The sequence below is a fragment of the Cupressus sempervirens genome, chromosome 1 (assembly GCF_028749045.1).
Source record: "Cupressus sempervirens isolate cs-2001-9-10 chromosome 1, ASM2874904v1, whole genome shotgun sequence".
NCBI lineage: Eukaryota > Viridiplantae > Streptophyta > Pinopsida > Cupressales > Cupressaceae > Cupressus > Cupressus sempervirens.
Window position 1 is genome coordinate 480,425,006 of NC_143118.1, and position 288,358 is coordinate 480,713,363.

Here is a 288,358-nt window from a genome sequence, read left to right on the forward strand (position 1 = left end):
ACCTACTAACCTAGCTCCACATACCCACACCCACAATCTTGGGCAGCCTCCCAATAGGCTGTGCACTGTCCCAAGGGAAATCTACGCTGCCCAAGGCAACTCTTCCTTGTAAGATGCGCTTAGTCACAATCATGGCAAGGGGGAGAATAAATTGTGGAGTATAAGGTTGGGATCTACTAACATTATCAATCATACAAATCCCTTAATTGCTCAAGGACCCACGTACCCCCAAAAGAGCTCAGCATGTGATCCAAGACCTGCACTTTTCTTGTCTTCCTCCCAAGAAGATGCACGCCTAGCAAGACAAGGGGAGGTATAAGGAATAAACAACTAGGTGATAATATAGATATGAAAGGGGAAATCTTTAATGTATCCCTATCAAAATCAAATTACCTCAAAATACTTTTGCCAACTTTACTGACATGGCAGTTTGGATGGGTATGCGCTACACTCCAAGTCAACCCATGAAGACTTGTCAAATCGCCTAGGGTGGAGGAGGTAAAATAGGAGTTAGTGCATAAAGTTTTCTAGGTAAGAGTATAAGTTATTTTTTTAAGTTATGTAGATAGTCTTCTAGGATATCTATTTAATTGCTCATAACTAATTTAGATATTATTTAAATTTAGAAATATATTTTATTTTATTTTATTAAAAAAATCAAAAGAAATATTCTCTCTCTCCGCAAGGGAATAAATTATTTCTCCCATACAATTTCCAGCATCTTGTAGGTGGGTGTTCTGGAAATTTTCTTGTTTCTTTTTTTTTTTTGTATGAATTTTCTCTTTGGGGTGGTATGTAAAGTTAAATTAATCTTCTTTAAGTTGGATCAAAATTTGAAAAGCTAACATATTGCTAATGTTACCCTAGAATTTTAATTCCTAAAGTTTCTAATGGCTTACAAAACTAATAGTGCATATCTTAAATCTATTAAATGATTAAGGTAGGATTCAATACAATTTCTATCACATCTAAAATAGATTAATCCAAGGACTAAATTTATCATTCAATTCACACCTGAACTCATGTAGGAGCATTCACAAATCATACTTTGAGCAATATCCTTCCATCATTTATACAAGGGAGTAGAATTTTATTTTCTTTTTTTATCATAATATAAATCAACCTTTAAAATCCTATATTAACCCAAACTTCATATTAACTAAACTTTTACAACAAATACTAACCTTAAAACAAAAATCCTCTACAATCATTACTCAACCATCATTTTATTGGCAAACTTGATTCAAAGACTCAGCCAGGAAAGAACCAGGAAGAAAACTCGGCTTCACTGCCATTACAACAAAGTTTTGAAATACAATTACATAGGATTTCCAATCCCAAAATTACAACAATTTAATTGAATTTTCTTCATGACCCTCATCAAGGGATTCATAAAAAATTCTGTAACACATTTCTACGAACCGTGGAGGAAAAAAAATCTGATTAGGTGACAACAAGCATGACCAAGAAACAATTCAAACATGCAATTTCATACAAGGTTTTCACAATAGGATTCACAATGAATCAAAACTAGGGAAAGGTGGATTTTTCCAACAGGAGATGTCAGACACAACACCAAACCAGGTGCCCAATCGGGGCTATAAATCAATAACTTTCGCTCTTCCATTCTTACATGCCAAAAACTCATACGTGGTTTGTGCTAACAAGTAGGGGCCCATAACACCCTACCCTCTCTTCCTCTTCTCGTCCTGAGAAGAGACTCTGCACTGTTGGAGTCCAACTAAAAGGACCTTTCCTAAAATTGGCCACTTCTGCCCTCTCCAAGGGTGAGTAATGCCAAAACACCCATGCAAGAAAATCTCAAAATTTAAACATAAACAAGAAAATAAAACATGGTTTTCAAATCTTCCCAACATACCTACAGTCATACAAGCATTCAAACATCAACAAGGTAGCATAAGCATGAAAAAAACATGAAAATCTGAACAAGGGAGATGAGAATTCCTACCTACACAAAGAGGTAATGGCAAATGAACAAGTTTGAGTATAGCTTTCCCCTTCCTTGCTTCAATCTTCAAAAACTCCTCTCTAAATGTAGAGATTGGGTAACAACCTCTACTAGACCAAGAAAGGCCTCTAAATAAGCCTCAAACTCAACCACCAAAGGGATTAATAACTTCTCCCACCCACCTAAAAATCTAAAAGCTCCTAACTCAACCCATACTATGGTTAACCACTAAGTGGAGGTGAGGTGAGACAACTCATGGTAGCCATAGTCAATTTTCGCACAAAAGCAAAAAGAGACTTTTTGAGTGGCCTCAAAAGTCAATAAAAGGGGCTTAGGGGTTGGAAAAGACCCCCAACCCATACCCATACCCCTTGGGTATAAATATTTCATGTCTTAAAGCCTTAGGAATAGGTTTAGAGCCAAACAAAAGCTAGGAAATAATTAGGACCATCTAACAACTCTAACAATCTAGATTAAGCACTAATCTAGATTAGGGATGACTAAACTCAATTAAGAACCAAATTAGCAAAAGACACTAACTTAATCTGACTTAGGTCCAAAGGTTACATAGCTAACCCTAATAAGCACATTGAAGAACATAAGCAATTCACGAGTGTCAAGCGACACTAAAGAACATAGTTGCGAACATTAACATTCACTGAACACAGAAAGATACATATATACATACATCTCACAATAAATTTGATTACGAACAACAAGGTTTCCAAAATTAGCACATAGAGATTAGTTTTGTTCCTCCGTCGGTTTCCTCAACTAAAATATCTACACATTCATTGCACACATTAGTAGTCCCAAAAATCACATGTACATATGTATATATACATATCAGGAATCACATAAATTAAAACATCCATCTATAATAAAATTAGGGTTCCTCTTATCCTATTCAATTCTTAACCATTTAAAATATCTTAAACCAAAATGTTAGACCTACCTTTTACTTAATTCATCAACATACATATACATAAAACATTAAATGACAGACATCAAATATCTAAAAATAACATCACACAACATTAAAAATTATGATATGTTCAAGTATCTAATAATGTCTCGACATCTCGAGTCATGAGTATCAAAATGATAAAGTAACAACTAAGGCTACGAAGGGTCAGGGCGAGGCCTCACATCCTCCCCCACTAGGCATGAACTTCCTCTTGGAGTTCATCAAAAGACAAGGGTATTGAGATCGCATCCATGTTGCATCCTCCCAAAAAAAATCGTGACCTCATCGTAACATTCCCACTAGACCCTAACTTGGTCCAGCTCTCAACCTCAAGGAGCTAGGGTCTGTCGAGCAATGATATGGATAGGCTCTAGCGCTAATTGGCTGACCAACTCTACCTATAGCCTCAATAACTGTAGCCTGATGCTCAGTCTGGCGGCTGTCTACCACTGCAAAAACTCTACAAGACCTGCCCATGTCTCCAACTGTCGGCTCTGAAAAAGCCCCTCTCTAACCACTGGATGATTGTCCCTGTGGACACTCTCTAGCTATGTGACCCATGCCACCACAAGTGTAGCATGGTCTTCGAGTATAAGATCGTACATGTTGTGATCTAGACTGTTGTGGGCCTCCTAACCTGCTAGACCCACTGTATCCACCCCTAGAAGACTATTGAGTCTGCACTGACTGTGACTATGGGGTATGTACTTTCTGATCCTGCTACTGCTGTTGAGACTGTTGGCCCTTAGAGTACCCTGGTGTATAGTTCTGATTCCCTTTCCAAGGGGGTTTCTGTCGGGTAGAGTTTCAGTTCTGAGACCGATCCCGTGATTCCTGTCTACCCCGAGTATCCTCTACCACTAGTGCTATCTCCACTACCTGTCTGAAGGTGGTAGGGAAGGCCATCCGAACTGGACCCTGAAGTGAGAAATTTAGACCCATGATAAAGTGATGTACTCGTAGTTTCTCCTCCTTCATGTATTCCACATAAGCAAGGAGCTCGAGAAACCTGCTCTCATACTGAGCCACTGTAAGACGTCTCTGATAAAGAGAATGAAACTCCTCTATCTATTTCTGTTGAAAATGCTTTGACAAGTACCTCTCTCAAAATCTTTCTAGGAAAGACTCCCATGTGAGGGTGTCCATCCTCACTCCACCTATGATCTCCTCCTAATGCCACCAATTGGAGGCATCCCCTCTCAACTGATGAACTACTAGGTGTGCCTTTATATTATTCCCATAGGGTCATAATCCAGAGCACCACTGTAGGCTCTGAAACCATGCCTCTGCTACTGTCCCCTCAATGGAACCGGTATATAATGGTGGCCCGAGTCAAATCAATTCCCTGATGTCATCTCCTATGTGTCTAGGAGGTCTGTCAAGTGGGGGTCCTCTCTGGTGTATTGACTGACCTTCATGCTCACCCTGACCCTCTATTTACCTTGGTGGGGGACTCCTAGTCCTCTCTCTGACCTTGAGTCTGCCTCCTCTGGGTCCCTCTACTTCCACTACTGGAATTTGCTAAACTGGCTGAACTACAGGTACTACTCTTTGCTGAACTACACCGATCAAAGTCTAGAGTGCATCTATAATGTCCTGGTTTAGGTTCGATCGTGGTGGAGGTGGAGGTGGTGGTGGTGGAGGTGGTCCATCCTCCTATCCCACTCTACCACCTCTCACCCTATGACCTCTACCTCGTTGGTTGCTTCGAGTAACAGGAGGCATCCTACACAATTTAATGTTTAGCTTTAAGTTTCAGAAGCATAATGGTCTAAGGTTCCTAGTGTTGAAACACTTGCTCTGATAGACTCTATGCTAACAAGGAAAAATGCTCTTTAAGTATGAAAAGTATTAAATATGTGAGCTATTTTATTGATAGTGAGGGTGTTCATGTTGATCTTGAAAAGATACAAGTGATCAAAGATTGGCCTTCTCCAAGGAATCTCACTGAGTTACGTAGCTTATAGGGGTTGGCTAACTTTTAGCATAAATTTGTGCTTGGGTTTTCACATTTGTCTTGGCCACTGAATTAGTAACTACAAGGAGGAATGCAAGAAAAGTTCAAATGGATAGGTGCTCATCAACAAGAATTTGAGGATTCAAAATAGAAGTTATGTTTTGCACTAGTTTTATCCCTTCCTGATTTACAATAGTATTTTGAAATATAAATTGATGTATCAAAATATGCACTAGGAGCATTACTCATGCAACATGGACATCTGATTTCTACCATAGTAAAACATTCTATGATATAGTACGTAGCTATCCCACCTACAATAAAGAATTATGTGTCATTGGTCAAGCATGTAAATAATGGAAGCATTACATTCTAGGAAAGAAAACTATTATCCATACAAATCACAAACCCCTTCAATTTTTGCAAACACAAGGAAAATTGTAGAATGATAGACATCAAAGATGGTCAGCCTATCTTCAATAATTTCATCTCAACATTCACCATAAGTAGGGAAGCACCAATAAGGTAGCAGATTGCTTGAGCAAGCCCCCAATTGTAGGAGTAAGTATGGTGATAAAATCATGTGGGCATGAAATAGAAAATTGGACTCACTTGTATGAACATGATAATGAATTTTTTGATGTATATACATAGCTTGTAGAAGGTAAACATGTGAATGATAATATGTGTACCTAAGGAAAATCACAAGAAATTCATATGGGAAGCTCACTGTAGAAAGGTTGCATGACATTTTGGAATAGTTAAAACTACTGCCATACTTCAAAGATATTTTTATTTTCCAAAAATGAAAAGTAATGTGATTGCATACATTCAAGCATGTACAACATGTGACATTGCAAAGCTTATAAATCATAAGTATGGTTTATATCTACCACTTCCCATTCTAGAGAAGTCTTGGCATTCAATTTCTATGGATTTTATGTCCGGCCTTCCTACCACTAGACACAGACATGATTGTGTATATGTTGTTGTAGTTATATTTTTTTTTAAAAAAAAATTGGCAATCTTGGTAGCCTATAGAAAGGAAATTTTTATAGAAGACGCTGCAAAGCTCTTCTTTGAGCATGTTTGAGTTCATTTTGGGCTACCAAGTAGTATTATTTTAGACAAAGATAGTTTCTAAGTAGATTTTTTCTCTTCATTATGGACAATGATGGACACAAAACTAATAAAGTCCACTACATTCCATCCTCAAATAGATGGTCAAGCTAAGGTTGTCAGTCACATTATCATTTGAATATTTTATATGTATCACTCAAAACATCCTTGTACATGGGATGAAATTCTTCCCTATGTACAACATAGCTACAACAAGGCAATCCACAATTCAACTGGTCATAGCCCCTTTGAGGTTTGGCTTGAATATTAGCCATTGGCACAAATAAATATTTATATCCTAGCTATGTAGCATGATTTGACCCCATCCTTGGATAAAGAGAAGGAAAAAGAAATGAAGTTCATATATAGAATTCAACATTTGCAACAATAGGCTCATGAGATTTTGCAGCATACCGCTAAGAAGTATAAATAAAGGAATGAGGAGTGTCAAACTCCTAATAGTTTTCAGATTGGGGATAAGGTATGGTTCATTTTAGAAGGAAAGATTGCAAGGACCTCACATAAATATTTGTCCCCTTCATTATTTTTCACATAATATTATCAAAAAAGTTAGTGAAAATGCATTTAAACTTAATTTTCCACCATTCTTGGGTATTCACCTAGTATTCAATGTTGAACTCTAGAAGCCTTGTTTTCCTACATTACTAGACATTTCAAGTGTTTCTAAGGAGATCAAAAATATAGAATTAAATCTAGAAGTGCTTAATCTACTCCAAACTAATCAAGTTTTGGAGAAGTTTATGAAGAACTTGAATAACCAAACTATTTAGTTGTATTGTGTGGTGAAAGCAAGTTAGTTTTCTCATCAAGGGAGGTTGGTTACATGTGAACAAATTCATATTCATTTTCCACACCTACTACAAAGTGTGGATGCAATGGGGCCCATATCCTTTCAAGGGGGGATAAATGATCAAAATATGATCCATGATGATCTAGAGGAGGCCAACAAAAGAAGAGATGGGAAAATACCAAAATCCATTTTTTTAATATTTTCTATGCTTTAGTATTTTGCATTTTTTTATGAATTCGAAGCATTTATGGGCCCTAAAAGCATCATGTTTCTTGAAATTTGGAGATAAACAATTTTATTTTTCCATCAACATAAGTGGCATACATTTTTAGCCTATGTGTTGAGAGTTATGACTTCTACAAGTAGACATTGAATTTGAAATAATTTTTAAATAGTTTTCATAGTAATAATTTTTATTATGTAATAAGTATTGTGTAAACTATTCATTTCTTTTTGAAGGGATGTTTGTGGCCCTTCATATTTATCAAAAATTGTATAGACTTTAGTTTTGAATGAAATGAACCACTTTTGGCTTGCATAATTTGTTGTACTAAAATTGTTCTTTTGGTATTAGAATTAACAATACCACAGGTATCACACTTGGTTTTGTAATCTAGAATCATAATTCAAATTAGTATTATTAGATCTTGCTTGCTCTTGTATGTCCAATTGTACATGGTCAGCTTACCAAAGTTTTGGATTGGGCATGAGAGATCCTTCAAATTTATCTTCCTTTGAGATGCACACAGTTGCAAATGGAAAAACAACAGGTTGATGGGATGGAAGAATCCTTCAAAACACTAGTGGAAGATGCATTGAATAAACAATCGGAATATATGATGAAGCAATTTTGACAAATGTTGGGAAAATAAGAGTTGTAATCCAATCCAAGGAATTCAACATTTGGTGGGCAAACCCCATTTAAAGTACAGTTAGATTTTGATATGCCAAATTTTCAAGTGAAAATTGATGAAGACGTTGTTGATGATTGGTTATCAAAATTGGATAGGTACTTTTGTGTTAATAATTTCTTGGATATTGAAAAATCACCTTCACCCTCCTCAAAGATAAGGATCATGTGAAGTTGGCATGGGAACAAACCCCATTTAAAGTACAGTTAGATTTTGATATGCCAAATTTTCAAGTGAAAATTGATGAAGACGTTGTTGATGATTGGTTGTCAAAATTGGATAGGTACTTTTGTGTTAATAATTTCTTGGATATTGAAAAATCACCTTCACCCTCCTCAAAGATAAGGATCATGTGAAGTTGGCATGGGAAGTTTATGCAAAAACTAAAGAAGGCCCAATAACCCAAGATGAACATGGATTTTATGTATTATTGGATAGTACACCCAAATGGGAAGATTTTGTGGAGCACATAAAACAAGAATTAGATATGTAATGTAGCTCCTCTTGATGTATGTGATATTTTATTGGGATACCCATACATGTATCAGTGTCATTAGGTGTACGAATCTAGGCCAATAAGTGTGATAATCAAATTGAATGAATAAAAGTATCGAATACTAGAGGTATTTCCTACACACTCCACATCTTTGATTAGTGCAAAACAGGTACATTTGTGTTATTAATGGTTCATTCTGAGGAACAAAAAAGAATGGTATATAATTCTCATACCACCATGTCCATCAAAACAAAACAACAAAGGTCAATGGATCAAACATTGACAAAATTTCAAAATGTGTTTGAGTTACCAGTAGGAGTACCCTCACACTACCAAGTTAGACATTCTATCGATTTGATTCCAGAGACAATTACCGAACAAGATAGTATATAGGAGATCTGTGTTAGAAAATGATGAGATCAAAAGGCAGATACAAGAACTAATTCAAAAGGGGCATATTCACCCAAGTGCATCTCCTTGTGGTAGCCCAATTATACTTGCAAAGAAAAATGATGGAACATGGAGACTTTGTATTAACTATAGAGAATTGAATAAGATTATTGTAAAAAATACATATCCAACCCCCTGGATAGATGAATAGTTGGACCAGCTTAGAGGGGAAAAATTCTTCACAAAAAATGATTTAAAATCTAGGTACCATCAAGCGCTAATTGATCCAACAAATGTATGGAAGATCACTTTTAAATCTAAGGGATTATTTGAATGGTTGGCAATGCCTTTTGGCCTTACAGATGCTCCAACCACATTTATGAGGATGATGAATGATGTACTCAGGTCATTCACTAGTTCTTTTGTACTAGTGTATCTAGATGACATTCTAATTAGTAAGACTTGGGAAGAGCATCTATAACATGTGGAACAATTATTTTTTGCCTTGCAATACCATGGACTCTATGCTAACAAGGAAAAATGTTCTTTTGGTATGCAAAGTATTAAATATTTGGGCTATGTTATTGATAGTGAGGGTGTTCACGTTGATCCTAAAAAGATACAAATAATCAAAGGTTGGCCTTCTCCAAGGAATCTCATTGAGTTGCATAGCTTCTTGGGGTTAGCTAACTTTTATCACAAATTTGTGCATGAGTTTTCACATTTGTCTTGGCCTCTAAATCATTCACTACAAGGAGGAATGCAAGCAAAATTCAAGGGTGGGTTCTCATCAACAAGCATTTGAGAAGTTAAAATAGAGATTATGTTTTGCACCAGTTTTATCTCTTCCTAATTTACAATTCTTTTGAAATGCAAACTGATGCATTAGAATATGCACTAGGAGTAGTCCTCATGCAACATGGACATCTGATTTCCTACCATAGTGAAACATTCTCTGATATAGTACGTAGGTATTCCACCTATGATAAAGAATTATATGTCATTGTTCAAGCTTCCAAACAATGGAAGCATTACATTATAGGAAAGGAAACTATTATCCATACAGATCAAAAGCCCCTTCAATTTTTTCAAACATGAGCTAAATTGTAAAATGATAGACATCAAAGGTGGTCAACCTATCTTCAACAATTTCATCTAACAATCGCCATAAGAAGGGAAGTACCAATAAGGTAGCAGATTGCTTTAGCAAACCCTCAATTGCAAGAGTAAGTATGGTGTTAGAATCATGTGGGCGTGAAATAGAAAATTGGACTAACTTGTATTATCATGATAATGAATTTTTTTATGTATATACTCAACTTGTAGAAGGTAAACATGTGAATAATTTTTATTTGCAAGATGGAATACTTTTGCACATTGGCCAAATTTGTATACCTGAGGTAGAACACAAGAAATTAATGCAGGAAACTCACTACAACAAGTGATGAGACCATTATTGGTCTCATAATTCACCCAATAAAATTGTATATTTCTTCTTAATATATTGATGCTAAAGTGGATTTGAGTAATAATGAATTATTATTTATTTTTATAAGGTAGAATATAAAGTAGATATTTGATTTATTTTTATTAAATAAATATGATGCAAATTACTTCTAATATGTCTTCATAAGTGTGAAAGATAATAAAATATAGCTGAATAAGTTATTAATTAATTCATTAAAAGGCGAAGGTTTCAAAAGCACTTTCTACAAAGAGCTCTAGACAACCACAAAAGAGAACTTAAGACACATTGAAGGCTTTGAAGACATCATAAATAGAAGAAGGAAAGATTCTTTCAATTAAGAAAAACATTCCAACATTCATGGAAAATCAGTCATTCCTAAATCATTGGGTAGAATATTTGTTTTGTGCAAGTTGAAGTTGTACATTGCATTGTCCTATCTTTCTTCAACAAATATAACTCAAGTTGGAAATTATTTATATGTTGTTTCATGATTTTAATCTAATATTTATGATCAAGATCAATGATCTAGTTGAACTAATTGATGAGAAGTTATTTGATTCACATTCAAAACTTAGAGAGTTCCTAAAATCAAGCACCCAGAAATTGTCAAAAAGGCAGTTCCACTAAAATAGCCATATCTCACTCATTTCTTAATGAAATGGAGATACATAAGATATTATGGAAACTAAAATTTAAGATATACAAATCATCTTTCTTCCATTCGGCATGATACTCAATTGAAAAGTTGTAGTTTGTGTTTTAAGATGACTTATTCAAATGTGCAGTAATAAATGACAACAATTTAGTTAAAATATCAATCTCAGCAAAACAACCATATCTCTCTCATTTCTTAATGAAATTGAGAAATTCAAAAACATTGGGAAACTAGATAACAAGGGATAAAAATATATCTAAGAGTTTGGCATGAAACATAGAAATAAAGAAGAATCATATCACTGAAGTTAACTGAACGTGAAGTGACAGAATTATGCACAACAAATTTGACTTTCTCAAAGTTGTGTAAATGATCCCATAAAAATAGGATCTTGGATTCAAATTTTTCATAGATTGGTTGGATTATTATAGGATCTGTATTATATAAATACTTTGTAAATATTTGAGCAAAAGCTTGGTGATGAAGTGGGGTAGATTAGGAAAGCTTTATAGTCTTAGGAAATAGGATAATTTAGTTTTATTTTCAGCACTTCTCATCAATTAGTTCAAGCAGATCATTGATCTTGATCATAAATATTAGATTACAATAATTAAACAAAATTTAAATAATTTCCAACTTGATTCATCTTTTTTGAAGAAAGATAAAATAATCTAATGTACAACTTCAACTTGCACAAAACAAATATTTTGCCCACTGATTTAGGAAATGGCCAATTGTCCATGACTGTCCATAAATATTGGAATGTTTTGCTTGATTGAAGAGTCTTCTTATTACTTTTATGATTTCCTCAAAGCCTTCAATGTGTCTAGATTTCTCTGATATATTTATTTGGAGTTCTTTGTAGACAATGCTTTTGAAACATTCATCTTGTCATAAGTTAATTAATAACTCATAAAGACCACATTTGTAGTATCTTGCAAACTCATAGAGACATGATAAGTAGGAGATATTTTCCATAGAAAATAGAATTGTGATATTTCAAATAGGGTTGGAAGCAGAATAGGTTTAACCATGGAGGGAACTCTACAGTTAAGTGCACTCGAGCTAGAGTACTACTGGGATGGGTGACCTCCCTGGAAGTCTCAGTGCTTCACCTTTGTGAGCATCACCTAGATCGAATGAGTGCTAAGTGTTCCATTTATTCTCATGAGAGATGGATTCATGTGTGAAACACTACTCATGATATATGGGTCATAGAGACATATTAGATTTTTTTTGCATCATATTTATTTAATAAAAGTAAATCAAATATCTACTTTAAATTCTACCTTAAACAACTAAAGAACCTTCCATTATTCCTAAAATCCACTTTATCATCAATATTTAAAGAAGAAATATATGATATGATTTCATTAATTATAATACCAATTATGGTTTCATCATTTCTCCCACACCTAACATGTTGCAGGTCCCTCTGCAACTCATGAGAAGCCTTAAGGTTCATAAAATGTTCTCTCTTTTTTTCAATTTTTTGATGGCTCCTGATAGATCCAAATAGCTCCAGATTAAATTTAGATTTCTCTATAAGCCTTAATATATTATGTTAGGCAAATTTTCTTCTTCTTTATGAGTGGATTGAGAAAAATAAAATAACTTTAAGTTAAGCAAGAGTAAAATAATAAAGAAAATACTTGAATTTATCTTGGTTTCCATTCATCCACTATGCAACATTTGTATCCCACTTTCCCCATGATGTATGCAAGAAGTTTCTTCATCTTGTAAGAGTTGTATCTTGATCTTCTATAGTGACAAAAAATGATATTTACTCCCCATATTCTTCCTAAACTATCAAACTTTCAACTAAATAAAGATGATGCAAATTATATCTAATATGTCTCTATGAGTTTGCAAGATACTACAAATGTCACCTTTATGAGTTATTAATTAACTCATGACAAGATGAATTTTTCAAAAGAATTTTCTACAAAGAGCTTTGGGTGACAACATAAGAGAACTCTAGACACATTGAAGGCTTTGAGGAAATAATAAAAGGAATAAGAAGACTCTTTTGATCAAGCAATGCATTCCAATATTTGAAGCAAGAAATGGAGAAGCAAGCAGCGAGCAGGAAAGGAGGAATTCAAAATTCAAATGCCAAGGGAAGCGGGAAGATACAAGATGGAAATAGATCATTTGGAAATGGAGGTCAACAAGGAATGACTTATGGGGTTTATCAATAAGAGATGGATCTTGAAGGTGTTGATGTGCTTGGGACCCAAGGGGGACCCAAGCATACAGTCTTTGATCCATTTTAGATGGTCCATGCAAAAAAATGGTTAGGCTTGTTTGGCATAAACCATTTGGTAAGTCCACTCTACCCCCCATGAAAAACATTTTGAATGCTAAGCTAGGTTCTTTAAGGTTAGAGATCTCGAACCAAATCATCGACTTGAATATCTCTTGAATAGATAATACACTAATGGGGCAGTTCTTAGTAGCCAGACAAAATATTGAGATTGTTAGGGCCTTTGTAAAAAAAAAGGGGTTTTAAAAGGGCAAGTTGATGTGGTTGCGATGTCCATAGGAAGTTTATCTTTTTGTTTCTCATGTGATGAAGATAGTATAAATATTTTGTGTAGTGGACCTTCGCTAATTGGGGAGAACACCACGATCTTGTACAAATGGTGACCTAATCTAAGCAGTCAGAATGAAATGACAGTTCAAGCACCAATTTCGATGACACTACTAGGAATGCCCTTGGAATATGCTTGCATATGCAATAATTTGTGTTGGTATCATTTAAGGTGTGGATATGCCTAAATGCATTATGCTACAATTAAAAGTGGGGACATGGGTGTAGGAGATCGAATATGAGTCTGTGTAACTCTTTTTATAAGATTATCTCTAAAGTTGTTAATTTAAGGATTATGACTTTTCTCCCTTCTTTGATCTCGATACAATAGAATGGCTTTGTGCCAAGAAGACAAATCTTGGATTCTATTATTTCTATCTATGAGATTATCCACTCTTTGACAAAATCTAACAAAGAAGGGTTCCTTCTAAAATTAGACTTATCTAAATCCTATGATAGGGTGGACTAGGACTTTCTAAGATTAGGCTTGCAAGCTTTTGGTTTCAATGACATATTCTTGTATCTCATTCATATTTTGGTCTCTTCTACCACTTTCTCGATGTTGGTTAATGGGTCCCTAACTCCTTTCTTTTGAGCCTCGTGTGGTTTAAGACAAGGTGACCCCTTATCTCCTATTTTATTTATCTTAATGGTGGAATGATTAGGTAGATACATTGTTAAAATGGTCCAAAAAGGTGACTTTTTTGGTCTTATACCCTCATCTAAGGATCAAATTTATTCTCACAAGCAATTTTTAGATGATTTTATTGTGATGGGGAGAAGCTACAGTGAAAATGCTATAAATATTAAGAAGACTCTTAATAATTATGGGGATGCTATTGTTGACAATTGGATAATAAAGATATGTAATTATTGTCATTATGGAAACACATGATGTACATGCTCACAAGAAACCTATTAAATAAAGATACTTAGTGTTTGGTAATCAGAAAATTGTTCCAAGTATACAATTTGGTTTATAGTAGTGTATTGTTTTGTTTATAACTTGTTGCTAAGATTATATTATGACTAGTGAAGTTAGATGGAGATGGTATACATGTTGGTGATGATGTGTATAACCTTGGAAGTCTATATAGAGTGTATAGAATAGAGATAATCATGTTTGAAGCGAAACAAGACAACGAAATTGAAGGAAAGGATTATTTTGTTTACAAGATAATTAGTTGTCCAATTAGGGTCACCATCCTAGATGTTTACTCTAATTTTGTAAAGTGAATTGTGGTCTTAGCCAACTCAACAATAATTTTTGTAAAGGCATGGTATTTATGCAAAGGACATCTTGCAATGAGAAGTGTGATTGCAAGTGTTATCTTGTAATTGTGACTATATTGGAACTTTTGTGAAAGCGGTATATGAAAAGTTTTATATGAGCTATTTTGTGATCTAAGATCAAGCTAAACATTAGAGATTAGTCAAGGAAGAAGTTATAGTACCTATATTCTAGAATTTTGATTACTTGTTTGGATAGTGATCTCTTCTTGTAATTGGAAGTGCATGTTTGGGTAGTGGGCTCATCTTGCATTTACTATACCACAACTCCTAGCAAGGTTGGAATCTCTTAATAGAGATTTAAAGTCTCCTAATAGGGATGTAATGTTCCCATCTTTTTAGCATCTCAGTGGAGTTCTCAGCCTTGACATTCTCTGAAGGCTAAGTGGAGAAATAAGGCAAAATTGATTAAATTAATTTCTTATATAGTCATTAAATAAATTAAAATAAAAAGGTGACTTTATATTTAATTAATTTAATTAATTGAGAGTGCATTAATTATTGGAAGGGGGAAACTTCTAGTAATTTAATTTCCTAAAAGCACTTTAATTATTGGAAAGGGAGAAACTTCTAGACAATGCAATTATTAAATATTTTATTTCCTTCTAGAAGGGTGAAGGAAAAGTATAAATAGAGGTGAGAGCTTCATTGTTTATTATCATCAGATTATTGTGAATTGCATTTGATATTAAGTTGGGAGAAGAAACTAAGGTTTTTGATTTTAGTCAGCCATTGGAGAATGTCAACTTTTTAGTGTTGCAACCATTTGAGGTGGTGAAATATCAATTGAATTTGGTATTTAGGAGAGCTTCAATTCAGAAGTTCTATTTGTGCTTAAATTGGAGAATAGATTTTGGTTGTTACAATACGCATGCATGATGTCGCACTGCAATATCTATGTTTGATTCATTTCCATTCTTGGGCATCACTATTATCAGGTTCCTCTTGTAACTGTTACTAGTTATCATTGTACTTAATAAGCATATAATTTTGTTGTGATAATTCAAAATCAAATTTTTGCATTATTGTAGTCATTATTGTATGTCAATTGTTTGTCAAAATGTCAGTTGGCTAATAGGTATGCATTTAATATCTAGTTTCCATGTATTTGCATTGAAAATACCAAAAGAATTGCACTTGTATATTAGTTCCTTGTAAGAGGATATTACATTGGTATCAGAGCTTGCTTGAAAAGTGTTTAACAAAATGTTGAACAACTAAACTAGAGAATATTTTGGTGTTTGAAGAAGTTATAACATGTTGGGGTTACTACATTAGTATTAGAGCTAAATCCTACCATCCTAAGGGTTTAGAAATCACATGCAACCACCTGGGGTTGGCTCTCACAGATTTTTCACTTGTAGGCAAGTTTTATTTGACAGGGAACAAGATTTTTATAGGCAGCTAGACACCATGGATGATAGGCAAGAGCATAGCCCACCAAGAGAAAATAGGAATGAGGATCAAGAAACAAATATTTTTACAAAGCAATGGTTATAGGACAAGAGTGGATGGCTCAAGCTTTGCAGATACTCACCACCATGGTTGAGTGCATGAATCCACAAGAAAGATGAAATCAGGAACAAGAGGATAACAAGAGTGTAGTGGGATCACCTAGAGCTCATAGAACTCTTTCCAGAACATCAAATAGGCCCACACATCCTGCCTTTGTTAGAGGAGAACCAGTACAAGAACTAGCAAAGGAAGTTGAGGATGAGACATTTGTATATATCCGTATGGTTGCAAATGATGAATGGGAATTATTGGCACTGCAGGTTTGGGAGAGGATGACCTTTAAACACTTTGTAAATCAAAGAAGAGAACATTATAGGTTACTCAAGTAGGATAGGAGGCCTATGGGTCAAAATAGTGAGTTGAAGAGGGCTACATGTAAGCTTACTATGCCTACATTTGATGGGACTGGTAAGATGACAGCCCAAGCTTGGATTCATAAGCTTGACACATTTTTGGCACTAAGGCCAATGATAGAGATTGAAGCTATCAAATATGCCACTTTACATTTGGAGGGAGTAGCACATGATTGGTGGTACCATGGTATGGTAACACTTTAGCATAATTAGGTAACAGAGTACTAGAACTTTGTGGATAGGTTGGTTGAAAGATTTGACAAGAAAGATCTAGAGGTTTATTTCTAGGAATTAGCATAGCTAAAACAAATAGGCAACTTGGAGTATTTCATTGGTGAATTTTAGCACTTGGTAGTCATGGTGCCAAACATTTCAAAGTGTAGATTGATAGTTCTTTTGATTGAAAGCCTATCCAAACCACTGAGAGGTTGGATAAAAGCATTGGATCCCATTTCTTTACAAGAAACTATGAAAAAGGCAAGAATTATGGAACATGCAGTCTCAACAAACAAATTCCAGTCCAAAGGAGCATCTTCTAGTAAGGATAACAAACCATTTTATAAAAAACTAGAGAGGACTAATTTTTAAAATGTTTCTAAAAATAAAACTCTTGCACCTTTTGACAAGAAAACATTAAATGATTCGAGAAAGAAAAAAATATGTTTCTACTATAAGGGACCCTATGATGCAAACCATGATTGTCCTCTTAGACCAAAGGGCAAAGATAATAGAGTTATGTGGGCATACTATGAGGAATCAGAATCAAATAATTCAGACTAGCAATCTGATATAGAGGAAATAGATGGTGAAAAAAAGGAAGACAAGGTTGAGAACTTGTCTAAAATGGAGTGCAAGGATGGGGAAGGAGATGAGCAACTTAGGGAAGCTTGCTTCACTAATATTAAGCAAGAAGGATCATTTTGAATGAGAGGAGTACTTGCTGGACAACGAGTTATAACTTTGGTTCATACTGGTGCCACTCATAATTTTAGTGATGCTAGGTTGGTGGAGAGGCATAGCATACAAACAGAGGAGTTTTGGGGAATTGGAGTGAGGGTAGTTGATGGCTATGTCCTCAATTATGATTGTAAGATCACTAGACTTCGATTGGAAGTTAATAATTATGCCTTTAAGGCAGATTTCTATGTTGTGCCTATGGGAGATACAAATATAGTCCTTGGGATGAGTTGGTTGCACAGTATTGGTGAGTTCACTCTTAATCTCAAGGAGATGGAGATGAGGTTTAAATTAAATGGGAAGACACAGATTCTTAAGGCAATAAGGAACAATGATTTTAGAATGGTCTCTTTCCAGAGGATGGCTAGATTGATTCGACATGATCAGATAGAGTGGGCAGTAGAGTGCATGTTAATTCCATCATAGGAGGGGTAGTAGAAGACTAAATATCTTCCTAATATTCAGAAGCTTAGAGTTAAACACTCTAAGGTGTTCAGTGACATTCCACTAGGTAGACCACCAAACAGGGGTATTGAGCACATCAATGAGTTAGAGGAGGGGGCTAAGCCCATCATGATTACACCTTATAAGCATCTGAAGAGCTTGAAGGATGAAATTCAAAAAACCATAAAGGAGTTACTTGCTATGGACCACATTAGACCAAGTAAGTCTCCTTTCGCTTCTTCAATGGTGTTGGTGAAGAAGAAGGATGGGATATTAAGGATGTGCATTGATTACAAGGTGCTTAATAGGAAGACAATTAGAAACAAGTACCCCATTCCTAGGATTGTTGAGTTAATAGATGAGCTTCATGGAGCTTGCTTCTTCTCAAAAGTAGATTTGAGATTAGGTTATCACCAAATTAGAGTTAGAGATTAGGACATCGAGAAGACAGAATTTAGATGTCATTGTGGCCATTTTGAGTTTGTAGTTATGGCATCTGGGCTAACTAACATACTTGCCACTTTTCAGGCAAAAATGAATAGGGTTTTCCATCCTTAGTTGAGGAAATTTTTACTTGTCTTCTTCGATGATATCTTGTTGTAAAGTAGATCTTGGGAGGAGCACTTGGTTCACCTTGACATGGTGTTGGATATATTGGGCAAAGAGTCCTTGTATGCAAAGGAGTCAAAATGTGATTTGGGTATGAAAAAGTTGTTGTATTTGGGTCACATCATCAATGCAGAAGGCATACACATAGATCCTGAAAATATTTATGCCATTGTGGAGTGGCCTTCACTAGTGAACCTTACATAATTGAGGTGCTTTTTGGGATTATGTGGTTTATATAGGAGGTTTGTGGATGGATATTCCAGGCATGCAGCATCCTTGACAAATTTGATGAGAAAGGGAGCTTTCCTGTGGACTCCTGAGGTACAGGAGTGTTTTGAGAAATTTAAGGAGTTGATGACTTCCTGTCCAGTGTTAGTGTTACTAGATTTCATAAAACCTTTTAAGCTACACTGTGATGCTTCTGGAGAGGGCATGGAGAGGTGCTTATGTAGGAGAAGCACCCTATTGCTTATGAGAGTAGAAAATTAAGAGGGCTAGAGTGGACCTTCAACATATATGATAAGGAGATGTTAGCCATTATGCATATTTTGGCTAAATTCAGGCAATATTTGGTAGGTAGCAAATTTTGTATCAAAGCCGGCCATAATAGCCTAAAATACTTTTTGGGGCAGTGAGATCTCAATGATAGACAACAAAAGTGGCTGAGTAAGTTACAGTCCTAAGACTTTGATATTACATATTTTTAAGGGACACAGAATGTAGTTGTTAATGCTTTATCATGTAGGCCCCATTTGAGCTTATTGATAGATATATCGAAGGATTGGAGACACTTGATCCTTGAAAAGTATGCAAAGGATGCGTGGACCACTGAATTCATAGATGGAACTATTCAGGATAGTAGATACACCCTTGTAAATGAGCTCATCATTTACAAAGGGCGAATATTTTTGGTTCTAAGCTCAACAATGACGAGGATGGTTCTGAAATATTTTCATGATTCACCTATGGTAGGACATCCTATTTTCTACAAGACATACTAGCACATTAGAGAGCACTTCACACCGAAAGGGCTCAAAGCACAAGTACTTCAATATATTAGGGAGTGTCTCACCTGCCATCAGAATAAGCAGGAACACTCCTATCTAGGCAGTTTACTTCAACCACTTTTGATTCTTGATAGGAAGTGGGTGTGTTTATCTATGGACTTCATCACAGGACTACCTAGAGCCCAAGGCAGTGACTGCATATATGTGGTTGTGGATCACCTTATGAAGTTTTCACACTTCCTTCTGATCACTACTACATGTACACTCAAAAGGTGTCACACTCTAAACCCTTCTATCCAAATGATTCCATGAGTTTAGAATGTTTGGATGTCAGCTTAGAGCTCCCTATCGATGGAGTGCAAGAAGGTATGTTTCAAGTATAAAGGCTCTCAGCCGAGCCTTAGAGATATGCTTCTTGCTAGTAAACCATGCAACGAGAGGTTCTTTGACACAAGAGCAAGAATGCAAGTGTCTACAATGAATCCCTCAAAGATGCAATGCAAGTATGAAGACTACACTAGAATGAGTATGCAAAGTGCAGCTATTCTAAGCATGGATGAGAGTGTTACAATCCAACTATTAAGCTATGTGAGCTATATTATTGCAAAATAGAATCTAAACTAACATGCAACATGATTCTAAGCTAAAAATGCTATGGCATGAGAGAATGAGACAAGATATGTGAAGTTCTCCACAAAGCTCTAAGGAAACCTATTAGAAAACCTATAGCACAATATTCAAATGAGGATGGATCCTTTGAGGGGGAAAGCTCTCTCCCTTTTAAAGTTGTATGGAAGGTAAAGATGAAGATGAAGATGGTGGATGATCAACGATTGAGTTTGAAAAGAGGAGTGATCCATGTACACACACAAGTCAACCAATAGAATATAGGTTGACTTGTCATATAAGACAAAAGTCTCAAAAGCCTTTTCTTTTAACTACAAAATAGAAAAAGGACTTTATGTGTGCACTTTAAGTGGGTTAGGAGAATTGGGTCTTTTATTTAATTAAAAGGGGACATGTTCTTTTAATCAAATAATGAACTTAGGATAGAATAGTCAAACTATAGGTTATAATCAAATTAATTTATTATTAGCAATTTGGTCTAGATAAATGATTAATTAAATTAGCCAAAATGCTAAGAAGGGGGCTAATAGTCTAGATGACCATTTTTAGGTGATTTCACTACATACACTGCTATAGAAGTGGCAGAGTTGTTCTTCAAGGAGATATTCATACTACATGGCTTACCTTGAAGCATTGTGAGTGATAGAGACAATAGGTTTATGAGTCATTTTTGGTAGAGCTATTCAGGTTGTGTGTGATAGAGCTCACTTTGAGTACTAGCTACCACCCTCAGACAGATGGTCAAATAGAGATAGTGAATAAAAGGATGGAGGGATATCTTAGAAATTATAGAGTAGGCCAATAGAAGGCATGGGTAAAGTAGATTTATCTTTGTGAATATTGCTACAATACCACTTATCACATGTCTATTCAAATGTCACCTTTTATGGCCATATATGGGTACGAGGCACCCAATTTTATGGATCTACTTTTGAGTGACAATAGAGTGCCCAGTGCAAGTGATTGGTTATAGGAGAGTCAAGACATTGTTAAGGCTCTTAAGGATAATATAACCAAGGCACAAAATCAAAAAAAGTAGTATGCAAACTAGAAGAGGAAAAAGTGGACTTTTGAGGTTGGGGATATGGTGTATCTTTTGTTGCAACCTTACCGTCAATCCACTCTCAAGAAGAGTGGTGCCAAGAAACTTAAGCCATGATACTATGGTCCATTCAAGATTATTAGGAAAGTGAGAGAGGTGGCTTATGAATTAGATTCGCTAGCAAAGACTAAGGTGCACAATGTTTTTCATGTGTCACACCTCAAGAAGGCACTAGGACATCATATTGTTCCTTCTACAATGCTCCCACCCTTGGATGATGAGGGAATATTGATATTGATGCCAGAGGCTATCATTGATTTTAGGGAAAAGAACTTGAGGCGGCGCACTATAAGGGAGTATTTGGTGAAATAGGACTTGCTAGTAGAGCATGCGACATGGGAGAATGAGGAGATTTTGCAGCATCCAGACTTGAAGTTGCTTGAGGACAAGCAATTTCAGGGAGGGCAAATTGTAATGTCCCCATCTTTTTAGCATCTCAGTGGAGTTCTTAGCCTTAACATTCTCTGAAGGCTAAGTCGAGAAATAAGGAGAAATTGATTAAATTAATTTCTTATAAAGTCATTAAATAAATTAAAATAAAAAGGTGACTTTATATTTAATTAATTTAATTAATTGAGAGTGCATTGATTATTGGAAGGGGGAAACTTCTAGTAATTTAATTTTCTAGAAGCACAATTAATTATTGTATTGCAAGAGAGAAGCTTCTAGCGAGTGCATTAATTATTGGAAGGGAGAAACTTCTAGTAATTTAATTTCCTAAAAGCACATTAATTATTGGAAAGGGAGAAACTTCTAGAGAATGCAATTATTAAATATTTTATTTCCTTCTAGAAGGGTGAAGGAAAAGTATAAATAGAGGTGAGAGCTTCATTGTTTATCATCCAATTATTGTGAATTGCATTTGATATTAAGTTGGGAGAAGAAACTAAGGTTTTTGATTTCAGTCAACCATTGGAGAATGTCAACTCTTTAGTGTTGCAACCATTTGAGGTGGTGAAATATCCATTGACTTTGGTATTTAGGAGAGCTTCAATTTAGGAGTTATGTTTCTACTTAAATTGGAGAATAGATTTTGGTTGCTACAATATGCATGCACGATGTTGTGTTGCAGTATCTATGTTTGATTCATTTCCATTCTTGGGCATCACTATTATCAGGTCCCTCTTGTAACTATTAGTAGTTATCATTATACTTATAAGCATATGATTTTGCTGTGATAATTCATAATCAAATTTTGGCATTACTTTAGTCATTATTGTATGTCGATTATTTGTCAAAATGTTAGTTGGTTGTAGGTATGCATTTCATATCTATTTTCCATGTATTTGCATTGAAAATACCAAAAGAATTGCACTTTTATATTAGTTCCTTGTAAGAGGATATTAGATTGGTATCAAAGCTTGCTTGAAAAGTGTTTGATAAAATGTCCAACAACTGAACTAGAGAATATTTTGGTGTTTGAAGAAGTTATAACCTATTGGGGTTACTACAAGGGACTCCTTATACTAAATTTTCTCATTGACTCCTAACAGGGTCCATTCTCTAACAAGGAACTTATATATTAATATATTATATAGTGGGTATCATCCCCATTGGGGTTTTCCCTTGGTTAGGGTTTCCCTAGTTAACAAAATTGTGAGTTGTCTTTGTGCATTATTACTATTACTATTCAGCATTACTTTATTGCTTTGTTTTTTATTAGATAAATAAGTTTTATAGGGATCCTAAAACCCAAGTTTGAAACAATTCAAAAGGTTGAAAATAAGCAATTAAAGCTGAACCAAAGGACAACAACCAAACAAAAGGCCAGAACAATAGATCACCAAACAAAAGGTGATCAAAGTGGCAACATAACAACCACCAACACAGGTTTTGTCTAGGCTCCTGAAACCCAAAGAAGATAAGGGAAAAAGTCCCCAACCATGATATACAACAAAATACAACAGGCCAAAAGCCAGGGGACAAAAAAAGTACGACAAGCCAAAAAGACCAATCATGTTTTGCCTTTAGATCCCTTCTTTTGAGAACATAACATTTGCCATATCAAAAGAGGTAGTGGACGGCTTGATCTTTTTTCCTTTTACTATGGTCCATCCATCCTCCACCAAGCTAGCAGCCTTCATCCATCTTTTTTCACTTTATTTCTTTGTTATGCATAGTTTAAAGTAAGAAATAATATTTAGTTGGCAACTAAAGTTTGTAGATTACTGATTCACCCCCCCTAGTAATCCCTATTTCTAACAATTGGTATCAAAGTGCAGTCACTTTGAAAAGGTTTAACAGCTTGAGTAAGATCCCTTTGGATATAGAACAGTTGATGAAGAACCTTGAAGAAGCTCTTGAAAAAATTGATCTCCTTACTAAAGAAAGAGATAAACTGAAGGATAGATATGAAGACTCCAAACTATACATTGGTCAATTAAAAGAAAAAATTGAACATCTCAAATCCAAGCCTAAATCTACTGAATCTAGAACTAGTGATGACAATTATTCAAAGCTAAAGATAGAGTACAAAATCTTGAAGCATGAATTGAAGATTGCGTATCTAAAGTTGACTTTGAGAAATGATCCTAGCAAAATTGAGTATGAGTTGAAGACTACAAATGCATATCTGAGAGCAAGTCTAGAAAAGAAAACATCTAAGTTTGAAACATTGAAAGAAGATCATGAAGAACTCCATAAGTACAACACTATTGTGAAAGATGAATTAACTCAGTGCAAGTAGTGGCTTGAGAAGCTTTATTCTAGTAGAGAAAAGCTTGATGATTTAATGTCAATACAGAGACCTACTTATGATAAGACTGATCTCGGTTATCTAATTGAAATGTCTGTGAAGAAACCTAAGATTAGATTAGATTCGAAAGAAAAAGAAAAATCTGATGATAAGATTGAATCCAAACAATCTTTTGATAAGTCCAAAGAAATTGAGCAAAACAAGGAAGTTGAAATTTTGGATAAAGCAAAGCATGTGGAATCTCCTAAGGAAACTGGGTATGAATTTAGAGGTTAGTGTTTTTTATGTAATGAAATAGGTCAATGAAAAGAGATTGTACTAATAAGTCATTTAATCATGTTAAGGACTTTTATTTTCATAATTGTCATGGTATGGGTCATAATGTAATTCATTGTACGAAACCTAAGTATGATAATGATAGAAGAAATAGTAGAATGTATAGAAATACTAACCCTGTAGATAGAAGAAGATCTAATGAAAGAACTTCAAGAGAAGGAAGATCTTATAAAAGCAAAAGACAGATTGTGTGTTATAAGTATAACAACTTAGGACACATTGCTCAAAATTGTCATGCACCTGATGATCAACAAAATCCTAGAAGCAAAGCACCAATATGTTAGTTATGCAACAAATTTGGGCATACAGTGAAGTACTACATAATGGACAAAAACTTCACAGATAGAAGGAACAATGGAAGAAACCTTGGGAAACATTTATTGATCCCTTGGGTTATGAATTGAATGATGATACAATAATTAGTTATATTGATTTATTATTTAAGTCAAAGAAAGATAAAACAAAATACATATTTAGTACCTATGATGAGATTACCCTATTGATCTTAGAATGGTTTTGACATTTGAGTGTCAACACACTTAACCACTTTCTACATTGAAGCTGAGTACACTATGTATGCCGAGCTACAGTATTTGTCGAGCTAGAATTCCAACAAGTGTCGAGTGATATATAGGTGTCGAGTCATAGTTGATTCTAAACAAGTAAAAATGCTTCATATGCCAAGTGAGCCAAATTCATGTGTCGAGCAAGACAGAATGCAATAGGTGCTGAGAAAATTAGGATAGTATATGTGTCGAGCAGTAGTAGTCTAGTATGTGCCGAGTAAGACAGAATTAGCCTATGAGTTTGTGCCCTCACAAACTCACATGTAAACCATTTTTGGAGCTGACATAGAAGGATTATGAAGGATAACAAGGATTAGAATGAATCTTTTACATTTCCTATACAATCAGCATGCAGCCAATCTAGAAAAAATGGAGAAGGCATGCAACCAATGAGAAAAATGCAAGGAATGAGCTGGAATTCAAGATTTAATATGGATTGTAGATCCATACCTAACCCTAAGTCTATGAAGTCTTTATAAGAAGGCTTAGACCCCATGATTTTATGTTGCTGAATAGAAGTTGGAAGTTGCTAAACTGATAGCAAAATTGCAAAACAGGGCAAACAGTAGGGGCATCACAGACTTAGTGAATTGAGCAGCAATTACACATATGGTTGATCAGAACAAAGCAAGGGATATAAACAAATATCAAATCAAGCAAGGATCACGTCAGAATGAGGAGATCCAGTGCCTAAAATCAGCAATTGAAGATTGTAAGAAATCAGGTCAATGGTTTCTAATACTCTCTAGCAATTGTATTACATAGTGAAAACCTTATGCTGATAGGTTAGCTTAACCACTATTTTGTAGATCCTTTGAAGAGGTGACTAAATCCTTTAACAGGGAGACACTTCATGTAAAGTGTTTGTAAATCCTTTAACCAAGTCACTATTGACACAGTGTAAAGTCTTTAATAGGGTAGGCCTTTCACAGGGCAGACCATCCGAAGTGGTTAAACAATTATTGTTGCAGTGATTTTTGTGAGTATCATCCCCACCCCAATTTTACCTTCTTATTCCTAGAGGGTTTTTGGGTTACCAAATCTAGTGTTATGTGTGTTGATGCATGTGTTTACTTTATTTTTATTTAATATGTTTACATGCATGCATTTTACTTTCAGTTATTTGTTTTAAAGGATTTGAAAAGGTTAAAAGTGTGGTACTTCTGATTCAAACCCCCCCCACTCTCAAAAGTACTCTTCCCATTTGAATATTCCAACAATTGGTATCAGAGTTGTGGTTCTCACAAGGAGAAGCCTAATAGCTTAGAGAAAAGATCTGAAGATGGAAGTCTTCAAACTTGGGAAGATCATAGACAATCAGGTGATTGATGTGTACCTCACTCTACACAAATTGGACGAAGCCAAAGAGGAATTGAGAAAATCCTTAAAAAGAAGGAAGGATATAGCCATAGCTGAAAATGACATACACTACAAGGAGATTGATACCACACAAGTATTTTCCAATGGAGATTCTAAGGAATTTGATGCAGCAATAGCTAAATTGATGGAGAAAAATAGAGCACAAACTGAAGAAATTAGAATACTCAAGAGTGAATAAGAGTCACAAGCCATAATGCTTTGTGAAGTGACTGAACAAAAGAAGAAAGCCATTGAAGACAAGGCCATGATAGAAGATGACAAGAAAAATCTTACCAATAGACTAGAGGAGAAGACAATTAAGTTTGAAAGAATCTCAAACATGCATCTTGACACCTTAAGCCAAATGATGAATGCTCATCATGAACTGAACATGAAGGACATTGAGATTTCCACCTTAAGAATGCAAAATGAGCAATTGTAGAATGAACTAAAAAGAGAGAAAGAGATAGCAGAAAGCTTCAACAAGCTCAATGAGGCTATCAAGTACTTTGAGCAACTACTAAAGCACCAAGGGCTAGTAATGATACTTCAAGAATTGGTTACACTAGCACTGAGCAAGGAGAATCATCCAAGGCTGCAAAAGAAAGGAGTAACAAAGGTAAGAACACTAAACCTACTTGTCATTTCTATGGTAAAAAGGGACATACCTCTAATGTATGCAAGAGCAAGAATGGTCATCAGCATGATAAGCCTAAAAATGCAAGCTTTTGTCACAAGTGCAAAAAGCAAGGACATCAAGCACATAAATGTAGAACCAAGACCATGAGGACACCAAGATTTGAGGGTCATTGCTATAAACTACAAAAAGTATGGACATGGAGCATTTGAATGCAAATCAAAGCCTATGTGGACATCTAATCAGCCTACAAAAGGAAACAACCATGGTCATCACTGCAACTAGGATTACAACACCAGGTATAGTTGTCACTACTGTTAGGAATATGGACACATTCCTAAAAATTACATAAGGACACATTTTAGAGGGAATTATAGCAGATGGTTAAGTCAAACCACATGTTTTAGTTGTTTGAAGATTGGTCATATCAGCAGGAATTGCCCAACAAAGTCAAAAGCACCCAAGATAGAATTCAACAAAGGAAAAGAGAAGGTACATGTTGAACAAATCAGAGGACAAATGAACAAGACTTTGAAAAATAAAGATGAGTGCAGCACATCAAATGGAGGGATCACTTCACCCAAAAGGTCAAGTGATCACATGTCATCCAACTAAGTGAGAATAGGTTTATCGGACTGGTATACAAAAGTTATATCATACATCAATCCCAAGACAAAGAAGTATTGCAAAAGAGAAATCAGCATAAGCAAAGATGTCAAGTCAAATTTTGAAGTTTTTGCAAATACTGCCAAACTGTCCTCAGATGTTGAGTAAAGTGCCAATGGATGCCGAGTTGCTAATAGCGACTGAGTTGATAGTTGACGTTGAGTGAAGTGGAAATCTAATGGAAGCCGAGTAAAGAAATATAATGGGAGTCGAGTCATGTTGAAACCTTCAAGTGTCGAGTTTATAGTTGTATGCACTAAGCATTAATGCTAGGTTTTGAAAGGTATAAGATGAAATTTTAATCATTTTTATGCCATTCAAACATAGAGAAAAGATGAGAAAAGAGAAGGAGTGATCATATAGCAACCTTGAAGCCATTTGCATCGATCTCAATAGCGATTTAGCATACATTTCATCAATCTAAGGTATTTATCAAGTGTCAAGCTACGCAGTGTTAAAGTTTTTGATACATTAAAACCCTAGTTTGGTATAATGGTCTCTAGTTTAAGAAACCCCAAAGGAAAGGAAGGTCATGAGGTCTAGTTAGTTAGTAATGAGGTAAAACAACCTGAGTTTGGGCCAATCCCTGAAGTTGCCTACAGAAACGATCCAGCTGGCGCATTGTCAATTATCCCACCAAAAGTTGTCATGGTACAAGGTGTGAGAAGGTTTTATAACTACAAGATAGGAGTAGTAGGTGATCTTAAGATATTCCAAGCCTATGACAAATTGTGTGAAAACAAAATTCTAAAGGATAAATTCCAAGTAGTTGAGAAAAAGGGTTTGACCAATGCCCTAGTTTACCCTACAGGTTTCAAAATAGAATGGATAAGGATTATTTTAAGAAAAATTCACAATGGATGTTTGTGGTTGGAAATAGGACCAATTAAGATTAGTAAAAGAATAGTACATAGGGTTACAGGTTTCCCAACCCTAGATCAGCCTAAAACCCTGAGAAGTGATTCAAAAGAGATCATTGAAAGGAATAAAAGAGCCAAATGGAATAAGAGGGGTATGACTATTGATAATGTAACTGATCCTCTTCTAGATTTTGCAATGAGAGTGATTTATCACAAATTCTACCAATCTAGCAGATTGAACAATGTGCCATGTATACTTTTTTATGTAGCTTACAAACTTGTGAAGAAAGATCATAGATATGATCTGGAAAAACTAATGTTGCAACAAATAAATGAAAACTTAGGAGCAATAAGGAGATCAAAGGGTGCTCAATGCAAGTTTGGTTCAGTTCTTATGTGCATATTCTTTTATGTTATGGAAGAGTTTCCTTCTATTAGAAAGGTGAATTGGAACCCAAGCAAAATTGTAATCACACAAATCAATGAGTTCATTGATCAGATGGGTGATAATTTTGAAGCACAAATGACAAGTTATTTTGAGGATTTTAAGAAAGCCATGAAGCAAAGGGTAAGAATACCAATTTCTCTAGTGGAAAAAAAAATCAATGACATATGCTTTTTGGTTGACATCGACAACACCTATATCTAGGCAGCAATTCCAAGAGTAAGATGGCTAAGGCCATTGGGTTATGAACTTGATGTAGATGAAGCCTCAGCAATAATTATAGCATTGCTTGCAGAAGAGATAGATAAGGAGGCTCCTCATTTTGGCACATATGATGTTGTCAAATCCAAAGTTGAAATAGAATTGAAGACAAACTATGTTATTAAGAGGAAAGATAAATTAGTAAAGAAGATAAAGAATAAATTTGGTGCAAATATTAAAGGAGGAACAGGTGCTAAAGAAGAAGGAGGAGGAGGAGGAGAGAGTGAAGAAGAAGAAGGGCAAGGGCAAGGCCCAATGGTGTTGACACAGGGCTTAGGAGAAGACAAGAAGGAAAGTGTTGAGGAAGAAGAAGCCAAGGAAGCACCTACAGAAGCCAAGCAAAAGAAAAGAAAGGCTAAAACTCAACCTCCAACTTAGCCCAAAACCAAGAAGGTAACTAAGCTTGCACAAGCCAAGCCAGTACTAGCAACAAGAGCTAGCACAAGGGCATCCACACAAAAGGCCAAAGAGGCAGTAAAAGAGAAAAACAAGGCTATTGAATAGTCTAATGAAGTGCCAAAGAAAAGAAGAAAGTATGTGGCACAGCCAGATACTGATGATGAGGACAGAACAAAATTAGAGGATATCAACCAATTCAGAGTGGTAATTCACCCTCCCAAATCTGCTATAGACAAAATTTGTGAAAATGTTAGGAATGCAAATTTGAATGATTTGAAAAACATTGATTTCAATAAGCTAACTAGAGAAGAGCAAAATAAAATAGAGAAATCTGTGTATGCCATGATGCCTAAATTCAAAAACACACCTCTAGAACTAGAAAATACCATGCCTAGAGAGCTATATGAGATAATTGAAAACAAATGGCATTATTATCTAAAAATGGAAAAGGAGATCAGAGAATCTACCTTAGCACAAGTGAAGCTTGACCTTACAAGAGGTCAAATAACAAAGGCTAATAAGAAACATGGTGGAAAATTTGCACCTAAATATAGAGCCTTTAGCATACTACAAAATAAGATTGAGGATGTAGTAAGCATGTAGTAAATAAATCCACACAATTATGGAAAATAATTTACAAGATAACTGGTGACAAGGATGAGGAAGCAAATAAGGTAGAGGCCAGTGCCAAGGAAAAGATAGAGGAAAATAAAATAGAAGAAAAGAAAGGAGAGGAAGAGAAGCAAGAGGAAGAGAAGAAGGAGGAAGCAACAACAAAATAAGATAAGGAAAAAGGTGAGGAGGAAGAAACACAAAAAGGAGAAGATATGGCAATAGTTGACTAGCAGCAAGAAAAGGAACAGAGCATGCAAGACACACAAATGCCACCTCCTAGCCCTTCTCATGTAACCATCACAATTTTAATAACCTAAAAATGGTCATCTAGACTATTAGCCCCCTTCTCAATAGTCTGGCTAAAATAAATTTAATCATTTACCTAGACCAAATTGCTAATAATCAATTTATTTGATTATAACCTATAGTTTGACTATGCTATCCTAAGTTCATTATTTGATTAAAAGAACATGTCTCCTTTTAATTAAATAAAATACCCCATTCTTCTAACCCACTTAAAGTGCACACATAAAGTCCTTTTTCTATTTTGCAATTAAAAGAAAAGGTTTTGTGACTTTTTTCTTGTATGACAAGTCAACTTATATTCTATTGGTTGACTTGTGTGTGCACATGGATCACTCCTCTTTTCAAATTCCACCGTTGATCATCCACCATCTTCATCTTGATCTCTACCATCCATATGACTTTAAAAGGGAGAGAGCTTTCCCCCTCAAATGGACCCTCATTTGAATATTGTTATGTTGCAGGTTTTCTAATAGGTTTCTTTAGAGCTTTGTGGAGAACTTATCTTTCTTGTCTACATTCTCTCATCCATGGCATTCTAGCTTAGCTTATCTTTCATTTTTACATTTAGCTTAAATCATATAGTCTAATAGTTGGATTCTAACACTCTCATACATGCTTAGTATAGCTACACTTTGCATCTCATTCTAGCTTAATCTTCATTTGCATTGCATCCTTGAGGAACTCATTGTAGACACTTGCATTCTTGCTCTTGTCTCAAAGAACCTCTCGTTGCATGTTTTACTAGCAAGAAGTGTATCTCTAAGGCTCCGCTAAGAGCCTTCAAACTTTAAACATACCTTCTTGTACTTCATGGATAGGGAGCTCTAAGCCAGCATTCGAACATTCCAAACTCATGGAATCATTTGGATAGAAGGGTTTAGAGTGTGACACAATTCGAGTGTACATTTTTGGCGCCCACCGTGGGGCATGAATCAAGTTTCTAGATCCATTTTCTTTCATTTTTTATCTCTAGTTTTTTACAGCAGCATATTGGATCTAATCAAGTGCTTTTGTAGAATTATCACTCTAGTTTTAAGGCCAACCCATAAGTAGATTGGTTTGAAGGCCAAAAATTTAGTTGGTTTAAATATTTGATCATATCTTTTAAACTGCTTAAAATTTGGTTCTAAAATTTTTTCTATAGGTTAGGTATGTGTCCAAAATGTTTTAGTCTGATTTTCAGAGCATTTTGACATGATTTGCGAAAGTTATGATTTTTTCTTTAGTTTTCATAAAAAGTTGTTTTTGATCGCAAATCAATATATTCTTTGGAAAAACTTACATTTTCAGAATTTCTTTTGAATTCTAAGGGGGGTACTTTCTTTGAATTTTGACTTTTGAGGTCGTATTAGGGATCAAAAACTCGATTTGATAAATCTGGCCTGTTTTGACAAAATGGGTCCCTAGGGCACAAATGAAGAGAATTTTTTAAATTTATTGCATTTTTTGAAAGCTCTCTGATTTTTATTATGGGTCTCTTCTTTCCATTTCTATTTTTGGATCCAAAATCATAGTAAAAAAGTTTAATCTTGTTGACTATGTCAAAAGCAAAGAGTAAAAATGAGAGCATTTGCGATTAGTTTGCACTTTCTTTGCATACACTTGATTGGATGATAAATTGGATTTTTGAGGTAAATAACCACTTTTTATTGAATACTTTTATGTTATTTCACACTAACTTTTGGTGCTAACAAGTTGTGATTTCAGGTTGCCATCCTTGTGAAAAAAATTGAAACATTCCATAAAAAGAATGCATGTCAAAGCTTCAAATGCACAAGGGCTACTAACGATTGTTTGCAGGGCTGCCCAATGCATAAAAATCTAATTTTTCTTGTTCTTTACTTTTTACATGTGTGACATATACTACTTTTTTTTTTTTAGGCACATTAAAACTTACAATTGGGATCTTTTGGTGATAGGAGTGTATGCTCATCACCCTTGTGGTGAATCAAAAATCTTGACTTACCATTTGGTTTCAAGAGTAAGAGCAATTGAATCTTCTTAGTGTGTTTGGGGGAAGCAATCAAGGTAGGAGATTATGCTCTTCACCCTTGAGGTGAATCAAAAATCTTGACCCTTGAGAGTGGATTCATTTTGTGGTAGTTAGGATCCTTTAGAGGACCTGCTCTCCGACAACCTGAGAGGAATGACCCAAGTGGGACAAACAGATTACCTAGCTCTTCCAACCCACTATAAACTCAAGGCTATCAAGGACACAAAACCTTGGTAGACGTAGTGTTTTTCTTTGCCTAGTGTGATCGCCTATGAGATTTCGACCATAGGGAGATCACTAGGCAAAGAATGCTTAAGGTACTCTTGTGGTCATGAGATCGGTTACTCATCGCAAGGTGAGGTGTCCCATAACTGGGAGCAAGAGGAACACTATGAACGGAAGCCCTATCTAAAAACCCTAAGTTAGTAACTACCCTTTTTAGCCGCTCAACTTCTTGGTGCAAGGATTGATCCTAGTGGACTACCCTGATCATCCCAAGATTTTACACTCACCATCTGTGTTCCCTTGGTTATGCTTATGGAATTTCCATGACAAAGTCAATATCTCTTCTGGGAAACCACTTGGTGTGAGGTGAAGGAGAATCAAGTGTGGGCCAAGTTGTTGAGTACTGGACCATGTCCTTTAGGTAGATATTGCTTGATGTGTTCTCGAATGTGGAATACCTATGAAAATCTTTTGAACATACACATGATGATAATTCTAGGGATTTCTTTTGAGACCTCAGATATTCTTGTATCATGCAAGGTTACTTTATCCCTTGCTTGATTATTTGAAGACTACTCCATGTGTCACTATCTTGCTTGGAAAGAAATTTCTTTTGAATATCAAACTTGCTATGCTATCAATTATTGTCACACTTTGTCAACCAAGTCAAAACATCAAGTGCAAACATTTTCTTGTGTTGCTTGCTAAGAGGAGTCTCATCACTTGACTTTTCTTTTATATGTCTCTAGTACTTGAACATGCTTAAAGTGACTCTTTGGTCTTAGTGCTCATGGTCTTCCTATCTTCATGGTCTATGTTTGCTTGCTAGTTATCTTTTTGCTGAAATGGTTACCTTGATTTCTTGACAACACTCTTGGGTTGGGAAAATTGTTCACTTGTCACCCTACTTGCTCTATCTATTTGGCTATTTGGTTTCTTGCCTACCTCTTGGCTTGAGTTGCTAGTGTCCTAAGTTGCTTGGACACCTTGCTTGAAAAGTCAATTTAATCTCTCTCTACTATATTGGCAAGTGAATAATCTACCTCTCTAGTTTGGACATCAAGTTATCTTGTGTCACCTTATTAGCTTCCTCTAGTCTCCTTCATGCTTGATTACCTATCTACCACTATGGAATTCAAAGTTTTTGCTACCAAACCTCAACCAAATCTAGATGATCATGATATCCTCCAGGTCACTAAAGAGTTTCAAGATCTATATGCACAATACAAAGAACTAGAAGAGACAAATGATCTTTCTTACCTTCATCTCTCTACACGCATGGCAGATTTGAAGTCTAAACTTGAGAAAAGGTTAGAGGAGAAGATTGCATCATTACATGAATCTTCCTTAAGGTCTTTACATGCATGCGAGTCACCTTCTTTGAGGTCATCCTCTTCTTCTAGGTCTACATGCTCTACTCCAAGACATCAAATGTCTTCATCTTCTAGATCTAAAGACCTCTTTAGAGAACAAGCAAGTGATACCTCCTTTGAGCCTATGCTAAAATTTCATGATATACCTATCTTTGACCAAGAAAATGATGAAGACATGGATGCATGCTATTCACTTGAGAAACAACAAGAAGATCCTAGGCATACTTTTGAGAGGAATTTTACTCCCTTGGATTATTCTTATGATGACATCTTGCAAACACTTCTTAGCACCAAGCTCATCATGTTGCCTAAGTCTAGCTCTGACGAAAATCCTTTCTTGGATGATTATTGTGCTTATCATCAATCTAATGACCATGCTACTTCCAATTGTATAGAGCTGAAACATAAAGTGCAAGATCTTATTGATGATGAGGTTGTTGATCTTGGAACCTCTAGTGATTCATGTGGTCAAGATAACTCTCTTGAGCAAGACTACATTGATGACCCTATGTCTAGTAGTGGCTCCATTAAATCTTCCACTTCTTCCAACACTCATGCATCTCTCAAAACCTCAAAGCTTTCCAACATGCCTCCAGCAAACAAAAAACCTAGTGCTTTCCATATGCAATATGCGTACCCTCAAGGGCTACCTCTAAAAGAAACTCAAGCTAACCTTCACTTGGCTACAAACCTTTTCCATGCTACTAATCCTAAGTATCCTCAACCTTCATGCACTACTATGCCTAATCCATGCACTACTTCATTCACTCTTCATTCTCCCTTTTCCTTAGAAGGAGCTCCATGTCAAGAGGACTTTCAAAAAGAAAAATCTATATATGTCAAGAAAGATCAAGATCAAGCACCCTTTCATCTTCAAAATTTCACCCCTCCATATCCTATGTCTTTTCCATCCCCCAATTATGATGAAGATACCACTTCCATTACCTTCCTTGAGCTTACTGAAAATTATGAGAAAAGTTCTCTTCATATGCTATCCAAAGCTACTTGTCAAGATCAAAGCATCCCCTCATGTTCTACTTCTCCACATCCACTTCAAAATTGTGCTCAAGCTTAAAGTGCTTCTATTAAAAATGATGTTCCTATCAAAGCTACTCATGAGTCTATTGATGGCTTTGACCATGTTGCTCACTCTAAAGATGTTAATACCCCTTTTCACTATGCATTTGTATATCCTAATTCTATCCTTGGTCCTCATCCATTAGTGCTAAAGACTTCAAACCTTCCATCTATATTGGGACCTTATGTTCCTTCATCTCCTACACTTTCCACTCCTAGCTCTCCCATCATACCTCAAGATCAACAAAGACAATCATCCTTGATGACTTTTTACCCATCTATACATCTAAACTAGTCATATCATCTTTATTCATCCACAAATCCCAAGTCCTTTGGAAGTGAGAATAAACATAAGAATCCATTGAAAAAGAAAGATCACTATGTCCAATCTAATCAACATTTGAATGCTAAGAAGGAGAATGCACAAAAGAGACCACAAAGGTCCACTATTAAAAAAGCTAAATCAAAGAAAATATGGGTTCCTAAATCCATTATTGAAGAAATGTGTTTTGAAGTATCCAAAGGAAAATCTAAAGCTATATGGATTCCCAAGTCTCTTTTAGAAGACTTGAATATTGAAAATACTTCAAAGTTGACATTCAAGCTTCCAAAGGCTTCCGTTCCATCTTCTTCCAAAAATCTTCCTAAAAATATTCCAAAGCCTTCCACTCCACTTTTTTCCAAATCTCTTCTACCACCTCATACATCTAAATCTCAAGCTATTTCATCCATGATTCCTCCATCGTTCCAATACCCTTCAAGGTGTGTATCAATGTTGATCTTGTCCAATATTTCAGCTACCCTCATGAAATCCTCTAAAGCTTACACTTACTTTTTATACATGAACTCTTATCCTCCATATACTCTTCCTACTACCATTTCTCTTTCATCACCCTATCAACATCTTTGAGCATACTTATCTATGGTCTTGGCTTATCATGACTTATTCTTCCTATAGGAGCACTATCTAAATTGACAAATCTTGAGATCTTTCTAAAAATAGAAAAGAAAAAAAAAAAAAAAAAAAAAAATGTGCCTTGGTGAAAACCACTTCTTGTGGCACCTTGGTAGCAAAAGTAAAAAGAAATAAATTTATCCTATGGTGAAAACTACTTCTTCTGGCACCTTGGATAAGTACCATGATGAAAACCTAGCAAACAAGCATCATGCATAATTCTTCCATCATCCATCTATCCCCTCTTCTCTCTTTGATCTTGACAATGTTGAGCTATCTTTGCATATTGGCTATCTTATCCACGATATTCTCTATTGTGCTTTCTCATTCACTCATAGCCTCCATCTTTGAGTTTTATTCTTATTGCTCTATCCCATCACTATCCTATCTAGTTGACCCCATGAGTCTTGATCACAATAAATAAAACATGGTTCTCATAGGTCTCTTGACATGTCTACTCTCTTGGATTGCACGCTTTCATGCTATCTTACTCATTGGCTTCCATCACTTATCTTATATGCTATCACACTTGTTGGATTCACTAGTTATCCTACACATTATCTTTCTCATTACTTCCATTGCTTATCCAAAACATGCTTCATATGACTATTTCACCTCTTTCCCTAGCTTGGGTACTCTTGAGGAGACAGTCCTTGAGGATCACTTTTACTTGCTTCATACTCCTTTCTTATCCATCTATGCTTATCCACTGGCTTGTTGCTCCATCATGTCTTATACCTTGCTAGACATTAGGAGAAAATGATGTGATCTTGCTCAAGAACTAGTAATCTCTAAAAGCCTTCTAAAAAATCCAAAAAATCATATAAGATGCTAAAAAAATCCTAAAAATCAAAAAAATGTTTTGAAAAAAAATCATCTTAGTGAAAACCTAGCAATAGGCGCTTTGATGTATCACCAAAAAATAAAAAATACAAAAAAATTGAAAAAAATCTTGAAAAAAATCTGTCAAGTGGTGAAAACCTAGAAATAGGCACTACTTGAAACCCTTACAGCTATGTCTATCACTCTCAATCATCCATTTCACTACACATTTCCTGGCTTGGAATTGTTTCTTGTCCTCATCTCAGGGGCATAGCTACTTAGCCTATTGAGGTATTCTTGTGCATTAGGGTTTCTTTGACAACTCCCAAAATAGTGTTTCTCAACACTTCCCCCACCTTGACATCAAGTGTTTCTCAACACTTCTCAGTGAGTTTACCTATGGTCTTTGATGTCGCGATATTTCTCACTATCAGAATCAAGTCTTGAAGAAATGGCCAAGTGACTTACACACACGCACTTAAACACTTAAACGATTGAGATATGTTGATCTTTATCTACTTTGTGTGCTTTCTATGATGATTTCTTTAGTATATGTTCCCTCCCTAATAGTCTTTCAAGGATGTCATTGACTAGAAGACTAGGAGCATGGAGCATGTTTTCTTGGTTTTTGCTTGTGGGTATACTTTATTTGTCTATAGTGTTTTAAGCATTCATGCTTGTCCTATTTGACACTTTGACTTATAAACATATCATCCTTGACTATTTTTTGCAAGACCGCACTCGGGGTTTATCCTAGCACTTATGCCTTGATACAGGTGTAATCTTGCTAAATTAAACTTAGGGAATCTAATCGCATAGTTATCTTGCCTTACATGTCTCTGATGCTTAGATTGGATTTCTACATACCTATCTGATATCGATCATATTCATATCCTCATATTTATACTAGTGATGGTTGTATGATCTCATGATGTCCCTAATAAATGCTCAATGATGAAATTAAGAGTCTAAATGTTATGCGCTTCTTGCTGGTAAACCACTTTGCATATTAGCTTACATTTTAGGTTCATTTTCTAGATTAATCTTGTATTCTTGCATATGGGGAGAGCTCTCTCTTCATCTTTTTGTGGACATATCGAGTAACTCCTTTCATATATTTCTTTACTTTCTTCTTGCTCATGTCTTTTCACCTTCTTAATCTTTTGCTTCATCTCTTTTCTATCCTGTCATCATATTATATAACATTTTGACCTCTTACATAATTTTGATGTCCTAGATTCATTTTCGGGATAAAAATCAAAATCTAAGTTCATCTTGGTAGTCAAAATCACATTTTAAAATTCTATCTCTTTGGTCTAATCTCTAAATCATCACTGGGGCATCTTCATTTCTTTGTGTCTTCATCATTTCTATGGTTTATATCTACTCAAATTTAACCTTTTCATGTCTAAAATCATCTTTCTACTAGATTTGACGTAATTTTTACACTATATCCTTCATGGTCAATTCTAGTCAAACTGGGGCATTTTACTAGTCTCGTTAATAGTCATTCTTGGGTTCTAATCATCTATCTATCATCTTTGACATTTCTATATTCTAATTTTCTCATATCTAGCTTGTTTCTACATCCCCTTACCTCATTTCAATTTCGATCCCAAGGGGGCAGAAATACTCACTGCTTAGGAGCATTTGTTTAATCTTCTCACTTGCTCTCACTCTATCCGCTTTTCTAGGTGTTAACATTCTTCTTGAATTCTAACATTTTTCTCTTCCCAGTGTTTAGTACCACCACTATCAGTCTATACATTTAGGAATTTCTATCTTTTTCTACATTTCGTTCTTCAAAATCAGATATCTATATCTATCACCGCCTACTTGGCTTTCTATTTTCTTTGACATAATGTGTTCCCAGATCAATCATGCATTAGTCAAAGAGGGGCAAATGTAATCACCTAAAAATGGTCATCTAGATATTAGCCACCTTCTCAACATTCTGGCTAAAATAAATTTAAGCATTTACCTAGACCAAATTGCTAATAATCAATTTATTTGATTATAACCTATAGTTTGACTATGCTATCCTAAGTTCATTATTTGATTAAAAGAATATGTCCCCTTTTAATTAAATGAAAGACCCCATTCTTCTAACCCACTTAAAGTGCACACATAAAGTCCTTTTCTATTTTGCAATTAAAAGAAAAGGCTTTGTGACTTTTGTCTTGTATGACAAGTCAACTTATATTCTATTGGTTAACTTGTGTGTGCACATGGATCACTCCTTTTTTCAAATTCCACCGTTGATCATCCACCATCTTCATCTTGATCTCTACCATCCATAAAACTTTAAAAGGGAGAGAGCTTTCCCCCTCAAATGGACCCTCATTTGAATATTGTTATGCTGCAGGTTTTCTAATAGGTTTCTTTGGAGCTTTATGGAGAACTTCTCTTTCTTGTCTACATTCTCTCATCCATGGCATTCTAGCTTAGCTTAGCTTTCATTTTTACATTTAGCTTAAGTCATATAGTCTAATAGTTGGATTGTAACACTCTCATACATGCTTAGCATAGCTACACTTTGCATCTCATTCTAGCTTAATCTTCATTTGCATTGCATCCTTGAGGAACTCATTGTAGACACTTGAATTCTTGCTCTTGTCTCAAAGAACCTCTCATTGCATGGTTTACTAGCAAGAAGTGTATCTCTAAGGCTTGGCTGAGAGCCTTCAAACTTGAAACATACCTTCTTGCACTTCATGGATAGGGATCTCTAAGCTAACATTCAAACATTCCAAACTCATGGAATCGTTTGGATAGAAGGGTTTAGAGTGTAACACAATTTGAGTGTACAACAATAACTATCAAGGATGTTCCTGACAATTTAGCTCAGAACATCAATCCCCTAACTACAGAGGATCTCTCCAAGATCCTTCACCAATCCACTCTACAGCCACAGTTATGCACAAACCCTATATTGGTGAGTGTAGATGAGCTATAGAAGGTAGTAGCGGAACCACAAAGAGAAAAGGTGAAACCAAAGGAACCACCTTTCACCTATACAACTACTAGCACCTAAGTTTTAATGCTTCCACCACCTATAGCAGTAGGGGACACCACACAGAAGTTGAGTACAGAAGAAAGGAAATCTGATGAGAAGGAGGATACATCAAAAGAAAAGGAGCAAGCTACTATACAGACATTGGTAGAACTACCAAAGACAGGCACTCCTACAAAAACCCTTCAAAAGTCAAGCACTGAAGCCATTCCTTTGCAAATCTCCACACCAGGCTCAAGCTCAACCAAGGTGGCTAGGGTACTTCACTATGGAGACCCTAAATTGGATGAAGATATTGTAATACCTACTTATGACTTCAAAACTATCACAATGGAGCAAATCACTGAAATGCAAGATGCCTTAAACAAGAGAAAAAGGCAGGAAATACTCAGAAAAGAGTATAAGAATAAGCAAGCACTATATGAGATTAAGAACATCTTTATGGATGCCTTCAACTTGCAGTCACCAGATGAGTCAAAGCACATAATAGAACAACTATCTGATATAGTTGACTAGGTGACTAGTGAAGACCAGGATATAAATGTTAAACTTATGGAGTGGTCTGAGAGGAAATATCAAGGGAAGGTGAATAAGAAAATATCAAGTTGTATAACACTTGAATAGGTTGAATTGGCCAAGAAAATTGACCAGATCAAAATTGTACTTGAGAACATTTTCTCATTATACAAAAACCTTTGTGATTTTTCCAATTTCACACAAGAAACAAGTCAAAATATAATGAGCTTGGAGAGAAATCTCAAGATTTCTAGCATGCAATTGCCAAGGGATCCAGCTCAAAGATAGAAGCATTTTTCCCAATCGCTTCACACTGAAAGAGAGTTAGTTGCACTAACTAGTGAAGAGGCCAAACTAATGCAGATTCAATCCTCCATAACCCCACATTTGAAGGTCCTCAACAAAGAACAAGTCTATACAAAAATTGTCTTAAAGAAAGATCCAAATCTCTATACATTAGATGGACTTGTAGATCTTGCTGCAGAAATTGCCATGCAGCACAAGTCACTAGACATTGCTTTGGAGAATTGGGATGCAACTTTGAAAATGATAATGGAGGTAAACAACACATTTTTGGTGAAATATGGTATTACTCCTTAGAACCCTTTGACATAAGTGTCAAAAAGGGGGAGAAATAATAAAGGAGGTAGGGGGAGAAATAATAGTATGGAAGAAATGGCTAAGGCAAAGAATAGAATACTAAGTTTTGATTACATTTTATTCATTCTTTTGGAGAATAAAAGAAAGAATTGCAGACAGCCAAAAAGAGGGAGATAAGTCATAATGTGTAATTAGTATTGGGGAGAAATAATGTTTTGGGGGAGATATGAAGAAAAGATAGAAAAAATAGAAATCATCACACAAGTATAGATTATAGAAATAGGGCAAAGGCAAAAAGTATCAAAAACATTAGCACAAGAATTTTGGTTGCAAGAATGTCAGGGCACAATGAGCTCAGGGGAAGTTATAAGGTATTTTGAACAAATTTTGAAATTTTGTGGATAATGTACTCATGAGGATAGATGAATAAAGTTTAGTTAAGTGTTTTTGACACTTATTTCAAAGGGGGAGATAGTTAGTCTTAGAATGGTTTTGACATTTGAGTGTCAACACACTTAACCACTTTCTACATTGAAGTTGAGTACACTATGTCTGCTGAGCTACATTTCCTATGCAATCAACATGCAGCCAATCAGAAAAATGGAGAAGACATACAACCAATGAGAAAAATGCAAGGAATGAGCTAGAATTCAAGATTCAATATGGATCGTAGATCCATACCTAACCCTAAGTCTATGAAGTCTTTATAAGAAGGCTTAGACCCCACAATTTTATGTTGTTGAATAGAAGTTAAGGAAGTTGCTAAGCTGATAGAAAAATTGCAAAAGAGGGCAAATAGCAGGGGCATCACAGACTTAGCGAATTGAGCAGCAATTACACATCCAGTTGATCAAAACAAAGCAAGGGATATGAACAGATATCAGATCAAGTAAGGATCACATTAGAATGAGGAGATCAAGTGCTTGAAATCAGCAATTGAAGATTGTAAGCAATCAGGTAAATGGTTTCTAATACTCTCTAAAAATTGTATTAGATAGTGAAAACCCTATGCTGATAGGTTAGCTTAACAACTATTTTGTAGATCCTTTGAAGAGGTGACTAAATCCTTTAACAGGGTGACACTTCATGTAGTGTTTGTAAATTCTTTAACCAGGTCACTATAGACACAATGTAAAGCCTTTAACAGGGTAGGCCTTTCACAAGGCAAACCATCAGAAGTGGTCAAACAATTATTGCTATAGTGATTTTTGTGGGTATCACCCCCACCCCAGTTTTACCTTTCTATTCTTGGAGGGTTTATGGGTTACCAAATCTGGTGTTGTGTGTGTTGATGCATGTGTTTACTTTATGTTTATTTAATATGTTTACATGCATGCAGTTTGCTTTCAATTATTTGTTTTAAAGGATTTGAAAAGGTTAAAAGTGTGGTACTTTTGATTCACCCCCCCCCCCCCCCCCCCCCCGCCCAGAAGTACTCTTCCCATTTGAATATTCCAACATACCCAGTCAACTCATCAGGCAACCTTGGAGAAAGCATCACACAAGAAAATATAATCTATTATGAAGAAAGCATTATCAGAGGCCAGAATGATAGAGAGTGAGTCTGAGGCTATAAGGAAAACTATGAAGCAAGGAATACTAAATGTACAACCTTTATCGGTGTCTATTGCAAAAACATCTTTGGAGCAAAGCATTCTGTATGCAGCAGTGTCAGATGTGTAGCCTAGCAAGCCTAAGAGAAAATCTAAAAGATTGGTGGAAGCAATGACTACTAAGACAAAAAGGGTCAAGCAACAAGCCACCAGACTAGGAAAGAGATAAAAAACATTGTTGACAATTGTTGATTCCAGTGATGAAGAGGAAGAAGAACAAGAGATCAAGCAAGAAGAGAAAGCAACATTTTCAAAGCAAACAATAGGCAAAGCTCAGCAAACCTGTAAGTTGAAGATAGAGAAGATCAACACAACTATTGTTAATGAAGGTAAATTTGTTCAGATGAACAAATTTTATGACTTGTATAACAATTTTGAGAAGGATTAGATTGATATATCTATAGTGAGATATATTATAGAAAACAATATGAAATTAAAAGATATTGAGGGTGTAGTAAACCAAAAAGTCTATGATAGACTCATTGAGAAGAAGGCACCTACAAGAGAAGAAGATCTAGAACTTCAAAAGTATATGCTTAGAATTATTTGCAAGATTGATGATGAAGAAGAGATTAAAAGATTGTTGAATAATCTTGTACCATATTTAAGAAATAAATTGAGACAATTTCTATTTATGGTTGGTAAAAAAGATAAACTAAGTAGTGAGACGGTAGTAACAATCAGTCAGATGTTGATAGAGTCAAAGGCATCATCTCCTCCAGCACCTAGAACCTCAGAAGTGTCGGTAAGTGGTGACACTATGCAAATTGATCAAACCAATGTTGCCATTAACATTGATGATACCAATCCATTTGAAGGTTCCAAACTTAATGAACCAGATACCAAGGATATTGAAGATAAACTGAGACAAATTGAAGAGGAGAAGAGGTTACTTCAAGAAGAGAAGAAGAAAATAGAGGAGGCGAAGCAAAAATTACATGATGAAGAGAAGAAAAGAGAGGAAGAGGAGGAGGAGAAGAGAATAATAGAAGAAGAAATGAGAAAGAAAATAGAGGAAGATGAGAAGAAGGGATTGGAAGAGAAGAGAGAAAAGGAAAGAAAGAGAACAGAAAGAAGAAGAGAGAAGAATGAAAGAGGTAGCTAAGAAACAAAGGGAGGATGATATTGAACCATCTAATTCATCCACTCCACTCTCTCTTGCTATTTTAGCTACTAATGATGATGATCAAACAGATTTGATCTCATCCCTAACAAAGCTTATTGAGAAGAACAAGAAAGTGAAAATCCTACAAAAAACCTTAATGGAAGTTACTGACAAACTGCACAGTACTTTGGCAGTACAACATACTAAATCAAATCCTAAATAAAGGGCACAAGAAGTGTTGAAATCATTTGATGAAGAGTTTACTAACTTGTTAAATGTTGCAGAAGCAAAGGCACAGATTTCACATGATGCTAACTTGTTTAGCACCATCTGCCAAGACATTGAGAATGACTTGGTTAATCTTGATACTTGTATCAAGGAACTTCAAAAATGTCAACAAGATGGGAAAACTTTGTATATTAAGTGTACTTTATCATACAAACTAACTAAAGACATTGACAGTCAGATAGAAGGAAAGATGAGTGAGCTAGAGGCTTTATCCAGCCAGATCCAGCACCCATCCTGTAAAGTTGATGATTTTGAAGGACAAGTGGCTAGTATTCACAATGACATCGGGAAAATGGAACTTTGGAGGGAACAAATTTTCAAGACGATATCAAATTTCAGAGAGTCTATTTCTCTAAGAATATCTTTTTTTGAAAAATAATTGGAGGAATGTGTCAAGGCCAAGAACACATATTCTAACTTTGTGTATTTAGATCTTAATGCAGTTGAGATTGCATCATATGCTCTATGTGCAATTCTCACCTTAGCTGAATCCACCAAGGAAACATGGACTAAGAGCATGGATAGTCTGAAGGAAAATTTTGATGATTGCATGAAGATCCTATCAGCTTAAGGAAGGACAACATTTTTGACAGATTTGGATAGACTGCTAACATTTGACCTTTGTCATTGATGTCAAAGGGGGAGTAATTGCAGAAAATTAGAAAGTACTTGAATTGTCAAAAGGGGAGAATATTGTAAGTACATAATGTGGAAAATATTGTAAGGGGGATCATATGTAAAGTTGGACAAATTGTAATAGATGTAATGTTATATGTTTATTTTTGTTGTGTTAAGTTTTTGTCACTTAGCCAATTTTCCCTATTTTGTTGCCATCAATGCCAAAGGGGGAGATTGTTGACAATTGGCCAATAGAGATATGTAATTATTGTCATTTATGGCAACAAATGATGTACATGCTCATAGGAAACCTCAAAAATAAAGATACTTAGTGTTTGGTAATCAGAAAATTGTCTAAGTATAGAATTTGGTTTACAGTAGTGTATTATTTTGTTTATAACTTGTTGCTGACATCATATTATGACTACCAAAGTTAGATGGAGAGAGTATACGTGTTGATTATGATTGTGTATAACCTTGAAAGTTAGTATGGAATATATGGAATAGAGATAATCATGTTTGAAGCGAAACAATATGGCAAAATTGAAGGAAAGGATTATTTTGTTTACAAGATAATTACTTGTCCAATTAGGGCCGAAATCCTACATGTTTACTCTAAGTTGGTAAAGTGGATTAAGGTCTTAGCCAACCCAACAAAAAATTGTGTAAAGGCATGATATTTATGCAAAGGACATCTTGCGATGAGAAGTGTGATTGCAAGTCCTATCTTGTAATTGTGGTTGTATGTTAACTTTTGTGAAAGTGATATATGTGAAGTTTTATATGAGTTATTTTATGATTCGAGATCGAGATGAAGATCAAAGATTAGTCAAGGAAGAAGTTACAATACCTATATTCTAGAAGTTTGATTACTTGTTTGGGCAGTGATCTCTTCTTGTAATTGGAAGTGCATGTTTGGGCAGCGAGCTCATCTTGCATTTTCTGTACCACAACTTCTAATAGGGTTGGAATCTTCTAACAGGGATTCAAAGTCTCCTAACAAGGACTCCTTATACTGAATTTTCTCATTGACTCCTAACAGGGTGCATCCTCTAATAAGGAGCTTATATATCAATATATTATCTAGTGGGTATCATCACCATCGGGGTTTTCCCTTGGCCAAGGTTTTCCTAGTTAACAACTATGGTGCTATGAGTTATCTTTGTGCATTATTACTGCTACTATTCAACATTACTTTATTGCTTTGTTATGTATGGTTTAAAGCAAGAAATGATATCCAGTTGGAAACTAAAGTTTGCATATTACTAATTCACCCCCCCCCCCCCCCCCCCGCCCCCAGTAATCCCTATTTCTAACAGCTATTGGTCAACTTATTAATTGGTTTAAAATTTATATCTACTTCATAAATGTGAATGAGAATAGGAAAGAAAAGATCAAGAGAATTATGGGTTGTGAGGTTGGCAGTCTCCTAAGATCTTATCTTGTTCTACCCCTTTGCCTCGATCCCCATGATTCCTTTTGGAGATCCTTAATAGATAAAATTTATAACAAGATTGTGGTTTAGAAAGGATCTCTCTTTAGCTAGGTTGGTAAGATTATTATGTTAAAAACTAGTATTCATAACATCCCTCTGTATGCTCTCAGTGTGTTTAAGATTCCTAGGAAATATGTTGATATTATTGAGAAAATCCAAAAAAAATCCTATGGACAGGCATGGATAAAAAAATATTGGCTCTCATAGCCTAGGAGAAGGTTTGTAAGCCTATTAGAAAAGTGGGTTTTGGGGATGAGAAGAATTAGTAATATGAATGATTATTTACTGACTAAACTTATTTGGAGATTTTTTAATGATGATGGAGAATGGAAGAATGTTTGGAATAATAAATATAATATGGATAATGAGAGTCTTCACCATTTTCTTAATAATGACAATGCTCAAGGTGGATCCATAATCTGGAAAAATTCTCAAAAAAAAAAGGATAATCAATAAGGGGGTGAGATGGAAAGTGGGCAATGGTGAGACTGTCCAATTTTGGGATGATATATGGGTGCTCTATCACCCTCTTAGTATTGATAAGCATTGGAATGGCTATATGATGTAGTGTAAGATGGTGTTTGGTACTTATGTTGCCGATTACTAGGAAGATGGTAAATGGGTGGACTTTACTAGAGTGGATTTATCTCTCAAGGATATAAACATAATGTTGAATGTTGTCTTTTTAATTGAAGAGGAGGATTCTCTTATTTGGAAGCTTAACCCCAATGGACTATTCTTAGTTTCCTCTCTATATTTTCAAAATTTTGAAGATTATCATGAATCTTGTTGGGTGAAATCATGGTTCAAGGGCATTACACCTAAATTTAACATCTTTTTTTAGATTTTTTTGCAAGGTAAAATTCTCACCACAAACAATTTAAAGAATAATGGTTTATGCCTTGTCAATAGATGCTACCTTTGCAAGGAGGAAGAGGAATCTATTGACCATATGACTCTACATTGTTTGTATGTTAGAAAGTTATAGGATAAGTTTCTTAAACTCTTGTTTATTGAGTGGATCTTTCCTAACAATATCCAAGATTGTTTTACAGCTTGGAAGTCTTCTTCTCACAATATTATGATTATCAATATTTGGAACTTTATCCTACCTCACTTTTGTTGGGGGGTTTAGAAAGAAAGGAATGGTGGCGGCTTTAGAGGTAATTTTTTACAAGATCAGGAGGGTGGTGACTGAGAATGTTAGGATGATTGGTAAAGATCAAGAGCCTAAAGGGGACTGGGAGACTACCATCATCAAGAACTAAAAGTTTGATGACACTCATCATCTTCACATGGAGAACAACCTTAGAAGCAATGCTAGATGGGGTTGTCCCCCTAAGGGGTGGTATAAAATCAATTTTTATGGTGCTTCGAAGGGCAACCCAAGGATTAGAGGATGTGGGATCATTATCAAAGATGAAAATGGTTATAGTAATGGGGCTATGGTGATCCCTATAGGTAATAAAACTAATCATATAGCAAAGGCTACTGCTAGTGCTACATTACATGGTCTCTTATTTGATAAGAGTAAGAATCTTGAGAAAATATGGCTTGAAGGAGACTCTTTAAACATCATCAATTGTCTTAAAAAGGACACTACCCCTTCATGTACTATTCATAATATTATTTACAAAGCCATAAATATGATAAATTCCTTTGATGAATGTGTTATTACTCATAAGTATAGAGAAGCTAACATGGTGGTTGATTAGGCTACTAATGTGGCTTGTAAAACCCACATGAAGATTGTATGATATAATGGTAGTGACATCCCTAATGAAGGCTCATCTTTGATGGAGTACGATTAGATAGGTAGCAAATAAACAAGTTTTTAAAAATGATTAAATTTACAATGAGGTATAATTATGGGGTGACTTGGAAAAGGCATTTCTGATTAGGGTAAAATTATGATGTGATCACTTACTTTTTGTCACATGGTTTGTGGGTGCTTTTGGAGAACCGAAGAGATAGTTATTTCTTCGAGGCCAAGACTATGAATTTCCTTGTTTTTTTTTTAGGAGACAGGTAATTTTAGCAGGAATATAGATATGGGTGGTAGGAAGAATAGATGTGAGCCGAGTAATTTCTTGGAGTGGAAATAGAAACCAGATGTTTGGAGCATTCTAGAAAGGGGAAAGATTACAAACTACCTAGAAAAGCTTAAGGGTAGTAATCCCTCTATCACTAAAAAATTTCTCAAAACCTAGAAGAATGGAAGCATTCTTGTGGGGAATCAACACATGGAGGTCACTAAGGATGTTATCGTTGAAGCTATGGGTTTGAAAATGGAGAGGATCAATTTCTTAAAGGATAGAAAAGTTTTAGACAAAGTTGTTGATGCTTTTATGGAGTTGGACCAGGAAAGAAAAAGTTTGGTTAAAATCAGTAACTCTTACTTTAGCCCTAAAAGTATTTCTAGACCTTGGAGATTTGTTTGTTTGTTTTGATTGAGTACATTATCCTAGATGAACGATATTCTAAAATTTATGGTCATCATTTCATGATGGAAAACCATTTTAGGCATGGGGTTAGGATTAATTTCCCTTTTTACCTCATGCAATCTCTGGATAGCACTATTATGAGCTTATAAAATGACCCAGATGGAGACCATGCCTATCATGAAGGGCTTATGGTTTTAATCATGAATTTGTTGAAAATGAAGAAAGTGGAAAAGGCTCATATGAGCAGGAAGACTTTTAAGGATTATGATATGGAAGAGAGTGAGTTTGAAGATGCCTATGAGGATGAGATGAATGAGGAGGAGTTTCAGTTGGAGGAAAATAACAAGAAGAATTCTACCCACCATGGTTCATCTTCTAAGAGCAAGAAAAAGAATACGGATTTGGGTACTAATGATGAGATTATGGATAAACAAAGGTAAGAAGGGCAAGGGGAAATTTTTTATGGAAACTAGTGGAAGAAGAACTAAAGTCAACAATAAAAAGAAGAATATTGATAGTTGTATGGATATTTCCTTGGATAAGGAGTCTCTTTCCTATATGGGGGCTATGGACATAAAGTGTAAGAAGAAGATGCCCAAAGGGGATGTCAATTTGAACCTAGAAGATAACACTGAGAATGTTAATTTGAACTCGGGGAAGGAAAATCTGAGACAAAGCTTTGATACTAAAGATCATGAGAATGTGACTGGTGTGTTCAGTAACTCAGGTCTAATGAGGAGGGATATTGATTTGATTAAGGATAAAATGCAAGATATCTGGAGGAATTTTGAGCATCTCAGTAAAACCAATAGGGGGAAAGAACTTTGGGCCAACACCTAGATAGACTTACTGATCTTATTGTTATTATTGAAGATGTTACAAATATGATGAAAAGAGTTCTACCCATGGAGGAGATAGTCAGAAATACAGACAAAATGGTGAAATATTTGCAAAAAAGGGTTGATAAGATGGATAGTAGGGTCATCGGTATTGAGAACACAATGAAAAAGGTTTTTGAACAGAGTTGCTTGATTTTAAAGGCTACTACTGAAAATATTAAGGTTCTTTTGAAGAAGCTAGAACATAGGAGAAAGGACCATGGCAATAAGGAGTTGAGGGATGATCAAGGACCTATTAAATGTACTAGGGCATGTTCAAAGAAACCTAAGGCTATGGAACATAAAGATCTTGATGAGCTAAGGGCTTCTATAGTTAAAATGAACATTCTCATTGATCAAGTTGTGGACCTGTTGAAAACTTTATAACTATTATTTTGTTGTCTTTTTTTCTTTTCTTTTTTATGTCTCTATTTCGATTAAATAAAATGGGTTTTGAAGGGACCCAAAACCCTTTACAACGAACCAAGTAGAGAAGCAAAAAAAGCCAATAGGACACTGTGCATTAGCACGAAAAAACCAAACATGCCAGAATAGAAAAGTAGACAAAAAGACAACAGAAGAAAAACAACAAGATAACTATAAAGCCTTCAGCAAGTCAGCTGCCTGATCAACTAAAATATTCATATTTACAACAGAGGACCTCAACTCACTAATCTCTTCGACATCCATAACCTCTGTCTTCTTTGAATTATCCCTCATGTTGCATTTGTTCGGACCTTGATCTTCTTTCATCTCCTTAATACCCTAATTTCTCCCTTACTCCAGCTTATCTAGTAAATTCTTGATATTGTCGGCAATAACTTTCAACATAGAACAACTCTTATCAGCAAGTTTTTTCATAACATTTTTAGTTCCCTCAACCATGTTCTCCAAGATGTTCATCTTCTTATGCATGTCCTTTACCACTTGATCCATAACTCTTTTTTTAGTTTCAAGGGGTGGGACTCTCTTCATCAAATTCTTTGCTTCTTCAGCATTCCCTCTGACCTCCAAAATCCTATCCGGATGCTAGCCTAAGGTCATTTCTCCTCTATTTGTTTTGCTGAGAATCTCAAACTCCCTTTTAATCTCCTACATTTCTATCTCTATTGTTTACCCTTTTGTTGAGGGTTCTTTTGTTCTGGTTGATGCTATTTTGGGTGTTGATGCATAGTTTCATTTGGACTTTTAATGCTTATATGATTTTCTCTTTGTAAAAGGTTTTAGGTCCTATCAAAACATATGTTTACTTAATCAAATAAAATTCCATTATTAAAAAACAATCATGGACAATCAGTCATTTCCTAAATCAGTGGGTGTAATATTTGTTTTGTGCGAGTTGAAGTTGTACATTACATTGTCTTATCTTTCTTCAACAAAGATGACTCAAGTTGGAAAGTATTTAAATGTTTTTTAATTATTGTAATTTAATATTTATAATCAAAATCAATGATCTTGTCAAACTAATTGATGAGAATTTCCTTGATTCACATTGAGAACTTGGAGAGTTCCTAAAATCAAGCACCCATAAACTGTCAAAAAGGTAGTTCCACTAAAATAGTCTTACCTCACTCATTTCTTAATGAAATGGAGATATGTAAGATGTTATAGAAACTAGACTTGAAGTTATACAAATCATCTTTCTTCTAATTGGCATGATTCTCAATATAAAAGTCACAGTTCATGATTGAAGATGACTAATTTAGATATGCAACAATAAATGACAACAATTCAATTAGAAATCTAGTCTCAGTAAAATGGCCATATCTCTCTCATTTCTTGATGAAATTGAGAAATTCAAAAAGATTGGGAAACTAGATAGTAAGGACCACAAACAATTATAAGGGTATGGATCAAATCACAATAATAAGGAATCAAAAAACATGTGAATCTGACTTAACTTGAAGTGATAGAATGATGGACAACAAGATTAGATTTCTCAAAATTTGTAAATGATCCCATAAAATAAGATCCTGGATTGGTTGGATAATTATAGAATATGTATTCTATAAATACTTTGTAATTATTTGATAGAGATAGGGTGATGAAGTGGGGTAGATTAGGAAGCTTGTTTTAGTCTTAGGAAATAGGATAGTTTAGTTTCATTTCCAACAATATTTTAATTTCCAGTTTTATAGATTAAATTCAATTCAAGAAATTTCATTTCCAAGAAGTGTTCTTTAGTTTATCCTTTTCAATTCCTACAAGTTTATTTCTTTCCATCCAAGCTCTCTAGAATAGATTTGATTTCATGCAAGTATAGTATAGAATGAACTGTCAAGCAGTTTTTCTCAATTCTTCTTTGCATATAGCCTTAGACATCACCCTAGATTGATAAATTATATGATGTGGATTGCAATTAAATGATGCAAGGTGACAATGCAATGATCTTGCACATCATTTCTGGCACCATTGTTGGGGAAAGGTGTCACTGGGGAATTAGGAAAATTAGTTTGCTAGCCTTTTAGATTTAGAAGTTCATCAAGAAAGATTTGTGTCTCAACCCCCCCCCCCCCCGACCCAAAGTATCAAATCTACAAACACACCCCCCACCAATTATTCTTCTCAAAATATTCTTAGTTGGAGATCTGTCACTTCAAGCCTGAGCAAACAATATTTCTTCAAGGAGTACATTCATGGCTTATTGCTTACAGGAAGTGAAGCACTCAATGAGGATATGTTATCTTCAATACAAAAGTTTGCAAAGGAAAGACTCGTGTAGAGACCTCCAAAGTCCCAAAAAGTTGCCCAATCAGTTTTTTGAAGTCAAAAGTGGGTTGTCAAATCAGAGATTTGAAGAATAAGGAGTTGTTTCTAGCCATACATGCATCAAATCAAAATGAAGGATTGAAACATTTCTCAAATCAACCCATGCCCTTGCTAGAATCAGAAATTATGTAGAAGGTTTCTACAACAAAGGAAGGTGAAGAATTGAATTTTGAATTTTTTGTCATCTTCTTTCCATTATCTTCTCTCAAGAATTTGAATGCATGGAAACATATTGTGAGAAAGGAAAGATATTTTGTCACACCAATTAATGGCTATCCATACCTCTCTATATCGTTGATTAGAGTAGGTTGGGATAGGTTTTGTTTTTAGAAAATAAGTGCTTGTGCACATGTTATTTTCTCTTCTCTAAGGCTATAAGCATGCACTGTAATGCCCCGCTCGGAGATCCTTGGAACAAGGATGAAATATAGCAAGAATATTTTTTTATTTTTTTTAAAACCAAGTGTAAGAGTACATGGTAACAACCTACATAGATCAAAAGATTACAACAGAAGACTAACAAACATCCAACACCAACAGATCTCCAAACATCACCATTGACAAAAACATAACCAATAAAACATAAATAAGTTGAGAGACAAAAGTGGATTCCTGAAAATTGGCTAAGGCTAAAATCTTGAAGCCCTGAAATTTGGCTAAGTATGAATTTATGAAGCCCTGAAATTTTCTAGAATCTTTATCTTAGCCCGTAGAGGTCTGGAACCTATCTCAAATGAATCGTCACATATATTAAAATATATCTTAAGTATAAGTTGTCTTATACTTAAATGATATATTTTAAACCCCTAGGAAATCTGTTTTAAACTAGGAAGATGTAAAACCTAAAAGGGTGTCCAAAACCAATTTCCAAACTTTTTTCTGACAACCCTAGATAGCCCTTGTTTTTCGTGCGAAGGCAAACAATAGTAGATTCTTGCATGAAGAAGTGCATAGTGCCGCGTAAAGAAGTGCATTCCTACAACATAAACTAATGCTAGATTTTGCATGAAAAAGTGCAAAGCTGCGCGAAGAAATACACCTTGTTGCACGAAGACTTGCATTCTCATGCAAGAAAGTACAATCTTGTATGAGATCTTAAATTAGCATGCAAACACAAAACACAACAGAAGGCCACAAAAACTACGAAACAAAGTTCCTCCACACCAGGGAGTACTAGATCCACATTTCAAAGCAATAACACTTGACATAAATAGAAAGACAGATAGCTGGAACCTAACCATCTAATCACATCGAAGGAATTTAATAGAAAGAAACATTGTAGTAAACTGAAAGAAACATTGCATTAAAACATAAATAACATCACAAAGAGAAAAATAACCAAACTATGTATGCAGTTCCTCCCAACCATAATAGTGTCATCAGACCATCGTGGACCCTAGCCATCCCCTACGCATAACATTCCCAAGCTACCGATCAGATTGATGGTACTACCATAACGAAAATGTCACTACTAAACATGCTATAGAAAGCAAAGGAAATCTAACATGCTAGTAAAAGAGCATAAGATAATCCTAATAGTAGATACATCATCTATCATATGCTAAACATCATAATAAGGAATGTGTCAAAAGCTAAGATCATCTAACATGATAAACAAACATCCCAATGAAAGCATAAATCACAAGAAAGCATACTCCAAAACCTAAAGTACCAAGCGAACACATCCAACAACGGTCACACTAGGACAATAGACCGTCTTTGTACACTGGTCCCTAGCAGTGGTGAAGGTAGGTACGCCTCCCAACCACATGGCACTCGTAGGTCCACACCCACCATGTTGATGGAGATAATGATCCAACCACAAACATGCAAAACAACATCCATGGCTAACACACACGCCAAGCAGTATGACTGAATCCAAGACATAAACAATGCATAAACTATAGGTCCTGGTCAAACATCTCAATGGGCTATTATGTAGGGACTAACATCATGGAGAGTCACTTGGCATCAAAAAGCCCAAGCTAGGACTTGTGCAGATTCAACATCCCTCAACGGAAAGGCTCTAGCACCCCAAATCTTTTATTATCTTAAGTTTATTACCACCCAGTACTTTATTTAATTTTCACTTAATTAAAGCTTCCTTCGCCAACCCTCTGGGCACAATGATCACCAGGCTGCGAGGTAGAAGCCCCCTCCATATGCTACCCTACCCTACCCATGCTTATCCAATGATGAGTGATTGTAGGCATGCAAATTCCCAACCCATCCCAAAATATCACAACTTCTGGAAGTACCACAGAAGATCAGGCCCCGCAAGTCACTTGACAAATGTACTTGTATGTGGCGCACCACCATCATGAAGATTGATACAAGGACTGGATGAGAACCCAAATAGAAGGTCAATCAATCAAAAACATAATCAAGATGACGGATGCTACACGCATCCCAATGCAACATAAAGTGCAAAAGTGGTCTGATGGATATCCAAACGGATCATCCAAGTCCATGACTCACTTGTGCCGAGAAAACCCAAGAAAATAGGGCAGCACACAAAATGAGGCAAAAACCCCAAATTTTGGAAAATTTCCAAAATTAAAACCCATTTGGCCTTTCGGTGCAAAAATCTTGAAAATCTAAAAATAAATGAAATCGAACACCGTATGCAAAAATGACCAACATAATAGCTCAAAAACTCAAACCCCAATTTCAAAAATAGGGAAAACGTTCATACTCGACAAACCAGGCAGAACCAGCAAACAAAAATAGAGAGGAACACTAGTTCTCAACCTCCTAACATATTGCTAAAAGAAACGGAAGCTAAAATGGAGTAAAAGCAATAAAATGCTGTCAGCAAAGGGGCAAATACTAAAAATAGCTAGATAAAAAAAATACCCCACCAAATCTACCGAAAGTAATGACAAAGCAAGGTCTTCCCAAGCCGGATCCAACGAGACTGATCTCGCGAAATTCCCACACTCACAGCTCCCAGAACAAACAAAAAGCCAATCCTTCAGAAGAGGTTTTCTCAAATTTTCTCTCAAATTCTATTTCTAAAATGTGAGAAGTGAATAATAAAATCACTTTTCCAATACTTATTCGTGTTTTGAGTGAATAATCGACTATGGAAAATAGCCAGCTAAAGTAGTTAAACTCTAAATCAATCCAAACGAAAATAGGTTATAATCCGTAATGGAATTTTACCTAAGGAAAAGCTGCCAAAAACTAAATCTGAAAAGATTTAAAACCCGAAAACCCAAAATCAGAGAAAATCACTTAACACTTTCGCGACAGTGCGAACCTCTAAATGCACAAACACACTCACTGGTCTAATCACATAATGCAGATGAGTTCAGATTTACTAATCACTGAAATTTTTAGATTAAAAAAAACTAAAATAAGGGTACATTGACCATACAGGGACGACATTGGTAAAATATGAACAGCTGAATCAGTAACTCCATTGGCCACTGCCAAGGATATAATTCCTACACACTAAAACACATGATCAAGTGCAATAGCATATAATATAGTAGCCGAAGCAATTAAAACATTAATTAACTAATTAATCCATTTACATCACTCACGTTATCAGGAAACGTAAAGAACAAGAATGAAGTAAATCACCATAGCATAAAATCCATCACATAACATGACCAACAATATGTCCAAATAAACCATATAACTAGATATCATCATAGATCTACTGTCATCTCAAAATAGCATCAACATGCAAAATGATAAACTGAACAACATAGTAGTATAGCATCTATGGTACTGAATCAAAGTATAACATCCGACCCTCAAGTAATCATAAGGTACAAAATAAGAGTATCAAGTATCTCTTGAATAAAAAATAGGCAAGAACAAATTGCAACATGAGAGGCACTACAAGCACTTTCCTATACAATTTGTTGTTCTCAAGGAATGGATCAAATATTTTGACATTATGGATGTCTTGGTGGAACTTTGGAGTCTACTTCATGCACTAAAATTTCAATAGCATGGAAAAATAATATGGAGAGGAAATCTCATTTTTTGTTCACTACAAAAGATCAAGATGCAACTCTTTGAAGATGAAGAAACTTCTTGCATACATCATGGGGAAAGTGAAATACAAATATTGCATAAAGGATGAATGGAAACTGAGATAAATTTAGGTATATACTTTATTATTTTACTCTTACTCAATTTAAAGTTCTTTCAATTTTCTCAATACACTCACAAAGAAGAAGAAAAAGTATCAAATATAATATATTAAGGCTTCTAGAGAAATCTAAACTTAATCGGAGCTATCCGGATATGTCTGGAGCCATCAGAAAAAGAAAAAAAGAGAGAGGACATTTTATGACCCTTAAGGCTCATCATGAGTTTCAAAGGGACCTACAACATCTTAGGTGTGGGGGAGACGATGAGACCATTATTCGTCTCATAATTAACCCAATAAAATCATATATTTCTTCTTAATATATTGATGTTAAACTCAATTTGAGTAATAATGAAGAATTATTTAGTTGTTTAAGGTAGAATATAAAGTAGATATTTGATTTATTTTTATTCAATAAATATGATGCAAATTATTTATAATATGTCTTCATAAGTGTGTGAGATAATAAAATGCAACTGAATGAGTTATTAATTAACTCATTAAAAGAAGGTTTCAAAAGCACTTTCTACAAAGAGCTCCAGACAACCACAAAAGAGAACTTAAGACATGTTGAAGGCTTTGAAGACATCATAAATAGAGGAAGGAAAGTATCTTTCAATCAAGCAACACATTCCAATATTCATGGACAATCACGAAAAATTAATCATTCCTTAATCAGTGGGCAAAATATTTGTTTTGTGCAAGTTGAAGTTGTACATTACATTGTGTTATCTTTCTTCAAAAAAGATAACTCAAGTTGGAAAGTATTTAAATGTTGTTTAATGATTATAATCTAATATTTATTATCAAGATCAATGATATGGTTGAACTGATTGATGAGAAGTTCCTTAATTCACGGTGAGAACTTAGTTCCTAAAATCAAGCACCTGGAAATTGTCAAAAAGGCAGTTCCACTAAAATAGCCATATCTCACTCATTTATTAATGAAATGGAGATCTGTAAGATGTTCTGGAAACTAAAATTGAAGATATACAAATAATATTTCTTCTATTTGGCATGATGCTCAATAGAAAATTCATAGTTTTTGGTTGAAGATGATTGATTCAGACGTGCAGTAATAAATGAAAGCAGTTCAATTAAAATATCAATCTCAGTAAAATGACCATATCTCTCTCATTTCATAATTAAATTAAGAAATTCAAAAGGATATGAAAACTAGATAATGAGGCATACAAAAATATCTGAGGGTTTGGGATGAATCATAGAAATAAAGAAGAATCACATCACTAAATTTGATTAAACATGACATGACAAAATTGTGGACAACAAATTTGGTTTTCTCAAAGTTGCATAAATGATCCCATAAAAAGAGGAACATGGATTCAAATTGTTCATAGATTTATTGGTTAATTATATGGTATGTATTATATAAATACTTTGTAATTATTTGAGCAGAGGCATGGTGATGAAGGGGGTAGATTAGAAAAGCTTTTTAGTCTTAGGAAATAGGATATTTTAGTTTCATTTCCACTAGCAATGTAATTTCTAGTTTTTAATATTAAATTCAATTCAAGCAATTTCATTTCTAGCAAGTTTTCTTTAGTTTATCCTTTTAAATTTCTTTAATTTTATATCTTTTCATCAAATCTCTCTAGAATAGATTTGATTTCATGCAAATGTAGTATAGAATGAATTCCTGTCAACCAAGTTTTCTCAATTCTTTTTTGCATATAGCCTTGGACACTGCCCTAGATTCATAAATTAAATGATGTGGATTGAAACTAAATGATGCAAATTGATAATACAATGATCTGGCATATCAATTAGGTTGTAGGATATTTTGGAATGGGTAAAAACTATTGCTATACTTCAAAGATATTTTTTATTGGCCAAAAATGAAAAGTGATGTGATTGCATATATTCAGGCATGTACAATATGTGCCATTGCAAAGCCTGCAAATAGTTAGTGTGGTTTATATTTACCACTTCCCATTCCAGAGTAGCTTTAGCATTCAATTTCTATGGATTTCATGTCTGGTCTTCCTACCACTACACATGGGCATGATTTTGTATATATTTTTGTAGATAGATTTTTAAAAATGGCAATCTTGGTAGCTTGTAGAAAGGCGGTTTTTGCAAAGACACTGCAAAGCTCTTATTTGAGCATGTTTGGGTTCATTTCGGGCTACCAATCAGTATTATTTCAAAAAAGGATAGTTAGTTTCTAAGTAGATTTTGGTCTTCATTATGGGCAATCATGGACACAAAACCAACAAAGTCCAATGCATTCCATCCTCAAACAAATAGTCAAACTAAGGTTGTCAATCACATGATCATTCAAATATTGTGTATGTATCACTCAAAACATCCTCATACATGGGATAAAAGTCTTCCCTATGTACAACATAGCTACAATAGGGAAATTCACAGTTCAACTAGACCTAGCACCTTTAAATTTTGTCTTAGATATTAGTCATTGGAACCAATAAATATTTCTATCCCAACTATGCAGCCTGATTTGACCCCATGCTTGGATAAAGAGAAGGAAAAAGCAATGAAGTTCATTGATAGATGTTGGAAATATAAGACGAGTAACTAAGAGGGGAGGAGAAAATTAGTTACTACTCAAAATAAATCCTAGATCCCTTAAATGTTAGTACAAAATGCAAATTGAAAATTGAATATTGTTGAAGCTCGGTAAACACATACAGATTGTTGTAACTTGATAAATGCTTAGCATATAAACTTTAGATGTTATCTATGATTACCACTATTTTAATTTAGTTGTAAACACAAAAGAAAATAGCATGAACACATTCAACACCAAGATTTAACATGGAAACTCAATTTGGGAAAAATCACCAATTGCAACTAGTTACTATTTTCACTCTTCCAAAGTGAGCTTTATTAGGAGCCAACCCTATTAAAGGTTACAAAACACACTATTAGGTGTGACCCTGTTAGAGGATTTAATCACCCTATTAGGAATGGCCTTGTTAGAGGTCTTGAGACAATTCAATAGAACTGCCACCTTGTTAGAGGATTTGCAAATAGCTATTAAGCCAACTCTGTTAGGAGATTTAGATCATTGCTACAATGGTTAGAGAGTAACAATGAGATGACCTGATTTGAATGCAATCAATTTGCTAATTATAGATCTCTATTCTGGCTTTTACTTGATCCTTCCTGATCAAATATAGCTTTGTTGCTCCACAAGGATATTATGCTTATCCTTCAAATTCACTTCCTCTTCTCATCATTAAATCTTCAATAACATTTTCATACTTGCACACTTTGAAATCACAACTTGACCTTATACTTATATCTTCCACTTTGTCAAGTCGACTCAAATACAACTTAGAATAATTTATATTCATCATCTTAGTCTGCTAGAATCAATGGATAAACCAATTAAGCTTAATATTCCAAAATAAAAAAAATCCTTCGTTAGTTGACCTAGCTTTGTAGAAACTAAGTCAGAAATGATTTCCTTTGTTAACCAACAGAAGCTTGGTTAACACTGCAAACTTGCAAAAATCCTTTGGCAATCAAGTGAGCTCGATTAGCATTGGTTCCATCCAACTTTCCTTCATTAACCAAGTGAGCTTGGTTAACACTCACTTTTTGCATCTTTTACTTTGACACCCGAGTGAACTCGGTAAACACTGCCTGCCGAACTAGTTAAACACAAGAATGCTCGGTAGACACAGAAAATTGTCTTCATTACCTAATTGAGCTTGACATATACTGACTGGACATAATTATGACATTTGTGTAACATCAAAGGCAATACATAATTAATCAATTGTATCCAACAATCTCCCTCTTTGGCATTGATGGCAACACAACATGTCATAGCACAATGAAATTTTGGATTTTAGACTTGAGAACTCCCTCTATCAGTATGAGCTCTTTCTTTTATTAGATTCTTTCTTTGTCTACAACAACTACTACTTTTTTGGAAAACTTCTCCCTCTTTGGTTCCTTACTTTATTCAGGTTCCAAAAATTTCTCAGAGATATGACAGTAAACTTCTCCCTCTTTGACAACACATGCCAAAGACAATGATTCTGTAAATACTAATGTACCTTAAGTACTAATTCATTTGCAATATGCCCTTGTCAATTATGCATGAACTAATTGATCTTCAACAGGTTTTGGTTGATATCACTAAACTTTATTTAATGAACTTCAGATAGGGGAATGACCCCTAGCTTACTTCTTAGATATAGAAATGCATCCTTAGGTAATGGCTTGGTGAATATGTCTACAATCTGTTCTTTTGTATTAACATATTCCAATCCAACTTCTTTCTCTTGTACCAACTCTCTTAAGAAGTGATATTTTATAGCAATGTGCTTTGTTTTAGTATGAATCACTAGATTATTTGATATGTTGATTGCACTGGTGTTATCACAATATATGACTATTGGATCCTTGATCTCTATCTTCATTCCTTTCAACAATTGTTTGAACCAAACAATGTTAGAACAATTAAATATTGCTACTACATATTCTGCCTCTATTGTGGATTGAGATGTACAATTTTGCTTCTTGCTTGTCCAAGGCACTAGTCTTTTTCCAAGAAAGAATGCTCCACCACTAGTGCTTTTTCTGTCATCAATACTTGTTGCCCAATCAACATCAGTAAATACTTTCAAGTCCAATTTTCTCCAAGTTTATACCATAAACCATAGTCTTCAGTACCTTTCAGATATCTCATGATTCTCTTGATTGCCATCATGTGATTTTCCTTGGGATTTGCTAAGAATCTTGCCACTATTCCAACTGCTAGAGCAATATCAACCTTTGTGTGTACTACATACTACAATTTTCCAATCATTGATCTATAAGTGGTCTTATCTACTTCTTTGTAATCATCATTTTTGGAGAGCTTATGTTCAGTAGACATAGGGGTTCCAACTAGTCTTGAATCTTCCATTCCAAATTTCTTTAGTATTTCCTTGATATACTTAGATTGAGTGATGTAGATACTACTTTTGTTTTGTTGTATTTGCAATCCAACAAAGAATTTTATTTCACCAGACATAGACATCTCAAATTCTTTACTCATTTCTTCTAAAAATGCTTTACACAAGTCATCATTTCCTGTGAATAGAGTATCATCAACAAATATTTCTGCCAACACAATCTTCTTATCTAGTCCCTCCTTGATATACAAACTATTATTATCATTTGTCCTTTGAAAACTAATCTATACCAAGTAATTATGAATTCTTTCATACCAAGCTCTAGGAGCTTGCTTGAGACCATACAATGTTTTGTGTAACTTGCAAACCATGTCTCTTTTGCTAAGATCTACAAAACCTTTTGGTTGTTCAATGTAGATTTCTTCATCAAGAATTTTATGTAAGAATGTATATTTGGCATCCATTTGAGATACTTTAAATCCTCTATGTGTTGCTTATGCTAGTAAAGTTCTAGCACCTTCTAGTCTTGCCACAGGAGCAAAAGTCTCACCATATTCAATACCTTCTTCTTGAGAATAGCCTTTGTACACCAATCTTTCTTTGTTTCTTGAAACTTTTCCATCTTCATTCAGCTTATTTCTAAATACCCACTTTGTACCAATTACATTTTTATCCTTGGGTCTAGGAACAAGAGTCCAAGTTTTGTTCTTTTCTATCTGTTCTATCTCTTCATTCATTGATTTAATCCAACTTCCATTTTCCAGAGCATCCTTAACACTTCTAGGTTCAAATTTAGAAAGTAAACATGTACCTTTTAATTTGCTTCTTGTCATTGTTCCATCAAATTTGTCTCCAATGATCTACTCAGGTGCATGATGTCTTCTGACATATCTTGCTAACATAGGCTCTTTGGTCTTTAAATGAGTTCCACCATCTTAATCTTGAATTTTAGTTTCAAGCTTTGGTCCTTCTGTCTGTGGCTCGGGTCCATTAAGCTCGGTTTGAACTAGCTCGGTAGCCTCTAATTGTGACTTGGTAACTATTGGAGTTTCTGGAGACTTAGGAGATGAAGCTTATTTTCTCTTAGATAGATTTGGCAGGGTATTAGGTTCATAGTAAACAAATCTTCTGAAATCTTCCGGTTCCTTGTTGCTTTCTTCTTCACTCTTTTCTGCAAACTCATCAATTCTAACATGTGCACTTTCTATAATTTTATGAGAAGACAAATTCAAACATCTATATGCTTTACTTCTGCAGGAGTATCCTAGAAATATGCCTTCATCACCTTTTACATCAAATTTTCCTTTTCTAGATTCTTTCAATATATAACATTTGCTGCCAAACACTTTCAAGTAACTTACATTAGGTTTGTAGCCATACCATAGCTGATAAGGAGTTTTGTTTGATTCTTTCTTCAATTGTACTCTGATCAAGGTATGAACTGCAATACTAATAGCTTCCTTCTAGTATTTGAGAGCAACCTTCTTTTCAATCATTAGGGTTCTTGCACAATCCGTGATAGATATGTTTCTTCTTTCAACTATACCATTTTACTGTGGTGTACCAGGGATTGATACTTGTCTTTTGATTCCTCTTTCAATGTAGAAATTGTTGAATTCATTGGAGATGAATTCACCACCTCAGTTTGATCTTAAGCATTTCAACCTTTTTCTAGTTTCCTTTTCTACTCTTGCCAGATACATTGAATTTTTGAAAGGTTTCTGATTTATCTTTTAGATACATTACTCTCATCATTCTAGAATAGTCATCAACAAAAAGAATGAAAAAAATTCTCCACTATAGCTTTCTATTCCAATAGGTCCACATAAGTCTGTATGAACAATTTCTAAGACTTCTTCTGACTAATAGTTTTTGCTTTTGAAACTAGTCTTTCCCATCTTACCAATTTGGCAATTCTTGCATAGACACATATTAGGCTTCTTCAAACTAGGAATACCTCTTACTCTTCTATGTTTGATTATCTTAATTAGATTATCAAATTTCACATGACATAGCCTTTTGTGCCATAACTAGCTTTCTTTTACTTGAGCAATAAAACATGAACAATCACTGAGATCAAGATAAAATAGATTACCTTTTGTTTGCTTTCTAGATCCAACCAGATTTCCTTTTCTATCCAATAGTTTGGCTTGTCCATTTGTGAATTCTACCTTGAATCCAATGTTATTCAACTATGCTACACTCAGTAGATTATGCTTCAATCCTTCAACCCAATAAGCATTATCGCATACAAGTTCTTGGGTTAATAAAATACATCCTTTTCCTTTTATGTTACAAGGTTCATTGTTTCCAAATCTCACACTACCTCCATCATAATATTCCATGTGTTCAAACTTTGTTTTGTCTCCAGTCATACTATGTGAACAACCACTGTCAATAATCCATATATCATTTTTGCTAACATGAGAGATAAGTGCCATCTTATCTCCTTCATCATCATATTCATCTTTTACAATAATATATACCATTTCATCTTCATTGTTATCAAAATCTTTAGCTATAAAACAAGATTTCTTACCTTTGTCCTTCTAGTTCTTGTAGTTCTTGGAATCCTTCTTGCCTTTATGCTTATTGTTTTTCTTTTCATCCTTGATTTCCTTATTTGGACACCTAGCAACAATGTGACCAACTTCTTCACAAGAAAAGCAGATCAAAGGAACGTCACCTTTGTACTTTCCTCTACCTTTGGAATACTTCCTTGCACGTAGGACTTCAACAACTTCAAGATCACCATCTAAACTTTCTTCTGATGTTTCTTCTTCTTCACTTCCTGATTGATTGGATTTTGATTTCTTACCGTTTTCTTTGAGTGAGAGTTTAGCTTTAAAAGCAGATTCAATAACCTTTGAACTAGGAACATAGTTGTCAAAGTTATCTAACTCAAAAGCTATCAATCTTCCAACTAGAGCATCCAAAGTTATTTTATTATTTGGATCACATCTCATTTCTTGAATAGCAGATACTCTAATTTCATAAATAGGAAGAAGAGTTCTAAGTACCTTGCTTACAATTGTTTTCTCTTCAATGTCTCCTCTAGATGCTTTGATTGCACTTACACTTGCTTTGGTCCTTTCCACATATTTTGCAACATTCTCATCTTCTCTCATTTTCATTTGATCAAATTGACCTCTAAGACTTTCTACTTTGTCTCTTCTTACATTTTCATCTCCTCCATAGATATCTTCAAGTTTGGTCCACATTGCATGCGCAATTTTTCAATCCTTTACCTTATCAAATTTAGCATAACTAAGAGCATATGCAATATTAATCATCATGATATTATGATTCTTCATTTCAGCAATATCTTCAATTGATAATGTTCCAGTGGGATTTTTGAATTCGGCATCAAGATATTTGCAACTTGAATCACTGATGGTAGCTAAATGTAACCTCATAAGTCCTTGCCATGCTGCAAAATTGTCTCTATTCAGCTTGGGAATCTCTCTTTTATAAGACATCCTGATCTTTATCTTAGGTCCTTGAAACCTTCTCTACAAGTACCAAAAGCTCTGATACCAATTGTTAGAAATATAAGAGGGGTAACTAAGAGGGGAGGGTGAATCAGTTACTACTCAAAATAAATTCGAGATCCCTTGGATGTCAGTACAAAATGCAAACTGAAAACTGAATATTGTTGAAGCTCGGTAAACACATACAAATTGTTGTAACTTGGTAAATGCTTGGCATATGAACTTTAGATGTTATCTATGATTACCACTATTTTAACTTAGTTGCAAACACATAAAAGAAAATAGCATGAACACATTTGACACCAAGATTTAACATGAAAACCTAATTTGGAAAAACCCACCAATTGCAACTAGTTACTATTTTCACTTTTCTGAAGTGAGCCCTATTAGGATCCAACCCTATTAAAGGTTACAAAACACATTGTTAGGTGTGACCCTATTAGAGGATTTAATCACCCTATTAGGAGTGGCCTTATTAGAGGTCTTGAGAAAATTCAATAGAACTGCCACCTTGTTAGAGGATTTGGAAATAGCTATTAAGAAAACTGTGTTATGAGATTTAGATCACTGCTACAATGGTTAGAGAGTGAAAATGAGATGACCTAATCTGAATGCAACTGATTTGCTGATTACAGATCTCTGTTCTGGATTGTACTTGGTCCTTCCTGATTGAATATAGCTTTGCTACTCTACAAGGATATTTTTCTTATCCTTCAAATTTTCTTCCTCTTCTCATCATTAAATCTTCAATAACATTTTCATACTTGCACACTTTGAAATCATAACTTAACCTTATACTTATATCTTTCCCTTTGTCCAGTTAGCTCAAATACAACTTAGAATAATTAATATTCATCATCTTAGACGGCTAGAATCAATAGATAAATCAATAAATCTTAATATGTCAAAATAAGAAAATCCTTCGTTAGCCAACCCAACTTAGTAGAAACTAACTCAGAAACGATTCCCTTTGTTAACCAACAAAAGCTTAGTTAACATTGTAAACTTGCAAAAATCCTTTGGCAACCGAGTGAGCTTGGTTAGCATTAGTTCCATCCAACTTTCCTTCATTAACCGAGTGAGCTCGGTTAACACTCACTTTCTACATCCTTTTCTTTGACGCCCAAGTGAACTTGGTAGACACTACCTACTGAACTAGGCAAACACAGGAACGCTTGGTAGACATAGAAAATTGTCTTCACTGCTCAAGTGAGCTCGACATATATTGACTGATAATGATTATGACATTTGTGTAAAATCAAAGATAATACACAATTAATCAATAGTATCCACTAATAGAATTCACCATTAGCAACAACAAGTTCATGAGATTTTGGAGCATACCACTAAGAAGTATAAACAGAGGCATTATGAGCATAAAACTTGGTGCAAGAACACACATTGGATGAAGATTCAAGAAATATTTCATGTTGTAAAGTCAATTAGTCTTACAAAATTATGATTTTAAACAAAGGATTATTCATGTAAAAGGATTAATTTAATCCTAGTTGATATGTAATATGTCCATTTATTATGTTTAGAGTCACATTGTCAAGATAGATGAAAATTGTCATAAAATATTGACAATATATAAAGATCGTGTAAGGGAGAAGGTGAATGTTCATGAGGGGTAATTAATTAGTTATATAACTTGAAAAGCATTTAAAATATGATGTATTGGTCATGAGTTTCAGAATGTAATGGCTAGAGAAGCTGAAAGAAGAAGTGGAATAAAGAGAAGGTTGTATTTGTGAGTTTTATGACAATTTTCTGTGTAAATTTCCAAAAATTTGACTGTTGTTTCTATTGGCACAAATTCATATGAAAATATATAGACCTCTAACTTATATTTTTAGAAATGTATTTGAGTTATCTTTCTTTTGGTTTTGGTTTGACCAAATTATATTAATTTTTTCAGAGTTAGCAATTTTAGGAAAAGTTTAATAACTTTTATTCTAGCTATCATTTTGAGCTATAAATTGGAGAAAATGTGTTTAACTCATCCATAATCCATCTCATAAAAGGAAGTTGTGATATATTTTCATTTGTAAAAGTTATGAGAAAATATTGGAAGTGTTTTGATATTGTCCAACTCATTAATTTGGTTGAAAATATCCATTATTAAAGCCTCTTGAGTTTTAATCCCAAAAGAGATGTTTGAAAGGTAAATGTTTGAAAGCTAAATATTTGCATCAAAAATCCTTATAATTTTTAGATTGGGGATAAGGTATGGTTGCATTTTCAAAAAGAGAGATCATAAGGACCTCATAGAAAGCTTCATCCACTTTGATATGGTCCATATAAGATTAACAAACAAGTTGGTGAAAATGCATTTGAACTTAATTTGCCACTATTCTTGGGCATTCACCCAGTATTCAATATTGAACTGTTGAAGCCTTATTTTCCTCCATTACTAGACATTGCAAGTGTTTCTAAGGAGATCAACCATACAAAATTAAATCCAGAAGCAATAGAAGTTGAGAAAACTAACTTCACATATCACCAAGAACACCTGCATGCAAATATCCTACAATGAAGAGAAACCAGAAAACAAAAAAGCAAAGCTTGAAAATTCTCAACGAAGTGAGAGAAAAATGTATTCCAAGTTTATGAAAAATGAAAAGTACAAAAGTTCAACCTTAAAGGTGAAAAAAACCCTAAAGGAAAAGAAAACTAGGTTTGCACATTATAATTAATATAAAATATTAATTATATGCACCTAAGAGTAAGCTTAAGTGACTAGAGTAATAAACCACTTAATTAACTAAATCAAGATGATCTAATTAATAAGTGTAACAAAATAATTACTCTAACACCCCCCCTTAAGCAAATCTCAAGAGGAAGCTAACCTAACAAAGCTATGAAAGTAGGAAAATGGGTCTCGACAACAAGGCCTGATCAGGTACCCAAAACAAGGAAATCTCTGTAGAAGAAATTAACTGAGACCTGTAGTTTTTGTGGAAAGGATGGACATCTCGTTTCTAGGTGTTGGAAATGTTTGGAGACTTTAGAGGAAGCCATGCAGGAGCATCACATTTTAGCTCCTAAGTCTACATCCCCCCTTGTAGGGAAAGGTCACACTCTTATTGCACAAGCTATGACTTATGGGCCTACTTGGATTCTTGATTCTAGTGCCTCTCACCATATGAAAAACACTCAATAGTTGGTCACCTCATTTGCTCCTTGTGCTATTTCATAAATTGTTGTTGGAAACTCATCACATCTTTTAGTCATGGGTTCTGGTTCTGTTGCATTAGTTGGGAGTTCCTTTCAAGATGTACTTTTTATTTTTGACATATCAACGAACTACCATGTTGAAGTTGATGAAAGATCAACCCCACAGCTCCCAAGAATCACCAGCATGCAAACACCTATCACACAAGAGAGAGGCAAAAAGCTATGGAGGCAAGAATTGCCAAATCCATAGATGAGACATTTTTGATGAGCAAAAAAGAAATTGCTATAATCAAAATAGAATTATCTCAAGTTATGGAAAAAAAACTAATTGCTGCTCCAAAAAAGAGGCTCTCTGGAAAATTACAGACACTATCTTAAAATTGATGCCCGTACAGCCATCACAAGCTGTAGCCAAAAAAAATTAGTGGCCAAAATGCTGACATCAGTGGCCGAAATGATGACATTGCATGGCCGAAAAATGACATCAGCACCATCCAAAAAAAGTTGACATGTCATTGGGAAGTGACATCAATAGATCGAATTGCTGACATCAGCTAACAAAATGCTAATGTCAGCCGATAGAGTATATAGGTGACAACATTGCTAGTGGAGGTGGCGTAGGGGAGGCAGCGCCACTAGCAGAGCTGAGCTACGGTGGCCGCAGGGCGACATGCCAATGACGGTCGAGAATCGATGGAGCTGCGGCGACTACAGTTGCAGAGCCTGTGGAGCGGTGTGTGGGTGGTGCGGTAGCGGTGCTACGGTGGCTGTTGGGGTGAGCACTAATAGTGCACTTTTTTTACAACTTTTTTATTTTTTATTTTTTCTTGAAAAATGTGTCTATATGGCCTCCTGGGGGTAAAAAAAGTTCTTAGACACCTGAAAGCCAAAAATGACAAGTTTTATATGCATCTTGACTACAAATGACCTTCTGAATCCAATGGTGGCATTTTTTTGGGCCCAAAGTGCCCCGATAAATTGTCCTCTCTTTTGAAGAAAAAACTTCAAAAAAATTGGAGTTTCTGACTCCAAATCGTGGCTTCAAGAATCTTCAAACGAGGAAGCAGTAGGTCCACTCTGATACCATGTAGAAGTTGAGAAAACCAACTTCACAGATCACCAAGAACACCTGCATGCAAATATCCTGCAATGAAGAGAAACCAGAAAATGAAAAAGCAGAGCTTCAAAATTCTCAACGAAGTGATAGCAAAATGTATTCCAAGTTTATGAAAAAAAAGTACAAAGGTTCAACCTTAAAGGTGAACAAAACCCTAAAGGGAAAGAAAACTAGGTTTGCACATTATAATTAATATAAAATATTAATTATATGACCTAAGAGTAAGCTTAAGTAACTAGAGTAATAAACCACTTAATTAACTAAACCTAGATGATCTAATTAATAAGCGTAACAAAATAATTACTCTAACAGAAGTTGCTAATCCACTCAAAACTGATCAATTTGTGGAGAATTCTATGAATAACTTGAAGAACCAAACTATTTACTTGTATCGTGTGGTGAAAGAAAGTTTGCTCAATAGGGGAAGTGGCTTACACGTGAACAAAATCATATTCATTTTCCACACATACTGTAGATTGTGGATGCAATGGAACCCATTGCCTCTCAAGGGGGAAGGGATGACCATAACATGATCCATGATGATCCAGAGGAGGCAAACAAAAGCATAAATGGGAAAATACCAAAATATATTTTTCTAGTATTTTCTATACTTCAGTATTTTGCATTTTTAGAGGCCTTCAGAGCATTTTTGGGCCCTGAAAGCTTCCCATTTGTTGAAATTTTGAGATAGACAATTTGATTACCTTTCCAACAATGTAAGTGGCATAGATTTTCAAGCTATGTGCTAAAAGTCATGACTTCTGCAAGTAGACATAAAATTTGAAATAGTTTTTAATCATAGTTTCAATATTTTATTATGTAACAGACATTGTGTGAACTATTCATTCTTTTTTTACGGGATGATGGTGGCCCTTCAAATTCATCAATTATTGTATAAACTTTCATTTTGAATGAAATGAACCACTTTTAGCTTGTATAATTTGTTGTGCTGAAATCAGTTTTTTCATATTAGAATCAGCAATACCACAAGTATCACACCAAGTGTTGTAATCCAAAATCACAATTTAGATCAATGGTAAAAGAGCTTGTTTGCTCCTGTATGTCCCATCATATGCAATCAACTTACCAAAGATTAGGATTGGGTATGAGAGATCTCTTAGATTATCTTCCTTTGAGATGCACACGGTCATAGATGGCAAAATCCTTCAAAACACTAGTGAAAGTGCATTGAATAAACAAGGGGAAGAAATGATGAGGCAATTTCCACAAAAGTTGGGAAAACAAGAGTCGTAGGCCAATCCAAGGACTTCAACATTTGACAGGAAAACCCCATTTAAAGTATAGGCAAATTTTGATATCCCAACTTTTTAAGGGAAAATTGATGCAGATGTTGTTGATGATTGGTTGTCAAAATTGGATAGGTACTTTTGTGTTAATAATTTCTCAAATATTGAAAAAATCACCTTTGCCCTCCTCAATAAGAATCATGTGAAGTTGGTATGGGAAGTTTATGCAAAAATTAAAGAAACCCAAGTAGCTCAAGATGATCATGGATTTTCTATATTTTTGCATAGTACACCGACATGGGAAGATTTTGTGGAGCACATAAAACAAGAATTAGGTATGTGATGTAGCTCCTCTTGATGTGTGTGATATTTTATCGGGACAACCATACATGTATCAGTGCCATGGGGTGTATGAATCTAGGCCAAGAAGTGTGATGATCAAATTGAATGAACAAAAGTATCAAATATGAGAGGTAAGTCCTTCTTAATCTAAATCTTTGACTAGAGCAAAACAATGTAGAAGATTTATTTCCCAAACTAGTACATTTGTGTTATTAATGGTTCATTATGAGGAGGATAAAATAACAATATATAATTCTCATACCACCATGTCCATCACAACAAAACAACAAAGGTCAATAATTTTTTTTTTTACAAAATATCAAAATGTGTTTGGGTTACTGGTAGGAGTACCCTCGCACTACCAAGTTAGACATTCTATCGATTTGATTCCAAGGACATCATTACCTAATGAGCCAGTATATAAGAGAACCATGTTAGAAAATGATGACATCAAAAAGAAGATATAAGAAGTAATTCAAAAGGGGCATATTCACCCAAGTGCATCTCCTTACGGTAGCCTAATTGTACTTGCAAAGAAAAGGGATGAAACATGGAGATTTTGTATTGACTATATTAGAGCATTGAATAAGATCATTGTAAAAAAAAAAAAAATCCAATCCCCTAGATAGATGATCTATTGGAACAACTTAGAGGGGCAAATTTTTTCACTAAAATTGATTTGAGATATGGGTACTATCAAGTGCCAATTGATCCAATAGATGTATGAAGACCAATTTTAAATCTAAGGAGGGATTATTTGAATGGTTGGTAATGCCTTTTGGTCTCACAAATGCTCCTTCCACATTTATGAGGATGATGAATGATGTACTCAGGCCATTCACTAGTTCTTTTGTAGCTGTGTATCTAGATGACATCCTTATTTATAGCAAAACTTGGGAAGAGCATCTAGAACATGTGGAATAGGTATTTTCTACCTTGCAAGACAATGGACTCTATGCTAATAAGGAAAAATGCTCTTTTAGTATACAAAGTATTAAATATTTGGGCTATGTTATTTATAGTGAGGGTGTTCATGTTGATCATGAAAAGACACAAGTAATCAAATATTGGCCTTCTCTAAGGAATCTCATTGTGTTGCATAGCTTCTTGGGTTTGGCTAACTTTTATCACAAATTTGTGCTTGGGTTTTCACATTTATCTTGGATTCTAAAGCAGTCACTATGAGGAGGAATGCAAGAAAAATTCAAATGGATAGATGATCATCAACAAGCATTTAAGGAGTTAAAATAGAGGTTATATTATGCACCAGTTTTATCTCTTCCTAATTTACAATAGTCTTTTGAAATACAAACTGATGCATCAAAATATGCACTAGGAGCAGTCCTCATGACACACAGACATCCAATTTCCTACCATAGTGAAACATTATCTAATCAGTATGTAGGTATCCCACATATAATAAATAATTATATGTCATTGTTCAAGCTTGCAAACAATGGAAGCATTACATTATAGGAAGGGAAACTATTATCAATACAAATCGCAAAACCCTTCAATTTTTCCAAACACAAGGAAATTTGCAAAATGATATACATCAAAGATGGTCAACCTATCTTCAACAATTTCATCTTGAAATTCACCATAAGAAGGGAAGCACCAATAAGGTAGCAGAAGCTTGAGCAAGCCCTGAGTTACAAGACTAAGTATGGTGTTAGAATCATGCTGGCATGAAATAGAAAATTGGACTCACTTGTATGAACATGATAATGAATTTTTTGATGTATATACTTAGCTTGTAGAAGGTACAAATGTGAATGATTTTTATTTGCAAGATGGAGTTCTTTGCCACATTGGACACATCTATGTACCTAAGGCATAACGCAAGAAATTAATATGGGAAGCTCACTATACCAAGGTTGCAAGACATTTTGGAATAGGTAAAACTAATGCTATACTTCAAATGTATTTTTATTCGCCAAAAATGAAAAGTGACGTGATTGCAAACATTCAAGCATGTACATCATGTGCCATTGAAAAGCCTACAAATTGTAAGTATGGTTTATATCTTCCACTTCCTATTCTAGAAAAGCCTTGGCATTCAATTTCTATAGATTTCATGTTTGGCCTTCCTACCACTAGACACTGGCATGATTGTGTATACGTTGTTGTAGATAGATTTTAAAAAATGGCAATCTTAGTAGCCTATACAAAGGAAATTTTTGTAGAAGACATTGCAAAACTCTTCGCTAAGCATGTTTAGGTTCATTTTGGGCTACCAAGCAGTATTATTTTAGACAGGGATAGTCAGTTTCTAAGTATTATGGATAATGATGGAGACAAAATTAACAAAGTCCATTTCATTCCATCCTCAAATTGATGGTCAAACTAAGGTTGTTAATCACAAGATCATTCAAATATTGTGTATGTATCACTCAAAACATCCTCGCACATGGGATGAAAGTCTTCCTTATGTACAACATAGCTACAACATGGCAATTCACAATTCAACTGGACATAGCCCCTTTGAAGTTTGTCTTGGATATCAACCATTAGCACCAATAAATATTTCTATCTCAGCTATGCAAGCTGATTTGATGCCATGCTTGGATAAAGAGAAGGAAAAAGCAATGAAGTTCATTGATAGAATTTACTATTTGCACCATCATGTTGATGAGACTTTGGAGCATACCACTAAGAAGTATAAATAGAGGCATGATGAGCATCCAACTCCTCATCATTTTTAGATTGGGGATAAGGCATGGTTGCATTTTTAGAAGGAGAGATTGCAAGGACCTCACATAAAGCTTTATCCCCTTCGTCATGGTCCATACAAGATTATCAAAAAAGTTGGTAAAAATGCATTTGAACTTAATTTGCCACCATTCTTGGGTATTCACCCAGTATTCAATGTTGAACTGTTGAAGCCTTATTTTCCTACATTACAAGACATTGCAAGTGTTTCTAAGGAGATTAATCATACATAATTAAATCTAGAAGTGGCTAATCCACTCCAAATTGATCAAGTTGTGGAGAAGTCTATGAAGAATTGGAAGAACCAAACTATTTACTTGTATCATGTGGTGAAAGCAGGTTAATTTTCTCATTAGGGGAAGGGTCTTACACATGAACAAATTCATATTCATTTTCCACACCAATTGCAAAGCGTGGATGAAATGGGGCCTATTGCCTCTCAAGGAGGGAAGAATGATCAGAACATGATCCATGATGATCCAGAGGAGGCCAAAAAAAGCAGAAATGGGAAAACCAAAATCTATTTTTCTAGTATTTTCTAGACATTAGTATTTTGCATTTTTTGAGGCCTTTAAAAGCATTTCTGGGCCCTAAAAGCTTCACGTGATTTAAAATTTGGAGATAGAAAATTTGATTACCTTTCCAATGGTGTAAGTGGCATACATTTTCGAGGTAAAAGTTATGACTTCTACAAGTAGACATACAATTTGAAATAGTTTTAAAATAGTTTTCATAGTTTTAATAATTTATAATGTAATAAACATTGTGTGAACTATTCATTTCTTTCTGAAGGGATGTTGGTGGCCCTTTAGATTCATCAAACATTGTATAAAATTTAGTTTTGAATAAAATGAACCACTTTTTGGCTTGCATGATTTTTCATACCAAAATTATTCTTTTTGTATTAGAATTAATGATACCACGGGTGTCACACTAGGTGTTGTGATCCAGAATCATAATTTGAATCATCTGGTGATATACAATTTTGGATCCAGGGCTTTCATATCACTATAGTCCCATGAAAAAGTCATCTTATGTGTAGTAAGCATCCAAAAAACTAACTCTTATTCTTCTACATAAAGTTTTCTATTTATATTCAAGGTTTTCGTCCAATCACTTATACTTGGGAAGTCAATTCTAGCTTAGACACTTCTAATAGAAAGGGCATATCTACTTCATGTGGACATAAGGTATGTAAGTGATCAATTGCTATATGATAATGTGTTAAAGAAGATAGAGGAAGGATTATTTACAATGACCATGGATCTTTTTCACAAAGGGGGTACTCTAAGTCATAATTGTTTTGGAGCACATTGGATTGCACTTCTTCTTCTTCTTATTTTGCAATTAAGAGATATCTTTTAATTAGCATCAAGTTTACAACATAATTTACTTCTTCCTCTTCATCTCCCTAATATGACCAAAATAATTCTTCAGTCTCAAGTTAAGGTTGTGTTAGAGCGTACAATTTGAGCTTCTTAGTGCTACACCTATCAAAGGTTGTCATATTACTAGATCTACAACTTATATAAGCATATGTAGTGGCTAACCACGATATTTCTATATCATAGGATATCCCCTAGTATAGCTTTTAGAGATAGAATCATACAATTAGTAGGGTACTCCCATGAATCTAGAGTAACTACAAGGTCTTCTACCACTCCATCTGGTTTTACAGTTGAGCTATCAGCAAGCTACAGGACTATGGTTGTAGTTCTTAAGTCATAGATACTTAACTAAAGCATAAGGTATTTAGTCATGCCATTGATAAATAACCCAATTTCCACTAAAGAATTTCTAACTCCATCTCCTTGAATGATAACTTCCACCACAAGGATGTCAAGGTCTGAGTATTTTGGGATGGTAAGCTTCCCTAGCATTAAGTCAGAGAGTTGGCCTAGGATGTGCATAGTATAAGGATCCTTACTTTTTCTACTTGGTTTCTTTAGACATGCTTCTTTGATAGCCTTATTGTAGATAGGGACCTCCTTTACTATTCAAAAGATGGGTATTTTTACATAAATGTGCTTCAGCTGGTCTATGAGATGAAAGGTAGGTTCTTCAGGTTTTTGCACAACTTCACTTTTTAATCTTTTGCCCATCATTATTGAGTAGAGGTGAGATCTTACTTAGCATTTTAGGAAAAAAATGGATTTTGCACAGACTCTTTGGCTAGTGCTCGAGGACTACCATCCTCTGGTTCATCTTCCTCAGATGGCATTTCCATGATTATTGGAGGAGTAGGTGTGGGAAAAATCATTCCTAACCTTGTTAATATTGCTCAAATTGATTGCATAAGCAGGTTGTTGGTTAGGATCAGTCTAATAAACTACTTGTTATTATTGAGGTTGAATATTTGGATTAGGTGCTAGTTGAGCAAGAAGTTGAGTTGGCTTAGGATTATGGCCTTGATTTTCTGCAAGAGGTGGTATAATGGTTTACTATTGAGGTTGCTAGAGGAAACCAATAGGTTGGTTGGACCATTGCTAATTTCTCCTCAATTTTTTAGGCTTCTACCAATTCCCTTGTGGAGGTTGCCACTAATTTTGAGGTTGTCATTGGTTTTTTTGTTGCAGCTATCACTAATTTTTGTTGTAGTGACTGCCAATGGTTTTGTTGTGAGTTAGGCCAAGGGTTGTTCCAGTAAGAAAAATCTTGAGAACCAGAGTTTTGAGGAAACTAGTTTTGTCAGATTATTGTATGAACCAAACATTTCCAAAGTGTTATGAGGCATACCTTGTCTTTGGGCCCAAGGCTTGCATTGAGCAACATAGAACACTTCTTCATCACCATCAATTGCCTTGAATTTAGTGGGTAGATGTTGCACCTCCAAGTTAGCTATCATCTTGCACCTACAATCCATTTTCTTTTGTTAGTAGTGTGGATAATATTTAGTGAGATTTGCCTCAACCTCATCTTGCTTCCTTTTGGCTTGCATGGTGTACAATTAAGTACCCACATTGTCAATGACATCTTGCTTGAAGTCACATAAGGGGTTAGAAATTTCCCCCTTTGACACTCCTGAGCACTTACGTTTGTAATGGAAGGTTTAAACCCTCTTTCTTTTTAAATATTTTTGTAGAATAATTGAGACAAATTTTCTTGATATCATTCCAACTGCTTTGGGTGTTATCTCCTCCAGTCATGAGGTCTATTGCCTCTATACAATTATTATTGGCCCCTCTCAAAAAAAGATACTTATGAGATTCCTCATTCAACACGTGGTCAATGTTCTTTTGTAGGCTAAACAAAATCCTTGACACATAGTCCTCTAAGGGTTTATCCCCTTTTTATGACATCTTTAAGATGTCTTCCCTCTTATATCATTTATGCTACAATATTCCTTATATTTCCTTAAGAAAAAATCATTTAATTCATCGCAAGTGGTTGTTACTTTAGCTCCTAACCCCATGAACCATCTTAAAGATGACTCCTTTAAGGAAGATACAAATAACTTCAACTTGTGTGCATCTATTATGTAGTCACAACTCCTATAAAGGACATCAAACTCAAATAGGAGGGTGTTAGAGTTTTTTGTGATAAGTCCATGGAGCTTTGGGAGTGTAGAAGTAGGTATATTCTTAAGATTATTATTGTCATGTAGGCCAATAATAGGAAAAGAAAAAATAGGTTGTGCCATCCTTGGTGGCCTTTTTTTATTAACTCTTGGTTGATAGACCACAAGGGCAAGATGATTATTGTCTAGGAGTTGGTTATCAAAAGATTGCAAATTATCTAGGTACTAAATGAGTGGATTAAGGTCTTTTGGCTCATTAAATATTTTTAGGTCTAACTCTAAGGAAAAAGATGAGGTTACTAAGTTCTGGTCACCATCCACATATGGTTCTTCTTGGAAAAGTTCTGGTTCAACTTATTTGAAAATTCCCTATTTGAGTTCTTCTTAGGGGTATATTCTACGAGGAAGGAATCTTCCAAATTGATCTCTTCTAGGCATAAAAAAAAATTAAACCTAAACTATGGATAATTCTAAAATGCTAGATTGCAAGCTAAATGTTGAGAATGAAATTTAAGCACCTACTATCATGCCTATAACAGGTTTTTAGTTTGACACTATCCTCGACAATGACACCAAAAATGTAGTGTCCTAAATAGGGATGATAAGTTGGAATGGGTATTCCTTCACTCGGGGATTGGACATCCAACTAGAAATTATATCTTACTTAGGGACATCCTTTAATTATCAACCCAGGGATGTTAAACTTGAAATGGGTATGCACTATATATGCACCAAACACCTCTTTCACACATGAGTTCTAGCCTAAATACTATCACATTGGAAATGAAATGCCTCTAGTGTCTATTACAAAAAATGGAAACTACTCTTAGTTTGGAGTACATGAATTACTCTTTCCCTAGTGGCTATAGGAACAAAAAAAAGCTTTGTGATTCTGTTGGCTGCATGAATAGGCACGTTGAGATGCTAGGAAAACAAGAACAACTAATCTACTTGATGAAATTGAAAAAGAGACATCTTTCCTAAGTGGGCCCCCATTAAGAAACACCTTAAAACACAATAGATTAAGAAACCAAATTCATAAACTCTTCATTGATGTGAGATTGTAAAGTACATGACACAGTTGCTTGCAACTAGAATTAAAAACAACAATAAACTATAAGCTCATACACTCTTTTGAAAGAGAGAACATGACTATTTATTCATTTTGAATCTAACAACTTAACTAACCATTCCCGAGAAATAGGGAATCTTTATTTCAAGTTTTGAGTCTTTACAAAAAGAAAAAAATATGAGGGAGAAGTTGAGTCAAATTATTTTGGAGAAGTAAATAGATACCATTCTCTTAAATTGTTGTGTCATTATGGCTCCCTCTGCTAGATTCATGGAGCTTCCAAGACTTCTTCTATTGTATTGATAAAGCACTCCCCCAAGTAGCAGATGTCCTTCCAACTGTTCCTTCATATTTTTCTGTTGATTTAGTCCACCTTGAAGCAATCTCGCAATGATCTAGTGACAACTATGTTTCCTCCTTGAAGCTTGAAACCTATATAGTATTAACAACTATTCTTGTGTTAAGGGTTAGCTCAACACTTCATCTCATTAAATGACTCGTCATTTCATTGATATGTTCATTAGACATTAATAAGAATTAAAACATCAATTTCCTATGGTTGCAGGATAATAAACAATAATGGTTGTAGGAAGGTACTTCATCTCATGGACTTAAAACAAACATCTTTCTCACACACAACAAATCATCAAGCAAATAGACAGGGAAATATTATAAAGACTTATCATAATAATATATTATTCTAATCATAAAAGTCCACATATTTATTTCATTACTAATACTTAAAGTTTTTTAAGCAACATAAAAAGGTCTGAAAAAGTCTCAAAAACACAAGAAGATTTGTAGTGCCTACCCCTAGTTTACTTTCAGTTATTATTGCCAAACTCTTTTAGGCCAATTTATGTTTATGCTTGATGATCGATGACATTGTTTTCCAGATTATTGATATTATTTTCATAAATAGTTGATTATATGATGAGACTACTTTGATATTAGTTATTTCATGTATGCATGATTATGCTTTGATGATGATTATTTACATTGATTCTAGTTATTTAATGATGTTAGTTAAATGGATTATTGTACATGATTTATATGGATATTTACCCCATATTGCATGTGTATGGTGTGCATGTATGTTTTCTTTATGTGTGACATTTCTGATGTGGTTAAGGAAGGGAGTCATAGTCACCTGCTAGTCAGGATCTACACGATGTACCACTTCCTATCATTGCTTGTTTAGTTTAGAATATATATGTTTGTACATGCATGGATTTTATGTAGAATGTAGGTACTGGGCATCAACTTCCCTAAATTACCAGGATGAGAGTACCCTATCACAATATCTCAATGGTAAGAGGGGGGAGATAAATTCTTGAGTCCAAATCCTAACGTTAAAACCAATTGTCCTAGAAATTAGGACAAATATCTAAGATGATTACCCTTCTGAATTTTTCATATGACGTAAATTCATGATTATAACCCTTGAGTTTGATTTTGTATGTTGTATCTTATGATGAGTTTTCATAGTTCATCTTGTGGGTCTATGGTGATTTTTCTATTAATTAAGTCAAATTAAAAGAATATTTAAATGATTTAATTTTGTGGAAAATTATTAAGATAATTTCAATATTTAATTAATTGAGAAATTAATTAAATAAAAGATAACATTATAGTTCTAATTTTAGAGCGTAATAATATTTATTTAATTTAATAATAACATACTTAGGAGATCATTTTTTAAGTGAATGCTAAATATTATTATTACTTAAGTTAATAATTTTTTTTTATCAAAAATGCTTTGAAAATGAATTGAAGAGTGAGAGAAATTAATTTAATAAAGATATTTTAAATTGCAAAAAGTGTGCATGAATATTTGAAAAGTAATAAAATATTAAAAAGGTCGTGATCAATGAGTTCCCTTGCTTGATTGCGCAATCAGTGCCCCAAATTTAGGGGAGAACTCCTTATCAAAGATGGAGAGTTCATTCCACAAGATCAAGATTTAGGAGGAAGGATTTTCAGAGAGAAGGGTTTCAGAGGAAAGAGGATTTTCTCACATTCTTCATGTGATTGTGTATTAGCATCAGATTCAGGTAGAATCTTGTGTTTTATTCATACAATGAATTATGTTCTTCGAAATTCTTGTTTACATTGTGTTTGTTAAATCTATTTTCCAAATTTGGTGTATGATGAATCTTTCATGGTAAATTTTGTTTCTACTCGTATCAAGTTATCTGTATTGGAAAGATGGAATTTTTAGAAACCTTCATTCTGTAAATTAAATAGTTGATAATTTAATCAGAAAGGGTTTGGGAAGAAATTGAATTGTTAGTATGCAAAAAAAAAATCAATTAGTTTGTTGGGCTTTTCCCATCAGAGTCTTTTTTATAATTTTTCTTAAAAATAAAATAAAATATTAAAAGACGAATTTATGGGAAGGGGTTGTTTTGTTTTATTAAAACAAAATACTTTTATTGTTACAAAAAAACATACATATTAAATAAGGGGAATTTAAAATAAAATAAAAATTGAATGAGATCGGGGCGAGGCCACCAAACCCCACACCTCCACCTCTGTCGTGATCATTGAAGGTTGTGCGATAGACCTTACTACTGCAGCAAGAACAATAGATAGTACTGTTGCCTGCGACAATAGTACATCTATGGCCACACAGTACTGGTAGGCCAACGAGCCATAAATGCTTTACTGCGTTTAAAAAAAATTATTTTATTAAATTTTAATTTTTATAAAACTTAATTATTATTCATTAAATAATTTTATTAATAAGTTTTGTTATTAATTAATTAATTAATGATTAATAATTTATGTATATAGTTCTGTTTTAAATAATTATTAATTTAATTTAATTAATTTAGTTTAATTTTTATTTTATTTTTAAAATTAGTAAACGACCAAGGCCATTATGATATATTATTATTGAAAAAATTAATTACAATAGCATTCCACCGTTCAAACAGGCACTGGTAGGAAAGAACGGGGAAAGAAAACCTCTAGTCTCCCCTGGGACTATAGTCCAATATTATTATAGATTAAAAGAGGCATACTCCAGTCAAAATATCTATAAATACATCCTAGCATCAAGCTATTTACATTCAAATCAAATACATCATTTATACCTCCATCTTCTCTTGGTGAGATATTAGACATAAGATGAAGGAGACCAATGCGAACAACCCTATCTAGTTATCTTGCAATCAAACTAGTAAATAATGAATAAAGAACACCATATAGCAAGAAAGATAAGATCTTAAATAGATAGCGATGTTTAAAATCATACATGGTTTCAAACAAATACAATTACTAAGAATCATAATGGCTATTAAATCAAGGGTAAGAGGATAAAACCTATACATAAAGGTAACAATGATAACAAAACAGCTAACAATATTCATTCAAATCACAAATGAAAAGGTCAATCCTACTTTACATGCGGGCCTACCCAGTCAATAATAGATCAAACCTTAGCTGGCCAAACCAGAGAACGTAAACCAAGCTAAATACAAAGACTGAAAGGAAAACCCATGACATCAATGTTATCAAAGATCATGAAATTACAGTCACAAACCATAACTCGAGTGCATGTCGATTATTAGTAGAAATAATTAATTAACTAATACCTTCTGCCATTAATGAGTATGGCAAATACACAGGAAATTGGAATTGTGACCAAGCATCTAGGCTGACAGCAATTTCAAATAGTTAAGAGGAATAGGCGGTTCCCCTTAATCAAAAGTAAGTCATATCCAAATAGCTAATCAATTGAGTTATGAAAGAAAAACTGCATAATCATACTAAATTAGCTAATTCAAAGAAGCTTACCTCAGTGACTAATACAAACAAATCTCATAGAAATACTAGCAAAAATCAAAAACACAAAATACCCTATCCACACATGCTCTGAGAATTTAAAATAGAAACTTGATTTTATGAGAAACATAAAGGGCAAACAGGTCCACTTAGTAATACTAATATTGTTTGTATTCATAATATAACTATTTACAATTCCATTATATATGAGTATCAACAACTGACAACTTCTAAGTTTCAGATATTAATACAAAATGCTTTAAACTAGTTAGAAACTTGATACTATAACATAATAGCTAGTAACAAAATTTAACAAGGCTACTGTGGAATTTCCCTAGATACCTGACCTAATAAACTACCGCCATCCAAAGCCCTATTTGGGGAAAACCATAATAACCTTAGAGATGTCATTAGGGTTTTCCATATGAAAATTAGGGGGGAATTTGAAGGTAGATTTTGCTCTGTTGGTCTTTTCCACATTGGGGGTGTAGAAAATAAGGGCATCCAGATCATCAAAAGTTACTCCAGGATGGATGTAGGCATGAAAAGCATCGAGATATTCAGTGAGCCAAGCCCTATTTTCCTTTGCCACAATGCCCCTCCAATACAGAAGAAATCAGATACTTACCACCATCTTGGACCATTCTTTGTAAAAGGCTAAGTTCTCCTAGATGATCAAAGATGGACATCGAAACACAACCTCCAATTCTGGGTCCCCTAGTGGAAGAGCCATATACCTCTTTGGAAGCAAAATTTGAAACTTATTGTCAGTGCTCCTTACCACTTGTTCAAGCCCCTTCCTTGAGGTTGGGTGGAAAATGTCATAGCAAAGATCGATTATATCCCCGTGCTCCACCTTAGCTCTGACCAGGCAGCTAATAAAGGACCCAATAATGTCACTATTTGTTCTCTAGGTAAATTTGTAGTCAAAGACTCCTTCGCCAATTGCCCTGCTCACCGCCAGCCTAGTCATATCATCTACCGGGTTCAGTATTCTATTCCAGCATTCTAGTTTCACTTTTCCACGGAAGACCATTGTGCGGGACTCCTTAGTATGGAAAACATGAATGTTGGATTCCATTGTAGATAAAACCAAAACAAAATGCTCCCAGAAAATAACAGAAGTGGAACCCAACACTTTGAAGCTAGCCAAAAGCCAAAACAAAAAAACCTTCGAAATGAATAGTCTAGAAGATCTCTCTATCATGACCTAGAGTCATGATGACACAACTAGCTTACTTCATGGCGAAGACATGAAAAGGTAGGACCCATTCTGAATCATAAACACAACGCAATCAATGAGACTATCACAAGAAAATTTAAACTCATCGCCTACGCAAATCATTGGGAGGGGTGAAACAAAAGGATAGAACCATGGGAGCAACCGCACAAACCATATAAAATTAAATAAGCCTAAAATTAAATTAAAATAAAATTATATACAAGCCTAGGGATATACAAATATAGAAGATAAATAAGCCACTATGTAACATTGACAATCTGGCAATTAATACCATCTGCTCCTGTGTTGACTAATTGATCTGCTTTTTGATTTCCTTCCCGGAATATATGATCTATCTGCCGATCAACCAGCCAGTCAATAAGATTGAGGATCTCGCTTAGCTTTGAATTAAGAATCCAATTGGGGGTAGCATGCTTTCTAATTGCATTAAGGATGATCTAAGAGTCACCCTCTATAACTACCTTTTCCAAACCTAACTTATGAGAAAGTAGAAGACCATTTTCCAAAGCCTCTAATTCAGCCAAATTGTTGGCGGTGGGTTGAATCAATGTTGCTTTTTTAGCTATCCATTTGCTAGTGTCGTCATTGATGATGCAACCTATCCCTGCCCTACCAAGGTTGCCTCTGGCAGCACCATCGAAATTGAATTTAAACCATCCATGCGAGGGGGGAGTCCATTTATAGCTCTCTCGCTTCCTTACTTTTTCTTTAGATAAACTAGAGGCAAATTGGTCAGGTTTGACCACTTCTTCTTCATAAGACCATCCCAAAAGGAGAAAGATCCTTCTTCTTTCCTAGAATTTCTAAGGTGAGAATTAATAACTTCCACAATGCTAGCCTCAATTTTTAGGACTAATTCTTCTGATTTCATTTGGGAATCTCTAAAGATGTGCCTGTTCCTCTCTTTCCAAATCTCCCAGGACACAATAGATGGGCAAATATTCCAGAGTTTATTATATACGACTTTAACTATAGTCGTGGGCCATCCTTTGAGTAAATCACCAAAGGAGTTTGGCAAGGGAGTGGACCACTCTAATCTAGATCGAAGTCATTCCCAACATGATAGTGAAAAGGGGCATTTATATAATAAATGATCCAGATCCTCCCTAGCATGTTTGCACAACACACATCTAGAAGGACCTTGAAAACCAAATTTATGAAGCCTTTCCATCGTCAAAATTTTGTTTTGAGAGGCCAACCACAAGAAGAAACCTACTTTGGGTATACAAGCAACATCCGAACACAACTTGAGAGGTATATCTATTCTATCCCAACTTTGGGAGTGTAAGAGAGCATTATAACCATTCCTTACACTATATTTCCCATCATTCAAAATGGCCCACACAAGTTCATCTTTCCTATTAGTTTGCTTAATATTCCTATCCACCAAAATCTTTTTGTAAGCCTCTCTAGAAGAAGAATCCACATCCACCCCATCCAAAGATTTCTAGACCCATCTGGAAGATCCTTCCGAGGGAATTTTGGTCTTATAGGCCCTCACTTTGGAACCCCATATTGAAACAAGTTTCTCTTTGAGATCCCGTGGAAAGGGTTTAGAGACAATTGGGGAGTGTTAATCCCACAAATCCTCCCAAAATAATGCCTCATCACCCAAACCAACATCCTAGGAGAGAAACTTGCAAATCAAATGTTGGCACTTAATCATAAAATTCCAACACTCAGATCCTCTAGGAAGGTTTTTCATTCTAAAAATGGAGAGAGGATCATTCGCAATAAGATATTTGTTGTAAAATATCTTGGCCCATTTGCAGTTCTTTTCCTTAAACAAGCGCCAAATAAGTTTTGCACCCAAGGCTTCATTTTGCCAATGCAAGTTCTTAATACCCAAACTACCCATGTCTTTAGGTTTATAGATGTTTTCCCATTTAATGAGCACTAGTTTTTTTTATCTTCCTCATAATCCTTCCAGAGAAAGTTCCTAAGCTTAGCTTCAAATTTTAGTAGATTACTCTTGGAGAGAGGGAGGCATGAAAGAGGGATGGTACGAATGGCAGATAAAACAGATCTAATTTTAGTACTCTTACCTGCCTTGGATAACCATTTGTCTTTCCAATTCCCAATCTTAGCATCTAGTTTATCTAAAGTATTGCACCAAACCTTGCTAGACTTTGATCCCTTTTCCAAGGCAATGCCCAAGTATTTACAAGGAAACTACCCTTTATTATAACCCATGATACTGCAGATTTTATTTTCACTTTTTTTTTGGTATTCAAGAAATAGATCTCAAATTTGAGCACATTGACTTTTTGTCCAAATGCACCCATATACGAGTTAATGATGGATTTAAACCTATATGCTTCTGTCACTGAACTTTTGCCTAGGAGAATCGTGTCATCTGCATATTGCTGATGTGTAATATTAGGCATGTTCTTGGTAACTGGAATATTAGAGATTTGTTGAGAATTGTACGCATGCGACAACTCTACCAAAGGCTTCTGCCATGATAATATATAAAGAAGGAGATAACAGGTCTCCTTGTCTAATTCCCCTAGAAATTTCAAAAAAGCCTTCCAGCATCCTGTTGACCAAAACTAAAATTTTGGGGGTAGAGATAAATTTAAAAATGATATTAATCCATTGCCGTGAAAATCCAAAGGATTCAAGGAACTTACAAAGGAACCACCAATCAACCATGTCATAGGGCTTTTGAATATCTAATTTCATGAACATGAATGGCTCCTTGCTCTTACAAGTTGAATGAATAGTTTCTTGGATGGTGAGAATTCCATCTAGGATCGACCTTCCTAGGACGAAGCCTGATTGTTCCTCAAAGATCAATCTTGGGAGGAACTCTTCAAGCCTATTTGCCAAAATCTTGGAGAAAATCTTGTAAACCGTATTACAGAGGGTGATAGGACAGAAATCCCCAGGAGTTTCAAGTTTATGCTTTTTAGGTATCATCGTGAGAAAAGAGTGATTAATTTTTGCTAACAAAGCACCACCATTTCTAGAGGCTTCAATAGCTTTCCATAGGTCTTCTCCAATAATTTCCCAACATCTTTGAAAAAAGAAGGCTTGAAAACCATCGAGACCTGGAGATTTATTAGGATTCATATTAAATACTACCCTTCTAACCTCTTCTAAAGAAATAGGTTTATTTAAAACCTTATTGTCCTTGGGGGTAATTAATTTTGGGATGAATTTGAGCATTTTGACTTGCTTCTCTAGATTTGACCCTTCATAATTATTTAAAATACTATGAAAGTGCAAAACAAAGGTATCTGCAACTTCGCGAGGGTTTTCTGTTCGAACACCCATATGGTTTTTAATACTGACTATTCTATTATTTGCCCTATTGTATAAAGTGGAGTTATGGAAAATTTTGGTATTCTGATCCCCCTCATCTAACCATTTCTCCCTCGACTTTTGTCTCTAGAAAGTTTCCTCTTTGGATAATATTTCCTCTTGTTTAGCTAGGAGTTCTTTTTCTAGTAGAAACTGCTCATTGGTCATACCTAATTTGATAACTTCTAAGTTTAAATTGCTAAGTTTCTCTTCTATGTCTCTTTTTTCCTTGAAAATATTGTTGAGATGTTCTCTATTTCATCTAAGAATTCATTCTTTAAGCATTTTTAATTTTGAAACAAAAATAAACATCTTCGATCGTTCAACTTTATTCTCCTCCCACCATTCCTTAATGTTTTTTATGAAGTTAGGATCTTGGAACCACATTTTCTCACATTTAAAAGGGTTCCTAGCCAATTTACTAGGTTCAACAAATTCTAATCGGACCAGGTAATGATCTGACCCAACAATAGGCATAATGGAAGAATGAATGTTGTGGTTGTTAGCAATCAAATCTCCTTTAAAGAAAAACCTATCTAATTTTTCTATAATGTACACAAAATCCTTTGTCCTATTATTCCACGTATAGTTCCCACTTTTGATGGTGATATCAATCAGATTATGATATTTACACCATGCTCTGAAATCCATAGATGATTGCAAGAGATGTCTAGTGCCTCCTAATTTTTCATAAAGATCTAAAATAGTATTAAAATCACTACCAATTATAAAATAACTATTTTCTAAATTGTGTATGAACATACTAATTTCTTCCCAAACTACTTTCTTACCTATAGGACTGACAAGGCCATATAAATTAATTAAAATGAACTGAAGATTGGATTTAAGACTTTGGACCCTAACACTAATCCAATTGTTGCTACATTTCATGCAGTTAATGCAGACATTCCTAGGGTTCCACACAATACCTAGGCCCCCTAAAGCACTTGTTGATTCCTGAAATATGGTAGCCCAAAAACCAAGCATCTTGTCTAATTCATCCTTCAACCTTATCCAGCTTTGTTTCCTATACCAAGATAATATTTGATTCAAAAAATTTAAGGTTATGTTTTAATAACCTTTTCTTGCTAGGGGCATTTAAGCCCCTAGCGTTCCAAGTAGTTATCTTCATGGCTCTCCGGGAAGGCACTTCCCCTTCCCAATGTTAAATAACTAGTCTATCTTTTGCTATTCTCTACTAAGTCCATCAGCTTCTCTGAGTTCCTTCAAAGACCTTCTACTTCTTTTGCCTTTAGCTTTGTTGTATCTGGGAGAGGAAAAACCCTCCTGATTCATCTAAATGCCTAGGTGCTCTAAGTCCATTTGAGCACTAATAATCTTATTACTGATCTTTCTTTCTGATACATCCTTTTCAAGTTCCCTTAATAACTGATTCATTATGTTTGACTACTCTCCTATTTCTGCAACTATGTCATCTGAATTATCTTTGTTTTCCTCTTTATCTTTTTGCCCTGGAGACACTGCATATTCACCACACTGGTTCTGCCCCCTGATATTTTTCTCGACCTCAATGTTCTGTAGATCTTTTCTCAGATCCTCACATGTATAGTTGTTTCCACCTAGTTTAAGGATCTTCTGGATCAATTTCTTCTTTTGAGTCTCTAAATTGTTGTTAATGTCCTCAAAACAAAAGATCTACATTAAATCTTCTGTTAACTGATCAAGAAACTCAGCTTCTGATGCTTGTAGTGTCAAACCTGAATCCAAGACACTATCCTTATTAAGAAAGTTTTGTAGTTCTTTTTTCACTAAGATTTTTGCACTCTCATTGTTTCCATTTTCATCCTTCTAATTACCAATTGGGGTAAATGGTGAACTGACAATAGCTTCTGGAGTTTGCGAGAACTTGGAAGTTTTGTGGAAACTCTCTTTATTAGGTGGAGCAGTTCTTTCCTTTTGCTGACTTCCTTCCCTTCTAGTGGTTTCCTTTGGTGTAGATTTCTTTCTTTCTTTAACTAGAGTTGTTTCAAATAACAATGAGTTTTCTAGGTCCTCTATATTCCTTTCCCAAGATCCTGAGCTGCCTTTTGCTAAGAATATGATAGCTTTCTATCTGAATTATCCTTAGTAGTGCAATCAAATTTTTTGTTTGGAGTGCTTTTGGAGAAAGGTGTTTGCACTCCCTGCTGACTATCAGCACTAGTGCTTAATACATTTACTCCCTTTTCGCTAAAATTTGATTGATCTTGAGGATAGCTTGACTTGGTTACGCTTTTAGCCCTACCACCGTCTTCTTTTGGAGACCTGCTTTGCCCTGTACCTTCCTTTGAACGTTCTTGCCTTTTTTTGGATCTCTGTTTTGCTATTGACTTGTTCTCATGAGTCCTTGCAGGACTCTTCTTCTGATTAACCACAATAATTGATTTAAGCCTTCCCTTAGCTTCTACTACATTCTTATCCTTATCCAAATCATTCCTATCAGTTTGCACAAAATCAGTTGATCTCTCATAATTATAATCAAGTGGCATGGACTTTTCTAGATCTGAGCATCTTTGTCTTTTTTTTTTTCTTTTTTCTTTTTTCTTTCTGAATTCTTATCCAAGGAAACTTGTGATTGAAGTCAGAGGTGAGTGGAAAAGTTTTGAACCGAATTTTCTTGTTGTCATTTAGCTTGATGATTTTGGATATTTTCCCTTCAAATGTTTGGATTTTTAGATCATACTCTGCTCTAGTAGTTTTCACCTTCCTATGCATTGGAAATGGTTGGTTAAACTTGGTTCTAATGAGCAGCTTCACATCATTGCAGAATTTAAAAGAAGAGTCAACACCTATGAGCTCTCCTAATGCTGACCCTAGAGACCTAAGGACCTCTATTTGGTTTAATCGTGGTGGCAAGGAACAGATACTAAACCATGTAGAACACATGAAGTCTAACCCTACTAAATTGAAATTTGGCCTCCACTCCACAAAATTAACAGAATAACCATTGAAAAAGCATTCAAACACATCAATAAAATCTTTTTTGATGGATTCATCCATACAACGAAGATAAAGAATTCTATCCAAGAAGTTAGAAATACTTACCTATTCTTCGCAGTGGTCTTCTAACCAATCTGAGAGACAAAAAATATCTCCCTTCGATCCATTCCAAATTGCAAAGATTCCCAGTTCTTGATATGGCGCCACACCATAAATCTTCAATTTCTTCATTGACGGTGAAGATGGGGTTAACTTCAACTTTGGAGGGTGTTTGGGAGCCTGACTGACCCCTAGGGTTAGGAGAAATTACAGAGACCTCAGTTGTTGGTCGATGGTACGGACAGATATATGAACTTGGGTGTGGAAGACTAGAGGCTACATTAGACTTACAACTAGTGGCTTATAATAGATTGGTAGTCTCAAATGGATCGGATCCTACTGAATAAGAAGGCAACTTGCTCGGGCCAGTATGGGCATACTTTGTTAGGTTATAAACCCTAATCTATTCATTCAAGCTATCAATGGTAAAAATAGGCTGAGGTCGGGAAATACCTAAAATTCCTGAACTAATATGTCTAGGGTCATACTGGGAGGTATTAGAGATGGCTAACCGTTCAAATGCTTCCTATTGTTGGGTAAACGATTCATGGTGGGTGTGCCCGTTTTGTCCTTCTATATCTTCCAATCTACTCAGAATTGAGAATTTGTTTGCAGTTTTGATTGGAGTGTTACAATTTTTCTAATGGATGGCCGATGGTTGAGGTCTGCATCGATCCCTTGGAGCAAACAAAGATAATATGCTTGTGAGTTGTGCTATCTTAGGGTTTTTTATTTTTTTCTTGCGAGTTATGCTATCTTTTCTCGGGTCTGCTCTACTTTTTTCGCACTAAGACCAAAATTTTCCATATTTCTCATAGAGTTGAATATTTCAATAAACTTGCATAGTTTAATTAAGTTTTAATTAATAATAAATATTATTTAATTACGTTTAAGTTTATTTATTGATATTAATATTTTAATGATTTTGATTATTAGTAAAATCGTAGTAAGTTTATTTAATAATCAATAATTATCATTTTAATAATTTTAGATAGATAATTATTAAAAGTCATCTTATGATATTTAATTGTGGTCCTTGTAATTTCATAAGTTAAGGGTTATTGTGTAATTTGTTCTAAAATGAGAAAAGAGTTAAGTTGTAAGGGTAAAATATAAATCTTATGTGCTCGAAAACTTACATTGAAATGAAAACTTAAACCTTATTGTTTTAGATTACGGTAAAAATAGGTTTTGAAGGGACCCCAAAACCCTTTCACATCCTAAAAAAAGGAAAAAAACAAGCCATCCAACAGGAAAGAGCCCAAAAACTTGCTGAAAAGTAGCATCAAAATCAAGTTTTACAGGGACCTAAAACCACTAAAAAAGTCTAGATAAAATACCCAGGTTTTACAAGGACCTGGAACCGACAGTACAAGTTAAAAACTAAAATCCAAAAAAAAGGACCAAACACAGGAACCAGAAGAGCCAGCCAGCAAATAGGACCCGCACAGGAACCCGACCAAAGAAGAAGACCCAGGGAACTATTGCAATTCCGTAATCATCTTCACAGCCTCCTTACCAATCTTAGTCGTATCCTAGATGGAGTTAGCAGCCGAAGAAGCAACATCAATCAAAGCTTTTTTCCTTGAACTCTGTCTTGTCCTCTTGCTTGGGCCCTCCAAAGATACGGTTCCTTCATTAACTCTTTTACCCAAAGTCGCCACAGCTGCACAGATGCTAGACATAACTTGCTCCATTTTTGTTCCACTTTCCCTGATGAGTAGTCTAAGATTCTGCTCATAATCCTTTAGTTTTTTTGGGATATCTCCCATTTGCACCTCCATGTGTTGAATAATAGCCCGGTTAGCCTCCTGGTTATGTTGCAAGGTATCCATTTTCTTCTTCAGCCCCATTATTTCATTATATAACCAGGAATCGACCTGAAGGAAGGAGTTAGCTTTTTGTTTAGCAGAGTGAAGGAAGGAGAGATTGGTTTCCCTCACCGGGGAGTCACCTGCATCATTAGCAGTGGTGTGTGGAATAGGGCCATCTTTATCAATATGAATCCCCCCATCCAACGGCTCTACCTCACTAGGCTCCGGATGAATATGGTGGCTCTAGCCCTCCTTATCATGTCCCTCAGTCTCCTTAAGAGGAGTGGAAGCTTTCCCCATGTTTTCCTCCTCACTCAAAATGGCTAAATCATCATTTTCTTTCTCTTTATCACCTCCCCCAGACACAATATGAGTGTCCTCATTTTTAGACTTGCTCTATTTTGAATTCACCTCCATAGTATCTTCCTCTCTCTCGTCCTCATTATTGTCTTTCAAATTCGGGTAACCATCCAGGTTAGAGCTAAACTCCTCAGCATTCGTCCCCTACTCTTCCTCAAGGGCATCCTTATCTGAGCCATTAGTGCTCTCCACATCAGTTTCCTCTTCCTCAATTTGTATTCTAGAATTGGAGGGATTCAATTTAGCCTTTATTTTCTTTTTAACACTCTCATCCATTTTTCCTTTAACAGGATTTGGACTCTTATGCTTGCCAGTGGACGGGGACGAAGCAATGGACTTATTTTTACAAAAACCCTCAATGAGTAAAATCAGACCTTCATGTAATATGGGTTGAGACTATTTCTTTTTATGGGCATTCAAACTTTGGAGCAAAGAAAATTGCAAATAAAAAGGGAAGGAAATTCTGTCCTTGTACCTGAAATGGTTAAGGAAGACAAAGTGGAATTTGTGCACCCTTTTATTTCTTCCATTAAGGATGAAATAATCGTGAATACAACCAAGTACATCACACCAAATACCTTTTATTTGTTGCACATCAAAGAAGTCGCCATTCTTTTCCAATTGCAGCTCCTCTTCTTTCGTCTTCGAGAATTTTTTGTAGGTCGCATTGGAAATACTGGTCTGCTTCAAAAACTTGATACCTTTCATAGGAAGACCAGTGACTTCAACAATCAATTCCTCAGTCAGCTTAACATACACACCATGTAGAGTAACTTTGTCATCCACCCAATTTTTGAAGAAGGTAGTGGTGACATGGGGTTTGAATCCATGCAACCACTCCAGGTAGATGACCACCTTCCCTTTCTGGAGAATCTTCCAAACGTCCTGCCTAGCCTTCCAATCATCACATTTTTTGGGTTCCTACTTCCTCGGTTCACCTCCCATATTGCAAAGAAAACAAAAACCAGAGACACCCAGATATCAATAGCAGAGAGGTAGAAGTGAGACCCATTTTTTGTGACACGATATTGAGGATGCCTTTTTGAGGATACTTGCAGAGAGCACATAGTCTTCACATGAATGTACCTCCTTGGGAATGCTAAACTGACAATCGTAAGGCCACTCTCGCAAATCATTAAATTTCTAATTCGAGAAAATCTTTCCCACTCTGGAATGAATAACATCATAATTAATAATCGCTTTAAGATCCACATGATTGTGTAAGTTATCGAGCCACCTCATCTTTTGCCCCATTTGTACTGCGTGATTAGCAATCCAATCAGCAACCCCATTGGCTTCTCTATAAGTATGGGAAATGACCACCTTCTCAAAAATCTGAAATAGGGTTTTGATTTTCATAACCGTTGCCTCTATAGACCAAGAGGTAGTATTTTTATTATTAAGAATATTTATAATATTCAGAGAATCACCTTCCAACCATAATTTGGAGTACCCCAAATCAATAGCTAAAATAGTAGTATAAAGGGCAGCAGTAGCTTCAGCAATATGACTATTTGAGTGACCAATAGGGATAGCAACAACATCAATAACATTTCCCATATGATCTCTAATAACACCTCCACATCCTGCTCTTCTCGGGTTACCCTTGGCTGCTCCATCAAAATTTTCTTTGATCCATCCATTAGGAGGAACAAGCCATTTTATAATCGATCTAGGGTTATCAATTTTCAACTTAAACCTTATTGTTAACTCTGAGTGTGTGTCTTCAAAATCAAACAAAACTATGAATTACATTGTTTGTTGAATGTTTTCTTGTATGCCAGAATTGGGGGTTGACTAGAGAGTTGAGTGGTCCTAAGATGTTTACCGGAGGCCGAAAAGTATTGTTTTGGTGATTATATATGATGTTATGATTTGGTTTATGTGTACCTTCTTGGATTAGTCCTGTTAGGATGATCATATTAGTAATGTTGTACTTTGACTAAGTGATTTATGTACTTGTCAGTTGCTTGTTCATAGAACTAATGCATGGGTTTTGGTCTTTTGAGATCTTTTTGCTTTGCTGAGCTTAGGGTAGGTTATTTGTATGTAATATTGGGAAGTGGCTTGCAATGGAGGCCGAAGCTCAAAGTGGCTTCCTGGGTAACCCATCGTAGGTTATTTTAATAACTGAAAACACTACATTAAATGAGAGTAAAATAAATTGATAAAAGTCCTTGTATTTCCTTGCCTATGCCTCGAGTGCTAGTACAAACTAGGATGGGAGTAGAGATGACACTTGGTTGCGACCATGCATCGTTAGTGTGCCCTGTTAGTACGAAAGGATACTAGTGCCATATAGAGTCACTAGGGGGCCAAGGTTAAGTCAGACTACCAGGGTAACCTTAGAGTTGACTCATGCAATGACACTTGCCCACTTGCATAGTATATTTCCTATGTGTCTTTGTTTACTTCTGGGTTTAGATGTTGTATATATCTTGGTACCCTGAGTTAGATTACTTTTAGGTTTTCCCTTGACCTAGATATTACTTGTGATTTTGGGGATTGTTATCCTATTTGGGACTTGAGACTATCTCCTCAACGCGGTGGGAGTGGACCTTTTTGGGTTACCGCAAGGTCGGGTGGTAGTGCTTTTCACTTTTACCATTGAGATCCGTTCGTTGATGTCGCGGCTGGAGTTTCTTGTTCTGCATTTCCTTTCATTCTATCCTTGTGTATTATGATGGATGGTTTTTACTTATTGTATTGTATTTGTTACATGGATGATGTAATCTATTTTATTTGATGTATATTCTTTCAGCCTTTCATACCCTTTGACATGTACAGTGGATGATTGTGCATTCCATTTATTGCTAAGTGGCATTTAGAACAAATGTATATTATTTAAATGGATTTGAACTTGTAGTTAATTTTTAATGTGGATGTGTTATTTATTGGATTTAATATTATCTAAATTTAAATGTGATTCAACATTTTGGATCCTTAAGGAATGTAACTTGTTATGTGTTGCTTATGCATGATTGTATGTTATTGCTTCCGCTATTTTATAATTGTTGTTATATGTTATCTTAAAAAAAAATGTTTGGTAAACTTAGTAAAATTTTAGGTTAGTTCTTTTGGATCCCTCGGCAGGGTGTTACAAGATTATCCAAAATATGAACCCAAATTATGAAAAAAATGGGGCTCATCAATCACTACACTCGTGGTCTTGCTCCTCAAAACCTCAAAGACTTTGTATCCTATGGAGGATGGTTACAACCATCTCTCTGTGCCTCTTGCCATCTATCTAGTTTGCTAGCAACCACTTCAAGAAGAGAATGTATAAAAGAACACTCTCATTGGTTGGGAATGCATTGATTACTTTATCCCTAGGAATGTCTGAGAACCAATTAATAATGATCATCTGCCACCTTTAAAAAAAACTTAAATTGCATTAATTTATGCCAAGCTTAATTCATTTGCTTTGATATTTTGAAAAATAGACCTTATACTAAGACTTTTGAGAATACACTTTATGCCACCATAACCTTTTTAAAAATATTATTCTATTCTATCTCTATTAATAAATGATAAATGGAATAAAATATTTAACTTATTTTCATTTCTATTTTAAATTTAAATCCTTTTCCCCCCTAAACGTTACCTAAGGGTCCATTTGGTTCGTGGAAGATGATAGGAATTGGATTTTTCAAAATCTGGATTTGAATTTTTTTATGTTTGTTTCAAAATTGGCAAAATGGAATTAGAATATTAGACTTCTAATTTTGTCTTAAAACCAGGTTTTTCGACCTCCTACTAGCAAGTAGGAATTGAAAATCAAAACATGATCATGTGTATTAAAGAGTGTAAAAATAATAGATTGGACTATTTTTTGGAGTGTGCAACTCTAAGCGTAGGCATTAAAATATATCTTCACACTCATCTTTGAATGAAACAAAATGTTCAAGTAAAATCCCATAAATAGAAATGAAGATTCTTGTTAGATTTCTACAATTCCATTTAATTCCTAAGCACGATAACAATTGCAATCACAAATCACACGCTTCACCGAGAACTCCCTCGGTAAAAAAATCGAGCCTGGTTGAAAAATACTTAAAAAACACTAGCCCACGAATAATACTCAGAATAACTATGGAGATCTTAATCAATAGTCAAAGCTCCACTTTGACTGAGAACAGCTCTCAGAATCGAAATCAAAAAGTTGCTAAGCCTTTCACAATGCTGTGAATTTGCTGGATCATAAAACGACAATGGCAGTGGCAGAGGCGGAGGAGAGAAGATGGAAGTGGTTCTGGGTAGCGGTGGTGGCTGGTGTGGGCATTCGTGTGCTGTTAATAATGGCCGGCCTCTCGCAAACGCTTCTATCGCGCCCTGAAGTCGCCACCCCTCTCACAAGCCTCCGCAGATGTAATTTTATTTCCACTTTTTATAAACCCGAGCAATTTCAAATTCCTATATTTCACGTAAAGTTGTGTGTTTCCAAACCCTAGATAGCGTTAAATTCCTTAGGTTTTCTGTAAATTGGCGGCTACTCAAATCATGTACAATGCTAAGTTATTGCATTTAATGTATTCAAACCCTCGAGACTTCACATTTTACAATACATGAAGAATGAGAATATGTGAATCGCAATGGATCTTACTGCTTTGTGTACTTAACGTCTTTTACTTATCTTACAAGGGCTACAGTGAGCTTGGTAGTTTAATTTGAAGTCACAAGCTATATTGTTTTAGTAGTTGTATTTTCAACATCTCTCATTTTATTCAAGTCATAGAAATGAAATACTTTAAATGTCCCAGAGACTAAGATAGTCTTGGTGATCAGGAAGCTTTAACAAAGAGTGAATCCATGGGCAATGAGTTCAGGTGGAAATCAATTTTGATCGATAATTACTTCTGATATTTGCCTTTCTGTCTGTACTACCTCTCAAGTTCAAAACAGACACAATCTCTCCTGCGGAACATTATTATTTTTTTAACTGCATCGATGTCAGAATCTGCAGCGTCTGATTGCAGAGTAAATTGGAAGTTCTCACTCGCATTCTATAAACTCCAGTTTTCATTGTTTACACTGCTTCTTGGGTTAAACTTCTTTTGTTTGCCATTGATTTCGGTTCCTGGAAGTTCAGTATCTGGATTACAAAAATAAACAGTGGTCTGTGATAGGTTTAAATAGGCTTTAAAGAAATGCTTCTTGGAAAAACTATATAAACAACTATGAAAATTGACAATTTCAGGTCAATTGATGGGTTTGCAAAATCGAACAAATTTTTTTATTGAAATGCGACAGCTTTATTTTATAGGGCCAATACTGAAAATATATTAGTATAAGCATCAGATTCAGCAGTGCAGTTCTGGCTCCATTTATTCATCCGTTAACTGGCCTGGGTGTTTTGAATTGGGATCAATCAGTCAAAAAGATAGCATGGTGCCATGATGTGCTTAAGAGGAAGGCAAAACTCAAATCTGTATTTAATTGTGATCTTTTTGCCTGCCTTTTGCTTGTTTACCGTGGGTCCTTCTTGGGATCTAGATTGCAGAGATTGTCAGATTACAATGAACATGGGATTGGTGATCAACAATTCGCAGCTCCAATGCAGGTCTGTACCTAATGAAATGAGGAAGATGGAATGTGGAGAGGAAATTAGGAATGACTGGATATCTAAATATTTTTGTAGGTACTTCAGATACAACAACACATTTATTATGGTAAACATTTACTCAGAAGAAAGAATAAATCTATGAGCCAAGGGGAGTTACAAAAGGATTGCAGTCGATTTTAGAATGGAGTTGAATGATTTTACCAGCATCAACAGGACAGTGAGCAATAAATCTATGAGCCAAGGGGAGTTACAAAAGGATTGCAGTCAATTTTAGAATGGAGTTAAATGATTTTACCAGCATCAACAGGACAGTGAGCATAGATGCTTTGTATGTTTAAGTTGTGTTTGAACATAATAACAACGATACCCAACCAAACAACAAGAGTCAAAATGGTTATTTTAGTCACAAACTTTCGCATCGAAATTCTGTCAAATAGGTAGTGTATAATCAATAGTTTACATGTAGTGCCTCTCGTGTTTGCAGTCTGTACCTTGTCTATTTTTGATTTGAGAGATACTTGATTCTCTTATTATATGTACTTTGAGATGACTTGAGGGTCGAATGCTATACTTTGATTCAGTACCATAGATGCTTTACTGCTATACTGTTCAGTTTATCATATTTGCATGTTGATGCCATTTTGAGATGACAGTATATCTATGATGATATCTGATTATGTGGTATTTGGATACATGTTTCTTGATTATGTCATGTGATGTATTTTATGCTATGGTTATTTACTTCATTCTTCTCTCTTTTTGCATTATGCGAACGTGAGTGATGTAAATGGATTAATTAGGTATTTAATACATTATTGCTTCGACTATGTTATTATATGCAATTGCACTTGATCGTGTGTTTTAGTGTGTAGGAATTATATCCCTGGCAGTGGCATATGGAGTTAGTGATTGAGCTATTCATATTTTACCAATGTTGTCTCTGTATGGTCGACGTATCCTTATTTATTTGTTAGTATTGAACCTTTGTGATTATTAAATCCGAATTCATCTGCATTATGTGATTAGACCAATGAGCGTGTCTGTGCATTTAGAGGTTCACATTATCGCGAAAGTTGTTAAGGTTTTTTTTGTGATTTTGTGTTTTTGGGCTTTAAATCTTATTGAATTTAATTTCTGTCAGCTTTGCCTTCGGTGAATTCCCATTATGAGGAATAACTTGTTTTCGTTTGGGTCGATTCAGAGTCTAGCTAGTTTAAGTGGCTATTTGCCTTAATCAACTATTCACTCGAAAAGTGAATAAGTATTGAAAAAGGGATTTGTTTTCTCACTTGTTCTATTATGCAAATTAGAAAATTGGAGAGCTTTTCTGAAATTCTCTTTCCGAAGGATTGGTTTTCTGCTCATTCTGAGAGCTGTGAGTGTGGGATTTTCACGAGATCAGTCTCATTGGATCCGGCTCGGGGAGACCTTGCTTGGCCGTGATTTCTAGCAGTTTCAGTGGACAATTTATTTTATTGTGTTGTTTTCAGTTTCAACCCCTTTTGTTGTCAGGTAGGGCTTTTTCGTTTTCTTGTTTCAGCTTCGTTTCAGCCTTTGTTTCTGGTAGCAGTTTGTTAGGAGGCTAAGAACTAGTGTTCCCCTCCGTTTTTGTTTGCTGGTTTTGCCCGGTTGGTTGGGTATGAACATTTTCCCTATTTTTGGAATGGGGGTTTGGGGTTTCGTGCTGTTATGCTGGCCGTTTTTTCATACGGTGTTCGAACCCAAATATTATTGGATTTTCGGGGTTTTTGTATCCAAAAGCCAAATGGGTTTTAATTTTGAAGTTTTCTAGTTTTTGGGGTGTTTACCTCGTTTTGTGTGCTGCCCTGTTTTCTCGAGTTTTCTTGGCATGAGTTTGGACGTGGACCTGGATCATCCGTTTGGATGTCGATTGGATCTTCGTTGCACTTTTATGTTGCATTGGGATGCGTGCCTCATCCGTCCTCCTGATTCTGTGTTCGATTGAGTGATTTCATTGTGTTCTCATCCAGTCCTTTTATTATGATCTTCGTGATGGTGGTGCGCCACACATGAGTACGTGCGCGTACATTTGTCGAGTGACTTGCGAGACTCGATCTTCTGTGGTACTTCCAGAAGTTATGATCATTGGGGTTGGGTTGGGAATTTGCATTGCCTACGGGCACTCATCATTGAATGAGCATGGGTAGGGCAGGGTAGCATATGGAGAGGGTTTCTATCTCCCAGCCTGGTGATCATTGTGCCGAGAGGGTTGGCTAAGGAAGTTCTAATTAAGTGATAACTAAATAAAATACTAGGTGGTAATGAAACTTAAGATAATAAAAAAATGTGGTGTGCTAGAGCCTTCCGTCGAGGAGTTGAATCTGCATGCTCCTAGCTTGGGCTTTTGGATGCCAAGCGACTCATCATGATGTTAGCCCCTACTTAGTAGCCCATTGAGTGTTTGACCAGGACCTGTAGCTTATGCATTGTCTATGTTCTTGGTTTCTGTCATCATACGGTTTGGCATGTGTTAGCCATGGACGTTGTGCTTTGTGTGTGTTTGTGGTTGGATCATGATCTCCATCAGCACGATGGGAGTGGCCTGTGGGTTCCACGTGGTTGGGAGGCGTAGCTACCTATATTATTGCTAGGGATCGGTGTACAGAGATGGTCTTATCGTTGCTGGATGTTTTCACTTGGTACTTCGGGATTCGGAGTATGCTTTCTTGTGATTTATGCTTTCATTGGAATGCTTGTATATCATATTTAGATGATGTTAGTTATTGACGCATTTCCTTATTATGACGGTTACATATGATAGATGATGTTATCTGTCCTGTAGGATTATCTTATACTTTACTTTTAGCATGTTAGATTTCCTTATGCCTTTATTGTAGCACGTTTTAGTAGTTACATCCTTATATGATAGTATTGATGATCTGATTGGTAGCTTGAGATGTTATGCACGGGGGATGGCTAGGGCCACGATGGTCTTATGATGCTATTATAGTTGGGAGGAACTGCGTACTTAGTTTGGTTGTACTGTTCATTGCGATGTTATTTCTATTCATTGTGATGTCACTTCAATTTACTGTGATGTTTTTTTCTGTATTTTCCCTTCACTGATTGTTAGATGGTTAGATTGTGTTTCCGTCTTTCAGTTATTGTTCGAGAGTCCTTGCCTCGAGATGTGGATCCAGTACTCCCCGGTGTGGAGGAACTTTATTCCTTAACTTTTTACATTTTTTATTTCTGGCTAGCTGTCTTGGAATCTCACACAAAATCACACTTTCTCGCGCAAGAATGCAAGATCTCGCGTGGTGTGTTGGGTTTTCTTGCGTGGCCTTTGGCACTTTCTCGCGCGAGACCCAATACCAGTTTTGGGTGTCTTGGCTATTTGGCCAAGTACCTTCTCGTTTCGCTTGGTGCACATCCTCGTGCGGAAGGTACTTCCTCGCGTGGCATGCTGCACATCTTCGCGCAAGAATTTGTCAGTCAGTCGTCCTCATGCGAAAAATAGGGGGCATCTCCACTGGTTTTAGGGGATGGATTTTTGGTGATTCCAGTACCCTTTGGGTTTACTTAATTTTCCATGCCTTGACAGAGCTTAGATTCTTTGTGCGGTTGTCATTTTGGTTTTCCGTTTCCTGTTGTGTGTGTGTCAGTTCGGGTAGCGGCGTTTGTAGATTCGTTGGTTGCAGGGATGGTGGTTAAGAGTTCCGTTGTAATCTTTGTGATCCGTGTATGATGTTGCCATGTGCTTTTATACTTGTTCAAAAAAAATAATTATCGTGGATCTTATTTCATCCTTGTTCCAAGGATCTTCGGGTGGGGCATTACATCACACCGCATGCAACAATCTATATAAAATATGCTTGTAGCTTCTTGTCTGATGGGCAAGGACATGGATGGCTTTGCATTGAATGAGAAAGATAGGATTTCTTCTAATCAACAAGGACTTGAACGTCCAAAGATTGCACTTAATATGACAATTTCCTAAAAGGCTCTCAACCTCCTTGATACTACTTGACCTATTGATTGAGCATATAAAGGTCCAATTCTCATGTATATAAAAGTAGTGAATTCTGTTTGTGCAGCAAAACAATGACTTATCATCCATTTGAAAACACACTAAGTGCAAGATTAATCACGTAAGATAGACTTGAAATATAACTTTTATATGTTTACCTATTATTAACATAGTTCCATGACTCTCTGCGAGACGTGTGAGTAGTCTGAGTCTCCAAGCTGAGCAGACCTGGCCGAGTTTTTATAACTCAGCCTAGGTCATGGAATATGATATATAATCTCATATATATAATAATAAAAGTATACAATTTCAAGGGTTTTTTTTATTTTGCTGGGTCATTGTCGAGTCATAGGCAAGTCAAGAGTCCAGTGGGCCTTGCCGAGTTCGAGTCTGGGAACTCTGGCTGACACATAAAGTGTGGAATAGATGTTGCTAAGGATGATGATGTAGTAGATTGTTTTTAATGTAATAATTGCATGAGTGCAAGCTTTTAAGGAAAACTGCATTTTGATGCAGAAGCATCCATGATCCATAGGCTATCCAACATCAACCAATTTTTTTTTTTTCATTTTCTAACATCGTAGATTTTAGTCTAATGTTGTTGTTAGCATTTAATAAGTGCCAAAAAATTGTTAAAATGATTGGACACCTTTGTGATGAATGCCAAATGTAATTTTCTTAGCATTTCATGGCATTTAACAATTTAAAATTGTAAAAATTTCGCCTATGAGTTGAATTCTGTGGGACTACCTATCACTTCGAGAAGGGTCCAAATATGGGTAAGAGAGCATCTTCTAATGGTTATGAATGACACATTTATTGCAATTTGGTACGAAGAATGAGGAATCTTGAGAGTTCTATCTTGGGAAGCAACCAAAGAAGCTAAAAGACAACAAGCTACCTAACCCAATTATCTTGTAAGAGAAGTTACAAAAGAATCAATTGGAGTAATTTTAGGAGGGAGAAATGGAGGGGAACTTTTCTTGGTCATGACATCTTGGAGTAAAAACAAATTCATTTGCAGTTTATTTGGCGGAATTGCTATTTTAAAGCTAGTTTTTCATTTCATTTGGGTAGTTTTTGAGAGTTGGTCATGGGTGAGCTTGGAGAAATATTTTTGGAGCTGTAGTAACTGGGTATTCATGTTGTTGCAGGTCTATATCAGATGTGAATCAGATTTCAACATCTGTTTTGAAAGGCAGTTGGCTTATTGCTTTGTATTTAGTTTGTTTTCCTTAGTTTTAAATTGAAATCTCTCAATTTTTCTTTCATGTTCTTGTGGGCTCTAGCATTGCATTTGCTTTTGCAAATCGGTTTTCTGTCATGTCTTGAAAGAAGAGAATCCCTTTACATCACATTTGAAGAATTTTAGAAATCTTTTCAATTCTTGTTTAATAATATAAAATAATTTTATTTATTGATATTTGAGATGCAGGTTTTATACAAGAAATTGGAAAATTCTCAAGAAACAAATACTGTTTGAAAGACATTGGGGCCAACTGTCATTTTCAATTGGCAAATGTCCTGTGAAGAAATTCTTGAAAAAACAACCAACTAGCCACTAAATTTTATTTTGTGTGACCACGGATTTGAGAAAGTATTATTGTGGGTGATTCTCTATGACAACAGGGGGTGCCAAGCAGATCTGACTATTTTATTGATGAAGACAGTATGGAGGAGTGACCATTTTGTGTGTCTTAGCTGATGAGTAATAGCATGAGAATTGTGCAACATTTCAACCACTGAGTCTAATTTGGGAACTTTTGCTTCATCCTTGTAATAAATGCGGTAACTTTACTAAGGGCACGCCATGTTCTCCTTAATACATTTCAGTTCTTTCTCCCGAGGATGTTCTTATTCAGGAAAATTCCCCAAAACAATATCGGGATCATGTGTTTTCACACAAAACTTGTTGTTTATGCATGGTGCATATTGTTAACTGCTTGATAGAACACTAAAAAATTATGTATCAGTTCAAGTTTTCTATAAGTGCATATTTTCTAGATGAACTTTTACATTTATTGTAATGGATGTACCTGATCATTCTTTGTATGCATGAACGTTTTTCAATTTTGCTACCTTATAACAAGAAGCTATGATATTATTACAATATGGAGATGTTCTCCACTCTTGGAAATTTTTATTGCTATAATCTAAAGTGAGTTACAAATTGTGCAGTGGCAGAGGGACAATGGTTGAAGCAGTTAGCTATGTCTCCATATGCAGGTAGAGTGGGCTTATAATTGGTCTTTATATCTTAATATATAAGTTCTTTTCATTTTAGAGTTTGATTTTTATATTATTATTTGCTGCTATATTTGGGGAATATGAATTTTTTTGTTTATCTTGATTCTATCCTTTATTTTGATGTTTTTATTGTTCTAAAGTTCAAATACATATAAGTTTTAATACGGTTTAAAAATTCTAGATGGACACATGTTCTAATCAAATCAATGCACTTGTATATTACTATTTAAGCACCACATTTTTGAAGTCATTGCAAGAGAAGCTGACAACGATGATCACAGGCATGATTATGGTGTTATAGAGCATTTCATAATGATAAATCCTATATTATTTTGTTGAAAACCATAAAAGTGGTATTGTATTTATCAAAATTGCAGGTCATAGCAGAAAAAACAGAAAATGAGACAGAATCTCTTCCTACAAGTAACTTGTAAATCACAGTGATTCATGTTAGCAACCCAACCGTAGGCATGGTAGAGCTCTTACACTTTTTGCCTTTCTGGAATCACACTGTTCTAGGTGCAGCTTCCAACAAGTTGTATCTATTGGATTACCTGCATTGCAATGGTCATGACGAATAACAGTATTTTTTTGTTTGTGCTTCAAGCACTTGTGTTCTTTGTCTTGGCTATTGGTTCTCTTGTTGTTGGGAATGATGTAATGCTATCAAACATGTACATGCTCCTCAAACCTCCATACATTTATGCTTTGCTTGACATTTTGGATTAAATTTTTCTATAAATTTCAATTGGCCCCAAGAAACCAAGGTTTAATAGATTGCTCTCCAAAAGCCATGGAATACAAGAGATTTTTGCACCAGCTCTTAAAGCACACTTTTCTAGTCTCAATTTACCATAGGATTTTTTTTCTTTTACTTTGAGAATGTATGCCTATACCTTGAATTGTGCAAAATAATACTCCAACCTTTCTTCATCTACTTCAAATGGCAGAATCTCAATTCTTGCTATGGCCTCCCATTGGGGCATTTTTGGTAGACTTGTTCACTATGGAAATTTTCCTGTGTTTTGGAGGGGATTTGTTCTCCTGGTCTTGATTGTTAGAAATGGAGGTTTGGTTGGCTCTTGGATGTATTGTTAATGTGTTATATCGATGACAATTTTTGTCATTGTTACAACATATGTCTATATGCTCATAACAGACAGTTATTCTCCATATTACAAGGTGACTGTTGACACAATGAAGTTGGCACGTGACAGGTTAGGCTATGCGAGCTTAGATTTGTGAAGATGAATGAGTATAGATATCATATTTATGTTTGTTGAATTTTATATTGAGTTTTGGATGAGTTACAGTTCATTTGGTAAAGACTGGTAGCAGACCAGTGTACATGAAATAATGCTAGAGACGGTAGCATATCTGTTGTATCTTATTAGCAAGATGGAGTTAATGCTAGTGAGCTTGGATCATGGCAAAAAAATTGTTCATGCAACTATGCTTGTGATAGCAATGTTTAGAGATTATTCTAGAATGGTGGTTGTTGTGTAACATGTAGTATGTTCTACTGACAGTCGACTGGGTTGAGGAAACATCTTGTATATCATTGTAAAATGTAGTAATCATATTGTAACATGTGGAAAACATATTTTAATTATGGTAAGGATGCTTATGAAGGCGTGTATGCCTTGGTATGGACCTATATAATTAAACGATTCATTGGGGAATCTTTAACAAGCTGACCTAATTAGTTAATTGTATAGGTTATAAAGGAAAGTTGTGTTCCCTGGTTGTAAATCATCATGTATGTATTATATATGGTCAGATGATGTGAGCATGAATGTTGGATGATAAGAATAGAGTAAAGATTGATTTGGTTGATTGTGTTGAGCTTCAAAGGAACTGTTATGGCAAGTAAGTTGTAGATTAGTCAGTTCATTGTTTTGGAAATGTTATCTTGAAGATCAGTTATTCACAGTTGCTAGAGCATTTAGGCAGTGGGTCTATTTGTTTCCTATTAGCCTTCAACAGGGTTGGGTAAAAGGTCTCTTATTTGGGATCTGTCCTCTAACAAGGACTGTTGTACTAAATGCGTTGTATTTGACTCCTAATAGGGTCACATCTTTTTACAAGGAACTTACATATTAGTATTCTAGCTTGTGGGTGCCATCACCACTGGGGTTTTCCCTAGTTAACAAAATCTTTGTGTTATGGTGTATGGTTTCTTATTGTTATGCATTTTGTTTCACTAGTTGTTTATTTGATTTATAAAGTTGGATTTGTAAAGTATATTGGCACAACCGATTCACCCTCCCCCCCCCCCCCCCCCCAACAATCCCCCCCCAGTTGTGTGTGGGCTTTACTTCTTAACATTGACATCTTCCAATGAGAATAACTTCTCCATGAGAGTTTCTATTAGGCTCTAAGTAGTCTTCTTTGATTGAAATATTCTTGCAATGTGAGTTTCTAGCTCGAGGAACTCTTTTTTATTTGCCAACATATTTTGCATCTCTCTTTATTCTAGATTTAGAACTTATTGTCTCTTTGACAAGGCAACAAACTTTTGCACTTGCTCTTCTTGTATTCTTGCAAATTCACTTACAACTCTGCAAAGTAAATCTACCCTTATATCACTTGAATTATGAACCAAGACGGATGAACCATATGTTTGACATCAATGTGTAGACTTAATTAAAGGAACAAGTGCTGTAAACTCGCCATTAGATAACTTAGCTTGCAAATTTGCAATGTATAAATCGAAGAAAACACCATGCCCAACTATGAAGACAAAGATTTACTTTAGTGAAACCCATGTGGGAGTAACTGATCCAAAAAGGATCAAGGAGGTTTGGAGTTTTCAACAAAAGGATTGCCTCAAAAATTGGATTGGGAAATATTATTTTAACATAGTTGAAACAACTTGTTTGTTAGGGGGGATTTTATAATTGCCGGGTTGATAGAAATGATTTCATTGAGGTAGTGATGGAATTGGTAAAAGTTGAAATGGAACTAACCTGATAGTTTTGGAAATGACTCATAGTAATTACATTGTTCATAGTTTGAAATGAAAAGTTAGGAAATTTGATGAACTCTTGCAATGTTTGGATGGTTGGGCTATTTTGCTACCTAGGAGTAAAACTTGGTAATACAAAAAATTGGAAAGGGAGGAAGAAGGAAGCATTTGGACAAGTGGTGAACACATAGTGGTCAACAAGCTGAAGGAACAAATGTACATTTTATCTCGCAAAGAAAACAAGGAGGATAGGAACAATATTTGAATTGTAACCATCTTCTTATACAGTGCATAATGAAATAATTGCTATCAGTACATATCAACTAGGGTTTTCCTTGCAAATTGGTGGGTTGTGAGATCAAAACTTGTGGAGTTTTCTATTTCATTTTTTCTAGTAGGTGAGCATAGTTTTCATTTCTAAATCTGTCATTGCAATTATTTAAGCTTTAGAACATCAATTTGACTTTACAGCCATGATACATATCATTTGTAGTGATTATAGACCACTTTGGTATTAGAGCATATTCAAACTGATGGGAATTGTGGTCCATGAATGTTATGACAGTGATAAGGTCTTGAAGTGATGATAAACTAGTTCTATAGAATACTAGAGATGGGAACTTGCCATTGGAATCAAGAAATTGAAATGAGATATTAAAATAATAGGGTTTTATTTTAGAGAGACAAGCAGAGCAAGTTGTAAAGCATAAGAAATGGATGATTTAACAATAAGAGTCTCTAACTAGACACTAGTCTGGGATGATACAATATCACTCTTTTAGCCATGTTCTAATTTGATCTTTGGCAAATAAATCTGGTACTGGAGATGATAAGGAAGAAGAAAAAAATAGAGGCAATGATTGAATGTGTGAAGAAAGAGAAGTTAAGATAAGAGTTAGATATGCTCCATATAAATTTGAAACCAAGAAAGAAGATAAGACTTTTAAAGGTCATCTAAATGCATAAATTCTATAATCTTAGATAAAACAAATAAAGTGTGTCTAGAGCCTAAAAAATTTCACTTGTATGGTTGAAAATGTGTATAAATGCTCTTGTATAAAAGAAAAGTCATTTATTTTCATGTGAGAAAGGAAGAAAACAAAACCCATAGTTGGGTAGGTATTAAACATTTGCAAAGTTAGAATATCCTTTTGATTGGTAATAAGACCAATTTGAAGATAAAATGGCTTTATTTTAGGCAAGCAATTAGACAAAGTGCACAAGATTGCAGCAGGATGATTCCAGATATGGACTTGGAAGGAGATATCCTCACAAATATTGTTCTTGGTTGCATACCAGCCTATGAAGGAAGGTCATTAAAGCCAACTAGCTTTTTTACACCGTAAGGTGCAACTAAAGGGGAGTGAAATGGCATGAGTGCGCTGATTAGAAAATGTGAAATAAAATAATTATATAGTTAACAAAGTAAAAACTATTAATAATTAAAAGACACATGCAATATAATATAGAAGAAAAAAATAAATGCATGAATAATATTTTAGTACCTCCAAGATAATGTTTTAGTATCTTGAAGATAATATTTAAATTATTTTTAAGGTTGAAAAAGTAAAATATAAAATTTGACTAAGATAATATTTTCTGAATTATCTTTAAGGTTAAAAAAGTAAAATTTGGAGTATAAATTTTTTTGATCAGTAATAAAAGATTTTTATTAAGGATTGGGATTTGACCTTGGCCCAAACTAGGGATGGATACACCACCTTCACTAAAAGAGACCCCTTAACAAGCCTTTCAATCAAGCATTACAGTTTGACCTACTCTTCATATAAGAGCAGAGGGTCATAGCAAATTTCCCAACTTTCCTAGATTTCTTTTCCCTTTTCCCTTTTCCCTTTTACTACTTCCCAACCAATTTTTTTAGCAGCCTCTTCAACCCACATTTACATTGATTTGGATGTAATTTCACCCGCTTTGCTGCCATAGCTCCCTCTTAGATCCACAAGAGTACTTGCAAAACCATAACCATTCTTATTGTAATCACCTAAAAATGGTCATCTAGACTATTAGCCCCCTTCTCAGCATTTTGGCTAAACTATTTAATTATTTGCCTAGGTCAAATTGCTAAAAATCAATTTATTTGATTTTAACCTATAGTTTGACTATAATATCCTAAGTTCATATTTGATTGAAAGAACATGTCCCCTTTTAATTAAATAAAAGACCCCATTTTTCTAACCCACTCAATGTGCATACATAAAGTCTTTTTCCTATTTACAAATTAAAAGAAAAGATTGCCTCACATGAAAAATCAACTCTCTCTTATTGGTTAACATGATCTCACACATGGATCATGCTAAAAATCAACTCCCACCCTTGATCCTCATTTCTTGATCTTGATCTTGATCTCAACCGTCCGTACACCTTTAAAAGAGAGAGCTCTCTCCCTCTCTAAGGATTCCATTTTTGAGCTATTGTTATGGTGCAGGTTTCTTGACAGGTTTTTTCTTGGAGCACTTGTGGAGAACTTCTTGCTTCTTGTCCCATTCTTGCATTCTCGTCTCATTCTTGCATTCTTGTCCTAGTTTAGATTCATTTGCAATAGCTTAACTTTCCCTTTGCATTACCTTAGATCACTTAGCTAAATTAAAATGGTTGTAATGCTCTCATTTTGCTTAGTTTAGTTGCATTCTTGCATTCCATTCTAGCATAGCTTCATTTCTTGCATTGCATGTTGTAGAGTTCTTTGACATTTGCACTCATGCTCTTGTCTAAAGAATCTCCCATTTCATGGTTTACTAGCAAGGGTTGCATCTCTAAGGCTCAGCTGAGAGTTCTTTCCATGCTTATGCAGATACCTTTGCACTACATGACTAGGGCTGTCTAAGCCGCCATTCAAGCTTTCCAACTTATGAAAAACCTTGGATAGAAGGGTTTAGGAAGGTACACATTTCTAGTGTACAATTACTAGGTTTCAAGTTCTCGGGAAGCCCTAAAGGTTGAAGAGGAGTCCCACAAATTCACCCCCCACCCCCAACTCATTGCATTGTTCCCAAACTCCTTTTGTGTCCCCCCCCCCATATTGATGTTTGAAGATGAGGCGTTAGTTGTCTTATTGCTTGAAGATGCCTTTTTGGTGTCACTCTACGACTTTCCCATACTCTTATCATGGCCTTGATTTTGAGCAGCCTCTAGAGTCCTTGCCTTTACAGTCTACGCCTCATCTTTTTCAACTACTAATTTTCATTCCCCTTGATTACTATCAAATAAAACACATGAGAAGTCTCCTTCCACTTGGAAGCCTCTTAATGAACCCTCTTCCTTGAGAAGTTCATAGCAACATGTTTGGTTTGTGTTGGTGTTTGAAAACGTTACCCATTCCAATTATCTTGATGAGAACAAAACATATCTAGAGGCAGCTAACTCCCATTTTCAACATGCCCATTCAGACACCAGGCCAACTATAAGGCTATACTCCTTCTGCACTTCAGGCTCTGCAAAACCTAGGCGGGTAGACCTATAGATTCTTCATATGCTTTATGTATAGGTCTACTCGCCTAGGTTTTGCAGAGCCTGAAGTGCAGAAGGAGTATAGCCTTATAGTTGGCCTGGTGTCTGAATGGGCATGTTGAAAATGGGAGTTAGCTGCCTCTAGATATGTTTTGTTCTCATCAGGATAATTGGAAATGGGTAACGTTTTCAAACACCAACAAAATGGCGACTTTGCCGGGGAGTTGCATAAAGAAAGAATAAAAATCTCTGCCATGAAACAGATTGGATATAGCATATTAATAGCAAGATGTGTTCCTTTTCCTTGCTGAAGTTTCATGTTCCCCACTTAAGCTTTATTCATTATCAGCAGTATGTTGAAACTAGAGGAAAATTGTGTTCTATGACTGTCATAGGTCTACCTTCAATCAGTCCAGTTTGCAAATATTGTCGAGAAAGTTTCAGAGTCAAGAATTCGTTTATAAAATATATTTTCTTTTCAAGATGTTAGTGATCTGCAAGTTTCTCCTACATTGAAGGTCTGGTTCAGATTTGTCAAGTGACAAATTATGTTTTATTTCTCATCAAGTGTGAGTGGCGACTCTCAAATCTCTGTACCAGTTTGTTCCTAGTTGATTTCATTGCAAAATTTTGAAGGACTTTCAGATGTATGGGCAGATTTGAAGCTTTTGGTAGTTTCTTGAAAAGGAGTTTCAAATTCTTGATAAGTTTTTAAGTGCTGGTTGCAATCTGCTATTATAAAGAATTGAAATATAAAAGTAGATCCCAGCAGAGTCGCCATTTTGTTGGTGTTTGAAAACGTTACCCATTTCCAATTATCCTGATGAGAACAAAACATATCTAGAGGCAGCTAACTCCCATTTTCAACATGCCCATTCAGACACCAGGCCAACTATAAGGCTATACTCCTTCTGCACTTCAGGCTCTGCAAAACCTATACCCGCCTAGGTTTTGCAGAGCCTGAAGTGCAGAAGGAGTATAGCCTTATAGTTGGCCTGGTGTCTGAATGGGCATGTTGAAAATGGGAGTTAGCTGCCTCTAGATATGTTTTGTTCTCATCAGGATAATTGGAAATGGGTAATGTTTTCAAACACCAACAGTTTGGAAGCATCTTCTACATCTAAAAGGAATGCCTTTGTAGTTTATAGGTTGCACCCACATTTCACTCGCAATTTTCAAAGATAATTCTATTAGAAGGACTTCAGTCATATCAATTTCAACTAGAATATGAGCAAAAGTTGTGTGGAAGTATTTGATTGAACCCTTATCCACCTCCAAAAAGATACCTAAGGAATTACCTATTTTTTCAAGAGACGAATAAACTAGAATTGAAGAAACAAATTTGGTAATCTTACCCATATTGTGTTAATGTTTAGTTTCTTTGGTTGTATAAACTCATGAGAATAAACTGAAGTTATACATATATATTTGTGTGTAGTTAATTAATCAATTGTTGTATTAATTAATTAAAATGAATAGACATGTCCCTTCAAGGGACATGTCTATGTTCCATCCTCAATATAATGAGAGAGATCGCTGCTCTTGGAAAGTACATACCTAACATGACAGTGCAATTACATCAACTCTTTGCAATTCTTTGTGATTTGCTTGGACTTTATTGGTCCTCAAATGTTGCTACTAAGTCAGATTGATGACTGAGATGTAAGTTTAATCAAATGATTGTATTCTGCATGAAATTAATTGCTTCAAATCGGTGTTGCAACATTGACTTTACTTGCCTATGAATGTGGCACCAAAGAATAATTTGCAGGGCTTGTGTATCCAAGAAAAGTATCGTGCTTGGATGCTTACATATGGCGGCATAGCCGTTTTTCAAATTGAGTCTCGTACATTGATGAAAATTATGACACAAGTTGGAGAGGCCAGCTTGTGTGGTGGGTCTTAAATCTTCAAGTGGGGGTTAGAGGCCTAGTAGAGGAGATATCTTGTGAGCATCAACTTCGACCGCATACCCAAGACTGTTTTCCTATTCAATGGGCTTGAAAATTAAATTTCTTTTGGAGAGGATGCAAAGAACAGAAATTGAAGTACTCATATCTGCAAACATCACAATGACAATCACATTCAATATAGTCGTCCTTCACATCCCTGTAAATGTGTTACAATATATTGAATGGCGTGATTATAAATTGTTATCGCAAATACTAATACAACCGGATAGGTCTTCATATATAGTCGATTTAAGTAATTCATATTTTATTAGAAAGAGTTCATTCCATAAGATTAGACACATATATTATTAGCAGAGTACAATTTAAATAAGAATTACAAGTGGGAGATCATGGATTAAGTGCACAAACGATTCAATGATACAACCACCATTTATTGCTGCCATCTTTTAGAGTTCATGTTCATAAAGGTAATTCAAGAGTGGCCTCATCTGTTTGGAAGGGAAGGTAATTGAGCTAAGTGTAGTCGATGGAGATAGAAGCCCGAGAGAAGCCTTGGACTAAAAAGGGCCTCAAAGATGTGATGCTCATTCTAAAATCTTCAAGCACTAAATATCCCTTGGTGGTCTTCCCAGTTCCCATGATGCAATCCAACACACATATCTAATTGTGACCCTTTTTTATTGATGGTGCACATATTTGTGAAGGCAACTCCATTCTTGTGACAAGGTCAAATAAGGTATACTATGTTATTTCAATAATATATTAATATTGTACTAGGAGTGTGATCCTCACTAAACGATGTTTATAATTATTTATTAATTCATTTATATGGATAGATACAAATGCACATATATGGTGATTATATATGTATATAAAGTAATAATATATGAAAACATAGATTGAAGATATATACTTAGAAAGTTGAATATATATATGCATATTTGTTCAAAGTATATATTTAAATTAGACCTTTACCCATATTACATTGGAATGAACTTTTATCATTATGCAGAATTATCTTTGAGTATTATGTTAGTCTCTCTCTTATTCGTTTATTTTAACATGTACTATAAGAGCTATTTGCCTTGCCTTTTTTGAGAATGCTGTTGCAGGAAAAGGAGGATTGATATTAGTTCCAGAGGGAGTCCGACGCTCCATCAGAAGCATCATTAGATGAGGAGCTTAGATGATTGATATTCATAGGGAGTTTGAAAGTCCATGTGTGTGATTGTATGGTTTTAATGGGCCTACCCCTTGTGTACATCATGAGGAAGTGAAGACTTCCAAATGATTATCACTTGTATTTGCAAAAGTTATTAGAAGGTGACGATTTTACAATAAATTAAATCATGATATACATTTTATGTAAATGTTGAAATAGATCAAGATAAATTATATCTTGTAAATCATTTGATGGTCTATGAGTTGTTTGTATAGATATATGATAGGTATTTGATGAATATTAGGTGTTGATATCTGGAGGCCATTACTTTGTTGAGTACTTGTTGAATATCATATGTTGATATTTTGTAGACCTTTACTTAGAGTATTTGGTGAATTTCATATGTTGATATTTTGGAGGCCAATACTCATGATATCAAATGTGATATCAAATGGTGGAAATCTTCTGATCAAAGATACTCTTAAAATTGTACCATTCTTAATATTAACAATAGCGTAATATCTATGTGTTTATCCTATCTAGTTAAGAGGCTGTGATAATGTTTGGTAGCTTCTATTGGATAAGCTCATGAACCTAAACTGAATTATATATATACGTGTGTGTGTGTGTGTGTGTGTGTGTATGTATATGTATGTATGTATATTTGTGTGTGTAGTTAATTAATCGATTGTTATATTAATTAATTAAAATGAATAGACATGTCCCTTTATGTTTCATCCTCAATATAAAGAGAGATTGCTTCCCTTGGAAAGTTTTAAATTTGAACCTAGAAATCAATGAAGATAAACAGTAACAAGAAAGATCCAAAACTGAAACTGAAAACACCTTAATTATCCTAGGAAAACCCTTCTAGAATGAAGGGAAAAACCCAACCACACAACAAAAATATAATTTTATTAATCATAAGGCTTCAAGTGTACAATGCCTATTGCTAGATATGATATATGTAACTCAAGGAGGGACTCTTCACATTCTAATTGAAGGTCTTTCCAATTTTCCAAAACGACTCTTTATAACAATTATAATTACAACTCTTCAAATATCCATGCCTCAACGTACACATGTCATTACATTTAATATTACAATTCAACATAAGTGTCCTTTTTAGTTGAAGGTGACAATAACGGTAATAACGCCCATATTTCCACAGATAAAGATCTGAATCGCAGCTACAATCTTCAAAAGTACATACCTGACATGGGAGTACAATTACATTTTTAGCGATCCCGAAGAATCAACCTATTGAAATCTTATCAAACGATTCAGTTACCAGGTTGAAAGTAGGATACCATGGTTTCAAAAGCAACATATATTTATCTTCTCAACTCCTTTGTGTGCACAAAACTTTCTACCTATCTTGCTTGCTATCAAACCCGAGCACAAAAAAAACCTTGCATTCTTGGAGAATTGAACATTTGCTTCCGAAAACCCACTCCAATGTAATGAGATCCATTTGTGAAGATCTCTCATATTGGGCGAGAAGCCCTTAAACCTTCCTATCAAACCTGATTCTTTAAATTTTTTTCATTCTCTACTAATTCTTCTTTAATCTCTTCCTCCATCCTAACCGAAATCCTTCCTGCTAAGGGTTTAACCCATTTTGAAAGATCCTGTCCACCACTCCCATTGCAAGCCTTCTTGACTATTGCAACGAATGATCCAATCTTCAAAACATTGCACTGCCAAGGTTTGCAGCTTGCTTTTTTTTCCTATCTACTTTGTTGATGGACCTCATGTGACGACCAAGGGACAAGACACATTGTTAAGGGTTGTAGAGGACTCACCATTTTCAAACTCCATAAAGCCCGCATGCTTTATCTAGGACAACAATGGTTCATTCTTACAGGCCAAAACCACACCATTCAACGATTCTAAACTCTTTCATAGGGTGACCAGATTGGAACACCCCACAAAACCCATCCCCCATGCTAGAGCCAGTGCCATCTCTGCTATTCTGCAGGAGGTTTGACTGGTTTCAACCAGCAACACCATGGGCATGTGGTGAGGGACAAATCCTAACTGCAAAATTTCTCTACTATCAATGAATTTTTAGAATAAATCTGACATATAAGTACAATAAACTTATTAGGTAATAATATATTTCTTATCTACAATTTTATTATTTATATATTTCCTTTGAAAGAATGATTTGCATATATTTTATTTTTTTGAGAAATTAGTCATTTTTTCTCAATAATAGGATAAAATTATATATCACAAACTAGCATAAATAAAGAATTTCTGTTAAAGAAGTTTCATAAAATTAGTATGAGTAAATTATTAAATTGGCATTGATTTTTTCTATTATTATATTAAATAACACTATAATAAATTAATCATACTTATTATATTCATTTAATTTATAATGCTCAGTCTCAAGGCTTTTGTGCTGAAATTATTATTGAGAATAGATAGGTATCTTGAGGTTGATATCTCTTGGCGACTTTTAGGTAGAAGATGATGCTTGTGTTTTGACACACTACATTGATGAAGAAAAAGGGAAAGGTGAAGGAGATTCTTTTAGAAGAGAACAACATAATAAGAAGAGCCCAAAGAAGAGTAAACCATTTCAAAAATGGAAATGGAAGAAGATTGGTGCTACCACCCAAGATGGAATAAATCTTTGTTTGACTTTGCATTGCAAGTTTTTTGGTATCTGAGTGCCTAAAAAGTAAGCCCAAGGAGAACTCAAATAGGTCCATGGCTACAATTCATGACAATTCATGAGGAAGTGGAGATACATGATAGCTTGGATATAGATGAGAAATTGGGTTTCATAGCCACAAGCTGTCATGAGTGAGCAAGAAGAAATGAACTGACTTTTCATTCTCAAGCTCCAAGTGCCAACGTAGTAATTTTATTTTTAAGCTGATATTGTTATGAAGCTTGGTTTGCAAACATATGATCATCCTCAGCATTATCCATTGGGCTGAGTTAAGAAGGGGTGAGATTCAAGTGAAGCAAATGTGTAAATTTCAGTTTCCTATAAATGAACAATACATAGGCGAAGTAGAAGCAGCTGTAATTTCTGTTGACACGTTTGACGTTATGATTGGGTGTATATATATTTTTGGAAGCAGCTGTAATTTCATTGAAAGGGCAAGCAATTATTGTTAGATCAAGGATGGAGTCAAATATGCTGTTAAGGGACACCAAAGCAAAGTGAGGCAAGGTTTTTGGTGGTTTGTTCTTATCAAGCACATAGGTTCATACAAGAAACCAAGTATTTTTGTTAAAACTTTTGAGAGATAAATAAGAGGAGTTGCAGTTTTTTCAATGTCACATGGCAATAGAAAGATAAAATGACTGGAAGAATTGACAGACTTATTTGAGAAGGTATTCCATGATCCCAAGGGGTTTCTTCCTTAGAGAGAGAGAGATATAGCATGTAATTCTTCTACTTCCTAAATCTCTTTTACCTAATACAGGATTGTTTAGACAAGTAATGATGCAAAGTAATGAAGTAGAACAATAGCTTCAAGAGTTGTTAGAGCAGGGCATGATACGTCTCAAGATTTTCACCATGTGGATCACCCATAGTGATGCTTAGGAAGGAGGACAACTCTTGTCAAATGTGTGTATATTATGGCACTGTCAACAAAGTCACCATTAAGAACCAATATCCTCTTCCAGCAATAGGTGACTTGCTGTACCAATTGCAATATGTGAAGTTTTTTATTACACTGGATATAAAACCAGGGCATGATCAAGTTAGAATGGAGTGGGATATGTGTAAAACCATTTTCAGCAACACTGTAGAGAAAGGATTATTTTTCATGGTTAGAGAAAGCCATCCAAGTGTTTTAACAACTAAAGTAAGCTCTTGTATCTTAGTTACTCAAACTTCTCTAAGGATTTTGCAATAGAATGTGATGCTTGTAGACATGACTTGGGCTACTAATTCAAGAGAGGTATAATGTCCCCTTTTTGAGATAGTACTTGGTAATTTTTAAAAAAAAATAATTAAAATAATATAATATGGTTATAAAATATAAAATTAAAATTTAATCAATTTTAATGTATTGTTAGAGGGCATCAAATAAGGTGTTGTGACTATTGGAGGTTAAAAGGTATAAAGGAATGAATCAATTGTCAATCATTTTGAGAATGAAGGAATCGATTTGGAAATAAATTAATATTCTTAAAAGGCAGCAATGGAGTGTGGTGACTAATTTTTTCTGAAGGTGGTGACAACTTTAAGAATTGGGTATAAAGGGAAAATCAGTTCATTGTCAAGCAATCAAATGAATCAATTCATCATTTAAGAATTTACTTACCAATCCATCAAGAAATATCAATCAGCAAAAATAAATCAACCACTCAGCAATAAATCTAGCAGATACATCATGCAATCAGTTTTGAACTAAGTTGCCGATTTGGATTCGGGGATGGTTTTGGGTATGAGAAATCCAGTTTGTAGATTTTTTTCCCATTATGATTTGTATGGGTTCGTGTGTGTACATATAATATGCATTGTATATACAAAAAAAGGAGAAATATACATAATTGTAAAAGTAATCATTTCATAGTATGAATCTAGGATGCTTGATCATTGATCAATGCCAAATGTCAAATATAAACGTAATGATTAGAAATTTAAATAATAAAAAAATCAATTTTTATTAAGTTTGGTCCCACCTTTTCCAAGTATGGCCCACAGGTCCCTAGGGATCTGCGCAAGATTCGCCTGGGTCTACGTAGATTCGCAAATGATTCATGCTACATTTGGACAAATTTGCAAATCTAGATGGACCCACAGGGTCAAATAAGGACATTGTTCGAGTCCGGCACGAATTGATTTGTGAGTCCGTATTGAACTCGAACACGGATCCGATTCGTGGTCTGTATACACAAATCTGGTAACATAGGTTTTGAATTTGAAGAAGCGTCATATAGTTAGGCAGGAGAAAAACTCTTCCAAGTCACGAGTGATTAAGGATGAAAACCCTTATTTCTCTTATCAAGTTTTGAGAAAGCCTAAATCTTGGTCAAGGAGGATGGAAATCCTCCAAGGTGGACTAAGAGTTTTGAGGATGAAAACCCTTTCATACTCTTGGCAAGTTAAGGACCAAAATCCTTGATATTGTCACTCTTGAGTTAGGGACAAAAACCACTAACTCAGCAGATTTGTAAGTAATTCCAAGGACTTCAAGATATGATAGATTTTGAGAATTATGCTTATGATGTACTGATCTGAGTAGTATAATGAAATTTATAATCTTTGATTGATCTATTATTTTGAGTAAAGTTTGTTTGAAAGCAAAAATTAGGAATATCTCAAAATGGGACATGACAATTGGTATCAGAGCATTGAGCCTGTCAGCCTTCGGGAAAAAAGATATGAATTTCAGGATGTTGAAAAATAGAAACTTACCAGTGATATGTTAGCTGATAACAACTTGGAACAGTCCCAATGTTGATGACATTGATATGAAAGTTGGTATGCATGACAAAATATACTAATACTATTCTGATTAAAATTTCAGCATACAATTCTCCATAGAATATCAAAGAAATTTCTTTTCCAGAAATAAGCACTGTAGAATAAGAATTATTGCCCAAATAAATTGGTGAAACCCCCAAATTATTCCTGTTTCAGTTGCCAACAATTATTTAATGGATTCATAGGACATTGCGGAAGCAGGGCTGTGGACTGGACTGAAATGATTGCTGCAAAGTTATGAACAATTGAAACAGAAAAAAAATGCTTTTCTGTGAATGATATGATTAATGAACAATCTGTCTATCTCTAAAATTGTAGGTCAAAATCTTCACCAATAATTAGTCAATTCACTTCAAACCCAAAACTGAAGGAAATAACTGAGATCCAAACATTGAAATTGGAAAATGCTTCAATATATAATAATACAAGGCATGCCTAGTTATAGAAACCATTGTGTCCCATTATTTAATCATTATTAAGAGTTGGGAAAAAGATACTTTTTAAATTCTCTTTCAAAGAATATAGCGTAAAGGTTAAACACTCCACTATGCATATTTCATGCTTTTATATGTGCTATGCATAGGTAGAGGATTTTGGGTCCACAGCTAAGTTAGCTAGGGGTGTATATAGAAAACAGTAGCAAACTCCAACATAGCGTGGGATTAATCTTAACATGCATGTTTGGGGGATTGATATTTATGTGCTTGTCTTCAGCATATAGAATAATATCAGCATGTATAGGGATGTGGCTGCAATCTAATTTGTCTCTAATAGCTCGTTCTAAATGCATTCTGCATAGAAGGGACATCACAAACTAAATAGAAAAAAATTAATTCTGTTTGCAACACATTAGATCTTCTACAAATAGATAATCCATTATCAAGCCAGATACATAGTAGAGAATTTCGAGATTCTGTTTATAATACATTGGGTTTTCTTCAAATTTCATAGTTAACCTTGAAGGACAATATAAAGTACGAAAATCTTATATTTTCACAAATACCACATGGAGGTTTATACAAATTCACATCTCACTGTCAAGTGGGACAGCTCATAAAAAATTTCCGTTTCCACTTATTAAAACATTGAGTTTGCTTTAAATCCTGCACTTAGCTGTTATGTGAAACAATGTGTATAACTGTTTTGATGTATTCTGATGATTTCTGCTACAAATGGCAGTTTAAGTTTGCTTTAAATCCTGCACTTAGCTGTTATGTGAAACAATGTGTATAACTGTTTTGATGTATTCTGATGGTTTCTGCTACAAATGGTAGTATAACTGTTGCGAAATTTCAATTCCAATTACAGAAAACCTGGTTTTCTACATATTCAGTATGTTCTTATCGAGGATATCACAAATCTAGTACAACTAGATGGGGCATTAACTCTTGGTATTGTGATGGCATTCTATAAGTGTGATAATGGCATTTTTGCTACATGATAATGAATACCAAAAGATATAAATTTCACATTAAATAAAGGAGTTAAGCTACATCTGCAAGCAGGTTTGATGTGCCTTATTGAAATAATCTACTTGTCGCAAGTTATCAACATTTCCAGCTTTCCCTTAGGATTTACGCACAATGGGCATTTAATCAAACTTTCATGGAGCTCAACGCTAGATCTTTTGTGCATATCCATTGAAAGTAATAATTAGAGCCATTTTTTTCTATCTTACTGACTAAGAATCATGTAGATAATTGGTCATAGAACATTACACACCAAAAGAAATCCCCCCAGTGACAGCCAATATACTGATTGCGATAAATGTTGTTGGCAGGATAGAGAGCTATGAGGCACCACAAATGTTATTTGGGTCATTTGAAGTCCCATATATCCATTATATATCACTTAAATAACCTCAAAACACCTCTAGTTTACCAAAATAAGCTATAAATTGTAAAATGTTATAGAAGAAAAGGCTAATTAATTGGAATAAGATATTTCAGAGTTATTATTAAAGAATATGATGGAAAGGCATTATGAAAAGACATTAAGAGCCTATCTATAGAGGAAAAAGTGGGACCTCTGTTGAACATGCCGAATAACTAAGAGTGGGGTGAATAATTTTTACATTTTCGGTAACTTCATAAACAACAATACCAACTTCTGATCTATTGATTAACCACATTAAACATTCTTAACAAACATAATGATGAAACCATAGAAACACTGACACAAATAACATCAGAATTTACATGGAAACCCAAACTTTGCAAAACCTCGGAGAAGCTATTTGTTGTGAAATAAACACTGGTGATGGGGACACCAGCTAAGGTGAGTTTTACAAAGGTTCACTGCCAGTTTTGCTCACTACAGGTTGGCTCAATGCTGGTCGGCTCATTGCTTGTCAGGCTAACTACCCTTATACAATAGAGATATCAAAATAGATATGACAAAAACATGAACTGATAGAATTGCATTTGAATATGCATGAACAGCTCAATAATTAAGCTCTGTTACAACAACCACCAGTAGATCTGCATGATGAACTCTTATCTATATGCAACTGTTTGATCCACTGCAATCGGTATGTAATCCTCTTGCTTCAATTATCTGCTTCAAATATTTCTGCTCACATGCTTCACTGCTACAAATTCGCAGTATGTTCCACACATATGCACTCACCTCTCGGGCACAAAATATCTCCTTTTTTTTTAATATAGGTATCCGCTCATACAAATTTTCGCCTACAAACGTGTGTGATGGCCCCAAAGCAAAAGATAATGCAATCACATTTAATGCAATAAAGTGATCCCAAATCTAGGGCACACTTAAGAACACTTATCAACACACTACAAAATGATCCACAATTAGGTTGTACTTAAGATATTACAATGCATATTACATTTTCTGAGAACATTGGAACACCGCAACCAAGTTCAAAAGATGAACTATGAAATCAATGAAACCATTGATAAAACCTTTCCAGAATACAATGTAGATGATAAACCAAAATCATCTGATGAACTGCACCACTGTTCAGATATGAGAAATACGCGGAGAAACATTGTAGCCCAAGATCAGGAACCAATAGAACATTTCATGTAATATTGAAACACTGAAAGCATACAAGTGTACAGAAACATATGACTCACAAGTAGAGCGATGTACTCTGTAAAAACCCCTTCTGGCCTTATTTGTTGATTGAAAATGAGAGATATTTTGGACTTTGTGTTTCTCTTTCTGAGTTTTTATATTTTTTGAAATAAGAATTGCAATCATTAAAAAAAACAATCTCAGACTATTAAATCATACCAACTGATGTTGAAATTCAAAATGATTATTTTATCAATTGCATAAAATACTGGAAATCAAAAGGCAACACTTAGAACCTGATTGTAATGGCAATTAGTCTTTCAAGCTGATTGGCAATTCCCAATCCAGATTTTCGATCTGACCTCCCAATGGACATAAAACAATTTTTGTAAGAAATATTCAGTCACCTTTTACCCATGTTAATGGCAGATTATGCAATACTATTCCTTGAAGTCAAATCGCAGGTGAGAATACTTCGATGCTAGACAGTAGTTGCACACGTACTTACCAGTATGCAGATCACAGGTACAAGGTTAAGGACGTCTAGCTTGCAAAGTCACCTGCGGCTGATAGGGCAGACCCCACACAACTTGTAATTAAATGCAGATCAAATGTATAATGTCGTCCAGTCCAAGGAGAATGGAAATGGCCCAGAACTAACCAAACTTGCACACAAAACAGAAAATGCTGCCTTCCTGATATAATTCGGCAGTCTATAATGCCACATCAAATTGCTATATTGCAAAACACAATATGATACAATGAATTCAGATGAATCTCTTCACAATCTTCAGGCAATCTTCAGCAAACGAACTCTCATAAAATCAGATAATTACCACTGAACAGACTCCTCCTTTAGACACAATAAAACAGTAAAGAGTGATGGCCAATTGCTATACAACAATAGCAATTTGCAATATAATTCTTTAGAACAACTTTCAGCTTCAGACCCCAATAATTCCAGAATTCAAATCCCCACCCAAATTTTAAGATAATAATAAAATAACACAAATGATATCTCCCAGCCACAGATAAATACAGTAAGGAGATCCAACCAATGACCAAATAAATTTACTTCAGCAGTGATTTCAGATAATCTTCAAGAAGGGAATTCACAATACCTCAGCTGTAAATTACCCAACACTTCTTAGCATCAAAACCCTTATATACTTCAACAAGGGCACAAAAAATCAGAACTCAGGAAAGGCCACAAAGGCAACAAAAGAAAATAAATATCTAAACATGCTTTTCCCAATGAAATGAGCTTTCATTTATAACCTTTCGTTGGCCAAAGTTTCCTAAAAAAAGAACTCAACACGAGAAAATTTCCAACATGCTTTTTAGAAATATCTCTTAAAGTCATTTTAATAATAATATAAACATTATTATAATCATGCAACTTAATAATAAATAAATAAAAGCTCATAAAATCTATAACCATGTTTATTGTAGGTGACGACCAACTACCAAAGCCACCCATTGCATTGCCAAAAATAGACCTACTAAAAATAGTAAGTCCACAGCTGGGACTCCCAAAACACCCTGTCATCTCACGAGGGCCGCTATGATGAGCTAACTGCATCAACTATGTAGTCTTGCCAAAATCGGGGACATTACATACCCTTGCCATGGAACACCAAATTGTTCATACCGAACCTGTTCTGTGCATAACTGACAACCAAAAAGTATGTATCCAAAATCACCAATAATCAACCAACACTACTAGAGTGTCGGTATAAAAGTTTTGACATTAATAACAATCAAGGTTAGCAACGACTCAATAAGTTTAACAACCTCTACCTCGAGATAGTAATGCAAAAGTCCCAAATCTGTCATATCAAATGACTGATAGAAATTCTATTTGATCAGTTCAATCAAAAGTGTTGCACTACGAATAATGATTAAGTTAGTAACATAGATGACAATAGAAGGATTTCACTATTAGTGGTTTTGATTAACGTACAAGTTGGGATCTGAAGGGCTCCTCTAAAAGCCTTGCTCAACCAGATATTTGTGTTAGTGAAATAGGATCTGTAACTTGTAATAGCACTTGTGGAATTTTTATGTGTTTTCCAAGTTACCATATGAATGAATATATATGTGAAATAAAGAGGCATGTCTCTTGAAGAGACATGTCTCTTTAACATAATAACTTACATTAGTTATAGTTATAACACAAGTAATATACCCTCAATATATTATAATTGTTATATAACAATATATATATATATATATATATATATATATATATATATATATATATATATATATTATCCCATATATAATATTTGTCATATATTATATATCTCATATATATAATATAATTTATCCGACAGAATTATAACATAACACTCCCTCTTAATGAAAAAGGATAAAACACATAGATATTACACCATAGGTAATATTTCAAAAATAACACATATAGGAAATCTTTGATTAGAAGATTTCTAGAATATGATATCATGTAAATATTGGCCTATCAGAATATCAACATATGATTTTCACCAATTACTATTTGATATCATATTTGGTAACATGAGCATTGGCCTATCAGAACATCAATCAAATGGTATTCACCAAATATTCTGAGTAATGGCCTATCAGAACATCAACTAAATGATATCCACCAAGTACTCAATGTGGTAATGGCCTACCAGAATATCAAGGCAAGATATACACCAAGTACCGAAAATATATCTATACAAGCAACTTGTAGATAATCAAATTAATGATATCAACTGCCTAGTTGTTGATTTATAAGATAAAGTCTTTACATGAAACAATTTTGCAAAAATGAATCATGTTACAAGTTATTGTAAAGACGTCACTTTACAACAACTTCTCCTAATACAAGTGATAATCATTTAGAAGTCGTCACTTCTTCATGATGTACACAAGGGACAGGCTCATACATGTATGACATCAAAAGGTTCGCATGAAGTCTCCACGAATACTATCATGTGGTGTTGTCACAACATTCACCATAAAACATATCAGAGAATAAGGTTTCTCCCTTTTAGTTTGATATCAACTTTTATGACCTCTCAACACAAGGTTCTCTTCGATGAAGTATCAGACTTCCTCTGAATCTGTTATCATCCTTCTAACCTCTTGGTAGCAAGTCATGTCATGCTTCCCTAGTTCAATGGGTACCCTAATAGCATAAGGCCTTCCAGCCTACATACATGAGACTTTATCCCATGAATCATAGTCCTTTAGCTGTTATAGTTTCTGACTAGTGTTGAATCGATCAACAAGGTCTACTCCTTCTGAACCAAGATCATCAAAAGTTTGATTGAAGCATTTTTATTTTCTGCTCCCTCTCTTTCTCCAAGGTTACCCCTAATGAACTGTTAGACTCCATCTCATAATCATAATCATCAAGGATATTTTCTTCAAGAGCCTCACATTATTCAACATAATCATTAGATGATTAATGAATCACAACTTCTTTGGAGCTACTATCAAAAGATTGGGATCTACACAATATTTCGTAGCATGCAAAGTACCAACCTCTTTTTTTTCTTTTCTTCCAAAAGAACATCCCTAGACGTCCTTGATGGTTTCTCCTCTCTGGCATCTCCCCTTTAAGGATTGTTTAGACTGGGAATGAAACATTTTTATTATTTCCCCCCATAATGTAAAATTCCCACTCTTATATCATCGAACAATTTCGCATCACATCATATACAACAAACTTCTTTATGTTCATCATTACAAGAGCATCATAAAAAAAATAACTCTTATATGCTTGGATATAATTAAAAGATTGACTACGATATGCACAAATAAAATTAGTATTCAATACTTATCTCAAGATGTTCATTAACATCCTTGCAATCTGCTTCTCAATTTCAATCATGAATCTCTTGTTCTCTTTTAATTTAACACTTCACACACATCCCGTTTTATCACAATGTCTATACAGACATAAATAGCTGCTAATAGTGTTAATTTTCCCTGCAACTTTAAGCCATCACCCTCTAGTTCGCAGGTTGAGTATCCTTAATATCCTTTAGAGGTAGCATCTTTAGAAATGGTTCATCTTCATGAAGAATTTGATTACTCATACTTTAGCTTCTCATAGAGACTTTATTTAAGATTAATTCAGGATATTGGATGTAATCCCCACATGAATTTATAAAGTGAATTACAGCAGGAGGAGACATCGAACAAGGCAGATTTAAAGAAGAAACAAACAAAATGTTGACGGATTTAAACAATGCCTCTGAAGCTAATTAATTGGGTTTCAGATCCGCTCTGATCTTCTCTGTCCGTTTCTCTCAGTCAGCCCTGCTGTCCATAAATATGTATATATATACACAATAACTTCTTTATATAAATATAAATATCTAGTGGTGAATCCTTCATATCTTTGAAGATGTATTCAATGTCCTTTATACTATCTTCCTAACTCTTCCTTTATTGTCATGCTTATGGTGGGTCCACCTTTACTGATGTGGCATGTGAATTATTATGATATATATCTCTTTTGAGGTTTTCTTCATTGATTCCTTTTGACTTATATTTATTTGATCGCTGCTATCCAAACCGACTACATATTTGTCCTTGTGTTCCACCGTAGCAGTATTGTCTTTCATTTTATCCACCTTTCAAAGTTAATGGCTCCACCATTACCGATGCAGCAATAAGCTTCCCTCACAATTATAGATATTGTGGCTGAGATTACTCTAGTCAGACTTAAAATTCCAGAGATTGAGATTCTTACATCCTCCATTGAGACTTCTGTGCAGCACCTAATGATATGACCCACGATGGGATTCATTTTACGTTCCTCAATGTCCCATACGGAGTTGGCATCCAGATCAACTATGTAAATTCCTCCTACACTGTACCATATTTGTATGCTTTCATATGAAAATGTTTTGCAAGAGTCATAGATTGTTGTTTCACTCTGATCGATTGTGTTTCCTCAATAACAAAATCACTTCTCTTGCGTACCCGACTACCCCAGAGTGTCTTGGCTCTGACCTCGCAATGTTTGCTATTGTTGTATACCAGATTAAAAACAAATTCCCTGTCCTTCATGCCCTGCAATGATCTGTCAACGAACCGCTAAAGACTATGATGAACATCTTCCTCAACTGGTTGACTTGACTGGTCTCTTTCCTGTATGCAAATAGAATTGCACATATTCATTTTACTGATGGCGGTGCATCCGCGAATCATTTCCTGACTTCTGATATACCAACAAACTTTACTCATGATATAGTATGTAATTCATGGCATATTAATTTGCATGGAACTGATGATTTTAATTTGTAAACCAACTATATAACTGGCCCAACAAAACCTTCGCGAGTCTACAAATGTTGAACCTCACGACACAAATTATAATCAGTCTTTCAATAGTGATTTGAACAGTATTTGCAATCATAAAATTATCATTGAGAGAAGATGATATCCAATTCTCAAATAACTCCACACTCAAATGCACAATAACCCCATTCATGTGAATTTACTGGTGAAAATAATTATTCCAGGATTGTAACCTGCTTTGATACCATGTTAGTGAAATAGGATCTGTAACTTGTAATAGCACTTGTGGAATTTTTATGTGTTTTCCAAGTTACCATATGAATGAATATATAAGTGAAATAAAGAGGCATGTCTCTTGAAGAGACATGTCTCTTTAACATATTAACTTACATTAGTTATAGTTATAACACAAGTAATATACCCTCAATATATTATAATTGTTATATATATATCACTCTTAATATAAGTTAATTATCCCATGTATAATATTTGTCATATATTATATATCTTATATATATACTATAATTTATCCGACAGAATTATAACATTAATAGTTTGCATACTTTGGGTGTTCTTCATCGACAACCTATAAACTACATCATGTTGATCTCTTCCTCCAAATCATCATTGAGGAAGGTACTCCTGAAGTCCAGTTGATGGACTATCCAACCACATCGTGCTGCAATGACCAAAACCAATTGGATGGTGCACATCTTTGTTGTAGGAGAAAGGTTTCATCATAATCAATGCTTTTTTCTACTAGAAGCCCTTAGCGACCAACAAAACTTTGTACTTATCAAGAGTTGCATCAACTTTATAGTTTATACTTCACTTTATAGATCCATTTGTAGCAAATAGGTTTCTTTGTTCTGAGCTCTTAGGTGGAAGATTCAATAGATTTTTTTTTTGAAGATTATGATACTGAGCTCCCATAGACTTTTCGCATTCAGGCATACCGTTGGCTTGTAAATAAGTCTAAGGCTCATAGACACTTTGAAGGTTTACCGTAAAAGCAAAATCAGCTATGTTCTTTTTGCTCTTGCCTCTAGAAGATTTACCCTTAACTAGCTCGTCATCTCAAACAACACCTATGTTCATTTCCCACCACTTAGGATAGAGAGTAGGAGCACCTTTGTTTGGATGAGGATGATCGACATGACTAGGGCTGCCTGAAACAATGTGATGAAAATTGTGGCAAAAGCTTGGAAAACATACGATAAATGTTGCATCAAAATTGTGTGCTTTTTGTAAAAATTGAACACAGAAAAATGGCATTTTTTTTACAAATTTTACGTTTGCACACCACAAAAATGCAAAACCCTAGTCTTGTGCACAAGAATGAGAAAATGGCATTGCAAATTTTAAAAAGGATGTGATATTGGCTGAATGAGGCATAAAACATTGGTAAAACCGTGTTAGAGAGTCATCATGATTCTTCAGACAAATTCAGAACCAATTCCAAATTAACTCTTCACATGTCACAAGATTCAAAAAGGTCATGATAGAGAGGAATACACATAGGTTTGGGCGAAAAAACACATAATATATTAAAAAACCCATGTGGAAATGCAAAAAAAAAGTCTTTTCAATTTTCAGATTGATATGCCAAAAACTCCTTGGCCTCGCACAATTTTTTGTAAAAAAATCATAAAAAAATTAAGTCCTTTGATACCATGAAATCATAATTGCTTAATTGAACTATGAAAACAAAGTTGTACAAATTAGGCAATTACAAGATGATGTTTCTAAAAGAAACAATTGTCAACAAAAGATTGAAGTAGAAACTATCTAAGATAATTGAATGACCATTAAATAATAATTAAATACTTATAATAACAAGTGCCACATAGTGTGTGTACTTGTGTTAATAGTGTTATATTGAAAATATTTGTTGTAATATTTTAAATATTAATTATTTTAAATATTATTATTTTGAAATTATATTATTTTATGTCAGTAATGCAATACTAAGTACATCTCTTAATCAATAAAAATGTATTAGTAATTAGAATATAATATAAACATTATTGTTAAATTATACTGTTTTCTTAAGAACTTAATCCTAGGAAGTCTTGGGCTTCACTTCTGTGAGCATCACCTAGATGCAATGACCGCTAAGTGTTCCATCCATTCTCATAAGAGATGGGTTCATGTGAACTACTTCTCATGAGACACGGATCAGCGAGTTTCTTTCAAAAAACTAAATAGTTGAATCTTGATAGCAATATCACAATTTAACTTGTGGTAATATCTCCTACTTATCAATTGATGAGCTTAAAGAGCTTTCTAATGAAATTTGTGAGAGATGTTTTCGTGTGAACCACTACTCATGAAACATGGGTCAATAAGTTTGGCTCAAAAAGTACACAGTTGAATCCCGGTAGCAATATCACAATTTCACTTGTGGAAAATAACTCGTAATTATCAATTGATGAGATTAAAGGGATTTCTAATGAATGGTTCATAAGGCACAACACTTGTTGAAGGTTTTGCAAATAGGATTGGAAGAAGAGTGGGTTTAACCATGGAGGAAATTTCATAGTTGAGCATGCTCAAATTGGAGTAGTACTGGGATGGGTGACCTCCCAGGAAGCCCTAGTGCTTCACCTTTGTGAGCATCACCTAGATGAAATGAGTGCTAAGTATTCAATCCATTCTCATGAAAGATGGGTTTGTGTAAACCACTACTCATGAAACATGGGTCAATGAGTTTGATTCAAAAAACTACACAGTTGACTCCTGATAGCAATATCACAATTTGACTTGTTGTGGAAAATATCTCCTATTTATCATGTGTTATTATAACTCTAGGTTTTTTCAACTAAATTAGGATTACGTTCTTGAAAACTTATCATAGTTTTCCTAAGAACGTAATCCTAATACTACTCTAGCTTGAGCATGCTTAACTATGAGTTTCCTCCATGGTTGAACTAACTTTGCTTGCAACCCCGTTTGCAAAACCCTCAACAAGTGTTGTGTCTTATGAACCGTTCATTATAAATCCCCTTAAGCTCATCAATTGATAAGTAAGAGAAATTTTCTGCAACAAGTCGAATTGTGATATTGGTATCAGGTTTCAATTGTGTAGTTTTCTGAGTCAAAGTCATTGACCCGTATTTCATGAACAATGGTTCACACAAACTTATCTCTCATGAGAATGAATGACAAACTTAGCACTCAGTACATCTAGTTGATGCTTACATAGTTGAAGCACCTGACTTCCTGAGAGGTCACCCATTTCAGTACTACTCCAACTTGAGTGCACCTAACTATAGAGTTTCCTCCATGGTTAAACCCACTCTACTTACAACCCCATTTGCAAAACTTTCAGCAAGTATTGTGCCCAATGAACAATTCATTAGAAAGCTCCATAAGCTAATCGATTGATAAGGAGATATTTTCCAGAACAATTCAAATTGTGATATTGTTACCAGGACTCAACTGTGTAGTTTTTAAGTCAAACGAATTGACCTGTGTCTCATTAGTAGTGGTTCACACAAACTCATCTCTCAAGAGAATGAATGGAACACTTACCACTCATTATATCTAGGTGAGTTGAAGCACCGACACTTCTTGATAGGTCACTCATCCCAATACTACTACAACTTGAGCACGCTTAACTACAAAGTTTCCGTCATCATTAAACCTACTCGTCTTACCTTCAACAAGTCTTGTGCCTTATGATCCATTCATTAGAAAGCTCCTTAAGCTCATCCATTGATAAGCAGGGTATATTCTCCACAACAAGTCAAATTGTGATATTGCTATTAAGATTCAACTATGTAGTTTTTCGAGTCAAAATCATTGACCTGGTTAGTGGTTAACACAAACCCACCTCTCATGAGAATGAATGGAACACTTAGCACTCATTGTGTATAGGTTATGTTCACCAAGGTGAAGCATCGAGACATTTTGGGAGGTCACCCATCCCAATGCTACTCTAGCTTGAGCACACTTAACTACTGAGTTTCCTCCATGGTTAATCTTGCTCTCCTTCCAACTCTATTTGCAAAACCTTCAACAAGTGTTGTGCCTTAGCCTTATGAACCCTTCATTAGAAAGTCCCTTAAGCTCATCAATTGATAAGTAGGAGATATTTTAAACAAGTCAAATTGTGATATTGCTAGCAAGATTCAATTGTGTAGTTTTTTTGAGTCAAACTCATTCACCCATGTTTCACAAGTAGTGGTTCACATAAACCCATCTCTCATGAGTTCCATTAGAAAACCCTTCAAGCTCATCAATTGATAAGTAGGAGATATTTTCCATAACGCGTCAAATTGTGTAATTTTTAAAATCAAACTCATTGAGCCATGTTTCATGAGTACTGGTTCACATGAATACAAACTTAGCACTCATTGCATCTAGTTAATGCTCACAAAGGTGAGGCATTGGGACTTCTTGGGAGGTCACCCATCCTAGTACTACTCCAACTTGAGCATGCTTTTTTACGGAGTTTGCTCCAAGGTTAAACTTTCTCTGCTTCCAATCCCCTTAAGCTCATCAATTGATAAATAAGAGATTTTTCACAAGAAGTCAAATTGTGATATTATATTAGGATTCAACAATGTAGTTTCTTGAGTCAAACTCATTGACTCATGTTTCATGAGTCACTTTCACACAAACTCATCTCTCATGGATGAGTTTGACTAAAAAATGAGAGTTGAATCCTGATAGTAACATCACAACTATAATAACAAAATTAATCTTAAACTTAATTATGAATTAGTAGTTAATGATATATTATTTTAATAATATTTATGTAATGCTAATTATTATTACAATATTAGATAGCTTCTATTTTCTCTCTCTTCCGTCTTTTTCTAATGGTCACACTTTTTGTAATGTTTCCATATTCTCTCTTTGTTCAATATAGAAACTTTCTTTTTCTCTTTTCAAATCTGTCCTTTGTTCAAGAACTCTACAAATTGTCTTAAGTTTTTTAATTTGACTAAGGTTTTCTTGAAAACTCTCGATTCTCGTGTCGGATTAACAATTTTTTTGAATATTATTGGTGGGTTTTTACAGGTCTCAACTGGGATATTCTTGCTTTTTTCTCGATGCATCATTTTCTATGACTCAATTTTTTAGCCAATGGAATTGAAATTTGACAGCAGTTCTATTTGGGTTTTTTGAGCTCTTGTTTGGGTGTCTTCAAATTTTTTGGGCCTTCTGTCAATCTCCTCGAAGTTCATGGCATTTCTCATTTTCACATTTTTTTGCATCGAAAAACGTGCCATGGCGTCTCTCACCAATCTTCTCTTTGAAGGCAATCAATGATTCAACGGAAAGAACTACAACGTTTGGAAGCAGAGAATGATGACGATCTTCAAGTACCATGCCTTGAGGCACTTGTTCAGGGTATCGAGACTCGTCCCACCACAATCAATGCTACTCAAGAGAAGTTTGATGAGCATAATTGTGAAGCGTTTATGCTTATTAAGCTTTCAGTCACCGATGATCAGCTGCTTCAAGTGTCATCTGGCAAGATAGCTGCAAAGATTTGGACAACACCTAAGGATCTCCATGAGATATCAGATAAAGAAGAGCCTTCTTTATGAAGAAATAACTAATCTCTATAATAATGGATGAGCAAATGTCCTTATAGGAGCATCTTCTAATGATTAAAGAAATCAGTGTTCAGCTTGAGGCCGTTGGCCGTACAATGGAGGAAGAGGATACAGTGGTCATTACTTTGAAAAGTCTACCATCATCCTATGAGCACTTTATTGAGACACTTAACATTACTGCAACTAATATGACCTCAAATTTCCAGATTTGTGCACCAAACTTCTTTAGTAGAATCGTTGGAAACAACAGTGCTCCTTCATCCTCTGAACAAGCATTTTCAGCCCACTTTAACAAGGTTAAAGGCCCATCTCAGTCATCTGCTTAGTCTCAGAGTAGCTCCAAGAAGAAGCAATACTGGTGCAACTATTGCCACAAATTTGGTCATGTGATCCAAGAATGCAGGACTCACATTGCTTCTAACCAACGGAAGTAGGGAGGGTCTTAACCAAAGGGCAACATTGCTTAACATGTAGACCTCTTTGATCAACTCGAGGTTGCCTTTTATGCTTTTTGAGGACATGCAAATTTCTATTTTTTGAAAATAGATTAACCATTAAGGGAGGGTATTTTTTTTTGGATCAATAAGAGGTTGAAGCCAAGATTTATTATTATTAATATGTGTTGTTATTAATTATTATTATTAAGCTCTATTATTATAATGTGTTAAACTCAAGTAGATTCGAACCCAAGACCTCCCAGATGAGAGGCTCACAAGTTACTGTTGTGTTGTAGGCTCTTGCCTAACCATTAAGGGAGGGTATTACGATATTAGATAGTTTCTATTTTCTCTCTCTTCTGTCTTTTTCTATTGGTTACTCTTCGTAATGTTTCCATATTCTCTCTCTGTTCAATATGGAAACTTTCTCTTTCTCTCTTCAAAATGTTTCTATTTCTCTCTTTGTTCGTTATAGAAACATTCTTGTGTAAACTTGTATATATAGATCATTTATGATCTTTGTTTAATAACACATTCATTATTTTACCATAATAATTATGAGCTGATCTTATAATTTTCTTTTCTTTTCTTGGTAATAGATTTTTAGTTTTATTAATAAAATGAAGAGCTTTTACAATAATTTTTTCCAGTGCTGGAATCCAAAATACCACAAGACTAGCCACCAAACCACCCTTTACAACTTCAAAAATTACACATAGTATTTTCAGGAAAACCCTACCAACACCCACATTTGTCAAAAATAGTAGAGATTGCAATTTGTTCTTCGCAACCAATTTGCAAGGTGTATGCCCAAAACCCATAGATCGCCCACATTACATTTTCATTACATAATATTAGTAAGAAAATTTGACAAAAATTGTCAACACAAATTGTTGCGCTTCTTCAAATCTGCATTGAACCTTCCAACAACTTCTTGACAATGCCAAACCACCAGCCTTGCTATCCTTGGAACAATTTCTTGACAAAACCAAATTGCAGGTCAATGGCCAACCACCTTTGAAACAAACCAAAAGAACGATCATTTTGGGACCATTCACGGTCCAGTGCATAAGTAACAACCAAAGCATAATTACAAAATTCACAGCACAAGAAATTTGGCATTCTATGCCCATCGAGAAGTACAAGATGATCATTCCCAACCCAATTTAAATAAGAGCTAGAATAAGAAACATGTACCCAAAAACTCCAAAACGAGCATGCAAAAGAACCCCAAATTAGAAGAAGAAAGAGAAGTAGGGTGCCATTGGAGATTGTCGACCATCCATTAGTGCTAACTTGGTGCCACAACTCCACCAACTCGTTTACGAAACAGAGCATTGATTCTTTCTTTTGGAAAATCCTCGTCATCATTACTCGCCTTCTTCTGTTGTTTGAGTTTCTCCTGGAGTTTGGCTTCATCCTCGACAGTCCACCTGACATTGCGTTTCATTCTTTCAATGTCTTCATCAAGGAAATGGACCATGACCACCAATTTCATAGCAAACCAACCTTTCCTAGCACCTCTAATCCTTTTGTTTCTGAACATTTCAGAAAAATGACACACAAAGGGCGTGTACTTGGTGCTCCCAATTTTCGGAGGGCCACATTGTTTATCTCCCAAATTAATTCTTAGTCTAGGAATATATTTTGCCAAAATCTCCTCAAAATCTTCTAGTACCTCTTGGGGAACAATTGTTTCCATAATCAGCTTGATGACGACTTTATCTTTGCCAAGATGCAATGCCCAAGCCTTAATCATAGAGTAATTGTCAGTGTTGGTCCTGTGGCAGTTCATAGCCTGGTGGAACTTTTCCCCTGGTAAAATTGAGATGCTCTCTGTGAGCTTGTTATCCACGAAGGTAAACATTTTGTCCAACCTTAATTTCTTGCTATGCCCATAATATGGGTTTTGTTGCTTGGTGCAAGTGAGAATGAAGGAGGTTTCCATCTCTTCCACTTGTAGAGAACTTCAAAGATGAAAATGAAATGGCCAAAAAAGAACTCTCACTAAATTTTGTTCTTGAAGGCACACAAACCAAACATTCCCCATAATAATCAATTAGATTGTCAGTGGTTTACTTGGCAATCACAACAAACATGACATTGTACTCCCATCACGTCTTTGTCATGATCTCCATGTTACATTAATTGGTTGCTATTGTTTGTGTCCAAAAAGGAGTTTTAGTTATTATGGAGGATTTCCCACATCCATCCTAAAGTTTTGGAAATCCTCGAGTACGATTTCATGTATGTTGAGAGATAAGGTCTAGTTTGATAGTGTGTCAGCTTTTTTTGCCTTGCCTTTTTACATGTGTTAATTTGAAATCCTCTAAAGAGGTTAATTCTGCTGTAATTCGGTTAATGTAATTCTGCAGGTGTCAAACATACATGTCATCTTTGAAAATTGCATTAACAATGATTTGTGAATCTCCTTCCACATGTAGTTTTCTGACACCTCGAGTACGATTTCATGTATGTTGAGAGATAAGGTCTAGTTTGATAGTGTGTCAGCTTTTTTTGCCTTGCCTTTTTACATGTGTTAATTTGAAATCCTCTAGAGAGGTTAATTCTGCTGTAATTCGGTTAATGTAATTCTGCAGGTGTCAAACATACATGTCATCTTTGAAAATTGCATTAACAATGATTTGTGAATCTCCTTCCACATGTAGTTTTCTGGCACCTAGCTTCTTAGTTGCTCATATTGCTAGTAAAGCCACTTTTTCTTTAGTGACATTGTTAGTTCAATCCTATAAGCATTTCCTGCCACAAGCAATAAGATCACCATTGGAATCTTGAATAATAAAGCTTGCGCTTGAAGGTCCAAGGTTACCTTTTGAAGCACCATTGAAATTACATTTCCACCACCCTTAAGGTTTTTCCCAAACAACATCAATAAGCACACCAACAAATGGATTAACCCATCACTGCCCATTCACGAGCCTAAAAGGGTTTGTGGTGACCAAGTGAGATTCAAATAGCAGTTGATGTGTAGCACTGGGATCATTAGCCTAATACTATGCCTCATGACTCGCCTTCACACCAACTCGGCTACACATTTGATCTTAATAGATTTTTTAATAATTGTAAATTGTATAATATAAATATTGGAATGGAAATAAGCATTTTTTTGTCTAAACAAAAATATTTAAATATCTGATTAAGAGTTCTTAAGTTATTTTGTTGATATTTAAGTGACTAAAAGGAAGATTATGCTTTTAAAAATGCATAAAGAAATATAATGATATCACAAACAAATTGCAAAAAATTATAATTTTAAAGAATGCTTATAATAATTGGGTTTTTTAATAGGTCAATATTTTTTAGTTTGATTTAAATAGTGTGAAATTTTTCTATTTATATAGAAAAATCACTTTATTTACCATTTTCTAAATAAAAATTGGAAAATGAGTATTTAAAATGGACATTTATATTTTAAATATAAAGAGATAAAAAGAGAAAAAATTTAACCCTAAAAATCTGCTCCTATGACACCACATTTTAAAAACCTATAAGAGTTGTATATAAATAACTTATACAATATATTAAATTTGAAAATATGTATATCTGAACTTATAAAAGTCAAATAATTTTGAAGCAAAAATAATAATCACTTTTCGTTGGTACAAACCAATTGATTAATTTGGTTTCAATGAATGCAATAGTATTGCTTATGACAAATACTAACAAGGAAGTGTGAAAAATATGTGATACATCAACATATATATGAACGAGGCATGATGAATGAATTACAAGATGTGTATATATATGAATGGATATATTATATATATGAATGCATGTAATTCATTGTGTATATAATTATTGTGCATATATGTCCTCCTTTTCCACTGCACCATACCAAGCTTTACTGTATATATGATATAACAAAATTTTAAACCTTACAATCCAATCAAGGTTTTTCTGTCAACAGTTGTAATTGACAATGTTTACAAAAGCCTCAAGTGAAAACAAGTTGAAGATAATAATTGAAATAGAAAACAATAATTGCTTAGTACTTCCTCTTTAATTAGGATTTATTGACAAGAGAATAAGTGAATATTATGAAAAATATAGGCATGAAAGACGAAGTTGTTCGTTAAGAGTTAGCTAGAAATAGGAAGTTAATGAAATATGCTACATCATTAGGGAGATTCACACTATTTCCAAGATTGATTTGGGATATTGGAGTCTTTACAAGGGATTTATCAAGTGAAGAAGAAATCCTCAAAGTACTCTAATTTATGATTGCTTGAGGACAAGTGATCTTGGGGAGGGAGGATTGTAACGTATCCTTTTTGAAACATTATTTAGTAATAAAAAAAATAAAAAATAAAATAAATAAATAAAGAAATAAAAAAAATAGAATTATAAAATATTAAATGGGAACTTTTAAAGTTTGTTGAATGGTCAAAGGGCTTGGAATAATAGTTCTGAAAACCCTACAAGACAGAATAATAATTTTAAGGACAAAAATGGTAAAACCTTAAATACTCTGGGAAGTTATGGATGAAAACCCTTTGATATTGCCATTGCTAAGGATGAAAACCTCTAATTACCAGGTTTATAAGTATTTTGAAAGAATTCAAGGTATGATAGATTTTAAGAATCATCTGACATATTTATTTGAATATTATAATAAATTCTTTATTTTGATAACCTAGTACCATTTTGTATAGAGATTATTGGTGGAACTTTTGAAGACAAAAATCAGAAAAATTCCAAAAAAAGGGAATTATAAAGGGTGTTCCATGGCTTTTGAGAGTCAACGACTCAAAGTAAAGAACTTGGTGAAAGGTCTGCATATGAGATAGAAATGTCAGGTATAGTCTATATAGTCAAACAGCAAGACAATCATGAGAGTCTAAAATATTCTTTTGGATCAACAATTGAGGAGCTACAAAAATGGGTTCCAAGATGCCAAGTTCTGACTTTGAAATTAGCTACAAAAAATGCAAGAAGAATATTGACAGATAATGCTCTTTCTTGATAGGGAAAATACGTTGCAACAATCTGCACCATTTCTTATTGCTACCTAAATAACTAGAATTTGCATAAGAAGAGTGACAACATATCTTTTGACGAAGAAACTCATGTAACAACTCAATAGGACCCATCTAGATAAGAATATTTGGAAAGGATACTCCTTGGTACAAATATAGGCTTGTTTAATGCAAAAAATGTTGAAAGCTAGCCTATTGTCTCAAATGCATGACTCACCAATAGGAAGACATTCAGGTTTTCTAAGGACCTATTCGGAAGGTCATAAGAGGGATGGAAAAACAATTGTAATATTTGATATTTGAACAAAATAAAGGTGAAACACTAAAGATTGCGGTCCTCTTACAAGCATTAGGCATACTAGCACAATGGTGGGAGGAAATATTGACGGAGTTCATCACCAGGTTGGCAAACTCAGGTAACCTGATATGGTTTTGGCAGTTGTGCATAAACTCACTAGGTACACATTTCTATGGGCACTCTTACCCAAATCAAGTTAATCATATGGCAGAGTATTGTGGAAAATATTCAAAATCTCCATGATATTCCCAAAATCATAATGAGTGATTGTGCTTCTATCTCATTGGCATCTTTTGGATTCGTATTTCCACTTTCCAGCATGGGGCACAAATAGCACATAACTAATGTTACAATCCACAATCACAAATACTATGAATAAATCTTGGAAGGATATCCATGTTACTTTGCTTCTAAGAAACAGGTTCAATGGTCAAGTAGCTTTCATTTGTTAAAGTGGTGGTATAAATCATCATTTCACACATTTACAAAGATGATTCCGTTTGAGGCTCTTTATGGTTATGGTCCCACCATACGCTACTTATGTATGGGCTCATCTCAAAGCTTGTGAGGTAAAGGATCATATTTAATGTCAACAAGAAATACTTCAGATTCCTTAAAAAAATTAATTGTGGCTCAAACTAGGATGAAACAAGAAGTAGATCAACACTAGAATGAGAGACAGTTTGAGAAGGGAGATTGGGTATTCCTTTGCTTGCAACTTTACAAGAAAATGTCACTTAAGTGGCATAAGAACACCAAACTCATGGCCAAATTTAATGTTCCCTATAAGGCTCTCTATCAGATTGACAATTTAGCTTATAAGTTGGATCTCCATGAATGCTTACCTAAGTAGTGGGACTGATATCTCGATATCCTTCTGAAAATTGAAGTAGAGCAATTGGTTGATGATGCAATGAATTCCTCTAGTATATTGCTTGAAATCTCTGCTATTACAGTCTGATTGAGCCAATGATTACAAAGCAACGTTCTCATTTTCCCATATAAATAAATTAATAAATCATTAAATGTTGTTGGATATTGCCAGATAACATTTGACTTAAACCTTTAGACAGTTAACCTGTTTTAATAACTTTTAATTTATTATAGACAATAAAAGCTGCATCTTTTTACCTCGTCTTCTAAAATTCAGTAAAATTGCTGCTATTTTATTGTATTGTCAAGCATTATTTATAACTTTCTTTATGCAGTTGTAATGTGATTTTTTCCCTTGAATTTGACTGTTCGTTTAAATAAAAGAAGATATGGATTGTCAACTTCAAGCATGTTGTCATTAGCTTTGTGCAGGTTCTATGTATCATGGATCACCTTTACTCCTTCAGATTCTGGGACCATTAACAGTCAGCACGTGAGTATATATATATATATATATATTTCCCCTATGTTTTCATAGCGAGGGCTTGTAAATTTGACTGTGAAGTTCATTGGATAAATTTTGACATGCATTAACTTTTTGGTGGGTACAGAACAGGAGGGCAAACAAAGGAGCTTCTCTGCAGGCATTTACTCTTTCACATTTCTTTGTCATACAGATCCTTAGCTATAGTTGTATAAAGTATAGGCATTCTACCATCCCAAATAAACTATAACAAGTTAGTCACATCATAAACATTCTACAATCCCAAATAACATATAATTCTATGATTACATCTTGCTAGGTAAATATCTCCACTTTCTTACATCAATAAACGGAATTTTAGGGAAGGGCTAGGCCAATGAACCATAGAACTGAATTATTTATTTATTATGAGTTTGAAAGCTTAATTGAATTTTAGTGTATAATTTGGTAGGCATATGACATTTTCTTGTTGGCATTGTTCATATTTCAATTATTACATCAGTGGTATTAACTGGTTAGGATGCAGTCTTATTTTTGTTTTTGCAGATCTTTTGGGTGCACTGCTATTGCGTCGTATTGGATATATTCTTCAGTCAACACGTATGAGAAGCACAATGGCATTGAATTTATCAAAATCTGTCCAAATGCAAGGTAAGTTGCTCTGAAAATTGAAAATTGAGATTGTTTGCATATCATAAGTATCATCAAATTAGTACTTTAGTTTGTTAGCCTGATAAGCAGATGCTATCAACTATGAATCAGCTTTTTCATGTATGCAAATATTGATGGTGTTGCAATTTTTATGGGTTGAGAAAAAGATATCAACTGCACCCACCTGATCCCACTCAATTTCATGCTTCTGAAACTGCAAACTAACAAATTTGTCTTCATCCCAACAAGATTCCCCATGATTGGCTTTTCATTGGTTAGCCCAAAAACGGCCCATACAAGCACAGCCTCTTCCAATAGCATAGTTACCAGATTGAAAACAAATGATATGTATGAAATGTTGAAAAGTTTGAAAATCTGGAAATTGAAAAAAAATTGGTGAAATTTCTTGACAGATTGAAAAGACTGAACTAAATGGTATAAACATGTTTGGGCTTACTGTAGCCCAAATAAGTTCCTCCTCAGTACTGGTGGCATCTCTTTTTTATCAAAATTTAGGCAACATGAATGGAAGGCAGAAGTTTTATAAAGGGCTTAGAAGAAATATTCTTTATTGGATGGGGTTCCTTAAAGTACAGCATCAAATTTCAAAGGGAGTTGGAAGACTGCCATTATTGAGATAATTGAAACTAATACCAAAGTTATTAATTTTAACACCAGACGCAGTTCCAGAGTATCCATGAGAACTAGTTAATGGATATGGAGATGTTGATATGAGTGATAGAGATTCTTGTCCAGAAAGTCTCTCACAGAGATTCAAGGGGCTAAGCACAACATTCTGTGTGGAATTCTACTGTCACGTCCATTGCAGACATTAACTACAGATGTTGCAGTGGGGAGCTATGAATGTCATTATATTCTGAACACAGGATCTACAAGACGTTAACTCCTTAGGCCCCGTTTGGTTGGGGAAGACAAATTTGTGTCATAACCAGGTTATCTTATAACCAGGTTTTCGAAAACCTGGTTTTGTGGTTTGGAAAGCCAATGGTCCGTTTGGTTGATACGGAAGATGAATATACCGTGGACCCCACAATATTATTAAAAAAACTGTCATAAAATTCAAAACCTGGTTTTAATTTCGAATTCCACCTTTTTGTTGGAAGAAACTTCTTCCAATTTTTGACCAAAATTGGAAGATGAAATTGAAAACCAGGTTATGATTTTAACCAACCAAACACCAAAGTTTTTTTGCAAAACCTGGTTTTACTCCTGATAACCCGGTTTTGGTCCTCATCTTCCAGCAACCAAACGGGGCCTTACTGCAGCCTCAAACGAATGCAAATATGCATAGTGTTCAACATACAGTGTGCGTGCCTAGCCTGTTCAATGGTTAATGTAATTAAGAACTGTTCAGAAATAAATCTTCTTCTTTCACTAAGCAAAGTGTGTGCTGAAATACAGGCTTTTCATTTTTATTTGCAGCCATTTGTTTCCTCCTTGTTAACAAATTTGCTTGCTGGTGCAAGCTTTGAATTTTCTGTAAAACTGTGAATTGACTGTGACTCTTTGCTAAACGATAGATAGCCACTAGTAGTAACGGCCTTATGTGTATACAGAGTTTTTTGCTCACCACATTTGGCTTTTTAATGATTGCCCCAACTAAACACTAGTTTAATCTTTTGTCATTATCAATTTTTGTAAGTGCAGTGATTCATATGGTCTGGCTCTAATTTTTTGAAGGTTTCTTTACTAGTCCAGAAATAGATATTCTTCATTTCATGATGTCTATGGAGGTTGTAAAGGATGGCAGCTGTTGCATCAATATTTTGGTTATGATTCTAACTTCTATGTTTCAGCTGTATCAGAACTACTGGGGTCCTGCAATTTTGTAAGCCGATCTTTTTTATATCAATAGGACCTCTGTTTTTCCATCCTAAAGCTGTATGCGATTATTATCTATGAAGTATTTGTAGATCAATGCCTGTCCTAAAACTACTTTACTTTGACTTTTTATCTTCTTTGGCATTGTGTTTGGGTGATGTGTAATGGTACAAAGACATGCCCATAAGGACAAAGGCATGCTCAATGATTACGCTTTGGGATATATCCTTGTAAATTGTCAAATCTATGTTTAAATTCACAGACATGCACAATTTTACAAGCTCTGAGATACTTGATATGATGCTAGTTAATGAGACATTTCTATTTGGCCACTGTCATTGGTTGAACATTTTTGCAAAGAATAGATTTGTTATTGAATATTTTTGTTGTAATATTTATTTTTAACTTTCATGTTTTCTATATCTTTTTTGTATCTCCAGTGGCAAGAAATTTTTGTGTTGCCTATAAATTATATCATTTTAGTATTTACAAACATAATCGTGTTTTGTTCTAATGTAGTTTCTCTGGAAAACAGTTGTATCTAAATCCATGCCTGTATACTTCACTGATCTATATATATTATAAAGTGTCTCTTCCCTCAGAAATTATGATGTGAATGCTTTGGGACAATTCGTTTTTTTGAGATTCAGTGCAATTGTTTGTTGACATTGACATCTGTTGTTAGGGACAATGTAGGATTACCCTATTTAGTGTTCCACCAATATATCGTAAGTGCTATATTCATACTCCTGAAGCCTTGTAATAATTGTCTAGATATATTTTGAATCACAGGAAATTTAGTAGCCGGAGATGTAGCGGCTCTTGTATACCTGTGGAATCCTTTAGCCATTGCCAGCTGTGTTGGTGCATCAGTGTCATCCATTGAAAATTTAACGATTCTTACAGTTCTTTATGGAGCATCTACAAGTAAGAAATTTCTTGTTGGCTCTTAATTTCTTGTTTCTTTCTAGATCTTCTTTTCTTTTTAGAAATGATGCCCAAGAGCACCCAAAGAGAACACTCAGTGCTTTAAAAGAAGTTATTTTTTATTCCCATATACACTAGTAACATATATTTAGCATTTTGTAAATTTGTGCACATTGCATTTTCAAGAGCATGAAACTGCATCGAGAGATTTTTTGTTAAGTAACGCTAGAATGATTAGAATATCATGAAATGTGACAAGAGTATTACTCTGTAATTCATACATGTATCTATCTATATTTTTAATGCATATAAAGATTTCTACCCTTTAGAATGTATTTTTAATATGTAAAATGCTCAATGAAACTCTTTTTTTAATGGTCATAGTACATACATTGCGCTTGTAAATTTAAATTTTTTGCTTTATTTCCTTATTTAAAGTTTGTTTCAATCAAAATACTGCCACAGATACAAAATTTATTGGTTTCATGTTTTATGATTTGCTAGTGGTTTTTACATTACTTGATGTATTTCTTAATATGTACATAATGATGTGGCTGCTAGCAATGTTTAAACCATACAATAAAAAGATACATTTTATGCATTTGGCAATGCATTTTTCTTCTTTGAATTGATTATGTTGTTGGCTCTTTAACATCATCTGAATATTTATATATATTTTCAGGTGTATAGATTTCTTCAGTGGTGGAATGTTGCAAATTGAATTTATATGCAGTTTATCCCATATACAATTCTCTTATATATATATATATATATATTTAAAACAAATAAAAAATTCAGCTTATTGCCACACTGTAGGAAGTCGGAAAATATTTTGAAAAGGTACTTTGGGCCAGTGCTAAAATGACACCAATTCTTGGAAGCTAAATATGGAAGCTCTATGATATGCCAGTGACTTAAGTTTTTAAGAGTTGATATTATAGTATAGGAACATAGAAATTTTGATGAAAGTACCACACATCTGGTTTTTGTTTAATATCTGAGTTACCATATTCTGTCAGTTCCCACCGAATTCAAAAGTCGACTCGCCTCAAATTTGAATTCAGTTCCAAATCAATGATTTCCTGTGTAATTTGCTTGAAATTTGGTCAAAGAGACCCTGGACGACGTTTTGTTTGTCTGCAGCAAATGTTGAATTGTCAGTGTGCGCCCAGAATGAATCTGGTGCAAGTTGAGGGAATTTCTAAGTTTTATTTTAATTTTTTAACCAAACAAAATCCAAATGTTGAATTGTCAGTGTGCGCCCAGAATGAATCTGGTGCAAGTTGAGGGAATTTCAAATGCATTTGGGCGACTGATGGATGTTTTGATTTTTCTAAGTTTTATTTTAATTTTTTAACCAAACAAAATCTTGCATCTTTTCTCACGTGGGCAGCATTTTTTTCACACAGCAGCAGACAGTGTTTCAATTTGCTTGATCAAATAAAACTCCGAAAAATCTGGAAGACTTCCTTTGAAGCTATTTTTCTAAAGACTGAGCACTCTCAACTCTGTTACGTGTGTAAAAACATCACAATGAATGCTTCTATTAAACCGAATGCCCTCTAGAATAATTGGATGGCATGACCATTAAGGCATCTTATACCTACCCAGTGACTCATTTTCAAAGCAGTGGGCTCTTGTCAAATTGCTGTACAGGATTATCTTGTGGTTTGCAATTTGCTTGATCAAATAAAACTCTGAAAAATCTGTAAGACTTCCTTGGAAGCTATTTTTCTTAAGACTGAGCACTCTCAACTCTGTTACGTGTGCAAGAACATCACATTTGATGCTTCCATTAAACTGAATGTCCTCTAAGAATAATTGTATAGCATGACCATTAAGGCATCTCATAACTACCCAGTGACTCATTTCAAAGCAGTGGGCTCTTGTCAAATTGCTATACAGGATTATCTTGTGGTTTGGTTCAAGATGCATTTCAGGTTCACTAGAGAGTCTCTCTCACCATCTTAAAAATCTGAAACTACAAATCACAAATCAAGAACATAAGGATAGCAATGGTAAAAACGTATAGATTGATGATTCCACGATAACATAGCCCATTTCTGAATCACCAAAAACACCTTATGCTCTGCATAAATATGGAAACAAGCCTTTAGCTTGACCTGGGAAAGAATCAGTTTTAATATTAGCATAGTAGTGTATGAACTTATTTGCTTCAGCATTTTTTAACATATATATATATTAATTTTTTTTTTCTGGTATGGGTGAACCCAAAACGAACTCGAACCCAGCCCAAATTTTTTTTGAGTGAATGTCGAACCTGAATCTCAAAACGGCATCTGAATTAGTAACTTAGTCTAATATAAAACACCAATAAAAGTTAAAGTCCAATTTAAATTTTAAGGTATTTCATATTAAAATACTCTTACCTTCACTTATGACATATAAAAAGGAAGGAAGCATAACTATTGAGATCTTTCTGCAAAAGTTTATGAACATATATGAGGCATCCATCCTGCAGTATTTTGAAATAATAGGAACCCTGACTTCAAAGCCCATTTTTTTTGGGATGATTGTTGCATTCCTGAGTTCACACTTTCTCTTCTCACAGCAATCCGCAATTAGTATTCTGAATTAGGATTGGACCCCTTGTTGAAGGGATGCCTAATTATCAGGTGTAAAATCTGTTCATGACTATCATAAGGAGTATGCCCATCATCATTGGATCACTAAGAATATTCTAATTTGTCAAGTTTTTGGAGTGGTACCCAGGTTGAAAATTTTGGGCTTGTCTAGTACTCTCGAGTCTGAGTTTGTGAACAATGGCTAGACTGACCGAAATTCCTTTCATGTTTCTTCATCCATTTAAGCTTGCATTTAATCTTGGTATGTTGTAGTGATTTTTGGCTCTATTTCCAATGGATAAGGCATTAGTCACAAAGGAATCTGATCAAGTTAAACCTCTTGAAATATGACTACGAGTCTTTGGGAGCTCACTGTTAAGAAATAGCTCCAGGAATTGCTTTGATTATACATCAGTAGTCAAATCGTGCTAAGTGGATTGTTCTTTTTGTTGTGAGATAGCCAATTTGCAAATCTTAGTGAAGTGGTTTATGATTAGTGATAAATATTTGGATTGTTTATATATGCTGGACATGGCTCACCTTTGAGGTTGGAATTCTATATTTATCCTCAACTCTCTAGTTTGATCCAAGATCCCCCTTGGCCTTGCCTAATCAAATTTATTGAGGAGACACTCACTTCTGATGATTGGTATGTATTATGTTCCAATTTAATTGCACTTCTTTGCCAAATCTTCAACTTAACATTCGTAGGAATTGATTTTTATTAAAAACAAAGATATTATACAAAGGAAAAATAGAATAATAGAAGTAAAACTATGTAATGTCCCCTATTTTGCTAGCATCTTAGTTTGAGGGATTAGCCTATTATTTTGATCCTCGTAGGCTAATTATTGTGGATAGAGGGTCTTCTGAGGTAGAGGCTTAGTTATGGGAGGGTCTTGTCTTCTTTACAATTCAATATGCTAGGTGTGACTCCTGTTTTAGACAACATATTTAAAGGATAAGTATTTTGGGAGTTATTATTATTTTTGTGGCCAAATTATTGTTAAATTGTTAAATGGCTTATTAGAAAGTTATAATTTAACTTTATAATTTCACTTAAGTTGAGGGTTGAGTCATCATTGGAAGGGGCCATTTATTTTAATTAACTCATAGAAGCCTATGCCGAGGAATTAATTAAAGTTTTTGGAGGAAATATTTATCATTTTATATTATTATAAATTCAAATATGCAACCAAAAGCAAAGTTGCATTTCATTGAAAAGTATATGGAAGAAGCTATTGGCAGTTGGTTTGTTGAAGAAAGTTTTGGCTTTAATTGTTATAAAAGCAAGCCTCTAGGTTTAATTTATTTGTTTCTTAACATTTGCATTTTATGACTCTCTGAATTTCATGAGGGTTTCAACATTGGCTGAAGAAGAGGACCGATTCCTCCATTTTGTTGGCACTTTGAGCTGTTGAAATACACGGTGAGTTGTGTTCCGAGTCTGAGAATTAATTCTGCATATTGGGTTTGACAAATTGGTGCTGATGTATACCAATTTGATCACTGTATTTCCTGCGATTTGCTACTGGGTTGGACACCCCTTTGTAGCCTTCATTTATGTTCAAAATACTGTTACTTTGAAGGTGTTTATGAGCTGCAATATGGTGTTTTGATCCGCTATTGGATTCTAGGGTCATGTATCGACACTAATCAAATGACAATGTGAAAACCCTCCCTAAGAATTGAAAGTCAGGGTTCCTAGTGCCCATCACAGAAAAAGGTGCCACAATAATTCTGCCAACATTGAACACCACATAGCCCAACCCTTAGTACCTACCTCTTCAATTTTTGTGCTTGCATGCTTGGTTTTCATTGATCTCCTTTGCTTTGACATCTTTGGGTGTGCATCTACCAAGTCCATGACTTGGTTCATCTGTGTTTCATGCTTTTTGAGAGCCTTCTTTAGGTCTTCCCATATCACCTTAACTTCCGCTTGATACTCATCTCTGTTTACTCTTCCCAACTATCTAGCAAAGGGAACAATGCCAAACTCCTCTGCTTCTTGCTGGTTTGCAATCCCTTCTCAAACATCCAATCCTACTTTAGGAACCATGCATTCAAACACTGAATCAAAACCATGCAACAAATCACCATCAAGAAGTGAACTCAAAACCCACTTATTAGTGAAACCCAGAGATGTGCACCCGGCCCAAAACCTAGGAGTACCTAGTGTGGGGATGTGCTCAAGATGGGTACCAACGTCCAAGCATCGCTGCACTGCTTCACTGCTTGGGGACTCTTGGATGTCCCGAGATGTCAACAGGATTCCTAGGTGTCCCTCAACCATCCCAAGGATGTTTAGGTGTCCCCTATCAGCGATTGGCAATTGGGCCCCATAAAATGGTTTTTTAAAACACGTTTTACTTCTTTATTATCTAAGTGGTTCTATTTGAACCTTAAAATATTGTGGGTCCCATATAGGGCCCTTTAAGCCTTCGTAAGCCCCATATGCTTCATTTGTATCTTTCATTTGGTTTTCACTTTTTTGTTATAACTCAGAGAAAAGAGTGAAAAGGAGTTGAAGGAAGAGTGATCTGTAGTTCTACTTGAACCTTAAAATATTGTGGGTCCTTTATAGGCCCGTCTAAGCTTTCATAAGCCCCATATACTTCATTTGTATCTTGCATTTGGTTTTCACATTTTTATTACAGCTGAGAGAAAAGAGTGAAAAAGAGTTGAAAGAGTGATTGCAAGCTCAAGAGGAGCAAGAAGATCAAGAGGGAGAAGATTCATCAAACACAAGGTAGAGTTTCTAGAACTTGTTTTGTTTTATTTCTGATTTTCATTTTTATTTCTAAAATTAAATGTTGAATGGATAGTTGATTGTTGTTTCTTAATTATTTTTCATTGTTTCAGATTCTTGTTGAAAGTATTTTCATTTTTGTTGGTTGAACTTTTAATGCATATTTGTTTTTAAAATTCTAAATGTTTGAATGCATTTATTTTTTGTTATCAACTTATTTGAGTTTCTAAATTAGGCTGAATCTTCAAACGAGTTTCTTAACAATTTATTTTTATTTTCTTAAATTACTAGTGAGGCTGAAATTTTATCGTTTTGTGAAATGCAATGTCTAAATGGCCTTTCATAGTCAAGAATATAGTGGAGAAGACATGAAAATACATTCTGAGGGTGCCAAAATTATGAACCTGAGCATTAGAAAAGTGACCATGGGGCTGATACAGAAGCTCAATCTAGTTATGTTGCACCAAGAACAGCTGCTATAGATTACCCCTCTCAAATTTTGACACCGTCTGCTAGGGGTCCTTATGTAGGCAGCACGAGAAAATGGAAATGCAATTTTTGTGGTGTAGAATGCTTTGGGAGCATGACTAGAGCTAATGTACACATGCTCTTTTGGATAGGATTGGTGTGAGTGCATTTAAATTTTTGTTAAATGCAGAAAATGTCAAGTATAGAATTGGTATAAACAACCTTTGGAGCATTCCTGATGATTGAGCAGTTTTAATGCCTAGTCTTCGGACAATTCAGCAGTTACAGGGGCAGCAACATACTTCTACTTGTATCATGCATTAGAGAGAAAGAACTTTGTTAGAGGCAGCTTTCAGACCTTTATCCATTTAGAGTTCAGTAGGGAAAGGCAGCAAGGGGAAACACAAGGTAAGAAGTTCAAGTAACCCCATAGCTGATTTGTTTAATGTGCACATGAAAGCAGTTAGACTATGTCATTTGTAGGTTCTTCTTCCAATGGCATACCATTGCATGTAGCTTGATCTCCTTACTATAAGGCAATAATGTCCTTGGTGCCAAAAGAGGGGGGGGCATCATTTTTGGCACTAGGTGAACACAAATTGAGGGTCACAATCTTGGATAGCAAATATAACTAGATCGATGTTTTGATGGAGCAGATGAAAGCATGCTGGAGCGAGTTGGGTTGCACCATGATTATAGATGGGTGGACGAATATTAGACATTGTCCATTGATCAACATCATGGTCACATGTTGTGAGGGTAGTTGATTGTTCAGAGTGTCACAAAGATGTCGATTTTCAATTTCATGTCCTTAGGGAGGCTATTGGGAGAGTTGAGCCACAAAATGTGGTCCAAGTAGTGAGATATGGAACACATGTGTGTATAGTTGGAAGAAAGCTTGTTGAGACAACCTACAAACATATTTGGTGGACTCCATGTTGTGTGTATGCCATGAGCAATGAATTCAAGGACATGGGGAAGATTGACTGGATTAAAGGAATGGTCAATAATGGGAGAGATGTGCAAATGTTTATTTGCAATCACCACACTTCACATGCATTGTTCAGGGGCTTTGAGATGAATCTCTTAAATCCAGTTGAGAATAGATATGTATTGTATTACATTCTCTTGGAAGAGGGTGGGCTGAGGCCAAGACAAAGCTGGGGAAGAGGGTGAAGGACACATTGAGAGTGATCAGTTTTGGAGTGATGCAAAATACATAATCCCCATCATTAGATAAGTTTTCCAAGTGATCAGATATGGTGATGGTGATATCTTACCCTTGGAGAGGTTTATGGTTGCATCAATTCTATGCTTGGTTAGATGAGGGATGCTATGTGAGAGTGGGACCACACTTAAGCATTCTATAATGAGCATGTTTAGCCAATCATTTACCATAGATGGAGAAGCTAAACACTTGCACATGACTTCGTATGCATTGAATCCTAAGTGGTACATGCCTAGGCTTAGTAGAGTTGAAGCAAGATTCTTTAGGTGCAATAATAAGATGATTGATATTGATACTGCTAGTGAGCTTCACTTTGAGTGGACAAAATTCTCCACTCTTAATTCAATATTCTTTTTTTACTATTTAGAGTTTAGTAATTGTAGTTTTACTTATTGTTATAACTTATTATGTTCCAGGTTACTCAAATTTGGTAAAGATGGATCATAGAAGGCAAAGATTACCACATTGGTTGTTCAATTTCTATCTCAGGCGAGTAGTTCCTCAGCTTTATAACCTATTTAAGTTTTTAAGGGAACTTAAAGAGTTTTACTTTTCAAGTTTTCTCACACTGACCATTTTTATGCTATCTTTGGAACTAGTCTACTTATAGCTTCTTCCACTTTGTTAAGAGGAACAAGCTTACCTCTAAGAGAGTAGAGAAGCTTTTTGTTGTACGCATAGTCTAGCGTATCATAGAGGATCCCTCTTAGATTAATGAGGATGAGGTTGCAAAGAAACCGATGTAGGGTTGTGTTGATGTTAGTTTTGTGCCACTACATAACATATAGCAATTGAATACTTGATACGGAATATCAAACACTCAATCCCTCTCTTGAAAAGTAAATACTCATGAAGACATGAGAAAAACTCCAATGTTCCTTACACCTGTGGATACTAACTCAGTTATATTAATCTGATTTGTTGGTTAATCACGTAGGTGGCATTACATTGTTCATTCAAGGATTGTCGAACTCTCGTTGTGATGGTGATGATGTTTGGCTTTGTAAAGTATATGAGCGCCAAATAATGTTGATGGTGATGATGATGGAGGGTATGTCTGCCAATAATGCTTCTTCTAACATCCTTCTCAATTGAACTTCAACCACTATACTACTTGCTGCCTTACTCCTACTCCTATGAATGAAAACATTAGCAAATGGATGGGGATCAAATCTGATGAAAGCTTACCAGCGGCTCTACCTCCATAGATGCAATGATTCAAGGGAAAAAGACTAGATTACCACGTAAGGCTTCCTAACCAGCCACTAGGATGCTAGTGGCCTAGTTTATAGATCCCTATCAAACATCCACTAATATCACCATGCAATTATCCATCTACTCTTACTCTTAACAACTTTCTTGAAATAAAATCTACTTTAACAACTTCAAAGGAATTTAACTTTAACTATTGGAATTAGAAGCCATGCAATAACACCAAATGTTCTTAATCACCATGCAAGTCACAATAATGATAAAGAGAGGCAATTTTGGTATTATCTTAAGCAACAATTTTCTTCAACCCTTTACAGATGAGAGCAAATGGCCTTATATAGGGGCCAAAATTACAACCAACGGTAGAGATTAAGAGGCAAAATCAACGATTCATATTAGATTCCAGAAACCCTAATCAGGGTTGCCACCCCATCGGCCAATGAGAAGACACCACCTCATCAATGGACCAATGAAAAAAAAGGAAAAGTGGCAACCAATGAGAAGGCACTAAAATGGTAGCCAATTTGAATCAGACACCTATCCTACCTAAGAAGAAGGAGAAATTGCCACTTGGGCTTACATCAAATGATCTTCTAATATAATTCTAGCCTTTTCTTTCATCTTTTTAGCCAAGGCAATGAACTTGGCTAGCCTATTGTTGACTTCCTTCATGGGAGGGCAAAGCGTGTGCTTCCTTCATCTTGAGCTCAACTGAATTCATCATGTTGCTCGCAGTGTTTTCTTATGATCCTTCTCGTATTCTCTCGCATATCCAATAAAGGCATTGAGAGAGGCAAGGGTGTCCAAATGTTTCTTCTTGATGGCGACCTTCCCCAACTCATCCAATCTTGATCCAAATTTTGTCTCATTGATATCTTCAAAATCAAGTGCAGCCCCAACATCGCTCACCATGGTTAAAATGGAAGTGTCAACGCCTCGGCTGTGTTGTGCAATCTCGTTCCGTATCTCTTCAAGTATCCTCAAGCCGATGGTCAAGGCAACAAACCAAGACTCCACTATACTCATTCCTCCTTCATCTACCAACTTGATTCTCTCCAAATATTGATCCTTTAGCTCGATAAATACCTGTAGCCTGGGAATGGATAAGTCCTTGACTGGAAGGAAATCCTTCCACTCACCTTCAAATGTTCTAAATTTGTCTCTAATAGCCACCAATGACCTGAATGTCGAGATAAAGGAAGGCAAGAAATTTCACCCATCTTGAATTATATCACTGATCCAATCTTTGGTTTTGCGCAGTTGAGCCGATATCTCTTCTATGTTGCTCCCGCTATCTTGCAGAAGGGTTGCCTGGTGCAACTGTTGGATAGGTTGGCAATCTCTCCAATACTTGTTCTTGGCCTCCAACTTTTTAGTCTTCTCATTTGCCTTCCTCAACCTTTCTCTAATTGAAACCATGCCTTCCTGGATCTCCTCACATTCCATGCCATCCATGATTCCTCCCAAGTTATGCTCTACTATTTCATACTCCTGAGCTACAATCTCATCCAATGCCTTGCTAACCTTTGGTATAGAAATCTGAACTTTTCGGTGACCCTCATCATCACTCTTGAATACCTGTAGCCTGGGAATGGATAAGTCCTTGATTGGAAGGAAATCCTTCCACTCACCTTCAAATGTTCTAAATTTGTCTCTAATAGCCACCAATGACCTGAATGTCGAGATAAAGGAAGGCAAGAAATTTCACCCATCTTGAATTATATCACTGATCCAATCTTTGGTTTTGCGCAGTTGAGCCAATATCTCTTCTATGTTGCTCCCGTTATCTTGTAGAAGGGCTGCCTGGTGCAACTGTTGGATAGGTTGGCAATCTCTCCAATACTTGTTCTTGGCCTCCAACTTTACAATCTTCTCATTTGCCTTCCTCAACCTTTCTCTAATTGAAACCATGCCTTCCTGGATCTCCTCACAGTCCATGCCATCCATAATTCTTCCCAAGTTATGCTCTACTATTTCATACTCCTGAGCTACAATCTCATCCAATGCCTTGCTAACCTTTGGTATAGCAATCTGAACTTTTCGGTGACCCTCATCATCACTCCTGATTACCTTTGCCACCATTTTTGCAATTTGTTTATGTTTCTCGCTATCATCCTTTTTTACTAATCCTTGAATATCTTCAGCTGTTCGGACAATCACCACCTCGCCTCTTGGCATAAGCATTTGCCTTAACCATAGCGGTGTAGTGCATCTCCCCAAATATGAATTTGGTTTGATTAGCAAAGCATCACCAACGGCCTCAAGCGTGTGGCTTACTTCCTTAATATCAATTGGCCTATCCTCTTCTTCACTAGTGACTGTTATATCTTCATGTTGGTTCTCCAAGAGAGGAGAGTACTCGCTACTATTACTGTAACCACTTGATTCTGAATCAGAGCTCACCTCCACCACGACCCTTTATCCACTAGTATTAGCCTCTTGGCTCCTAGCTTCAATTATGTTCCCTCTTGACGGTCCTCGATTCCGTCTCTTTGCTGGAGGTTCCTGATGTTCTTTACTTTTCTCAACCTCCAAAATTCTCTTCCTGCTCTTAACTGTTCTTTGTTGGTGGGTACTGCCTTCACCTTTTTGTCCGACTGACTCTGCTAGACCTTCTTCCTTTGGTTTCATCTTCTCATAAGTAAGGCATACCTTCCAACTTTGTAATTGCCTTAACTTCTCATTGTACCATGACTCAGTGTGTAGATCAACTGTCCTTGTAACTGCCTCCAAGGAAGGATCCTGATGATCATCTCAATCCACTGGACCCAATTTTGTTCCATCCACTGTATCATAATCTTCTCTTAGCACATTTTCATCTTCTTCCAGTTGATTGGGAATATCAAGGCTTCTCCATCTAATTGCCTTCATCATGCCAACTGACAATCTTGAGAAAGATGGCTTTCTCACATGAAAGTCATCCTATGCATTGGCCCAAAAATGTTCTATAGTAGGAATATGTTTGAATGTGTTTTCATGAGATGCCTTGATAAGACCATTAGGATCAAATCCTTGTTTGCTCTATAGCATCCTAGATAATACCATTCTAACTCTTTCTTCGCAGCTGCAAAGGCGACAGGATTGGGGCAAGTATCATTGCCTATTCCAAATGAGAAGGTAATCCCTGTCTCACCTTTAAGTTTCATCATGTTGTCATAGTGCTCAAGTTCTTAGCGAACTCCATCAAAACTATCTTTTGGGTGGGTACCTTGGAAGTCTCTTGGGACAAACTGTACTTCCTGCCACTCTAGTATATGTGAATTGCAGAAATTGGATGAACTAACTCCAATACTACCTAACTTTTGCTTCCGCTTCTGTTGAGAGCCTCTTAGCAGGTGTCCCTTGTAATATCCTTACCGTCTTCATGGAAAAGGTATCATAAAACACCTTATAATCTTTGGCATTGTGCAAATGAAGCTGTGGATAACACTCATGCACCAAACGTTGCCTTGACCCATTGTCAATCACTCCTAAGGCCTTAAGTCTAGGATTTTCATATAGTCTCGCAATTAGATAGAAAAGATAGGATCCCATATAGAATTGCTTTTGATTTGCACTGTCCTAAGTTGCAACTCTATATTTTCACTTATGATTCTAGCCCAATCAAATTTTCTCTTTCCATTTTCAATTTCATCAATAAAGTAGTACATCTAGTTTTCGAATTGCATACCTTGAGCTACGCCCATGATTCGGCTAAGAGGCACAATAAGATCGCCGTACTCTGATTTGAAATCTGACTTGGTGAGCTTTGATGGCCTGGTAACTCCCTTCTTGCCTTCGTGTAACCAATTTTGCTTTAGATGAATGAAGTAGGCCTCCTGGTTACCTTGAAAGAACTTGATTTTTTGATCCATCATTACCATTGTCCTGCCTCTATGCTGGGGAATATTAAATACTTCTTCGACCACTTGTCCGCGAATGTTAGCCAACACTCTCTTCCCTTCATCAAAAATGATAGACTTAGTAACAATATCAAATTGGGATGCACATTCCATTACCAATTCCGGATAAGGCAAGGTAGAAGGGAAAGTCGCGGCATGGACAATTCTGCTCTTGTAGATTTTTTTTGCCATGGGGGATTGTCCTTCATTCAATTTGTCCTCCAATTGTATCATGTTCATTGTACCAATATTGGTATCACTTATTCACCTCAGTTTCGAGAAGAAGGTGGTTTTAAGCATCATGTCTTCCTTGTCTTTTTTGGTATTCGTTCCCTTTGGGTTCTTGCTTGCACTAACATCTACCATCCTAAACACTTATTTCCGCCCCTTCATTCTAAATGATATGGACTACACTTATCAATCTCCAACCTTTCTATTGATAGAATCTAGCGTATTTTTGCCTCTCCAAGTCCTGTCTCTACACTTATCAATCTCCAAACTTCTTTCTTAGGGATGGGACTACCACTTATTTCTGCCTCTTCGTTACTTTAGGATGGACTACACTTATATCTCCCAACTTCAATCATAGGGTGGTCTAGCTTATTTTTGCCTCTCCAAATGTCCTATCATGAAATCTACATTTATATCTCCCAATTTCAACCTATCAATGGAATTATGAAGTGGTGGATGATGAGTGCAAGAAGAAAATAAGGGAACGAACCAAGCAAGAACAAGGAATAGAATTCGCCTTTAAAACCAATCTTCACCTCTAAAATTGAATAGAATTTTACCTTAAATCTGCCTTTACCAATAATCGGGCCCTCTTCAAGTTTGGATTAGATCTCAAAAATTTCAATTTTCCTTGCAAATAATGATACTCTAGCAAAAAAATCAGAATTTTGACTTCCTTGATATCGCCCACACTTGGCAAAATCAGACCTTAAATCACATAGTTCTTTCACCGAATAAAATTGCCCAATTCTGGAAGGAGAAATCGCTGCCAAAGATGGAGAAATCAGACTTCTAAAAAAAATCGCCCAAGCTGGAAAAAATCAGCTCCAAAAATCATCCTAGGGTAGAAATTTGCCCAAGCAAGAAGGAAAAATGCCGCCAAGAAATGGAGAAAATCTGTCGCAAAAATTGCCCAAGCAAGAAATTTGCCTCCCTTTGAAAAAAACACACATCCAAGGAGGAGGAAAAAAGGAATGAGGAAATTAGAGGGGGGAAGCCCTTCTTATACCAAATTTTCTGAAAAAAATTACACATCCAAGGAGGAGGAAAAAAGGAATGAGGAAATAAGAGGGGGGAAGCCCTTCTTATACCAAATTTTTTGCCTCTCCAAGAGGGCCAACCTGCCTAGAGGGAAAACAAAATTTAATTAGTCCCTTAATTAATGGTCTAGATTTAAATGCAACATTAAAATTATTTAGCCCATAGTGAAATTAGCCCATTTAATTGCCAGTTTTGATCATAAATTGCAAAATAGAAACAAGTTAAGCCTAGGAGATGTCAAAATTTTCATTTAATAATGTTTTGGCAATTAAAATACCATTAAAATCAAATCTAGCAAGCCAAAATCGATTTTCAATTCCAACTTACCAGTTTCCTTTAATATTTCTAAAATCCTCTAGGCTAAATTTCAACCAAATTAATGAGATTCTGCAATTTAGTTCAATTTTAATTTTGCAATACACTTTCAAATTTTTTTTTTAAAACAAAATAAATCCTTTTCCTGGCAGTCAAAATTCAAACTCCAATTTCAATTTCACTATCAAAAAATCCTTTTCACCAAAAAAATTTGAGATTTTCCAAAATGACTAAATCTAACATATCATTTTGAAAATGCCCAAACTTATACAATTATTTCAAATTTTCAAAAAAAATCATCTACGTCCAAAAATTTGCATTTTTATCTTGCCAAGTATTCGTTTTAACTATCGAAAAAATGTTTTTTTTAGTTTTTTTTTTTTTTTTGGAATTCTATTTGGCCCAAGGATAAAGTTACATGTTCTGGAAAATCAAGTTTTGTGCCGAGTGAAAAATAAACCAACTCAAATCCCTCCTGGCCTGAAAGCATCCAAGGTGTAAAATTTTCAAATTCGAAACCTCTGGACAATTCCGAAAAATTCGCTAAGGCAATCGAAAAAATTCCAAAAAAAATCTGCGAAAATTGCCAAGGCTTGCCCCAAAATGGGGGTCCCCAAAGTTTTGGGGCGATGGTGTGAAAACCTCACAATAGGTTGGTTGGTGTTCCTTTGGTGGAACTTGACCATGAGGAGTTCAATAGTTCTAGTAATGAGGACTTTGGCTTGGGGGATGACTAGAGGCTGCCCTTCACCGCATTTTGACATGATTTTATACTCATTTTGATATTGATCATGATTCACATCATGCTACTCATTGTAATCATCGTCATGATATTTGAACCTTAAATAGGACTAATATAAATAAAAATCCTATTTGCTGATAATTTGAATTTTGATTTTTGAATATTACTATAGTATTGGGTATGTTACTATGTTGAATGTTCAATGGTTTTGCTGTGTTGCAATTTTTGCTATGTTCAAGTGTTTCAAGAATTAGTTAGGTATGTTTATGTTATATTGAAACATCATTTCATAACTAGCATTTCAAGTTCCATATGCAATACGTATAGTATACAACACCCCGTCCACCTCCTACTCCCTATTTCTCATTGTTGTCCCCATATTGAGGCCCTTTTTTCCGTTTTGGAAAGTTGTCTCAGTGTCCCACCATCCTGACATCCCTTGCACCATTGTTACACTGCATTTTGTGTAGTCAACATTTTGTACAATTTGAAAACCCTATGCCATCAATAGGGTGATAATGACCATGTTTAAATGATTCATGCCTTTGGCATTGATGAAAACAAATACACTGTTGCCGCCACATCATCTTTTTTGCACTTGAACAATCATTTCAATCTCCGTGGCTTAACTACTTTTAAAGAAACCTTACTATTGTAGTGGTGTCACAAGAGAAAAGGTTGCTGCCATCTGTACTTCACTATCATAGAGCAAGATACACAACTTTGCCAAAACCAACAAAACTCAACTTTTAAAACCCATTGCAAACACTTAGATCCCATTACACAACAAATCATATTTTTCAATAAACACATCATTCATTCAAGGTCATGAATGCACCATCGAGCATCAAGTTTTGAAATAAGATTTTGAAATTTCTTTGACTGTACCTCCCCAACGACAAACATCAATGCTCACTTTGAAAACATATCAACACCTCATTACCCTGATGTTTAATATGTGAAATATTAAAACCTTTAATAATAGCTAATCTCTTTTGTATGTCATGGATACATTTCTACAGATGCCATTCCTGTGTTGTAGCCGCTATAGTCGTCTCCACATTAAGGAGGAAGTCACCTTTCTAATGCAGATTTTTAATGCTCATTTTCTTCCCAAGATTGTTTGCTTGTATTTCAACCAAAGCTTCTACCACATTATTTGTAGCATCCTCATTTCTTTTTGTTGCTATCCTCAAAATGTTGCCATTACAATCCCTAGTAACACATCCAATCCCTAAGGGTCTTAGGTTTGCTTTCGAGATCCCGTCAAAAGATTTTATCAAACCATTATCTTGTTTTATCCATCTCACTACTTCCTCACCTTGTCAAGCTAGATTTACTTAATTCTGCCCCTTAACAAACTAGATTTACCCAACTTTGCCCCTTAACAAGCTAGATTTCACAACTTATTATTCATCATTGAAGAATACTAATATATGGATTCATCCAAGTACAAGTAAAAGAAGATAAATTTATTAATGTCCAACAAGAGACCACAAGGGTCTAAGAGACTGAAAAACATACAACCAGGCCACAACCAGTAGTGGGAGCACCAAACGGTGTCTGTAGGCAGAACAAACATGAAAGCAAAAGAACAAAACAAGAAGAGGCTAGATACTCCTTACAAGTGAGAAGTAGTCCAAAATGGAAGGATACAGTCTGGGGCGAGGGTGAGCCTCGAGTCGTCTTAGAGAAACGCTAGAGAAAGGGTGATGTTGTTGAGTGTACCAACCTCATAGATCTAGTGTGTCTTGAAGAAAAGCCAAGCAATCTCTTTGTGTTAAATTGTAGTTCAGTCAGATTGATATTCATAAGTTTCATTAAATGGTAAATCATCATTAGATAAATATTCTTTATATATATTGCATATTATTATATATATAAAATATATATTACACATTATATTATATAAATTAATAATTATATATATGTTATACACATATGGTTAGTTATATTAAAATATACTAACCAATGATGATTAGCTATAGAGACATGTCTCTTCATGAGACATGTCTCCTCCTCATATTTATATGAGATCTAAATCTGCATCTAAAAATTATCAATTACAATGGCAATGAAAATTACATTTGTAGAATTTGATCCATGTTACTTAACATGGTATCAGAGCTAGACTGCAAATGAATAGAATAAAAGAGAAAGGGGATGAACTAAGTCTAACCAAAGTTATGATACAACCATTCACACATTGTCAGAATCAATAGGCAGTCATCAATCATGGAGGAAAATCGATTGTAAGGTAGAAATGATCAACCAATCACTGAAAAGGGCCCGATTAGTTCATTAGTGAATCCATATCTATACAACTCAATCTGCATACTGTGCAATGCAAACAGTTCAGAGGCGTTTAATCCCGTGAAGGACGCATCGCTTCCTGAGATGAATTTGATAACATATTGTTACAACAGTTACCATTGGAGCATAAAATTCTCGCATTTTTTGCAGGTGCATAACATGGAGTTGTGCACCCTTTGCTGTTCAAACATTGGAATGATAGTGAAAGTGATCCTGCTATTCAAGTCCATGATCAGTATCTCCCAGAGGGTAGAAAGCACAAATCTTATCTGGACTACATGAACAATACGAGATTTTTCCCTTGCCCGAGCGGGTACAAAGTGGCCAGTCCTCGCATTGTGGAGGCCATCTACATACAAAAGACAACAAAACATTAAAAATCGGGGCGAGTGAAGATATAGTATTGCGCGGTAGGCATCAACTTACTACACAATCATCAAAGGAAAAACAAAGATAAACATACCGATGGAACAATTCGCACATAACTATTTTATCTTCTATTTATAATTGCAGCCGGGTCATTTGGCTTCCGTTTTGTCAAAGCTGACACAGATCAAGATCCACATTAGGTGCATATTTCTCTGGTAGGAAGTGATTATATGGGAGTCTCATGGATCACAAAGGATTTTGATGTGCCCTCTTTGGTGGAATATGGAACATCTTCAGGAAAATACGCTTCCTTTGCAACGTGAAATAACACATCTTATTCCTATATATTCTACACATCGGGAAGCATTCACTATGTGGTGATTGGTCCACTCCGGGCAAACACAATTTATTACTACCATTGTGGCGGAACAGGGGCTGAATTCAATTTCAAGACTCCACCTCTACAGTTTCCTATCACCTTTGCAATTACGATCCGGGACAAACAGAATGGACAAAATCGACATTAGCCTACATTTAAAAGATGGGAGTATGATGTATTCATTCTGCCAGGGGACCTTTTCTACGCAGATATATACCAGCCCCTTTGGGACTCATTTGGCAATTTGGTTGAACCTCTCGGAAGTAGCAGGTCATGAATGGTCACCCAAGGAAATCACGAGGTCAAATCCATTCCACTCATAATGAGAGATGAAGTCTACAACGTAAATGTTATGGTGACAAGTCAAATGCACAACAAAATAGATCATGGTAAATTGTGGTCAGCGAAGATAACATTTATATAAGGTGTAGTACTTGAAGTATGTGGATCAGTGGTTAGTACTATAGATTAATGGCAGTGAAGAGTGATGTAAAATTTGCGACATATACAATACTACTGTCGATCAACTTTGCCAAAATAAAAGAGGTTGAGAAACTGTGGACCATAGGAGAGAAAGATGAACATAGCAATTAAATATGTAATTCAAACTAACGACCTCAAATCAATAGAGCTTGCCAGACAGTGTAGCAATATCTATTTGAAGGATCATTTTTGAAGCGCTCCAATAGGAGAAAATGCGGAGTGCTAATGAAGTAAACGAAAATGAGCAATGCAAAGAGAGGAATGGGCACAGTCACAATCATGGTGATAACAAAAAACTCGCTAGAAGAATCAGGAGAAGCCGAAGCAAGAGCAGAATAAAGACTCTCATGACTTATCTTACACACCCATTCAAAGTGTAGGGAAAGGGTTTAAAAGTGCTCTTGTAACATCATGTCAAATCTGCCACTACAATCTAAAAGAAGACAAGCAGTGTGAAGAAAGAAAGACCCCTTCTCATGGTGATGATCACGAAAATATGAGCCTTTGTAAAGTAAGAATAAATGCTCTCATCTCCTCTCTTCACACTCCAATGAAAAGTGTTGGCAAAGTGTTGAAAAATGCTGCAATAACGTCAGCTCAAATATACTGCTACATGTGTCTCTTACTACCATTTCCTCCTCCATTTGTTGGGAAGCAATTCATCACTACCCCCAATTTCCATCGCTGAGATCAACGAGCTCATGTTGAATGTTAATGGCAGACATTGTTATGAGACAGAGGATGATCACCATTGCTCAACTTGTGAGGAAGAGATTGAATCAAACCATGGAAAAGAACGAATGGTCCCTTGTACGAATAGATTTTATGGTCACTGCATTGCTAAATTGTTGGAGAATGAGAATTGGTGCCCATTGTGTACATTTATCTCATATGACGCAAATGCCATGAGGGAGAAACTAGAAGATCTTGCCTAAATCAACTATCAAATAGACTAAGATTTAATGTATATGGACCTTAATTAGTCATCTGACGATCATGCTAAATAAAAGTGAGGCTCTTGAAGCGAATACCCTTGATGATTAAGATTATGATTATCTTTCTATATCAAGAGGGAGACTGACATTTCAAACAACTTTAAAAGAGAGGAAGTATATAGAGGATATGATCGAGTCAAACTTCAGAAAAGAAAGCTGGTACATTGCACATTGTGCATGCTAAACCTCATAATAGTAGCTCCAGAGACCTTGATGGTCAAGATGGATAAAGTCAGGCACTTAAATAAAATATCTTTGATGATCATGAACATAAATTTCAAATTTTGGTAAAACTCATTCTTGACTAGCATATTAGAGAAGAAACGATATTAGGAGGAGAATCGGTTAGAGCATATCTATTTGAACAAGCCAGAGAGCAATACTAGAAACAAGAGCATGTGGGAATTCTACTTTGAGGGGAGGTGAATAATTGCCTTAACCAATGTTGCATTCCCCATTGAAGGCATTTTTCTTTATTAAAGAAATTGGTATCAAGGATAAGTATTTATTATCCTTAAGTATATGTTTATCTATTTAAGTATCTCTCTTAGTTGATCTATTTTCCTTTGATTTTTCATTTGTATCTAAAGATGATCTTGTAGGAAAACAAGAATGGTACATACTCAATCTTATGAAGGAGCCCCAAAAGAAGTGATATCTAGAATTAATTAGTCTTTTAATGATCAAGTGAAGAAAAGTGAGAATCATCAAGAAAATATTGATGTTGATAAAGTATCCTTCTATAATAAAGAGGGAGTTTGTCACTTCATCTAAGGCAACATTGGAGCTTAGAAGATTAATAAACTCAGAAGATTAATAATTAGAGGGAGTCTAGAAATAAATGTGGGTAACTACCTCATGGGCCTACCTCGATGTACATCATGACGAAGTAATGACTTATCACCAAAAAATTAGAAAATTGATATCAGATTCAGAGGGAGTTTGACAAGCATCCTTGGAGGAAGAAATTCTTGTGGAAGTAACTAAAGGACCTGACCTCCTAGGATTGATATTCAAAGGGAGAAATTCTGAGATGCAATCCTTTATGGATGATATCCTCTCTATGAGAAGAAGTTCTAAGTAATGCACTCCTGTTTATTGTTGCTTCAGTCTTGGGTCAAGCTATGATATCTTGGTTTAGTAGAAAGCCACTAGTTGTTGCCTTGAGTTCTACTGAAGCTGAGTATGTAGTTGCCTCCATGGGAGCATGTGAAGCATATCGAGACTCCTTATCACTATATAAGAGATATGGTTGGCAGAGATGTTATCAAATTAAGTTATATCAGTAAAAATGAGCAAAATGCTAATATTTTTACCAAGCATCTTGCGAAGTTGAAAATTGTGTACTTCAGAGGTAAACTTGGTATGACATTTTTGTAAATGCATTTGTTAACTAATATATTCATGAATATAAAATTGTGCTTGCAAGCTTGTGTTGTGAAAAGTGACGACTTTTCTTGTGAAAGGTGACAACCTTTCTTGTGTTTTGATCCTATTTAAAGTGACGACTTTATTATAGTTGATCTGTCTTCGAACAGAATTGTTTGAAGTTAGGGTTATCCTTGTTCTTTGGGCCAGATTTTGCCGGACACCATGAAAATCAATTATGGTTCTTCGGTCCGGATCTTGCCGGACACCATAATTTAAAACTATCATAAACCACACTTAAGGTCGGGTTATTCTTGTATTATAGTTGCTTCAATTCCTTTTATAAAAAGGGGGGTTGATAAATTTAACCTCATAGTGAGTTGAAGAAAATTCCATATGTTAAATATGTTAATTTACATATGCGTGTTGATGAATTCATATTGATATGCCATTCTAGGGATATCATAGTGAGATGATATCTCCTTATACTCAAGAACATAGTATGTTCTATATCAATCCTTCCTAACTAAGAGGGAGTGTTAAATTGTAGTTCAGTCAGATTGATATTCATAAGTTTCATTAAATGGTAAATCATCATTAGATAAATATTTTTTATATATATTACATATTATTATATATATAATATATATATTACACATTATTTTATATATATGTTATACATATGGTTAGTTATATTAAAATATACTAACCAATGATGATTAGCTATAGAGACATGTCTCCTCATATTTATATGAGATCCAAATCTGCATTTGAAAATTATCAATTACAATGGCAATGAGAATTATATTTGTAGAATTCGATCCATGTTACTTAACACTTTGTTCCCTAGGCAAGAGACCCTGGAGTGAAGAAGGAGCTAATGAGCTGGTTTGAAGTTTGTCTCGACAGGAACTGAAGCTATAAAGTGTGGTCATGAAGCTGTATATCATTCTGGAGGAAGAGGGCAAGACACCACTAATCAGTGTACCTAAAGAATGAGGAAAGGGACTTGCACTCTCTGAACAAACAATAGAACCTCTCCCTGATCTCATAATAGATGGGGAAACGAAAAATAAAGTGGGTCTCCGTTCCGCTACCTCAAGGGGACAAAGGCAATAAACTCCTTGTTAATATGATGATCAATCTATATACTTAAAAGATAGGAGCCCACTCTAAAAGATCCCAGGAAGATGCAAAGGGCATGATTCCAGCAGTGAGTGAGGTACCAAGTGCACACAATAACCCTGTCCTGGATATCCATGTAGTGCTTAGTGTAGAAACCCATCCTCGGGTGGAGCCCCCTGGAAGGTTACTCCATGTCGTGATAACATACCCATTGATGTGAATTTTGTTCCACTACAACATGCAAAATCAAATACTTATGTTTTAAGGAGAAACAACAAACACTCAATCCTCTCTTGATATAAGATTGTTTCTCATGCCAAGCTTGCAAAGTAAGATCGTGAAATAACTTCAAGGCTCCGTCTTAATCATGGACTTCACTCAATGAAATAATGTGATTTGTTGGTTATCATAGAGGAACTTACACCATTCTTTCAATGTAGATCAACTCTTGCACCTTAAAGATTTTGCTCTACAATGTGCAATGAAAATATAGTTTTGATCTTCAAACCTTTCCACTTCAACCCAAATGTAAACTGGCTTAACTTTTACTCCTAATTATGAATGCAAGGAATCATGCATGACTTGGACTCTTCTAGATGTATTCCAACAACTCCATCCACCTAGTGCACAATTTTTAGGAACTCAAATGATTTTCCAATCAATATGTCCTCTCCAATCCCATTAAATAGATGTAAACTAAAGATTCAACATCAATTGAACTTAAATGCATTTAACCAACGACTTACCACACAAGGCACTTCTACCACCAGGAAGAGGCTATTGGCCCGGATTTGTTTGAATCAAGCAAATAAACATCCACAACAACTTCCATTCAACTAAACTACTTCAACATGAAAAAAAATATACTCCAAGTGAAAGATTGAGGAAACCATGCAATACTACAAAGCAATATTAAGTAAAATCCACCATGAAGAACCAACAATGAATTATCAATTGCTTTGACAAGCATTATAACAACAACTTCATCAAGTCTCTCCCTTAGCTAGCCTACTCTAATCTCCTAGTTCTCTACTACCTCCAATCTATAAGCTAGTGAATTACAAATGAGAAGGCCTTGGCCTTTTATAGTAGTTCTATTACAACGAAGGGCCAACATGTAATGTCCCATTTTTAGCATTCATAGCATGATGTTGTCGTTAGCCTATTTCACCACGGTCCCGTAGACTAACCAAGACATTAAAGGGGCTTAGAGGCCATTTGGCCTAGATAGTTTCAGTTGTAGGTCTTTTTGAGGGGTTTTGAGGCAACTTTGGGCATACTTACTATTTATAGTAAGTCATCTTGGGCATGGGTGGACATCCAGTGGCAGCGGTATGTCGATGGTGATTGTTTAAAATCGGCAAGAAGACTTGTTTATCATTGATAAGATTTGTTATGCATTGATAAAGCTATTTTATAAAGTTAAATTTAAATATTTAACTTTATTAATGCATAGACTATAGTTTGTGGGAAATATTTAAATTAAAAGAGTCCCCTTTATTTTATAACACATTGGAGACATAAGTTACATAAAAGGGAGTGATGTTTTATCCCACATTGAGAAAACGAAGGATTGAGCCCTTGTGAGAACACTATAAAAGAAATGGAAGAGCTTCTTTTAGGCATGCTTGGAGATATCAAAGAAATTGGAAAATTTTCTGGAGATTATGTCTCAATAGTTTGGAGGACGAAATCCCTTCAAGTTGGAAATCTTGACGCCATTGAAAGATATGGTCTTGAGATTCAACATAGTAGTAGTTTGAAAAAGCAGAACCGAAAAAGCAGGCTGAAAAAGCGGGTACGAAAAAGCAGTCCGAAAAAAGCGAAACCGAAAAAGCAGGCTGAAAAAACAGGTCCGAAAAAGCAGTCCGAAAAAAGCGGAACCGAAAAAGCAGGCTGAAAAAGCGGGTACGAAAAAGCAGTCCGAAAAAGCAGAACTGAAAAAGTAGGCCGAAAAAGCAGTTCGAAAAAAAAAGCAAAGCAGAAGGGGCAGCATTGAAGGAAATTATTACAGCCATCTACAACCAGGTTCTTTTGTTAGTATTGCTTTTTAGGGTGTTATAAGTTTTCAGCTGTAAGTGTGCATTATACCAGCATTATCATTTTGTAATCCATGTAAATGCCAAAGTCTTGGCCATATTTCATGAGCATTGTATTTTTTCATTGCAATTAAGAAGATAATAGTCGCTGGTGTCATTTAAGCAATTTAATATCATTATTTATCAGCTAGTTAGTTTGCATACCAACTGTTTGTAAAAATGCCAGTTGGCTGTAGGTGTTCATTTCTCATGCTTAGATCATATATATGCACTGAATATTGTCAAAATTAGTAGCACATTCATGTTAGGTCATTGTGTAGTCCATTGTAGTCTTCTAGCACAAGATTCTCATTGATGCAAATTGAAGAAAAAGTCATTTGAAGCTAGCTGAAATACTATATCAGTCATACGTCCCTTGCATGTGAATTGTTTGATGAAATTCCTTGAGCTTTCATCAGCATTTTTTGAGAGCAGATTTGAGGAGGGTTATTACAGTGGTATCAGAGCTTGCTTGCAAAGTGTTTGACGAAATGTCAAACAACTGAAGTAGAAAGATTTTTGGTGTTTGAAGCAGTTATAACCTGTTGGGGTTATTACACAACATTGATTCAAGATCAAGGGTCAAGACTTATTCCCGCAAAGCCTTATTAGGGTTGCCAATTCTACAACCAATTACATAAAGACACCAATTCATGGGCCAATAAGAAAATTACAAAGATTTTTCCAACCAATGAGAAAATAGGACGCTAGGTGATGGAGCCCAAGATTCTAGGCCTATATTTGTGAAATAATGTTAGAAAATTGATAATATTCTATCAGATTGGAAGTGTTTTGAAGGTCTAAATATATATGCTACAACAACAACAGATGCTAACAAGAATAGTTGGGGAACATGTCGTCCTAGAATGGAGCTTTCTCCTCTTTCAAGATATGATACATGTCTTAGAGATATTTACTAAGTTACCGATTTGGATGTGGATTTCGAAGCGGATTCTGGAAGTGGATACAGGATGTGGGGATTTTTTTTTGGATGCGGATGCAGGAGGAAATGTGTGTATATATATATATAAAAAAAAAAAAAAAAAAAAAAAAAAAAAAAAAAAAAAAAAAAAAAAAAAAAAATTATATATATATATATATATGCAAAGAAATACAAGAAATATCAAATATACTAATATGTTGACAAAGAAATGGCAGGTATTTGAGATTAGAGTTTTTATGAAGTGTTTCAAGATCACTGATATAATGAAATTGCCTTTTCAATAAATAAGTCATTGATTGAAATAAAGGAATAATAATAAGATGATGACTAAACATATCCATCGATTATGAAGAATATCTCAAGCTTGGGCATAAGATACAAACTCATATACGCATGAGGATATTCAATTCATTGTCATATTCATTGGAAAATCACGACATAAAATCACAAATATCTGTTGGAAATGTTACAGAGTTCATAAATCCAGCTGAAGAGAAGATAAGGTCCTTTCCAAAATTATTGTTGGCAATATTCCTTTTGATTGGTATGAGGACAAACAACATCACCAAGCAGCCTAGAAAAGGACCAGCTCGATTCTTTCCTTTCTTGAAGCATTGATGTCCAAAAGATAGAGCCTGTACTGCTTTGGGAGGAGAACCAATACACACATTTGAGGATAGGAGCATACACAAACAATTGTGCCCAAACATGGAATTTTGAACCTTATTGGCGTGCACAAAACAAGATATTGAATCGATTCCAGATTAAATTAGGGCTTCCATATTTCACAAAACCACTAATCATTATTTGATAACCTATATCTAACAATAATTCTTTTTTTTTTGCAGGCATGAATAAACGTGCTGGTGGCGGTATTAAGGACATACACAAGCATCTACGTGTTATGTTGTATGACAATTGAAAGCAACAACATCTTTGTATTGCCACAATGAAGTTAATTGTGTGTTGGCATCACCGAATATTTGGTATACAAGATGAATAGATTTTGCATATATAATTCAATCATGAGAAGATGAGTGATTCAGACAATATGTGCAGGCATGAGCACCCTCGAAAGCATGTCTATGAGGAAAAGGCAAATTTGGGAGGATGTTTTATTAACATTGACAAGATGCCCTTGTTCGACTTATATAATCCAATTCACAACTGGTTCTTATAATAAGTTTATATTTTGAATAAATATTCAAAATGTTTGAAAGGAGTTAATGATTAGTTTTTAGCTATGAAAGGGCGTGATGTTTTGAAGAGGCACCCCACATCCTATGCAAAATTATGAATAGGGGATTTTTACATACAATTCATATTCATATTTAAAATTTTACATATCTTATGCACTTTGATATATTATATTCTTTCATTGGTAAAGGAATGAGGGATTGAACAAAGCTTGTGGATTTGAATTGTTGGGTAAATTTTATGCGGTCCGGATAAATTTGCAGTAGATGGATCATCCGTAAGGAGTGTCTCTATGTGCAATTTTTATTTCTGGCACAATTTGTAAGTGTATTTATTTTATTTTATCTGCATGAAGCTTTAGAGTTAAATTATTATATAGTTTTGTCCTTTATAATTATTATTTTAACCCTAATCCGATCCTTGCCCTGGCTAATGTGCACCCCTGCATAGGCCCGTTAAAATAGTAGGGCCGAAGGAACCTGACAACCAAAGTGGTAGTAAATAATTTATATGATAGATAAGTGGACAGGATCAATTATAGCATTTTAGAATTGAACATCATAGATAGTGAGAAATATTTTATTGTTTCTGAATCTATGTCTAGTTTGTCTTTGAACCACAAGAGTTAAAATTACATTCCAGACTATTTTAAAATTGTGTTCATATATTTACTAAATTGTTTATAATTAATGTGCATAGAATTTTATAAAATTGTATGTTTTAAACTTATAATACTGACTCTATCGCCCTTCGGCACTGGTCTTTATATTTTCCATAATTCATAATCCATACGCTGGCAATTATTTCATATCTTTCCTTTGAAGAGTTAATGTATTCATTTGTTGCATTAATCTATACTTATTCTCATTTTGAAAACATTCATATATTCATTTATTATTCTCAATTCACAACTAACAAATTTGAAGTTTTCTATAATCCTTTCCATTTAGGAAACTTTCAATACATTCGCATTCTAATCAATCTGTTATAAGTGTCTTGGATCTAAGTGTTTTGTCCAAGATTAGGTGCACCAGCCTTGGCCTTGCAGAGCCAGAAGCGCAAGGGATTTGGATCGCATCGATTAGTCCCATCAAGTTGGCCATTACTAGTTGGATATCCTAGCATCAAGGGGCAAGCCTCGTAGGATTCCAATCTGTGGTTTTGGGAACCAACACTAGGCATGTTGTGATTGACTATGCTTGAAATTGAAATTTTCCAATCGAAGGAGACAAACAATTACCACCTCATCATCCTTATCAGGTCTTGGAGTCTTGGCTGGTAGAAGGTGTTTGTTAAAATTGCAAATATTTCTTGCTCAATTGTTAGAAAGTATCTCTCAACTTTTTGAGATTTTATCCATCCTTGAATTTACTCATGGAATTGACTTGAATCACTTGCAACTTTGTGAACCTTATCTTTCTTGATCCTCCTTGAATATGTCCTCATGTAGCTAGATCCTTTGTGCTTTTATGAAATTGCTCTTCATTTCAATTTGAATTTTTGGGTTGATAGCTTGAATGTGAATCTTCTTCTCACTTGAGTCCTCAAGCTTGAACCATTTTGTAGCTTCTACTTGGTTCTCCTCTTAAAATTTCAAGCTCAACCTTGACACCATCTCAATCTTTTGTCTTGTAGAAGAAAAAATAAATCTTCATTAAGTTCACGAAATAAATCCGAAAATAAATTCATATTAATAATGAACAAAATGGATTTCTTTTATTCAAGACTAAGCCTTTCTATCTTCTTGAAATGATCAATTTCTTGGGTTTTTCTAGAGGCTTGGAAGAAAAAGTTCTTAGGTGGAAATCCTAAGGCAAGGGGATTTCCACGGCCAGAATCCTGTGGTCGGAGGATTTCCCCCAAGCATGATAAAACATTCATCCCAATTCTAGTCACTTATCGTTAAAATTCTTTTCTCTCACAACTCTCCATTTTGCCCATTCGATTTGTCTTTCATTTTACACAAGGAAAATAAGACTAAAGGGAAAGGGGAAATTCCAAGTCAGGAGGCTTATTCTGGTGGGAGTCCTCTAGAGAGAGGATTTCCACGGGGGAATCCTCTGGTCAGAGGATTTCCAACAAGTATGATTTTCCCTTTTTCCAAAATTATTTCGAACATTTCTCTCGTTATTATTAAATCTCTCCCTAAGTGACATCCCTCATCTTCAACTCTTGTTTAGAATTATAAAATGGAGTGGAATTATCAATGATGGAGGATTCCATTGGTGGAAATCTTGAGCTCAAAGGGTTTCCATGTTTGGAATTTCTTGGCCAAAGGATTTCCACCAAATCTACTTAGTGCTTAATTTCCTTCCATCCTTCCAGAACTTCATTGTTTCTCATCAATTCCGCGTGAACTCACCTTCCTTTACCCAAACACGTGCTTGGAATCATTCTCGAGACAAAGAAAAAAGGGGGGAATGTTGGTTCGAGAGGATTAAGGTAGTAGGAATCCTCTGGAGAGAGGATTTGTGTAGTGGGAATCCTTTGGCCAGAGGATTTCCACTAAACATGATTTAGCCCTTCTCTGCCTTAAAACTTTCCAAACCTTCATTGTTGTCAATCAATTTCATCTCAACTTAAAAAAAGCCTTGTAGATTGTTCTAATTGCTAGTTTGTAGAAAATATTCGAGAAAACTAGTATACCTCTTGAGCTTGGTTTTGTTTTGGTTAAGATTTATGAAATGTTGTTATCAATGAAATGCGACATTGAATGGTTGATGAATTTCAACTGTCAAATCCATATTTTTCAAACATTATGGTCCTAGTCAGCCAAATCCACGATGAACCACAACTCGTGTGTGTTAGATTCAGGAGAGCCTCTAAACCTCCTCACTATTCCAGTTTTAAAACGTCTCTTCACCACCCTTCTGGTTCGACCTCCATTGCTGACTTCCTACCCCCATCTACAGAACATGGATGCAATGTCCATGTTTGTGTGAAACCTATATTCAGCTATCATGTACTTTATCCTCAGTAGGATGTGAACCTTAATCAGGAAGAAAGGACCGGCTGTAGTGAAGATAATCTTCAACCTCTCTATAAAAACCTTGCCCCAAATAGTCATTTGTTGTTTGAAGGCCTTCATGTAGAAGTTGGCTTCCATCTTGACACTTGTCAAATAACTTTCTTCACCTCTACTTCAAATGCAAAAAATGCCACCCAAAGTTCTTTTGAAAGGTTGCTATGGGCATATGAATCATTTATTGTAAATACAAAGTCCACAAAATCTTTTTGACATTCATTCCATCATAAATGCGCATGAAGTGACTCACTTTCTTCTGCCTTTAAAATGTTTGATGGGACTTTCATCCTTTTTCCTGCATCACCCTTGCTTGCATGTAAAAACTCGCATACTGGCTACCCTAACATGCCCACCTACATATATGACCACATCTATAGCGGTCTTGTGACTGCTAGCTTGGACAAAGACAAACACATTTCCTTCTCTATACACATGGGAAATTTTAAAAGTTTGAATATATATATAATAGACATCATTTTGAACCATCAAATTACCTTTAATCATAGCATTTATGATTATTTTGTTGGATTTAACTAGTGACAATAGGCATGATTGATCCACATAGTTGTGATGACTAAGTTGTAGCATTACAAGGACTCAAACATTAAGTAAGCATCGTAGTGTTGTCATTGGTTGCCAATCAGTTAACAAGAGACTAAAGTTTTGCAAAGCAGTTCAAACATCGGTAGACTAGCATACCGATCATGACAAGCGAATAGATGCAAACAAGCCTACGACAGGCGTAGAAGTTAGATGGTCACAAGTGACTCACCACTGATGTCACAAGACTACTAGAGAGTTTGATAGCGATGAGACATGCACACAAAGAGAAGTGATAGAAGTGGCAGATGAAGGCAAGGACACATGTCTAGTTCTACACTTGTAGATGGATAGACATGCCTACTTGAAAAGGCACGTATGTATAGGTAGTCACAGGTATTTTAAGACTTTGCTCATTTATGTATTTCAAATTTTGTATAGATGATTTGAGCGGGATAATTTTAGGGTTTCTACACCCAGATTAGAGGAGCGGATTTAAGGACTCTCAAACTTCATTTTGAAGATGTTATTACGATCAAAAGATCTATGGGAGACAGATGAGAACAAAAATAATAGTGAGACAACAACAAACTAGTGCTTAAATAGTGAACAAAGATCGTTTGCTGCAAAAAGCCAGAATAGAGGAAGGAGATCAGATTATCTTTGTGCGTTATCACAACAGATCTACAAGGCAAGGTGTGCCACATTCTTGGATCTAATCTTTAGTTTGCTTTATTGCCATTGCAACTATTGTAAGCCTCTAACAAGGCTTGCTTGTAATAAGGCTTTGAAATCCTCTAACAAGGTATCTCTCCGAAAGGGATCAAAATCCTCTAATGAGGTAGCCTTAACTGACTGTTGTAGTCCTAACAGATTATGTTCATTCCTAACAGGATGAGTTTGTAGAAGCAAAAAATTTAAGTCTTTAACAGGGCACCTTTTTACTTGCAAGGAAAGTTTAGTGGGTATATTACTCCCGCGTGGTTTTCACCCTCATACTTGGGGTTTCCACGTAAAAATATTTATGTCACTCATGTATGCTTTTCTGTGTGATCTTTTATGGGTTTACTGCATTACATTCACGATTGTTTTATTTATAAAAAAACTACTATCAAGGATGTGAACAAGGTTGCTGTTATAACCAGTAGAATAAGTCGTATTGATTCACCCCCCATCTCTGTATCAGTTGGGACCAACATATTTGTTAGTTGCCCTCCAAGTGCAATTTATTTACATTGAGTTTTGTTGCTAAGTGGACAGCCAAAATGGCAGTTTGTGCTTCTGCTTCATAGTTTGTTCCGTCTGCCAAATTTTTGGTTTCTGCTGCCAGAATGCTCTCCCCATCTTCTCTTACAATACATCCCATACCCGATGAACCCAGTTTGCTTTGTGAAACACCATCAAAATTTACTTTTGTCCACCCTTCTGCAGGTTTCTCCCAGCCACTCCTGCTGTAGGATTTGGTAAAGGCTGAACCCTTGGCAGCCCATTATCAGGCCATATTAATGTCAATGTTATATATCCTCCTGCCTAAGACATTTTTTTTATTGTATTCAAGCAAGTGCACAATGATTAATTATTGATCAACAGATGTAAACTGTAAGGTGATTAAGATGGCATAGTATTGTTGTTCTTACTTTTATTAAATTTATAACACGTTCTCATATTTATTCAGGTAATGCTCCATTGACAGCTTTTGGATGGGCAATGTCAACTCACTTGGCACTTTATCCTGGATTGCTGTTCATTCCGGTATCAATTTCTATGAAAATTTTATTCTTTTGTTGGTAGAAGTGCAAGAATAATGTTTCCATGTGAGATAAAAGACAAACAATAACAATTTTCTTCTGGTGGATTGGTGCACCGACTCATTAATTTGTATCATTTTTCAGTTCCAAGGCAAAATATCAAAAAAACATTGGCTTTCATAAGCGTAACATTTTTGGATGTTTGCATACCTAGTCTTCATATACATGTGTAATATGCATCAGGTTATATACCTTTTGGGCTATGGTCCAGATACTCCTCCAAGAAAGTTATTCAGAGATATCAAACAATCAGTTGAATCTACCGTGGATGGTGCAGCTAACTCAAGGCTAATCCCTGGAAAGGGCAAGTCTGAAAACATTCAAGCTGGATTCTGTCAATATAATTTCTCATGGAAACCTGTAATACACTTCATTTTGTGGTCCTCTTTATGGTGGATTTACATTCTGGGACTCTGTGGCATTTCCCTTAGACAGTACGGTGGCTTGAAAGAAATGTTTAAAGAGTAAGTCTTACCTTACTTTAAAGTTCATTTACTTTTTGAGGGATATGTAAACCATTGTAGGAAATTATTTCAAATCTTTTTTTTGTTCTAAATTTATGATGAATGCATAAACCATTAAATTACTTTGACCTTTGTAAAATACAATTTTTTTTCTAGCCTCTACATTCTTTGCTAGATGACTATTGATAAGTAGGAGATGATTTCCACAGCTAGTCAAATTGTGATGTGAATATCAGGATTTAACTGTGTGATTTTTGAGTCAAACTCGATGACCCATGTTTCATGAGTAGTGATTCAACATGAATCCATCTCTCATGAGAATAAATGGAACACTTAGCACTCATTGGGTCTAGGTGATGCTCACAGGGGTGAAGCACCGGGACTTCCCGGGAGGTCACCCATCCCAGTACTACTCCAGCCTGAGCGCGCTTAACTACGGAGTTTCCTCCACAGTTAAACCCAAAGCTTGCAACGCCATTTGCAAAACCTTCACCAAGTGTTGTGCCTTATGAACCATTCATTAGAAAGCCCCTTAAGCTCATCAATTGATAAGTAGGAGATGATTTCCACAGCTAGTCAAATTGTGATGTGAATATCAGGATTTAACTGTGTGATTTTTGAGTCAAACTCGATGACCCATGTTTCATGAGTAGTGATTCAACATGAATCCATCTCTCATGAGAATAAATGGAACACTTAGCACTCATTGGATCTAGGTGATGCTCACAGGGGTGAAGCACCGGGACTTCCCGGGAGGTCACCCATCCCAGTACAATAGATGACTATTGTTTGTTCCAAGTCAAATAATTTAAGGTTTGTGGCTCAAGTTTACATATCTACTGGATAAGAGGTACATGTCTGCATGTGTGTATATTCACATCCATTATGCATGTGTTGGTGTCATAAGTAGGGGAAACAATTACTTTAGAGATGTTTCTCCATAGTTTAATGCCATAAAGCAAGAGCAGACAATGGACTCTCATTAATTACTGTTAAATCTCCTGACATTATGATTATTAATTTGGGTATCAATGATTATTAATTACTGTGAATATTACGTTATCGGGAGTTATATTAATGACAATCATTTGCAAGTATATCAATGAGCATACCATGAAACAGGTTAGAGTTGAGAATGACAAGATTTCAAAGTGTGGTTCCATGAAGTCAAGATCATGGAATATTTCACATTAAAAGATGACTTCTAAAATTTTGGATGTTGAAATTACAAAAGAAAGATTTGTTATCAAGATCTCGAGCTCAAATCTGGAAGTTTTGATTAAAGCACAAAAAGGTTTGGAAGAGACCCCAAAACCCTGTACAATAAGGTCAGTAAAGATATTCAAGGAAAGCTCCCTCAACCTGGAATAGACATTGTATGAGAGGAACTACATGCAAACACAAAATAAAGAAAGGATCCTCGATCTCAACCCAAACAAAAACCATCCATCGTTAAGATTTTCCCTTTGTGCCCCTTCTTATGGGAATGATGGCTCATATCAAAAGAAGGCGAAAACGCCTTGGGGGTTTTCCAACCTTCTTCCACCTTAGCAGCCACATCGTGCCAAGCCATTGAGTCCAATACACAATTCCCAATGCCCATAGGGATGACAGCACATTGTGCAGAACCTGTAGAAAGAGAGCCAGGGTCAGACACGGCAGCATCGGCCAAAAGCTCAAATCTGAAAGTTGTACATAACTTGTTTGGAAGTGAATATTAATTATGTTATTGAGAGTTGTATAAATGACAATCATTTGCAAGTATCTAGATGAGCATACAGTGAAACAGGTTAGAGTTGAGAATGACAAGATTTCAAGGTGTGGTTCCATGAAGTCAAGATCATTGAATTTTTCACATTAAAAGATTAAAATTTGGGATGTTCAAATTACTCAAGAAAGATGTGTTATCAACATCTTGAGGTCAAGTCTGAGAGTTATTCAGGGCTCATTTCAGTGTAGTCTATTACCTGACATAAGTGTTCTTTATCTTGAAGAACTTTCAAACATGTCATCTTTAAGATTAAAGTACATCCAGTAAAGGCATGCCAAACATAAAGTGTGCAATATTTGAAAAGGGTAAGAAGAATGTAGGTAATTTTTATTTGATCCCGATAAAGGAAATGTTAGACTTGCAACCTAGGTTGCATGGGTATGCGCACCCACACCCCTGGGATACGTACCCACATACCGGGTACACGTAGCCCAAGTACCAGGTAATTCAGTGGAGAGCATTTCTGATTTTAGTTTTGGGTTTTTGTTTGTGTCTCAGCTTTTTTTTTATTGAGCTTAATTAAACGTAATCAGTTTGAAACTTTGATAAAATACTGATTAACAGTACACTTTATTGCTGTTCAAGTTGGATGTTTATCATTTCCAATATGTCATTGTCATATAATTAATAATCTTCTTGTTCATGTTTAAAGTCTGCCTTCTCTGTTATGCATTTAAATATTTATCATAGATTATTATTACAAACATATTGCAAATCTAAAACTGAAAACAGTACATTACATTTGCAGACTTTCACTGTTTTTGTTTTGGAAAATCATTGTCATGACTCATAATTTCAGATGTTTTATAGATATTAAATTATATAAAAAAATTTAACGTACCTGTATCAGTACCAGTACCCAAGTATCTCTGTCCCCATGCAACCTTGCTTGCAATTTTATTGGTGAAGGTGAAAATGTAGTCTAAGTGAGTGAGCTTTTTATGTGGCACAGAGTTTTGACATTAATGGACCAACAACGTATACCAACATCTAAGATATTCAACTTTCTGACTGCACATATCAGGTTTCTTGATTTACCTATTGAATATATATGAAAATATATATATATATATATATCAGCCAGTTTTATCAAACTTTTCATTAATGAATCATAAACCTGTATTTATTTGTGAAATTTGAAATTTTTGATGGTTTGCTTTTCACCCAACAAAATTCAAATACTCTTACTCTACGACATTTTTTCCTAAGAGAATTTTGTTACAAAATCATCGTTTGAAAAGTCCATAATTAATGCTCTATTTGAGGGTTCTCTAATCTTCTTTCATGTCCTCCATGGACCCAACTAAATTGGTCTGTTTCAAATCCATATTGTTGTCCTGAATCTGCACTTGTGAGTGGATTGTAGTTTCCTCGCACCATGTGCTCTAGCCTCTAACCTCTCCAAATTTTAGAATTAATCAATGAACCTACCACCAAAAACAGATCTCAAAATTTCCTGCAGCAGCATTCCCTACAATCCCTTATGATTCCACATGTCTTGAGATCATTAAGTCAATGTAATCAGCTTGGTTAGTCAGATCACATTCTCAAACTTATCCTTGTTCTACTCACTCTAAAGTTTAAGACAAGTCATCTAAACAAGAAGCTAAATGAAAGAGAGTAGCATAGTTCAGATTGTTGGTACAGAGAAACGACAGTTGTGGACTAAGTGATCTAGGCACTTGGGGTATCGAAGTTAGACTGGAACACAGCACGGGTAATAGGTTTCATAATAGTTGAACTTGCCCTTGGCAGTGACAGTTGACTGAAATAGTTCTGAACATTAATAGAATTGATATTTCATTAGTCCATAATAGTGCATTAAAGTGACAGTTGTGGACTAAGTGATCTAGGCACTCGAGGTATTGAAGCTAGACAAAACATAGCATGGGTGATAGGTTTGGTAAGAGTTGAACTCCCCCTTGGCAGTGGCAGTTGACTGAAACAGCTTTTACCATTAATAGGCATGATATTTCGGAAGTCTATAATTGTGCACGAAAGTGCTTTGGGTCATAACTTTATAGAGATATTTGAGATTAATGTTTTAGATTATTGTTGACACAAAAGTCTGCACCCTTGCCCGATGTGTTATCCCCAAGCGACCTTGTGTAAGATGGAAACAACCTCCAAGTGTGGGACTTGCACTTTGAGGCTGAATCTCTCGAGAAGGCCGGCTTCCTTACAATCAGGGTGCACCTACACTACCACTTGAGAGGAAAAGGGAGAAGGAATGCATGAAATAAATTGCTGAAAGGGAAAGGGGGCGATGCACCGGATTGAATTTGGTTACTACCTCTGCCTATTAATACACATAATGCCAATAAAACATCCAAACACACACATTTCCTAACCTTGTGCCATCCCAAATGCATACATGAAGGGTATAACTCAACAAATGTTGCATGGAAAACTATTCATGAGACAACAACTACCAGCCAGGTAACACAACATGTAAGATAAGAATAGAAACAAGAATCACCCAACACAAGGCAGAAATCTGCACAAGATCGCTGAATGTAGAAAGAGGTAAAACAAGAGATGTCATTAATGCATGGTAAAACAAGAAATTACAGTTGCAGAGCATAAGCAGCTGCAAGAGAACCAGAAAAGAACCAACAAAAGATATTTACAATTGCCTTTTTAAGAGTTCAGGCATAACTCGAATTTAACTTGAAGTTCAAACCCCAACCAAGGTGGAGTTGAGTTGTAGAGAAGAGCAATAACTGAATATTAGAATGAAATCTAATCATGAAGTGCAACCTTGCTGTTGGAAGTGACACGAAGGGCAAAAACAATGCATCCAGCCGTAAGAGATCAAATCCCCAAAGATCTGATCATAACATGCAATAAAGAGGCATGGAGTGCAATGACGTCGTGCAAACAAAGCTCAAGGTGTTGTTCTGCATTAAAGATATGGTCCTTGTAATGTGTCATGGCCACAACAAATCAATTCGTGTTGCTGTCAAAGAATGTGGGATGGGATAACACATGGGGTTAACCCACTGCGTAAAATATAGAGTTAACCTATGTGGAAGAAGATCTGATTTGCCCCAAAAAATGGTGGACCGTCGATGTAGATCTTCCATTTGAAATGGACGGCCTAGATGTTGCAAAAATCTCCCCAACGAAAGATTAAAACACAACCGCTGATCAAGATAAGCTTTATTTCAAACAGGCGACTGAGATGCAACAAAGAGATCCTCAAGATGAGATCAAATCCAATGGTTGTCGCATCTTCGCAAAGAGGCAAGAATAGTAATGCGAAAATGCGAGAGCCGTCGGATTCAAAGCAACTCAACAAAAGAAGAAATCGGGTTAACACGAAATGTTAACCTTGCGATTTAGCATGTTAACCCTCAGTAAAGAAAACAACCCATCGCAGATCTCTTAGATTGGTTATCAATGATAGGCTTTGTTGGTTCCTAAAACCGCAAATTGGAATCCTATGAGCCTTGCCTACTTGATGTTGGGATATCCAACCGGTTAAGGCCAACTTGACGGGATTGATCAATGCAATCCAAATCCCTTGTGCTTTTGGCTTTGTAAAACCAAGGCGGGTGTACCTGATCCTAGACAAAACATTTAGATCCAAGATGCTTATAACAGATTGATTAGAACGTGAATGTATTAAAAGTTTTTCTAACGGCAAGAATTATAGAAAATCTTTAAACTTGAAAATTATGAATTAATAAATAAATGTGATAATGTTTTAAATAAAGAGTGAACACAACAAATGAATATCTTAATTCCTCAATGGAAAGAAATGAGTGCCAACATATGGATTACGAATTATGAAAAATATAAAGACTAGTGCCGAAGGCAATAGAGTCTATTATAAGTTTAAAACGTACAACTTTATAAAACATTAATTTTAAACAATTTAATAATCAAGATGTGATAGATCAAATATATGGATGCAATTTTAAAACAATTTGGAATGTATTTTAACTCTTGTTCAGAGACAAACCAAATATAGATTAGGAAACAATTAAATTTTTTTCAATATCTATGATGTTCGATTTTAAAATACTATAATTGATCTTGTCCACTTATCTATTATATAAATTATTTATAAAGTTAAAATAATAATTTTAAATGATGAAACTATATAATATCTTAACTCTAAAACTTCATGCAAATAAAATATATATTTCTTATTGATCATGTCGGAAATAAAATTGCATTGGAGACACTCCTTATGAATGATCCATCTAATGGAGTTTGACTCCAGAATTGCATAAATATATTTACTCAATAATCCAAATTCACGAGCTTAGTTCACAACATCATTTCTTTACCAATGAAGGAATAAAATATATCATAGAGCATATGTATAACTTGGTTATGTAAAAATTTGTAGGTATATGAATTGTATTTTTGCCGATTATGGCTTATATATTTATATAGGATGAAAGAATACATCCTATCCATTGCACCTCTTCTTAACAAATAACTGATCGGCTAATCCATTTGCAAATCGTAAATTTTACATGAAGGGAATTAATTATCAAATATAGCTATTCTATTTCACCTAAAGGCTGATACCTAAGTGATTTATTTATAAAATATCTTCAATGGCACGGGATAATTCTAACGCATGAGGATAGCGAGTTGTTTGATCTTTGGAGAAATAAGAGATCTTCAAACCCGTATAATCTAAATACTTTCAGAGTGTTTGAATACGCTTCACTTGTCAACCCCTGCCGTAGGTAGATGATCCACTTCATGCTTATATTTACTTAGCATAATACAGTCATTGTTCGTGCACAAAGATCCCATGACCATGACATGAGAAGATCACTTTAGGTGCTGGAATGAAAGAAAATTTTCCTTCAGAAGTGACTGCTGTTGGAGACAAATAATTCATACAGAATCGATGCTCCAGGTATTTCCAGGATTCAATAGGCTTCTAAATCCCTCATGAATATATTTGAAGCATTTCTCGTTTGCTAATTTTCGAATCATGCGCTTTTCTCCAGTTGCTTCTTCTTCTGCTTGCAAGGCTGCAACAAATATAAAAGAGCAGTAAGCATTGTTGAAAACAAATGAATTAATTCCTTGCATTATTGGGATGATTCTAGGCTTTGCAATAATAATCGATTGTTTCTGAATAATTCAGAATTTCTGACTCTGCCTATAACATGACAGGTGATACCGAAGGTCCAATGACTGTATCTTTCAGTGGCACCCGCACACTTAAAAACTCTTCCACAATCGGTACTGTGAGTGGGATATGTAATATTATCTCCATCGTGGCACCAATGATGATCAATTGACTCCATTTGGATTTATTGTGAATGTCTCTTTCTTGACTGATATCTTTTACATGCTGCATATAATTACTGTCTGTGCATCATCGATTTATTCCTACTTCAGACCTTGCACTTGGAACTAACATTTGCGTTGCATCTAAAAGGTCTTGAACTTTTGTCTAGGTGTATGATCACCATGGTGCATAACAGAAACAACACAATGTATTCTTCAGATTACCCAAAGTGTCAACAATGGCAGAGCTGCTACGGTTGAGTTGATTCGGTGACACTGGAGGATTTGAAAACATAATTTTCTGGATCTTCATTGGAATTCTTCTCAAAAGAAGTTCCATTTAATACTTCTAAGATTGTAGGCATGTTTCCTCGAGACTGTTGTGCAACATGATTGCTCTTAATTCTAGGTGTCTGAGAATCTTCAGTGGAAGTAGCAGAATATAAGGGAATTCTCCTTCTTACAACAGCATGAATTGCAAATACCAAATCTCCATGAAAAAACATCAACTCTCTGTTATCATCCTGACATTAACCTCTGCACCAAAATCCTATTCAGTATTTTCAGATGACTTGGCTGTTCCAGCAGATGTTTCCATTATGGTGTTCTTTGTTTTGGAATGCCCTGTGCAACCACTTATATACAAAAAAGCATCGATGTCAGACTGCTTCACATAAAAGTCCCAGATTTTGAACTTGTTTAGAGCTTCATTTCTTTTTGGTTGACTCATTTGATTCCGCCTTTGCTCACTCTTCATAAAACAATTGGAGACTAAAATTGAGGTTTCATTAGGCTGAATGGGGGCAAAAATGGCCAACATTCGTGGTGACTCAAAGGGGATGCTTGCCTATTAAGCATAGATCAATGGCCTTAAGTAGTCCATTGGGCATGGAGTCACCAAAGAGAAATGACGCATTATCCCACATGCAACTTCACAAAATCTGCAACCAGCAAAAAAAACAAAAAAGCTCCAGGGAGCTGTGCGTGTGCACTTCTTGGAAAGTTGGAAACTCCTACTCTACTATATACAAGTATTTACAAACAAAATAATCAAACAAAGCCATTGATTGGCTTGTTGAAATAGTTGCTCTTCCTCACGAGTTGGTTTTTTGTTCCATGCATGTGGGTAGTCAAATGGATCAGCAAGTATGATAAGCATACTGCTGCATATAACTCCTTCCCAATGCTGAAGATGATGAAGCTTTTCAGCATTGGGGCATTGTCTTCTTGAGCAAAACATGCTTGCTCTTCCCTATAGAACTCTCCCTCATGCTCAAGAGTAAGCATGACCGGGGGCAACATGCTGATTTGTTGCAGAGCTAGATGCTTGATGGGGCTTTCTCTTGATGGTACTTGATCTGAGCGATTAGCCTTGACCACATTGTTTTGCTATGCAACCTTGGTATCCTGTTCGTTTGGAAGCGGCTTGGCTTTAGCTTGTGAAGATAAAATCTCCACCTCTTCTTCATGCTGCTCATGAACCACCTCCTTGGGAGCTATTGGTATGGCGTGAATCTCCACTTGTTGCTGCTGCAACTCATAATTATCTGATGAAGGGGCAGATTGCTTGATGTCCATGGATGAGCAAAACATCTCTAGGTCATCCCAAAAATTGTCTTCGTCAGAATCCTCTTGCTCTGCTGCAATAATGCATAGGTTGCGGGCAACCTCATGCATATTAGCATATTCCTCCTCAAGAATAGAGCTATCCTTGTGGCTCTCTTTTTCATCCTCCATATCATGGAGGACTATCTGTTGCAACAAATGGTCTTCTTCTTCCTTAGCTTGTAGCAGATCCTCATTTTCTGGTAAAGGCTCAAAAGCCATGATTTGTTCCTCAAGAGAAGGAACAACCTTGTTGTCTTCTTCTTCTTCCTCAACAAAGAAGGGAAGCTCTTCAAATAAGAGGATTGAATCCTTTTCCTTTTTCTCAACTGCTACCTCTTTGTCCTCACCAGGCTGTAACCGGTCCACCCTCAAAGACTGAAATGGTAATAGGTATGGTAGGCTCATGGTGCCATCTTTTTTGGATGGGGAGTGGAGAAGTTACAACAATAGGCTCTTGTAATGGAGGGGGCTTCTTGAAGCTTGAGATGACATACTTTGGAGAAGGGGCTGCCTCTGCTTCCTTGGTTTGAAAATGAGCTAGTTTGAGCCTCATTTCCTCCTCTTTTGCTGCAGCAAACTTGCGTTGCAAGCTTCTCCTCGAGATGTCTCTATTTCTCCCTCTCCTCTTCTTGTTGTTGGAGGTAGGCCTGGTATGCCATCTCCTGCTGTCTCTCTATCTCTTGCTGCCTCTCAATCTCATCAAGCCGCTTATCCCAGGCCAACAACTACTCATTTTGCTCATGAGACTTCTAGTCAATCTTCTCTTGGAAGTCCAACATCATATCTTCAAGCTTTTTATATGGGGATGTTGGGACTGGTGGAGCAGGGGTAGGAGGATAGTAGTAATTCTAAGCATATTGGCTATAATCAGCTTGAGGCTGAGATTGAAAATGACAATGTGAGGGCTAAGGAACAACATTGTCATGATATGGGTGGGGATAGTAGTTGTTTCTATGAAACGGGTCCATGGTTAGAACTTCATAAAAGCTGAAATTTCATAGAAAGCTTTGGAAATCACAAAATATCAAGCATGATCTTTACATACCAGCACTTGGTTTGTTGAAACCGGTACATGTATAGAGTCGCCATGGTGATAGGTGAATGCCTCCGAAGGCTGATTTCACTGAGAGAAACACTCAATTTCTCAATGAATGAAGATTGGATTGGCTTCCAATAGACTTGAGTAACTGAAAATATTAGTCCTGTCGGGCGTGCACCCCTGCTCGAAAGTCTACACCCTTGCTTGACATGTTATCCCGGGGTGACCTTGTGTAACATGGAAACAACCTCCAAGTGTGGGACTTGCGCTCTGAGACTAAATCTCCAAAAAAGGCCGACTTCCTTACAATCAGGGTGCACCTTCACTACGACTTGAGAGGAAAAGGCAAAGGAATGCATGGAATAAATTGCTGAAAGGGAAAGGGGGTGATGCACCGGATTGAACTTGGTTACTACCTCTACCTATTAATACACATAACACCAATAAAACATCCAAACAGTTACACTCCATAATCCATCTTAAGGAAGAGGATGAATTTGATGGTTACAACATGTGCTCTGAAATATTGATGTCAAAAATCTCTACTCTGTTATATCTAGAAGTGCTTTGAAGCAGGTTTGCCTGCTATTAAATTCTTTCCACACACGATGAAAGTGCATAATCAGCAGTATTTTGGTAAGCCGTAGCTTTGTAGAGTCAATAGGGTTTTGATAAGCTAAAGCTTTGCAAATTGTGACATACTAAACAAATTAATTTCTAAATAAACACTGATCATTTCACAGGAAATAAAACTCTTCAACTAACTAACTTTAACGGAAAGTAATTGTTTCATTTTCACACGAATACAAAAACTTCAAATAACTAATTCAACAAACTCCGGTATGAAGGAAAATACAATATTTGAAAGTTACCGCCTTCACATGACAATAAAATAATTAAAATTATAAAACTGATTTATCTAAAAGGAAGTTAATGGAAAAACTAAAATAACCAACCATAAGAAAGAGATAACGTGGACCTATAAATTAGGTGTCTGAGCATTGTTCTATTTCTAATGTTTGTTCTTGATGTCTTCTTGGGAAAGAAAACATCATTACAAGCTTTAACACCCATTCATCGACCTTTCAGTCTCTCCTACACTTCCTTTTGGAAGCAATCTGAACACATGAGAGTTGTAAAAGTAGGTTCAAGGTCTCATCATTGGAATGCAAGTCTTTGTTGTTTAGAATCCACAACAAACTTATTTGGTCACACCCTATAGACATCCATACTGATTGTTTACATTCTTTCATGCAGTAAGATTCTATTATGATAAAATAATGAATGCGTTATTTGTTAGTTTAGTTAGCTTTGGACAGCTATTCATCCATATGCTATTATTTAGCAAGTAATTGTTTTGCTAACTAATTGGTTAGATTAGAGACAAATATTTGTTAATTAATTGACCACTTTTGGAAACAACTAGAAACCGACTTGGTTAGGGTTAAGTTGTTTTAATCTCAACTGTCAATTGAGAATCAATCTTGGCCGTTGGTTTCCCAATATGAGTAGTATAAAAGGAGGTCAGGGGGGCATTTGGAAGAGCAAGAAAGAAGTTTAGAGAAACAATTGCAGTGCTAGCAAATGAGTTTGTAAGTTTGCAGTGTTAGCAAACAGTTGTGCAGTGTTAGCAAGGGCGCAGTGTTAGCGTGGGAATAGCAGTGGGGAATATCAACGGGAGAATTTAGGAGGTTGTCAGAGTTTTGCTAGTGAGAGACAAGGAATTTTGTATCTTTTGATTTGCTGAAGTTTAATATAATTCCTCATCTGTAAAACTGGTTTTCCCTTAGGGGTTTTTCCAGGGACAATTTGTTCGAAAATATTGTGTTCATTGTGTTGCGCATTTCTTTCCGTATTTTATAAGTGAAGTTGCAGTTGTGTTATTTTTTGATATTAGCTGGGAATTTGTTTTCGGTAGTTTAACAATCGTTTATGATAGGAGATTAATAATCAGTGATTGCAATAGTTGATTTTTCACATTATTAAACAAAGATCATGAATAATCTATATATACAAGATACAACAGAATGTTTCTATAACAAACGAGAGAGGAAATAGAAACATTCTTGTAGAGTGAAAAAGAAGTTTTCATAACGAACAAAAGGAGTTTACGGAAACATTACAACAAGAGTGACCATTAGAAAAAGACAGAAGAGAGAATAAATAGAAACTATCTACTATCGTAATACCCTCCCTTAATTTCAGACAATATGATTATCTGTTTTCTATTGCCATGTTGTGGGATTGGGTGGAGGTTGTAAAGGGTTACTTAGACTTTGCAGGTGCTCGCTCTTTTTGTCCTAGATCGCAATTGTCCTTCTAGGACAATTAACTTATGAGTCTGCTCGCCACCCTTCTCTTACACCTCAGGCCATCTACCTTGCAAGACGGGTTTCAGATAGTATGCTTATCTAATTTCATCATAGAAGTGTATACTTAGAGACTACTGAATATTTTTTTGCTTGATTGATGGTATTGCTAAGCATATATAATTATTTCTTCTGCTGCTGCCCTTCAATTTTCTTTTAGTTGAATCTGAAAGCTATCTTCTATATCTCCCTTTAATACCCTTATGAAAGGGTCAGACCCCCTCATTTTGATCCCTTTTCAATAAACAATAATTAATTATTTTCTATTGCTCTGTATTCACTAGTTCTAACTTCTTTAGAAAGAGAGGAATTGCTGCCTTTTAATTTTGATTTGTACTGTCCCCTCCTGCTCTCTAAACATCAAAATCCACAAATAGTAAATGCTTTACCCTTTTAGCATTTGACAAATAAAAAACTAATAAATAAATATATACATTTGCCAAAAAAATCTGAAGATTTGAGCTTACATGCACAAGGATATATTTATGTATTATTAAAAGGGGAATTAAAGGTCAAGCAAATGGGGTCTACATGGAGCTGGAATCTGAATACCAAGAGTCAGGTCAGTTATAATAGTTGCAGTTTTAAAATAGCTGGAGTTGGGACAAAGAAGGGGGAATGACAAATTTTATGAGTTATTTTTAGCAGAGGTAGCAGACAATTAGAGACTATCGGAGGATACTGGAAAGTCTTCTTCAGGAGTGCTATTCTCAGAGTTGGAGATGCTCTCAGATTAGCCAGGCTTCAACTGACAAGTTCACTCTAAGATTAATACAGAATCCTAGTGTGGTCAGTGAGTCACGAGAAACTTCTTGCCAAGCAAGGTTGGCATGTAAGGAGAGAAAGTGTTAAGAGGTACGAGAAAAGAACTTTGAGAAAAAGGACAGAGAATGAACCATTGCATGTAAATTGAATGGCCTGACTACTGTTGAACCAGTGTCTTGTCAGGAAAGGTTGTTTTCGGCATTGAAAACACATGCCTAAGATAGTCGATTGTTGCTGTTGAAGAAATAGTTATGTACATGGAATATTGTGGGAGAAGGGCAATAAGTTATTGAATGAGTTGTTTCCACATGCCATTATTGTTCTCGAATCAAACACAATAGTGGAGATCCTGTAAATGACCGGGAAAAATTCAGTTTGAGCAAGTTTAAAGTTTGTGTTTGAACCAGCAATGCTTTCAATTTCATCGCATTTGTCATTGGTTTGAGACATGTTAGTAGGGGAGATTATTGAAAACGAATGTTTGTTTCTAGGATGTAAGGTGACAAAATATTGAGCAATACGGACAATCTTTAAACAACACTCACCCTTTGAGTAAGGAGGAGTTCAGATTATTAGATGCAAGGGAATGGCACATAACAGTTTAAACAAGAACTATTGTTACAATGCATGTTGGCTACATGCATGGTAAGGCGCGCCTCTGAGATTTACGACCACAGTATTAGAGGGAGTATGTTCAACAATCTGCAGTTCTTAAAATTCATACAGGGGCTCTGAGTTAAGCAACGATCACACGGAAGAAACTTGCATGCAACTGTGCATCCCGAAGACGTAGTTGATTGTTGCTCTTACAAGGTCAATAATAAGTTATGCCCAAATACAAATAAATGGAAGTTTCATTATGATGATGCATTTGATCTCTCACTTTGGTAATTTTTGTGGTTTTGCAAAATTACTTGAAGATACAAGATTGTCAATATTGTAGTTGTTGATTACCATTTTGTACATTTTTTTAAATGTCTGAGCAAACTGCATAAATCTTCTTTGGAAACATCTATAAGAGGGTAGACTATTACAGTGGTATCAAAGCTTTGTTAAGTTGTTAACAGGGGTGTTACGCATCCATCAACACATCACTATTACCTTCTAAGGACCAAGTCAAATCCTAACTGCTCCTTTCAAACAGGTGTAATGGGCTAGAATGCCCATAACGTTAGTGGAATCAAAAATGTTTTAGGGGTGTTTGGAAGGATTCAAAGGGAAATGATGAATATGTTAATGTAATCTCAACAACAAATGACTCTAATGCTTACTCAATTAGTGCAGCAAAACAGTAACAAGGGAAACAATGGCAACAACGAAAATCATGGGCAAGGAAACAATGGAAACAATGGCAATACTGGTAAGCAGGGCAACAATCAGAATCAGGGAAAAAGTTCAACCACAAATAGACATGAATAACTAGGAGTTTTTGGGTCTGGAGTTGATTCAAGACAGTACATGCCTATGTTTTACAATGCCAGCAACTTACCAGCCAAGAATGAGCATTTTGATCAAGATTTTCATAGACAGATTTGGGATGATTGGCAAGCATTGGGAGCAAATTGTCAGGATGAAATGCCATTTCCGGACTTACATTGCTTTTAGGGAAAGGGAAAAACCATGAAGGGGACACAGTGGCAGATTTCAGAATCAGGAATTGCAGCAAAGAGTTGGTAAGGTAACCATTCCTTTCTTTGATGGTTTAGGAAAAAATACAGTGAGACCATGGGTACAAAATTAGACTCTTTCTTCCAGCTCAAATCAATGGCAGAAGATGAGGCTATAAAATATGCGACCTTGTATTTGCAAGGTAGTGCTCATGAATGGTGGTATCATGGATTGATCACCTTAGGCTATGATCAGATTGTATCCTATGCTAAATTCATGGAGAAGCTTGTAGATCATTTTGACAAGAAAGATCCAGAATTATATTTCAACGAGCCAGGTCGGTTGAAACAAATGGGGGACTGTAGGAAGTTTCATCTCAGATTTCCAAAGGCTTTTAGTTTCAGTAATGCATTTCTTAGAAAGGAGAGAGGTGCTTTTCATAGATTGGTTAATGGAACCTTTGGGAGGCCGGATTAAGGCTTCAAACCCAACAAGTCTGTAGGATGCCATTAAAAGAGAAAGGGAGATGGAAGCATCAACTTCAAGTAGTAAGTTTTTTCCAAGATACCTCCACTACAAGAAGGAAACAGATAAAAAACACTCACATAAAGATTCTGACCAGTCCAAGAAAGCACATACCAAATTAGATGATGAGCAACTAAATGATCTTGAAAAGAAGAAATTTATGTTCCAATGTAGAGAACCTTGGGACCCCACTCATCAGTGTGTTGTAAAGGCCAGAGCAAAACAATAAGAGTGTTTTACAACCCCTAAATCAAGTTCTAAAAATTCAGAACAGCGGACTGAATCTGACTCTAGTGAAGGAGATTCCCCACTAGAAGAGTCAGAAAAAGAACATGGAAAGAAGAGTTGCCTGACACAGTCAACCAGCTTGCAGAAAATTGGCTCTTTCAGAGTTAGAGGTGTGTTGTGTGGTCAAAAAATGATCACACTTATAGTCACAGATGCAACAAACAATTTCATAGATGAAGGTATTGTAGCAAGAAGGGGATCAAGAACTGAAGAATGCAAAGGCTTAGAGTAATGGTTGCTTATGTTTTTACACTCATATGCACGTGTAAGATACCAAACTTCTGCATTCAGCTAGGTGTATGAATTGAAGGATGATTTCTATGTGGTTAGTATTGGAGATACTGATGTATTGCTTGGCATCCAATGACTTTGTTCTCTTGGTGAGTTTAGAATTGTTAGAAATGGAAAAAAAAAAATGTAAATAAGCAATACCAGGAAAGAATCTAAGCGAGATAATGCATGAAAATATTACCATAAGATAGGAGAGAGAAAGCTTCAAGATCCAACACCATGAGACAAGATATTTGAAAAGGGGAAAGCAAAGAAAACCCCTTGTGAATTATATGAATGAGGCAAATGCCTAAGAATGAAGAGAGAGAGAGAGAGAAGGAAGGAGATAAGTAAAGCCAAAGAGCTCATTGCATGAACTACATCGTGATTGTGTGATGTAGAGAATGGGAGAGAAGCATCTCTTATAAAGAGATGAGAAGAGGAGTTGTTTGTAACTCCCAAGTGAATGATTGCCACATTCATAAGTGTGTGCATCACAAGTGTTAGAATCCTCTTAAGGAGGAATAAACTATTTTCCTTAGTAAAGGAATTACAAAAAAGACTTGTCCTCACATGTGGACTAGAGGACAAACAACATAAGGGATACCTTGGTTCATCCCATTTAATAAATACAACCAAGGAAAGATTACCAATTCTAATACCCCCCTTTAATCTTTACTTGGGGAAATTACATCAAAGGGTATTAAACCCAAATTTTACAATGATTTGCTAAATAGCAGCAACTTGAGCTTTGAGAATGTCTTCGATTATGTGAAAGGTCTCTTGTGAGTGTAGATAGATCTTCGTAGAGCCAAGTGGATAGGTCATTAAAGTACACCAATTCTTGTATGTGCTAGATGGATTACCTGAAAAACATAGGCACAAGAAACAAGACAACTATCCACAAGAAGTATTTCATCTTATATGCAAATTGGAAATCCTTTTGAATAAGGATAATAAAACTCTCATAGAGAAACAATGAGGAAAATAAAACATGTTACCACAAAACAATGGAGATAACCTGATACCAAAATGAAGTATATGCTCAAAATATTATCAAAAAGTTTGATCAGTATTCTCATGAAAGGTATATTATACTAATGTACTAATGACCACAGACAAGGCCAACTAATGATACTTGCATCAACATTGCATCAATCATGTGGATATAGACAGTCCACTTAATGAATCATCCCACTGCAAGTTAATGGGGGCGTCCCTCCACAACATGCATGATTCATGATCTAAGCAATGAAGTATGCAGATCATTATCACATTAATATATGAAAATAAAGTATAAGGAGAGACATGCTGATCAAATTAGTATTATCATGATTTGTGTTAAGATATTAATAAGGAATGGATTATGAGGATTTAACAACATATTGCCTTCAAATTGGATCAAACCTTCTAAATTTGGAGGGAAACTCCAAGAATAACATCCTCTTCATTGAGGAACAAAATGGAACAACATGGAGGGAAACTCCATAAATATCAACCTTTCAAAGTAGAGCATCTAGAATCAAATGGAGGGAAACTCCATATAAAATATCAGCCTTTCAAAGTGGAACCAATAGAACTAAATGGAGGGAAACTCCATATAAAATGAGTGCACACCAATATAGGATGGAGGGATACTCCATGGGCCAGATAAGGAAACTATGTATCAGTTATACTGAGGGGACCTACATAGTTAACCTTGAAAAATTGGCTCCCTATGCAACTCAAAAAACTTTGTATAAATCAATGGTATAAAACCATAAAGTGCCAACATGGGCATAGAACGATGCTATAAAAGCATAAAAGTGCAACTACGTGCACATCAAAATTATATCACAATAAAGTTGAAGGCAAATGTGTAAGATAACTCATAATCCAAATAAAATTGAGGTAAATGCAGAGATCCAAGGAAGATCAATGAGAAATAAATAGTAAATGGATATAAGGTAGAAAACTCCATTGAGGGTAAACATGAGTACTTAATTCATTTCTTAAAAGAATATACCAATTTTTAATTCATCATAGTCATAAGAAATTATATATTTATCCGAACATATATGTGTGCACCCATATATACTTGAATAAATATATGCAAATGATAAGTCACAATACTTGAAAGAATTTTGATTTACCTTTAACAAAAAATAATAACAATTATAGTTCAAATAGAATGATCTTTTTGTTCGAAGACAAAATATCTTAAGAGATGAGGAAAAATATAAGCATAGCTAAAGAAATATCATCTTCTAATATTAAATATTTAAAAAGTGTATGTGACTAAACTAAATAATATGTCCAAAGTATTATAAGTATAATGTCCTTTAGAAAGGTTAATAAGCTCAAACTCAAGGATATACAATTTAATGGCAAAGGAAAAAGATCAAATAAAGTCAAAATATTTTTCATAAATACTAAAGGTATGGTGAACAATAGTGTAATCAAATAGTAAGGTAAGCAATATTGAATTCATACAAAAATCAATGTAATTACCTATTTGATTTGCGATAGGACTAGTTCAAACAAATTTTATGTTGAAAAAAAAATGTAATTAGATTAAGTTTGAACTCTTAGTGAAATGGTGATTCAAACTATTAAGTGAAACTAAAGTTGACATGATCAGAAAAAATAAATAAATTATATCCATTCCCTATAAAATGAAGTTAAAATTTGAAGGGAAAAAAAACTTTAAAAGTAAATTTCCAAATTTCTAATCATAAAAAAATAAGTATCAAAAGAATTATTTAACAATAATTTCATATTATGAAAACAAAATATAATTTCTCTTATTTAAATAAAGAATATTTAAAAAGAAATCTATTTATGATCTTTAAAAAATAAAAGTTAAATAAAATTAAATGTGAACCTTTTATCTTAGACTAATAAAGTTAAATAATAAAAACTAAAAGAAAACTTTGACCGTAGGAAATAAAGCAAACTTCCTTATTGAACTATTAAAGTAGAAAGATTCTATTCTTTTGAACTATTAAAAAAGTGCTATCACATATGGTGGAGTGGAAATTTGTGTTTTCATTGATTTGAGTTAGAAAAAAAAAATTCAGACAAAGGTATGAAATTCAAGTAGCACTGATCGAATTATATAAGAAAATGCATAAGAGAAAAATTGGAATTGGAGAGAAGAAAGAACATATAAAGAACTCTTATAAGAGAATGATTACGAAGAAGATACATTGAAAGACACGTTACTTCACATTTCCCTCATTATATTATTAAAAAAAATTCTTGATGTTTTCAAATCATAAATATTTTTGCTGTTATGTAATGGGTACCAGGTAAACAAGAGGGCAAAAATTCAGAGAAAATTTAACAATAAAAAATTTCAAACTTATATAATTTGTGTAATTTATATAATTTTGAAACTCTCAAAATAGAAAAGAAAAGAAAATCAAAGCCTAAATTAGATTTAAAACAAACTGAAAATACATTTTTAAAAAAATTATATATATATATATATATATATAAAGAAAATTACCTAAAATTCAAAGAGGACCATAACGATCCATAAAACAAAATAAGAGAGTCCCAGTGTCTAATAAGAATAAAATAGAATGCACTTTGATATTATGATGATTCTGTAAAAATTTTAAACTTTCTAATTAGAAGAAAATAAGAAATGCTACAACAATATGAAAATGTGCAGCAATACTAACAGAAAAAGTATCTTAATGATTGCTTCGAGAAGCACAAGAAATAAGTAACAATGTAGAATAATGCAATGTTTCAGTTGTTCAGGCTAACGTTACAAAGATTAATAATGATATATCGAGCAACCAAAAAGATTAGTAAAATCTTTACTTCTGCAGTTTTGACAGACAAACAAGCTGTTTGGCCAAATACATGGCAGATGTTACAACTCCATATAATGATGGTAAATGAATATTGCTATCCAAAAAGGAGTTACGTCTGTTGCCATTAAGGGTTTGGCAGAGCATAAAGATACTTTAGGTGCACCACTCTGCCCTTGTAGGTGTTAGGAAGACAACGCAACAGAGGCACAACAAGGAAACTGAAAAAAGGGCTCTCACAAGAGCTAAGGAGAGAGTGTGAAGGACGACAGAAATCGAGAAGGTACAAAAGAAGGGTATCAGAGGGTATCCCGTGGAGGCATCGATGAACTAAAATGGTGGTGACGTCCACAAGGCTGAAGTCTGTCTGCACCAGCAAGCACATCACGTGGGAGAAGGAGGAAAAAGCGGACGAAGGGGGGTCTTCAAAGGCACAAAAGTGCTGAGGACTGGCTAAGCCAGAACAAACGCAGGGAGGTGCTCCTTCTAATTATTTGGTGTTGGAGCGGGCAAATAGTATATTATTTAGAATTCTTTGAAGCAACAATGAGAAATGTTGAGTCAATTTTTATGAAAGGCAGTGACCCTTCCACCAAGTATAAAGGAGAATTCATTCAAAACATTGAAGGGAACTCATCAATTATCGCTCACAGATACCTGAAGGCATCAATCAAGGAAAATTAAACCAAGGAGCAGAAGCACTTACCCAATAGAGCAGTAATCAGCACCCCATTAAAAGTTATATTAAATCAGATCTGTCTAAAGCATAACAGCAGTCTGAAAACATATATAATCTGCAATGATTCTATATTCTACAAGTATAGTGGGAAAAATTTAGGGCAGTCCCAAAAAGATCACATTGCAGGAGGCGAGTTACGAATATAGGATTTGTCAGAACTCACAAACTTCCCCACAAGATATATGAAAAAATCCAAACCGTTCAAACCAATGCGGATGTATATGAGTTGTCATGTCTTCTTTGACTAGATGGTTTCTTTAAAGAAATAGTAAGTAGAAGGCAAAAGAAAATTGCAGGAAAGGTTGGACTATTTGATTACAGAGAAGTGCACCTCCAATCTCCAACCTCCAAAGTTGATGCTGACCTATTGGTTTGTTGAACACGAGAAAATAATCGAAAATAATCAGCAATAGGAGCACAGGAGGATTTGAATAGGCACCATGGTGCTCAAAACAGAAGTCTGCCATTTCAGCGGCTCTAGGATTTACCCTAGGAAAGGCATCAGATTTGTGCGCTCAGATTCATAGGTTTTTCTACTTATGAACTCTAAGTGCAAGCTATATTTCCATAACCGTTTGAAGCCATCCAAGTTAACTTGGACAACAATGTATAGAAAGCAACATAAGAAGGATACTCATGCTGAACTTGCCAAGAAGATGAGACGCAAGTCTAGCAAGCCCTATTCAAGGTCCATTGTGGGTGCTTCAATTTTTAGAATATTTTAAACATGCAAGAGACAAAATTAGAAACTTAAAGAGTGCAGTTTCAAAAAAAATTGATTAGATAAGAATCGATATTAAATTTTTTTAATTATAATATTAGAAAAGAATTAATATTATTATCAAAATAAAAAGGATAATATTTGAGATTTTGATTTATATAAAATGATAAAAGATAATAATAATAATAAAAAATTTAGCACAAATTTTGATAAAGGAGATTTAGAATAAACTTAACTAACAAAGTAAGGGGAGGTACTAATTTTTTTCTACTAAATTAAATTAGTTAAAAAAATGAAATATATTAGAATAAACTCTCTCAACAATATACTAGAATGTACTAGAATGTACTATAAAATTAGGAGTGCGATATCTTTAAATTTATATTATTTTCTTTATCAACAGTATATCAAAACCTACACAAATTAGAGCAAACAGGAGTTAATCGGGTTTGGCGGTAAACCACCCAAACCCCCAAAAAAAATTTCAATTTCTTTCAACTTAAGAAGATTAAAAAAGAAATCTCTCTCAAGAGTTTCCTTCGAATCGTACCTTTATGCAAACACTCAAAAACAAAGATTAAATTGCTCTGATACCATGTTAGAAATGGAAAAAGAAATATGTAAATAAGCAATACCAGGAAAGAATCTAAGCGAGTTAATGCATGAAAAGATATTACCATAAGATAGGAGAGAGAAAGCTTCAAGATCCAACACCATGAGACAAGATATTTGAAAAGGGGAAAGCAAAGAAAACCCTTTGTGAATTATATGAATGAGGCAAATGCCTAAGAATGAAGAGAGAGAGAGAGAGAAGGAAGGAGATAAGTAAAGCCAAAGAGCTCATTACATGAACTACATTGTGATTGTGTGATGTAGAGAATGAGAGAGAAGCATCTCTTATAAAGAGATAAGAAGAGGAGTTGTTTGTAACTCCCAAGTGAATGATTGCCACATTCATAAGTGTGTGCATAACAAGTGTCATAATCCTCTTAAGGAGGAATAAACTATTTTCCTTAATAAAGGAATTACAAAAAAGACTTGTCCTCACATGTGGACTAGAGGACAAACAACATAAGGGATACCTTGGTTCATCCCATTTAATAAATACAACCAAGGAAAGATTACCAATTCTAACAAGAATGAATTTGCAAACAATGGAAATAAATTTGAAGTTGAAGGGAAGAAGGTTCTCCTTAGAGGGATGACAAATGGTAGTCCAAAAGTAGTGTCCTTCAAAAGAATGGAAAGAATAACGAGGTGTGATCAAGTGGGGTTGGAAGCGGAGTGTATTATCACACCAATTGATTTAGGACAGCAACAGGGAGTTTTCAGCTTGAGTAAGATGCTATTGGATAAGTACAACAAGGTCGTTAGTGACATTCCACATGGTATCCCACTAGATAGAGGTATTGAGCACATGATAGAACTAGAAGGTGCTAAATCTGTTATAACTACTCCTTACGGACATTCAAAAAGGCATAAAGATGAGATAGTGAGTCTATCAAGGAGCTGTTGGAAGTGGGTCACATAAGGCCAAGCAAGATCCTTTGTGCCTCTTTAATGATATTGGTGAAGAAAAAAGATGGAATCATCACATATGCATTGGCTATAGAACAGGAGGACAATTAAGAATAGTTACCCCATGCCTTGCATTGATGAATAAATAGATGATTTCCATGGAGTTTTTTTTTTCGAAGATAGACTTGAGATTAGATATCATCAAATCAATGTTCAAGAGAAGGATGTGGAGAAGACAACTTTTAGATGTCATTTTGGATACTACAAGTTTTTAGTCATGCCTTTTGGACTAACTAATGCACGCCCTACCTTCCAATCTTGCATGAATTGGATTTTAAACAAGTAGCTTGGGAGGAGCACTTGAAGCATTTAGAAGAAGTGCTTAGTATTCTTGAGCGTGAATCATTGTATGCGAAGGAGTCTAAATGTGAATTTGGTTTAAAGAAACTGTTGTACCTTGGTCATATCATTAGCTGTAGGGGAGTTAGTGTTGATCTTGAAAAAAATAAGGCAATCATGGATTGGCCTCCAACAAATTTTTCATAGCTGAAACGGTTCTTTGGGTTATGCAGATTCTACAGAAGATTTGTCAAAGGATTCTCACACGTAGCTGCCCCATTAACCGCTTTAACTAAAATGGGAGCACACAAATGTTTTGGTCTGTTCAAAGGCTTGGTGAGTTCATGTCCTGTGTTGGCAATGCCAGATTTTACCAAACCTTTTGAGCTGAAATGTGATGCATCAAGTGAAGGGATAGGTGTTGTTCTAACTTGAAGTTGAAAGTAACGAGAATCAGAATCGGATCGGAATCGGCAAGGCCAAATCTCGGCCATGAATTGGAACTGAATCGGCCACGAAACGGCAAATTAAAAAAACCCTTGGAATTTAGTGAGTAACTTATTTTGTAAATCCTTTATTGCTGATTTGATTCACAAAAAATCGTTTGGCTTGAATCAAATCGCTGAATCATGTGAATCTTGTGAATCGCTGCGATTCTCGTTACTAAATTTCTAACACAAAATAAGCATCCTATTGCATTTGAAAGTAGGAGATTAAGGGAAACTGAAAAGAGTTATTCAGTTTATGACAAAGACATGTTAGCAATAACATGTGCTTTAGCCAAGTTTAGACAATATCTTGTTGGGAATAAGTTTACTGTTAAAACTTAAAACCGATCACAATAGCCTCAAATATAATTTGAACCATTAAGAATTTAGTGAAAGACAACAAAAGTTGGTGGGTAAATTGTAGGCGTGCAATTTTGATATAGTCTATGTCAAAGGGAAGAGGAATGTAGTGGTTGATGCATTATCAAGGTAACCACATTTATGTTCTATTGTGGAGATAACAACTAATTGGAAGAAAGACATTATAGCTGAATATGCAAAAAATATTTGGGCTTCAAACCTCCTTGAAGGAAAGACACATGATGATAGGTATAAGGTGCAAAATGAACTCATACTTTACAAGAGCACAATTTTCTTAATGTCTAATTCAAAGTTCAAATTGGAAGTTTTGAAATCATTTCATAATGCTACCATGGCTGGTCATTCTCTTTTTTTCAAAACTTATAAGCAGATTAGGGAGAGGTTTTGTTAGTAAGGACTAAAGGTTGAAGTTCAGAAGTTTGTAGAAGAATGTCCAGTATTCCAACAAAACAAACATAAAAAAAACATGCCATGTTGGTTTGTTACAGCCATTGCCTATACACAACCAAAAATGGGAAAGTATTTCTATGGGTTTCATAACAGGTTTACTCATTGTCCAAGGAAGAAATTGTATCTATTTTGTGGTTGATAGGGCAACTAAATTTGCACATTTCTTTGCCATTTCAGCTACATATACAGATGCACAAGTAGCAGATTTTTTTTTTCAAGGAACTTTTCAGACTTCATGGGCCGCCTCGAAACATAGTAAGTGGTGGGGCTAGCAAGTTTATGAATTTTTTTTGGCAAGAATTGGTCAAGTTGTGTGGAATTGGGCTCACTCTTGACACTAGTTACCACCCACAAACTAATGGTGAAACTGAAATGGTTAATAAATTGTTAGAGAGTTATTTAAGGAACTATGTTTCAAGGCAACAAAAGGCGTAGGTGAAATGTTTGCATTTGAGTGAGTATTGCTTCAAATCAGCTCACCATATGTCAATTAAAATGTCTCTATTCTTGTTTCTCTATGGATATGAACTGCCAAGTTTTTGGATCTGCTTTCAACAGATAGTATAGTACCTAAAGCTACAAATTTATTGCAGCAAAGTCAGGATATAAAGAAATCTTTGAAGGAGAATATTGAACAAGCACAAAATCAATAAAAAACAATATGCAGATCAGCATAGAGTGGGAATGGAATTCAAAGTGAATAATCTGGTATGCTTGAGATTGCAGCCTTACAGACAATCTTCCCTTAAGAGAAACAAAGCAGAAAAGCTTAAGCCCAGATTTTATGGACCCTACTGAGTGGTTAGGCAAGATGGAGAAGTAACTTATGAGTTGGACTCGCCTTCAAGAAGCAAGGTACTTGGTGTTTTTCATGTCGCTCGGCTCAAAAAAGCCTTGGGACTCAATGTAATTCTATCAGCAATACTGCCACCACTGGATGAAGACTAAAAGCTGGTCTTAGTGCCAGAAGTAATCATCAAAACCAGGGAGAGGACTCTCAGGAAGTGTGTGATTTAGGAGTACTTAGTGAAATGAAAAGACTTGTTGAAGATGCAACTTGGGATAACAAACAGTTTTGGGCACACCCAGTGTTGGAATTTCTTTAGGACAAGCAATTTTGGGGAGGAAGGACTGCAATGTCCCCTCTTGCTCTTTAAACACCAAAATCCATATTTATTAAATGCTTTACCCTTTTAGTGTTTGATAAATAAAAAAATTAATATATAAATACATACATTTGCCAAAAGATTCCGAAGATTTGAGCTTACATGCACAAAGATATATTTATGTATTATTAAAAGGGGAATTAGAAGACAAGCAAATGGGAGTACGCAGAGCTGGAATTTGAATACCAAGAGTCAAGTCAGTTACAAGAGTTGCAGTTTTAAAATAGCTGTAATAGGGACAAAGAAGAGGGGAATGATAGATTTTATGAGTTATTTTTAGCATATGCAGCAGAGAATTAGAGAGACTGTTGGAGGATACTGGAAAGTCTTCTTCAAGAGTGCTATTGTCAGAGATAAGAGACGTTCTCAGATTAGCCAGGAATCAATTGACAAGTTTACTTGATGACTAATATAGAACCACAGTGTGGTTAGTAAGTCACCGGTCACTTCTTGCCAAGCAAGGTTGACGTTTAAGGAGAGAAAGAGTTAGAGGTACGAGCAAGGAACTTTGAGAAAAAAGACAGAGAACAAAACATTGCAGGTAAGTTGAATGGCTTGATTACTGCTAGAGCAGTGTCTCATCCAGAAAGGCAGCTTTCGACATTGAAAATACACGCCCAAGATAGTCAATTGTTGTTGAAGAAACAGTTATAGACAAGTAATATCATGGGAGAAGGGCGATAAGTTACTGAATGAGTTGTTTCCACATGACATTACTGCAGTTGTAATTGGACACCATAGTGGAGATCCTGTTAATGAATGTGAAAAAAACCAATTGAGCAAGGGAAGAAGTTTGTGTTCGAACACCAATGCTTTCAATTCCATCGCATTTGTCATCGGGACGTATTTGCAAGGGAGAGCATTGAAAACGAATGTTTGTATCTAAGCGGCGGGGTTCTGGTTACTTCACAAACCCAATGCATCGCTTGACAAGGGGGAAGATAGAAGGTGACATAAAACTGAACAATCTTAAACAATATTTACCCATTGAGTGAGGAGTTGTTCAAATTATCAGATGCAAAGGAACGATGGTTAATAGTTTGAACAAGAATTATTGTTACAATGCATGTTGGTTACGAGCATGGTAAGGCATGTCTTTGATTAACAACCACACTATTAGAGGGAACACTTTCAACAATCTGTAATTCTTAAAATTCATATATGTTGTTTGAGTTAAGCAACAATCACACGCAAGGAACTCGCCTACAAGTGCGCATTGCTTGAAGACTTAGTTTATTGTTTCTCTTACAAGGCTTGTAATAAGTTAAACCCATATACAAATCAATCAAAGGTTCATTATGTGATGTAGCTGATATCTCCCTTCGGTAATTTTTGTGATTTCGCAAACTACCTGAAGATACTAGGTAACTATGGATACTATAGTTGTTGATTGTCATTTTCAACATTTTATTAAATGTCTATGCAAACTGGGTAAATCTGGTTTAGAAACAACACTAGGAGGGTAGCCTATTGTGTATTTTTCTACTGATGATGTCTATGACTAACTTTGCAAGGCTTAACATATATTCCTTTTAGAAAATGTATGGCAATTAGAAGAAAAACAAACAAATAAATCTGTCAGAAATTGTCTGCTCTAACATCGGTTTCTCTTGTGGATGTATATGGCAATAACATACCAATTGATACCACTCGTTCATATTTTAATTATGTTATATTTTATTTTTATTTTTTTAATATTATTAATTTGAACTACAATTTTATTGTTTTATATTATACTTTTATTTTAGTGTTTATTAATTTTGTCAAGTCCTGTTGCAAAACAAGAACATCACAATTCTCCCAAAATTTTGATAGGCAAAAGAGAAAGGCTACACAAAGCACCAATCAAAACTGGCAATTGCATGATCAAACCTGCATTTGCTTGAGGGAAAAATATTTTAATGCTTGCCAAAGGAAAGAATGGGAAAAATATGGAAAAATAGTGTAAAGTAAATATTTTTGTTTTAACACTTTTGGTAAATCTCAAGACCCTTTAGTTTAAGTTTTCTAGTTTTTTCTTTATTAAACTTGAGTAATTGAGAAACATTTACACTCCAGCTATGTTGGGAGGTATCTTGTGGCTTTGGCAGATTATTATGTAATGTCCCTATTTGGGAACATTAGGAAATTAAGGACATCCATGTAATATTAAAATTGACCTATGAGAGCATAATACAAATTTATGAGAAGGGGTCAATTTAATATTATAAAGTGGGCAAATAAAAGTGACAAAGGAGGAATAAGACGAAAAGACAGGAGAAGGAAGTTGAAGGGTCACAACTTTGGGCAATAAGAAAAAGAAGCTTTGATTCTTTTGGATAGACTTTGATATTGATTTGGTTTCAGATTTCTCTTGGAGAAACTAAGGAAGCTTCAACTTCTATCTAGGATCTGAGGACGCAAATCCTCAGGTTCTTCTTGGTGGATTGCTAGGATTGGACATAGCTCCGATTCGTTAGCTGTGCTGAATTTGTGATGAAGTCCACAATTGCATTTCAGGTTCTTTTCTGATTAATACAATCTCTGTCATCACTGTTTATATGATTGGATTGTTATTGTATTGTTGATTTATAATGCAATAATGAATTCTGGAGTATTTGTTGATTATTTAATGGTCAATGTTGCTGGTTATTTACTGGTTATCATTGTGTAAATTTTTTTGTTTATGATCCTAAAAATTATTTGAACAAAATCAGAAAGGGGTATGCAGGTAGAATATTACAGTGGTATCAGAGCAGTGTATTATGCCAGCCTGTGTGGTTATTGGAAATTGGTTATCATGAATTTTAATAAGAGATTTCATCAGAAACATTTTACAGAAGGTTTAATCTGAACGGTTTAAATTTTTAAATAAATGTTTTGAAAATTGTATTCTATTGGAGGTTTGGAAGGATATTTCTATGTGAGAAATAAAGTGATGCTATTGCTAGAGCTAAAAGTCTAGCTATCTTGTGGAGTTTGTTAAAAAATAATTTTTGAAAAGGGGTTTATCAAAATTTTATTGGAAATTCCGTTTTAGAGACAATGTTTTCGAAATTCGTATATCTGCCAAAATTAAAATTTAATTTATAGATAGTTGAGAGTTTTCAACAGGTTACTATTGTGTTGGGTTCGAGTAAGGATCAAATATATGTGTGCACGCTCTATTAATAAATCGGGCATTATATCTTAGATCCTTTATGTTTTCCGTTATCTCAGAGAAACTAAGTCTGTAGTCCATAGGTTTTGAAATCCATTATGTATTTGCATCAAGGACTTCGTAATATATGAAATCATGCGCCCAACTCAAATACTGGAACTTCAAAGAAAGTTTGAAAGTTTGAACCTTTGGTAAACATTGAAGGTTTTTATATCTGTGTGAGTGACTATTGGCCGACAAATAAATCAGAAGGACTCGATTACTTAAGATTGAAGCTATCATTGGCAAATATTTAATGAAGACTATAATGTATTTCATATTTCATGAATGATTAATTCTATATTTGTCATCTCTACTTGGAAGGAAAGATTTAGAAGTTCTATGGCCCTTTTCTGTCATACGGGAGCTACTTAGGTGAGTAAGTGGTAGCCATTCAATAGTTGTTGAGGGTCTTTCACAAGCTTCTTGTCATCATCAGCTTGGCTTGAGGTTTTCTTTAAAACTTTGGTCCTTGAATCAGCATGAAGAAGAAGATGTTCGGTGCATGGGAAGGAAGAGGTTTCCAATTTTCAAACTCCTCATTGTTGTTATAGAATTTTGTCAACTTGGTAATGCTCTTGGTGATGTGTGATGAATGAGATTATTGTAGTCGCGAAAGCTACAATCACGAATGTAAAAGACATATTGTTGGGGAGAATTAAAAACGATGATAAAGATGATGTGAATATGAGTGTTGGAGGGAACTTATCAGGTTGTGCTTTAAAATATGTATCACTAGACTATAGTGAATAACAATATTTTAAAACATTCAGTAGATGTAACAAGTGGAATATATCTTCAAATCAACTATTCAAATTGCTAAAGTAGGATCATTTTTCATTGTTGTAACTTGTAATAGCAATTGGTAAATTCTTATGTGTGTTTCAAGTTACTATTCTAATGAACATATATGTGATATAAAGAGGCACGTCTCTTATAAAGACATGTCTCTTGTTAATATATAAATTCACATTAGTTATTGTTATATCACAAATAATATTTTCTCAATGTATTATAAAGGTTATATAACAATCTTATATATATATATATATATACACACACACTCTTAACATAAGTTAATTATTGCATATGTATTATATTTGGCATAAATTATTTATGTCATATACATAATTTAATTTATCTGAAAGAATTATAACATTAACACTCCCTCTTAATGAAGAAGGATAAAACATAGATATATTACACCATTGGTAATATTTCAAAAATAACACATTCATAAAATCTTTGATCAGAAGATTTCCATATATGATATCATATAAGTATTGGCCTATTGGAATATCAAAACATGATAATGACCAATTACTATTCGATATCATATTAGGTAACATGAGCATTGGCCTATCGAAACATCAATTAAATGATATTCACCAAGTGCTTTGAGTAATGGCCTATCAAAACATCAACTAAATGATATTCACCAAGTACTCAATTGTGGTAGTGGCCTATCAGAATATCAAGGCAAGATATTCACCAAGTACCTATCACATATCTATACAAACAACTTATAGATAGTCAACTTAATAATATCTAACACATAGTTGTTATTTAGAAGATAAAGCCTTTCATGATCTATTTCAACATTTACAAAAAATGTATATCATGATTTAAGTTATTGTATGATTGTCACCTTCCAATAACTTCTTCAAATACAAGTGATGATCATTCGAAAGTTGTCACTTTCTCATGATGTACACAAGGGGCAGGCCCATACACAAATGACATCAAAATTTCACATGAAGTCACCATGGATACCATAATGTGGTGTTGTCATGAAATCCATCATGAAACATATCAAAGAATAAGGTTTTCACCTCAAACTTATCTCTCATAGACAAGAATGTATTATAATTGATTGCACATGGAAATTCTCCTTTACGAAGAAACACAAACATTTTGACCTTCTTGTTAAGGTTAATAATAAAGTATCAAAACTCCTTCTAAGTCTAATATCAACTTTTCGGACCTCTTAGTGCATGGTTCTCTCCAATGAACTGTCAGACTCCCTCTGAATTTATTACCATTCTTCTAACCTCTTGGAAGCAAGTCATGTCGTGCTCCCTAGTTCAATAGGTATTTTGATAGCATAAGGCCTTCCAACTTACAGACATGAAACTTTATCCTTAGAATCATCATCCTTTAACTGCTATAGTTTTTGATCACTGGAGAATCCATCTCAACATGGTGTACTCCCTCTCTTTGTCCAAGGTTGCCTCTTAATTAATTGTCAAATTCCCACTTAATATAGAGGGATACTTCATTGTCTTAATGATCAAAGATATTTGCTTCAAGAGCATCACATTATCTAGTATCATCATCAAATGACTAACAAATTTGAGATTAAAACTTCTTTGGAGCTACTGCCATAAGATAGAGTTCTGCACAATATTTAGTAGCATGCCTAAAGCACCAATCTTCTTTTCCTGGTAGAACATCCTTGATGGTGTCTCCTCTCTGACATCTCCCTTTGGAGGATAGTTCAAATGGGAATGAAACATTGTTTATTATTCCCCCTACAATGTGAAATTCCCACTCTTATATCATTGAGTAATTTTGCATCACATCACATATGGAAAACTTCTTTATGTTCTTTTTCTTCATTTCAAAGAATCATCCATGGAGATCAAAGAAAAGAACAAGAGCATAATAAAGAAAATAACTCTTATATTATATGCATGGATTAGTTACAAGATTGACTACAATATGCAAATAAATGTAGTAATCAAGAGACATAGAACTTATCTCATTATACAGGAGCAACTAGAACAAGCTTTCAACCCTTGCAGAGAATCACATCATTATCGTAATCTGAGTCCCTAAGGCCTCCCATATAACTCAATAACTCATGTACTACAAAGTCAGTTGCTACAGTATTCATCTTCCTTCAGTAATTTATCTAAGACTTGGTCATTCACCTCAGACCTAATCACAAACTCATGGTTGAGTGCCTTCTCTGAATGACTGGGCGTTCAGCTTATCTCACGAACACTTCTCAGGAATATTTGCTGATCAAACAAAGGAGCCAAACTAGGAAGCAATGGACTCACATGCTTTCACTCTCTGTTGATCAATACTCCTAATGGCAAATGGAATAGTTTTTCGCTACACATACACATCCGCACTATCGAACAAAAGACCAAAAGAACTGCATTAATGTGACTCCCACGATAGCGTTCAAGATTTTGTCACAGTAAAAGGCAAAAAAACTTTTGTCAATGACTTTGATGCTTAATGAATATCGAATCAAACATTTAAGGTTGTTTAATGGAGATGTTTCTGGCACTCATTATTCAATACCAATGCAAATTATTGATGCTTTCAAGGTTCCACCAGATAATAGCTTCCTGGTTAGGATAGATCAATGGTATATCAAACTGCTGATACTATTGTATCTTTCATGTCATCTCAAATGTATTCGAGCACCAACTATAGAAGATATACACCTTCCATTTGCAACCTCAAACTCACTGCCATAAATTTGGTGCAACTGCAGTCCACTCAACACCAACAATTAAATCCTGAAAATTTCAAATTTCAGCAATCCTGATGAGTACCAATGCAGAGGTGATGAGTTACCGGGTTCTATCGAGCTTCAAAATTTGCAATCATATTGGACGAACGATCTGTTGACTTGAATCATAACCTCTACCAGTTTGGTTATGTTTCGTTGTAGTGATACTGATAACTTCATAATATTATTTGCCACTCGTTATGAGGGCTTGAAGTGCTTAGACCTCAAAGTGGTCAAGAGAGTCAGCACTGAATATGTCATATGATGGTGTGAATCCAAGTTGTAATACTTTCAGCTATATCTGTATCAATGACCAGAAAACTTCTAGTGTATGTTGCCTCAACGGTCTACTATGCACATCTTAAGCATTGCTTCTGTTTGATTTGAAATTAGAAAGAGCATGTCGTACAACTCTCAAACCTAGTGCTTTGTGCTGAAGCCCAATCAAAAGATATCCGGATCTGGATCACTACAGACTTCGAATATTTATAGTATTTGCAGATGAGGATGAGCTGAAGAGAGAAACTATGCAGTTAATCCCACATACGGGCCAGGAAATGTCTACTCAGACAATTGAACCACCATAGATCATGATCTCAACACATGAGACTGTTGATCACCTTGATTCAATGTGCACTTCACTACACAAAACATGAACTAACATATCATCAAGGCCACATGGATCAATTATGAGAGCAATCACAAATTTGTAGACCAAAGGAGACAACCTCTGATAGAACTGGTGCCTCTAGATTAGATGCGTGCCAATCATGTAATGTTGTAGAAAGCCAAACATAGTGAAGGCAATTAAGCCATGATCTGACAGTATATGAACACAGTAGTAAAAACATGGATCTACTTATGACACTTTATGCCAAAACAACAATGTGCTTGATCTGTGATAATTGTGTCAATAAGCGAGGTCTGCAAAATGGAACAACTACTCGCCTTGCCGATCCTCAGCTCATAGATCTGTATGTACGAGATCCACTTCCCGCACAAATGGTGGTAGATGAACGTAAAGAGATAAAAACTTCAAATAATAAGATCAAAAATATATTTCTTAAATTTTAATTTTTTTTTTAGAGCAGTTCAAATGATTGTTCTTTTCTTATTGCAGGCAGGGAATCGAACCTGCTCTGATACCATGTTAAAGTAGGATCAAATTTTCATTGCTGTAACTTGTAATAGGACTTGTTAATTTTTATGTGTGTTTCAAGTTACTATTCTAATGAACATATATGTGATATAAAGAGGCACATCTCTTGTTAATTAATTAACTCACATTAGTTATTGTTATATCACAAATAATATTTTCTCAATTTACTATCTATCTATCTATCTATCTATATATTTAAGTTAATTATTGCATATATAATATTTGGCATAAATTATTTATATATCTCATATATATAATTTAATTTATCCAACATAATTTAATTTAAGCAACTTGAAAACTATCATATTTGCATGCTTGGATTCTATTGCGCTTAAAATAATTTAATTTGTTGGCAAATAATTCCAAGGGCACAGTGTTGCAACCTATAGTTTTCGCAAAGGTCAGTTACTAAAATTTCCAATAGAAAAGCATTGCCGTGGACGAGAGTTTTGCTTTGAAGCTTCATTTGGTGTTAGAAATCGCTGGGAAGTTTGACGTATGATTGCTCAAAGCTGAAGCAGATTGGGAAAAAATATGTATTGTTGCTGGGTCGTTCCAAATCTCTACAGAGCATTTCTTGTGGTCTCAAGACTCCACTTGGTGAAGTATTTGGCAAAGTGCACAAAGAACGTTTTGGTAATGTATGGAAGAGGAAACGCTGGGCCAACTCAAAAACCACTCTTGATACAATGGTCTCCGATTCATTTTCTGGTTTTGTTTGCACTGACACTCTAGGAAACGATAGAAATTGGACAGGTGACAGAGAATAAAATAAATTTGAGCATTTATATGTTGGAAGATGGTGTCGGGTATTTAGGAGCAGTTAGTAGTATGTTGTTTCTGAAAAGCAGGTATTTGCAGGCATTGCAAAAAAATGATACGAGGGAGTTGTATAAGTGGTTGCAATAAATAACTGGTGTATTTGGAACTTCACAATTAGGCACTTTGCAGTTACTTTTTTACTGGTGCAGCTGAGTCAGCACCACAGATTTTCCTTATTGCACATGTGGAGTTCATTGACGTCAGTCATACATTTGCATGAACCTATGAATTTGGTGTTAAAGAACAAACTTAAAACACCATTGTAGATAGGATGAAGGGAGTTTCAGTGCAGAAGATTCCATGAAATCTGAGTGTACCGAGCAACATCAAGTTTAACATGAATATCACCCTAGTTTGTAGCTGTGCTGTCTGGGTGACTGTAGATTGGTTTCTGAAGGAAACACTGCTTCTCGAAGTAAATAATTCAGAGAATTAACATAGTTTCGTATCATTGTTGGAGAGTAGCTGAAGCAGCACTGTTGTGAACAGGGATCACAAGGATTATCTTTACATCTTGGTTAATACCCACAATTTGATTTGTAACACTTAAATTATTTTCATGTTATCTGTTGGTATAAACTGCAAATCTGCTATCTTGAAAAAAATAATTCTGCTGCAATTCAGATACACAAATCGATAATTAGGGAAAGTAGTTCAAGCAGATCAAACAGAGATCTCATTTGGGCAAGGACATCTCAGTACCAACATAGACTATTCTACAATATTCTGTGTGAGAGGCTAAGACTCAGTTTTGAACAATGAAAAATCTGAAACACAAGGTATTCTCCAATGAAATCAATAAGACTTTCAATACTGAACAAATAAGAGACCTGTGGATAGAAACTGAGATAGGCAATGAATTGCACATCACTGGATTGCAATTGGAGTTCATAACATATGGTGATGGTCTTCTCCTAAGGTTGAAGAAGCTAGAATCACGTTTGACTAAGGTGGATCAGTCTGATTGGAGAATCTTGAATTGGGCCTTACAACCTTCCACGGTTGCCCTAGTGCAATCTAGGCTGATGGAGCATCTGAGTGAAGGTGTAAGACAAATGGTTGTTTCTTGTCTGAGTGAAATCATCTGAATAACAGCTCCTACTGCTCCTTATAATGATAGCACATTGGGAAAGGTATTGCAGTTGATTATGGACAACCGACGAGGATTGCATGATGACAAGGATCCTACTTGTGGAAAGAAGGTAAAGATTGTAGAACTAATGGAAAGAACCAGATTTTTCATTCTCATGTTGGACCTTGGTTGTGAGGAGATGATCCGACAATTGTTTCAAATTTTCTTAGAATAATTTAGGAACCATCATCCGGACAATGTGAGAGCTTGTGTAAAAACCATCATGCCATTAATCCTTGATGAGACCGATGACATATGCAAGCAATCAAAATTTGATCTGTTTGCTATGTGGAGAGGGGAGAACATAATCTCACCTATGGCTTACAAGCTTGTGGAGGAATTAATTGGACACAAGATTGACATGTTCAAAGAGCAAATGTCTGAACAGGAGTTAACATCAGCAGGTAAACAAGTTGTAGGATCTCAAAAAATGAGCAAAAATCAAATGAGGAGAACAAATTTGTTTCACATGTCAATGAACTTGGACATCCAATCACATTTATGAGGAATATAATGAAGTTACAGCAAACAAAAAAGTTCAGGCCAGCAACGAAAAATATTAAAATTTCTCATCTTTGCCCCTAGAAAATAATACAAGTATAGGTTATGCAACTCTCTACATTGGTGAGTTGGAGTTAGTTATAGACAAACATCTTGAAGAAGATGGTCCAATTGGAAGGAATAGTGTGTTGGAGACTCCAGATGATGAAAAATTGCCTGAAAATGATAACATGACAGCCACCTCATCATTGCACACAACTCAATCAAACAGGAGGTTGAAGCATACAATGACATTGATGACATCCTTGTGAGGAGTGATGAATCATGTATTTTTAGCGACAACAACTCACTTATACATGATATTGATCTAGTGGAACAATCAAAAACAATATTTAGAAGGATGACAGTGTTATGGGTGACCAATTAGAAAATACATGCCAAAGTGAATGATTCTTTGGAAAAACAGCTGAAAGTTGATGAAGAGATGATTGTTGTAGCCTTGGTGTGTCATGATGATACTCACATGATTGTTGAAGATATCTACAATGATAGCATTTTTGGAAAATATTGCAATTAATGAAATAAAATATTGGTCTCAAGTCCAAGACCTGATATGTCTTGAGTTATTGTGATTTTTTTCAGAGACCTGCTTCTACCATTGATAGTTCGTGTCTACTTGAGAAATTAACTCCACATTTTATCTAGTTCTTTTTGTATGAATTTCTGAGCAGTTCTGAATTTCAAGCTCGAACGAAATCTGTAAAAGATGTAAAGAGAACCGATTTTATTGAGCACAAGGCTGTGGGAGAGATCGCATACAAAAATTGACTAGGTTTCAAATTTATTGATATTGCTTTGTTTGTGTTTTACAATCTTTACTCCTGTATTCTCGGTCCATGTGGTGTGATTTTGCAAACCACAATAGAACTGCTTTCCTGGATTACGTCCACACATATGCCATGCATTGCAGTTTTCTTCCATTTAGTGTTGAATCACTTTGGTAACCTATTGAACCATAATGTCACTTTTGTTTTCCTTTAGTATCCAGTGAACCTTACAATACCAATGTTATGTTACTTGAGTAAAATATTGAACTACCCATTGCAAATCATTTGCAACTTTTTTTGGTTTGGGAATTATGAATATAAGAATTATAGTACCTTGAATGTACTATATATAACAACAATAACTTTCTTAATTCTGAACATTGTATGTTTGAATATTATGTAAAAATGAAACATAATGTCTGCTGTAATTTTGAGAAAATGCCAGGAGTATTGCTCATCCCTTAACACACACTGCTTCCAACTTTCAGTTGCATCCGCATTCAATGATGGAATTTCATGGTGGTCCATATATTGTTTGTTCCTTGTATATCTTCTGCTGCATTTTCATTGCTTGATGAGAATTTTACTTCCTTTGAACACCCCTTACAATGGAATTAGGGGATAATTTACTAAATTATTATAGATGTACTTGTTTCATTAAGGCAAACAACTCTAAAGTCCAAATTAAAATCACGTTTCAGACTTTATAGTAACTGAATATAATAATAATATCTTTTGAGGACACGATGCCACATCTTATACCCTTTTATGATGCTGGATACCTTGATTTATAGTTCATTCTGTATAACTGGCTATGGGTTATATGATATGCCTTTATCTCTTCAAAAATTCAAAACTCATTTTTGCATTCTTCTGTACCAACATAGTTTATGGTAGAAAGCATGAAAGTTATATTGAAGTCATACACACAGGCTGTATGTCAGATATATAAAAGTTAGTTTTCAGTTTTTTCAATTCATTTATAATCAAATCATTCATTGTCCTTCCATCCCACATGCACATTTCCTACAAATTAGAATCATGCCTTTTCTTTTATACTGTTCTGATTTATTAATAATTAAAAAATTTGAATCTTGCAGGACGTATGGTTTCATCTTAACTGTTGAAGATTTGTCTCCAAATTTAGGCGTATTTTGGTGAGTGTAAATGACCTGCATCAGTTGATGGCAATTCCATAGTGTGTTTTGAGGTTTCTAGCTTTAGGGATATATTCTTATAGCTCAAATTGCATGTATTGTTTATCCTGGTCTATTCTGTTGCAGGTACTTTTTCACAGAAATCTTTGACTTCTTTAGAGTTTTCTTCCTTTTGGTCTTCCATGCATGTGTTTTGTTCATGGTGATGCCATTGACAATACGCCTCAGCCACCGACCCTGTTTTCTTGCTTTTGTCTTTGTTGCCATCACTTCCATGCTTAAAGCTTATCCTTCAGTAAGTAATGCATATTATTACTCAACTAGCCCAAGAGTTCTTTGGTTCCTACAAAATTGTAATGACAATTGAAGTAAGAATTTCATTTGAAATGTTGGTTAGGTGGTGTAGAAGATAAGTGAAATACACATGATCTTTACTTTGCACATATAAATATAAACTGTTTTTTGGTTGAATAAATAGGTTGGCGACTCTGCACTTTACATTGCTCTCCTTGCTCTTTTTATACATGAACTTGCAGGTGAGGTTCCAAAAGTTTAGTAAGGTATATCTGCTGCAACAGATGTTTTGATAATGATTTTCTTAGTTACATTCTATTATTTCCTTATTTTCAATACCTCTTATACTTTCATCTGATGGAAAATAAGTCTATGTTTGGTGTTCTATATATTTGGCAGATAATAATTTTGGAACCTTGAATTTTCCTGTACAGGAATGCGCTTCTCCTTCTTCCTTTTGAATGGGTTTGCTGGAATAGCTCTCTTGAGTCCAGTAATGTACAACCTTTGGATTTGGAGGGTACCTATCACTCTCTTCTACAATACTCTGCTCTACCTTGTGTGCTCATGCATATAAATTCATGCTTTAGTAAATTCTGCCTGATCATAATGATGTGGAATTTGAAATTTCTCAATTCTCTTACCTTTCCATGATAGGGCAAACACTCATATACTGTCTAAGTACTTGTTCTTAAATCACTGTTATTTCTCTGCTCAACAAATCTTATTTGAGTGCTTAGTATTACTGCTAATCTACACAAGCCTGTATCTAGATTTGTCTTCATTTTTAATTATATTAAACTTTGATCTTCTCATTGAAGTGGGATAGACTGCCTCAAAGATTGTAGCCTAGGTGATATTTATTTTATGGTTTCACCATGATTATAAAAGTGTGACGATTCAATTAAAAATAATTTCTCAAACTTATGCAGGGGACTGGAAATGCAAATTTTTATTTTGCCACAGCCTTGGCCTACTCCAGTTTTCAAGTAAGCGGAAGTTCCATCCATCCATTTATCCATCCATCAAGAGTGCCCAACTAATTCTAAGTATTTAATGCATAAATTTTATTCATGTATTTTGTATTAATTTTGTCTTTCTTTACAGCTGATTTTGATTGTGGAAAGTGTCGGTACAATATTACGTTATGATCGATCTTTATGGAAACTACTGAATACATAGACATTGGGTGAATATAGTGATTGATTTTTATAGAAAATCCTCAATACAGTCATTGGTTGAGCATGGCTTCTGATGGCACAGTTACAAGAGGGCATACTAACAAGTTGTAATAGAACTCTGCTGATTTGAATTGCCTCTCTCATTGATCTACCTAAACGACACAATCCCGACTCTTATGCAGAATTTTGGTGATATCCTTTACCTTTTTTCAGTTGGAAAAGGAAATACTAATCTGCCAAAGGGAGTCATTAAACATTTCAACATCCATCTTAATTATATTTGGAACTGAATAGTGACACTGATGTAAGATAAAGGTGGGTTTCTCTTAGATCAACGGCTTTGTCCAAAAATAGTTTCTGGGCTATTTCAGTAGCAAGACTTATTGTATCTTTTGCTAATGCCAAGAACAGGAATTTGTATTATTGAGAACTAGCACTCCTGCTAATGCCAAGGACAATTTATTATATTCTTGATAACTAGCATTTAGCATCATTTATGTACAAACTTCTTAATAGTAGTCTAATTTAATGATGTAATGGACATTCTATAGGGTTGCTACTCTTTCATTGGGAAGCAGACATCTTTACTAAATCTTGGATTTAAGATATGGATAAGAAAATAGCAGCCTGCATTGTACAAAATGTGTATCACCTCTTAATATGAAGTTAGCCAAATCTCTGTTAACATCCCAGTAGCCTAAGATGTACTCTCACTCACAGGATTCATATTAGAACATCTTTAGCACCACTAATAAGCACTACAGGGAACCATGAACCAGACAACAGATCAAGAAACTAAATACAAAACAACTAAATGACAATGTTCAACCAGCATCAATGTGCATTGAGACATCATTACAGCACGCCACCATGTGATTAGACTCCAGCAGGCTTGATTCGTCAACTCCTTTTGCAGCACCACTGGGGATGGGCACTGCTTGCACTGCTCCCAGTGATGCCTCCATCACTGGTCTTCATCCCCAGCAATTTGTTGCAACCTCAACTGCAGCTGTTTCTAACATAACCTTATGCCTGCTCCAGTTTGCAGCAAGAGATTCTGCTGTTATCCAAATGTCACAAATGTACAAAATTATGGCTAAATTATTTTATTTATAATAAATAACAGATTTAAGTATGACTCAGTTTGACAGTCTGATATAAGGTTCCATTGTACTTTGAATACATGAACATTCAATGTAAATTTCTTGCATCAATTGTTTGACTTTCCAATTAAGTGTTCATGTGCATTTAATTTTAGATGACTTAAGAGAGATCAAGTTACCTGACCTTTCTATTGGTGTAGTGCTTGCCTATTTGTGGCATGGGGAATGGCCTTCAATGTGGTATGGTAAATTGATGTTGTGGTTGTATTAAACAAAATAGATGAAAACTCTTTATATAGATTTACGAAGATGATGTTTTTGAAAGAAACAGTCATGAACTAAAGATGAAACTAGAAACTGTCTAAGAACTAAAAACTAAGATGACCATTAAATAAACATTATAATATTTTTTTACCCTCCCTTAATGGTCAATGTCTACTTGTAGTCTTTTGGTCATAAATTCTTAAAAAAAATTGCTATTGCTGAGACCCTCCCTGGATCTACAAAATGTAAATGACCAAGAATCCAAAATTTGTCCAAAAGAAAATAGAGAAGGATGCCCCCTTCATAAAGCTTTGCAAAAAGAGAGGACTCTGCCACTGCGATGAGTCTACTAGTAACACCACCAAAGAAAGCAAAACATTTGACTAGAAATCATCACAAAACATCCAATCTGATATTGGATAACAAAGCTACTCTTCTTTAGAGACGGACAAATATTGAGAAATAGCACGATTTTGAAAAAAAAATGACAAACTCTGCAAACTTTGCAAATGAGTAAGATGCCCCAAAATAGATTGTAAAAATTCACAATTTTTTAAGGAGAAAAATTGAAAAAATCAGATATGATTTTTGAAGTGAAAAATTGATCAAAACTAGACAACAAAATTTGAGACATTGATAAGAGAATACAAAGCTTCATTTTTTAAGAAAAACGATAAAACCTAAGATATAAAATTTTAGTAAATAATTATAAACCGATGAAATGATTCTCTAGGAAAAAATTATCAACTCATGAAAAGATTCACACAACATTGCGAATTACAAAATCTGACTTTTTTAAAAGGAAAAATTATAAAATCCTATCAAATAAAATTTCAAGTGAAAAATTATGAATATCCATCAGATTTTTTTAAATGGGAAAAGTTATGAAAACCCATCAGAAAATTTGAAGGGAAAAATTATGAAAACACAATTTTTTTATTAAATCCCATTAGAAAATTTCATGAAATCCATCAAATAACTTTCAAGTGAAAAAATTATGAAGACCCATCATAAATTTTGAAGGGAAAAAAAAGTTGAGGGAAAAGTTATGAGTCCACAAGAAATTTAAAAAAAAATTGAAAAAAAAAATGAAAATTCATTAAAATTTTTTTGAAGGAAAAAACATGAAAACTCACTATATAATTTTTTAAGCACATCAGCAAATTCTTTAGTTGGCAAAATATGAGACTTTGCATGGTAAAATAACACATGCATGTAATATGCAAGTGAATGCAAGAGCATGCAAATCACATGCAAACTAAAAAAAATTATAGACTATTGTCCATGCTAAGAAATCACGCAATAAAAAACTCACAACTAGGGTTGCAATTTCCATAAAAAATCTTTGAAGACGAACAACAAATTTCATAAAATTCCTCCAATAGTTTTTATTTGAAAAATTTGGAAAACAAAATTTTGGTAAAAAAATCTAGATTAGAAGAAACTCAAAATTTTCCTCAAGAAATTACTAAATTTTACAAAATTTCATTGACCTACTTGATACCATGTAAGCGCAAATCAATATTGTTGTAGTATTATATAAAGGAGACAAAAGCTTCTTAAATTGATTTATGAAGATGACGTTAAAAGAAACAATGGTGAACTAAATACGAAACTACTTAATAAACTAAAGACTAACTAAGATGATAATATTCTAAAATAATGCACATGGTGTATTTTGATGGTTGGATTGTCAATGCCATAGAAAAGAGCTGATCACAAGTGTGAATAATACAAAATGGTTGGACGCCTAGATCACATGAGATTAAGTTTCTCAAACGTAAACCCACTCAAAAAGAATTCGGAGAATATTAGTCACATATGACATCACACAACATCATTATAGATTAATGGACATCACGAACTCACTCTTATCTACATATGCATATTTCAATTACTAGTATTAAAAAAAATGGAAAGTTGATTGCTATTGCCAAAATTGAATACATGAAAATTTTGTTGCTCTTTTGATTAAGATCCTTGTTAACTAAAATTGATAGATATTCGACTTTCCATGTAGCAATGCTAGAAAATTCAAAATCATTCGTAGGTGTATCCACCAAGCCATTAGCCTCCCTACAACATTGGATACACTTACTAGACAATTTTCCAAAGATCTCTACATCATGTCAACCAATCTGCAATAATTGAACTTCTTTTTCTTTAATGCATTTATTACATTCTTCAAATCTTTTTATAGTATAATCTTTAGAAAAACTATTTTGTAAGGCAATTCTTAATACATAAGTAAGAGTTAAAATCTCTACTTCCTTGTAGTTACCTTCTTAAAGCAATAATATCTTTACCATTAGAATCATGACAAGCACATCTTGCACAAGAAACTCCAAGATTTATTATGGAAGCACATCAAAACTATTTTTTTGTAAAAGAAATGAGCACACGCACCCACCTGACATTAGCTCTAGAATGAAATGATTTGGTTTTTTAAATGAAAACATGAAGTTTAGAAAATGATAACTTTGAAGAACTTAAGAGTATCAAGAGGAGAACATTTGTTTGCTTGGACGAATGAATGATAATAGTCATTTCAATTTCAGAAATTGCTAGTTAGAATTTGAAAATCATTTATTCTCATAGATGGACTATAATTATTTGTCATGAGAAAGTGCCAGATAATCAAAATATGGTCTACTATTTTAAATATCTCCATGTGTAAAGGACATAAGAAATCAACCAAGCAAATGCCGCTTTGTGTAAGTAACATTTAACTCAATGAATATGTAACATGCAAGGGGATTTTAATTCCTTATGAAACATGTTTGTATGCTCAAGACTTATAATATGAATTCATCTATTTCAATACATTTTATTACTCTAGAAAATTATTTTTTGTGAGTTTTCGAAAACAAGAATAATGAGAAAAATCTATTTATTTAACATTTAAAATTGTTGTTAGACCATGAAATCACTACATAGTCTTCTACCCTATCGTTCTACTTTGTTAACAAACTAGCAATTGCAAGCTTTTGTGCTTGCAATGATGAGCTGATAGGAGTTTACTAATATTTTACAAAACTATAGTTTAATGTGCACAAATTATATTAAAATTATTTTCTAATTTAAGTAAAATAACATTTAATTTTAAGAAATAAAATAAATTTTATTTATTTATTTATTTGATTTATTATATATTAATTAATTATCATTTGAAAAAATCTTTCCATAAAAAATCTATCATGAAAAATTAATAGAAAAGTAATATGAAAAGAATAATACATAGTGAAGAGCAAAAAATAAACTACAATAATTGCAAAAATTAAAAACTAGCTTAAATATATGAAAAATAAATTATTTAAGAAAATCTCTATCAAAAAATCTATTATGAAAAATCAATAAAAAAATTAAAATGACAAATATAAAAATTTATTAAAACAATAACTTTTAAAATCAATATTTAAAGTGAAAAATTGTACTAATTTTAAAAAAATAAAATAATTTAATAACGAGAAATCATTAAAAAAAAAAAAACTGAAATAAAAATGGAGATAACAACTAATTAGTTTTCTAAATAAATAGGATAACATAAAAGTTAAAAAATATATAAATTAAATAAAATTTTACGTGAATAAATTAAATTATAAATAATTTCTAATTAATTTAAAAAAAATATTTAACCAATTATAACTAATTAAGTTAAATAAATAAGTTTAAAAACAAAAGTCAATAGTAGAGAGAAGAGCTAATTAAGCTAAATAAATAGGAATATTTAAATGATGAATGACATATCTTATTATTTTATAGTTATAATTTTAATTTAAATAAATTAAAATAAGAGTTAACATTGTAGATAATAGCTAATTAAATTAAATAAATAGAAAAAAGAAGAGTTCAAAGTGAAGTGAGATGAAAATCGATGGCTAACAATTTTTGAGCCGAAAAAATAATTTTAGCACACAGCCTCTCACTTGAATAAGGCAGCCTTAGCCTAATTTTAGAACCATTCCAAGAGCAAAGCCAATAAAACATAACTTTGTTATTATATTAACAACCCAAGACAAATTTGAAGTTAAAAAACATTATGGTTCATATTAAAACTTTCTATTAGAGGTTCAAATCAAGGATTAGAGATAGTAAAGATACAATCTCTATCTCTATTTGTTGAGTCTAAATATTTATTTCGCATTATCTTAGACTAATATTTTGTTGAAACTTGTAAGCTAAATAGTCTAGAGAAAAAGATTATGAGAAGCATGACTCCTACAATAAGAGCATCCACCACTTTTGGTTTACAATCATTATTCTAGCCCATAAGAGGAATTTTTGATTCACCCCTTTCTCACTTGAAGGAAATTGCCTCAATTATCTTCTTTATATTAGTTAAAACATTTCAAGGTTGATGTAGAAGAAAAAGACACCTTTGACAATGAACGTTCAAATTCAAGCACAAACAAAAGCTAGATCTTGTATACCCTCAAACTCTAGTTCACATTCAAATAATATAATTGTATTGCAATTGAGATGCATTAGTTTGATTAATTTCTCAAAACTAAACAACATTTATTATTTGCATCATTGGCCTTTGCATCATCTGTCTATTCTCTCTTCTTACGCAATCTCTTTTCTCTTAATTTTGTTCTCAGGCCACATTAGTTTATTGGCCAATATTAGTTCTATATAGACACCCACATTTAATATGCTACACCAATGCAAAATTCTTCTTCGTCTTTGTTTTTACTCGCATGGCCAACAATTCCCTTCATTTCACATGCACCCCACATAATTTTTGTTGCTTAACTCTATCTCCTTTCACTCATCAATTCCAGTTTGTAAGTAGGTAACTACAACCATAAATGCATTTGATGAAAGGTGTCTAAATCTTGTTCCATCATAGTGATATGGTGGAACATTTAGAGAAGAAATCAAAAGCCTTATCACACTGTTCATTTGTAGCACACTTGGTAATCAAGAATTCATTATGATATTGTTTTGCTTGACACCTGTTGTTTGCTCAAAACTAAAGGAAGTGCCCAACGAGACCAATAGAAATTGCAACTCTTCTTCGATTTTTAACTTCAAAATATTCTTGAAGTGAGCCTTATCCCAAATACTTATATTTGTTAAATCTCAATTTTGAACACAATTTAAACCTTATTGAACTTTTGACCAAATGTATAGACTTCTACCACTTTTTGTATGCTATGAAATGTAATGCAAAAGAACACAAAGGACAATCTGAGCAATCAACAAAACAAACCGAAGACACATATAAGATAACACAAAGAAAGCAAACAAAGAGAATGCAAACCAAGGGCAAACACTCTCAAGCCTTCTTGCTGTTTGGATCTATCCAAGATGGTACATGTATGCTCAAGGGTACTTTAAGCTTCAATGGATTCCATGATGGGTGTTCAAACTATGGAGGTGTGGAGTGATTTCACCATTATAATGGTAGCTTAGTAGTTTTTAGGCTCTCAAACTAGCATTATAACTTTGCAATGGAAGGTGGATGATTTGTCATAGGGGAAGGGTCTAATTTATAGGCCAAGGGGTAGATAAATGGAGGGCGAAGATGTGAGATGAAAAATTCGGTGAGGAAGGGCTAGGATGTCCTAAAAAGGAAACACATGGATTGTGCTTGTTTGGAGAGAATTAGGAGGTGACACTTGTCACAAGGGGGGAGAATGTGAGAGGATGGAGAAATGTGACCATTTTGGGGAATGTGAGGGGACACAGTGAGTTATGAGGGATTTACTATGTAAGAGGGATGTAAGGGAGTGTAAGGGATGTGTAAGAGGCATTAAATGCATTTGGTGGAGATGCGAGGGATGTGACATGAGGGGTGACTTTGGTGTGGATTAGGAAGTCTTAACCCATGCTTAAAGTTGTACAAATATTTAGGGAGTGATTAGGCTTTGGTCAGGGAATGAAGTAGGAGGCAAGTGGTTTGGTTAGAGAAATGCAAGTGGGTGGGTTAATTAAGTGAGGTAAATTATCTTAATGAGATGGATTAGTATGAGTGAATGAGTTGGGTTTGGTTTGAGCTCTTGGGTTAGGGGTTTGGATCATGGTTGGGATTTATTTGATTTAAACGATTTATTAAACAAAAAGATGAAAAGAGAACTAAATTTGAATAGGTTTATGTATTTGTTCAATTTTAATAGAGGAAAATGGATTAATTAATAATCAGGCTATAGATTTTCCATTTAATTATTAATTAGACTATGGTCAATTAATTAGGGGATGGCAGAAATTAATTAAATATTAAATACTTAATCAATAATTCCCTAGAAGATAACTAAATATGATTAGTTAAACAATGTAATTGGATTTAGGTGACTGCACTATCCTTAATTTTTTTGCCAAAAGATGGGTGTCACTAAACCACTAAACGTACATTCCAAGAGATTTTATCTTGAAAATATGTACACATTAATGAGCAAACACAAATTCTAAGGTTAAATTATTTGAATGATCCATTTTTTATAAAGCTATTAATAGGAAGAAGGAAATCTATCTTGTCATTCTACAATAAATGCAAAATTTTATCTTTTATTCAACAAAGTGAAAAAACTATTACAACTTTGAACATTAACCAATTCATTTGAATAAATGAATTTGGTGAAGTCCATCTCTAATTTGGACATCAAAGGCACTCTTCTAAAACTTTATTTCGAATTATAAATAATTTTAAATCCATGCCTAATGGAACTAGCTCATTCTTTTTGGTAGAAAACATAGAAGATAAGTTATTGCTAAATTAGATTGGAAGGACCATAAGAATTGAATACCAAGAAGTTCAGAATTGAGAAACAATTGTAACATTTATCTAACAACCAACTATTACTCAATTATTAAGAGTCTACAAAATAATATGCCAATAGTAATGTTGTTCAAAAAATTACTTAGCATTTTGTTTAGTTTCTTGAAGAAAAAATAATTCAACATTACATAAGTCTAAATGACGCTTAATTAAGTCATAATATATTAATTTGTGTCTTGCTAAGAACTTTCCTTGATTATAGCAAGATTTTTTGTTTAAAGACTAGAATAAATTATATGATAACATATATAATTGATTAGTCCTTTGATAATGGTTTATAATTGCAAACAAAAATAATTACAGTTCCAAGTTTTCATCACAAATGCCCTTTTACATTGAAATATATGTACCCGTGTTAACAAATACAACATGTAGTTATAATAAAAATAAGATGTAAAAATATCAAATGTAATTATGTGCGACCTATCAACAACATCAACCACAAAAACCAAATTGCAGCATAGATGTCCTCATGAGATGTTGTCTATTGTATAGTGAGAAGATTGAAAATTCTAGGATGTTAGAAATTTGTATTTGCACAATAGAAAAAATATAGGTTTACTCGTAATTAAAAGTGAATAAAAACTTAAAACTATGAAGATCATTCATAAATCATAAGGTGGATAAATGACATCACCAAATTTATCACCATACTAATTTCAAATGATTTGCACATACAAAGGAAAATAAAATGCTGGGTTGTTGTTTTAGGGGGATGCCTCAAATTAAAAAGAGATCTTGATAAAAGAGAATGATAAAAGAATTGATTTAAACAAAATGGAATGTTAGAGATAAAAGGAGAAAATATATGTTCTTTGATAATATAAAAATATCATAGTGAGAAGTAGAACATTAAAAAAGATTCACTTGAAAAGATGTTAGGGGATTATAGAATGGGTTCCAAAGTTGCAACAAACTTGTCCTTTACCACCACACTATAAAATAATGCCACAACTTGTTGTGAAACACTTCAAGCCCCAAAGGACTTTTGGAGAGAGAGAGAGAGAGAGAGAGAGAGAGAGAGAGAGAGAGAGAGAGAGAGAGAGAGAGAGAGAGAGAGCAATAAGTGATTTTCAAATTAAAAGTCTTGATTGATACAATCAAAGGGTCAAATTGTATTGTACTTGCAATAATAATGGAAATATATTCTTAACCCTCTACAAGCATATTATTTGATTAACACTACTTGCCCTAACATTAAATTAGATCTTGTTTAACTTATATTTAAAACTACCACTTATGCATCAACGATATCATTACATTCCAAACATCAAATTATAGAAAAAACTCAATCTTTTTATTATAATGAATAGAAAACAACACTTGAAGTTCTCTTTGCCTTATTTGAAAGTTGTATTATATTCAAATAATTATGCAATATGAATAGTTATGACAAAAAAATCGTATCAATAGAAACAATAGATTGAATTAATATAATGTAGTTGGAATACTTGTCCATTGAAGCTTAAAAATTAACTTTATAGGAGATTACCCTTCAAATGCTTCAAGGATTTTGCCTTGGGATTTATATGCTAAAACAAGTGCTCAAAAGATTTTAAAATGAATTAGATAAAGACAATTAATGATTTAGAAAGGAAATAATTCCTCTTTTATATCCATCATAAATATACTAGGTAAGTCACCAATAACACCAATGACTTCAAATTTGAATAGTAGTCATTGGTTGGACACATTTTCATATTAATGGTGCTAAAAATATACTAGTGTAAGTAGTATATGTGTGCAAAACTAGAAGGAAGATATAAGAAAAAAATGTTAGAAAGAAAGGATTAGTCATACATAAGAATCAACTAAAGGGTGATGCATTGTAAGGAAAATAAGGTAGCGAAACAACTTCCTATTCTAACCTTGAGAAGTGGGCCATGTAAAACTTTCCCAAAATTTTACAATAATCATGAAAACATAGATAACATGCATAACACAAAAAAATTATGTACACATGGAATACCCTATCAAGAGAAAAAAACCCACTCCAAAACTCATCTAATTATTATGCAAAAAATTAATAGCATGATACAATATAATTGCAGAGTAATCTTCGTTAGGAGTATCACCAAATGATAGGTAACTAAATAAGTGTAAGATTCTTACAACTACTGTCTATCTTATGTATCTAATATACAAGATATAGTACAAGAAACTATCAAATGGTATTAGTAAACCATAGGCTAAAACCACTCATAAAGTGATGCCCATATTGTCTAATCAAATATTTTCTATGATGTGTCAAAAAAAATACCAACACTTATGACTCTCTTCTACAATTCATTTATATGTTGAAAGCATTTTTACATTTCTTATTCAAGGACAACCAACTTCCAAACGCCATCACAATTGAGATGAGTGTCCAATTGATGAACTCTTTGAAGAAATGAAAATATTGTGACATGCTCCATTACACTATAACTAGCTATGCGGTTTAAAAATATTTTAAGCCATTTTAGAGCCTCCAAAGCCTTTAATATTAAAATTATAAAATTTCTTTGGCAGCTTAAAGAAATGAAAACTTTTATATTGTCAGAAACTAGATATGATCTTATTGGAATGCTTATCTATCCCATCAAAATATTTTGGGGAAGTTCAAGGGAAATCTATTCTTAAATGAAAATACACTATAAATAGAAATCATATATCAATTTAAGATTAAGACACATTTTTCTAACAATATCTTACTTGTCGAAGACCTTACAAGAGAAAAGGGAGCATCTACACCATATTTCAATTGATAGGGTAGTGAGGCTCATAGACTCCAAATACCAACTAAAATTTTCTGTGCTTATGCCTTAGGTAAAAAATATGAAACATTCATCTAAGTCTCCAATTTAACTATATTTACCTACTATCCATAACCTTATATCTAAAAATATTTTACCGAGCATCAATTTGCTTGGTCCTAGAATGAAATTCCAAGTTCTTAACTAGGTAGATTGCACTTTAATAATTACAATAAATTGTCACTACTTCTTGATTTTTCCTAATATATGAATAAAATCTCTTTAAAAAGTTACTTCTTTACAAGAATGAGTAACTACCATATACTTAGCTTCATTAGTAAGATAAGATAAGATAAGATGAGATAAGATACATTTATTAATGTCCAATAAGAGATCACCGATGGTCAAAGGGACTGTAAACAATACAAAGGGCAAACACCAATAGAGGGAGCACCAAATGGTTTCCGCAGAAAGAACGTGAAAAAAAAACAACAAAAGAACCAAGAAAAGGGAATAACAACAGCTAAGAACTCCTCATAAGCGAGAAGTAGTCCAGAATGGAGAGGTGGACATTAGGGCAATTAGGTACTCTAGAAGGTTGCCTCTAAGGTCTACTAGAGGGACATTGTTGAGTGTAATCTCTACGGGGTCTCACAATTTTGGTGTGAATTGAGATAGTGCAGAGAGGCCACTTAGATCCTTAGGCAGGAACTATAGGATTGAAGAAAGAGGTGATGAGCTACATAGGGGTCAATGTCAAGAAAAGTTGGAGCTATATAGTGTACTCATGAAGTTGCATCATCTCCTAAAGATAGAGTTCAAGATAGTGATGGTCAATATATCTGAATAATGAGGGAAGAGACTGACACTCTCTGAACAAACAATAGAATCTCCCTTAGAAATGAGACAACAAAAAATAAAGTGAGACTCAGTCTTGACCTCCCTGAGGTGACAAAGCTGACAGATCCTATCCTCCCTACCAATATAGTGATTAGTCTGAATACGTAGTCGGTGAGAACCCACCCTAAAAGATCCCAAGGAGAGACAAAGAGCATGAGTCCAACGAGGAGTGAGGTACCAGGGACGTAAGATGATCTCATCCTGTATATCAAGAAAGTGATCAGCATAGAAGGCCATGCACAGACAGAGCCCACCTGAGGGATTCCTCCAGGTCATGATAACATACTATCTGTAGATGTCAAGTCTAACATGCTCATTCAACTCCTGCTAAGGTGGAAGAAGATGGGCTAGAGCATCTAGAGAAAAATGGAAGGGGGAAGATGATCCAAACTAATACCAATTGAGCCCAAGAGAGCAGAGACATGGGTGTACCAACAATAATATCTATGACTAGAGTCTGAACTCATAACCTCCATAGAGGAAAAATAAGCCAAGTAGGAATATCTGTGATGATTTTTAGAGGAATTAGTGTAGCTCTAGAGCTAGTGAAGAAGCTAAACTAAATCAAAGATGGTCCCCAATCTGAAAGGGTGAGCACCAAACTCAGCCAGAACAATGCTATGTGATGTGAACTAGTGACATATGATAATGCATCGAAGGAAAAGATTTTGGACTCTCTCAACAGAGGCCCAGTCAGACTCCAAGAGGGAGGGGCCCCAAACAATAGAGCCATAGAGGATAGTCAGCTTGACCAGGGAGTCAAGAAGAGATATCTTAGTCATGGTGTCCTGGAAGTGGTGTCGCAAGCACTATCGCTCAAGAATAGCAAGGGAGTTGAGCCCCTTGTTGACTCTGGGCTACATGCTTGGTCTTAGGTTGAATCAAGGTCCAGAAAACTTAACCCCCAAGTAAGTATATGAAGATGAAATCTTGATCTTGATACCCTGGAAGTAAAAATAGAGATGGGATGTCCTCAAACAATTGAAGATCATAACCTGAGTCTTTCCCAGATATACAACTAGCTCATGTGAGTCATAGAAAGAGGCCAAGCCATCAAGGAGCCACTAAAGACCATCAAGAGAAGATGCTAGGAGAATCACATCATCAAAAAATAGGAGAATAGAGATCAATACCTAATGTAAATAACAACCATCACCAGGGAGCGAGAAATCATGAAGAAAAGCCTCAAGCTTGTCGATGTAGATTCCAAAGAGAGTGGGGGAGAGAGGACAACCACAACCTATCACTTACTCATCCAACTAAGAGAGTAAACCAATCAACCATAACTTATCACTTACTCATCCAACTAATTGCACCACCAAATATGGTAAACAAATAAGGCCCAATTGATCTTTAGCTATCAATATAAGCTACCCAATCTAAATATACATGATCATAAATATTGAGGAAGTTTTTGTCTCTTATTATATTGCCATCATAATACAAAGAATTTTTTTAGGTTTCATTCAAAATACAACCCAATGAATTTTACCAATATTGGACATATATTTGGAAAGAACTTACATTGCGTAGGCAAGGAATAGTCTCTTACAAGGTATAACATACATCAAACTTCGGAGTTCACTCTAGCAAGTTACTCTGCTTGTGTTTTCCATATCTAATAGAGATTTAGGACAATCTAAGATAGAAAAAATTATTACAATTGTAAAAGGAATGAACAATTCCTTCAATCCAACATGTTAAAGCTTCATAAAATTGAGTTCATATACTTATTTTGGTCTAGATATATATTTTTCCCACTCCATCTCTTCCAATTTCAATTTCAATAGTGTATTTTTCTAGCAAGCTAACACTTTAGTTCTATAGTTGTACCTTTCCCTTTATTAGTAGTCAACATATCATCAACATATAATGAAATGTACTTCAAATGTTGAGCATCATATTTATAATAAGTACAATTATTTGATTTACAATGCTCAAATCCAAAATTCAAACACACACACATGCATGCACGCATGCACACACGCATGCATGCACACACACACACACACACACACATGCACACATGCACGCACGCATGCAGACATAGACACAGACACAGACACACATAGAGAGAGAGAGAGAGAGAGAGAGAGAGAGAGAGAGAGAGAGAGAGAGAGAGAGAGAGAGAGATTGTAGGATTCTTCTTGAAGCCATATATATATATATATATATATATATATATATATATATATATATATATATATATATATATATATATATATATATATTTACAAACCAAATTACTTTTACCTTTGACCACAGAGTGCTTTTCTTGTTTCATGAAAATGTGCCCCTATAAATAAACATGAGGGAAAACAATTTTAATGTCCATCTCAATGTCTAAATTATAAGCAACAGTAAAAAAGTAAAAAATATGATGTATGCTATTTATGAAACAAGAGGAAATATGTCATCATAATCAATATCCTCAACTTAAAAGTAGCCTTTCACAACCAACCTTTCTTTATGATTATTAATGCTCCATATGAACCAATCTTTTTCTTGAACACCCATTCATAAGAAATAGATTTTTTTTCCTATAGGTAATAGAACAAGGTTGTATGTGTCTTTCTTGCTCAAATAAAAAAAATCTCCAATAATAAAATGAATACATTGTAGGTGTTTGTTCTACTTGTATATCTTTGAACAACATAAGTTGGATGTTCTTCCTCCTCTTTTGAAGATTTAGATCTTGATGAGATCTCAACTTCTTCTCTCTCTGATTTTAAGCAATAATGAAATGAAAGAGAAACTATATATAGATTTAGATGTCCATTAAGTGCCATACAAGGTTATATTATAGAAGATATACTTATGTGGGTGCAAAATACTCCATAAATTATACACTAATAAGGTGCTTCCAATTTAGGATGACACCTTTAGCCTTCACTTTAGTGGGAGTAGGAGACAACCTCATGTTCATGGTAGAGGAAGTGAGAGAGAAAGGACATAATAATGTTAGAGAGATAGATGATCATGGGTGAACTAGAAGAGATAAGACATCACTAAGTTCAAGGACACCAACACCCTTCCCCCCCGAAAACGATCTCAACTTAGACATCCATGCATAAGGGAAAGAAACAATATAATATAAAAGGGAAAAAATAAAATAAAAAGTGGTTTAATTTTAGGTTATATGATTCATGGGAGAAGAAGAGGAGGATTAATGGAATTTATCAAGCTGAGTTATGCTATTTCTACTCATCATAAAGAAAAAGGGAAGTAGTATTGATGGACTATAAATTTGGATTACACTAGATAAGTCTACCTTGAAAAGTTTGTGCACATGGGGAGCTTATATATTTTTGTGCTCAGTGGTGGCTTTGAGATTTCACTATTAAGAGTGGCTTAATTTTTGTGTTCTTAGGAAAAAAATATTTTTTTGCACTCAGGGGAGTCTTATGGTATCTCTATGTGGATCCATAAAAATGATCACTCCCAAGGAAAAAATTATCTCCAAGGGGATCAATAAATGACCATTTCAAGGACTAAGCAAAAATATGTATAATATACAAGGAGTTCGCGTATATGCCACCTATTTATGGTGGTGATAGATGATTATGGTGGCATACTAAGGGAAAGAGAAACGAGGATGCCTACTTCCAACAAAAAGAAGACATCCTTAAATCAACAATATATGTTTGTATCCTTAGAAAAGATAAAATGCTCTTGTTAGCCAAGAAATAAATAATCATGAAAGGATACTTACAAGTGGGAAGGGACACTTGGAAGGAAAATATCTTAATTACAAGATATTTACCTTCAATAGAAGGTGTTCTTGAAGAAAGACATCTTCAAGACAAAAAGGGGAAGATAACAAGAATGCACCCTTTTGGCCCCCTATTGCTAGGTAAAAAAGGGATATTTGATAGAGGATGACACACTTTAAGCTCCAAAGTAAGGGAATTTATTTAAGATGAATACAATTTTATAAAAAAATAAGAGGTTGTGTTCAATGATATGTTGAAAAGGGCCAAATAACAATGCAAGGGGGATACATCAATTATTCCAAAAAACTTTCTAATTTTTTTTCCATGTTGGTATACTCACAAATCATACAAATGATTAATATTTATATAATTATATTAACATTTTCTCTTCTAGTAACTACATCAATTATAAATTATAACATATGTAAACATAAAAGCACAAAAGAACCAACACAGAGAATACCAAAATTTATGTGGAAACCCAAATTGGGAAAAACCACAAGTCAACTAAATCTTGTGAAAGAAACATCAATTAAGGTAATTTTTACAAGTGAACTAGTGCCAATTTTCTTACTATTGTTTGGTTGACTACTAGTTGGGCTAACTAACCTTAAACAATAGATATGTTTTATGAATAAAACATGAATTGATAAGATTATGCTTGAATATGTATATAACCTTTCAACAATTAATCTTAGTTATTACATCTATTATAGATCTAAATGGAGATATTATTAATGTATATTTTTATGTAAATTAGTGCAATTTTTTATGCAAGGCTCTTCTTGATCCACACTTATCTACTTCACAAACTATTTCTCATATAAATTTCCATTTAATGCTCTCACAAATTTGCACTATATCTACTTCTCCCACTCTCTCATCAATTTAACTACTTCAAATTTTGAAAACATACCATACCTTGGATACAAAAAGGTCTTTTTTATTTATATGGGTATGTGATCATACACATGCCACCCATACTGAACATGTAATGTCCCCAAATAAAAAGCATAACATTATTGTATTATGTTTATTACCATCAATCCTAAATCTATGACACATTGAAGACAACTTTAAAACACACTACAAAAGGACCAAAAATAAGGTTGCACATAAGATGTATACAATGCATATTACGTTACCAAAATTGTCAAAAAACCACAACCAATTCCAAGACTTGATCCATAAAATCTCTAAACTCACCAATAGATGAAACTTGATAGTATCTTTTCAGGACATGATATAACCAAAATATCAAATCTATATAATGAATTATACCATTTTTGGATAATAGGAACATCAAAAGGAACATTTTAATTATATACTCAACAAGAACTAACTAAAAACTCCAATCAAAACTAATTGAAAAAAACATACAAGTGTACCAAGATATATATTACATTATTAAAATAGAGTACACTTTCTATGGAACACCAAAAACTATAAATAATGAATACATGCCATGTATAATTGAAACCTTGTGTGTATAACCAACAACCAACAAATACACAACTAATACTACCAGCAACCAATTGATACCACCATGTGTTTGGTATGAAGGTTTTAACATCAATGAAAACAATTCAAACAACATATGATTACTAGGTAAGAACCTCATAAACTAAAAACATAAACACATGACCAATGACTAAAATCTAAAACCATACCCAATTTTAACAATCATCTTCACATTTTCAAGAATGTTTTCCAGCGATATCTTACAAAGATCCATTTGAACATTCTCCCTCACAATTTTATGTGCAATATAAATAGCTAATGCCAACTTGGTCCATCATAAAAAATCCAAAACTATATGTTTTTAGAAATATCATAGGCATCATACCTTACAATTGAATTGTCAAGGGTGTTGATTAACAATGAACTCTGATTACAGCCAATTTTAGTTAGTTCTTTTACATCTTTTTATCTTATCATCTTATTTCTAGGTAATTTACTAACACTACATAAACCAATGACAACTTCAATTGTCTCCTTCAAAACCAAATAAGATTTGTCCAACATTAGGGTTCTATCTAGAAACCATCTCTAAAAGAGAAAAATACATTATTTATAGTCGTACTAGAGAAATCGCCCACGAATATCAAGTCCAATATTTATAATCCTTTACATATCATTTTTAGATAATCCAAATTACAAGTTCTTGAATCTTTTATGATCAAAATCCTTCAAATTAACCTTATTTGATATACCCATATTATGAATATCCAATTTAGATTTCATAATCACTGACAGATTTTTCTCTTCAAGCTTTGTTTGAAAAATTATCAATTTCCTTGCTTGAAAAAGTACCAAATGATTTTAAAAAATCACTTTTAAAGACAAAAAACATGGTTTATATCCCTCACAAAGTTAATTTTTTTAGGGCTGATAACTAATCCAAAAGAATGTTTCTTTCACAAAAAAATTCTTCAAACATTAGCTTCTACAACTCCAATTCGAGCTTCTCATTTTGTTGAGTTCTTCTTGATGATACCCTTGAGATTTTCTTTACAATATGCATTCTTTATTTGATTCTTCTAACACATCTCATTTGATGATATAAACCAAATTTTATATATTCCTTAGTATGTATCTTGTCATTCAATTTTTTTTTAAGGTTTGCTATGTTTTCCTTTGATTCCTTCACTTCTAATTCCACATCTACTAGTTTTTATATTGATTCCTTCAGTTCCTGATTGACTTCCTCATGTTTTTTTTGAACTTATAGATGGGCATATGCACCAAGATTGTGTGCAAAAAAGTGGACACCATGAAAAAGGGGTCAAAAGTACACATAATGTGATCGCGTTATGTGTACTTTCAATCAAATTTGAAAATGGGCCTTAGTTGGGTAATGAACCAAGGGAAAAACATTAAAAAATTTGAACTTTTAAGTAATGTGATGACATTATTAAAAACTAGAAGCATTTCTTCTAGTTCTCCATAACCCCATCAAGTTATGAAGAACTAGAAGCAATGAGAGTGAGATATATAGAGAGGGGGGTAAAGGAGATGCAAGGGAGAAGTAAGGGATAAAGGGAGGGAGGGAGGGAGGGAGGGGGAGAGAGAGAGAGAGAGTTCACATTTCTCTATGGATAATTCCACAACACTTGTCAATTCTTCATCTGAAAATTTTGTTTTTGAGTGCATGTGCCTTGAAGACCTTCTATCACTACTTTATCTACTAGTAGATGAATATCATCATCATCATCATTTGACATAGGCTCACATGCATATCTTACTTCACTCCTTTTCTTCTTTCCTCTTTCTAGCTCTTTAGGTCATTATTTGTAACTTATATCATGGGTCCAAGAAGCTCTTCCCACTCTTTTCCATTAGCCAGGTGGGTTTTGTCTTTTAATCCTAAGCAATTGGTTAATACTCGCATTCTTAACAAAATTCATAACCAAATTCTCCATAGCTAGTTTTCTTCTTGATTGCTACAATATTTTCTACTCAACTTAAAATATTGTAATTAGTTGTTATACAATCACATTTTTCTCTTGACCAATCCTTTAGGCAAATGATTGAGCCTTTAAATCCACAAAAGAGTTGAAATCTAGATCTGGTAGAAGAATAGTATTAGATCCTTAATGTTAAAACTTCATTGCCCAGTAAATTTTCAAGTTTGAATGACATCATTTGATAGTTTTTGTTGGCACCAAGAAATTTTGAAACAATAAGCATTTTAAGGTAGGAATTCCCCATCATCCTCATAAAATGAAGGTCTAAGCTACTTTCTAGTTGTTCTTTATCCAATGATTCTGAAGGGAGTATCATTGTTACCAACTTAATCTTCAAAGAATTGGGTGATCCCTCTTTCATGTTTTCAAATACTTGTTTAAGACTTTGAAACGACCTCAAAAAATTAGCTTTCTAATCACACATTTTCATTTTGGTTGTGTGGATTAGATTGTAGTATCAAAACCCTCTTGATGTCTTTTTCCCAACATACATAGGAATGTAAAACCATTGAAATGTGTTGTCTTATCATCTTTAGTTATTATTGTTAGAGTGTACATAACTGTAAAGGGTTTATCAGCTTCACAAGATATAGACTCCAAAAGAAATCTAATAATTTGATGATTTCTATCTATTGATAATTTTAATGATGGATAGGAAAGATATCCAAGGATAATCACATACAATTTTTTTTTGAATAGATCTTCTCCTACTGGAAGCTTGTGTAAATAGATGACAATTGAAACAAATGCCTCCTTTTTCTCTACTGCTTATGATAGTTTTCAAGCTCCAAGAGTCTCATACATTGATAGGCTATGATGATTTCTAAGATTTTTGAGACTGGGGAGATCTAGTTAACATTCACCTTGGTTGCAATTAACACATGATATGCATGTGAGCCTAGATGTCAGATGATGATGATGAATACTCACCATCTACTAGTAGCTCAAGTAGTGACATAAGCTCTTCAATACACATGCACTTAGAAATAATATTTCAAGGGATATTATGAGATCTTAAGGGATCGTGATATCCCTTTCATTACACTATGACCTCTCATGACCCCTTTCAACATATTAGACCCAACTAGTCTATTTTTGTTCATGCTCTTTCCACCCTGATTTTTTTTGTGAATTAGGATTCAATGGTTGTATAGAAGATTCATAAGAAATAACAAAGAAATATTTATTTCATATAAATAACAATATTTATCCCATATTGGTTTCATTTTCATGCCCTCCAAATCTGGTGGTGGTCACATATTGACAAGATCTGATGATTCCTATAAAGATTGTTGAGACTGGGATGATCTAGTTAATATTCACCTTGGTTGTACTTAATGTAATCACCTAAAAATGGTCATCTAGACTATTAGCCCCCTTCTCAACATTTTGGCTAAATTAATTTAATCATTTACCTAGACCAAATTGCCAATAATCAATTTATTTGATTATAACCTATAGTTTGACTATGCTATCCTAAGTTCATTATTTGATTAAAAGAACATGTCCCCTTTTAATTAAATAAAATACCCCATTCTTCTAACCCACTTAAAGTGCACACATAAAATCCTTTTTCTATTTTGCAATTAAAAGAAAAGGCTTTGTGAATTTTGTCTTATATGAAAAGTCAACTTATATTCTATTGGTTGACTTGTGTGTGCACATGGATCACTCCTCTTTTCAAATTCCACCATTGATCATCCACCATCTTCATCTTGATCTCTACCGTCCGTATGACTTTAAAAGGGAGAGAGCTTTCCTCCTCAAATGATCCATATTTTGAGTATTGTTATGCCGCAGGTTTTCTAACATGTTTCTTTGGAGCTTTGTGGAGAACTTCTATTTCTTGTTCACATTCTCTCATACCATAGCATTTTAGCTTAGATTCATGTTGCATGTTAGTTTAGCTTCTATTTTGCAATAATCTATCTCACATAGCTTAATATTTGGATTATAACACTCTCATACATGTTTTAGCATAGCTGCATTTTGCATTCTCATCTTAGCTTAGTTTCCATATTTGCATTGCATCCTCATCTTAGCTTAGTTTCCATATTTGCATTGCATCCTTGGGGAACTCCTTGGGACATTTGCATTCTTGCATCTTGCCTTTGGAACCTCCCATTGCATGGTTTACTAGCAAGAAGAGTATCTCTAAGGCTCATCTGAGAGCCTTCTTATTCTTGAAATATGCTCTCTTTCACTCTGTGAATAGGGAGCTCTAAGCCGGCATTCGAACATTTTGAACTCATGGAATCGTTTGGATAGAAGGGTTTAGAGTGGGACACTTTCGAGTGTACATTTTTGGCACCCACCGTGGGGCTTGAATCAAGTTTCTATCTCCATTTTCTTTCATTTCTTATCTCTAATTTTTTTATAGCAGCATATTGGATCTAATCAAGTGCTTTTGTAGAATTATCACTTTGGTTTTAAGGCCAACCCATAAGTAGATTGGTTTGAAGGCCAAAAATCTAGTTGGTTTAAATATTTGATCATATCTTTTAAACCGCTTGGAATTTGGTTCTAAATTTTTTTTTTCAGGTTGGGTATGTGTCCAAAATGTTTCAGTCCAATTTTTAGAGAATTTTGACATGATTTTTATGATTTTTTCTTTATTTTTCATAAAAAGTCATTTTTGATCTCAAATCAGTGTATTTTTTAGAAAAACTTACATTTTCAATTTTCTTTTTGAATTCTAAGGGGGGTACTTTATTTGTGTTTTGACTTTTGATGTTGTATTAGGGATCAAAAACCCGATTTGATAAATCTAGCCTATTTTTACAAAATGGGTCCCTAGGGCACAAATGAAGAGATTTTTTTGAATTTCTTGCATTTTTGGAAAGCTCTCTATTTTTATTAAGGGTCTCTTCTTTTTATTTCTATTTTTGGATCCGAAATCATAGTTAAAATTTTTAATCTTGTTGACTAGGTCAAAAGGAAAGAGTAAAAATGAAAGCATTTGTGATTAGTTTGCACTTTGCATACACTTGATTAGAAGATAAATTCAATTTTTGAGGCAACTAACCACTTTTTATTGTAAATTTTAATGTTATTTCACACTAACTTTTGGTGCTAACAAGTTGTGATTTTAGGTTGCCATCCTTGTGAAAAAAATTGAAACACTGCACAAGGGCCACTAACAATTGTTTGCAGGGCTGCCCAATGCATAAAAACCCAATTTTTCTTGTTATTTACTTTTTACATGTACGGAATATACTAGTTATTTTTTTTTAGGCATATTAAAACTTACAATTGAGATCTTTTGGTGATAGGAGAGTATGCTCTTCACCCTTGTGGTGAATCAGAAATCTTCACTTACCATTTGGTTTCAATAGTAAGAGGCAACTGAATCTTCTTAGTGTGTTTGGGAGAAAATGATTGGAATAGGAGAGTATGCTCTTCACCCTTGTGGTGAATCAAAAATCTTGACTTCTAAAAGTTGATCCACTCTTTGTGTAGTTTAGAATCCTTTAGAGGGCCTACTCTCGGACAACTGGAGAGGAATCACCCAAGTGGGGACAAGCAGATTACTCGACTCTTCCAACCCACTATAAACTCAAGGCTATCAAGGACACAAAACCTTGATAGAAATAATGTTTTTCTTCACCTAGTGTGATCGCTTATGGGATTTCGACCATAGGGAGATCACTAGGCAAGAATGCTTAAGGTACTCTTGTGGTCATGAGATTGGTTACTCATCACAAGGTAAGGTGCCTTGTAATAGGAAGCAAGAAGAACACTATGAACGGAAGCCCTATCTAAACACCCTAAGTTAGTAACTACCTTTTTTAGCAGCTCAACTTCTTGGTGCAAGGATCAATCCTAGTGGACTACCCGGATCACCCCAAGATTTTACACTCACCATATGTGTTCCCTTGGTTATGCTTATGGAATTTCCATGACAAAGCCAATATCTCTTGTGGGCAACCACTTGGTGTGAGGAAAAGGAGCATCAAGCGTGGGCCAAATTGTTGAGTAATGAACCATGTTTTCTAGGTAGATATTGCTTGATGTGTTCTTGAATGTGCTAGACCTTTGGAAATCTTTGGAACATACACATGATGATAGTTCTAGGGATTTCTTTTGAGACCTCACATATGTTTATATCATGCAAGTTTTCTTTGTCCCTTTCTTGATTGTTTAAAGAATACTCCATGTGCCACTATCTTGCTTGGAAAGAAATTGCTTTTGAACATCAAACTTGCTATGCTATCAACCATTGTCAAACTTTGTCAACCAAGTCAAAATGTCAAGTGCAAACATTTTCTTGTGTTTCTTACTAAAGGAGGTTTCATCATTTGGATTTGATTTGTTATCTCTCTAGTGCTTAAACATGCTTAAAGTGGCTCTTTGGTCTTAGTGCTCTTAGTATTTTTGTCTTCATGGTCTATGTCCGGTTGCTAGTTATCCTTTTTTTGAAATGGTTACCTTGATTTCTTGACTACACTCTTGGGTTGGGAAAGTTGTTCACTTGTCACCCCACTTTCTCTATCTACTTGGCTATTTGGCTTCCTACCTAGCTCTTGACTTGAGTCACTAGTTTCATAAGTAACTTGGACACTTTCTTGACAAGTCACTTTACTCTATCTTTACTATATTAGCAAGTGAATAATCTACCTCTCTAGTTTGGACATCAAGTTATCTTGTGTCACCTTATTAGCTTCCTCTAGTCTCCTTCATGCTTGATTATATATCTACCACTATGGAATTGAAAGCTTGTGCTACCAAACCTCAACCAAATCTAAATGATCATGATATCTTCCATGTCACTAAAGTGTTTCAAGATCTATATGCACAATACAAAGAACTAGAAGAGACAAATGATCTTTCTTACCTTCATCTCTCTAAGTGCATGACAGAAACGAAGTCTAAACTTGAGAAAAGGTTAGAGGAAAAGATTGCATCATTACATGAATCATCCTTAAGGTCTTTCCATTCATGTGAGTCACCTTCTTTGAGGTCATCCTCTTCTTCTAGGTCTACATGCTCTACTTCAACACATCAAATGTCTTCATCTTCTATATCTAAAGACCTCTTTAGAGAACAAGAAAGTGATACCTCCTTTGAGCCTATGCTAAAATTTCATGATGGACCTATCTTTGACCAAGATAATGATGAAGACATGGATGCATACCATTCACTTGAGAAACAAAAAAAGGACTCTAGACATACTTCTAATAGAACTTTTTCTCCCTTGGAAGATTCTTATGATGACACTTTGCAAAAACTTCTTGGCAATAAGATCATCATGTTACCTAAGTCTAGCTCATATGGAAACCCATTCTTGGATATCTATTGTGCATATCATCAACATAATGAACATAGTACTTTGGATTGCATTGAGCTAAAACATAAACTCCAAGATCTTATTGATAATGGAATTATTGATACCTCTAATGATTCATGTGATGAGGATACTTTTCTTGAGAAAGATCATATTAATGAACCTATGTCTAGTGATGGTTTCCTTGATACCTCCACTTCTTCCAACACTCATGCATCTCCCAACACTTCAAAGCTTTCCAACATGCCTCCCTCAAATAAATAACCTAATGCTTTCCACATTGACTACGTGTATCCTCAAGGGCTACCTCTAAAAGAAACTCAAGCTAACCTTCACTTGGCTGCAAACGTTTTCCATGCTACTAATCCTAAACATCATCAACCTTCATGCACTACTATGCCTAATCCAAGCACTACTCAATTCAGTCTTCATTCTCCCTTGTCCTTAGAAGTGGCTCCATGTCAAGAGGACTCTCAAAAGGAAAAAGCTATAAATGTTAAGAAAGATCAAGATCAAGCACCCCTTCATCTCTTTCAATATTTTTCTCCTCCATATCCTATATCTTGTTCACCCCCCAAGTATGATGAAGATACCACTTCCATTATCTCCCTTGAGCTTACTGAAAATTATGAGAAAAGTTCTCTTCATATGCTATCAAAGCTACTTGTCAAGATCAAAGCATCCCCTCATGTTCTACTTCTCCACATCCACTTCAAAATTGTGCTCAAGCTTTAAGTGCTTCTATTAAAAATGTTGTTCCTATCAAAGGTACTCATGAGTCTATTGATGGCTTTGACCATGTTGCTCAATCTAAAGATGTTGATATCCCTTCCCACTATCCCTTTGCATCTTCTAAATCTATCCTTGGTCCTTATCCATCTAAGCTAAAGCATTCAAACCTTCCATCCATATTGGGGCCTTATGTTCCTCCATCTCTTACATTCACTCCTAGCTCATTCCCTAGCTCTCCCATCATACCTCAAGATCAACAAAGACACTCATCCTTGATGAATTTTCACCCATCTATCCATTTAAACTAGTCATATCAGCCCTATTCATCCACAAATCCCAAGTCCTTTGGAAGTGAGAATAAACATAAGAATCCATTGAAAAAGAAAGATCACTCTGTCCCATCTAATCGACATGTGAATTCTAAGAAGGAGAATGCACAAAAGAAACTACAAAGGTCCACTATTAAAAAAGCTAAATCAAAGAAAATATGGGTTCCTAAACCCATTATTGAAATATTTCTAAGGTCCATTCCATCTTCTTCCAAAAATCTTCCTAAAAATATTCCAAAGCCTTCCACTCCACTTTTTTCCAAATCTGTTCTACCACGTCATACATCTAAATCTCAAGCTATTTCATCCATGATTCCTCCATTGTTCCAATACCCTTCAAGGTGTGTGTCAATGTTGATCTTGTCCAATATTTTAGCTACCCTCATGAAATCCTCTAAAGCTTACACTTACTTTCTATACATGAACTATTATCCTCCATATACTCTTCCTACCGCCATTTCTCTTTCATCACCCTATCAACATATTTGAGCATACCTTTCTATGGTCTTGTCTTATCATGACTTATCTTTCTTATAGGAGCACTATCTACATTCAAAAATCTTGAGCTCTTTCTAAAAATTCAAAAAAAGAAAAAGAAAAAAAGCTTAAAAAAATAAAAAGGAAAATGTGCCTTGGTGAAAAAATTTGGTAAACAGGCATCATGCATAATTCTTCCATCATCCATCTATCCCCTCTTCTCTCTTTGATCTTGACAATGTTGAGCTATCCTTGTGTATTGGCTATCTTATCTATCGCTCACCCCATCCTTCTCATTCTCTCATATCGTTCACATCTAGCTTCATTCTTATTACTCTATCCCATCGCTATCTTGTCTAGTTGACCCCTTGGGTCTTGATCACAATAAAATAAATCATGGTTCTCGTAGGTTTCTTGACATGGCTACTCTTTTGGGCTGCATGCTTCATGCTATCTCACTTGTTGGCTTCACTACTTATTCTACATGCTATCTTTCTCATTACTTCCATTTCTTATCCAAAACATGCTTCATATGACTATTTCACCTCTTTCCCTAGCTTGGGTACTCTTGAGGAGTCAGTCCTTGAGGATCATTTTTACTTGCTTCATACTCCTTTCTTATCCATCTCTGCTTATCCACTGGCTTGTTTCTCCATCGTGTCCTATACCTTGCTAGACATTAGGAGAAAAAGATGTGATCTTGCTCAAGAACTAGTAATCTCTAAAAACCTTCTAAAAAAGTCCAGAAAAAATCATATATGATGCTGAAAAAAATCCTAAAAATCAGAAAATGCCCTGAAAAAATGATCATCTTAGTGAAAACCTAGCAATAGGCACTTTGATGTATCACCAAAAAAATTGAAAAAAATCCTAAAAAAATCTGTCAAGTGGTGAAAACCTGGAAACAGGCACTATTGAAACCCTTGCACCTATGTCTATCAGTCTTAATCACCTACTTCGCTACATATTTCCTAGCTTGGAATTGTTTCTTGTCCTCGTCTTGGGGGCACAACTGCTTCACCTATTGAGGTATTCTTGTGCATTAGGGTTTCTTTGACAAGTCACAAAACAATGTTTCTCAACACTTCCCCCACCTTGACATCAAGTGTTTTTCAACACTTTTCAGATAGTTTACCTATGGTCTCCGATGTCGCGATATTTCTCACTATCAGAATCAAGTCTTGAAGAAATGGCCAAGTGACTTACACACACGCACTTTAACACTTAAACGACTGAGCTATGCTACTCTTTATCTACTTTGTGTGCTGTCTATGATGATTTCTTTATGTTCCATCCCTAATAGTCTTTCAAGGATGTCATTGACTAGAAGATTGGGGGCATGGGGCATGTTTTCTTGATTTCTGCTTGTGGGTATACTTTATTTGTCTATAGTGTTTTAAAGCATTCATGCTTGTCCTATGTGACACTTTGACTTATAAACATATCATCCTTGACTATTTTTTTGCAAGACCACACTCGAGGGTTATCTTGGTGCTTATGCCTTGATACAAGTGTAATCTTGTTAAATTAAACTTAGGGAATCTAATTGCATAGTTATCTTGACTTACATATCTCTGATGCTTAGATTGGATTACCACATACCTATCTGATATCGATCATAGTCATATCCTTATAGTTATACTAGTGATGGTTTTATGCTCTCATGATGTCCCTAATAAATGCTCAATGATGAAATTAAGAGTTTAAATGTTATGCACTTCTTGTTGGTAAACCACTTTTCATATTAGCTTGCATTTTAGGTTCATTTTCTAGCTTAGTCTTGCATTCTTACATATGGGGAGAGCTCTCTCTTCATCTTTTCACAGACATATTGGCTAACTCCTTTCATATATTTCTTTACTTTCTTCTTGTTCATGTCTTTTCACCTTCTTAATCTTTCACTTCATCTCTTTTCTATCTTATCATCACATTATATAAATTTTTGACTTCTTAAATAATTTTGACGTCCTAGATTCATTTTCGAGATTGAAATCAAAATCCAAGTTCATCTTGATGGTCAAAATTGTCTTTTAAAATTCTACTTTCTTCTGAGTAGTTAACTAACCTTTTGAGGTCTAATCTTTGAATCATCACTGGGGCATCTTCATTTCTTCATGTCTTCATCATTTCCATACTTCATATCTACTCAAATTCAACCTTTTCATGTCTAAAATTGCCTTTCTACTCATTTTGACCTAATTTTTATGCTATATCCTTCAAAGGTCAACTCTAGTCAAACTGGGGCATTTAATCCATTTCTTATAGTCATTCTTGGGTTCTAATCCTCTATCTATCATCTTGGACATTGCTATGTTCTAATTTTCTCATGTCTAGCTAGTTTTTGCATCCCCTTACCTCATTTCAATTTCGATCCTGAGGGGGCAGAAATACTCTATCAATACTTGCTATAGATATCTACTTCTTAGGAGCATTTGTTTGATCTTTTCACTTTCTCTTGATCTATCTTCTTTGCTAGGTGTTAGTATTCTTCTTGAATTCTGACACCATCTCTATCCTAGTGTTTAATACTACCACTCAGACTATACATTTAGGATTTGCTATCTCTTTCTACATTTCATTTTTCAAAATCAGATATCTATTTCTATTGCTTCCTACTTGGCTTCTATTTTCTTTGACATAATGTGTTCCTAGATCGATCACACATAAGTCAAAGAGGGGCAAATGTAATCACCTAAAAATGGCCATCTAGACTATTAGCCCCATTCTCAACATTTTGGCTAAATTAATTTAATCATTTACCTAGACCAAATTGCCAATAATCAATTTATTTGATTATAACCTATAGTTTGACTATGCTATCCTAAATTCATTATTTGATTAAAAGAACATGTCCCCTTTTAATTAAATAAAAGACCCCATTCTTCTAACCCACTTAAAATGCACACATAAAGTCCTTTTTCTATTTTGCAATTAAAAGAAAAGGCTTTGTGACTTTTGTCTTATATGAAAAGTCAACTTATATTCTATTGGTTGACTTGTGTGTACACATGGACCACTCCTCTTTTCAAATTCCACCATTGATCATCCATCATCTTCATCTTGATCTCTACCATCCGTATGAATTTAAAAGGGAGAGAGCTTTCCCCCTCAAAAGATCCATAGTTTGAGTATTGTTATGTTGCAGGTTTTCTAACAGGTTTCTTTGGAGCTTTGTGGAGAACTTCTATTTCTTGTCTACATTCTCTCATACCATAACATTTTAGCTTAGACTCATGTTGCATGTTAGTTTAGCTTCTATTTTGCAATAATCTATCTCACATAGCTTAATATTTGGATTGTAACACTCTCATACATGTTTTAGCATAGCTGCATTTTACATTCTCATCTTAGCTTAGTTTCCATATTTGCATTGCATCCTTGAGGAACTCCTTGGGACATTTTCATTCTTGCATCTTGTCTTTGAAACCTCCCATTGCATGGTTTACTAGCAAGAAGAGTATCTCTAAGGCTCATTTGAGAACCTTCTTATTCTTGAAATATACTCTCTTACACTCCATGGATAGGGAGCTCTAAGCTGGTATTCGAACATTCCAAACTCATGGAATCATTTGGATAGAAGGGTTTAGAGTGGGACACTTTTGAGTGTACATTTTTGGCGCCCACTGTGGGGCTTGAATCAAATTTCTAGCTCCATTTGCTTTTATTTTTTATCTCTAGTTTTTTACAGCAGCATATTGGATCTAATCAAATTCTTTTGTTGAATTATCACTTTGGTTTTAAGGCCAACCCATAAGAAGATTGGTATAGTGAATTACACCATCATTTCTACAAGTTGTTGAAAATAGGACAACAAACTGTCCAAAATGAAAATATTTTTATAACTATAAAACAAACAATTTTCAAAGAAAACTTCCTGAATAAAAAACATAATAATTAACCCTATCTATGATTCCATTAGGTAAAAAAACCAAAAAAAATTCCAAAAATGTCTTAAAACTTAGAAAATTAGTAATTTTGTCTTCAAAATGTTATGCTACAACACTTGTCTGTACAAAATAACAATCATTTATGGAATTTTAGGGTTTGGGAAGTATTTTATATCTCCTTATAGGTATTTTCCCCCCATCCCTAGGGTTTACATTGGCCTCTTTAGTGTTTTTAAAAGGAAAGTCACAATTTCTTGCAAAATCAACATTTTTGCAAAAATTGCAAAAGTGCAAAAGAGCAACTTTTGCAATTTTTCTTGCTTTCTTTTTTTTTAGCATTTATAATTTTTTATTTAGGCTATCCCTTAGAAATTACATGCTAGGGACCCTCCCCTAAGCTAATGACTCATCCCTGAGGTTACTCATTAGCCTATGGTAAGGTATACCTTGCTTTTAAAGCTATTTATGACTCTACCTAGGAAATTTTGACTTCCTACACCCTAGCTATCACACTTAGGTCCAATGACCCTTATTACTACTTAAAAAAGCTCTCTTGGAGAAAAACACAAAAAAATTGAAAAGGTGAGAGCCCCATGTTTCAAGGTGCCCCTGCAACAGTTCTACCAAGCTTCACAGTACTAACTGAGTTGTATAGTGTTAGCCATGGTCTCTAGTGTCTACTGAGCTCACAATGTCAATGATGTGTATCCAGTGTTGACCAAGCCAATGAGGGTCAACCAAGTGATTTGGTTTATACTAAACTTTCAGTGTTAGTGTTGACTGAGCCATTAAGTGTTAGTCAAGTGATTCAATTTATATGTCAAGTTCCATAGTGTTCACTGAGTCACCAGTGTTGACTAAGTTTAGACTACTTTGAAGTGATCAGTATGAACTGAGCTTCTATGTCTACCAAGAGCATGATGATGCCAAGTGTTGATACTGGTTGTCAAGTATTAGAACCTCACCAAGTTTGTCTTCAGAGCTTGAGTACCAACAATTGGACCGACTTTGTGATTCTTATTGGAAATCTATGTTATAGCCAACTTTGATAAATTATATTTTGGATTGGTATATATGTAATATATTGTATCATATCCAAATAACCATGTAGTAAGTAATGATGTGAATAAAGAGATAATAAGTGCAAAGTAAAAAGGCTACAAGTAGTATAAGGAGCAGGAAAGATTTATCTATCACAACAAGGTGATCGTTACATTTCAAAGGAATCCCAACCAAAAAATTAGAGTTATAGATTAGAGAGTAGCCACTAGTTCATCCTAACAGGTGTATCAGTTAAATCCATTAACAAGGTAGACTTAACAGTCTTTTGCAAATCTCTTTACTGAGTGCACACTTCATTGCATATTTTGTAAATCCTTTCACAAGGTGGACCTAGCAGTCCTTATTGCTCCTAATAGGGGAAGATCATCAAAAGTGATCAATTGTAAGCCTTAAAAGATTAACTTTATACTATAGTACTAAAGCTTGTGGGTATCATCCCCACCCTAGTTTTACTTTCTATTCGGAAGCTTTCTGGGTCACCATATCTTGTGTCAATATGTTATGAATTTTTTATTGCTTTTAGTCTTTCATGCATGCAATTAATCATAATATATATGAAGGAATAATCAGTGAAATAAGATTAATTTTTATTGGTTCTTGATTCACTCCTCCCCTCTTAGTAACCTAGCCTATCCTATATTTTCAATAGATAGCACCTGGAAATATTGGACTATCATGGAAAACTTGTGATGAAGATGACACCTTATCAATGGGAATATAGAGTAATGTGTAGTTATTTCCTTCGATGAGGTTTTGTGATGCCAAGGATTTATGTGGCCTTGGGAATCTATTCTTGGATCACATATGGACATATCTTTATTCCTGCAAATGTTATTTTTCTTCAATCTTTGTTGATTGAATTCTCCTTTGGGTTAGGACCTATATTTTGTAATAAATTTTCTAACATGCCCACTTGTGGTCTTTTTGGCTATATAATTTGAGGTATAGGATTAGAGTAGGCATTATTGAGGATAGTAGAACGAAGATGTCATAAGTTTGGATATGTAATCTTGAGCTTCTAAGCTTGAAAATTATATTTTAGTTGTTTATGGATGCAACCAAGAGGGCCTCATGTATGACATGTTGTAAGAGGATTGTCTCATTGTATCTGCATATGAATCATTTTTTTTGGTTTCTTTAATATTTGTGTTGGCTTTCATATGCATAATCTAGTAGTGTGGTTGCTGAATGACCTTGGGATCATTTGTCTATCCTACCTTGTGTCAGGTGGTATCAGAGCTAAGGTTTTTTAAATTGAAAAGTTTTGGGATCATGGAGAACCTTGATTAGATTAGTTGTAGGGTGGTAAATCTTATTTGTGACATATATAACTTGCAAAGTGTTACAATCATTGTAGGAATATTGTCAAAATTGTTCAAGATAGTAGAAATGTAGATAATGCTATTACACACATGTTTAGACAAATTGTAGCTAGACTTGAAGCCATTGAGAAAATACAAAGAAGAGTACATCTTGACAATGTGAGTGATGAAGAGGAAGAAATTACACCTAATCCTAAACCTGAAGAGGAACAATATGAGCAAAGGATTTTTAGAGCTTTGTTTAGAGTGAATTTAAGACCTTTTGAACTTTTAAGTTACTCTAGAAATATTGATACTAATTCTTTGTTGGAATGGATCTCTGAGATTAAAAATTATTTTGATTATGAAAGTATCTCCAAGGATAGGAAAGTGAGGATAGTAGCTACAAAGTTGAAGAGACATGCTTCTCTTTGGTGGGAACACTTGCAAACTGATAAGTAAAGAAGAGAAAAATAAAATATCAAGACCTAGATGAAAATGGTTGGTAAGTTGAAAAAGAAATTCCTTCCCACTAATTATGAAGTTAACCTTTTGAGAATAAAGAAAAATTAGAAACAAATAGACATGATTATGAATCATTAAAACAAGGAATTCTATAAGTTGGACAATTAGATCTAGACATGTTGATGATGAGGTTGAAAAGGTTGCTAGATACCTAAATGGACTAAGAACTTTAATTTAAGATGAAATTATTTTTGTGAAATTGGAAAATATTTGATAAGCATACTTTTATTCCTTGAGATTTGAAGAAATATTGGCAAAGAAACAAGAACATAGACAAAGGACAAGAGGTGAAAGATTTCAACAAAGTAGAGGTAGAACTTATAGAGAAAGTAGAAAATTTGATGATGTATCACATGATAAAGACAAATCAGAATGGGAAGAAGATATTGCTAGCAGAGGAAGAGATAACTACACTAGAGGTAATTATTTTGGTTACTCTAGGGATAATAATATTGGTAAAAGGGAAAATACATCTTGGTTTAAGGGAACTTGTTTTAAGTGTGGAGAGTAAGGACATAAAGCCTTTGAATGTACCTTCTTTGGGAAGAAGACATCAAGTAGTAGCAAAAATGATTTGATTCAACAATGATTAGAAGAACCTTATGAAATGATAAAATGAATGAAGAACTTTCTTTGAGAAAAAGTCTTTTCAAGACCAGATATAAGATTGAAGGAAAATTTTGCAAAGTGATTATTGATAGTGGTAGTTATGATAATTTTTCATATGAGGAGTTGGTGTCTAAGTTATAGTTACAAAGATTGAAATATCCCAACCCTTATCACATTTCTTGGAACAAATATGAACACAAGTTATTGGTAAGTGAACAATGCCTTGTGAAATTCAAGATTAGAAATTACTTTGTTGAAGTTTTGTATGATATGAATGCTATGAATTGTTGTCATATTCTTTTGGGAAGACCTTGGTAGTATGTTAGACAAGATTTACATGATAGTAGATTTAAATAAGTATATAATTTGGGAAAATGGAAAGAAATATATATTGTTACTTTTGTTAGAGACACTTGGGGAAAATCATTGCACTATAATTAGAATCTTCTTGGTTGAACGAAATCAGTTTGAGAAAGACATGAAGAAACATAATGTTTGTTTTGTTTTGATTATGAGGAAGACTAAAAATTGAGATGAACTTGAGCATGCACATGAAATTAGACTTTTTTTATTGAATTTAATGATATTATTTTAGACAATGTACTTGATGGATTACCCCCTGTAAGAAGTATTAGTCATTGTATGGATCTAATACTTAGAGCTAGTTCATCGAATAAAGCACCATATAGATTAACATCTACAAAGAATGAAGAACTGAATAAACAAATGCAAGAATTGCTTGAGAAAGGTTTGATCAGATATAGTTTGAGTAGAGTAGAGCTAGATATTTGCTATATTGGCACCTAAAAAGAATGGAGACTGGAGAATGTGCATTAATTCTAGAGCTATAAATAGAACAACAATGAAGTATAAATTTCCTTTGCATATGATGGATGATATTATGGATAATTTGAGTGGATTAGAGTATTTTACCAAAATTCATTAGAAAAGTGTCTATCATCATATTAGAATTAGAAATAAGGATGAGTAGAAAACTACTTTTAATACCAATGAAGGTTCGTGTAAGTGGTTGATTATGCCTTTTGGTTTAACTAATGCACCTTTTACTTTAATGAGATTGATGAATAAGGTTTTAAAGAAATTCTTGAGTAATTTTTTTATTGTATATCTTTATGACATACTAATCTATACAGTAAGAATAAAGAGGAACATATAATGCATATCAAATAAGTGTTGCAAAGGCTAAAAGAGCTAGGAAAGGTTACTTATAAACCTAAAGAAATGTTCTTCTAGGAAGGGAAATTATGTACCTTGGTCTTTTAATTTTTGTTGATGGATCCTAAAAAAGTAAAAGCTATATTTGAGTGGCCTGCACCTAAGAATATTGGAGAAAATAGATAATTTCATGGCTTGACAAGTTTCTATAGAAAGTTTATCAGAAAGCTTAGCTCAATATGTAATGTTATGACTAAGACAATGAGAGGTGATAAAAATAAATTTAGATGAACACATGGAGCAAACAAAAGTTTTGACTCATTGAACCAAAAGGTAACAAAATTACCAATGGTTGCTTCACCTAATTTTACTAAGGTTTCTCAAGTTGACTGTGAGACTAGTGGGAATGTAATTGTAGCTATTTTGAGTTAAGAAGGTAACCCTATAGCTTTTTGTAGTGAAAAATAGAATGATGCTAAAAGGAAATATTCAGTCTATGATCAAGAGTTCTATGCAATTATTCAAGCTTTGAAGAAATGCAAACATTACGTGATGCCTAGAGAGTTTGTATTGTACACTAGTCATAAAATTTTATAGTACTTGGGAAGTCAAAGTAAGTTGAATAAAAGACATATGAAGTGGGTTGAGTATATGCAAAAAAATTCTTTTGTATTGAAGCCTAGAAGTGGACAGTCAAACAAGGTAGTAGATGCATTGAGTAGAAGAAAAAACTTGTTGACAGAGATGAAGGTCAAAGTACTTGGGTTTGAAGATTTTAAGAACTTGTATGAAATTGACCCTGATTTTGCAAAACCTTGGAAGGCTTGTAGGAGTGACATGACAGATGAGGAAGATAAGTGGGTTGATTATTTCATTCAAGAAGATATGTTGTTTAAGGGAATTATGTTATGTATACCAAGAGGATCTATGAGAGATAATATCATTAAGGGGAAATATAATGGTGGACTTGTACAACATTTTGGAATTAATAATATAATGAAGTAAATTTTAGAAAGCTACTTTTGGACACAATTATATAAGGATGCTCAAAAAATGGTGAGGAGTTGCATAATATTTCAAGTAGCTAAGGGAACTCAGAATGTGGGCTTGTATACACCTTTACATGTTCCTAGTAAACCTTGGAAATATATCAACATGGGATTTATTCTTAGATTACCTAGAACTCATAGAAATAATTATTCTATGTTTGTGGTAGTTTAATTGTTTATAAGATGGCACATTTCATACCTTGTAAGAAGACATCAGATGCAATACACATAGAAGATACAATTTTTAGGGAAAATGGGAGATTACATGGATACTAAGTTTACTTGTTATTTTTGGAGGAAACTTTGGAATAAGTTGAATATTGAGCTTAAGTTTAGTTCTAAGCTTCATCCATATATAGATGGATAAACTAAAGTTGTGAACAAAAGTTTGTGATCCAGGAGCATCCAGAGATATAAGGGCAATCCTGTGTCACCCAAAAAAATGTACTTAGACTTAGTTTCTGTTTCATGTCTTTACATTTTTGGATACCCATTTGGCTCAAATAAAGGTTCCAACTCTCATAGTTCAACTATCAGTGCATTTGAAAATCCCAAAAAAATAGGAGCATGTATTTGGGCCATCATTTCGGTAAACTAGAAGGTGTGAATTGGCTAGATGAATGTAATCATGATTTAGAGCATTCTAGAAAAAGAATCAGGTCAATAGGCCCCACGGTTTGAAAGTTATTGCAGTTTTTGGGTTTTGGAGACCTCCTAAGAATGCTTCAAAGTCAGGTTTGGGGCATTAAATGACCTCAAAAAGGGTTGAAAAATGGGGGACGAGCAAAGCTTATCCATAGGGCTATAGAGTGCTTCGAGATCTTTCCAAAAATGTAAACGGTTCATCAATCGGAGCTACGGTTCAAAAGTTATGCCTCCCGGAAGTTCGGTTACCGTTTCTGGATTCTTCTAGATTTGCACTGATTTCTAACATAGCTTTTGGAACCTTCTATTTTGTCAGTGGATGCCTACTAGCACTTTCTAGAATGTACTCCTAGTCCTTAACCCTCCGGGGTCTATTTAAGGAGATTTTTGGCATTCTAAAAGGCAGTTCGGAGTGGAGTTTGAGAGGAGGTGCTAAAAGGAGAAATATTCTCCAGATTTATGCTATTGTAAGCCCTTAGGGAGTGTTCTGAAGTTTATTTTCTCTGTACTATTTGTACTAGCTTATTTTCTTAGTTAATATAATTTCCCTTTTCTGTTGTGTCCATTCTATTCTTGGGTTGTGTCCCCATCAAGTGGTATCAGAGTGAGTTTTCCTGAGTGTGTAGATAGAGCGCCAACTATGAGGCAGTTTGCACCAAGACTGTGTGGTTGTGGGTTCGAGTTAGAAGATGCCTCCACGAAGAGAGTGTGGTAGAAGGGCTAGAGCTATTGATCCTGAGGAGGTTAGAGCCCTCCAGAGGTAGGTACAAGCATTGCAAGAGGAGCTTCGTAGAGGAGCAAATGTTGCCGCAGGTGACAATAGTGAGGATGACAATGAAGAGGAAGTAATGGGACCAAAAGAAGAAGTTGACAGGGAAGTTCTGAATCCTATAGAGGAAAGGCTTTTTAGGGCCATTACTAAGTTTGGGAAAAGACCTACAATTGAAGTGGGTATATTTTCAGGAAATCTGAAACCAGATGAGTTGATTGATTGGATCAATGAATTAGAAGAATACTTTGAGTATGAGGATATAAGGGACCCAGATAGGGTTAAGTTTGCAAAGGCCAAACTGAAAGGCCATGACAAAATCTAGTGGCAAGAGGTTCAACTGGAAAGACTTAGGAGAGGAAAGAAGAAGATCACAAGATGGGATCGCATGGTGGACAAATTGAAGAAGCAGTTCATTCCTGTGGACTACGAGCTTGATATGTTTAAGAAGATGCATGGGTTAAAGCAAGAAGGAAGATCAGTCCAAGAATATACAGAGGAGTTTTACCGACTCTTGATTAGAGCGGGGCATGCAGAAGCAAATAAGGAGAAGGTTGCTTGTTATATCAGTGGGTTGCGACCTAGCATCCAGGAGGAATTAAGTCTGGTAAGAATGACCAGCGTTGAAGAGGCATACCAGTTTTCTCGATGAGTTGAAGAGAAGCTGAATAAAAGGTTTGAAGGAAGACAAAGAGGGCGCGGTCAAGGAGGAAGGGGAAGCGGTAGATCATCTGGAGGCCGCAATGAAACCCAAAAGAAAAATGAAGATGTGGGTACTAGCAAAAACCAGAGGAATGAGGGTTTCAACCGCTCCCATGATCAAGACTTTGGAAATCAAAGAGGAAGAGGTAGAGGACGTGGACAAGGAAGAGGAGGCTTCCGTGATACCTATTTCCATTGCAATGAAGAAGGTCATCGTGCCTTTGAATGCCCTCAATGACAAGGAAGGATAGATAGGAGAGCTGAGGGCCAAGCTAGGGTTGCTCATGTGGATGAGGATGCACAATCATCACATTCAAAGGATGCAAAAAGAGGAGAGACCTTGGTAAATGAAAGAGTCCTACTAAGTGGTGAGAATGAACCAGGACAACGAAGGAGTTTGTTTTGTACCAGATGCAAGTGTGAGGATAAATTTTGTGACGTGATCATTGATGGTGGTAGCACTGATAACCTAGTATCAGAAGAGATGGTCTCTAAGCTAAAGCTCAAGAGGGAGAAACATCCCCAACCCTATCGGATTTCTTGGGTAAAAGATGATCATAAGGTCCTGGTAAGTGAACAATTTTTAGTAAAATTCAAAATTGGGAGTTACCATGATGAAGTTCTCTGTGATATTATTTTGATGGATGTTTGCCATCTATTGTTGGGTAGACCATGACAGTTTGATAGACATGCAATACATGATGGACATGCAAACACATACTCTCTGACAAAGGATGGAGTTTGCCACAAATTGAAGCCCATGAAAAAGGAAGGTGAAAAGGTATGTAGCAGTGCTAGGATTTGTCTTGTTGATGGAAGGAAGTTTTTAGATGGCATGAAACATCAGCATATGTGGTATGCTTTGATTCCTAGGAAAGATAAAGAAGGTAGTAGTGAAATACCATTTGAAGTTTCAGATTTACTAGGGGAATTTGGAGATATTATCTCTAATAATGTTCCAGATGGATTGCCACTAGTAAGGCAAATCAGTCATCAGATAGATCTGATTCCAGGAGCTAGTTTGCCTAACAAGGCTGCTCACAGGATGACTCCTACTAAAACAGAGGAGATAAATAGACACGTTTAGGAGTTGTTGAGGAAGGGCTTGATTCAAGAGAGCTTGAGTCCATGTGCAGTACCTGTAGTACTTGCACCAAAGAAGGATGGAGAGTGGAGGATGTGTACAGATTCTCAAGCTATAAATAGGATAACCATCAAGTACCGATTTCCTTTACCACGGATGGATGATCTTATGGACTGCTTGAGTGGAGCTCAGTACTTCACAAAGATAGATATGAAGAGTGGCTATCATCAGATATGGATTCAAGAAGGAGATGAGTGGAAAACAACCTTCAAGACCAAGGAGGGTCTTTATGAGTGGTTAGTCATGCCCTTTGGATTGACGAACGCCCCAAGCACCTTCATGCGGCTCATGAATGAGGTACTTAAGAAGTTCTTGGGAAAATTTTTTATTGTCTATTTGGATGATATTTTAATTTTCAGCAAGACTTTGGAAGAACATTTACTGCATATTCGTAGTGTCCTTGAAAGGCTAAGGGAAGAGAAACTGTTAATTAATCTAAAGAAGTGTGTCTTTGCAAAAAGGGAGTTAGTCTATTTGGGATTTTTTGAAGGTCTCAAAATGGATCCAGAGAAGGTAAAAGCCATCTTGGAATGGCCTACTCCAAGGTCTGCTACTGAGGTAAGATCATTTCATGGTCTGGTTAGTTTTTACAGGAAGTTTATTAAGAATTTCAGTGGCATATGTGCACCCCTAACTGATACAATAAGAGGGGATAGAAAAGAGTTCAAATGGACTGCAACAACTACGAGAAGTTTTGAATTGCTGAAGAAGAAGGTGATAGAACAACCTATGTTGGCACTTCCAGATTTTAGAAAAGTGTTCCAGGTGGATTGTGATGCTAGTGGCAGTGCTATTAGGGCTGTATTAAGCCAAGAAGGTAAGCCTATTGCATATTTTAGTGAAAAATTGAATGATGCAAAGAAGAAGTATTCTGTTTATGATCAAGAGTTCTATGCAATAGTTCAGGCCTTAAAGAAATGGAGGCATTATTTATTGCCAAAGGAATTTGTTTTGTATACTGATCATCAGGCATTACAGTACCTAAATAGCCAAAGTAAATTGAATCAGAGGCATATGAAGTGGGTAGAATTCTTGCAGAGTTATACATTTGTGTTGAAGCATAGAAGTGGAAAATCTAACAGGGTTGCAGATGCACTAAGTAGGAGACAGTTGTTGCTTACAAAAATGCAGGTTGAGGTAGTTGGGTTTGATGAACTCAAGAATTTGTTCCCCAAGGATCCTGATTTTGCTGAAGCATGGAAAGCTTGTAAAGAACCTGTTGCTGTAGATAGAACCAAGTGGTTAGACTATTTGATTGAGGATGGCATGTTGTTCAAAGGTAGTCAATTGTGCATTCCAAGGAGCTCCATGAGGGAAAATTTGATTAAGGAGAAACACAGTGGAGGGATGGCAGGATATTTTGGTCGGGATAAGACCATTGCCATTCTTAGAGAACATTATTTTTGGCCTCAAATTACACAGGATGTGAAGAAGTTTGTACAGAGTTGCCAGGTTTGTCAAGTTGCCAAGGGGTTTAGTCAAAATACTTGCCTATATCAGCCATTGCCTGTTCCATCAAGGCCATGGGAGGACATAAGTATGGATTTTGTTCTTGGATTACCAAGGACACAAAGGGGTAATGACTTAGTATTCGTGGTGGTTGATAGGTTCTCCAAAATGGCACATTTCATTCCATGCCACAAAACTCATGATGCTATCCATATTGCAGACTTGTTTTTCAAAGAGGTGGTAAGACTACATGGTCTTCCAAGGAGTATAGTTTCTGACAGAGATACTAAATTTGTGGGGTATTTCTGGAGGACATTGTGGAAGAAGTTGAGAACAAACCTAAAATTTAGTTCCACGCATCACCCACAGACTGATGGTCAAACAGAAGTGGTAAATAGAAGTTTGGGCAATTTGCTAAGATGTTTAGTTGGGGATAAGCCAGAGGGATGGGATTTGATTCTACCACAGGCAGAGTTTTCTTATAATAACTCTGTAAATAGGAGTACTAGAAAATCACCATTCCAAATTGTATATGGGAATAGCCCAAGGACTGCACCAGAATTGAGGAAGATAGAACAAGGGGAGAGGACAAGTGCTGAAGCTGAGGAATTTGCTGAACACATCAAGCGTCTACATGAGCAGGTTCAAGCACACATTATCAAGATGAATCAAGAGTATAAAGCTAGGGCTGATCAAAGGAGAAGACATACGGAATTCCAAGTAGGAGATTTAGTCATGGTACACTTACGAAAAAGAAAGATTTCTAGCCGGTACTTACAACAAGCTGAAAATGAAGAAATTTGGCCCCTGCAAAATTTTGAAGAAACATGACTCAGGAAATGCATATGAAGTGGAGCTGCCAGACGGTATTCAAATTTCTCCCATTTTCAACATTGCAGATTTAACAGAGTATCATGATGATGGTGCAGATGAGGAGCTGGTGTTAGAGCCATGTCCAATTCCTGCTTCTAAGAAGGAGGAGATAGAAGACATTCTAGATCATCGTTTGGGTAGGAGTACCAGAAACAGGCAGTATGAAGAGTATTTGGTCAAATGGAAAGGATGACCAATCAAAGACTCAACTTGGATTTCAGCAGCTAAGGTTTCCCATTTGGGATTTCCTCTACCATCCTTAAAGTGATAGGGTCCCTTTTCAATCTACCCTAGGTGTCTGATGCAGGAGCATCCAGAGGTATAAGGGCAATCCTGTGTCACCCAAAAAAATGTACTTAGACTTAGTTTCTGTTTCATGTCTTTACATTTTTGGATACCCATTTGGATCAAATAAAGGTTCCAACTCTCATAGTTCAACTATCAGTGCGTTTGAAAATCTCAAAAAATAGGAGCATGTATTTGGGCCATCATTTCGGTAAACTAGAAGGTGTGAATTGGCCAGATGAATGTAATCATGATTTAGAGCATTCCAAAAAAAGAATCAGGTCAATAGGCCCCACGGTTTGAAAGTTATTGCAATTTTTTGAGTTTTGGAGACCTCCTAAGAATGCTTCAAAGTCAGGTTTGGGGCATTAAATGACCTCAAAAAGGGTCAAAAAATGGGGGACGAGTGAAGCTTATCCACAGGGCTATAGAGCGCTTCGAGAGCTTTCCAAAAATGTAAACGATTCGTCAATCAGAGCTACAGTTCAAAAGTTATGCCTCCCAGAAGTTCGATTATCGTTTCTGGATTCTTCTAGATTTGCACCGACTTCTAACACAGCTTTTGGAACCTTCTATTTTGTTGGTGGATGCCTACTAGCACTTTCTAGAATGTACTCCTAGTCCTTAACCCTCCAGGGTCTATTTAAGGAGATTTCTGGCATTGTAAAAGGTAGTTCGGAGTGGAGTTTGAGAGGAGGTGCTAAAAGGAGAAATATTCTCCAGATTTATGCTATTATAAGCCCTTAGGGCATGTTCTGAAGTTTATTTTCTCTGTACCATTTGTACTAGCTTATTTTCTTAGTTAATATAATTTCCCTTTTCTGTTGTGTCCATTCTGTTCTTGGGTTGTGTCCCCATCAGTTTGGGTAACTTGTTGATATGCTTAATTGGAGATAAAACTTCTAGATAAGACTTGGTTTGGGCACAATTCAAGTTTGAATATAATAATTTACTAAACATAAGTACTAAGAAGACATCTTTTGAGATAGTGAATGGCATGGGTCCTAGAGGAACTATGAATTTGAGGAATTCATATACTAAAATAAGGAATAGTGCTAAATCAGAGGATTTTGTGAACTTTATGAAGAAGTGGAGAGTAATCTGAATGATAGTAATCAAGGATAAGGAAATTGTATACGAAGAGAAGACATAAAAAATTTGAAGTTGGGGATGCAGTAATGGTAAAATTAAACAAAAATAGATTTCTAGTTAGGACATATAGTAAGCTAAAGATGAAGAAATTTGGGCCTTGTAAGATCTTGAAGAAACATGACAGTGGAAATCCTTTTGAAGTTAAAGTGCCTGAAGATATGGATATGTCATCTATTTTCAACATTTCAATAATCTTTGATTATTTTGAATATGATGAAGAGAAAATTGATAAATCCAATTATCCTAAGAAGAAGAAAAAGGGAATTGATAAAGTTTTGGATACTAGAGTCAATAAGAGCACTAGAGGAAAATACTACTAAGAATCTTAGTTCAGTGGAAGAATAAACCAATTGAAGACAGTTCTTGGATTTCTCAAGGTGAGCTGGATCTTTATGATACTTAGACTATTAGGGATTCTTAATGTGGAAAGTGGTCCTTATTTATCCTAGGTACCTGATGCATGAGCATCTTGGTTAATTTGACAATCATGGATCAACCAAAAATATTTCTTGTTATTTGTTCATGTTTGTTGTATGTGGAATGACCCTTGTTGTTTATGTTGTTTCATTCCATGTAGATAGATTCTTAATGAGGACCTATCATGGATCCTTACCCTATGTTCAAATAAATTAATTCCATTCATTGTAGGAGTTATCCTTCTCTTTTCTCAAGGCATGCTTATTTCTTGACATATCGAGTAACATGCAATTATTTATTTTGGGATCTCTTCTTGGAACACATATGTACATATCTTTGTTCTTGTGGATGTTATTTGGCTTAAATTTTTGGCCTCTAAATTTTCCTTTGGGGTAGGACCTATGTTTTGTAATAAACTACCTGATAAACCAACTTGTGGTCTTTATGACTATATAATTTGAGATGTAGTATTAGAGTAGATATTATTGAGGACAATATAAAGAAGATATCATAAATTTGTCTTAGTAAGCATGAGATTCTAAGCTCATATATTGTATTTGATTTTTTTTTGGCTACAACCAGGTAGGCCTTATGCCTAGCATGTTGTAAGGGGATTGTTTCATCAGATCTACATTTGGGAACAATATGTTTCTTTTAGTTTCTTCCATATTTGTGTTGGCTTCTATATGCATACTCTAGTAGGGTGGTTGGTGAATTTCATTTAGTTCATTTCTCCATCCTACCTTACATCATAATCATACTAGTATCTTCATCCCATCTATTTAAACATCCAATATCTCCCAAAAGTGGTTAATCTCTATTTACAAGGGACCAAGATTTGATACTAATTATTGAAAAATACAAATAATTATGAGGATTGGTGGGGGTGGGGGGAGGGGATTCCAAAACACTTCCTAAAATTGTTGATAGATTGGTAAGCGCAGAAATCATATAGATTATAAAGCTATATATGTATGTATACACATACACATATTTATGCCCACATATATTATAATTGCTTAATGTGGTTATCGATAGAATCAATAACCACATTAAACAATTATAATAGATGTTGGCATAGAAGCATAGAAACACCAACAAAAAGTATGCAAAATTTTATGTGGTAACCCAAACTAGGAAAAAACAAGAAACTAATTCTCATGAGATGAATATGATTTAGGAGATTTTTACAAGAGGCTTACTGCTAATTTTCTCACTACTAGTTGGCTTATTATTAGTCAGGCTAACTACCCTTAAACAATTAATATATCTTAGTAAATACATTTAATAAGAAAACATGAAATGATAAGATTGCATTTGAATATGCATTAAATAGTTCAACCATTAATTTGGTTACCACATCCAATATTATAACTAAATGATTACATTCTCTCTTTATACTACTGTTTGATCCATTACAATTTTTTATACAATTATCTTCTTGATATCATATGTATTTTCCATAGAAACCTCTACTCACATACATTATTATCAAAGGCTCCCTCATCGATTCACACTATATATACTTTTGCATCTATCTTGCATCAATATATTCACTTGTCATTACTTTTCAAACATACCATGTATCGGATATAAAATTTCTTCTTTATTTATATCAATATCTAAGCATACATATGTTTACCACATCAAATGTGTAATGGCCCCAAATAAGAGGGATATTTCTATTGAATTAAATGTATTACTATTGATCCTAAAACTAGGACACACTTAAGACAATACAACTAATATAAATTAAAACTTGATAGTTTAGAACACAATATAACTAATATATTAAAACCATTTGATCAACTATACCAATTTACATATAAAAGGAACATTTGGAAGAACTCTATAATATAAGCATAGAAGTCAATAGGAACTGACAAAAAAAATCCATGCGATACTAATTACCAAAAACATGAAAGTGTACTAGAATACATAATCCATGAGTAGAACCAAGTATACCTCATGTGGAATACACCAAAAATTATACATGTTGAACCTCTCTTGTGTTAATTAAAACCTTTATTTTATAACCAATTGTATCATCTTAAACTGAATGTACTCCAATTTAAAAAATTTTTAGCACCTATTTAATGCGAGATCATCAATATCCTTGTGTCTTTCATCCCTTCTTCCCTTTTATGTCCTTCCTCTTAGGTATAAGTGGGGTAAAACCTAATAGATCCTATTTAAAGTCCTTATTTTCATAGTGTTAAGCTCGAGGTAGGATCAATTCCTCCTAGGTTTTGATTCCTTCCTTCATTTATCCACTTAAGATATACTACTTGCATTGTAATGGCTATATCTTAGACTGTGCACCTGAATCTAGAGATCTGGGAACTATTTTAGGATCTTGAAAGGATCTTAAAGGTTCTAGGACCTGATTGTTAAGGGCATAGTGCACCCTTGATTGCACCTTATTTTTGGTCCCCTCTTCATGTCCCATATCTAAGAATGTTCAGGTGTTAATTCCTATGTCTCTCAACCTATGGGAGTTAGTCAATTATTAGCTCTATGTAAATCCTTCCATTTACTTCATTTCTAATTTTGAGAATTCTATTATCAAGTATCCAAAATTTCAAGCTCTCAAGGATTCAAGTTTTCAAGTCTTCAAGCCTTCAAACATTCCTCCATTGAAGATCAAGGATTCAAGAAATTGAAGGATTTTATCTTCAATATATTCTTTAATTAATTCAAGATCCTTTGCTACATCTTCTACATCTATTCATCTTCATCTTCTTGATCCAAATCAATTGGTGAAGTAAGCACATTGGATTTGATTGAAGAGACCTGACTATTGTAAGGTGAATTCATGCATTTACTTTATATTCATACTATTTCAATTACTTAAATTCAAGGGTAATTCCTAAACTAGGGTTTGACCAAGGAAAATCCTCCATCAACAACAAAAATCCCTTATTATTGCAGATTGTGGATATCAAATTGACCAATAGGTTATAGATCTAAGTACCCATTTTGGATTTCTTTGGAAAAATGAAATCAAATTCACATATAGTCAATTAGGGGGGTATTTCACCCCTAATAATCGATTATTTTTCTCCTGAAGATCTATTTTTCCTTTGATAGATCATCAAAAGATTTCTAGGTTTTCTCTATTGTGTAGTTTCAGGCCTAGGTCTGATGATTTCCACTCATTTTGATTAGAATAACATGCATAAAATATACTTTAAAGGTGTATTATTTACCCTTATTAGTACTTTCAAAACATTTACTTATATCTAGATATTTCCTCTTTTATTCATCTATAGTTTTAAGGACTTGAATATCTTTCTCCTATTGTTCCTAAACCTAGTTTACATTAGTGCTTCTTTCTTATTTGGTTAGCACACATCTTTCTAGACCTAGTTCTTTAGAATTAGGATTGAAAGGTCTCTCTTTCCTTGATTTCCCTCATTCTATATGTATATATATATGTGTTGGTTATTTAATGAACTTAAAATTTTATCCTTGATTCACATTTCCAATACTACATTTATTGTTGAACCCAATGTACAACATTTCCACTTTTGATTTGGTGTTGGATTTCTTATTTCAAAAGTTAGGTATTGGCAATCTGTTATCTTGTGATATATCTTTATATTCTTTATATCTTTCTTTATATTACATTGGATTTGAATTCATATCATGAGGTTAGATCTCTTTGTGTGATATTTCCTTGTGTGGTATATGAGCTTTGCTACTTTTAGTCCTACTTAGAACATTCCCTTTAGGAGAAGTCATAGACTCGTGACTCTCTTTGATATGGATTTCTCCCCTCCTCTTCTTCAAAACCACAGTGATCCCTTTGTTTCTCATGATCCTAATCCTTCTATGGGTCTTTATTCTTTCCACTCATCTTGTGATGAGGATGAGAATTTAAGGGTTCCTCTTGAACAAATTGACAAGCTTTTTCTATTGAGATTGATAAAATGCATGATTGGCTTTTACAAGAAAATCACAATACTTAAAACTATTTCTTCTTTTTATTTTCTTAAGAAAGTGATCTATAATTATGAACATGGTGTTAATATTTTGTGTGGTCTTACTCATATTGTCTATACTCATGTTAAGCCTTTGAATCAAGCTACTTTTTAAGTAGAGATTGCTCCACCTATTTCTACTTCTAAGCCTACTTTTCCTATTTCAATACCTATTTCTAGCATTTCTACTTATGTTTCTCCTATTAAGCCTACTTCTATTTAGGTGTCTAATCCTCTTAGTAGTCTTACTATTCCTTCTTTACATGTGAGTGTTTTTCCTACTTCTTTGTTGACTTGACAACCTTCATATAATAGTGTTCCTTTCACTTATCCTACTATGGTTCCCAATGTTTCACCTATAGTTCCTTCTATTCCAACTAATTTTTATACCCTTCATAGTGTATCAAATGTTCCTTTGCCACTTGTTTCTTCTAATGATTCCACTATCCTTAGTCTTTCCCAGACTGTGTCTTCTCTACAACAATTTTCTTATTTCAATCAATCTAAGTTTAACATTCACACATCTAACATAGGTAGTCCTTTTTCTTTTGATATTATCATACCATTGCTCCTCAACAAGTTTTTATGCCTCACCTTGACACTTATAATGGTAAATGTGATCTCGTGACACATCTTAAGACTTTCCAAGTTCTATGTAGTGACTATGGTCATGACCATGGGATTTTAGCTAAGTTGTTTTTCTTGCACTCTCCATGAAAATTATTTTTAATGGTATTATTATTTTTTGCCTTATTCTATTGACTCTTTTCATAAACTTCCTAATGCCTTTATAAAATACTCCTAGAATAATATTGGTCCTTCTGTTTCTTTGACTAATTTGATACATTGTAAATAAGTTCCTAAGGAGAAAGTGACTAATTTTATCAATAGATTTAAGAATTTTCATGCTCAGATCTCTTATGCCATGCCTAGTCTTGATATTTAGCATATGCTTATTGTGAATTTTACAAAAATACATTAGATATAATATTCTTCTTACTTAGTTCACTTCTTTTTCACAACTTTGTGTAGCACTTCATCATTATCAATTACAAGTGAGTAAATTTGAGAGCACCACTCCAATGGATCCTATACCTATTGATAAGAGTGATGCTCAAGATAATCCTATTTTTTTAGAAACCTAACAACTACGTCAAAATTAATAAAGTTACAAAATACAATAGATGATCAAATAGTTGTTGCATCTCAAGGTGTCACTACTTCTTCCTCTGGTTTTTGGATGAATTGTAAGTTTACACCTCTCATCACTAGTAAATTGGGACTTATTTTTTGATGAATTTTGTTCAAAATTTTGACCAAGCAGTTCATGGTAATTTTTCTCATCAAAATTTTGACCAATACATTCATCAAATTTTTTAAAATTTTTGCTAGCTCTGATTTTTCATTGTTGGTTGAAATTTCCACCAATGTTTGGTCAATTTTTTTTAGAATTGGTGGAAATTTTGACCAATTCTTGGTAGAAAACTATCAAGAATTGGTCAAAATTTCCACCAATGTTTGGTTGATTTTTTTATATAATTGGTGGAAATTTTGACCAAGTCTTGGTAGAAAACTATCAAGAATTGGTCAAAATTTCTACCAATGTTTGATAAAAAAAGTTTTATAATTGGTGGAAATTTTGATCAATTCTTGGTAGAAAACTATCAAGAATTGGTCAAAATTTCCACCAATGTTTGGTCATTTTTTTTTAATGCTGTATCAAGCAATTGTTTCTTATCCAAGCCATTTAATTTGCAACCTTTTAAATCTCTGCAAAGATAAAGTTGGAGGAAGAAAAATTTTCTTCTCAAAGGTGTCCTCTGATTGTAAAGCATCCATTTCATTATCTGTTCAACAAACAAGACATATCTAGTTCAATAGATAATGGAATGGATGCTTTACAATCAGAGGACACGTTTGAGAAGAAAAATCCTCCTACTCCAAATTTATCTTTGCAGAGATTTAAAAGGTTGCAAATTAAATATCTTGGATAAGAAACAATTGCTTGATACAACATGGAACAAATAGACATTTATGCGTAGGGCACCATCAATTACGTGAGTGATGTAGTCAAATTTTTTGGGGTCAAAGACACCAATTAATATAAGGTTTATAATCTCTATGAGGTTGACATTGTGGTTGTAAGGGCTGTAGAGAGGGTACTTCTTCATTGTCTGCTTCATCACTGATGAACTTGCACCATAGACCGATGATCTTCATCTTTGTTATGGGCTCCTATCCCCTATGTGAGTCAAAAAATTAAATGGTCTTCATCTTTGTTATGGGTGTGAATTAGTATTTTAGAATTGTTACAACTTTTGAATGCACATTAAACAACATAAAGTATTAAGGACTAAAGAGAGTAAGCATAAAGATGCATACATTAATTTATTCACGTAAAACCTTTATGGCTAAAAAACCATAGCGTACAATAGCTTTTTATTAACCAAAATGAAAAATGGGCACCAACAACCTAGAATACAAATGCGAGCACCAACCTAAATGTAGAACTTAATACCACTTTTCTGAACATTCTCAGCATTTTAGATAACACCCCTTTTTTATCAACAATAAAAAAAAAGAATGTTGCACTGCAAATATCATCTTCAATGACAACATCTCAATTGTAATGAAATGTACAACATCAAATAATAACTATCACACGACTAATTCATTTCTCTTTAATTTATATTTATACCTCCCAGTCTGCAATAAACTTCTTATCTCTATATATCTGCTCTTACTACATCATATGCTTGACTCAACTCATTCACAGGAATAAAACAACAACTATATTCTCCAAGAGCTAGATATATAAAAGACTTGTACCCAAATGGATACTTAGTCAGTACACACATGATAAGAAGAATCATAGTTAGCCAAATTTTGAGCTCCTCATGCATGCTCCAAGAATTGATACGACTCTCTTTATAAAATAATGACACATTCACCCTTGAATAAATAGTGCATGGCCCATGATAGCATAAATAAAGAGTAATATTTCTAGAATTTGTAGTAGTGTATATTCCCACCAATACACATGTTTTTTCCTTCATTAAACTTTATCACAACCTATTCTAAAAATGAGAAATATTCAACATAGAAGCCTAGACAAGGTCAATGATGTCTCAAATACATCCTTTATACATGACACTCCATTTTTTAATACAAAGCATTCTCATACGTGCCAAACAATAAGCTCTGACTATCAAGAATAAAGACAAGTCAAACTGTTGCCAATAAGTAAATGATTTTACTTCTAAAAAAATGATTATTAAATAATCAATTTTGAATCCATTCAAGAGTGTAACATATGCGATGGAATTTTGAAACACCCAACATTAGGAAGACAATCCTTTACAAAAATCAATCTGAATAATGATGGGTCCCACAGTATTTATTATATCAATAGTGACATGGCAGCAACACATAAAACATCTCAAGGTAAAACTGAAGATGAAAATGAGTACAAGCATATGGTTGACTTACCTTAGACAAGCTTCACCCTTAAAGAAATTCAACAACACATGAACCAAAAATACAAAAGTTGTGGGATGAGAAACAAATTTTAAATAGTGTAAGAAAACTCGATAACTATGTACAACAAGTAATATGAAAGGTAAACTCAGCAACTATGCACATCAAGTTATATGAAAGGTTTTTAATTTTATATAGCTTATATTTGTTTGATCTAGATAACATCCACCAATGGTAAATAGTTAGCCTCTCATATGGGGAGTCTTGGGTTTGAGTCTCCTCGAACTTAACACATAATAATAATTAATTTGAACAAATAATAAAATAATGAATAAACTAGACTTCAGCCCATTACCTACAAAAAAAATTGGTCATATTATGACAAGTGCTGAAATTCTTCAATTGTTTTACCTACTTGCCTGTCTGCCTAAATATAAAATAATTACAAGGATGCATAGTTATGGCTACAACAAGTTGGCAAGAAAGAAAGTGTATTAAGATTTGATGATGTTGAAATTATTCTTGCTAAGGACATGAAGATGAAGAATAATGAAACTTCATTGGGAGACACTTTCATAAACAACAAAGTGGGTGGATTACAAAGAGGTAATCATTACTAGGGAGGTATGTTTAGATGAGTGTTGGACTTCACATTCAACAATAAACACACTATCTATCATCCCAAATCCATTTATAGAGTGTTACAATGTCTATATAGAGTGTCACAATGTATATGACCTTACTTGTTTCTGAGAGTTTCTTTTTAGCACTATGGACTGTGGAAGCTTCCCATGATATTCACACTATAAAACTTACAAAATATAATGTTCAATCATAATTGAAAGTATTAAGTACTCACTTTTTCAATTCAAAGGCCTTAGCCACTAGAAAGATCTGGTCATATTCTTCCCACACAATCAAAATGTCCTACAAAACACCCAATCTTCAATCCTTGAATACAACTTTGGATAAAAGGCATTTAGGTAGGAGAAAAATAAGGCCATGAAAATTAAAACATCATGCATAAGAAACAAGCAAATAGGCAATGCCTTCTCAAGAACAAGAAGAGGTGGGGCAAGTTCAGTGCCAATAATAAGGCCTTTCAACAACTCTTCTTTCTCTGCTCTATTTTTCACTTACAAATTCTACAACACAATCCAAAACATGGAAACTTTAGTGTTATGGTTCTGAATTGACAATTTTAAGTCTTTTGTAATACAAAACAGTAGTAAAATGAGAATAAAAGCTTGCTTGAATTTGTATAAAATTTAGAAATTATGTTTCTCTTGACTCTTCTTACCCAATAAGGGTGCTGAATGAGTTATATTAGATCTGTTAGAAGACTTTAAGGGCTTCATTGAATCAATATGTGGCTTGGGAAGCTCATATAGTGTGGTTTTGTGGGGTGGAGATAGATTAGGAGGTGAGACATTGGGAGAGAATTTTGATGGACCACCATGATGAGATATTGAGGAACGAAGGATAGTGTCAGATTTGAATGAAGACTCTATATGCTTAGATGTTAGTGGGCCACTGCCAGATATACTTGACCGATTAGACCACAACTTGCCTATTAATGGACTTGAAACATGTCATTTGATTATCTTAGAATCAATAGCATCTAGAATGTCAAACCTTACCATAGGTATCCTTTTAACTAAAGCTGGCACAGGTAATGTGTTTGCTTGAATGCCTGTATTTGGTTCTTCCAAAAGTGGTTGACCTCTTGATATGCTAAGATTTTTCTTTCTCTATTTTGGTTGGAAATAGAGCTTGGACTCCTTATCTTATCTTCTTTTTATTGAATATCTTGCAGTCCAGTTGGCCTTTAGGGGGTAGTATTGTATAAAGTGAGATAGAAGTAGATAATATCCAATAGATCTATAGATTTTCTTGTATATTTATTGGTAAAAAGAGATACATCTACGTGAAATAAAAGTACTATTGGTTACATGGAATAATGATGCAACTAAGGCATCTTTTTTCTTGTTTCACATGAATATGCTAATCAATTAATGACAAGCACAAATTTAATTATAGGTAACAAAATAGCACAAGAATTAAAGAGATGTGGTAATACGAGAATTTTAGAATAATACATATAGATCTAGATTTCCTATCTCACTTTCTATGATAGTATATTTGTTACCCAATACACTTTATTCAGTGGCTATAAAGGTAGATACTTCCTCGGTCCACAGGCTTTAAATCCATTCTTAGGATTTGATTAATAAATCCAATCATACATCTTAGGAAATTATAATTTATATCACACTAGAAATAGTAGATCAGTATATGTCTAATATACTCAATAATAAGGGTTATAGTAGTTTTTATTTTTAAGTGTGCCAAAAATCATATTATGGACCTACCATAATTATTATGCTGAGAATTGAATGATTGGTTTTGTAGGTTGATGTTTGTCATGCATGTCAAGTTCTTACAAAGGGAGGACTAAAGGAGGAGAATATTGTTGTGTTCATGTACGATGACATAACAAATAATATTATTAATCCTCAGCTGGGGATTATCATAAACCATCCTAAAGGTCAAGATGTTTATGTAGGTGTCCCTAAGGTGATCTACTTTTACAAGTTTACTTTATTGTTCAATTTCATAAGACTATTTCATAAGTCTATAGGTGTGAATTCATAATATAATTGCTCTACTCCTGATGAGACTATCTTCCAAGGTTCACCCATGTGATTTACTATTGAAGACTACTTTCTCTAATTTTCTATTTTCATTTCATTTAGGACTACATAGGAAGGGATATGAACATAGAGAACTTATTTGCTTTTATCCTTGGAGAAAAGGACTCTGTAAAAGGTAGGAGTGGGAAGGTCATTAACAGTGGCCCTAATGACCATATCTTCATTTGACAAAGCATCTTCAATGGATGCTAAAGGTAGATTCATAATCTCTTCTTCAAACCTAAAAAATCATAAATCATCAATTAACTACAAAGTGAGAACCATCAATGAGATTAGAATAAGAGTTAGAGCATTTGATACAGAACATATCACTATGGTATCTAAATCTCAAAGGCCTACATGAAATCATTACAACCTTAATTTTTTAGCCAAACTAACCTTTTATTCTTTGCAAGATACTTTATAAGAAGTTCTTTTGCATTTTTTGATAATGCAGGCTCTAGCATTCATAAGTTCTACAAAGCATCAACACAAAATTGCATACAAGATACAACTTCAAACTTGTCTACAATCATTAGGACTTTCAAAAGTGTAGTATTGGTGTATGCTTTGAGTGTTTCACAATAAATGAAGTTTAATAAATCCATAAATTTCACTTCCTCTTCAATCATTAAAAGAAACTTGGTATATTAGTTATTACCAAATGCAAAATAGTATTTTAAAAATTGAGAATCAAAAGAAAACATCAAATAAAGTTTTGTATCTCCAAAATTCCACTATCACTTCTTCTCCAATTAACAAGAGGAACTTTACATATGCCAATAACAAAATAGCCTGCTGAAAATTCAAAAATGCATCAATCAACAAAATATACCTGTACAACTTAAATGAATAGTGACATCTCTCTACTCTGATTCTCACATACCATTTGAGAAAAGCTTCATTTGTTTCAAAAAGGTTTATATATAGAGGTCTAATAAAATAGGGTATATTAGAGAGATTGAAAGTATGTGCAAGCTATTCTTACTTTGTAAAAGAAAGGACTCTTTGCCACCAATAGTAGTGAGCTAACATGTATGCTTCTAACTCTCACTGCAGAAGCAAAACAATCCATGCTACAAGAGCAAAAAGTCTTATCACTTCCATTTTGATTATTTTCAAAACAAGGAAATGGAAGAAAGTATCACCATACAACAAGCAAAAGTTTTGTTTTATCAGATACGTAGGCATCTAAGCAATCGTTGTAGCATAGATTGCAGCTAGGGCTACATATCCTGATACTTCTCAAATATTTCATGACATCAATAAAGAAAGTGGAATATAAAATTTGAAGCAAGGCTATGGTCATGAAAATTAATCATAACTAGTGTTGTATCTAATTTTTTTTTGTTAGCTCACAAAGTATCATCCTAAGATTGACAACTTAGTCAAGACCTGATGGATCATTTCTTAAAATTTGAAGAGACTTTGTAGTCAAGAGAATTTATTGGTTGTGCTTAAGGTGTAGGAGTTTATTTAACAATTTCCATAAATTCTTAATTTAGTTTTGTAATGTATACTATTGTGCATAAAAAACACTCCAAATTGGTCTCTTTGTCAAGCCCTAAAAATTTCAATCTTTAAGAAGATTATGTGATAGGGAAGACATATTAACCACAAACACTTAAGGTGAAGGAATTTTTTTCCATAACTTGTTGATTGATTTTTTGAAATCCAAATTGGTTTGCATAGATTTTGCAGTCAACAAAGAATCAAGCTATACTAGTTCAAGGTACAAAGAGGAACAAAGGAAACATGCAGGTAAACAAGAATGCTACTACCCAAAGGAAATTATTCATGAATGCCCTTCTTAAATCATCTTAAATCAATGGAATATGATGATGTGGGCCAAATTAACAGAAGCATCATGGTGGTATTGCATTTCTTTCTTTAGCAGGCAAAATTCTATTTGTAATACAAACATCCTTTACATCTTACTAAGAGCATCTCACTAAGAGGATCAAGCTCTTGTCTATAAATCTACTTGCAAGAATCTTCACCTTAAACAGAAGAGAATATATTCACATACACTGAATGGCATACAATTGAGCATTTTGCAAGACACTGAATTGTAACAATTATACAAAATGCTTAAGAAAGGTGACACATACTAGGCCACTTGCCCTGAAAATGTCTACGGTTCCCATCCACATACTCTGCAAGGAAAATGAAAGGCCTTTCATCTTTAATTTCCATGAGGGTTGTTTTCCTCAAGCTAAATGAACTACAATTTCATGTTTCAAAGTAGTAATAATCATATACTTAAAAATGTATTATGAATTTGATTTCTGCTTCTTTGTCTCTTTTATATCTTTTTTCCTTCAACAACCATGATTCTCTTCAAATGCCCCTTGACTTTTGATAAAACTTTAATTTTAATTTTATATTTATATTTTAATTTATTACTATTGAAATCTCAATTCAACAAGGGTGCATTATATTAACTATTCAAAAAGGTTGCAAGCCTTTGAGGTTACTTTTCCATGTGAGGATTCTAAGAAAGAAGCAAAAATTCAAAGGGGTTGGAGGGGGAGACATGGATCCCATGGAAAGACTCATTGAAGGTATAACTAAGTAGGGAACTATAGTTAAAGTCTTTGATCTCAAAAGTGAGTTGAATACATAAGTGTTCTTAGATTGAGTACAATTTAAATAAATATGTCATGGAAAGAATTGAAGAGACTAGTCCAAAAATAGTTAAAATTGTAGCAGTTAAAATGAAGTCTCATGCTGCTCTATGGTAGGAGAATATCCAAAATGCTAGACGAAGACAAGGGAAAGAGATTATAGGATAATGGCAAAAAATGTTAAAACATTTGAAAACTAAATCCTTGACTTTAAATTACAAGCAAAAGATTTTTAAAAAATTCCAAAATCTAAAACAAAAGGAGTCTTCCATATTAGACTACACTGAAGAAGTTTTGAAGTTGAGAATCAAGATTAATTTCGGAACCATGCAACATCCACCAAGAGATAATACACACTTTTTAAATTGCTTCATTCTCCAACTAGATAGATTGGACACACCTAAAACTTATACCTCTTATATTCTATACAAACCTTTGAACTCGATACAAAAGTTTTGTTTCAATCACCAGATTCTATACAAATTGAGTTAGCCCTATTCACAATGAATACTATGGATGAAGCATATCAATCAACCTTAAAAGAAAAGAAAAAATTGAATAGGTCGAATAGGGTGGCCACCAAAAAAGGTGGCAGCAATCAAAATGGAGGAAAAGTAAATTTCTCCAAAACAACCAAAGAAGAGTAGCCATACGATAATTTGAACTCAAACTTCCAATTGAAGATACCAATCTTTTGGAGATTGGAAGCCTTTGAGGTGCTTTATCATTGGTGGCTATGGCCCCAAAACCCCAAGAGAGTCATGGTGAACCCAAGAATATGGAGAAGAATCCTTGATAGAAGAATTTGAAGTAGAAATGGGTGAGATTTTGATCTTGAATAGAACCTCGATAGCTAGAGACAGAGTTCCACATTGCTGATTGGAGAAGAAACAATGTGTTTTGGCAACAATTCAAGGGTAAAGATAAAGTGTGCAAGATTTGTGCAATGCTACAAAATTATTACATTTTTGTATCCCAAAACCAAATCCTTACAAGCTTATTTTTGAAAATGGATCATAATGTGTTTGTAAATCAATCTTGTCTAGTTGACCTAAAATAGGTTGATGTGAAGACAAGGTGTTGTGTGACACTGTCAATGGATGTTTACCACTAATTATTTGTTAGGCCTTGGCTATATGACATAAACGTGACTCACCATGACATAGAAAACACCAATGAGATACAACATGAGGGTAAAATCCATTTCTTGAGACTTTTTAGAGGAGAAGTGAGGATTGAATGAACATCTATCTCTATTTACAATTGATTAAAAAGAGATTTGCAGAGAATCTAAGAGATAAGTTCTCTGTCTTTTGTTCTCTCAGGAAAAGAGGGAATCAACCTAACACACAATCCTATTAGAGGTGCAAAAATTATTACAAAAATATTATGGTTTTGTGCCATTTGATCAATTTAGTTTCAAGCGCCAAATATCCAAATTTTAGAAAACAAGGAAATGAGAAGGAAAGTAATTGAATTGATAGAAAAGGAGTTTGGAAGAAAAAGCATGAGGAGGAAAATGGAGATTGTATGTTAGATTGTATGTCAAGTGCCAAGGTCTTTGTGAAGGATTGCCTTCAAATCCAAGGATGGATTATTTGACAAGATTGTGACACCCTTTAGATGTCCAATGCTCTACTTACCTCTATGTGAACAATGACCTAGGTCTTTAAATTACACATTGGAAAGGTTATTCTAGTGTATTTTGATGATATATTGATTTCTAGCAAAATCATGGAGAGGCCTAAAAGAATATTTGAGAATGGTGCTTGACATATCCATAGAAGAATTTTGCAGAACTGGTATTTTGGTTTGTGTTATTTCAGAAAATGAATTGAAGGATTACCTTCAAATCCAAGGATGTATTATTTGAGGGGGTTGTGACACCCTTTGGATGTCCAATGCTCTACTTACCTCTATGTGAACAATGACCTAGGTCTTTAAATTACACATTGGTAAGGTTATTATACGGTATTTTGATGATATCTTGATTTCTTGAAAAACCATGGAGAAGCCTAAAAGAACATTTGAGAATGGTTCTTGACATATTCATAGTAGAATTTTGTAGAATTGGTATTTTGGTTAGTGTTATTTCTGAAAATGAATTAAGTGTGGATCTAGAAAAAGTTGAGAATTTTATTTTGTGGTTTGAACCTCTAAGTATTACTAGGGGAAGAGCTTCCATGGGTTGATGAGTTTACATTAAAGATTCATTAAAAATTTTAGTGACATAAGTGCACCATTGACTGATTATAGAAAAGGAAAGGTTTTCTACTTGGAGAAGGGCACTTGATGTGATATTTTAACAACACATGAGGAAGCTTACTAAATTACCTATTCTTTCTTTGCTTGATACTGAGAGAACATTTTTACAATTTGGATGTGATGGTTCAAGAGGCGGTATTGGGGGAGTGTTAAGCCAAGATAGAAAACTTATGGCATTTTGAAAAGAAAAAGTAAATGAATCTATAAAGAAGTATACCTATTATGGTAAAGAACTCAACATTTTGGCATAAGCATTATTATAGTGGAGTTATATCTTCTACATGGAGAGTTACTTTTGATGACCAATAGTCAAGCCATGAAACACAAAATGGATGATTTGAAGACTTGTTCCTATTTGATGGCTTTTTATTTAAAGGCTCTCAGCTTTGCATTTTCCTTGGATTAAGGAAAGAAATTCTTGTGATAGAAATTTAGTCAAGTGGGTTGGGTGGGTACTTTGGAAGAGATGAGTGAGAAATTCTTTTGGCATAACATGATGAGGGATGTGGACACGGTTTTTTCTGCTTGTATATTGTGCTAGATAGAAAAAGGATAGTAAAATAAGGATCTATGTGTGCCCTTGCATGTGCCAAGGGAACCATGGAATGATCTTCCAACAAATTTTGTCTTGGGGCAGTCACAAACCCAAAGAGGTCATCATGGTTCAGTGTTGTGGTGGTGGGTAATTTTTCTAGGATGTTTCACTTTATACCCTATAAGAAGACAAATGATACAAGTCAAGTGGCATATTTTTTCTTCAGGGAAATTGTGGGGTACATGGTATCCCAAAACTATAAACTATTCACAAGAACACTAATTCCTTAACTCACTTTTGAAGAATCTTATGGAAAAAATTGAGCAATAGGTTATAATTCAATTCAACATACCACTACCAAACCAGTGGTCAAATAGAGGTGGTGAATAAGAGCTTAAGTAATATATTAATGTCTTTAGTTGGTTATAGTCCTAGACAATGGGATTTGGTGCTACCCAACCTAAGTTTTACTATGAGTCTAGCATAAATGCTGTTCATGTAAGTCTATATTTCAAATTGTTTATGGCATAAATCATAAAGGAATCTTAAGTATACAAGTAAGTTTTTGTATAATCAATCTGCCAAAATAACCACTAATTTTGTAGAAAATACTTGAGAGGTACACTGACAGGTCAAGCTAAAGTTGTAATCCACAAATGAGATATATAAGAAGAATGTTGATTTGCACTGGAGAAGAAAAATCTTTGAAGGAGACATGGTCATGGTTCATCTATGCAAGGAAAGGTATCTCCAAGGTGTACAAGTCAAAACCTATAAAAAATGGATAATTATGAATAAAAGAAATGAGAATGCCTACCAATTTGATTTACCCAGAGACTTGGACATCAATCCTATCTTTGATGTTTTTGAAAATCTATATTCAAATGTAGCTAGAGAAAATGATGATTAGGTAGAAAATTTTTAGAATGAGAAGGAAAGGGTATTAATACTTGAGAAGAAGAAAAGAGGATGATGGGAGACCCCTCGAACATGGCCAATCATGGAAAAAAGTTTTCAATGTTGTAATAACGGAGAAATTTTGAAGTTTGAGGAAATATGCAATAGACATGGTTTAGAATTTGAAATATTATGATTTAATGGTAAAATGTGGCATCAAAATGTATTATTAACTTGGCATGTTTGTTTGGGAAGTGACCCGATATGCAAAGAGAGATATTTAGGAGTACAACCCAATTAGAAATTATATGAACATGATAATATAGAGGAGGAACTTGGGCTTTCAAATAAACAGTAGGAGCTCGGGTTTTTCATGCTTGGTGTTGACACAGAGTGTACATGGTGTTATCATTTGCCACCTTTGTAGTCTGCCACCTTTCTTCACAAACCTAAAGACTTCGTTGGCAACCCAAATCCATTAATCTCCATCACAAATTCAAATATATTCATGGAACAAACACTGAAGTGTATGCACAAAACAAGAAACAAATTACTTCCCCACATGAACATTTCAAAGCAAGAACTTGCTATCAGTTTCTAACCAATCCTTAATTCATAAAATGACATTCGAGTTTCTCTGCACATTGTTGATGAAAAACAAAGAAGCCATCACCATGAAACTACCCACCAAAATCGTTTATAACCAAATGCAAGGAAGGACTAACTAATCAAGAATCGATAAATAAAAGACTGAGACAAAAATATTAAAATTGCACACAATCAAGTTAACTATTCCTTTGTTGCTTCAACTTAGCAAAACTTTTACAATACTCGGCTCTCTGGCTGTCGCCAGAGAGCCCTCCAAATTTATGCTCAAAAGACTCTCAACTCACGTCTTTTCTTGCTTCTTGATCCTAACTACATCATTCGGTTTTCCACTTTCTTTTTAAAGTGTGCATAGTGGTTATTTAATGATGGTTATTAAAACCGTATTTCCACTTTTAATGCCTCATTGTCTCCTCATGGAGGTCACTTTCTTATTATAGAGGAAATGCGTCAATAATATATTTTGATGCCATATTTTACCATTAAATCATAATATTTCAAATTCTCAACCATGTCTACCCCATGTTTCCTCGAACTTCAAAATTTCTCCATTATTACAACATTGAAAACTTTTTTCCATGATTGGCCATGTTCGAGGGGTCTCCCGTTAGAGGACAAGTGGAACAAGTGCTAGACATAAAATATATGGCTACTTGATCTTAGATCACATAAGTTATATTTTTAAATGGGAGGACCTGCCAAACTTACAACTCTTGAATCATAGAAAGTTGACGTGCCTAAGCACAACCAAAAAACCCCACCTTTTGGACTATAGTAGGAAGTCCATATTTTTGAGTCCTTTCTCGACCCTAACAATTTTTTTAGAACTTTATTTTTATTAAGCTTAGTAAACTGATCAACAATTTTGTTATTGTTAGTTAACAACTATTTTCATTTTTCTATTCTATGTTTGAAGAAGGAACATAAATAGGAGTGAATAGCTATTTTAAATTAGAGTATGGGACACATAGCTAATATAGAGAGTATTTTTTTGGGAAAAAGAGTGAGAATTTGGAATAAGGGAAGGAATGCAATGAGCAAGGGACATAACTAGATTGAAGTAATATAAGAACCCATCTCTAGGCTTATTTTAGTATTTTTTGAGTATGAATGTAATGTACTATCTAATTTTGTATTTCATATCTTGACATAATGGTTGCTATCTTGCTTTAATTCGATGTCTTCATTTTAGATTTGTCTTAATGAAGTAGATCAAAAGAAGGTATTTCCTTTGAAGTCTAAGGTTCAAAAATATGTCACATTAGGGGCTCCTGCTCCTTTCTCTAGATAACATTGATATAATAAGTATTTCAAGGCTGTAGGGATCTTTTGAGGTGGTGTTCCTTAGCTACCTTGCCACAATAACCATATGATAACAATGCTACACAAGTCATCTTTTCTACGAGCAAAGTACTTGAGAAACCTAATGGTAGAAGTCTTAATACTTAGGACCTTGTAAAAATCTTAAACTAAAAACCTCTCTATGGTCAAAAATAGGGGCATAGCCTATGGGCGTTGAAATTTGACTTCCCTATAATAATGTATCCAAACCTATCAATTTAAATGAGTGCTGCCATTTTTTGAGCATAAGTCTCTTTTTTGTAGACCCCAACTTCATTAGTCTATTAAACACCCATATATTAAGGTGATCTTTTAGGTAGTAGTACACTCAATAGTCAACCAAAATATACTAGATTCTCGTTGTGGGAAGAATATTTTCTCACTAAACCATCTATACTTTTTGAATTTCCATCCATAAAATTTTGATCAAGTTCAAGAAGGAACACACCCTTGCCAATCCACTTAAGATTCAAATCCCCCAAGTAGTTCTGGGTATGAAATAAATGGGTCTTTAGACTAATCATGTTTAAACAAAAACCTTCATGAAATAGGAAAACTTATCAATTGTTATTGCTATAAATCTAATAGAAGAGTTTTCAAGAAATTTTATTCACGTAAATAAGAAAACTAAAAGCCCTACAAAAGAAAGTTTGCTAAGCCTTATAATGATTTTTTAAATTCTGCTTATAATCAAGAAAAGTGCACAAGATAAGAATTGGGCATCTAACCTAAAGAAATAGTAACTTGTCTCTGGCAATTGCAGGCCACTCTCCTTGAGTAGGGGAGGCAATAAGGGCATACAAAAAATTAGATCTAATGGTACCCACTTCCTCTTTTGAAACAAGCCCCTCTTTATGAAGTCCAATCTGTTTAAATCATATGAAACATATCCTGCTGCCATTTCAAATTCTCAGTTTCCTATGTGCAAGTCTCTATTTTGGAGTCTCATCTTCAAATTTCCTAAACGAGAAGGCATGCATGTTTTTGTACATGGATGAAATATTCTCCTAAAAAGTAAAATAACATTAATCACTCTATTAAAATATCACAAAGGAATAGTATAGTTCAATGCACAAGAATGTCACCTACAAAGATTTGTACGAGAGGGGAAAGTTGTTGAAAACCATGATTTTCAAAGCACTGTTGTAGCCTTGAAATCTTTCAAGAGTGTAGGAAAGAGTCTAAGAAGAGCAGATACACTCAATGCATAATGTAGCACTCCAACAACAAGGTCCATCTGCTTTGATACTTTCAAGTCACCATCAATATATCTTTGACTTTGAGCTTTGTGAAGAATACTACATCTAGAGAGGAATGTCTACAAGCCAGACATAATATCATCAGCAAGAATACTTTTGAAAATGAAAACAAGTACAAGATCATAGAAGATATGGAATTAGATAGCAAAAATCTAGAAGAAAATAGACTTTGTAGTACTAGCAGTGATTAAGAATCCAAAATGAACCCAACAATCAAAATGAACCTGCAAAATAAACCCAGTATTAGCTACAATCAAAATGAACTTGCAAAATAAACCCTAAAATGAACCCAGTACTAGCCGCAATCAAAATGAACCTGCAAAATGAACCTAATATTAGTTCCAATCACTGCAAAATGAGCCCTAAATTTGCCTACAAATTTCCACAAATTTCCATCATAGCCAGTGGGAATGAAATTAGCCAGAATTTTCATTCTTACTAATGCGGGAATGAATTTAGCTGTGAATTTCCATTCTTCTTCATTCCCCACAAATTTTCATTCTTCTTGCAGGATAAGATAAGGCTCGATGTTTCAAGCCCAATGCATATGCATTAATAACATTATAAAAGCTCAAATTTTCTATTATGACCAATTCTATTATGACCCAAGTTGGTCAAAATTTAGACCAAAACTTAGGATATTTTCAACTTGGGAAAACTTAAGTTGGTCAAAATTTTGACCAAAGTGGGCATATAATTTTTATTTTTTACCAATGGGGGAATGAAAACAAAAAAGACGAAGGATTCATAGCTTTGGTGGAAAAATTTGGTAGAAAAACAAGTGCAAATATACTAGTGCATTGAGATACTACATTTTATTATGACTAGGTTGGTTAGTGATAATATGATTATACTTCCTCCTATTAAACCAATTCTTCCTTCTACTACATTGAGTTCTCATTTCAACCTTCAACTTTTTGTCAATTTCATTGCTAGCGTGGACAAGATACTAAGGCTTGTTACGATTTGAAACATAAGATTTAGGATTTGATTGATTCTAATACATTATTTGTTGATAGTCAAGATAATGGGATAAATATATGGAACCTCCTAATCAAAATTTTCAAATCTACACTAATCCTTTACCTTAACATACTATTGTTCAACATCTTACTTCTTCTTTTCCTCCTTAAGTGAGTGTTGCTTATGATACTTTATGATGAAAGAATGATAATATTGTTAATGTTATGGAACATGTAATTCCACCTCCACCTCCACTTAAGGAAGAAACTCCCTCTACATCTAATGTTCAACCTAAACTTAAACTAAATCATAAGTGTTCTAGAGCCCTTAGTATCTCATTCAATGATGCAAATAAGTTCAAGGCTTTGGATGGTCGTCTCTATATTACCACTCAGATTGCTAAACATACTTCATATGGTTGTCTTGTTGATCCTACTTCTATGGCTAATATTATTTCTAAGAAAAATTTGTATGCTAATAAAAAACATCATAATTTCTATGACTCAATTGATACTTGGATTATGATTTATGATGGTTTCTTGTATCTTTTGTAAGGTTCCATTTCTTTTTATGTTGAGCTATGTGGTAAAGTGGTGGATAGTACCTTTGTTGTGATTCCTACTTCTAAGAAATTCCAAGTAAAGCTTAATTTACCTTGGTTGACTTCCATTCAAACCATTTCTTCCCCTATTCATTAGTGCATTAAATTTCCTTCAAACGGTGACATTAAGATGATAAATCATAGTATTTATCATTATTATAGACCTTGAAATTGTGCTACTCTAGATTTATTTTGGCCTTCTATTCCTACTACTCCTCCTACTCATCCAAATTTTATATTTTTGTACCTATCAAGTTCATAAATGTTGAAGAATTGGCAGACTAAGTATGTCTAGGGGTATTTCTCATGGTCTTTTACCTACACCTTCTATGCCTAGATCTTTAGATTATTCTATTTCTCACGGTCAACCATCTCTTGCATCTACTAATTTTCCTAGTGTAGTTCCCTCTTCTAGTGTGATTCCTTCTTCTACAATGGGTCCTTCTCCTAGTGTGGTTCATCCTTCTACATCTCAACCTTCTGTTGTTCCTCCTCTTGTGTCATCAAAAGGTAAGGCACCTATGGTTGTAGATCCTCTTTCATATTCTCAAAAAGTCTCTAATAAAACTAATAATCAATGATATAATCATAAATATTTAGAGAACCATCAAGATCATGCTAAAGCTCATATGAATACTTCTCATCAGCCTATGTTTGTCGAGGAAGATAATCATGAAATGCATATTCCTATTTTGGATACTATTTCTATAAATCTAAATGAAGAAGATACTTTAGTTGATGATGAACATGAGATTAGTGATCTTGATGTTGATTTACATAAAATTCTCTCTTTGTAGCCTACATTTACATATACACTTGAGAATACTCACTCTTCTGAGAGTCCTTTGGATTTAGCTATTATTCCTATTGTGGTGGATATAACTCCTCTTGAAAGTTATCCACCCTCTATTATTACTGCTAACTAAGATAGGGGGAGTAAATTCTTGAAGTGAGTACTCTAGCATATTATCTTTTTGTGTGTTTCCTTGTTTTCATGTGCTTCCCTATATCATGTTTACTTAATATTTTTTTGGATTTCTTTAAATGATCCTTGTTGCTCCATTTGCTTAAGGTGATAAAGAAATAAACACATTGTAACATTCTTCAATTTGTATCTTACCTCTTCTATATGTAATTCCATGTCATGTTTTACATTCTTTATTGTTTGTACTTGTATCCTTGTGTTGTTTTTTTGGATTTGTGACATGGTAGCATCAATTATTTTTGGTCTCCATGGTGGTAGTCAAAAAAGACTCTTCTTCATGACTCTTACACATCTTTCTTCCATTGTGTTGTGGTTCTACTATTTTGGGGGGATGATGATATTTTATACTTGATATAATATTTACAAGTTATCATATGACCATGTTAACCCCAAATTTAGTAGATCCCTTTTATGCTCTTGCATGTTATGTTCTCATTTTCATTGATTTATCTTCTTCTAGGGCATCTCATAGTGGAAATGTCTTTCAATCATTGAATATATACTCCATTAAAGTTATTGGTCCCGTTAAAGTGTTAGCAATGAATTTAATGTGGGGACATATTATTTTCTCATTTTTTCACTTCAATCATGGGGTAGTGAATATAGATTCTAAGTATAGCTTCAGGTACTTTAGCCCTGGTTACTTAATATGCTTCCTAAGTTATCCTCAAATCTATGCATTACTACTTCATCCTCTTCTTTAATGTACACATCTTATGAATCCATTTATGAATTATGCACACTCCTAAATAAAAGATTTTCTATGCATACATTCAATATAGGAAGTGATCATCCTTGACATTGGGTGTCTCTTTCCTTTACATGTGCATATGTTGAACCCTTGGTATTTGATCTTTGATTATTGTCATTGATGTCAATAATTCAATTATAATGAGCATTAGTTATGGCTAACATCATGTAATTATCTTATTTTATTTCCTTCAACATTTTTCAAAACATATTCAAGACAAACACTTAAGTGTTATACAATTAACACTTAAATTTCACATTGGTTAAGAAAATGGTTATCAAAAAATAGTTTTGGTCTACGTGAAAGTTGAGATTTTTTATCAGTTAGATCCCAACTATAATAACCTTTTTGGAAGTTTCATTGAATTAGTTAAAATGGGTCTTTTAAAATTTTTTACATAACACATGTACAGAAAGAGAAAAACTTTGTTTATCAAAAGCAATTACAAAATTGTTATGATAGTTTTAGCAATTTTGAGTAGATTTGGTCTACTTGAAGTTTGGGGTATGTAACTACTTCCAAAATGTCAATTTTTTTGGTTTATAAATAGAGGATACATTCCTCTAAAATGTACAACATGTGGTTTCAATACAAGTTGCATGATTTGTGTGGAATTCTTTGTAGATCGAACAATTTGCAAACATATTTTTAACAACAAAGAAGAGGGTAATGCTTTATGTTTCTATTTTTGTATTTGTGATTTGATTTTCATTATATAATTTTATCCAAGGTATAATAAGGGTTATATATTTATTCTTCATTCATTCATATCAATATTTGATCAAATATTTTAATGGAAAAAGAAAACATATTTGGATACTGGATGTTTTGGGGACAATAGAACTATATCCTGAATTATATTTTCAATAAGAAGTTGAAACTACTGATTCATAATTTAAGTTGTAACAGAGATGATTCTCTAATTTTTCATCTCATTTTTTAATTTTGGAATTTGGTGCTTCAAGTGTAAGGGATTGGTGTTTTTTGAAATTGGTGTTTTTAAAATAGGGTGTTGGTGCTTCCCAAAGTTGTAGCTCAAAAAGATTTACCCAAGAGGCCAATAAAGTTTTATATTCAAAGTGGTTTTTCACCCTAAGGGGGTTTCCATATTAAAATATTGTGTCACTTTGTTATGCATTACCTATCTTTCTCATGTGTTAAATTTTATAACTTGTTATTGTTTCAATTTTTGAAAAGTATTTATCAACTTTGGTAGATTTCGGTTGAGTGGAATACTTATCTTTTATGACTTAAGATAGTTCTTCAAAGGTTCCTAATTTTGATGGATCAAATTATTCTTTTTGGGAAGTAATGATGTAAACATATTTATTAGCTATTAATGTTGATGTTTGGGCTTCAATTGTTAATGGTTATCAAGTCCCTAACACTTTATCTACACATCCTGATAAAAAAAGGAAGTTTAAAATTGATATAAAAGATAAATTTGATATAATTAACAGTTTATCTAAATATGTTTTTGTTAAGGTAATGCATTGCAGTTCTTCTAAAGAAGTATGGGAAAAATTGAAAAATACATATCATGGTAATGATAGAGTTAAAGAAGCCAAGATACAACATTTGAAAGAAAGATTTGAAGATCTTAAAATACGTGATGAAGAAAAGGTAGAAGATTATCTCCTTAAGATAAATGAAAATGTAAATGGCATAAGAGGACTTGGTGTAATAATTGATGATATTGATGTTGTAATGAAAATTTTGAGATCTCTTCTTGATAAATTTGATTCTAAGATATGTTCTATAGAATAAACTAGAGATATGAACATGTATACAATGGAAGATATTCATGGAGCACTTGTAGATTATGAAATGAGAATGTTTGGCAAGAAGGAATCCACAAGCAAAGAAGCAACATTTAAGGTGGAAAAGAAAGTGAAGCAAGTCTCTTCAGAACCAAAAGATCTTGATGTTCTTGAACAACATTTATCAAGGAAATTAAAGATTGCAGAAGGTAAATACAAAGGTAAAATTCCTTTAAAATTCTTTAATTGTGGTAAAATAGGACACTTTGCATCTAAATGTCCTTATAATCATTATGATGAAGAAGATGATGAGAAAGAAAAATCAAGTAAAAAGAAACTATATAAAAGAAAATAAGTTCTTTAAGAAGAAGAAGAGTTTTGATTTATGGTGTATCATATAGTGAATCTAGTAGTTTTGAATGTGATGAAAATGAAGTTTTATTCATGGCTATAGAAACTACTTGTCAAGAATCAGATAGTTATGATGATGTTGAACTTGTTGAGGCTGATTTAGAATGTGAGTTTATTTATGCATTTAAAAAGATCAAGGAATTCAAGTGTTCAAGAAAATCAGTTCTTAAAGGAAAAAGAGAACTTTGAAAAAGAAACTAAGGAATTAAACCAACAAGTTATAGAATTGAAATTACAAGTTGAGGAAAGAAAGAAAATTGTCTTTGTCACTAAGGAAGAGTTGAGTTCTAAAGATTAGGAATGTACAAGGTTAGTGAGTGAAGAAGTATCATATAAAAGAAAGTTATAAAAATATGAGAACACTACTTCGGATGATATGTTAAGGAAAAAAAGAATAATTGGTGATCTAATAGGAATTGGTTTTGAACTTGGACAATGTTCTAGTGACAAGAAAGATAAATCTTTATTTGATATATTTAAATATGAAAGGAAGGATACAAATCAGAATAATACCACTTCAAATGCAGGTAAAAATGAAGTTTTTAATCATATTTATAATGATAAAAATTAGGTTATATCAAGCACTTCATTCATGGGTAAAACATACTCAAACAGGTTCACTTCTTTCTTTGATGGGTATTGCTTCATATGTCATCAATATAAACATAGAATAAGTAATTTCAAATACATGTCAAGGAGGTATTCAAAGTTACATTTTGGTTATTACTTTCCTAAAATTAATGGTTTAAGATGTTACAAATTAAATCTCTTTGGTCATGTTATGAAGAATTGCAAAACTAAGTCATTTCAAAATGATCAACCTTATGCTAGTAAACAAGTTGATAAAGAATTTGATACTAAGTGACTAAGATATGAAGGCCTAAGATTAATAAGTCTATGTTTGTTCAAATGTTTCTACATTATGAAGAAAAGGACTTGTGGATAATGATAGTGGTTGTTCTAGACACATGATATGAGATAATGCAAATTTTGACAATTTGATTAACTACAAAGGTAGAAATGTTGGTTTTGGTGATGATTCTTCAAGACAAATTAAAGGTTTGGTTCTTTGATGCTTAGTGAAAAAATGTCCATTCATGATGTGCATTATGTTTATGGATTAAAGTACAATCTTCTAAGTGTTAGTCAAATTTATGATCATGGATATGAAGTTATTTTTGATGATCAAGGTTGTCAAATCAAATTAAAATGTGGATAGTTGGTTGCATTAGGTAAAAGATCTAAGGAAATGTATACAATTTAAAAGATATCACAAATATTAACAATCATGAAGATCTTTTCCTTATGGGATAAGTGAATGAAAGTTGGTTATGGCACAAAAGGCTTGGGCACTTGAATTTTTACAACTTGGTAAAAGTTAGTAAGCATAAAAAAGTAGGAGGTATTCCATGTATAAGTAATCCAAAGAATGTTATTTGTGAAGGGTGTCAACATGGTAAAAAGAAAAGGCACATTTTCCTTCAAAAGAATAGTGTACTTCTAAACCATTGCAATTAATAAATACTAATTTATGCGGTCCTCCCATTTCGTTAAGTGGTGAAAAGTATTTCATGATTTTTATAGATGATTATAAAATAATGACATGGGTAGCTTTCTTAAAGCATAAATCAGAGGCATTTAACAAATTTAAGATTTTTAGGAAAATGTTTGAAAATGAGTCAAACATGAAGTTTAAATGCTTACAATCAGATAAGCTGGTGAGTTTACTTCAGATGAATTTGTTGATTATTGTAAAAAACATGGCATCAAAAGGCAATATGCAACATTTAGGACACCTCAAAAAAATGGATTTGTTGAGAGAAATAATTGAACAATGAAAGAAATGGCAAGGACTATGTTAGATGAATCTAAAGTACCAAAATGATATTAGAAAGAAGTAGTTCACATAGTAGTATACATTTTAAGTAGGGAACAACTAAGGGTAAAAGATAAGTACACTCCTTATGAGTTCTGGTATGGACATCCCGCTTCTATTGAGCATTTTAGAATTTTTGGAAGTAGATGTTTCATTAAGAATTCTGATGATAAAATAGGAAGCTTTGATTCAAGATGTAATGAAGGAATCTTTTTAGGATATTCTTCTAAAAGTAAAGCTTACAAATGTTTTAATAAAAGGTTGAATAAACTTGTTGAAAGTGTACATGTGAAACTAGATGAAGTTTTGTAGGATAAAAAGGAAATAATAATGGACAATGCTTTCCTACAAGGCAATGATAAAGACTTGAAAGAATCATTTAATAAAGTTGATGAAGGTGAAAAAGAGATAAAAAATCAAATAGAAACACCAGAACCCATAGGTACAAAGGCTACATGAATAAGATTGAAGAAGTGTCATCCTCAATAATAGATTATAGGGGACAAACGTGTAGGTATTCAAGAAAGAACAAGAACTACATAGAGTGAATGTGCTAATATTTGTTTGTTATCTCAAATTGAATCTAAATAATACAAATAAGCTAGTATGGATGAATTTTGAGTTAATGCTATGAAAGAGGAACTAAGTCAAATTGAAAAGAATAAAACTTGGGAATTAGTGCCTAGCCCTAAAGATAAAAATGTAATAGGTGCTAAATGGGACTTTAGAAATAAATTTTATGAAAATGGAAAGATATCAAGAAACAATGCTAGATTGGTTTGTAAGCATTATTCACAAATAGAAGGTGTGGACTTTGATGAGAATTTTGCACCAGTTGCTAGAATTGAAGCAATCAGAATCTTAAACCTTGTATATTCAGCTTTCAAGGAATTGATATGTACCAAAAGGATGTTAACACAACATTATAAATAGGTTTACATGGATCAATCTGAAGGATTTGAAAACAAAGACCATCTTAATCATGTTTATAGGCTAAAAAAGGCTCTTTATGGCTTGAAACAAGCTCTGAGGGCTTGGTATTCTAGGTTGGATCAATATATTATCAAAAATAGCTTCAAAAGAGGTGGTGTTGATAATAACTTGTACATCTATGGTACATGTGATGATATTCTCATTGTTCTTGTTTATGTTGATGATATAGTATTTGGATCCAATGATGATGTTTTTAAGTCAAGGTTTTTCAAAGTTTATGCAATTTGAATTTGAAATGTCCATGCTTGAGGAACCATCCTATTTTCTTGGGTTGCAAATTTATCATTTGGAAAATAGTATATTCTTATTCCAAACTAAGCATGCAAAAGAAATGTTAAATAAATTTTATATGGAAAATTGTAAGCCTATGGGAACACCAATGATAATAGGATGTAAACTTGCTAAAAATGATTATTCTCCTTATGTTGATCAAACTACTTATAGATCCATGATTGGTAGTTTACTATATCTCATAGTTTCAAGGCTTGATATCATGCATGTTGTATGTGGTTGCAAGATTTCAATCTTCCCCTAAAGAATCTCATGTTATCTAATTTAAAAGAATTTTAAGATATATTTAGGGTACTTTGTTATGGGATTTGATATCCTAAACATGATGATTTCATATTTGTTTCTTATATTGACTTAGATTGGGCAAGTTGTCTAGATGAAAGAAAAAGTACTTTAGGAGGAGATTTTTCTTGGGTAACAAGCTAGTGTGTTGGAATGTAAGAAGCAAGAATCTACTACACTTTCTACTACAAAGGATGAATATATAGTCGCATGTTCTTTTTGTCAACATGTTCTTTAGATGGTTCAAAATTTTTCAGATATGAAAGTAATAGTGTCTAAAATAGTTCCTATCTATTGTGATAATAAGAGTGCAATCAATATTTCTAAGAATCCAATTATGCATTCATATACCAAGCACATTGATGTTTGTTATTATTTCATAAGGGAACATGTCTTGAACTGTAATGTCGAATTAGAATTTGTTCCTTCTTCAAATTAGTTGGCTGACATATTTAAAAAACCTCTCTCAAGAGTCATATTTGAAGGGTTAAGAATAGGATTGGGGGTTTCATCCCTCTCTTCTCTTGCATAAGTTCATAAATGAGTGATAGGTTTTAGGGGGAGCATATTTTTCTTATCTTTTTGTTACACTAAAACCTTGGTATATCTCCTTTGTAATTGATGTCAAAGGGGGAGAAAAATGAAGTTGAAGACAACTACATGATGTATATATATAGGTATAGGTATAGGTACTAGTAAAAGTACACATGGATATATAGGTATACATGGATATACAGGTGGAAGTTGGTATTGACATCAATGCTAAAGGGGGAGTATGTTGAACCCTTGGTATGTGGTCTTTGATTGTTGTCATTGATGTCAATAATGAAATTATAATGAGAATATGGTATGGTTAACATCATGTAATTATGTTATTTTATTTCCTTCAATATTGTTCAAATAATATTCAAGACCAATACTTAAGTGTTATACAATTAACACTTAAAGTTCACATTGGTTAAGAAAAAAGTTATCAAAATATAGTTTTGGTCTATTCAAAATTCAATAGGATTTTTTATGAGTTAGACACCAATTATTATACCATTTTGTAAAGGTCATTAAATTAGCTAAAATGGGTCTTTGTTAGTTTTTGCATAACACATGTACAAAAAGAGACAAACTATATTATCAGAAGTAGTTACCAAATTTTTATGACAGTTTTAACAATTTTGAGCACTTTTGGTCTAATTGAAGTTTGGGGTATGTATCTACCTTTAAAATATAAATTTTTTTGGTTTATAAGTAGAGGATACATTCCTCTAAAATTTCCAATAGGTGGTTTTGATATAAGTTGTAGGATTTGTGTGGAATTCTTTGTAGAACAAATAATTTGCAGGTAGATTTTTAACAACAAATAAGAGGGTAATGCTATATGTTTCTAATTTCCTATTTGTGATTTGATTTTCATTGCAGATTTTTATCAGAAGTAGAAGAAGGTTTATATTTATTCTTCATTCATTCATATCAGTATTTGATTAGATTTGTTAATGGGAAAAGAAAACATATTTGGATATTGGATGTTTTGAGGAGAATAGAAGTATATCCTGCATTATATTTTCAACAAGAAGTTGAAACTAGTGATTTGTGATTTGTGGTGTAACATAGATGATCCTATGATTTTATATCTTATTTGTTCATTTTGGAAGTTGGTTCTTCTTGTATTCATGAAATTGGTGCTTCAGGTGTAAGGGATAGGTGTTTCTTGAATTGGTGTTTCTAGAACAAGGTGTTAGTGCTTCCTAGAGTTGTAACTCTAAAAGATTTGCCCAAGAGGCCAATAAAGTTTTAGATTCAAAGTGGTTTTTTTACCCTAAAGGGTTTTCCATGTTAAAATATTTTATCACTTTGTTATGCATTACCTATGTTGTTCCTGTGTTAAATTTTATAACTTGTGATTGTTTCAAGTTTTGAAAAGTATTTTAAACCACTGATTCACCCCCCTGATCCCCCCCCCAAGTGGTGTTTTTATTCCAACGACATATGGTATACCTTTTCATGGTGATAGAAAGAATTTTAATCTATGGGTGGGCCTTCTGATGGGTTGACTAGTGGGTTACCACCTAGTTAGACTATTTTAATTTCATATTTTGTAGTAGATCTTTCATTGATTCACTATAGGGTGGGTACTTTACTGGGTGAGATAAACACTCCTCTTCTTTCTTTTTAGTAAGTGATTTTTGTCTTACTGTAGGGTTGGAAATGTGAATCAAGGATAAAGGCCTAAGTTCATCACATAACCACACATACATATACATATAGAGGGAAGGGATTCAAGGAGAAGAATCCTTTCAATCCCCAGATTAAGAGAACTAGGTCTTGAAAGATCAGTGTTAACCAAATAAGAAAGGAGTATTAATGCAAACTAGATCTAGGAATAATAGGGGAAAGGTATCCAAGTCCTTGAAAACTCTATATGAATGTGAGAAAATAGAGCTAGATATAAGTAAATATGCTGAAAAGACAAAGAGGATATAGAACACATCTCTAAAATATATTTTATGCTTGTTGTTCTGATCAAAATGAATGAGAATCTTTAGATTCAAGCCTGAAGCTATGTAGTATACAAAACACAAAAATCTATCGATGAACTATAAGAGAAAAAGTAGATCTTTAGGTGTTAAATTGGATCATTAGGGGTGGTGTGAAACCCTAATGACAATGTGTGACACTCATTTTAATTTTGTGATTATGAATAAAGTCAAAATGGGTACTCAGATCTATAACCTATTCATCAATTCAATATTTGTAACCTACAATAAAAAGGGGGTTTGCCTTGGTAAAACCCAAGTTTAGGAATTAACCTTGAATTGAAATAATTGAGATAGAATGAATGTAAATTAAATGTACAAATTCAACTTACAATAGCTGGATCTCTTGAATCGAATGCAATGTACTAACTTCACCAATTGATTAATTGGATCAAGAAGGTAAAGATGAATGGATGTAGAAGATGAAATAAAGGATCTTGAAAGGATTGAAGAAGCTCTCAAAGAAAAATTCCTTCAATTTATTTAATTCTTGAGTCCTTGATCTTCAAAGGAGGAATACTTGAATGCATGTGGATATCAAATTGATGAATAAGTTGTAGATCCGAGTACCCTTTGTTAATCTCATATTGGTTTTGACAAGGTAGTGAAAAAACACTTATTCATTACTCTATGGGTATTATAGTGCAAGTCGAGTGATCAGAGCAAGCCAAGCAATTAGTGTGAGTTGAGTGATCAAAGCAAGTCAATCATAAGTTTCTAGACAATACATGTCGAGTAATATACATAGTCAGTGTCAATCACTAGTATGTGCCAAGTAGATAGTTAGTGTCGAGTCATTCATGAGCCAAGTAAATAGAGTATGAAGAGTCATTCAAAAACTAAGTTACAACATTGAAGATATAGTGAATGTTGAGCATCAGAGACTTCAATTTTTGAGTGACCAGTTTTGAACATAGTTGTCTGTAATGGCACAAACTTCTATGTAAATCATTTTTAGGTTGACTTAATGATTATTTTATGATTCTAGAGGATGTATACATATGTATATTATGAATCCCTATGTAGTACATGCAACCAATCAAATTGAGGGATTTTCTAAGCAGAAAAATGGATCAACCTAAGTCATTGATTCTAACATAACCCTAGCCAACTTGTGTTTACTTAAGGAGACAAACCCTAAATAGTTTGTATGCATGAAGAAAGAGAATGAGACACAAGAGAGACAAATGATAAGTACAAAAAGAATTCATGATGGCTATGGAGATTGTGACAATGTTATGAATTACAAAATCAATTAGAGAAAATAGAGAAAATAAGAGAAAAGACAAAGGAGACATATCTAATTAGTAGGATCAAGCACACAACATGACAGAGAAGATTTGACATCTAGCAATAGAGTGCTAATTGAAGGAGCATGGTGTTGGATCATTCTAACAAGTGAT

The 288,358-nt window shown here is 34.5% G+C and overlaps 1 protein-coding gene across 3 annotated transcripts; it reads left to right on the plus strand.

Annotated features, from left to right (window-relative positions):
* The first annotated feature begins 95,342 nt into the window (after positions 1-95,342).
* Positions 95,343-213,478, plus strand: LOC149578362 (GPI transamidase subunit PIG-U). Of its 3 annotated transcripts, none has more exons than XM_089828489.1 (14): positions 95,343-95,763; positions 103,128-103,175; positions 139,098-139,158; positions 139,277-139,309; positions 139,676-139,800; positions 142,435-142,569; positions 173,512-173,588; positions 173,828-174,108; positions 211,470-211,526; positions 211,653-211,821; positions 212,005-212,062; positions 212,255-212,340; positions 212,753-212,809; positions 212,928-213,478. In XM_089828489.1, exons 1-14 carry the CDS (start codon positions 95,607-95,609, stop codon positions 213,000-213,002), a joined length of 1,419 nt encoding a protein of 472 aa, XP_089684615.1. In that variant the 5' UTR covers positions 95,343-95,606; the 3' UTR covers positions 213,003-213,478. The 3 variants fall into 3 exon arrangements, 2 of the variants coding, with proteins under 2 accessions (XP_089684615.1, XP_089684623.1); XR_016364361.1 differs by having other exon boundaries at positions 95,365-95,763; positions 212,005-212,086; XM_089828497.1 differs by having other exon boundaries at positions 95,470-95,763; positions 139,088-139,158.
* Positions 213,479-288,358: the final 74,880 nt, after the last annotated feature.

Bases quoted from the DNA above. Each gene is read 5' to 3' on its own strand.
- LOC149578362 (XM_089828489.1), top strand. From the start codon at position 95,607: ATGGCAGTGGCAGAGGCGGAGGAGAGAAGATGGAAGTGGTTCTGGGTA. The intron at 142,570-173,511 runs GTAAGAAATTTC...ATATTTATTCAG, and splicing joins TCTTTATGGAGCATCTACAA to GTAATGCTCCATTGACAGCT. The intron at 174,109-211,469 runs GTAAGTCTTACC...TGAATCTTGCAG, and splicing joins TTGAAAGAAATGTTTAAAGA to GACGTATGGTTTCATCTTAA.